Source organism: Tursiops truncatus, chromosome 4 (genome assembly GCF_011762595.2).
Source record: "Tursiops truncatus isolate mTurTru1 chromosome 4, mTurTru1.mat.Y, whole genome shotgun sequence".
In the NCBI taxonomy this organism is placed as follows: domain Eukaryota; kingdom Metazoa; phylum Chordata; class Mammalia; order Artiodactyla; family Delphinidae; genus Tursiops; species Tursiops truncatus.
This window is the reverse complement of record NC_047037.1, coordinates 62,779,179-63,067,536: the sequence shown is the minus strand read 5'-3', so window position 1 is coordinate 63,067,536 and position 288,358 is coordinate 62,779,179. Positions and strand designations below refer to the sequence as shown.

General features: G+C 44.8%; 1 protein-coding gene across 2 annotated transcripts; it reads left to right on the top strand.

The window, feature by feature from the left end:
* Positions 1–54,925: 54,925 nt before the first annotated feature.
* Positions 54,926–266,940, top strand: DGKG (diacylglycerol kinase gamma). Of its 2 annotated transcripts, XM_073803991.1 has the most exons (25): positions 54,926–55,218; positions 89,408–89,720; positions 104,801–104,877; positions 112,637–112,802; positions 113,381–113,443; positions 136,203–136,373; positions 139,637–139,686; positions 142,998–143,072; positions 143,781–143,903; positions 148,361–148,478; positions 150,028–150,116; positions 153,197–153,313; positions 154,318–154,410; positions 155,973–156,032; positions 158,534–158,613; positions 159,780–159,854; positions 162,431–162,516; positions 167,058–167,147; positions 169,220–169,380; positions 177,069–177,133; positions 206,253–206,343; positions 224,802–224,979; positions 245,941–246,061; positions 248,320–248,380; positions 258,058–266,940. In XM_073803991.1, the coding sequence occupies exons 2-25, from the start codon at positions 89,654–89,656 to the stop codon at positions 258,154–258,156; spliced, it is 2,376 nt and encodes a 791-aa protein (XP_073660092.1). In that variant the 5' UTR covers positions 54,926–55,218; positions 89,408–89,653; the 3' UTR covers positions 258,157–266,940. The 2 variants fall into 2 exon arrangements, with proteins under 2 accessions (XP_073660092.1, XP_033711500.1); XM_033855609.2 differs by lacking the exons at positions 153,197–153,313; positions 206,253–206,343; positions 224,802–224,979; ... (1 more) ...; positions 248,320–248,380; positions 258,058–266,940 and adding an exon at positions 186,842–187,859.
* The last annotated feature ends 21,418 nt before the right edge of the window (positions 266,941–288,358 follow it).

The window sequence follows — 288,358 nt, the reverse complement described above, 5'->3', positions numbered from 1 at the left end:
GGAATGTTTATACTAGCTTTATTCATAATTGCCCAAAGCCAGAAGCAATGTTTTTCAAATGTTCTTCAACCAGTGAACGAATAACAAAACCGGGGTACACCCACACAATGCAGTGCCAGTCAGCAGTAAAAAAAAGTATTGACACACACAACACAGTGGATGAATCTCAAATAGATGCTGGCCAGTGAAAGCATCCAGACTCAGAAGGCTACGTAGAACTAATATGTGACATTAAGGAAAAGGTAAAACTTAATAGAGAGAACATTGATCAGTGGTTGACAAGGACTGGGGATGGAGGGAGGGGTAGACTACAAAGAGGTACAAAGGTATTTTTTGGGTGATGTAAGTGGTCTGCATCTTAACTGTGACAGTAGTTACACAATTGTGTGTGTTTGTTAAAATTCACAGAACTGTACACTAAAAAGGTGAATGTTACTCGGTATATATTGCATTTCAGTAAACTTGACTTTTTAAAAAAATTTATTTTATTTATTTATTTTTGGCTGCGTCAGGTCTTCGATGCTGCGTGCGGGCTTTCTCTAGTTGCGGCAAGCAGAGGTTACTCTTTGTTGTGGTGCGCAGGCTTCTCATTGAGTGGCTTCTCTTATTGCGGAGCAAGGGCTCTAGGCACGTGGGCTTCAGTAGTTGTGGCACGCAGGCTCAGTAGTTGTAGCTCACAGGCTTTAGAGCACAGGATCAGTAGTTATGGTTCACGGGCTTAGTTGCTCTGTGGCATGTGGGATCTTCCCCGTCCAGGGCTCGAACCCGTGTCCCCTGAATTGGCAGGTGGATTCTTAACCACTGTGCCACCAGGGAAATTCTAAACTTGACTTTCAAGACAGCATTTTTGTTTTTTCCCTTTGTTTCCAGGTTCCTGAATTTTGAGAAGCTCATTTAGGTGTTATTAACATAGGAACACCAGAACTGGCTGGATGCCACTCCACACCCCAGCTGACTATCTTCAGACTTCGGCAAGACTTCATCAGGTTCGTGATTTTTCAAATATCTGTTAAATAATTAATACAGAAATTGTTTATAGTTTGGATAAGGCCAGGTAGCCTAGTCTTTACCAGAAATACATATTTTTTAAAAACATATGTATTTTGGGGGGAAAGACCCTGAAATAATTCACACCACACATCATGCTTAGCTTACAAAGACAAACCTGTTAAAATGGTTATCTGATACTGACTGTGAACAAAAAAACAGCAAAGATACAGAATCCCATATCTGTCTAATAAGATTTTTGAATATAATATGAACTTACATTAGTATGGGGTAGGAAAAATAATATAAGCAATATTAAAAATGCTAATAATATTTATGTCAAAGTGATAGAATTATGAATGATGTTTTTAATTCATAAAAATTTTAAACATGCATAAATGAAGAGAAAATTGTAGAGCGAACTTCCCAACCACAGCAGTTTTTGTTTGGTGCATTTGATTACTTTTAATTTCTAAAAGCATAAATGTTTTTATCTATTTCCAAAAATAATACACATTGGTTGTACAAAATATTTGAAAATACTGAAAAGTACATGTGGGCACACATACACAAATAAATATCACCACTTTCAACATTTGTTGCAAGTTCTGTCCTTTTTCTAAATGCAGAGTATACAAATATTTTCCACATTCTTTTACAAACATGGACTCATCCTACTTTACAACAAGCCCTTTTCCACTTACCGATATTTCATTATCTCAGAGACCCCACTGAAATGGACTGGCTGCAGGAGGCTAATATTACTGATGCAGCCTGATTTGATAAGGGGCCTGCACACTAAGCAGGCTGTCTTCTCCCAGTGAAAGTTTTCTAGGCTAATTCAGGAATGATGTGTAATTGAGATAAATGCCACCCCCCTCCGTGTCTCCCCAGAGTGTCCTTAAACTTCCCTAGAGGCATGCTTGTGTACCTGTGGTGGGGGAAGGACAAAGCTCTTTCCTCCACGCAGCCCCTGCATGCACAGGGCTTTGTTTCATGCAGAAACCCAGCCGCTGTAAGGCTTAGGGCATTTGGGAGCCACCTGAATGAAGACGCTCCCTTCATTAAGTGCTCTGAGGGTTGTTCTTGGCTAGACGCAGAGCTCACTTCTGGAGCCCTTAGGCAATGTGTTTGGCTCCAGTGACTGTAGGGCCAAAGGGAATAATTCATAAAGCTGCCACACCCCAAGGCTAACCCAGGCCCTGGGGCGCCTTAGTCCTCAGAGCTGGATTAAGCAGTGACTATGGAAACACCCAGCATCACACACCTGCCTCTCGGGGGTCCTGACCTCTCCCACCTGAGACGTCTGCCCAGCACTGTGGCCCAGGAGAGTAACTGCTTGTGTAGGGGCTAGCTTGAGCAGATACATGATCTGAGCTATGCTTTAAGCTAGCAGCTGCGTGCAGGACTCACTGGAGCCAAGAGGGCTTCCAGGAAGGGGCCCCTTTGGCAGCCGCGGGAACGGTCCAGTTATAGGTTTACCCAGTGGAGCACTGAGCGGAAAGGAAGGGGCCTATGGGAGAGACTTCTTTTCCTTTATTGTGTCTGTATTGGTCAAAATGTAATACATGTTCATTGAAGAAAATCTAGAAAATATATAAAAACAAAAATGGAAAAGAAAAATCACTCGTAACTTCACTGCTTAGACATAAGCTTGTTAATAGATGTGGGGTCTTCCGACCTTCTTATGTATGTGGGAAAGCAGATCATGCTGTTCATGCTGGATATATAGCCAGGTTATAACCTGCGTTTACTTACTTAATCACAGGGAGAACATCCTTCTCCGTCATTAAATGTTCCAACTCGCTGAGGTTGGACAAAATGGGCAAGTGATGCCTTCGGCTCTTCAAATCTCTCTTCTTCTCTACTCTGTCTGTCTGGCTCCTACTCTCCAGGACTCCCCACTCAGGCAGCTGTCAATGCATGTCTGATAAAGTGCTACCCTGCCCGGGGCTATTTGCCTTTTACAAGAAACTTAAAAGCAGAATGGTTTCCACATACCCCGAATTAGTCACTAATGACAGAATACCTGGGCAGGGAGCTATTTGCCGTTTCTCAGAACTGTCTACGGTGCCAACTCTCTGGTTGAAAGGAAATCTGAACATAATGGGAACATCTCATGTCTTTTTGAGATGGATGTAGAGATGTCTACATTTCTCCTAGAGCCGAAAGGATGGTGTAAGCTAATCCATTGATGTATTAAGATATGCTGGTAACGGAGGAAAAACTCACCCACAGCTTGACATAACAGTAAAAACATGGGTCACACAAGCTAGGGGATAAAATTCTGGCTCTGTAAATTTCTAGCTGTGTGACCCAGTGCAAGTTGTTAGCAACTGGGTGCCCATTTCCTCATCTGTAAAGGGAGATAGCAACACCTCCCTCAAGGGATTGTTATAAGAATTAAAATGGGATAATGTATGTAATGTATTTAGCTGGTACGGAGGACTCAGTGATCGATATTAATTATAAAACAAGAAAAATAACACATAATTTTGGAAAGGATTTAACTAGCAGACAAGTATATAGAAACTCAAGAAAATTTGATATATGAATATCTGAATTTGCATAACAAAGTAAGGCCTGCTTGTTTATACCGTAAAGAATAATTTGCTTTGCAAAGACTCAGTAAGTCAATAAGTATTTATTGGTATGTGCCAGGCACAGTACCAAGTCTTGGGTACATACAGGTGAATAAGTCAGTCCTTGCCCTCAAGCTCCTTTCATGTTGATGGGGAAGACACGATTAACTCATACTTTCATACTTACAACTATATAGATATGGACATAGGCATGGATGTGGTGATAGGTACCATGAAGAAGATGAAATAGGATAATCTGGTAGGGGATAACTGGTGTAGGGATGCTATAGCTAGAATAGTGACCTCTGCAGAAGTGACATTTGAGCTGAGCCAGAAGAGTGGAGGAAGAAGCCATGTGAAGATCTGGCAGGAGGACAAACCAGGCAAGAACTACAAGTGCAAAGATACTACGGCAGGGTCAAGCACGGGCAAGGAAGAGAACATGGGCGAGTGTTACTAGAACGTTGTGAATAAGGCAGGAAATAAAGAGAAACCTGATGGGAGAGGGGGACAAGAGCCAGGTCATTTAGAGCAGGGAAGACAAACGTTTTTTTAAAAAGGGCCACACAGTGACTATTTTAAGCTTTATGGGCCACACAATCTCTGTGGCAACTCCCCAACTCTGCCCTTGTAGTGGCAAAGCGGCCATAGATAATTCAGAGATGAATGGGTATGGGTGTGTTCCAATAAAATTCTATTGACAAAAACAGGCGGGAGGCAGGGGTGCTTATTTGGCCCAAGGGCAATAGTAAGTCGACTCTTGATTTAGACTCTTGAAGGCCTATATGAGGAACCTGAGCTTATTCTCAGTGTGTTTCAAGCAGAGGACTGATAGGATCTGACTGACACTTTTCACTGGAGGATGGGCGGGGGAGGCAAAGGTCGAAGCAGGGACCTGGGAAAGAGGCTCTTGGGATAGTCCCGGGAGAGATGAGGGTAGCGTAAAGTCAGAGCAGCAGAGGTGTTGAGAAGTGTTCAGATTCTGAGTACATACTGGATTAGAACCAGAACGATTTTGAATTGACTGAATTGGCAAATGAAGGAAAGAGAGGAATCAAGGATGATTTCTGGGTTTTTGGCTTTAGCAACCGGGTCGATGAGGCTACATCTACTGAAATGGGGAACCCTAGGAGAGAAGTGTATTTCCAAGGGAAAAAAGCGGTAGTTCGGTGGAAGCCATTTTGGCCTAAGCCATTTGTGGTCTAAGCCTGGCCACAATGCTTGCCCTTGAACAGGTCTCAATAATCAATGATCTTAAGGGAACAAAGGAATGCAGGAACAGGGAAAAGCCAGCCAAGCAACAGTACAGTGATAAAGCAGAGTCCTAGTTCCTCTTCAAGGGCTATACATAATATCTTTGAGTTCTGCAGGAATTAAGGCCCCCACCCAGGTGGAAGACGGTGTGATGATGTCGACCCCCCTGACTTCAATCAACTAAAACTTGGACTCTGTCAACCTTTGCCCAAATTCTATGCTCATTTCTCTTCTGCTCAAGCCCCTTCATGAATATGCATATACCAAGGCTTAACAATTCCCCAATTTTGTTGTTGGGGGGAAAGCCTGCTTTGGGAAAGATCCCCTGTGTTCTCTTTACTTGCTGCAAGTAATAATAAATCCTTCCTCTTCTCACCCTTTGGCTTGATTGTGTCTTTTGGTTTGACAGCCACAAGAGGCAAACCCAGTTTTGGGGTAACATTTCAAGAAGGAGGCCGTGGACGACTGCATCCAATTCTACCTAGTGATTCAATTAAAAGTTTCTCTAGAGGGTTCACCAGAGGCATCCCATAATTGTTGAACTGTCCAGAATGTTTAAATGTGATTCAACCTACAAAAATTCAATTTACCCACAATTTCTTGGTAACAAATCAACTCAACACGTATTGAGTTACTCCCATGACTCACTTATTTGCTTATAACTGGAACAAAGGCAAATTGGCAAAGTGTCTTAAATTAAGCAGCCCACACTTAGGGAGGGGAAAAGTCAGAAAATAATTTTTCCTTATTGCCAGAAAGGCAGAGGTGAGGTGAGGGGGTGAGGGGAGAAGGCCAGTTTTTGATTATCTATGCCAATCAGAAACAGGGTAGAGATAATAAAACCCATCAGTAAAATCCACAGGTGATTGCTTTTTAGGCAATGGTTTTCATCTCTCCCACCATTTAGATTTTAAATTAGAGATGAGAAGAAAGCCGCCTTAATTTCACTTCTCCTTTTTCCCTTACTGTTTTTTGTTTGTTTTGTTTGCTTTTGTTTTTTTTTAGGAAGGAGTGATAATAGGAAATAAAATGACCTCAGGGCACAGGGAAAGGAAGAAAAAGCAGGAGGCTTCTAGATGGTCATCAGTCTGGTTCTCAAGAACAGCAGGAGGTGCAGTCTCCCACCATTCCCTGCCAGGCCGGGCAGGTACCTACCAACAGCCACCTGGCCATGCTGAGGCTTTGATTCACATTTCCTGATTTGCATTCAAAAGACTGCTCTTTCTGGCCCAATTTGGCCATAGGCATGGGCTTCACTGCCTGTTGCTTCACTGCCTCTTGCGATGTCTCAACTTCCCTTTCTCATTTTACTCCCCTCCCCTCCCAGACTCTAATGCTCTCCTTCCTGTCCTGCGAAAAGCCAGTAGATGTATGGAGAAGGGAGTACCTGCTCTATGAAAAGAATTATAAAGCTTTTTCTAGCTTGTGTCTTAAACCATGAGCCCTGCAAGGCCCCCAGATATCAATGAGCTAAAAATAGCCCAAGGCTTGTAAAAGAACTGGAACCGTTTCTGCTGCTCTCCTAGTCCTTCACAGGCGTGGGGACACGGGGAGCACTGTTTATTTTTCCTGCCATGCCTGGTGGAGGCCAGAGCCCGCGTCCCCTGCTGCTTATGGATTAATGATGGCATTTCCACCCTCTAGTTTCTCAGTCTCCTGTGAAGGTACAGCTTGTCCTGTTCTGGGACGCCACTTGGCATTCCTCCTAGAGGAAGTGGGTTTTGAGTTGCATTTCAAAAGAAATGTAATGCCACACTGATGTGCTCTAAATTAGCCATCTTGCCTGCTGTCAGGATAAGTCCCATTGCCCACAGCTCCAGCTCTTTGCCCTGAGGGCCCTCCTGGCCTGGCATGTGCAGCTAGGAGACAGGGTATCCCTCCTTCTATCTTCTAAAATTTGGGGGATGGCTGCTAGGTGCTATATACTATGCAAAATGCTGCTGGGTACTATGCCAGATGCTCAGAATTCACAAAGGAATAAATGCAATTTATTTGTAATTCCTCATTTGCTCTGGGAGATAATGGAGCAGGGGAAGGGTGTTCTCCCGGTCTTTGTGGACAGCCCAAGGGCAGGCAAGGTCAAGAACACAGTGAGAGGGAGGCAGCCTAGGCCATCTCCAGGGGCTGGGGGTGGGGAGGGTATTTTCCTTGGGGTCCAAAGACCCTAAGGATGGCCTTGGCTGCTTTAGTCTTACGCTCTATTTCCCTAAGGATGGCCTTGGATGCTTTAGTCTTATGCTCTGTTTTGGCACCCAGTATGCACTCAACAAATGGCAAGAGAGTACAGTAAGTCCCCTACATACAAACATTCAAGTTGCGAACTTTCAAAGATGCGAAAGTGCGTTTGCACATCGAGTCACATGTGTCTGGTGTACACTGTCACATGCATGCAGCCTCTACAAGTGGTTGTGCTTTTGTGTACTTTACTGTACAGTACTTTATAGAGTACAGCAGTACAGTATCTTTATTTCAAGCCCAGGATGTCATCTATGACAAGAAAAAAAGAACTACTATGCAGACATCACTGGATCATTTTTTTCAAGAGGGTAGATAGAATTGAATCCAGCAAGGAACCAGAACCTGTGCCATCAACCTGCGTGACTGAAAGTGTAGCTTGCCCTCCATCTCCTATTGCTGACGATCCTTCAGCTCTACCATCTCCCACCTCCTCTCCCCCCTCCAGTCAGTAACTCTTCTTGCCTGCTCACTCGATGCCAGCCCCTGTATACCAGCTGTTGTGCTGTACTACTGTACTTTTCAAGTGTACTGTGAGGTTAAAAGTGTTTTTCTTTATTTTTTGTGTTTGTTTTTTATGTATTATTTGTGTGAAAAGTATTATAAACCTATTACTGTACAGTACTATATAGCCAATTGTGTTAGTTGGGTACCTAGGCTAACTTTGTTGGACTTACGAACACGTTCTCAGAACAGAACTCGTTTGTATGTAGGGGACTTACCGTAGCTTCCTTTGAGGCTTTCTTTTATTCAAATGCTTCATAATGGTTGATTTACATAGGATTTCAAAGAAGTGAACTGAGTTAAGTTACCTTGAATACCAAGGGCAGTTCTGAAAGGAAGAAAATTTACAAAAGGCATCCTGCAGGATATATGTGCAAAGAAGAGAAGAGAGTAGAATTTATAGGCGGATCAAATTTGTACATTACAGACACTTGGCTTGTTGATGGCCTAGTGGTCTTTGCCATCTATGGCCTGGCCACACTCCCATACCCACCTCCTGGCTGCTCTGGAGGCTGTCAAGCCACTGAGGCAATGGTCTTCAAATTCTAGGATACATAAAAATTACTCAGGGACTTTGTTATAAAGCAGATTCCTGAGACTCCTCCAATGCGCAGATTCTATCAAGTTGCACATGGAATCTAGACATGATCTTGAGGCAAGGGGCTCACACACAGACCAGACACTTGGATGCTTCTCTGATGCCACCTCTGAGCCCTAGTTCTCAGTCTCCTGCCAACAAACCTGGGGTGGCAATCAGGGCCCACAGACAAGACTCGTGGAGGCAAGGGCCTTAGACTACCATTCAGATTCTGGGCAAGTACTTCGTGGGTGATAAGGCATTCTGCATATTAGTCTGGAATTTAACTACCTTATACTTAAGTGTTTCTATGAGAAAATGAGCTTCAGTTTACTTACAAGCTAACTTTGGAAATAAAACCCACTCTTAAGGAGACACTGCCTATGCTGATGGGCAAGGTGTAGTTGTTGGGACCTGGGAACTAGTGTGAGGCTTTCCTCAAGAACCTGAAATAAAAGGGTCCTCTAAGTGGTCATTCTCAAATCAGCACAGATGATCTGATGGGTGACAGCAAAATCCAAGCTTAAGAGATAGTCCAACACTTGGGTCTGGAAGATGTAATTGGTACCCAACTGAGTGTATTCATTAACTCTTCCCCAAGCTTCCATCCCTGTCTCATCTGCACAGTTCTTGAAATATCTGTCTACTGTCTAATCCATTATTACATAATATTTCCCTTTAAAATGACAATACCCCACACAATTTTTTAAAAATTTAAAATATTGAAGAGGAAACTCCTGTATAAAGGGGAAAATATGAAAAGGATCTGTCCAGGACAGATCCTGGACCCAGAAAGAAAACGATCCCCCAGAGTGAGGGGGCAGGGGTCATAAGACCAAGAACAGGGAGGACCAGCAGCTGGTGGAGGAGAGAGAGAAGAGGGCAGGGAGTGGTAAGGCCTGGAGAGAAAGAAAGGACCCCAGCAGTGGGGGAACACCGCTCGCTGGAAGGTCAGGGAGGAAGACAGGGTAGGGAAGAGACAGGCCAACAAGAATGCAACTGTGGAAAGAACCTGGGGACTGGGAGAAGCATGGGGCTCAGGAGGGGTATTGTGGGACAGCCAAGGCCTCCCAGAGGAGGTACAGAGTGGGAGGCTGAGATGTGGGCAGGCTTGGGGCTTGCAGGGAGAGGAGAAGACGGAGTACTGGGGGCAGTCACGGCCCAGAATGGCACATCAGGGGTATTAAGAAAGGGGATGCAGGGCTTCCCTGGTGGCGCAGTGGTTGAGAGTCCACCTGCCGATGCAGGGGACACGGGTTCGTGCCCTGGTCCGGGAATATCCCACATGCCGCGGAGCGGCTGGGCCCGTGAGCCATGGCCACTGAGCCTGCGCATCCGGAGCCAGTGCTCCGCAACAGGAGAAGCCACAACAGTGAGAGGTCTGCGTACCGCAAAAAAAAAAAAAAAAAAAAAAAAAAAGGGATGCAGAGATGAGAGAGCTGAGGAGGGGCCAGATCTGGCTGATGTGGGCAGGTGAAGTGCTGGGGAGCTGGTAGAAGGTGTGCAGCACGGGGCTACAAGTTTTATCTTCCTGGGACTGGACTGGAGCAAGGCGGCACTGCCAGCAGCCAGCAGGACAGATGATGTACTGGCACCTGAATTTCACCCTCAGGGAAATACGGCATTAACATCCCCAAAGGAAATATCTGTGTCTCCAGAAGGAGGGCTGCAGGCACAGCGTCAGCAAGCGTGAGAGGAGCAGGTGCCAGCCCAGTCCATTCCCAGCACCGCTGATGCTGGCAGGGGAGGGCTCGCCTTGCTGAGTCCTAGAAAGTAAGGTCCACGAGGGCAGGAGCCTGTCTTATTTCCTGCCATATCCTCTGTGTCAGAGCAGTGCCAGCACATAATAGGAGCTCAGAAAGCATCTGGGAGTGGACGAGTGTGCGAGCATGTGGGTGACAGGCGGCAGTTATCCATACTGTGAAGACAGCTGAGTCAGACCCGGCCTGATGTCATCAACCTTGGGATTCTGACAAGGAGCACCTGGTCAGCTCACAAGCCCCTTTGAACACACCGAGGGGAGAGAATGCATAGTTGTGCAGAGCAACCCTCCAGTCTACAGGGATGGACAGACATCACCTTGGAAAGTACACACCTGTCTTCTGACTTTAAATAATCAACCTTGGAGATGAATTCATCCTCAGTATTTTGGCAGAACCAGGCTTCTGAGTCTGCCAGCTTTATACTAGGCTCTGGACCATGGACGTTATGAAAATAATAGTAATAAAGTAGCTAAAATTATTAGTGCTTATTCTATACCAGGCTTAACATATATCACCTGAATTAGTCCTGACTGCCCGGTGAGTCAGGTCCATTGATTAGCCCAGCAGAGGGCAAGGTTCTGGCCTAAGTGACAACACTTGAATGCTGACAGTAGGATACAGACTCGCACTTGCAGACTTCAGCCCCCTATCTTCTCACCATCTGCACTGAATCCCACCCAGTGACACCCCGTCTGCAGCCAGCCTCTCGCTTAAAACTTCTGCAAGTTAGTGAAGGAGCGTGGCCTGGGAGACAGGGACCTGGATTTGACCTTTCTGTCAAAAATTTGCTGACTCTCTAGCTTTAAGCAAAGAATAAACTCAGCTTCTTTGAGCCTGGGTTTATTCAATTGTAAAATTCTCATACTCACGCGGGATTATAATTATACAGCCTCAAGTCTTTGTTGGGATTGTTTTGGTTCCCAGCGAAGAGGACTGCCTCCCTTTTCTGTGCTCTGAGTCCTGACTCAAGGTTGGTTTTCAAAAGAGTGCCCAGGGTAGCGGCCGGGTCTCAGTGAGGACTCTACAAGGGATCCGAGCCATGCTGCCCCGCAGAGGTCAGGACCGTGGGAGGCCAGGGACAGAGAAGCAAGGAGGATGGTCATCCTCCTTCTGAGGCAGGGGAGGAGGAACGAAAAACCCTCTGAGAGGAGAGAATTCTCTGAGTAGTTGACTGCTCATGGGGGCCTCTCCCTCACCTGACCTTATCTCCAGGTAAACCCACTTCCCTGTGTCAGGACTTCTTTTTTTTTGGCCACACCACACAGCTGTGGGATCCTAGGTCCCTGACCAGGGGATTGAACCCTGGCCCTTGGCAGTGAAAGCATGGAGTCCTAACCACTGGACCACCAGGGAATTCCCAGGACTTTTTCTGCTAGTGTCACGGGCCTTCCTGACTCTGACCTGCTGTAGTCAGTGGCTCAGTCAGAAACCTGGGCTGCTGCTTCCCAGATACTTCAAACTGTCCTTCTGTTTTCTGAAACTCCAGGCTCAGGGCTGGATCTCAGAGCCTGGTACCTTCTCCTGAGCTGGAGGCCTGTGCGGCCTCTGGTCAGCTCCCTTACAGTCCCACAGGGCCAGAGGAGTCTGCGCTGCTCCCTGACAATCCCCAGGCTTTAGCCCTCGTCTTCAGGGATGTAGCCTTCACCCTGGAGTGGACATGGCCGTCACCCCAGGGAGACACCTCGTGTGTTTGGGCAGAAACTTCAGGATTCTTAGAAGCTTAACTTCAGTTCTTGACCTCTCTGTTTTTCTTTTTCCACTTAAAGGGCAAAAAAATCTATTGCCAGGCTATTTTAGGTGAACTCATCGAAGCGGGGGCAGGGGGAAGGAAAGAAGAAAATCAACACTGGGACGTCACAGCTATTTTTAGCTGATTCTTCTCTCCCTTCAGGACTCAGGCTCTATTTGGGAACCTTGTGTCTTGGTGGGCAGCCAACCTTGTGCTTTTTCAGAGTAATCCCCTGGCGTATGGCAAAGGCTCCTGGTCCTTCTCACTGTTTTTATGGAGAGGGGTTGATTGGCGACAGCCTAACCTCTGCTCTGGTTCCTTGCTCACTGGCACCCGCCTCCACAGCTGCTCAGCATCTTTTATATTTTGCAAAGCACTTTGCAGTCGGGACCACTGTCCTGCCTCTCCGGGCTTCAGACACGTGAGAACAGAACAACTTTTAGCTAATTAATGAATCTATATTTAGGTCCCATTTGTTATGAAGGATCATTCATTATTTGTTAGCCTAAGAATTCATATTAACCTAAGAACCAAAGCCATGTGGAAATGTCATCTCACCCGGGATCCTGGCTCCCAGATACAAATCCAGAAAGTCACATGTACTTTTAATTCAAGTAGAAGAAGCTACTCTGGTTTTGAGATGGGTCACCATGAAAACGGGGGAAAAGACCAAACATAAACTAATGGGAATGAAACTCGGGCCAGGCACCAGACTTAGGAGCGTTGAGACCTGGGTCAGGGAGGTCCCAGCAAATGAGGTTTGGTGTTGGAGGCAACCGGACACAACACGGGGTCCCAACAAAACGGACCATGGAGAGACCCGGTACCTGGTTTCTTATTGCCTAGTCTCACTCCTAGAAAGAGCCGTCAAGAATGATGAAGTCCTGGTTCCCAGTTTCTAATTAGGAGTTGATGCAATTTGATATTTCTGAGAATCAGATCTCCCTCATCAAGTATGGGGGGCAACAGATAGAGTACTCAGAAATGCTTAGTGTTTGGCCAGAGGGGACAATATTTCTTGGGATACGTAGTTTATTTTTCTTTCCCAAAATGGAAATGGCTTTACGCTCCAAGTATAAAAATAATTTACGTGCATTATGAAGAGAGTGAAAGGCATCCCAAACCCCGTCACCCAGAAATAATCACGGTTACCGACCGTTTCAGGGAATAACACCCAGGCCTTCACTTAAATACACATGTATTCAATTGCATCTAAACAGGTGCATGCAGTTCTTGAGGGATGGCCTTATTTTGACAATAGGAGACGCAGTTATCTGCTTTTTTGTTTTTTTAACACCTTTATTGGAGTATAATTGCTTTACAGTGTTATGTTAGTTTCTGCTGTATAACAAAGTGAATCAGCTATATGTATACATATATCCCCATATCCCCTCTTGCGTCTCCCTCCCACCCTTCCTATCCCACCCCTCTAGGTGGTCACAAAGCACCGAGCTGATCTCCCTGTGCTATGAGGCTGCTTCCCACTAGCTATCTATTTTACATTTGGTAGTGTATATATTGACTGAATAAGATAGGCAGAGGGACCTGTCTTACCAGCAAGCGGCAGAGGAACACATTTTTTTTTCTGACACTGTCAACCACAGTGTAGTCATGGGGAAACCAACCCATTTATCTGCAAGGGGCCACTTTCCTTTGGAAACGCACTAATTCCAATCAATCCTTCCCTTGGACCTGCTCTTCAGCTGGGTGGGAGGTGGGACTTCTAGCTAACTTTTTCCAGTAGCGGCTAAGAATCCCTCCCTTCCTCAGATGCTACAGCACAAGGTGGATATTTTGCCCCAGGCTGGCCTGAAAGGGGCCAAGTGCTTTAGAGCTGATGAACCTGGGGACGACCATCATCTAAAGGGGCTATTTACCGCTTACTCTACTGGCCCTCATGATGGAGTGGAGCCCTCAGGCTGGCTGCCCTACCAGTGACAGAAATTACGGTTTACACAAGCAAATGCCTCTGGTTGACAAAAGTTTTATTACTGAATATGCTACCGTCCTCCCTCACATTGCCCTGTTTGAACTGTTGGCTACTGGGATGGGAGTCCTGGGGACTGATTTTAGTTCTAGGCTGCTCTTACACATGGACTCCTTCCTCCCATTTACTGACATTTGTCAGTAAATAAATGATTTTCTTCTTTGCCTTTAAAATGAGGGTAGCAACTGATTGTAACTTTACATTTTGTTCGAACCAGGATCCAAATGAAGTTCATATACAGCAATTAGTTGATATCACTTCTTAAGTTTCTTTTAATTTATAGATTTTTTTTTTCTCCCTTAGCCTCTTCTTATCTTCTTTCTGTCAACTTATTTGTGGAAGAATCTGGTAGAGTTTCTACAGTCCAGAATTTGCTTGGTCTGCCTGTGGTGTCATGATGCTACATTTTAATCTATTGCGGTCAGTATCCTTATTGATGCCCAAACTGATTTCATCTTTTGTTTGTTTCTTCACTTTCACTCCTGATCCATTTGGTACGACCTCAGTAGTCTTTAACAGCTTATTTTTTTTTCTGTATGATAGGATGTTCTAGGCTTATCCTATATAGTTCCCTCCACAGACCTGTAATCAGTCATTTCTCCAAGGAGTCCTGGTTCCTTTTGTGGGAAACACAATTTAGGGACCACAAAGTAGGCATTAGGGATGCTCATCACTGCTGGTTGGTCATTGTTTCTGGTCCTTTTGAGTGGACTAGGAAACGTGCACCCTTATTGTGATAAAATACATCATGAATTTCTAGCAATACCTCAAATTCAGGACGACAGGGTTTTTATCCGCTATTATCACTCTTATCTCCGTACTTTCTTCCATGTCAAAATTCCCCATTCTCAACAATATCAACATAATTACTTTATCGCACATACAACAATCTCAAGATAACAAAACCATTACTACCACCAACAATATGATTACTGAAAACAGTTTAAGGTGTGTGTGCATGTGTAGTGTGTGTGTAGGTTTCTTTTTATTGTTACCTGTCTCCCAGTAGGAATGTACCATTAAGTAATTGTGTTTTAGTTCTGTGTGGTTTATTTCATTTAGCTTTTGATTTGGGGGATAGCTTTTTAAATTTTTATTTTGTTATATAGTTGTATAAAGTATTTTCATAGTTACAAAGTCAAATCTACAAAACAAGCTATGTTCAGAGAAATGTAGATTCTCCCTTCCCTCATACCATAGATAACCTTTATTATTATTGTTATTATTATTTTAATGGCTTATATCATCCATATTTTTAATATGACCAATTATGTATTATATATATTGGGCTGAGTCATATGATATTGCTATTTTTGTTAAGTCAAAAATAGTCCAATATTGGCAATTTCATTTGGTTTTACCTAATACATTCACATCCCTCTTCTCAAATAAACAGTAGAATATGATGCATTCTTTTCTCCAACTTGCTTTTTCCCCTTAATATATTCTAGAGATATAATATCAATACCATTTCTTGAGTTAAAACACTCAGTAAATTATGAGTAACTGTATATTTCCCTAATGTGATGAAATACATCTCTTTCAGCCCAAGAGCCAGCTGCATGCAAAACAACAAACATTAGACATTTCCCCTAAAGTTAGGAGGAAGACAAATCCCATTTACTACTAATTTTTAAAATATTGTACTAAACTAAGTAATGAGAAAATAGAAAGAAATTAAAGCTATAAAGATTGGAAAGGACAAAAAAAATATTACCACTTGGAGATAATAATGAATTTATACCCAGAAAATCAAGAGAATCAACAGAAAACAAAGAATTCTGTTAAGTAGCAGAGCATAAAAATAACAACCGGTTGGAAAATGTAATGAAAGGGAAAACTTCACATATTAAAAAAACCAAAAAGATAAAACATTTAGGAATAATCTTCATGAGAAATATGCAAGATCTTTATTTTTAAAAAGAAAGCTCCTGAAAGTCATGAAAGAAGATTTGAAAAAATGATAAGATATTTCAAGTTTGGGATAGGAGGTCTCAACAACTTTAAGATGATCATAGTACAAATACCAGTAGCTGGTTTTTGTTTGTTTGTTTTGTTTTTACATAGACAAACTGATTGTAAAGTTAAAATGGAAAAAAAAATTAAATACAGGAAGAATGGCCAGGAGGTAAAAAGCAATGAAAAGGATAGGACTATCCCTATCAAATATCAAAACAAATGATAAGATGTCAATAATTAAAATATTATGAAATTATCCCATAAACCAACAGCAAGGATGTCAAGAAATAGATCCAAATACATATGGAAATTTAGAATATGATAAAAGTAGCCTTTAAATTAGTTGGGAAGGTAGGAACTAGTGAGTTAATGATATTGGGACTACTGATTCTCAGCCTTCTAGAAAATATTAAGTTGGATTCAGACTATACAGTGTATACCAGAATAAATTTTAAATGGATCATGGATTTCAATCTAAAAATTGAAATCATTCAAATACTAGAGGAAATCTGGAAAAAAATCCTTTAAGAATTTGGAGTGGTGAAGGTCTTTAAAATGATTTAAAACCTAGAAGCTACAAAAGAACAGAATGATACATTAACTGCCTTAAAAAAGTAAAAAATAGGGCTTCCCTGGTGGCGCAGTGGTTGAGAATCTGCCTGCCAATGCAGGGGACACTGGTTTGAGCCCTGGTCTGGGAGGATCCCACATGCTGCGGAGCAACTAGGCCCGTGAGCCACAACTACTGAGCCTGCGCGTCTGGAGCCTGTGCTCTGCAACAAGAGAGGCCACGATAGTGAGAGGCCCGCACACCGCGATGAAGAGTCGCCCCCGCTTGCCACAACTAGAGAAAGCCCTTGCACAGAAACGAAGACCCAACACAGCAAAAATAAATTAATAAATTAATAAACTCCTACCCCCAACATCTAAAAAAAAAAGTAAAAAATAAACCTCTGCATGGTAAATAAAACATCAAAGACTAAAAATGGTAAATTAGAAAAAGTAAATGCAACTAATATCACAGACAAAGATCTAGTCATCCTAGACAAAGGTCTAATTCTCCTAAAAATCAGTAAAAGGACCAAAAATTCAGTAGAAAAACAAGCACAGTTATCGATGAATAGTTTACATACAAGAAACAAATGAAAATATTTGTTTAGCTTTACTCAAACTAAGAGAAATGCAAATTTAAACTACCCTGAGTCACTTCCATTTTCCCCATAATCAGTTTGATATTACTTTCTGTCAGGAAGGCTGTGGGGAGAGGGATACTCTCATTCATTAATGATAGGAATGGAAGTTGGTATGACCACTATGGAGGACAATTTGGCAGTAATCCCCCAAAATAAAATATTGAAGCCAGCAATTCCACACCTACAAACGCATCTTATAAAGATACTGACACAAGTGTAAAATAACACGTGTACAAGGTTATTCATGACATTGGTGTTTATAACAGCAAATATATGGAAATAACCCATATGTCCATCAGTAGGAGACTAAGTAAATTATGGTTTAAAGAGAATAATGAACCTTTCTATGATATGGAAAAATATTCAAGACATATTAGGTGTAAACAGCAAAGTCAGAACTGTAAGTATCATTTAACACCTTTTGTGTAAAAATGGCAGGGAGTAGGGGGGAGATAGAATATATATTTGTATTTGCTCATGTATGCTAAGGAAACTCTGGAAAGCCATACATGAAATTGATGACTGTGGTTACCTGGATGGATGGGAATTGTATGCATAAGGGATAGGGGTGGGTGAGACACTTTTTGCTGTATATATTTATATATTCATATATATTTATTTTATTTATAAATCATGTGAATGTATTACATATTCAAAAATAAGATTAAAAAAAGATAAATTAGAAGTTAAAAAATAGAAGCCCCAGCGCAGCTCAGTTCCTGCAGCCCTGTCATCATTGCCAGTCTCCAGTGGCAACCTAGTGAACGAAACAATGACCCCTACAAACCGTGGGCAATGAGCCATGCCAGACACAACTAACAGAAATTCAGTTTGTAGAAAATAACAACGTAATTAAGAATTTGGAGAACCTGAGGCAGGTTTTTGCAAGGGAAAAATCATAAGCTCCTTTATTTTCACAAGTTATTAGAGTGTTAATTAAATATCCTGTTAGTGAAATAAAGTTTATTTTTTGAAAGAAAATTTCCAAGAGGAGAATGGAAATAGTGTCAGGCCACCATTCTTCTTACCGAACATACTCTCTGTGAGAGTTCGTTTCACTCTCTTGGTACCATTCTATATTCTGATGAGCTCTAGGTAAGACTCCAGCCCTTTCTGCATAGCTCCAGACCCACAACAAATAGTCTACTGGACTCCTTCCCTCAGACATCCCATGGGCACCTCAGATCAACCTGTCCAAGGGGAAACCCAACACTCCAAAGCCTGTTCTACATTAGTGTGGGTGGTACTGTCATCTACCCAGTTTCCTAATTAGGAACCCAAGGAGAGAAGTTTATTCCTTTCTCTTCCTTCTCTTCATCAATCATAAAACCCTGAAGATCTTACCTCCTCAGTACTCCTTCATTCCTTGAAAAAAATCCTTCTTCTTTTTACCTTTTGCCACACCATCACCTCCAACCCATCCCCAGTCTCTCTTTTGCAATTGCCAGAGCATCCTAAGTGGTCCTCCTCTTCAGCCTGGCATCCCTTCAATCCATCCTCCACATTGATGCCTGAATAACCCTTAACAATTAAGTCTGGTTTTGCCACCTCCCTCTTAAAACCGTCCATGTCTCCCCACTGTGCATAGACTGAGATTCAAATTCCTCAGGGTAGACTCTAGGTGAGAGTGACTATACATTGCGGTGTCCCCAGGATAGTTCCAGGTTATTCCTGTTGTCTTGAGGTCCCAGCTTGCTAGCGCCCACTCTAACTCTCGAAGTATCCTTTAGGAAATTATTTGGTCTCCCTAACCATAGGACTGTCCCCAGTCCAACTATTGCCTACCTCCTAGCTGCATCTCTTACCATTTTATGTTTCAGCAACACTAAACCACAGATCACCCACATCATATACGCCACTGTTTCTCATCTTTGGGCTTTTCCTCCCATTGTCTTCTCTGCCAGGAATGTGTCACAACCTTCCCTCTCCTACACACGCCATCTTGTTCACACCTGCTTGTTCTTTAAGACTCGGCTAAGCATCATTCTTCGATAAAGTCTTTGCTGGCAGCTGTCCTCTTACTTACACACACACACACGCACACGCACACACACACACACACACACACACACACACACACACACACGGTCAGTTTTACTTCCCTGTATTTCTGTTATGTCTTAGAGATCTCCATTAACGAATTTAGTAGACTGCATTATAATGATCTATCTACGGGTCAGCCTCCCATCACCAGATTGTAGATTTCGCAAGGGCAGGTGCTGTGTCTTACATATCTTTACATTTCCAGAAGTTGCAGAGTTTCTACATTCCAGGCACAGCAGGCCACAAAAGCAAAAGCATATTGGCAGAAACAATCTGAATGCATTTGAGGAACAGAAAGAAGGTGTGTGTGGCTGGAGCACAGTGAGGGGGCGAGTGAAATACAGAATGAGGTCACAGTAGAAGGCAGCAGCCAGACCCTGTATTGGCCTTAGAGCACAGTTAGATGCCTTGACCACCCAGACTATTAAGCAGGGAACATGAGATCCGAGGTCCAACAGACTTGAGTTTGACAACTGGTTTTCCTACTTACCAGCTGGGTTAACATGAATAGTATTTTTAAACATCTCCAAGCCTCAGTTTCCTTGCCTATAAAATGGACATAGTACAATTGTGGTGAGGAGTGAAGGAGATAAAGTCTGTTAACCACCTAGCACAGTGTGTGGCATGTCAGAGTTGTTCATTAAATGGGAGGTATTATGATTATTTTCCAGCAGAAATTGAAGGAAGGGAGCCAATTTCCACAAGTTCTGAGTGTGGAGTCAATATCTTCAGGGATTAGAGGATTTCTTATATTCTGAGAAGGATTGAGAGGTGGCAGCAGACGGGAGACCCCAAGGTCAGTAGAGTGTGGCAAGTTCTCCAAGTTCTACAGAAGCAATCCTGTAAACCAACAGCTAGCAGGCTTCAGGCACAGGACCCTTCTCAAGCTCTGCCTGGTCAGAAACGGGTACTTGTCCATCAGTAATGAGCTAACCATTCAAGTGTAATTCTGATTTTTATCATGAGAATCAAAAAGATGATAGGGCTCATTTGAAGAATCTCATGCTGTCCCACTTTGGCAGGCACGCATCTTTTCTTTTCTTTTTTAGACTTTTTTTTAAATTGAAGTATAGTTGATTTACAATGTTGTGTTCATTTCTGCTATATAGCAAAGTGATTCAGTTATACATATATTGATTATGTACATTTTAAAATATTCTTTTCCATTATGGTTCATCATAGGATACTGAATATAGCTCTCTGTGCTATACAGTAGGGCACATCTTTTCTGAATCGTGGGGAATCCTTGAGCCAATCTTCACCAGCACCCATGGCCCCTCACTCTGGAACGCACCTCATCACCTACAAGTTATCTCTGAAAGCAGGATGTTTCTTAAGCCAAAATCCAACTAAGCATCTCGGATATTGGTCAGCATCCAAGAGCCTCCATTCCATGTCATTTATTAGGTCAGGCAGAAGTGATGCCAAAATATATAACAGGTATAGCACAGGCACAGCCAGCCAGTCAGAGTGAACAGTGATCAAAGCACTGGGGTGACCATGGTCCTGAGGCCCCTGAGGCCCTGGCGATAGCCTTTTAGTTGCTGACTTGTAAAGTCCTGGGAGGACTGAGCAGCATGGCTGGGATGCTGCAAAGTCACTCAGGTGGCGATTTACCAACCGGTCAGTATTTAAACAGCCAGCTCAGGCTTCCCAGTGTGTATCTGCCACATACCAGTTGGGAACAGGTGAGTTTGTTCATCGGCAGGAACCCTATCCAGCGGTTATCATTGCTTCATTTCCCACACATCCATGCCTTCTCCTTCCAGAGCAGGAAAAATGAGCCCCCAAACAATATGGTGTGGTTGAAAGCTGTCCAGAGGGGCTAGCAGGACATCTGGTCCTAATCTGAGCTTTGCTTCTTACCACCTGTATGACACTGGGAACGTTAACTTCCTCACCTGTAATATGAGATGGTCGTGCTCCCTTAGTTCAGACAGAGTGAAAATCAAATAAATGCATATAAAAGGCCAAACACAAGGCCTGACCCAAAGCAGGTGCTCAGTGCATGGAATCAGCCTCCAAAGAAAAGTGGAGACATGGAAGCTGCTCTCGGGGACTTTCATGGGGAAGGTCCATCGCCATCTACCCTAAAGTCGATGGCTGGGTGGGTGATTCCAAGGAGGGATGATGGGTGAGGACCGCTACTAGGATTTGTCTGCAGCAGCCTCCTGAGTCCGGGGCTCCCAGCCCTGTGGGGAGATGCCCACAAAATCTGGCTTTGCAGTCCATTTTGAAGAGGGATTGGAGAGTACGGGTGTCAAATGGGTGTGGAAGGAGGGAGAGTGCCGCTGGATGACTCACTGTTCTGGACCACAAGGCACTGGGGAGACAGGGGAGGGCTGGGGGAGCTGGCGCCCACCCTTGCCATCCTGGTTTTCTTTCCCTCCTGCGCACCACTGTTTGGGCAGTTTAATAGGGTTGCCATGGGAACCATCTGCACAGCAGAAAGAACAGAAACCAGCAGTGTGAGGACTTGGGTTTGAATCCTGACTCTGCTGTTTTCCAGCCATATTATCTTGGCCATGGCATTTCATGCCCACCACCTTCCCTCTACAACCTTTGCTTCCTGAAAAATAGGGATCCTGTGCCATCCCTGCCCACCTCCTAGAGTTGCTGTGAGCTTTAGCAAAATACGTACTTGAAAGCAGTTTGTGTAATGTACTCTCCAGACATGATGTTCTGTAATGTGACTGTGCTTGCTTAATGGAACCTGAATTTCACCAGACCTACTAGCTGGTGAGGTGCCATTAGCAGTGACTGTCCATGCTTCACTGGCTGCTACCCTTGTGGTGCAAGCTGGGCCCTGGTGCCAGTAAAGTTCCCCTTAAGGACTTGTCACATTTCCAGGGGACCTCTACCGGGCACCCCACACAATCTGATGCCAGAGGCACAGCTTCTGCACCTCACTTTCTCCTGCTCTAGAGCTGGCCCGGAGGCATGATGCCAATGGCCGAGAACCTCCTCTGCCACTCCCACCCCATGTCACATACTGTCTCTTGGGTGCAACAGAGCCCTGCATAGGAAGAGCTCCTGGAGCCCCTCTCTCCCTGGGGCTTGGACACCAACTGCCCGGGCCAGGCAGGGAACAGATGCCCATCTGCCCTCTTCAGCATTTCTCTCCACGAATCAGGTTTTTCAGCACAAAGCTTCCTTCTCATTCAGACAAAACCAAAGGCCTTGGACGAGTTAATTTCACAAAAATTAATTCTTCCAGGGACCCACACGAAATTAACTGGTATGGGCTAATCAGATCACATGTCAACCAGACACGTTTAGAGAAATTTGGATTTCATTTTGGGCTAATGGTGGTATGCTTGCTACAATAATATTTATTATGAATCACGATTTTCATTATTGCAAGTAGCTACAACCCCATTTGTGGTTCTTGAATTTATTATTTTTCAAATTTTAATTAATTAATTAATATTGAAGTATAGTTGATTTACAATGTTGTTTTAGTTTCAGGTATACAGCAAAGTGATTGCTACACACACATATATATCTATTTTTCAGATTCTTTTCCCTTATAGGTTATTACAAAATATTGAGTATAGTTCCCTGTGCTATACAGTAGGTCCTTGTTGGTTATCTATTTTAAATATAGTAGTGTATATATGTTAATCCTAAACTCCTAATTCAACCCTCCTCCCCATCCCCTTTGGTAACCATAAGTTTGTTTTCTATGTCTGTGGGTCTGTTTCTGTTTTGTATATCAGTTCATTTGTATTTTTTTTTAATTCCACATATAAGTGGTATCACATGATATTTGTCTCTCTCTGTCTGGTTTACCTCACTTCATATGACAATTTCTAGGTTGTGGTTCTTGAATTTAATTGGAGTGATCCTCATGGTGGGCTCACCATATCCCATACCCCAGGTGTGACTTAGCAGGCAGCCCTTCTAGATACTTCTGAAGAGAATCCAGGCAGATGAGCTCTGGCTGAAACGATGATGAAGAAGGACATTTGTGTCTGAAAGTTTACACAAGAGATTTAAAGTGATATTTAAAGGGAGTGGGATTAACATTTCAGAGAAGCATAGTTACCAGAATGGTTTCGTGTAGGTCATATTTTCTCAAACTGCATGTCACAACTCATTAGGGTGTCATGAAATCAGTTTAGTGGGTTGTGACCAGCATTTTAAAAGATAAAGTAGGATAGGAAGGGATAAAATAGGAGTTTGGGATTAACAGACACACACTACTGTATATAAGATAGACAGACAACAAGGACCTACTGTATAGCACAAGGAACTATATTCAATGTCTTATAATAACCTATTAAGAAAAAGAATCTATATGTATAACTGAATCACTTTTTTGTACACCTGAAATTAATACAATATCGTACATCAACTATAACTTCAATTTAAAAAAAGATGAAGTAGGATAAAATATAAGTATTACAATGTATTATACATAACAGAGGTAAGTATTATTTCATAATCTTTTTGTTTCTGTTATACCATACATAGAGATTGAACTATATGAAATTACCCTTTTAAGGTCAAAAAGGTCCCATATCTGCAGTTTCCTATGGTTCACCTTAACAATATATGCATATTTAGCATACTAAAATTTTTTTCTGTGCGTCACAGTAAAAAAATTTGAAAAAGACTTGGAGTCAAAATCTGCATTGAGATTCCAGCAGAGCTCTTTACTAGCTGCGCATTCTTTAAGTCTCCTTTATGTTTACAATGGGGATGATCAGCCTAGTCGATGGGACTGATGTTGAGAATTGTGGGAGAGAATGAATGTGCTGGCATTTAGCGTCAGTTAAGTCCAGGGAGAGCGGCAGATGCCAAGTGTGTGTTGTTCAGGACTCTTTAGCTGCAAATGTTAAACCCAATGCAAAGCAGGTGAAGCACAAAATGGAAGTCCAGGAGTGGGGTAGCCACAGGCATAGCTGGATGAAGGGACTTGAATGACGTCACCAGATCTGTCCCTCCCTCCACCACTCAGCTCTACTTGCCTTTAAGGATGGGGTTATTTTAGCAGGAGGAGAGGGGATCATTGTTACCCACCATTCAGGTCTAAATCACCCCACTAATGACCTCATAGGTGCTCTCAGGGGAAGATTGATCCAAATTGATACATGTGCTGTCTCGTGAGCTTGTCTCTGTGATAGAAAGATGGGATGAAACTGCCTGGGCGGATTCACCCAGGGGTTGATGAAACTTCCCCTGTGGCCAGAGGGTGGGGTGTTGCAACTGATGGTTCCAGCAGAGACATAAGGGGGTTGCAGGAGGGCAGTTTCCAAGGGAAGAGGAAGTTCTTATCACTAGAAGCAGGAGAAGGAAAGGAACCCTGGGCAGACCACCACCACAAGATGAGTAAGAGAATCCGAGGTGCCTCCCTGGGATGCCTGAGACAATATTTTCTCATTGCAGATGTCCAAAACGTCTGCGTCTTGAGCAAAGTGAAACAGGTGATCCACGGGGCATCCCATGTGCTCTGGCATGGCTCTCCGGGTCACAGCAATATGGGCCTCAAGGCTGAAATAGGACAACTGAAGGATAGGTGCCATTCATAAAGCACATACCCACCACCAACAGACCAAAGCAGAGACAGAAGTCAAGAAGGTTTAGGCTATCTGGAAATGGACAATGCTCCCGAGAGGAGCACCAGGCAAAGGAGCGAGTGGGCAAGGTCAAGTGGGGGAAAGACACGACAGACCTGGTCAGAGAGAGGCAATGGAGCGTGCGTTTCTGATACAGGTCATAAAACTGGCCCCAGGGAGAATATAGTAAGCTGGGAACTTGTACTATTCAGATCTGTGGAACATCATTTGGCTAAAAGCAGAGCATCTGATACATTCATAATTTGCCTTTCTGACTATTTTATCTCCCAGGGAGTAAAGGCAGTAGCAGATAACTTTTCTAGACCAAATTCCAACCAGTAAGGAAGTTGTGTTGGTGATGTGGTCGTGGTGCGGGTGGAAAGGAACTTTGGGAAACAAAACTTCCAAGTAGTCTCACAGTTACTTCACGATGACATGGGAGAAGATAGCTGGACCTCCTTAAAGATCCACCCTGCACCTGGGGCAGGCAGATGTCAGAGCCTCTGCGAAGAATAGGTGCGATCTCATGGCTAAGAGGGTACCTGGAGAGCATCGGCAAGCTCTCAAATCACAGTTCTGATGGTGTAAGTACAAAAGGTACTTATGAGGAGAAAAAATGTGGGATCTTAAAAAAAAAAAAACAGAAATGGTGGAAAATCCACATAAATGACTTGTTTTCTGTTTACAGTGGAACCTAGGTTTTTAAAAAGCATTTTTATCTTCTTGTGAGTTCCCTAAGCATCTGTTGACAGTTTAATCTCTCTCTCTCTCTCTCTCTCTCTCTCTCACACACACAGACACACACACACACACACACACACACACACACACACACACACACACACACACACACACACACACACACACACACACACACAGACTGCTTCTCCAATAACTCAGTTCCCTATTTCTCTAACTTCCTCTTTTCTTTACTACTAATGGGAAACTTGGACAGTCATTAGTTTTGTCATCATCTTAGCGTTGCCGTGCAATATTTGGAACATATTACACTAAAAAAAATATTTATCTGAAATTCAAATTTACCTGGAGATCCTGGATTTTTTGGTTGTTTTGCGGGTGAAGATTGTGCTAAACCTGCAACCCACCGTCATCCCCAGACCCTCACTCTGGGAGACTCGGGTAACAGACAGGACACTTGATGGGTAGAGCAAGGGGCAGGGAACCACCTCCAGCTTCTGCAGAGTCCCCAGGCTCCAAGAGAGGGGGTGGTCCTCAGGGCGGCTCTTCAGCTACACCACTCCCAGTAGAGCGTGCTATTTTCTTGCTCACAAACAAAAGCTTTGAGGAGGCAATGCTTTGGGTCAGCTCACGGCGGGTGGTTGTTGCTTCCGTCTCCACCTTGGCGCTTTCTTCTTGGGGACCTCCTGCATCTTCTGTTGCTTACAGTCTCTCAGGATTTGCAGGTCAGACCCGTCTTTGCCTGGTTGTAAGTGGGAATCACCCCCACCCCGTTTACTTCCTCCAGATGCTTAACACGGAGCCACTGGTCTCTGCTTTCAGGCTTTCCTTATAGCCCTTCGAATGGTTATCGTAATTCCCTTTGAACAAGCTCCAACTGGCTGTGGTTTTCAGAAATGAGCTGTGCACTCCTGGATCCAGCGTTCTAGGCAGGACCCTCCTTATGCGGACAGGTCTTCTGTTGACAGCGACAGGGACCTTCCCAGAAGATAAAAATACCACATCCTGACCCTCCGTTTTAGGCTTCCTCACTCGTCCAATGCCTTCTTTCTACCGAATGGATTTTGTTTAAACTGTCACCGTTCCCTTCTTCCCCCAATAAAACATCCCTTGATTAGATTTTCTGGGAATCTATGGAATTCACATATACACGTTTCATATTTGTATGCACGGTTTTCCTTTTTTTTTTCCCTTAAAACAAGTTTTTCTTATTCAGACCCAAGTAAGAAAGAGTTGATCCCATGAAAAACAAATTAAGGAGATTTTATTATACACCAGTTTAATGAAATTGAGAAAGTCATTTACTCTTAGGGAAGGCATTTTATGTGTCTGGAAGAAATACACGATGATGATAAATGAGGTCAGTGGGGATGGGGGGATGGATTGGTTATTTTTAAGACCTATTCAATTATCAAATGATTGTCATTAAATTACTTTCTACAGAAGGTACATGAGTCCAGGTGTTCAAAGACCCTTTGTTTTCCTGAGTGCCAGGATGAGTGTAAGTCTGTGAAGCTAGGAGCTCTTAGTAGTTAAAAATATATATAATGGGGGGGGGGTAGTATGTAGGAAGAAGGAAAGAAGAATTGGGAAACAAAAACAAAAATGAAAAAACTCCTGCTGGTGCTCCGGCCACATAGGGGCTTAATATAAATCAGAAGTGGTTAAGAGATGTATTTAGTAAAGTTGTTTGCTTCAGGATAATGCATTGCAGTATCTTTCTTCTATCTACCCTGTCAAATCTTCAGTACCAGTCTACATTCTTCATTGCTTATTGTTGCTTTGGAATGAACGAATTCTTCTTAGAGAGCTCAAAGTGATGCTGAGTTCTGCAAATGGATTGTACAGGGAACAAAGAATATAGGGCAGGGCTTCCCTGGTGGTGCAGTGGTTGAGAATCTGCCTGCTAATGCAGGGGACACGGGTTCGAGCCCTGGTCTGGGAAGATCCCACATGCCACGGAGCAGCTAGGCCCGTGAGCCACAACTACTGAGCCTGCGCATCTGGAGCCTGTGCTCCGCAACAAGAGATGCCGCGATAGTGAGAGGCCTGCGCACCATGATGAAGAGTGGCCCCCGCTTGCCACAACTTGAGAAAGCCCTCGCACAGAAACGAAGACCCAACACAGCCAAAAGTAAACTAAAATAAATAAGTAAATAAAAGAAATGCATTTCCATTTTAAAAAAAAGAATATAGGACAGAGTTGGAGCACTAAGGGAGAGCTGACTGAGGATTACATCTATAAATCATGTTAATATTAGATTGGAAAACATTATGCAGCAACTAATATATATAATACATAATAATTATAGAGCATTTTTATGATATAAATGCTTTATGCTAATTGTTACATTTAGAAAGAAAAATTAAATTATGTATACTCTATGATCTCAATTATGTAAAAATTATAGAAAAATGACTGGAAGGAAATATACCAGAATGTTAATAGTGATTGACCCTAGATGGTAAAATTATGATGACCTTTTTTCTCTTTCTTTTCTTGTTGAAGTATAGTTGACATAAAATATTACATTTGTTTCAGGTGTACAACATAGTGATTCGATATTTCTATATATCACAAAATGATCACCATGATAAGTCTAGTTACTATCTGTCACCATACAAATTTATTATGATATTACTGACTATATCACCCATGCTGTACATTTCATCCCTGTGACTCATTTATTTTGTAACTGGAAGTGTGTACCTCTTAATCTCGCTCACCTGTTTCACTCCTCCCTCACTCCCCTCCCCTCTGGCAACCACCTGTTTGTTCTCTGTATCGGTGAGTCTGTTTTGTTATATTTGTTCATTTGTTTTGTTTTTCAGGTTCCACATATAAGTGAATTCATATAGTACTTGTCTTTCTCTGTCTGGCTTATTTCACTTAGCATAATACCCTCTAGGTCCATGCATGTTGTTGCAAATGGCAACATTTCATTCTCTTTTATGGCTGAGTAATATTCCATTGTATATATTTAATATATACTATATCTTCTTTATCCATTCATCTATCAATAAACACTTGGGTGGCTTTCATATCTTGACAATTGTAAATAATGCTGTAATGAACATAGGTGTACATATATTTCTTCAAATTAGTGTTTTTATTTTCTATAGGTGGGTACCCAGAAGTGAAATTGCTGGATTGTATGGTAGTTCTATTTTTAAATTTTTGAGGAACCTCCATGCCGTTTTCCAAAGTGGCTGCACCAATTTACATTCCCACCAACAGTGCAAAAAGGTTCCCTTTTCTCTACATCCTCACCAACACTTGTTATATCTTGGCTTTTTGGTAATAGCCATTCTGACAGGTGTGAGGTAATATCTCATTGTGGTTTTGATTTGCATTTCCCTGATGATTAACGATGTTGAGCATCTTTTCATGTGCCTATTGGCCATCTGTGTGTCTTCTTTGGAAAAAATGTCTATTCAGGTCCTCTGTCCATTTTTAACTTGAATTATTTCTTTTTTGGATATTGAAATGTGTGGGTTCTTTTTATATTTTGGATATTAACCCCTTATGAAATATATCATTTGCAAATATTTTTTCCCATTCAGTAGGTTGCCTTTTAATTTTGTTGATAGTTTCCTTCACTGGGCAAATGCCTTTTAGTTTGATGTAGTCCCATTTGTTTATTTTTGCTTTTGTTGCCCTTGTCTGAGGAGACAGATCCAAAAATATATTGCTAAGACTGATGTCAAACAGCACATTACCTATGTTTTCTTCTAGAAGTTTTATGGTTTCAGGTCTTACACTTAAGTCTTTAAATCCATTTTGAGTTTATTTTTTATGTGGTGTAAGAAAGTGGTCCAGTATTCCCAACACCATTTATTGAAGAGACCGTCTTTTCCCCACTGTATATTCTTGTCTCCTTTGTCATGAATTAACTGACCATATAAGCGTGGGCTTTTGGGGGGGCTCTCTTTTCTGTTCCACTGATCTATGTGTCTGTTTTTGTGCCAGTACCACACAATTTTCATTACTATAGCTTTGTAGTATAGTTTGAAATCAGGGAGCGTAATACTTCCAGCTTTGTTCTTCCCTCAGATTGTTTTGGCTATTCAGGGTCTTCCATGGTTCCATACAAATGATTTCCATACAAATTTAAAATTTCCATACAAATTTTATTTGTTCCATTTCTGTGAAAAATGCCATTGGTATTTTGATAAGGATTACACTGAATCTCTAGATTGCTTTGGGCAGTATGGACATTTTAACAATATTAATTCTTCCAATCCATGAGCACAGAAAATCTTTCCATTTGTTTGTGCCATCTAATGACTCTATCTAATACTTTATGCTTTTATGTACTTTCTGAGCTCTGTACAATGAACATACACTACTGTAACAAGCAATACCAAAAAAAGAAAACCAAGCTTCTCAAAAATTCCATTTGATCTATAGAAATTTTTGGTCCTCATTCTTCTCCTAATTATGTCTCTAATAGAATCTGGGGAAACCATGCTTGGACCTTAGCAGCCTAGGTAAAAGAGGTAAGATGTGGTGGGATGGAAGTTGGGGGACTCTAATTCTGCTGCTGCTGGTCCTGAGGTGCAGCTGGATGTTCTAACAGAATATGGGACAGAGAGGGTTCTGTCCTCAGACAACAAGGCTGGCTGCTGCTGTACCCCTAGAGTCCAGTGCAGTGGTGGAAACCCAAATGGATGGTGATTACAGGTAACCAGTAAATTCAGGACAGGACCATGGACAGTACTTAATGGTATTGGAAGTGATTCTTTAATGGAGACTTGAAAGAATTTGTTCCAACCAAGCTCAGAACAGAGATCCAGGGAGATAGTGTGAGACAGGAGAACTTAGGTTAAAACCCATAAACATTATGAAGAACCTAGGAGCAGGACAGGAATAAAGATGCAGACATAGAGAATGGACTTGAGGACACGGGGAGGGGGAAGGGTAAGCTGGGACGAAGTGAGAGAGTGGCATGGACTTATATATACTACCAAATGTAAAATAGATAGCTAGTGGGAAGCAGCCGCATAGCACAGGGAGATCAGCTCAGTGCTTTGTGACCACCTAGATGGGTGGGATAGGGAAGGTAGGAGGGAGACACAAGAGAGAGGAGATATGGGGATATATGTATAGCTGATTCACTTTGTTGTAAAGCAGAAACTAACACACCATTGTAAAGCAATTATACTCCAATAAAGATGTTAAAAAAAAAACAAAAACCCATAAACAGGGACTATATTGGAGGATATAAGAAGGTTGTGATATGGAGGTTTTGTGGATATTCAAGGCTCATTTCTTTTCATTCATTCATTCATTCATATATCCATTAATTCCTTCATTCATCCAATAAACATTTATTGGGGCTTCCATGCTAGGTACCGGAGACATAAAGCACATAACACATTGTCAGGAAATTATCAGACTCATGCCAGGTCCTTTCACCTTGGTGATGCTAAGGTCATGAACACATCTAGGATTTTTATGGTCTTGACCAGTCTGTGGACAAAGTACACAGTGACCCCAGTTTAGGCGGGACTGGAAAAGGGTTTACATCCATAAACCCTCCCTAGGATCATTCATACCTTGTGCCACTGCTCCCTGTTCACAGAATCAGAGAAATGCCAGAGCTACCAAGAGCCACAGAAGACTCTCCCAACCTGACTCTTGCATATCACTAGGGATCTGCCCCGGATTGTGCACAGGAAGCAGGATTTCATGAAAAATAATAAGGTACACGGAGCTTTAAAGGTGACAAACCACCTTTAAGTCCATTCTATCATGTAGTCCTAACATGACAGCAGTAAGATAGTCAGGGATTACCACTCCCATCTTATGATGATAAAACAGGCTTGGAAAGGCTAAGTCTTCTGCCCACCACAAAAATCAATGAACTGGATCTCCAATTCAGGTCCTCTCCATACCTCCAAGTCCATGGCTTTCTCATTACAGCTTGCCCAGAGAGTCCAGATGCCCCATCATTCCAAGGGACACAGAAAGCCCGTGACACACTCAGACTGCAGGGCATGTGTGCAGAATGTGTAGGCATGAGTCAGGGGGCAGGATGAGACTGGGTGTATTCATTTTCTACAGCTGCTGTAACAAATTACTGCAAACTTAGTGCCTTAAAAACAACAGAAATATATTCTCTCACAGTGTTGGAGGCCAGAAGTCCAAAATCAGTCTGACTGGACAGAAATCAATGTGTCACAGGGCTGCACACTGTCTGGAGGCTCTAGGGCAGAATCTATTCCTTGCCTCTTCCAGCTTCTGGCATTCCTTGGCTTGCGGCCGTATCACTCGCTCGAATCTTAAAGGCTAGTGTCGTTCAGATGGTCTTCTCCTCTGTCTGCGTCAAACCTCCCCCGCTTCCCATTTAGAAAGATACATGAGATTGCATTTAGGGCGCACCTGGATAACCCAGAATATTACCTCATCTCAAAATTTTAACTTAATCACACCTGCAGAGCCCCTTCTTACAAATGTGGTAACCTCCACCGCTTCCAGGGATTTGGGCCTAATATCCAAGGGACATGATTCTGCCTACTACCCTGTGCTAGGGTCTTGCACCTCGTGACCTCTTCAGTCTGTAAGTAACCACTCAGTTAAAGCTGAGTCTACGTGGGGAAAGGGAAATATGGTATGACCACAAAAGGATTTTGGGAAAACTACCTGAAGGAGGGTAGGCCTAAGATTGCCTTCCTTAAGTAGCAGCTTATTTATTGATTCTGTTTTAAACCTGCCACTTCTTCACATGGTCCTACAGAGCTGGCTCAAGTCCCCAGACTCTTAGTATCCTCTCTATCCAACCAAAGCCAGGGAAATGGGCTGGCCCTGATGTCCTGGAGTGTCAGAGCTGGAAAGATCACCTGGGCTAATCCTCGCTCCCCTCCTTTACTGACGGAGAGCCTGAGGTCTAGCCTCTTCCTTCAGAAACCAGTACTTCCAATACTTGAGTCTATACTTTTAAGGAGCCAGCACAGTATCCCTCCAAAGAGGCTTCAGGTCTGGGACACAAGGATCAAGGCAGGAGTAGCCAGAATTGACTGAATATGTGAAAACCATCCTTTTTTTGCCCTCTTTGAGCCCTGCTTCTCTCTCTGGATCAGTGGGCCATCTCCTTTTCACCCTCTGTATCTTCTCCCCATATGATTAGGTCTCTGCCTCCACACTCACCCCTCTCTTCCTGTCCCTTAGCCCTAGGTCCTCACAGCCCTGGCAGGACTCCCTCCTCTCCCCTCTCCCTCCCTCCTCCCCTCCCCACTCGCCACTGTTATCCTTCTCTTCTCAGCCTACCACCCACCCTACTCTGGTGTCCTCAGCAGTAGGCTGTTTGTCAATTTCAAGGCAAACATGATGAAACAGAGAAGCATAGTGGCTTCTGGAGGCAAAGAATTCTTTTTTTTTTTTTTTTTTTTTTTTTGAAGTTTAAGGCCTCTAAAACTGAGAGAGATAATGAGGAAGGAAGTGGGGATATGAGGGAGGGGGGGGTCACCTTAGCTTCTCTGTTTGTGGGTTTCACTTGCATGAATTTTCCTGTCACCAGAATGATGAGTAGATATCTGGGCATCTACTTATGTAAGTGCTAGGCTGAAGCTTATGTGCATGGGCAAAAGAGACCCCCAAAGTTAGGACATCCATTGTTTGGGTGGTCAGACTGAGGGCTCTAATTCTATCAAAGCTCCATGTGACCTTTGGACTTACGTTTCCCCATCTTTGAAAATCACAGGGATAATAGTATCTACTTCACAGGGTTTTTGTGAAGCATAAAAGAGATAATGCCTGTGAAATCCTCTAGCACAGAAACTGGTGCCAGTTAACAGTCAATAAATATTTATTGACCTGATATGTGGGTCACTTCCCCGGTGAAGACGTTCCTGACCCTCCTAATCCCAGGAGAACTGACCCCTCTTTCTTCAGTGTACCCCCTACACCCTATTTATGTCCCTGTGTTAGAACCTATAATTCTTTTTTACCCTCTTGGCCCTCATCTGCCCCACTCCTCACCTCTCTCCAGCTCTAAGCATCTCCAGGACAGTGGCAATCTCACTCATTTTTGTAATCCCATTGCCTAGCATAGTGACTGGTTCATGGGAGATGCCCTGTAAATACTGGCTGAATTGATTGGAAATGGTGAGGGTTTCTGAGCACAAGCCTCCCAGGTCAGGACTGTTTTGAATTTATCGTGCCAGTTGCTGCCTCCTTGTATTTATTAAGATTGATGGCAAAACCCGTTGAAAGGCATCTGGCTCTAGGAGCCCCAGGAGATTCTGTCGGCTCTGGCCCACCACAGGCAGACGGGCCTTATTAAGAGAGATCAAACTGTTTATTATGCTGGCAGTGCCCAGACTTACTTCCCACCAAAGCTGGGGCAGTTCGCCATTCAATGCCATCATATCGTTGAAATGTTGAAGGCTCAACTGAGAGCCATGCACCTCTCCAACACTTCCAAGGAGGCTGCTTCATGGGCTCATTTTCCCTGGGAACAGTCTCATCTACTTACAATCAGAGTCTTTCAAAGGCTTTGGGGTTGGTCCTGTCTGGATATGATGGGTGGGAGTGCAGCCCAGGGAGTCACCTCTGGACAGGCAGAGTCCTGGGGCCTGGAAATGCCAGAGGCTGTTCTCCAAGAATGTCTGCTGGACATTGCAGGTTGGGGTACCACCAATGCTGTAACTTGGGAAAGAGTAAGTTGTGTGTCCAATGTGAGGGTCATGTGGAAACCCAACAGAAGAATGAGTTGGGAGTTGCTGAAACAGGTCACAGGAGGAATTGGGAAACTGGCTGAATGGTTATTAATAACTAAAAATAGGGCTTCCCTGGTGGCGCAGTGGTTGAGAGTCCGCCTGCCGATGCAGGGGACACGGGTTCGTGCCCCAGTCCAGGAAGATCCCACATGCCGCGGAGCGGCTGGGCCCGTGAGCCATGGCCGCTGGGCCTGCGTGTCCGGAGCCTGTGCTCCGCAACGGGAGAGGCCACAACAGTGAGAGGCCCGCGTACCGCAAAAAAAAAAAAAAAAAAAACTAAAAATAATTACCATGTATTAGGAAACTACTGATGTGCCAGGTACAGTTATATACTTTATCTTCTTAATCATCATGACAACCTGTGTAATAGGCTTGCACACAAAGAAACTGAGGCTCAAAGGACTAAGTGACTTGCTTAAGTTCCCACAACAACAAGCAAGTGATGAAAATGGGGGCAAACCCAGGCAGTGGGCCACAGTCTACTGGTCTACCACGCTCCATTGCCAATATAGTAATGGAGGGTATGTACTATGACATCTCTTTTATACGGTGTTCAGCATGGGCTGTAGAGGCCTGGGCCCGGCTGATTCGGGGGTCCACACTGGTAGAGACCCATGACCCATTCCATAGCTTGTAAAGAAATAATGCTCTTGTCCCCCTTATGACCTATTTCTGGCTCTTGTATCGATGCTCGTGTCATTGCATTATACCGGGATGGAGTTTCCTTCTCATGTATTATTCAACAACATTATTCATTGTATCTGTTGTGGCCTTAAGAAGGACTTCTTAAAGTTGAGACATGTGGCCTTTCTCAAGTCAATCACCACAAGAAAAGGCATGAAATCGAGAAGGTGGGAGAAAGGATTCCCTGTTCCTCTAGGGCTCTTTCCTTTACTCGCATACTAGGCGTCAACGAGCATGGATTTCTAAGGCATGACTTTCGGATGCTGGATGGTGCCCAGCATATAAAGACTGAAACCCAAAGCCATAATCTAAAGACCAAGGAGTATCTTGAGAACCAGATTATCTAGTTGCAAGTTACTCTCTGTGTTTTTTCCTGCTACTATCTCTGAACACGGCATGAAGAATTGTGTAAATATCCCAGCCTACCCTCTGCTCTACAGAGGAGCTGTTAAGAGAAGGATTGTAGTTACGGCATTAAAGAGGAGTAGCGCCCTCTGAGGTCCTCATGAAAGGTGAATCTTTGGAAATGAGAGTTGGGCCGTGTTGTTTTTTCTGCCTCTCTCCATGTGGAGAATCTTCCTCCCAACTCAGCCTTGCAGCGAATATCACTTAGGATCATTTTGACTGCAAGGAACAGAATGTGTTGAACCAAACAGTAGGGAGATGCATTATCAGACGTAACAGGAGGCTTGGGGTAGAGTAGGCCCCAGGCATGCTGCAATCCACATTTCAATGATGGCATCGAATACGCAGGTTCTTTCTGCGTTCCACTCAGCTGCCCTCAGTGTCAGCTGCTACCCAAAACTGGTTTCCCTTGTGGTTTTAAGATGGCTGCTAATGGTAATCAGGACTACGTCTTGTGCATATCAAGAAGTATGATGCTACCTCAAGCATGGACTATAATTTCTTACACTTCCCACTCCTGGACCAGTAACAGGCGTCAGTGGAATGCCACGCTGGTAATGGGTGGATGTCTGAATAGAATCAGGATTCAGTTGGGAAGTTCAGTTAGCAACCAACAGAATCTGCTGCAGAGAGTCTGGATATTATTTTATTTTACCGTGGAAAGTGGCAATTTCCTTAAAACTGGCCTTTGCTTCTGTGGTTTGCTAGAATTTAGGGGCCCCTCCTTATATGGAGACTGAGAGCCAGGTGGGGTTGCAGGGACACTACTGCCAGGTACACACAGTGCCAAAGCCTCATGCCACGGGTGACTTTTTGTTTATGGCTAATCTCTGAGTCGCCGTCCAGAGTTTCAAGGGGCTGTAGCTACCAAGGGCTGACCCTATCCTCATGGAGACAACTGGCATACAAAGGAAACCCTTAAAATTGTGGGTCTGGAGAATTTCTAGGTACCAACATGTACCACTGTCTTATGCAAACCTGTTCAGACAAAGGCTTCATAGCCTGTGGTCCTAGGAAACTGTATTCATGGTCTGGCAGTGCTGAGTTGGGCCCTTTGCTTCCAGGAGGCAGTCGAAGATTTCAGTTGACCTTTTCCCTGCACTGCAGTTAATGTGGCCTTAAAAAAAAACTAGAGATTCCACACCTGGAACCCCAGCCCTCATTCCCTTCACTGAATGTTCATTTTCTAAGTGTCTCCCAAGAACCAGGCACCAAGAAGGAATGACTATTTACATGCTCTTCTACCTTCTTCTATTACTCACCCATGCGAGGAAGTAAGGGATCATATCAAAGGCAGACACTTTAGTGCATTTCTGATTTGGGAGGTACTGCCGGGAGCATGGAGGTGATGGATGGAGGAGTGCTTGGAATATGAGCTGCACATGCTTTTGTGGGGAAGGGGTTCTGTGGAGCATAATAAATGATAGGAGTCATTACGGGTCAAGGCTACCCTAAAACAGCCTTGAAAATAGCTACTCGCCAAGGGAAGCCCATATGTCATACTAGTTAACGTAGATCATGCAGAGTAGAGGTTTCGTCTATCAAGTATCCCATATGTCACTCTTGACAGGTAAGAAGGCTGCTGAAACTCAACAGAAGGCAAGCCTGGTGTTGACTGGGGGACCGTGGAGAGCTGCTGTCAAGGCCACTCTTTGTGACTCTTCATCTGGCATGCTCTCGCTTCAGAGAGGCAAACAACATATTGATTTTCTTCACGAGTGGTGTCTCAGTGACTAAGTCAGCGGCAAAGCTGCCAGCACCATGTAAGCAGCCCGGATCAGGATGGCGGAGGTGGGCATGTGGCACGTTAAGCACATACTCTATTCTGTGTATACTGGTTTTTAAAAACAAATAGCACAAACTTCTGCAGAAACTGTGTGAGTGTAAGTGTGTGTGTGGGGCGGGGGCGTATGTACCTATCAGAGGAAATGTGTTACATTTTGTGGACCTGAGAGTCTTTCTATAAAAATCATTTCTATTGAAGCTTCAAAAATTTTGCGAGGTCTCAGAGTCCTGTGACCTGGGAATGGTGGACACTGGCTGTATCTGGCGGGATTCTGGCCTGGGGGACTTCCAGAGCCAAGCAGCACCCTGGACTGGGCAGGCCGGGAGGGAGCTATGGACTTTTGCTTCTCCTCATGGCAGTGGGCTACCCTGAGACAATCCGGATAGGTGTTTGGTGTTCTAGGAAGGAACTTACCCTCTGCCAACGCTGGCCCTGGAGCCTTCCCCATGTGCACTGGCTCCTCATACTTTGAGAAGTTCAACTTAAGCCTAAATGTTAGAGGGTAAACCACCATTCCCTCTAAGGCCACCACCACACCCTTCCACCTTCATCCCTGCCTCCTCCTCTGGAATCACCTCCCCTCCATCTTTAACCACCATCACTACCATTCCTGCCACCCTGTCACCTCTACTCCTCCCCCACCACCTTCATCTCCAACCACCATCACCACCACTTCCACCATCATTGGCCACCGCCACCACCTCTGCCACCATCAGCACCACTTGCACCTCTTCCACCACCACCAACACCATCACCACCACCTTCATTGTTACCAACAAGCCACCACCTCCATCATCATCCCTACCTCCTCCATCAGGACCACCAGCACTGCCACTGCTATTACCGAAACCAAACCGTCTCCTGACCGCAACCACCACACAATCTGGGTGCTTACCCCGTAAGCCTGTGCATTGTGGGGTCACACCCCACTTGTTACTATTTCTTACAATTCTCCCTTTGTAAAAATTCTTACATTCTATAAATCTCCAAGCACAGACCAGAAAACTGTCTAGTTTAGCTACTAGAAATTTAATGAATCAGGGATTTGGATTAAATGACCGACCAATTCTTTGCCAGCTCCAAGATCCTTTGGTAGGTGTGTGTGTCTGTCTGATTACGTGTGCGTACTCGTCCATATCCACATGCACGGAGGCGGCCAGTTCAGTCTGGTAATTGTCTTTCCAGGAGAATTTCTGATAGAGCCTAGATTTAGTGTGTAGAAGGAGACAAGGCACAATGACTGCTGTGCACGTGTAAGCCCCGCCAAGCTCACGCCATTCAGCACTACCTTAAAAACCAGTGATGTGTCCCAGGAACTCTGGTTCACGGCAAAGCTTGGGGGTTGCATGGCATAATGGAAGAGTCATCACGGAGAATTAGAAAAGACGGGTGTTAAAGAGCGTTTAGGCCTCCTACTCACTGAATGACCTTAGGTGAATCACTTTTCTCCCTCTTAGCTTCAACTTCCTCTCCCTGTAATGGGAACAATTTTACCCACTTCCTGATATTACTGAGGGGACTAAAAGAAAAAACAACGTGTGACAGTACCTGATGCCAGCCTGGAACACAAGGGGTATTGGCTCCTGCCTTTGCTCCCCCACTGCTCCGACTCCCTGAAGCCCTCCGTTGTTTGGGGAGCACCATCCTTGGTCCAGTTCTCTGAGACAGTGGGCTTCCTGTTCTCAGTTCTATCTCAAATGGCTCTGAAGAAAGAACACAGTGATCCTGTAAAATGTCACTGAATCAGAAGTTCTGCAGCTTTGCCAACAATCTGGGGGAGAGGACTTTAGAGCAGCTACAGGGAGAAAGTGAGAGGACACAGTCCTGTGCTTGAGCTCCTGCTGGGGACGGACGCTGGGCCTTCCATCTTTTCTGCCTCTTTAATGTGGGAACACACCACACACACACACACACACACACACACACACACACACAGGGGCCCATCCCACTGCTGGGGCAGAGGATAGGGCAAGCAGGGAATGGGATCTGAGTCCCCAGAAGCCCCGAACTGGTGCCCATGGGGTTTGGCTGATTCACTGCCCACGTCCAAATGACTCTGCCCAGGCAGTGTCTTCCACTGCAGGCCTCACCCCGGAGCATACAGATGAGCAGGCTGACAGCCTCCCTGCCAGGCCCCCTCAGCAGGTTTTTTTGCTCCACTTTTCTCCCTTCTGACTATGTCTCTTGCCAGCCTTTAGCCCAGGTCTCTCTCTCTTTCCCCTTGGCCTCAGCAATGGGGGCTGGCAGGCCAGGAGGCCACAGAAGCGCAGGCTGGGGCTGGGGAGCCACTGAGAGATGACGGCTTGGTGACAATGCCCTCACCTCTGTCCCAGCTGCTAGCACTGTCCTCGAAAGCCCAGGGTCAGCTCCCAGAAGCAGAGCCAGCGAGCCAGTTGGGTCTGCCTCTTCAGCAGTCATGGTGCTTCCTGGAAAGTGCCTTTTTATTTCCTTTTTAGCTCATAAGACTCTTCATGGGAATAAATTCTGACCAAACCTTGGGGTTCACGTGTTGGTGTCTACTGGAGGTGGAGACTTCACTAATACCCCGAGCCCTGGATTTGACCCCTGTTTTATCGCATAAGGCTAGATGACTTTGGACCAGTGACTTATCCTCTTTCTTTATGCCTTTCTATCTTAATCTGTAAAAATAGGAATAATGACATCTGTTAAGAGAGCTGTTGTGAATTTAAATGAGATTATTTAAATGAGAGTTATTTTCTGGCACTTGAAGATTTCCCAGTGTTCTACAAATGTTAGCTAATGCTGCTCCTACTACAACCGCCTCCATCACTATAATTACTGTCACTATCAGCAGAGCTTGTTAGAAGAGTTAACACCAATCTCAAAGTTGAAATCAGCTTTAGTTACCATTTAATTTGCACTTACCATGTGAATACTCTGTTGGGTACCTTCGCTGACATTAACTAGTCTAACCCTCACAATTAGCCTATGCAGTAGGTCATACAATTTTCTACCCGTTTAATGAGAAACTTCAGCGATAATGGTGGAGTCGGGGTGGGGGGGGGCGGTAATTTCTTAAGGTCCCAAGGACAACGAGGGTAGGGAAGGGAACTTTGCATATTCTTGATCCAGGCATTTATCGAGTTATTTATGCCTTGCTTCAGTCCAAAGAAGAGTTGAGGTCATGTGTCAGGCAGCAGAGTGCCCTAGAAAGTACAAAAACATCAAAACTGATGAGCTCTGGGTTGGAATCCCAGCTCTGTCACATACTAGTCAAATGACATGGGAATGTTATATAAAACCTCTGTGAGCTTCAGTTTCTACCACCCATTGAATTAGCTATGCAAATTGAAAGATATTCATTATCATCCCCATTTTCCTGATGAGTAACTCAAGAGTCAGAGATGTTGAAACTTTACAAAGTTTGCAAAACTATTAGGTAAGTAAATAACAGAGCCAGATATTGGCCCCAATTTGAAATCTGATCTGATTTCAAATTCCAAATTATTCTGAGCTATCTAAATGGTGCCCTTCCCAAGTGCAAAGCTGGGATTCAAACACAGTACCGTGCTTCCTATCACTGTCGTTTTTCTAGCAGCATTGGACTTAAGGGGAAAACATACCAGACATTCTGACTCCCCCATTTGCACCTGCGGCTCCCGAATGATTAAATGTCTCAAGCCCTTCTCTTTCAAGAATAATTAAAAACTATACTGCCTTCAAAGTGAAGAGGGAGAAGATGGACTAGTGGAAAGTGAGGCAGCCCAGATTATAGCTTGAGTTACTGGTTTCTTTCTCCTTCATCCGCCATTCCATGTACCATTGCAGTCTGGCATCTGCCCCAACACACCTTGGGAAAATGCTCTCCTAAGGTTATCAGTGATCTCCTGGTGGTCAATCTCACAGGCCTTTAAAAATTTTCCATCATTTAGTGACAAATATATACAAACAACCTGCTACACAAAGGCACTGTGGGAGATGATTCAACCTTTAAAAGGTGCCAGGCCTCAAACCCAGTACAGTCTGTGGTGGGGAATGACAAGAAGAAGAATAAGCAGAATGCAAGGCAAAGCATGAGACACAGACGCACAGACAGCTCTGGGTGTTATCCTCACCTGTCCTCCCTCCCGCCTCCGGCTCTTCACCCTACCCATCTTCTCTGTGTGATCTTTTCACTCCCACGAATGAAGCTACCCGCCCCCACTCCACCCCCAACAACCACTCCCCATTCAGCATCTCCCTAATTACACCCTGATCACTCAGTCGCCACTTTGATGGCCTTCAAAACCAACGCGTTCAAAGCCGCACTCACCATTCCTGCCGCCAGCAGGCTTTTCCTGCAGAAATGCATCATTGTTCACCCTTAACACCTTTCTCTCCCTCGTCCCCCAAATCTAATCAGTCTCCAAAATCTTTTCAAATCTTCCTCCTGGGTAGCCCTTGAACACATCTGCTTTTCTCATCTCTACAAGTCACTTGGTATATTTCAGACCACCCTGTCTTGCCTGGAGTGTTCAGCCTCCCAGCTGATCGCCTTCAGCTCTTTAGCCCGTCTCTCATCAGCTGTCCACACTTTATCAGAATGATCTTTGTAAAGGCAGACATTGATCTTGTACTTTCCATGTTAAAAATCCCCATAGTCTTCACCATAGAAGTCAAAACTCTTATGCCTGGCCCACAAGGCTCTTCCAGGCCTGACCCCACCTTCTCTCTCATCCCTTCCCATCTCCCACTCTACACCCTATTATGGTCCATAATTAAAGTGATTGAATAGTTTTTCATCCAAATCCGAATACTCATGAGAGTGAAATGAGGCCCTAGTCATAATTAACCTGAGACCAACTGGGATTCCCCAGGGCAAATTGAGACGTCTGACTGGACCGTCCACAATGGCCATCTCAGACCCCAAATCTAAGTAAATTTTTCTCTCTTCCCCAGAGCTAACCGGCAACTTCTCTGTGTCTCTTGGCTCACGTTTTCAGAGACAGAGAATTCATTTGTCACAGCTCTTCTTTTTAATGCAAACCTAAGTTATAGCCCCTGGCCAGCCTCCAGGCTGGTTGGCTGTCCTTAAGTCAGGTGACCAGGATGGGCCATTCAGGGGTGTCTGTGTGGGCTGCCTCAGAGCGTAGTACATGGCCAGGCTCGCACATTCATAGTCACTCACTGCAGCAAGGCCTGTGGGTAGGGACTCCCTTAGAAGTGCATGGGGAGGAGGGGAGTGAGGGGCGGGGGAAGGGAGAAAAGGGACCAAGATGTGGTAGCATCTTATCCCTGGTTCCAGCTGCTCATGAAAGCCATCCATTTCCCTATTCTTTCTTCAGTTTGGTGATTTAGACGTTTGGGTTGGTTTTCTATTTCGTAATAGAGTCTTGACTCCATGGGACCACCATGGATAGGTCAGACCCCTCTTCCCCAGGACCCCCCATCAAATGTTGGAAGATAGCTCTTGGGTCCCCTGCCCCTGGGTCATTCCTGCTCAGCAGCACAGCACAATCCACTGCACCCTGTGCATCCCTAGAGTTCGCAAGAACCTCATCAGAGGCCACCTAGAGCTTTGCCCTTCTTTAATTGTTGGGCTTATCTGTAAGGTTTCCTTTGAACAAAGGATTCTGTAGTTTTAAAATGTTTAAAAACAATTGCCCTGAGTTTTAGAACCAGAGCCCGTGTTGGGTTCACTGTTGTATCTTCAGTGTTTACAATAGGCTATGCATACAGTGGCATCAGTAAATGTTAGACAAATGAATGCATTATTGGGATCAAGTTCCTTTACCACCTGCTCTCCTCTGAAGGCACTGGCCTCTGAGTTCCCTGGACTTATCTTCTACACTTTAAAAACCCCTCCCCTTCCTTGGGAACATTTTCCTGGAGGTGACAGGCCTAGAATGGACACCACCAAGCTCCCACCCACCCTGTTCCTCCTCCATACCCCAGCCACCCTGCCCCACCTCTCCCAGTACTGCCAACCCATCGGCTGGGTAACTTGGAGGATGCTTCTCCCCAGCTGAATTTTCTTCTTTCTCCCTTTCAAATCCTGGTGTGTTGTTATTCACTACTGGAAACAGCAGAAATCACTTTAGAGAGGAAGCCATCTGGTTCATTAGTCTGATTAAAGTCAAGCAATGGGATCTGAGCACAGTTCACATGATGAATCGTGTGCCTTCTCTTTGGCCACAGTGAATTTCACAGTGATTATTAATCTTGGGGCTCAGTCACCCCTCACATCTGCAAAATCATGTGGGTCAGAAAGAGAGGACAGGGCTATAGCCATATGATGTCGGGATTTTCTGAGTAGAAGGGGTTCAGTCTCCCCTCTCTCTCTCATTGCAGGCCTGGCAAAATCCACAACGTATGCCAGGCTCCCCAAATCTGTCAGAAAGACCTGGTCTTCAGTGACAGTGAGACTTGTCTTTAAAATCAGATTTTGCTGCTTATTAGCTGTGTGATTCTAGGCTCAGATTCTTCACCTGAAAGGAGGTATAAAATGTATTTTTAGAGGAGTCGCAAGGACCAGCAACTACTTAAAGCCCCAAATGGAGTGCTTCAGAATGTCTGGAGTGTAGACGGGAGTGGGCAGAGATGAGAAATGAGTCAGAATAAGGTAAGCAGGGACCAAGTCACAAAAGGTCTTATTGGATGGGGAAAGGAATTTACGATTTTACGTTGAAAGTATTGGGGAAATTGTAAAAAGAGAAAATCACGGGACAGTGATATGATCAGATCTGCATTTTGGGACGCATGAGGAATCTGCTCTCTTGCAGCCGATGTGGAAATCAGCAAGGAAGCAAAACAAATCGTCACTGCTGAGGGGCTGAAGATGGAAGGGGGCACTGGAGAGGGAAAGTCCAAGTGATCCTGAGGCTTCTGGCTTGGGTGGCTTTGCAGAGAGTGGGAGCCAATCTCTGCGGAAAGGAGCACAAGTGGAGAAGCAAATTTATGGGACACAAGGAGACAAGTTGATTCTGGGACATGCTGAGTTGGAGTTAATAGTTCAAATGTTCCATTTAATGCCATAAAATCCGATATATTGGGGATATAGAGTTAGACCCTGTCTAAAGGGGTCACCTCCCCAGGCCCCATTTCTAGGAAGATGAACAGGCAAAAGAGCCAAGACCAACCTGTTTATCCCTCCAGTCTGAAAGGTTTCCTGGGAGGTCCTTTTGGAGGCCCTAGCAGCCATGGCTGTGTCTAGAAATACTTCTAAGTTTTCTACCAAGAAATCTCACTTGCTGTGTAGAACAGCAAAACCTACCATTTTTTCCTTTGCCCTCATCCTCCAGGTATGCTCCTGCGAATATACCTTTTCTCTGCTGGTTCCAGGGGTGGGAGGGGGAGGGTAGCAGCTTCAATAGGAGGGAAGAACAACTGGTTTGTGCTGCTGCGGAAAGAGGTCAAAGATGACCCCAGAGGATTGCTGCTCTTAGGGGGAAAAGTCACAAGGGTGGGGAGAATGGCAGGGATAAGCATAAGGAATAATGATAATCAGGGACAATAAAAACGAACAAAAGATGTCAAACAACCTACATACAAGGGAATCCCCAAACCTGTCTACAATAGGAGAGAAAAAGAAAATGGACCTAGTAGGTGCCTTCAGAAGGTGGGTCCTGTGATGGAAAGAGCACAGGTTTTACAGTGCCACAGTCTCAGGTTCAAACCCCAGGTGTAAGCATGGCTGTGTGACATCGGCTAAGTCATGGAGGCTCTCTGACACTCAGTTTCTTCACCTGTGAAATGTACTGTAGAATAGTAATACTTTCCTTGCAGGGTCGGGGTGAGAGTTGGCCCAGCAAGGTGAGCAGTGCAGGGGAGCTGATGGATTTGTTTCTGCAGTTGTTACCGCTGTGATCGCCTCCATTGCCCTCCTTCCAGCTGTCCTTGGGCTGGTTCTCTCTGCTTCACAACCACAGGAACAACCCTGCATCCCCATGGGGACCCAGACCTGAGGGACCCTCTCTGGCCACAGCCCGGGAGGACACTGAATGCAGGACATCTTCACCCAAGGAGCTCCAGAGGCCCCTTTTGGTTTGTGGAAAAATGAGGTTTGGCCTCAGCTTCCCTGGAGTTTGAAGACATCTGGTGATTATGAGGAGAGGCAATGAGGTGGAATGAGGCTGGGCCTCGGTGTCTGACAGAACCGCACTTGCCTCCTGCCCACTGCCACCCCAGCTCTGTGACCTTGGGTGCCTCACCTAACTCTCCTGAGCATCAGGGTCCTTGCCTCCCCCTTGAAGGGCTGCTGTGAGGATGAAATGACACAACCCACAAGAGAGTGCTGGCACATGACACGTATTTTCCTTCTCCCGCTTCCTTTCTTCTCGATATCTTTGAGATTCTTGACAAGACCAGAAATTAAATATAAAACTGCATAGGGCTCAATGATATAAATCAATCTCTTAAATGACTATTAAATGTAATTGTCAGCAGAAGAGAGCAGAAAACCCAGCAACCAGAATGCAACAAAATAAGCTGACTCTGACTTCGTGGATGGATGGAAAACTGGCCAAGTTCCTATTCTTCCCCTTTTCTGTCTTTTTTTTTTTTTTTTGATGCTGCAGAGATGAAGTAACACCAATACCCAGGCTGAGGAAGAAAATCTCCAAATATATTTATGTTTTGAGTTTCATACAAGAAGCAGACAGTCACCTAGAACAAAGCAGCCCAATGATGCTTATGCAGTAACTCGGGTTTTGGAGCTCAAATTGGGAACTTTTCTCCATCTCCATTCACCACCCAAAAGCAAAAGGGTAAAGAGCACATTTCTGCTGTTTATTTCTATACTAAACAATCAGGAAAAGATCATGGAGTTGAGGTCCAAATTTCTATCAATTTTAATGACCAAGCACGAGGCGGTAAAGAAATCCAAAGCTCGCGGTATGTGCTTCAGGCTTTGCCTCAAGACCCAAGGAGGAAGACACAAGCTTACCCTGCAGTGACAGTGATATTTCTGGGGGAAACATCTGAGAAGAACTGTATGGGCAGCAGTCTCTACCTTCTTAGCCTCATCACCCTTAGGAGACCCACCGTCAGAAACCAGCTCCCCGGTTCTCAACACAGTGGCACACCCCATCACTCCTAGAGACTTGGTGGGGCCTCTGTTGAGGGACCCGATGGAGGGCAGCGGTCACTGTGAGGGTCTGAGTGGAGTGTTTACCCAGGAGGCTGGAGAGGTAAGGGTAGGAAGGTGGGCAGACCATTCACATGGTAGGACTAGAAGCTAAGCTGAGGCCCTTCCTCTTCCCTGTGTTAGTTTCTACCATGCATCAGCTATGAGGTGTTATGGTGGGTACCTGCTACTAAATATTTGACAAACAGCTCTGGTGAGAGTGGGGCAAGGGTGCTGATTTACAGCAGCATTTGCTATAGATCACAGTGGTATAAATACTCTCACTGTGGCTGATTTCAAACTACCAACATGATGTCACTGAGCACAGAATTGGGAAGAGATGCACACCATTGTCTCCAGCACACCACTGGGTAGGGCCCTGGGACCACCCCTGGCAGCAGGTGTCAACGGATCCCATGTGTCACAGGAGGACAGACAGAAGACCCTGGCTAGCTTTGAAGACACAGATAAGGCATCATCACCTACCTCTGAGAAGTCTCATTCCAGCCCCCTCCAGCCACCTACCCCAGCTGGATGCCCTGTGCCTCTCTCTCCCAGATCAATTGTGAGGCCGTGGTGTCATCATTTGTCCACACGCCAGTCCTCCCATTAAACACAGGCCCATTCTTCATTTCCACACCTCCAGCACCTAGCAGAGCGCCTGGAAAAAGTAGGCTCGTAAAGAGCGTTTGGTCACTGAATGTGTATCGGATGGACACCAGAATGAATGATGAGTGAATGTTCTGGGGCAAAGAGGAGGAGGAGTGCGGAAGCTGCCATCAAGCATCTGCAGAGATGTCCTATAAAACAGGGATGCATTTTATTCTGACGGATACCAAGGCAAGATCAGGACCAACAAGAGGAAGTGGCAAGAAAACAGGTTTAGAGTCTCTTTGAAAAAATACATAGAGCTCCTAGCCCCTACAAAGCCAAAGAATGCAGGGTCCTCCCTGCCTTCCACCTCTCAATTAGCATCTCCTGCCCCTCACCCACTTGAAAAATGGCCGTGGTCTATTCCCCCTGCCTCCAGCCCTGCCCCCATGCCCCAGCACAGGGAGAGGAGTTTTTGCCGTTGTCACAAACACCGAGGGAACATCTGCTGGTGTGCGTGCCTAGGCCAGCAGAGGTGGGGATCGCTCAAAGCAATGGAATATCTATAAATAAAGAAAAAGAACTCCCGGTGGGTGCTTCGGATCTCTCTCATCCTTCCTCCACCAACTGCTTGATTCTCTTCCCTTTAGACCTTAATCCCACAGCACCCTTCTCACCACCAATTCCTTCCCTGGGTGGTCGGTAATTTTTGCTCCACCTACTAGACTCAGCCTCTCAAGGACAGAGAGCAAGACGCCTGTCTGAATCCCCAGTGCCTACCATAGCATCTGGTACACTGGAGGTGCCCAAGAAGCATCTTTAAATGGAAAAAATTCACAAATGAGAAAAAAAGTCCACTTTCTACACCTGTAGTTCATATATCCCAAACTGGCAAAACTCCCAGAACACCTAGAAACAATTTGCAGGTCAAGAAAGCCACGAAGCTAGCTAGAGTTCTGTGAGAAGGAGATCTGGGAAAACTCAGAGTCCCCCAAAGCACATCCTTCTAGGGCTAACTGTAAAAATCTTTTTCTCAGAGATAAATAACGACAAAAACTGTAAAATACAGACAGTTCCTTACTTAGGAACATGTTGTGTTCTGAAAGTCTATTTATGAAATTGTTGTTTGAAATTCTGAATAGACTTTTTCATGGACCCACGTTAAGAAAAGTAACTGACAATGTAGCTCTAACTGGAGATATTTGCAAAGGAAAATAATAAGAAGCAATAAAGCTATACCGTGAAGGGAACTTTTTCTTTTAAACATCATAAAATAGACATATGGAATGTGCCAAACTGTACAATAGCCTTTGGACCAGGGGCAACACTGAGAAGCAATAAAATGAAAATTTACATGGTTTCTCTTTATTTATTATGGATGCTGATAACTTGAGAAAAAGCCAGTTTCATCTGGAACAGCTGCAGTTGAAAGGGATCCCTGACAGGAGCTTAGCACCGGCTGTGGTACTCAGATTTCAGGGTCCAGGTGAGTCAACTGCGGGATTTGCTTAAAGATGCAAATTTCCAGCCTCTGCCCCCAGGGAGGCAGATTCAATGGGTCTGAGATAGAACCCAGAAATATGCATTTTAACAAGTACTCAGGAGAGTCTGACCCAGGTGATTTGAAGACCACACCCGGAGGACTGCCAGCTGGAGAGGAAGGCACATCACCTCAGCTGAGCTTAAGTCTATCTCCTGAGACTGTGTCTCTTTGGTATAGCGCCCTGCCCCTTTTTCTCCTCCCATTTCCTTTCAGTGGTGGAAGAAGGTGGCCAGTGACTACCTGTCACTTCACGAGATATGTATGCGTTTAGGGTTAAGAGCATATGTCAGAGAGATGAAAGAAACTATTAATCATTCAGTAAAAATTGAGGGCTGAGATTCAGCTGGTATGCTGGTGATTAAAATAACAAAAACATTATACCTGTTGGAAAATAGCTTCCACCCTGAGTATCATATCCCCCCCCCCGTACTTCCCTGCCAATAGCAGGCCCCAATTAAACTCTGTAGAATGGGATTAATAACATCTCCTTTGTAGAATTAATGTGTGTGTGTGTGTGTGTAAAGTGCTAGATACATAAGTATTGAACAAATGGTTATTTATTTCTATTATCATATTGCTCAAAACTACTTGGAGAAGACGTCAAAAAATACAGCCAGGCAGCAATAATCCAGTTTTATATCATACAGTTCGACTTGTTCACGAGTGCTGTAGAATGAAAATGCAAGCGCGCTCAGCGTGGGAGACACTCACTCAGAGGAAGTGGGGAGTGTACTCACCGAGGGTTCTGGTTTCTCTTACCAGCTCCACTGCTTAATGCCTGGGTGATCTTGAGCGATCAGATCTCCAGGGTAAAGTGAGGATGAAGGTGCTCTCAGGAGGGTGAACGTAGGAACCCGCCACAGGGCTTGGCACACGGTATGTACTCAGCAACTGGTAGCTCTTTAGAAGATTTGAAAGTGGGGATCAACCTTCCCTCAGTGGTAGAACCTCAGGGACAACAAGGAGGTCTTCTTTAAATTCAATCCAATATTACTGATCCCCTACGATGCACAATACTCTCTGACAGACAGGAAGATGATTAAGGTGTAGTGTGAGGAACAACTGCTGTCCCAGGGATGGGGCAGGGCAATGGGTGTGAAGCACATGCAAGGAACCATAATAGGAGGCAGCCTGCTGTAAATACTAGGATAAGTGTTAAATAAATCTCAATGGGAGGAGAGGAGAGGGGATAATTAACTGCAGCAGAGTGCGTTTAAGAGGTAGCACTATAGAAAGAGTAAGAGGAAAAAGGCAGCTCTCCCTGCCGTGGGAGGAGCCTGACTAGGATACAGAGATGGGTGGGTCCAAGGTGTGTGGGGATGATGAAGCCAGTCAACCTGTGGACCGAGTCCGTGAAGGGCTTACAGGAAGTGTAAGTGGATGAGTTAGCCGGGCCCACTTCATGGAGGACCTCACATGCCATTTTAGGGAATATCAAGGTTATTCTAAAGCAGTAACAACAATAATTCCATTCACTGAGAACTTACTATGTGACTGACACTGTGCTAACTTTTGTTTGCAGCTACTTTAATTTTTTTAATAGATCTTTATTGGAGTATAACTGCTTCACAATACTGTGTTAGTTTCTGTTGCACAACAAAGTGAATCAGCCATATGCATACACATGTCCCCATATCCCCTCCCTCTTGAGCCTCCCTCCCAACCTCCCTATCCCACCCCTTTAGGTCATCGCAAAGCACCGAGCTGATCTCCCTGTGCTATGCTGTGTGAATTTTTTAATAGATAATTTCTTCTAAACCCTGTAAAAACTTATGCATAGTAAGTATTATCATGTCCATCTTATAGATGAGGAATCTGAGGCCTTGAAGGCTTTTAAGCAGAGGGAGGGCTCTGGGGTGTCTGCCTTCAGAAAGTAATTCTGGCAGCAGGGCGGGAGAACGGATGAGAGAAGGGCCAGCCCTTAGGGGCCCCCTTAATTTCTAACGTATTGTGACATTTTGTCCCTCTAAACTGGTTAACAAGAGATAAAGAAGTGACCAGTATTTTTAAAAATGGACTGATTCTCTCAAAAGTTTTGTGAGTTGGACAGGCTTTGAAGCACATGGTCATTTATGGAACTGGAAGCTTTTCCTCCCTGTGGCTCTTCCCAGGGGTCCCCAGAAAAGCTTCCCCTTTAGGGACAGCAGTGAAGAATTCCACAGCAGTGTAGAATTCCACAGCAGTGTCTCCTGACCAGACATAGCAGAAAACAGATCCAGAGTGATGTGAGTGAACCAAAATTAGCCTCTTTACAAGCTCATTAAAGCATGAAGTTAAGCATCCATTGCCCAAAATACAACAGGAAGGCAACAGGCTTTTCTCTCTCTCTCTGTCCCTACTTCCTCACACTTCCCTTCCCTTCCTCCCACCGGGCCTCCCTCAACAGGCAACAATCAAAGCAGGATCTTGGATGGGTGGGTGTCTCCTTCCTTTTCAAATAAACCCAATCAAAGTTCCTGAGAAATCCACTGTAACATTGCATAATTCTAGGCAGGGGGCAGATTTGCAGCCTGTTAGTCTAAAGTCCGCCAGCTCCTTTATTAAGTTTTCATGTTAAAATATTGCTATCCTTAGGGGCATGGAGACAGTTACTGACCCAAATTGTTGCTTCCTAAGAAGCAGACCAGTGAGTAAGTAATATAATTGGGCTTTTTTTTTTTAAAGACAGACTGTCTTAGGGGAACAGACCATCTTTAATAACTATACATTTTTTGCATAGCAATTCTAAATATACAAAGCATTTTCACATATGCTTCTTCATTTAATCATTACCCTATCCAGCGGTACAGGTATTGCTAGTTCCATTTTACAGAAGAGGAAACTGAGGCTTAGAGACACAGACCCAGGTCTTCCAATTCCATCTAAATGGTGTGTTTATTACTCTTAACCTCATGGCTTCTCTCTTGTGCTTTCCCCCCAAGTTTATCAGTTGTTATTGTGGTTATTTTTCAAGCTAGCCTTGTGGAGGTGGTCCACCCCGGTTATGAGCCAGTACTTAAAAGTTGTTCAGTTGACAGTACTTAACATAGTAGCAGAGCCAGAAAGGGTTGTAGAGACCGTTTCCAACCTCCTTATTTTACTAATAAGAAACCCGAGGCCCATAGAGGGGGTTGCCCTGCCTACATTCCCAGGGCTGGATTCACTTACCCTGTTCTTGGCAAAACTGTGACCAGGAGCCGAGCCTCCTACTTCTTCTGTCCCCATCCACAGCCTCACAATTTCTTTCAAGCACAACCTTTACAACCAAAGCAAAGAGGAAAGCTAAAGTTAGGACTTTAATATCCGTTCCCATCTTCTACCTATTTGATAAAATGGAAAGATCCTACTAATTATGAAATCATGAAATACTGGGTGGAAGGCAACTTGGAGATAATCTAGTGTAAGTTTCTGGTTTTGCAGGTGAGAAAAGTTAGGCCCAGAAAAATGAAGCAAACTGATCCCCCCAAGCAGGGTCTTGACTGAAGTCAGGTCGCCTGGTCCCTAGTCACTGACCCCACCTCTGTGACCTCAGCTATGGGCAGCATCACGCACAGTTCCCCCAGCTTGTCAGAGACAGTCCACCTTAAAGCTTTCCAGACACAGGTACCTGACGCAGCCCCAGCTTTGCCTTGGCAATAGAGATCAGGCATCAGCTGCTGGCTTGGATGATGTGTTCCCAGAGCAACATGGCAAGTGTGAGCTGCCAACATTGAAGTCTCAGGGAATGTAAAGTGTTGAGCCAGTGAAACATCCAAAAATGCCCTGTCTCTCAGAAACAAGGGTGACTCATCAGAGTGCTTGGCCACCAATGGGAACAGCATTAGAGTGGCCACGGAGGCTAAAGCCCACGCTCAGAAGCCTCCAGCCCTTTCCTCGCGTTCTCCTCTCCAACCTGGACCCAACACAGCCTCCACTGGGAAGCCCAGAACTTCCCCCTCCCTGAAACCCTCCGGGACTCTTCAAGTTCGGAGGAGGTCTCCCTTCTCACGCCCTGAGAATCTGCTCTATACAACTCGACACTTAATTTTATACTGTCTTTCATTGCTTCTTAATTGTTTTGAGTGTTTGTTTTATAGCCGCCATGGGTTGCAAATGCTCTGGGGGGAGGAAGTAAGCTTCCTCCTCTGTACCCTGCAATGCATCTCCCAGTGTCACCCAAGAGCAGAGGTGTGCTCAGGCTCACAGCTACTCCTGCTTCAGACTGTTTCCACTTTACCTGTATTTGCACTTACAGCAAATGCTCAATAAATCCTCACTCGTTTCACTGGGGCTCCAGCCTTTTCAAAGACAGAGTTCAGCAGCCAGGGCTTCTGTCAGTGCATGCCAAACCTCTGTGCAAACTAGAGAAAAGGCAGGACACTGGCTCTGCCACGCTGCACAGCTGGCATGGTGGGGCCTGGGCTTCAGCCCCTCACTGGGCGCCCTGTTGCAGTGAGCCACCTGCACCCCTGGGCTCTCACGGACGCAGCAACACGACATCTCTGCCGCCTGACCCTCCTCGGCTCTCCATTCTGACAGGAAGCCCTTACCCAGGGAAGCTGGCATCAGAGGCTTCCCAGCCCCTTCCCTGTCAAAACCAAACGAGAACAACAAAAAGCGCATATCTTCCATAGTTCCTCGATACTCATAGCCTGAAGTCTACACGGCTGGCAGGGCACTTAGGGACCCTCTACAACAGGGTCCCAACTTCCTTTCTTCTACTGTAAGGCCCAGAAATCACCCTGAGTCGTCCTCCTTCTGTGCTTTCGCTTTCCCTCAGCCTAGGTTTTCCTGTCTTGCTGATCTGTGTGTCAGATCCCTACTCTCCTCTCACATCCCATCCCAAACCTCACCTCCCCCATGAAGTCTCAATCAACATAAATGTTCTCCATGCCTCTCCCTACCTCCAGCCCCCTGCCTTCCGCATTGCTTCAACCTCTTGCACAACCCTTTTCCCACATGTTATTTGCATGTAACCCAGTGGCCAGCTGTCTTTAAGTCCTCTGCCCACACAGGCTTCTCTGTACTCACCCTACATCAACCCAGATGCTGAACTCAACACCACCCTGAGTTCCCCAAAGGAATCCGCTCACAAATTGGGGAACAGATGCCTTCACAAATGCCTTATCTCACAGGAAGGGTAGAGAGCAGGAACCTCGTAGCGAGCCCCCTCTCCCCTAGCAAACTGCTTACTGATCTTTGCAAGCATCCCTGTTCTCCAAATCCTTGCTTGGCAGCCCTGTTCTGGACGTTTCTCTCTCGTTACTCTTCCTCAGCGCACTCCCAGCCAAGTGTCTGCATTCTGTCTCTGTCTTTCCCATTCCTCCCACCCAACTTATTTCCTTCCTGTTCAAATAGGCAGAATAACTCCATGTTGCCCCAACCCCTACCTGCAAGCATGCATCCCCATATCCACCATAATGCCCGGCCAAATACAAGCTCTCTCTCAGTTTCCCCTTCTTTGGAAGGAGGCAGGATTAGACAGAACAAAACTGTTTTCTTGTGACGTGTGGATAAGCGTGTTTCCCTCCAGAGAATGTGGTTCAGAAGGCGAGGAGTTTGTCTTCTACATCCATCCAACCTAGCACAGTGAAAATGCATACAGTAAGCTTGAGACCAGCCTTCTCTTCTATCAGGGACAGGGACAGCTCTAAGCCCATTCTGTCTCTTGCTTCCTCTTTCTTCCCAAGGAAGGCCCAGGACTAGAGTCAGGGGAGAGTGCTGGAAGACACAGGAGGAGCTTAACAGATAGTCAAGAAATGAATGAGTCAGTGAGTGAAAGGAAAACAAGAAAAGATAAAAGAACTTTGAGAGCACCCTCACCAGGATTATTTCAGTCCAGCTGAAGGGAACTTTAAGAACCAAGCCAGGATGATAGATAGATAGATGACAGGTGAATGGCGGGATGAAGTATGAACATGAGGTCCTTGGTATTGGCACTGCCTTCACTATGCTCTGCAACCTTTGGGAAATCTCTGAGCCTCAATTTCTCATGTGTCCCTTCATCCTGCCTGCAGATGGCCCAATATGGACACTGACCGTCAGGGTCCTCGGGGCTGTTTGACATTCATGTTTGAGGCTTCTTCCCCAAGTGCCCAGACACCCAGGGCCCCCTGGCGCCTCTGCATCCGCCGAAAGCTTTTCTTGGCTGCAGTCCTGAGCCGGGGACCTTTACTGCCTGCTGGCGGAAAAGAATTCTCAGTTGTGGAAACTGGTAAACTTTACGTATTTTACAGATGAGAGACCAAACTCCGGATGACTCTAAATGTGGTGTGAAATGGACAGAAGTCACCCTGCTGCTGTGACATGCCTGAGATAGTGTCATCACCACCACTGTCACCCCATACAGACCTGCACGTCATGGAAAGAGTGGTGCCTTGGCCAATGTTGGCCCTCATCACTTACCCCTCACTCCCAGCCCCTTTTCTGTGCTTTTCTACATTTTAAAAGTAAGAAGAGGTCTATTTGCTGTGCAGGAAAACAGCCCATGGTCACCTAAAAGCAAAGGAGAAAGGGAATTAACCCTCAGTCCTGAGACCTGATCCAGCGATCAGAGCCCAGCTCCGGGGAGCGGCGGCGGTTGCCACTATACCTGCGGAGGGAGAAAGCTTTTCAGATTGAACAGCCACCAATCCCCAGCCTCCAAAAAAGGTCCCTGGGCAGGGGCAGTGATTTGAATGCTAGAGACAGTGCCTAGGGAATGGAGCGAATTTGTTGACTTTTAATTTTTTGATTTTTCTTTGACTTGGTCGAGATAGTGAGGCAGCCTAGGCCCTGGCTGAGATGTGGGTATTTGTCAAACCATTGTCCCTGTCCCCTGAGTCAGCGGGCCTTTGGCCTCTCCCTGCGGAGCCCACCACTGCTGCATCCTCTCCAAACCACTCAGCCTCTAACTCTTCCTCCCAAACCGAAGCGCTACCCGTGAGAAGTGCTCGAACTACCAAAGGGGCGCGGGCTCTCACGGAGCCCACCCGCATTCACGCGTGTGTGCGCGCGCGCGCGCGCGGGGGTGTGGCGCGTGTGCGCGCGCACGCGGTTGTGTGGCGGGGGGCGGGCTCTGCGCCCGCAAGCAGGGCTCAGCTCTGAGCGTGGCATCCTGACTTGCCCGCCGCGAGGGGCAGGGCGCCGCAGTGCCGTAGTAGCGGGCAGCCGAGACGCACCGCTCAGGAGCCGCGGGTACCGGAGCGGGCAGAGACCCCGGCGCTGCCTAACCCTCTCCGGGCCGCCCGAGCTCCAACCCCCTCCCCGGGAGGGCTGCGCGGGCCGCAAGACGCCCAGACGCCAGCCTCGGTCCCCTTTCAGTCTCTCGGTTCATCTTTCCTCCCAAGTAAGGGAATAAGCCCCAAGGAAGGAGCGCTCCGGAGAACCGCGCAACAAAGTGTTGCATGCTGAGGTAAGACCGTGGCCGGCGCGGTGGAGGGGGGCTCGGGCTGGGGGCGCGGGTTGCAGCAACTTGGAAAAGGGGAGCAAAGCGGGAGCCGGTCCCGTGGCCAGGGGACGGAGCTGCAGACAAGGCCTCGGCGCGCCCCCCCCGCCCCCGACGATGCCACCTGCCACACAGCCCCTGCCGGAGGAGATGCCCCGCTGGCAGGGTGAGGGCACGGGGAGTCGCCCGGGGTGGCGCACCGGCTTCCTCTTCGACTGGGAGGACCTTCCGAACCTTAAAGGTGTGCGGGCGGGAGGCGTCCTGGCTCCACGCAGTTCGCTGAAGCAACTGGTCAGATTTCGCCCCTTCTAGTATTCAGTTCGCGCTCCAGGGTGCACAAGGGCGGCAAAGAGCGGGGACACTTTTTCTAACGTCTGGCCGCCAAAGCGTCTGACCGTCCCGCGGGGTTCCAGGACTTTGGGGGACTCCACAAAGCCCCCGAGCTAGGGGTCGTAAAGGGAAGCTGAAGCGAACGCGGAGACCTTGACAAATAGTAGCTACGGAAGGAGAGGAGGGTCAGGGAGAGAACGTCGGGTTGACCTGTTTAGTCTCGGACTCACAATATGTGTGTTCCTGTGTGTGCGTGCATCTAGTATCACCTGTGGGGCTTTCGAAAACTCCACCAGTGCACTCATCCTGCACATTCAGTGATTTTCTTCCTCTAGACGAGTAGGCTAGAATTTGGGGAGGGGGCTGTGGAGTTCGAAAAAGCCCTACAGGTGATTCTGATGAGCTGTCCCCATCCGTGCCATCACTGCAGCGGGAAGCACGAGACCGGAGCCAGGAGGCAGCTCCCAGGTGTGAGCGATCCAGGTGCGGGACTCAGACCTTCCCGCATCCTCCCTCTTTCCCCGCGGTGAGGCAGGAGGGTCTGCAGCAGCGCGCCGTGATTTGTGGCTGCGCCGCAGTGGCGCGCAGTAGAGCTGCGAACCCGCGGGCACGCTCGCAGGCGGGCGCTGGGCGGCTGTCTCCTCCGGCTTCATTAGCATACGATGACCTCGCTGTCCGGAAGAGGGCCTGGGAGGGCCGTTTGTTCTTCTTTCATTTCGGGACTTGGGGGAACGCACCTTGGTTTGGGAGGTGTGGACCAGGGGGAGTCGCTGATGAGGGGCAGCGGTCAGGACACAGGGCTGGGAACTGACCCTCCGGTTCGAAAGGGGGAGACGACGTCGCTATTTCGGTGCCTGGGATTTTTTGTTTAAAAAACAGCTCTCAGAGTCGCTTACTGGAGCACAGGGCATCCCTCGTTGTCAGCGAAGGGTATTAGATCATAGGGGGCAAGTGTCATCACTATTTGGACACACACACACACACACACACACACACACAGAATTTACCTTTGTGCTTTATGCCCCTCTCATTCCAGGACTGTGTCCTAACGTGGGAAGGGACTTAGTCTTCTTAAAAAGGGCTGTACTTGCCTCCTTTCCGAAGGTAAATGATACTCATGAAATACAGCGTCTGCCACTAAGCTAACTTCCCTGCTGTACCTCCCATCCAAGTCTTTTCTTTACGGATCACCCTTAACGTTTGTGAATAGCACTGTAGGCGTTATTACAAGCATTTTTCTGGGAGGGGTGTGGGAGTAGGGAGCAAGTGGATGAGTCTTTGCCACCTTACAATCTCATGTCAGTGTTTGGTTCAGATCAACCCAGACATGGGGAGAAAATGATAAACAATCAGAGCGTCTTGGAACCTAGACTTTCAGAGGTAGGAGAAACTACTGAGGACATCTGTTCCAGCTCTCCCTCAAATCTCGCAGAGCACCTGCAGCAGGTAGGGGAGGATCCCGCCAACCTTGCACTCCCAGAGGTCCCAGCTGTGCTCGAGAGGCTCTGCTCAGGAAAGTACCCATAAAGCAGCAGCTCTTCCCTCTACTGCTGATCCCCAGAGGGGAGGCTGCCCCTACCGTTTTTGTTGTGGTAAAACTCTTTTCTTAAAAAAAATATCTTATTGTATTGCAACACTATGATATACCTTTTCAGTGTAAAGGTAATTCGTGTTGAAGGTAGGAAATGTGGGACGTTGAAAAGTGTGCAAAGAATCAAACCACCCACAATTGCACACAAATCAGATTAGTGTGTAAAATATGTAAATGGCATAACGTCCCACTTCTCCACACAAATAATTAGAACAGCCCTCCCTCCTAGGAAGGTACATCACTATCAGAGCCAAATTCAGCCAGCCCAGCCAATCGGTAACAGCTTCTTCACATACTGGCCATTTTCGAAGAAGTGTTTGTTTACACCAGGTATTAGAATTCCACTACCACACCACAGAGGGAGTTGATACCTTTTCATATGTAACAGAGTTCACCTGCCTCACTTCCCTTCCCACCCCAGCCGCTCAAGGCTAGTGACTGTGGATCATGCAGTAAAAAATAAAGTGATACGTATCATCCAAAAAAATGTCCTCAGGTGAAAAAACTGTGGCCGCAGAAGAGAAACTGAATTAGGCAATACGAAAGGGGACATTCTGTGGTAGAGAATTCTCCAGGCAATGGACTGGGTGCTCTATGTGCGTTTCTCTTTGGATGAACCTTTGTTCTGCTCAGATTGGTTGGTCTCAGAAATGCACCTGAAAGCTGTCTAGAGTTGTGCAATGTATTTCCACATGTGACTGTTAGCATTTTCACTTAATTCATTAAAATTAAATAAAAATAAGATTTCAGTTTCTCAGTCACACTAGTCACATTGCTAGCACTTAAATGCCACATATGGCTTCTGGCTGCCATATTGGAGAAGGCACGTATAGAACATTTCTATCATTGCAGAAAGTTCTACTGGACAGTGCTGGTTAGATTGTAAGCTTGGTGCAGGCAGAGGTGTGAATTTTGTCTTCCACAGTATCCCCTGCAACCAACACATTGCCTGGCCAGAGGAGGACGAAGGGGAGGAGGAGGGACGGTGGTAGTAAATGTAGGGTAACATTAGCTATACCATTTATTGGGCACCTACTTTGTGCCCCTCACTGTGCTGTATTTTGTGCATGCGTTGTCTTACTTCAGACTCAAATCACTACAAGCCTGGTGGTAACCTTATTTCACAGACAAGGAAACTGAGTCTCAGGAAGTTTAAGTAAGTGGTTGTAAAGCTAGTAGTAGAGAGGCTGAGTTTTAACTCAGGCCCTTATGATTTCAAAGCCTATTTTCCCAGGGCTTTTGCTTTGCCACCTCAGTAAATATCACGTGTGATAATGTGAATTGTCATCATCTTGGCTTCCCAGGAAGTCAGAGAAGGGGTTCTCTTGAAGGCTTCCCAAGGGAAATATTGGTATTATTTGCAATGTTAATAGCATTTCAAGAGTGTAAAATTTTGCTTGGGGGCTCAAGAGATTTTGTCCTTGGATGGGTGTGACGTCAGGAGAAAGGAACCCACCCATAGTGTGGTCTGACCAGAGGGCCAAAACCTAGGAGAGCGGGCCAGCCAACCACCACCCCCTGTGCTTCTCCACAGGGAGGCGGATCGTCAGCCCGGGAGAGAAGTACTGGCTTGGTTAGGATCTCACCACCAACTATGGGCATAACCTGGCTCCTGACTCCCTGGCAAGTGCCCTTCCCACTGCACCATCCTGCCCCATAGGCCACTGGCTCCAGTGTTGTCCTATCATTATCACTGTTGCCCCATTTTCCCCTAATTTCTTTATTCTTAATGAATAAAACACAGCATTTCAAGGGATGCTTAATCAGCACCAAGTACAGTGAGTTTATCACTTCCTTTTTTGTACATCTCATGTTTCTCTTAAAACCCTGTCAGGTTGAACTAGCAGTCTATACAAGTAACATCTGTTGAGGTTAGTATCGGCTGAAAAAACCCAGCTGTCTTTTAAACTTACTCTTGAACTGTATCCCCTGCCTGCCACCCCCTTCCCCTTCCATGCTTGTACAGAAGCTACCTGGGGCTCAAATACAGAGCCCTTGCATTTATTCCCAGTTTTATCTTGTTTAATTCAGTCTGTCTTGCCAGCTTGCCCAGATATTTCTGGCTTTGATTCTGCTATCCAGCATATATACTGTCCCTTCCAGCTGGCTTCCTGTTGTCCCCAAACCTGATGACCTCTTCAACTAAGTCATCAATAAAAAGTGATGAATATTACAGCATTCTGAGACATTGCACTATATGCTCCTGAAAGACAATGTTAATTCAATAAGTAAATAGCACTTTTTAAGAAAATTTATTTAACTTCTTGTACTATCACTAAATCCATAATTCTTCATCTTTTTCAAAAGATTATCAGAGGAATTATATCAAACGTTTTGATAAAGTCCAGATACTCTTTATCACTGGTATTTCCCTGATCTCCCTGCCTAATAATGTTGTCAAAGAAGCAATTTTGTTACTTTGACATAAACTACTAGCAGTTAACCCACTTTGATTTCTCAGGATCACAACTTCACTCCTAAAAGCTCATTCCACATCCTGTTCTGCAGTGTTTCCTGGGATTAACATCAACACCTCAAGTTAAGACATTTTTATAAGTTATTTTTCCCATTTTAAAAAAGTAAAATTGTCTTTGCCATGAGGGTGATGGTGATAGTGATGATCGTGATGATGATGATGATGGTGGTGGTAGTGGTGACAGTAGTGGTGGTGGGTGGTGATGGTGGTTCATGATAATGATGATGGTGGTGGTGGTGGTGGTAATAATGGTGATGGTAGTAGTGGCTTTCTTATTCTATGATTCTGAACAGATTAAGGAGAGTGGTTCCGTGATCTCAATTGCATGATGTCTTGGCACCCTGGAATATATTCAGTAAGGCCAAAAGATTGTATGAATTTGAGGCAGATCTAAGAGTCTCTAGCGTCACGGAAAAATGAGATCAGAGAAGGAGCCAAGGAAGCAATGGGTCCCAGGCCTTCCTATTCAAAATGAGGAATCCTGCATCTAAAGGGGAAGGGCCCTGCGTGGGCTCACGCCTCCAGGACAGACCAAGGTCTCACCATTCTTCCCCATTGCTTTGTCCAGGGCATACTCTTTCCATCTCTGATTCTGAAGAAGCCTAATGCTTTGTTTCCTGCAGAAATGTTCTTTTATTCTCTTGGAATTAACCTCTTAATCATTGATGGTTTTCATTGATGTCTCAGTGAAAATTAAAGATTCTTTCCTGGTATCATGATTTAAAAGGAGAAGCAAGCTTATTTTCCAACTGGGAAATGGGTGGAACTGGGTAGAACAGAGACAGAAACAGATAATCATGCAGCATTACCTTTAGATGAGAGTCAGAGGCGGGTTACCTCCCCAGCCTGGGAAGGTATTGGACCAAGAAAGTCAGGTAATACTCTCTGGAGTAGATGGGCTTCAGCTGAAATCCAAAGGCTGGCTAAAGGTTAAGTGAAGATATGAGTATAGGTAATACATTCTAGTTAGAGGGAACAGTGTAAAGCAAGGCTCAGAGGCAGCTCTTGTCTCCAGTGTTGCTGGAGCAAAAACTGTGCATTGACAAATGATGGGAGATGAGTCTAGAGATGTGGACAGGAGAGTCTTGTCTCCCAAGTTAAAGAGTGTGGATCGTTTCTCATAGACAGTGAGGGGCCACCAAGAAATGTTAGGTGGAAACTGACATGATCAGATTTTAACATTAGAGCAGCCCCTCTAGCTGCAGTGTCGGGAGGGTAGAAGACAGGAAGCAGGGCTGCCCATTGGGAGGCTTTTTTTGGAAGTTAGGAACTATGAGGGCTGGACAAGCTAGTACGGATGGAGGAAGGGACAGGATCAGGAAAGAACTGGTAATTAGGTGAATCTGAAGGTAGTGAGGAGGGCAGAGGAACCTAGCAATTCCCAGGCTTCTGCCTTGTGCATCTGGGAGGATAGTGGTTCCATCCACCAAGAGGATCAAGGAGCAGGAGTGAGGTTATTGATGAGTTCAGTTTGGGGCCTGCTAAATTTGCAATGTTGGTGAGAGATGCAGATGGAGAGGTAGTTGATAGATGAGCTATGTGGCTGGAGACCCAACACTGGGGAGGCATAAGTCTAAGTGGTAGGTGAAACCACAAGAGCCAACAAGATCATAGGAGAGTCAATTTTCATTTATCTTGATACATGTACTGCCAGTATGTGGAAGATCCGTATCAAGGAGATTCATGCCTTTTTAACAAAGGGAGGAGACTTTTCACAGCATTTAGAGTCTGGGCTTGACAGGCAACCTGTGCCAATAGCCATCTGCTGACCCAGCTAGACCAGTGCCCACTTCTGCCAGGTGAGTGGTCAAGCATGGGGGTTTTTACAGAAACTCTTGTATTCCTCTTCCATATTAGAGCCTCACAGATTTGTCAACATGGGCCTTTTCTCTAGACCAGTGGTTCTCAATGCTGGTTAAACATTAAAATCATCTGGGGAGCTTTGCAAAAATACCAGTTGTGGGTCCCAATCCAGGAGATGCTAATTTAATTGTTCTGGGGTTAAGAACCAGAGCAGAGTTAAGAACCATTGCTGAACAAGAAGTTCCCTCAGTGATTTATCAAATTACAGGGTTTTTAATTCTTAACCTCCTCTGGAAAATCTCCTATGACTCCGTTACAATTTCTCTAAAAATCACTTTAACATGTCAGAACCTACACTGGACGCTGCACTCCATCTGTGGTCTTGGGCGTACTGTCCCTGTCTTTGCATTCAACATGTATTTCTCCCTCGTGCCTGCAAGGCTCATGGGAAACTTTGTCAAATATCCTGTGCTTAAAACCTCTGTCTACCACATTCTCTGAGTTACATAACTAATAGACTTGTCAAAAAGACTTAGGAATCACCTGCTATGACTTTTGAGTGAAACTTGGTTAGTTCCAAAGTATCCTTGCTTTCTCTTCTAAGTGCTCACAAGGCAGCACTCAACCCAGCAGTTCTTGAATGAATTTTTATTTACATTCCAATTACTTGGAGACTTTCCCCTCAGAGATTCTGATTTTGAAGTGTGGGGTAGGAGCCCAGAATTTCACTGGGCATTTCTAAGTTAAGGTGGCAGGGACTGCAAAGAGTGGGAGAAGATATTTGCAAATCACATATCTGAAAGGGGATTGATAGTCAGAATATATAGAGAATTCCCCAAACTCAACAACAATAAAACAAACAATCCAATTCAAAAATGGGCAAAGGATTTAAAAAACATTTCTCCAAAGAAGATGTTCAAATGGCCGGTAAGCACATGAAAAGATAATCAGTATCACTGATCATTAAGAAAAGGCAAATCAAAGTCATAATGAGATAACACTTCATATCCATTAGCATATCTATTATCAAAAAACCCCACAAAAAACAGAAAATAACAAATGTTACTGAGGCTATAGAGAAATTGAAACCCTTGTGTATTGTTGGTGTGATTGTAAAATGGTGCAACCACTATGGAAAACAGAATCTCAGTTCCTCAAAAAATTAAAAATAGAATACCATATGATCCAGCAATTCCACTTCTGGTCATATACTCAAAAGAATTGAAAGCAAGTATATGAAAACATACTTGCGTACCCACGATCACAGCAGCATCATTCACAATAGACAAAAGGTGGAAGTAACCCGGGTGTCCATTGATGAATAGACAGATAAACAAAATGTGACATATGCATAAAACGAAATATTATTCAGGCTTAAAACAGAAGGAAGTTCTGACACATGCTATAACATGGATGAACCTTGAAGACGTTACGCTAAGTGAAATCAGCCAGGCACAAAAGGACAAATACCGTGATTCCATTCATATGAGGTATTTAGAACAGTCACATTCATAAAGACAGAAAGTAGAATGTTAGTTGCTAGGGGCTGGGGGTGGGAAGGGAAGAATGGGGTGTTATCATTTCGTCGTACAGAGCTTCAGTTTTGCAACATGAAAAACGTTCTGTGGATGGATGGTGGTGATGGTAGCACAACAATGTGAATATACTTAATGCCGCTGAACTGTAAACTTAAAAATGGTTAAAATGGTTAATTTTATGTTATGGATGTTTTACCACCATTTATAAAAGTAAATATATATATATATTTTAAGTGGCAGGGACTGTAGGAGTACTAGACAGGTAGGTGATGGAAAACAAATCTCAATCATGTAACTGCCGCCTCGGACAGGTCTTGGCCAGCACACATGGTGATGGGCCGTGGGACTCACTTTCAATCAACACGTGGTGGAAGTTTATGAAAACAGTATTTAGTAGTTCAAAAGAAAGGAGATATATAAGAATGCAAAACTAATGTCTCCCTATAAAATAGGCACTAAAATAAAAGAGAGAAACCTTTAAACAAAATCTCCAAGCTGTATATACAGAGATTTAAGAGGATATAGCAGGAACTATCAAAAGGGAGCAATGTGAGATTAGGGAAATTGACCTCTTTTAAAATGAAAAATATTTTGCAGAATTCAAATCATACAATGGGAGCATGAACATTAGAACAATGCAGAAAACCAACAATGAATGTAAATTCTCATAGTACTGATAGAAAATACATAAAGAAATGACATAATGAGTGAAAAAATGGAGGCTAGAATTCAACACATTAAATATAAAAATGCAGAATTTTTTAGGAGAAAGGGAAATGGAAGATAAGTTATAATAAAAAATATAGAAAAATATTTTCCTGATTTCATTTCAAAGTAGTTCATTGTTTACCAGAGAAAATTAAAGCAATATTCTGATGAAAGTTAATTGTTTATATGAATAAAAAAAATCTGTTGTTATACTATCAGAAAAAAATATTATATTAAAAAAAAAAAGCATGTGCCAGACATTCTGTAACACTAAATGTCAGAAGAAAGTTGATGTATGGCTGTCAGATTTTGTGGTAATAAAATTACGACCCAGAATTCTGTATTCAGTAATTTGTGAAGAAAAAGAAAAGATAATTTCAGACAAAAAAAAAGTACCCAGACAGTAGACCACTAAAATCCTTAACCGAAAAAAAGTATTTACTCCAAATACTCTGATCAACAAGAAAATTAATGAACATTAAAGTTTGAGAATGGAGAAGATGAGATATAGAAGGTATGAGGTGAAAAATGAAACCAGTCAAACACTGACTTAATGTTTAAATGTTGTTAATGTGGTTACGAAACAATGCAACTCTCAAAAATCATTCTTAATAAAAAAATACATAAGAAATTTAATAATAATATCTGGGTCTAAAAACTCAGATTACTCCAGAAAAAAAAAAAACAACCAAAAACCCTTAGAGGGCTAACTTCCTCATTTAGTATCATGGGCAACATGAATATTGTTTCATTGTTGACATAGATGGAAAAATATAAGTTAAAAAATTTTTTAAATAAGAGAGTAGCTGAATATAAACTAGAAGTGCCGTGTTTAACTTCAAAATTAGGAGGAAGATTTGGCACATTAGCACCAAGGTTAAAAATTACTACAGCATATAGCAAGGAAACATTAAAAAAAAGTATAAAATAAGATGATAGAAGTGAGGTCAAACATATTATTACATTAAGTACGAATGGTTTAATCATTTTTATTAAAAGATGAAGAAACATGGATTGGGCAAAAACTGATTCTAAATATATGCTCTTTTAAACAAAATGGAACAGAAAGGAGGAAGAAAAAGAGTATAGATATACCAGGAAAATGTAAACCAAAGAAAGAAGGGAGAGCAGTATTAGACACAGTAGAATTTAATGAAGGAAACATTGAGCAATGCATTAAATGTGACTAAAAGATATAATCCATTAGAAGACATACCATCTGTGAATATTTTTATCCTGAATAACATAAAAATATCAAAATATATAAAATAAACTGGTCAAAAACACAATCACAGAGGGAGACAACCTATTTCTATCCATCTTCAACATGCTGAGTGACAAAAACAAATGAATATGTGAAGAATTTTAAGGATATAAGAAACTTGATGTAATGGACATATACTCCTTCACATTCAAGAATCAACATATATCTATTTAAATGTTTATGCAATATTGGGAAATTTTGGTGACATTGTAAAGAAAATTGTGATACATTCCAAAAAGTAGAACTTGTTCTATCAATAAGAGGAAAATAAAACTAGAGTTACTCTAGGATAATATATTCTGGGAACTTGATGTTGCCTGGGATCTGTGCACATCCACCTGCCACTATTAATTCAACGTTCAGGGAGAACAAGACCCAAGACCTGTTATTTGACAAGCATCAAGTCTGTAGAATGCTTCCTTCTTTAAGAAAGAATAAATGTTTTAACAGACAGGAACTAAGGAAAGTGCAAGACAAGAGAATGGCATACAGAATTAAAATGAATGAGCTCCTCCAGCTGGACCTGAAAGAACATTTTAGGAGACTGGAATCAAGAGGGCAAGAAGCCATGGCCTTTACAAATCAGAAGAGAACAAGAAAAAGCTGAGGTGATAATGAAGTATGGTATGCAAAGACATGAATGAGGTATGGAAGGATGGCAAGGAAACTAAAACCCAGCTACAGAATTAAAGTCTATTAGGTGGAACTAATGAGCAGAGTTTAATCTATAGAAAATCAAATCAAGTATGCAGAGGAAGTAATGTTATAAACAATAGGCAATCAGTACTGAAGCCAATTTAAAAAGAGATGTCTAAATAATTATTGTAAATCCAGTTTTTAAATTGTATGCAAAAGTAAAATATATTCAAAGAGAAGATATGTATTGCTACACAAAATTTTGAAACAACAAATTTAGATTTAAAACCCCAGATAACATTTTTAAAATCCTGAAAAAGCTGGTGTTTCTCTGGAGAATATAGGACAGGATGGGACAATGTAAATAAAAGGTTCTGAATTCCTTGGTTCAACTGTGAGAGATTCATTTTATTCTTGACATTTAAAATTTAGAAAATAATAGTTATCAGGACTTCCCTGGCAGTCCAGTGACTAAGACTCCACGCTTCCACTGCAAAGGGCGTGGGTTCAATTCCCGGTCGGGGAACTAAGATCCCACATGCTGCGCTGCATGGCACGGCCAAAAAAAAAGAAAAAAAAAGAAAGTTATAGAATTCTTTTCCCCACTATTCTATCTTCCAAACCAAGGGGTCTAAGAAAACATACTTCATATGACAAAGGACGAAAAATAAAGGAGATGGCAAGGAAACATTAAAAAGAATTAAAAGGAGCATGAAAATGATGAGATCAAATACTTCATTGATAACAACTAACATAATTTTTAAGAGGTCTTCATATTGGGTCCAAAACTAAAATTCAACCGTATATTGTTTACCATAGTCATCCCTAAAACAGAACAGTGTACAAAGATTAAAAGAAAATGCTGACTACCAAATGTAAAATAGCTAGTGAGAAGCAGCTGCATCGCACAGGGAGATCAGTTCTGTGCTTTGTGGCCACCTAGAGGGGTGGGATAAGGAGGATGGGAGGGAGACGCAAGAGGGAGAGGATATGGGGATATATGTATACGTATAGCTGATTCACTTTCTTATACAGCAGAAACTAACACAACATTGTAAAGCCATTATACTCCAATAAAGACGTTAAAAAAAAAAAAAAGAAAATGCTGAGAAAAGGTATAGCAAGCAGATGCAACAAACACTAAAGCAAAAGTCATGATATTAATGTAAGACTAAATGCAACTCAAGACAAATACTTTATGTTTTTCAGGATATTTATTTATTTTTAATTGAAGTACAGTTGAATTACAGTGTTGTGTTAATTATTGCCTTACAGCAAAGTAACTTAGTTGTACATATGTATACATTCTTTTTCATATTCTTTTCCATTATGGTTTATCACAGGATATTGAATATAGTTCCCTGTGTTATACAGTAGGACCTTGTTGTTTATCCATTCTATATATACCAGTTTGTATCTACTAACCCCAAACGCCCAATCCTTCCCTCTCCCATCCCCCTTCCCCCTTGGCAACCACCAGTCTATTCTCTATGTCTGTGATTCTGTTTCTGTTTCATGGATAGGTTCATATTTTCGATTCCACATATAAGTGATATCGTATGGTATTTGTCTTTCTTTTTCTGACTTACTTCACTTAGTATGATAATCTCTAGTTGCATCCATGTTGCTGCAAATGGCATTATTTCATTATTTTTTATGGCTGTGCAGTATTCCATTGAATATATGTACCACAACTTCTTTATCCATTCATCTGTTGATGGACATTTAGGTTGTTTCCATGTCTTGGCTATTGTGAATAGCGCTGCTATAAATGTAGGGGTGCGTGTATCTTTTTGAATTATAGTTTTGTCTGGATATATGCCCAGGAGTGGGATTGCTGGCTCATATGGTAATTCTATTTTTATTTTTCTGAGGAACCTCCATACTGTTTTCCACAGTGGCTGTGCCAACTTACATTCCCACCAACAGTGTAGGAGGGTTCCCTTTTCTCCACACCCTCTCTAGCAAGGACAAATTCTTTGAGACAATTAGGGTGGTTTTATATAACTGAATAGTCCAATTCACAGTGAAGATACACTGTTATAGAAATATATGCATCAATAAATGTTGATAGATGCAAAATTAATGTTGCATTCAAAGCACAACCATGGTAAAAGATTTCAAAATGCCACTCTAGGGCTTTCCTATATCAAGTAAAGAAAAAAAAATAGAGGAATTATGTAATATTATGAATATGATTTTTTAAAAATACATGCTGTGTAGTACCCACAATACAGAGAATGAAATTTCTTTTCCAGGGCTCATAGAACATTTACAAAAATAAACTCTGTATTAGGTTACAAATAAAATCTCTGCAAGTTCCTTAAAACAGAAATAATAAAGGTCACAGTCTCTAACCATTAGAAATGAATAATAATAAATAACAACATGGGGGACAAGCAATAAATTATGGTCCGTTTGTATAATAAAGTACTATGTAGCCATGGAAAACAATATGTAGAAGGATGTTTAGTAACACCAAATAATGGTCACCATAAACAAATAAGTGAAAAAAGTCAGAAAGAGGGTAAAAGAGTTTAAAAAAAAAGTGTATGCATACATACATAGGGAAATTCTAGAAATAATTTATGGCAAAATGTTAATTGTGGTTATAATTAGTAGTGAGGTTACATGTGATTTTATTTTAAAATCATTAAAATATGATTTGGACTCTTGGCCAAGATTAATATTATGCTCACACTGTTTATGGTTTGTAGAATCCATATTCTACAATATTGTTTTGATAATGAAGATTAGTTTGCTTGTTTCTAGTCCTTTGGCTTTTTGTTGTTGCTGTTGTTGTTCTCCAAAATTCTTCAAAGATCAAATAACAGTGGTTAAAGAGCCTGGTCATCCTGGTCCCAAGCGGTAGACCAAGCTGTCCTTTGCTCTACTTGCTCTAGAATTAACCAGCCCACTCCCCAAACTTCCCTCAAACATTGTTTGGTCAGTAGTGTTTTGGGTTAGTTAGTTTGTTTCTTTGGTCACTTAATGTTTTCAGATCATTCTGAGCTATTTTTTTCATGATGTACTTCATGTAAGTTTGTACCATCTTCCTGTATATTGCTTGATTGTGTGCCTTCCCTCTTATCTCTAAACGTCCTTTTCAGTTATGAACCTGTGGGTTAGTCCTGCAGGCACTTTTTTTTTTTTTTTAAAGAACCATTCCTTTTCCCTCTTGTGTCTGCCTAAGTTTAAAGGTCCTGGCTGTTTATTACAGGCTGGCTTCTCCTTGACAATAATGACCTCTGAGCTGGAGTAGCTTCTTTCTCCTAAGATGTCTCTTGTGCTGGCTTCACCCTTCTGCAAGCAGGGTCTTTCTGTTGGTCAGAGTAAGGTCCAGAGGAGTTCATCCAGTTAGACTTCTTTACTCCATTTCAACAAGGGAAATAGAAACACTTGTCTGATGCTCTTTTAGCCAAATGAGGCTTTCAGCAAACGTTTAGCCAGCATGAGTTCCCTTTCACTGTTCCGACTTCCTTCATGCCAGAAGAGTAGGGGCTAGGAATGCACCCTTCGTTTCCTCCTTGTGGTCAAGAGGCTGGTAGAACATGCTCACGATGATATCATACTGTTCCTCACCCTTTTCTGCTCGCTCATAAGATATTTTAGGTGCTCTATCTTTAGGGTCATGAATATCCATCATAAACCAATTTTTGGTCCAAAGCCATGTTGCCATATAGACATGCCAGTCCTTAAATACAGTTTTTAGTACTCTTTGTAATAATGTGTACGTGTGTGTATATTTGTGCGTGTCACCAGGCACCTCCCCTCTCCTGTTTGTTTTACCAGCAGTTCTACACTTTAAACTGATTCGTAGTGTTATTACAGCTCTTTGATCATTTGCTCATCAGTCTCTAGGCAAATACATGCCCTCCCACCCCATGCTCATGAGATGCAAGCATTTCATTACTAGATATGAACTCCCCCTTTCAGCATACGGTGAATCATGACCCAGAAGACTACATCCAGTATTGACACTGTTTGCTTCCGTTTAATCTCAGAGTCCCAACTGTCAGCAGGAAGAACGGATGACAACATCATCCCTATTCCCAAGTTTTTCACTGTCTTGCCGAAAACTAGTGGGGCATCAGGTCAGACTAGATGATAAAGGACCTTGAATGCTTGGAAAAGGAATTGGACACAAAGTGATAGTCAGAAGTAATTCTTAGTTCTTGAGAAGGGAAATAATTGAAACTAGTGGTTTTCCTAGAGTAAAGTATTCATATGCAGAGCAGACTGAAATGGAATGAGACAATTCTGAAGACTAGAGGCAGATGCTGGGGCCAGTGAGCAGGCTGTTACTCAGAAATTGGAGGTGCTGTCACAAGGAATGAAATGAAGGGACAGAGCCGATAGATAATACAAAACAAACTTGGTAAGTTGGTTTCTGGTTTGGTATTGAAATTTTGGGAGGAGGAAGGAGGCTGAAAGTAAATAACACCAATTATCAACCCGCTGAATGTGGAAAATGACATTTACATTGAAAAAGATAGGCAAATCTGTGTTATTCAGTTTTTGAGGTGGAGCTGGGAGGAAGATAAGTTTGAGAGTAGATCTATTTATATATTTAAAAGTCACACCTTATAAATGGTTGGAGGACTGTGTAAATGCATGTGATTCCATCAGCAACAGGATGCCTTTCTGACCAAACTAAATTCATTATATGATTTCACACTCCAATCAAAATAGAGTTAGTCAATCAAATCAAATTACTTTTCTCTTTCTACTGTTTCTTCTTTAGTTGGGGCTGCTTTCTGTTGGCCATTTTTGTCTAGTTCAAAGTGATTCACCAGGGAGGCCAGTCCCTCCAATTGGACTGTAATTTATTAAATACGTTCATCCAAATGACTAACTCTGTGCTCATCTCCCAAACCCTCCAGTGTCCTAATCTAGCTCATGCACCCAGCCACTCCTAACCACTGCAGGCAGATGTTGCCACAGAGTTCCCATGTCATAGTTTTTTTCGATTTATTCGTTAATTGCTTCTGAGGGGTGAAAGCGAAAATTTATACTATTTCATCTTTTATAGCTGGTTCTGAAAAGCATCATCGTTCCCTTCCATCCTCTTCCTTAAATTGAGATCTAAGATTTTTCACCCTGAAATTCATATCTTTTCTCATCAAACTCATTTCTCCATTATATGAGGCCATGCAAGGTATCAGGGGATCTTGGCACATTTACTTGTATTTGATAAAAAAGAAGGGAAGGCAATTGGCATCCATGGAGTCCTATGGCACTGTGCTAAGAAATCTGTATTCATTATGTTTAATGCTATTCTGCAAGGTGACACCACTATTCCCATTTTCCAGCTGAGGAAACTTGGACTCAGAGAGGTGAAGTAAGAATAAGTAATGTGCTCAAGGCCACAAATCTAGGAAATGCAGACCCAGGTTTGTTGAACTCCTGGGTTATACTCTTTTCTATTTTCTGACAGATCTGTATTTCTAGGTATAGAATACTGTTGGTATGTTGTTCTCCACATCAGAAACCAGTGGTGCAGAGGAACAGTCCAGAAGTGCTTTACGCCTCACAGGCCCTGGCGTATAGGTCTCCTGACACTCCCGACCCATACACACCCTTGAGTGAACAAGGCTCATGGGTTTGGAAGAGATTTGGGGGAAACGAAATGGCATACGCCCAATGATTTTGAACTAAGGAATCCATTAGCTATAATTTTTACTGAAATTGAAAATACAAGAAATAATCTTATAGCATGAAGAAACTCCTTTAAATTAGACCCAATTTAGGAGTTTTGAGGTTTTGATTTCAGCGGTTCCTCCCTGCAGTGCCAGCATGTCAGGTACACTTAGTAAACCCGAGTCTTTTCTCTTCTCTGCCCTTTCACATTAGCCGTGTGAGCACCATTGTGAGCTGAGCTCTCCTGTCTCTGAGCTGCACAGTGCCAGTGCTTTCTCAAAAGTCTTCCCATTTCATCTAGGCTTTCAAAAGGAGTGCTGTAAAGTTGATTATCTTATTCTCCTATCATTTAATAAAACCTCTTGCGTTTATAGTGATGCCCCCATTTTTATTCCTAATATTGGTGGTTCCTCCTCTTCTTCCCCCTCTTCCTCTCTCTCTCTCCCCCAAAGAATTGTCTATTTTATTGATTTTTGTCAACAATAGCAAAAAGAGCTTTTGATTTTACTTACTGTCCAGTTGTTTTGTTTTGTTGTGGGTTCTAGCCTTCATCTTTAGTGCTGCCCTTTTTAGCTTTATTTAGCTTTCTTTTGCTCCTTTTCCAGCTTCCTGAGTTGGAGGCTTGATTTATTTATTTTCATCTCCCTTGTTTTCTAAGAAATTTATTTAAGGCTACAAGCGTCCTATAATCAAACTGCACATTTACTAGATTGATAGGTAACTCTTCCATATTTTCACTTTCTTCTTAAACAAGAAGTTACTTAAGACTATATGGGGTTTCTTTAAATTACCATATTGTTGCAGATTGACTTCCCTGGGAAGCAGATTCTGAGATAGAGATTGCAGTGCAGGAGTGTTATTAATTTTAAAGGGAATGCTTTTGGGATCATTACTTGTGGAAGGGATGGGACAGAGCAGGATTGGCAAAGAATTTGGACTGGGATAGCCCTGCTGAGTTGTTTCCCATTGGGTTGAGGGGACCCGGCCTTTATGCCCCTTCCCATTTGTATCATTCAGTAATTGTATGTGGGTTGCCCAGGAAGGGGGCATGACCTTGGGCAAGGCAGATCTCTTCAACTAAGACAGTTCCTGAAAAGGGCTGACAGCTGAGAGCTGTCTTCCAGCAGCACTCCCAAGTAGCTGGGGAAGTAAATCCTTTCCAAAAGGGGATCTGGTTGGCACAGTTCAGCACATACTACAAATATTTACAGTTTAATATTTTAACTAACTTTTGGCTGTTGACATTTAATCTGTATAAGACATTTCCCCATAGTATTTAATTAGATACATGTACCAAAATGTATTTAGCAGTCCCATATTGTGAGACATTTAAATTGTTTGGAATTTTTTGCTATTATAAACATACTGCCAAAAATATCCTCAGAGCTGCAATCTTGTAGAAGTACTAACAGTAGTCTCAGAGGTAGTGCTGTTATTTTTGTCCATAGTTACTTTCTTTTTTTAAGATATATATCTATATTTTATTCCTCTTCACCTTTTTGTACTGTATACACTATTCTACAACTTTAACTTCTCTCTTTGTAATAAATTCTGATAAGTTGTCCATAATGGCTCATGAGAAACATCCTCACTTTTTAGTTTTGTTTTTTCTTTAAGTTTGAGATATAATTGACATACAGCAATGTATAAGTTTAAGGTGGATAGCATAATGAGTTGACTTACATACATCATGAAATGATTATCACAATAAGCTTCATGAATACCCATCATCTCATAGAGATACAAAATTAAAGAAATAGAAAAATTTTTTTTCTTGTGATGAGAACTCTTAGGATTTACTCTCTTAACAGTTTTCATACATAACATAAGCAGTGTTCATTATATTTATCAAGTTGTACATTACAACCCTAGTACTTACTTATCTTATAACTGGAAGTTTCTACCTTTTGACCACCTTCATCCAGTTCCCCCTCCCCCCACCCCCATCTCTGATAGCCACAAATCCGATCTCTTCTTCTGTGAGTTTGTTTGTTTGTTTTTGAAGTATAACGGACCTGCAACACTATGTTATTTCCTGTTATGCAGCATAGTGATTTGGTATTTCTATACATTTCAAAATGATCACCACAGTAAGTCTAGTTATGATATGTCACTATATAAAGGTATTACAGGGACTTCCCTGGTGGCGCAGTGGTTAAGAATCCGCCTGCCAATGCAGGGGATGTGGGTTCGAGCCCTGGTGCAGGAAGATCCCACATGCTGTGGAGCAGCTAAGCCAGTGCATCACAACTACTGAGCCTGCGCTCTAGAGCCCAAGAGCCGCAACTACTGAGCCCGTGTGCCACAACTACTAAAGCCCGTGCGCCTAGAGCCCGAGCACCTAGAGCCTGTGCCCCGCAATGAGAAGCCTGCGCACCGCAACAAAGAGTAGGCCCCGCTCACTGCAACCAGAGAAAGCCCGTGCGCAGCAACAAAGACCCAACACAACCAAAAATAAATAAATAAAATAAATTTCTAAAAAAAAAAAAGATATCACATAGTTATTGACTGTATTCCCCACACTGTACATAGCAATATATATATGATTATTTTGTGTAGCTGATCTCTTAATTTCAAATGCATTTTAACAAACCTATGTTTTTACTCACTACCGCTGTGTTTACTGTTTTTGACATCATATTTTACGTATTTTTGTTTTGTGTATCACTTAACTACTTATTGCAGATATAGATGACTTTACTACTTTTGTCTTTTAACATTTCTGCTAGCTCTCTACATGGTTGATTTACTGCCTTTACTGTATATTTGCCTTTACTGATGAGTTTTTCTTTTCATAATCTTCATGTTTCTAGTTGTGGCCTTTTCCTTTTCACTTAGAGAAGTCTCTTTAACATTTCTTGTAAAGTCGGTTTAGTGGTGCTGAACTCTTCTAGCTTTTGCTTGTCTGTAAAACTTTAGATCTCCCCATCAATTCTGAATGAGAGCCTTGCCGGGTAGAGTATTCTTGGTTTTAGGTTTTTACCTTTCACCACTTTAAATATATCATACCACTCCCTTCTGCCTGCAGAGTTTCTGCTAAGAAGTCACCTGATAGCCTTATGGAAGTTCTTTTGTATGTAACTCATTGCTTTCTCCTTGTTGCTTTTAATAGTCTATCTTTAATTTTTGCCATTTTAATTGCTGTGTGTCTTAGTGTGGTCCTCTTTGGGTTGATCCTTTTTGGGACTCTCTGTGCTGCCTGGACTTGGATGTCTGTTTCCCTTCCCAGGTTAAGGAAATTTTCAGCTATTATGCCTTCAGTTATGTTCTCTTCCCCTTTCTGTCTCTCTTCTCCTTCTGGGACCCTTATAATGTGAATGTTAGTACATCTGATATTGTCCAAAATCTCTTAAACTGTCCTCATTTCTTTTTATTCTTCTTTCTATTGAGCTTCAGTGATTTCCACTAACCTGTCTCATCTCATCTAATCTACTGTTGATTACTTCTGTGTATTTTTCATTTCAGTTATTGTGCTCTTCACCTCTGTTTGGTTCTTCTTTATATTTTCTAACTCTTTTTATTAAAAACTTCCCACTCTGTTCATCCATTCTTCCCCCAAATTCTTTGAACATCTTTACGCTCATTACCTTGAACTCTCTATTGGGTAGATTGCCTTTCTCCACTTCACTTAGTTCTTCTGGGGTTTTAACTTGTTCCTTTGTTTTGAACGTACTCCTCTGTTGCCTCATTTTGCCTAATTTGCTGTTTCTATTTCTATGAATCTGGTATTGTTATGTTTCCCGACCTTGGAGAAGTGGCCTTTTGTAGGAGACATCCTGTGTGTCCTAGCAGCTCACTCCCCTCTGGTCACCAGAACTATATGCTCTAGGGGTGCCCCCTTTGTGGGCTGCGTGGGTCCTTCCGTTGTGGCAGGCTGACTAATGGGTGGTCTGGTTGGCATGGCCGGCTCCCCATCCAGCTGCTTGCCAGGCCCTACCTTGTGCAGAGGCTGCTGTTCACTGGTGGGTGGGGCCGGGTCATGAGGCTGCTGGCTGGGAGCCCTGGGATTTCCCAGGGCTAGTGCTGGCCTACTGTTGGGTGGAGCTGAGTTCTGGAATAGGTAATTGTGGGTCCCAGATCTAGTGTTGGCCTGCTGGTGGGCAGGGCCAGTTCTTGACATGGCTGACCGTGAGGTCTGAGGTGTCCCAAATCTGGTGTCAACCCACTGGTGGATGGGGCCAGTTCCCCAGGTGGCTGGCTGAGAGACCCAAGATGTTCCAGAGCTAGTGGTGGCTTACTTTGCCCACTGGTGGGCAGGACCGGGGCCCAGTGGACCCAGTGCTGGCCTGCTGATGGGTGGGCTGTGTCCTGGTATGGCAGGCTGCAGGGCTGCAGTGCTCCTGGGGCTGGTGCCTGCCCACTGGTGGGTGAGGCAAGGTCCTTGGGCTAGTGCTGGCCCACTGGTCTTCAGGGCCAGGTCCTGGGCCCTCTAGTGGACAGAGGCAGTCCTGGGACAGCTGTGGGCTCAGGGGGTCTTAAGGCAGCAGGCCTGCTCATGATTGGGGCTGTATCTCTCCCCAGCTGGTTGCATCTCAGTACGGGGACTGAAAAGCTGGTGGGTGGGACTGGGTCCTGGCACTAATAAGATAGAGGGAGGATTCCAAAATGGCCCTTGCCAGCGCCAGTGTCCATGTGGTAGAACAAGCCCCCCAGAATGGCTCCCACCAGTGTCTATGTCCCTAGGGTGAGCTCCAGTTGCCTCCTGCCTCTCCGGGAGGCTCTCCAAGATCAGTAAGTGGGTTTTACCCCGACTTCTTTCAAATTACTGCTTCTGCCCTGGGTTCCAGGGCAGGTGAGATTTTGTGTGCACCCTTTAAGAGTGGAGTCTCTATTTCCCACAGTCCTCTGGATCTCCCAAAAGTAAGCCCTGACACCTTCAAAGCCAAACGTTCTGGGAGCTCATCTTCTCAGTGCAGGACCCCCCAGGCTGGGGGCCCTGATGTGGGGCTCAGACTACTCGCTCCCTGGGGAGAACCTCTGCAATTGTAATTATCCTCTCGTTTGTGGGTCACACACTGAGGGGTATGAGTCTTGACCATACCGCATCTCTGTCCCTCCTACCTGTCTCATTGTGGTTCCCTCTCCATATATTTATTTGTAGAAGATGTTTTCTGCTAGTCTTCCGGTTTTTCTCATCAATAGTTGCTCTGTAAATAGTTGTAATTTTGGTGTGCCCATGGGAGGAGATGAGTTCAGGGTCTTCCTACTCCACCGTCTTGACCACTACCTCAAAAATCCATAGTTAGTTTCTTAAGATAAACTTACAGAAGTAAAATTACACAGAAATGTATATGTCGAGGCTACTGATATATAGTGTTATTTTGGCTAATTTACTTCAATACCAGCAGTGTAGGAGAGTTTCTATTTCATTGCTTTCTTAGCAACAAGGATGTTCCCTATTTTTAAAGTGTTAACAATTTGATAAGGTGGCAATAATGCCTTATTATTGTTTCTATCCAATGAAGTATGATTTAAATGAGTATAAAAACAAATGACATTTCCCAGCCTAAAATAATGGTACCAGATACTATGTGGCAAGAGCAAAGATTTAGATTTTGTGCTTTTACTCAAATCAGAATATTTTTAAATTATTACAAATATGTATTTTCTTGATGATTATCTCATGCCAAGTGCTGTCATATGATTTCATTGCCCCTTTTTATCTTTGTGTCACATGGCATAATGGTGAAGAACCACCCCAGAGTCACATTATCTGGATTTGAATCCTGTATTTATCAGTTCATAGCTGCATGACCTAGGACAAGTTACTTAACTCTCTGTTCTTTAGTTTCCTCATCTTTAAAATGGGCATATTTGTATCTACCTCTTAGGGTTGTTAGGAGTAGTTAACCAGATAAGTCATGTAAATTGCTTAGGGCAGTCTGGCATGTTGTAAAGGTTAACCATTATTAATAAGGTGTTTTTCAAATTGGGGGCTAGACACCTCTGAGGTGGAGGGGGCCATCCAGGGACATATTGTCAGGGGTCAGAATAAGGTATAGCCATGTCTGGGTGCTGTTGTCCATGGTGCTGAACCATAGTTATGTAATTCCCCAAAGGACATTGCTGCTCTATAGAGTTGGTGGAAGAAGAGGCACATGACTGCCCAGAGTCTTCTATAAACTAAATCCTGGTTTCCTGCAAAGAGCCAGAAAATTGATCCTCAGGCAGTCTGTAATCTAGAGATAGTATTAATAATTTTCCCAGGTCTGAAAGCCAGCACAGATGCTGGGGAAAGTATGGGCTTTGCATCAGGCAGACATGGGTTTGAATAATGGCTTAGCTGCCTGCAAGGAGTCTGATCCTAGATACAGTGGCATGATAATTCCTTGAAAGATTATTTTGAGGATTATATTAATGTGGAGAAGGCAGTAGATTCTCAATAAATAGCAGCTATTCAGATTGTTATGGGAATCAGGAAGTGGGGAGAAGGAAAAGGAAAGGAGAATTAGAGAATGGAGATGGAGGGGTAGAAGAGGAGGGAGGGGAGGGAGAACACAAGAGCTTCATCAAGTGGAGAATGCTCAGAGGCCAGCTCACCACAAGCTCCTCCTGGCCCACAGGAACTTTCCAAGCTTAATGCGGCTTCACACACTTCTAAACTTGAGTGTTGTCTCTGTGGTGTGGTTTTTTTGTGGTTATTGTTAACACACACACAAGCACACACCACACCACTGCCACCACAATACCTGATTTTTTTTTTTTTTTTTTTTTGCTTTTTTGCAGTACGCGGGCCTCTCACTGTCGTGGCCTCTCCCGTTGCGGAGCACAGGCTCCGGACGCACAGGCTCAGCAGCCATGGCTCACGGGCCCAGCCGCTCCGCGGCATGTGGGATCTTCCCGGACCGGGGCACGAACCCGCGTCCCCTGCATCGGCAGGCGGACTCTCAACCACCGCGCCACCAGGGAAGCCCAATACCTGATATTTTTATAGTGCTGTCTTTTTCTAGTTGTGCCTGAGCCCCATACTCATATCTTGAGGTGTCTCTTCTGTGACTGTTCCATTCCTGACACAGGGATGCTCTGTGGCATGAATAGGGCTGTCATTTTCTCGCCCTCTCAGGCTTTTCTGTTTGTTGGGTTTTGCCCTTCACTTTTTGGTAGGAAACTCCTATTATCTGCTCTGTGCCCTCCTCAAGATTATATATTTGGCACAAAATGTGGTAGAAGGAGTATGAAACATAGATCCAGATTGTAAAGAAAGGAAAATTCCCCAGGGAATATAAATCATATCATGAGAATTTTAGGTCTGACAGTCGTGGGGCTCTGGCTTCCCAATGATGTTTTCCTGCCTTGGGAAAGTGGAACTGACTTGAGAGATCCAGAATCTGTCTGCTTTAGGGCCCCCTAAGGAGAAGGAATAGCTGCAGGTAGTCCAAGCTTCTCTTCTTCTTTCTGTCCCTTGCATTAATGTAAAGCAGTGCTTATAAACACTGGCATGCATCCGAATCCCCAGGGCTCTATAAAACACAAATTGCTGGACCACCCTGAATTTCTGGAGATCTGGGGTGGGTTCTGAGAATTTGCTTTTCTTACATGGTCCCAGTTGATGCCAATACTGCTGGTGTGAGGACCACACTTTAAGAACCACTGATAGGAAATTTTACTTGCTATGATACTCATAAAACATTAGACAAATAATTCCCATGACAACCCTGTGAAACATGTACTACTACTATTATTATACCCATTTAGAGATGAAGAACGCTGGTTTAATGTCACATACTAGTAAGTGGTAGAGCCAAGATTTGAATTCTGTTCTAATTCCAATGCCAGACCTGTGCTTGGTGCTTTGGGAAGAAGGTTCCCTGACACTGGATGTGAGTCATTTTCCCCAGGCGTTAGTTTTGTGGAGGAGGCATCCTCTCATGCTCTTATCCCTACATCAGCCCCTCAGCTCTGGAGTCCAGAATCGGACCTTGGTCCTGATGCTTATAGCCCCATTTCTTTAGCATTTCCGCTGTAGCGTGCCCCTAATGGCAGGGCCGAGTGAACACTCTCCCACATTTTTTGAGAGCAAAGGTGGCCCCAGGGCAAGAACTTAATTTTTTCCCAAAGTCTCATGTTTTACCTCAAACTTCCTGAATATTTTGCATTCTATGCCATTCTCTGTTCATGTTTAATATGATGTAGATGTTTTCCCCCTCAAATAATATTGGCTTTCCAGGTGCATGCCATGGTTTTTCCTCTGGCTTCTAATTTACCTTCCAGTTTGAGGATGAGGATTTAGGCTCTCCATAGCTGGTTTATTGATGGTATCAGCACTTAGCACAGGACCTGGCACTTCGGTACTCAGTAGGTATTCATCCAGAGGTGTGATGGTAAAAGAAAGACCATGGGCTTTGGAACTAAACAGACTTGAGTTCAAATACCAGTTCTGTCACTTACTGATGGATGAACTTAAGAGAATCACTCTGGGGCTGTTTTTACAGCTGTAAAATGGGCATCAAAATACCTTGCTCTCAGGGGTTGTTGACTATTACAGATGCAGTGTGCAAAGCACCAGATGTGTGATAGTCTATAAATGAAGTTTGCTGCTATGGCTTCTATTTTAATGACTTGTATAACAGATAAACAAATAAGTGAATGAATGAGCCCACTTGAGCTGTGATGGCCCTGGGATTTAAACACTCCCCAGTCTGACACTGCCTGCCTGTACCAAAGGCAGCCCCTCAAGTAGCAGGTCTCAGCTTCTCCCGGGAGACTGCATGCGTCTCCTGGCTACCAGTCCCCTGCACCTGGGCAGCTCTGTTCAGCCTGACATTTTCACACCTCCGCCAGAGCAGGGCTTCTCATGTTCACTCTGAGACCACTAATGAGATGCAGAATCCTCAAATGCAAGTCCTCTCTGAATTCTTACGGGTAGCACACAAATCCAAGGCTTTTGTTTTTATGTTTGTGTAAGGACTTATATACTGGTAATTTACTAAATGAGTTATTAGGGATTACTCATAGTTGCTACTCATGAAATCAAATTAGGTCATTACCAAGTTCTCCAGGGGCTCTAATTGGGTTATCTGTGAAGTCAAGCTGCTTCTAAATGTTCAGCAACCACTGGCTCCTCACTCAGCCAGATGGTTCGAGAATCCTGTGACCTGGGGGAAAGTCATGCCGTTATCATTGCAATGTCAGACTTGTTTTGAGTTAGTTGTGGTGTTCAGCTACTGCTATTCTTGCTTTTTAATTAGAAATGGTAGTTCATTTAACTTCATCATTATCCCATTAGTTTGTGGAGGCTATTTGGTTAACCCGACAGCATGCAGTGATACATATTTGCCTCAAAGGTATTTTAGGCCTATAATTTTCCAGTTACTAGGTTTTAAGACATGAGCAAGCTGCAGTTCAAGCATGAATCATGCATACTCTCTTGCTAAACAGATACATATGTAATCTGAACCCAAACATGCTTCTTTAGTTGTTTCGGTTATTTATGACTGCATAACTAACTATCCTAAAGCGTAGTGGCTCAACCGTTATTTTATTATTCTGCGTGATTCTGTGCATCCAGAACTGGGGCAGGGCTCAGCGGGGACAGCTTATCTCCAACTCCACGTCATGTCTATAGAGCTGTAAAATGCAAAGTGGCTTCACGTCCGGCATCACAGCCAGGGTGGCGTACGTGACTGCGTGCTGGCTGGCTGGCTTGACTGGGATCTCACCACAGGGGCTTCAGGTGTCATCATCAGTTGGGTTGCTTGGTTCTCCTCCCTCTGTCCACATGGTTTCTCTGTGATCTCTCCAGCAAGGTGGCTGAACTCCTGACATGGCAGTCCAGTGCTTCCAAGAGCGCAAAAGTGGAAGCTGTCAGGCCTTCAGGCTTAGGCCTGACACTGCCACAACATCACTTCTACTGCAAGTTAAAGCAAGTCACAGGCACAGCCCAGACTCAAGGGATAGAAAATAAAAAGGACGTGAATGTCAGGAGGCATGAACCATCAATGCAATAGACTATGACAAAAGTGACAGTCCATTGATGAATTCAAGCAAGTTAACCCCTAGCATACTGTAAGTTAAGCCTAATAAAGTGACTATTATAAGTTTATAGATTATAGTTTATAGTTATAAATTTATGGGTAATTACTTTAATATTAAAATATATACACCAATTCATGTTTTTTATAAGTGACGCAGAACTAATATTATCAATTTTACGTCAACTAGTGTCTTTTGTTCCTCTCCAGTTCTTTGTTAGCACCCAGTCTTTTTTCTATTGGGAAGTGCAAACAGGTGTGGTAGGACTTTTGCTCCATGCAAATAGTCAAAGAAAGTTGAGAACCACTTTTCTAGTGGTCAAGAAATGAACACTTAGAAGTCCTCTAATAACTAGAGCTACAAAGTGGGCAGAACACTGTTTCCACCCTGAAGGAGCTCAGTCTCGCAGGAAAGGGTGGGCAAGTACACTGCAGTGTGGTGGGTGCCGCAATGGAAAAGAGCCCAAGGAGCTATTGGATAGCAGAGAAGATATGTCCAGCCCCGTCCAGGCAATTAAAGGGAGCTTCTTAGAGTAGGTGATACTTGAACTGAACTCCAGAGGCTGAACAGGAGTTGCAGAGTTGAAGAAGGATCAGCAAGAGCAAAAGCCCAGAGATGGTACAGTTATCAAGATGTGACTTGTCACAAGTCTGGGAAGAGAGAGGGATATGTATCTTTCTAGTTTTTAGTGATTCTTCCCTTTAAAAAATACGGTCTGTTATAAATCAGCAGACGCATATAAACAAGCTCCCCCAATCTGATGCTATATTCATAAATTAATGTCTTTATGAGCGCAAAGAGGAGATGAAGAGGTGTTTGTTCCTGGATAATTGGCGATGGCTGATTCATTGGAATGAATAGAGAGACCTGAGGTGCAATTCAATACCTATTGAATTTGCCATCTTCCTTCTGACTTGTGATTTCCATGCCAGCATCTGTACAGAACAAATAGGATTTGATCCAGTATATGAAATTGCAGAGCTAGGAAATGTGTTCAAAACCATGACTCCCACCCCCTCATTTTTAGACAAGGAAACTGAGGCCAGGGGAGCCGAAGCAAGTGCTAAGAGTGGCATAGCTGTAGGGACGTAAAACACTCCTCTCCCACCCAAGCCTGACAATATCCAATCTGAGTGTTATTTAGAAGATCCTATTACATTTTTTTCTGTCAGCAAAGATGTTCAGGGTGGTAATAAGAAGATTTTGGCACTGCAAAGAGCCTCCAAGAGGGAAGTGATAAGATAGGCTGAAGAAAGATAAATGCCAAGAGATGTCAGCTGGAGCAAGCCCTCTTGTGCAGTAGCCATCATCTCTATCAAAGGATGGAAAACCAGAGGGGACTGTCACGTGGGAGCATGGTCAGCAGTTACCATCTGGAGAGTCAGGCAGTGTTTCCTGATGGAAATTAAGTATGGTGCAGTTTCACTAAGCTATTTACAAAAACAAGTGGCACATCCGATTTGCCCTATAGGCAATAGGCCCCTGGTTTAAATAATAGCCTGGGGGGGATTATAGTATATACTCCCGAACAGCAAAGCAATTTTTTTAAGCCCATGTTTTCTACATGTTGTCAGCCTATAGTTAACAAATAAGAAGACATGCAAAATAATTATCCTTTGGCCTAAGAAGAGGCTTTCTCAACGTACCCATAGGATCTGGTGTCATAGTAATTTGTAGCACTATTTGCAAATCTGCCAGTTTCCTTAAATAACAGAAGTAGGTTTATGTAAGTCTTACCTGCATTTAAGTTGCTATAATAGAAAACAAAATACCCGTTATGTGCCTTCCATAAATGTATCCAGTAAATGGAGAAATAAACTGGGATAAAAGCTGTGTTGAGTTATATTTGAAAAGGAAAAAAATTTATATTAATACACTTGTTATTCAATCTTGAATGTGTAAATTTTAAAAAAACAAACCTTATGCCACACCTTCAAGTTATATAAAGGTTTATTAATACATTTCAGACAAACTTCAAAAATATGAATGAAAACACTGAATTATGTTTATTCTAAAAAAAGAAAAAAGAATGGTGCAGTTTCACTAAAAATAGAACTACCATATGATCCAGCAATCCCACTCCTGGGCATATATGTGGAGAAAACCATAATTCGAAAAGACACAGGCACCCCAATGTTCATTGCAGTACTATTTACAATAGCCAGGACATGGAAGCAACCTAGATGGCCATCAACAGAGGAATGGATAAAGAAGATGTGGTACATACAATGGAATATTACTCAGCCATAAAAAAAGAATGCAATAATGCCATTTGCAGCAACATGGATGGACCTAGAGATTATCATACTAACTGAAGTAAGTCAGACAAATAAAGACAAATATCATATTATATCACTTATATGTGGAATCTAAAAAAAAAGTGGTGCAAATGAACTTATTTACAAAACAGAAACAGACTCACAGACTTAGAAAACAAACTTATGGTTACCAAAGGGGAAACATGGAGGGAGGGATAAATTATAAGTTTGGGATTAACAAATACACACTACTCTATGTGAAATAAATTATCAACAATGACCTACTATATAGCACAGGGAACTTTACTCAATAGTCTGTAATAACCTATATGGGAAAAGAATCTGAAGAAGAATGGATATATGTATATGTATAAATGAATCACTTTGCTGTACACCTGAAACTAACACAACATTGTAAATCAATATACTCTAATATAAAACAAAATTTTAAAAAAAGAATGGTGCAGTTTCTTCCACTATGAAGCCAAGCACTAAGCTGCAGTGGAGCAGCAACGATAATAATTTGTTTAGTTATTGCAACATATACCTCTTTACCTTGGTACTCCTTCTTAACTTCAGGAATCTTTCCACCTGCCCTGTGCCTGCTACAGACACAGTAGCGAGGCCCATAGTTCCCTGTGTATATCTGTACCACTCCTCTTACCAGCTGTGTGTTAATTATCTGTTCAGGTATCTGTCTCCCACATGGGACTGTCAGCTCCTACAACAGAAAAATATAGACAATGTATGTGTTCTATGGGAATGCAGCTGGGAGAACAGCTTGGTTTGCTCAAAGAGTTCAAAAAAACTATAGTGACCTTTGTATCTGCAGCCAGACATATGAGTAGTGGTTTGTTTTGGGAAGGAAGGAGTGAAGGGAATTCCAGATAGATTAAAGGCGTGGTGTGTTTGTCAGTCCCTTAACTAACATTTATGAGGTCCTACCATGTGCCAAATACTTTGCTAGGTGCTAGAAGTACACAGTAGGTTGACTTGGCTGTAACGTGGGGCATGTGGAGCCAGAGGTCATTCGAGTAAGGGCGGGGAGGTGAGCTGTGCCACAGATGAAGGATCTTCTGCAACTGGTCAAAGAACCTGCCTTTAATCCTGGAAGCCAATGGAGGCCTCTGAAGGGTTTTAAGCAGGTAAATGCTGCAGTCAAATTTGGTTCTAAATGAGGAGGATATCTATGAAGATATGGAATGATTCATGGGACATTTTGTTAAGTGAAAAAAACAATGTGCAAAAGACAATCTACAATGTGCTACCTTTTGTAGGTAAAGAAGGGGAAGTAAGAAAATATCCATATATCTGCTCAATGATGTGAAAATAAGCAGGAAGAATAAACTAGAAAACATAAGTATGGGGTGGGGAAAAGATGATAAGGAGGGGGATGGGAACAGAGTAAAGGGAACGGGGGAAAGCAAGGCTTCTCTGAAGAAACCTTTTTATATAGTTCTGACTTTTGAAACCATACTAAAAAAGAATCAGTGGGAATGGAGGAAAACCCTACAGTGAAATACAAACAGGAATGTATGGGAGTGGGAAAGAACTAACCTAAGTAACTTTTGAAAATAGTCCTTTGAGGATATGCAGTTGGATGAAGACAGAGGAACTATAAATAAATCTTGAACTCTATTTTTCACAGAGATGTGGCTAGCACTTCCGAAACTACTTTCTGTATATTTTAGGGTTGAGAAAATAAGCACATTGTAGATAATGGAAACAGAGTTTGTTGGAGAAGGGAGTTTAACAATATGGAACGACAGAGTGTATGAGAATGAACTTGGGGTTTTTAACATGAATGCATGGATGGATGGATGGATGGACAGACGGACGGGAAGATAGATAAATAGCCAGAGATGAGATATGTGTGTACATGTGAATATATTTCCTAGCTCTGTCCCTGACAGGGCCTAGAAGTAGTGACACCCCAGTAGCAATGAGCATACCTAGTACCCAAACCTTGGTTTCAAAAACCATTCTCCACTAGAAAGAATCAGGGATCTTTGGGAAAATGATTGATTTCAGGACAGTACTGAGGAAGAAAAAAGATGATCCTGAAATATTTTGTAGTACCAGAAAATAAAGATGTGATCAGAGAATGATAGGAATATGTCTAAAGAACAAGGAATCACCTTGAATGAGCTTGCTGTGGCCAAATCTGGGACAATTTGAAAATCAAAACAAATAACGATGGTAATGGATTATAAGCCATTGAATAAAGTAAGAGTCCATGAATATAAGTAAATATATATTATATGTAAAAGTAATACACATTTATACTTATGTATTATGTATACTTATATAAACATTTTATATATTTATAGTATATGTAGTATTTATAGTATAAGGTATAGTATAGTATAAAGAAAGAAAGAAGGGAAAACTCCCTCACAGTAGAATCCCAACTAATATAGAAGGGAGGATGGAATTAGAAATTCACTATCATAGTAATAATTAATCCAGGAAAGAATCATCAGTGGGTGGTAAAACTAGTGGATAAAAGTTTGATGAGTAATTATAAAATTACAGCAACCTGAAGCAGGATGAGATCGAGTTCTTAAATCTATGTTACAGCACGAAGCACCCAAATGCTGTCAGCTGACTGTCATATTGCTAAGTGGTTGTATTTGCAATAGGATGATAACAATAATTATTTACTGAGTGTCCATTGTGTGATAGGCATTATGCTAGGTGGGGTTTGGGGGGTTTTTTGTTTGTTTTTTGCATATATTAACTCACTCAATCCTAATACTAACTCAGATTTTTTTATTAGTTATTCCCATCTTTAAAATGAGGAAACCAAGATTCAAGAAATGAAAAAAATTGTTTAAAGTCAAATAGTTATAAGAGGCAGAGTCAGGACTCAAATCCCCTGCCTTCTGACTTCAAGTTCTGTGGTGTTCTATCACGTTGTGTGTCTCTGGGTCCTCTTAGAGTTCTGAGCTTCTGAAATGTGCAGAATGATAAGATCAGAGAGGCATTTTTTAAACAAAAGCATTGGGGGGTTCCTTCTTTATCCTCACCATATTTACTAAGCATCTTGCCTCATATTTCCTGTCTAAAAATAGGAAAGGCAATGCTTAATTTACATGGTTGTTATGAGGACTAAATTAGATAATATATGTAAAGCATAGAGCACAGTATAAAATGTGTCTGGCAGCAGTGTTAATACCAGTTGCAACGCTGAATTCCCTTGTATGGTGGAAAATGTTTCTAAGGGTCCTGCTTTGGGACTGAATTGATAATCAAAGGCCAGATCATAAAGAGCTTTGTGTATCATGAAAAGATTCCCTTTTATTCTATAGGCAATAGAAACCACCGAAGAATTTTATTACTGGGTAAGATGTGATTTGGTTGGCAATTTAGAGCAGACCAAGGGGAAGAACACAAAATCCAAGGCAGGCGGACCAGCAGGAGGCTGTTGTCAGAGACCAGGCAGATGAGGGTCTGAGTTAACAAGCCACCTGGCATCGTGGAGAGGAGGGAACACACAATGGACAGTCACACTCCCAGACTGGTGCCTGGGTTTGGCAGGAGAGAAAGGGTGAGGAGCTTAGGTTCAGCCTCAGACCTCTGGCCTGAGTATTGGCTCTTCTTGGGCATGACCAGAATACAGAGCAAGGGCAGGTTGGGGGCATGGAAAGGTGCTGATTCAGGGTAGTTTGGGACAGAGTAGGGAGTCACAGTAGACAGTTGGATATGCAGATCTGGATTGAAGGGAGAGTGCAGGGCTGGAGCAGCATGCCTGGGAGTCATTGAAGCTGTGGAAGTGGATGAGATCCCTGAGGGAAAGGGTGCAATGTGAGGAGAGGGCTGAGGATAGGATTGTGGAAACGCCCAGTATTTAACAATGGCAAAAGAAAAAGTGGAATGAGACTGAGGAGGAACACTTACAAAGATAAAAGAGTTTCTGGGGGGGTTGTTTTCTGCAAAGGCCAAGGCTGCATAGAGAGCAAATAAAGCAAAGAAGGCCTGAAAGGTGCCTGTTGGATTTGACAACTGGGTTACTGGTTTTGACCTTAAAAATAAAACAGCCAGTTATTTTACAGCAAAAATGAGTTTATTTGGGAATAGCAGAGGAATTGCAATTCAGAACAAGCAAGCTATAGCAAATGCCATAGGCAAGTCCAAAAAACAAAGAGGAATGTTATTTTATAGAAAAAAAGGAGGAAGTTGGGAGGGGATGTTTTGAATAAAAGTCCATTGGACAAAAGTGGGAGCTCAGGGTGATGACAGTTACTCATTGGTTGAATTGCTAGGGTAGTAGATTTCTTCTAGGCGTTCAATGTACACCTTTTCCCGTTGGGGCCTGTAATTGATGATTCTTTCCTGTTGATGAGTCTTCTGTTGGGGTCTATAATTGACAGTTCTTCCTGCAATTGACATCAGTATTACTGTGTGAGAGCTTCCCCTTTTGGCCTTCTGCCTCCCTCTTAGGTTTTCCTTTATTAAGTTTCACACTGGAAACCTTGGCAAGAGCAGGTGCTAAGAAGCAGAATCCAGTTGGCCAGTGGATTAAGAAGAGAATGACATTTTTTTTTTCTTTTGTTTTTTCCTGTGGCATGTGGAATCCTATTTCTCCGACCAGAGATTGAACCCTCACCCCCTGCAGTGGAAGCACCAAGTCTTAACTACTGGACTGCCAGGGAAGCCCCGAGAATTAGACCTTTCAAGGAGAGAAACTAGAATTTGGATGTTCCCAAAGATGCAGGCATCTCACTCCCTTGCCATGCATTTCCTCCTACCGTTGGAGAGTGCTGACTGATGGAAGGTCTTCCTTACAGAGGATCTCCTTACAGAAGATCTCCCTCCAGCACTTTCTCTCAGCTCTAGTTCAGCCTTCCAGGTCCACACCAACCAAGTCTATTTGCCACTGCAGAGAACTGTCCAGATCTGCCACCCCTCCACCATTCCTCATATGCTCCAGACTCCCAGACTTGCCTTCAAGTCTGACTCTCTACGATGGATTCTCTTTTATTAAAACTGGGCTTGTTTTTTGGTAACATTGGTCTTTATTCCTTGTCCTATGAGGTTGATGACTTTTCAACATTTTTTTAACCTCAACCTAGAATAAGAAATACACTTTATATTATGATAGGTGTATACATGTATGTATAACTGAAAGGAGATGCACTCTTATTTTCAATTCCATCTCATTCCGTTGCATTCTATGCTATTGTATTATGTGTTTTTAGAATAGCACACCCCATTAATTTCACAACTCATTAAACTGATTTAATGACTGATGGTAGGACTGATAGAGCCACCATGCTAGGAGGGGCTCAAAGGAAAAGATGCTAAGTTTTTGTCTGAATCCACCCCCTCTCTCCCTCCCTCAGGCTCTCCACAATGGAGCCAGCAGGCCTTCCCTTTAATCATGTTTTTATGGTTCTAAGAGGAAAGAAAACTGCTTCAGTCACTAGGATGTTAGCCAGCCTTGAGGGGAGTGGTATTTGAATTTCCAGAGTGACTCAATGACTCATAAAAGGAAGGTAAGCAGCTCTAATAGTGGAATTTAGAAATCAGTGGAGGAGAGACTGGCTTACCTTTCAAATCACACCACATGAGCTACCGTCATGAGACGGACACCTACAGCCTGAGGCATTTTCATGACTAGAGGATGCCCTTAGGTGGCCCTACTACCACCTCTCACTAGACGCATTTTAAGTTTTCCAGAGTTTGGGAGTATGGCTACCTCTTCGTATAGATCACCTAACCCCCACTCCAGCCAGACAGCTGTCTGGACTTGTGCTGCTCTGGTCTGTATGTCCTCTTCCGAATTCCCTCAGGTGGTTCTCCCCAACCTTGAGAACCATTGCCTCCTATAGAGCTTTCAGCAAAGAACATTGGGGTTTTTTTTTTTTCCTTTACAAGAAAAGATGACTTATGTATTCTAACATTCTCATTCCCAATGTCTTTTCTACTCTTGCCCAGGAAAAGCAAGGATTTCTGAATTTACCGTGACTACAGATAGAAGAATGTTGCCTTAGGAATAGCAGAGATCTTCTCTCAGCTGCTAAACAGTGCCCGCTGCTGCCATAGACACTTGGGTCCTCGAGAAATCTCCTGAAGGACTTGTCCATTGTGTACTTGCAATGAGCCAGGCCCTAGGCTGGGCCTTGGCTACAGCCTGGTGAGCAAAACTCTCTCCCTAGCCTCAAACGCGCACACCCAGGAAAGATGAGTGAAGAACGGTGGGTCTCCCTCACTCCAGAAGAATTTGGCCAACTCCAGAAATATGCAGAATGTGAGTAAATGGATTGACGCATGTGGGGTGGGATTTCCTCTTGGTTGGGGAGAGCATTATTGGAGAGCAGAGTAGTATAATCATTGCAAAGCACAGAGAATGAGATCAGCTTATACCTCCTTATAAAAATAGAATTTGTGTTTTTAAATATAAAACAATTATCTTTATACTCTATAAAGGATACATGCTCTCCCTAGAAATTTGGAATATACAGGGAAGGAAAATAAAAAGTAGGTTAAAAATCACAGCTAAACTCTATGAACATTTTGGATGCATCCTGTGCATATTGCTGTACGGGGTTGAGTTCCTGAATATACCTTTGTTCTTTTCAGTGTGCATTTTTCACCTAGTGTAATATTGTAAGAATTTTCCCAGGTCATCAAAACCTCTTTATAGCAGAACTTTGGAGGGGCTGCCGGCTGCTTGGTTACAATGTTACTCAGTCATTTGCTTTAATATACTCTTGTGTTTGGACCCAATGCCTTCTTTCAGCAAGATACAGAATTCTGATGGGTGTCTCTTTCTCGACTTTGCTGTGGGAAAACTTGGGCTTTTGCATGGAGCTCTTGGTTTCACTAGTTGCACCCAGGAACAGTTTCAGTGTGTCAAGCCACAGCGGTGGCAAGGCCCGCGGCCGTGCCCCCCGCAGGCCACTCCTAATCCTGACTGGTGACAGGAGTCTGCCCGGGCTGACCGCTGCACTCTGCACACACACAGTGCCCGTCATGGTTGTGCAATGGCACCGATTTTTGCAGAGCCCTTTGTCTGGCAGAGCCCTCAGCTGCACTGCCAACCCCATCTCATTGTTCTAACCCTCTCCCTTCACGTGGATCGTGCTGGTGCTTTTGTAAGTCACTAGGCCTGTAGCGCATTTGACCTGCCCTATAGAGCGTGCCCAGGTGGTCCTCCGAATGCCCTGTAGGCAGCCTGCCCCCCTCCCACAGGGCAGGCAGCCCCTCCACTGGCCTGGGAGCTGGGGGCCGGGCTCGTGCCAGCTCTGGCTCTTGCTCTCTGTGATGTGACAGCCCTAATACCCACCCCACCCTTTAGTCCCCCATCCCCACGGCCGCACGCCCAGCCTCTGTGTCCTCTGAAAGGGTTGCACTAGATGATCTCTCCCCGTGATCCCTCCAGGCCTAACACTCCATGACTACACGTGCTCCCCCTGTAGGGCTACTGGTCCGTCTCTCCTTGGTGACCTGGAGCCCGTGGCCTCTTGTCTGACCGCAGTAGGTTTAGGGAAACTGTGCAGTGTATTGACAGGGAGCAAGGAATCATCCTCCAGGGTAAACTCCATCTAATTCAGCCTACTCCCTAGGTCAGCAAAGTACCAGGCCCTGTCAGGGATGAAAAAGAAGCAGAGAGATAAGGCTTCACCTGAGGAATCTGAATCTTGTTAGGGAGTCAGATATGCACTTGTGATACAAGTAGAGAACAGGCTTAAGACAGCGGGGAAACACCTCTGGCAGAGATGGCTACATGGAGTGCACAAATGAGAAGGGAATTTAGAGCTGGGGGAAACTGATATGAGTGGCTTAGAACAACAGAAAGTCTCTCACAGTTCTGGAGGCCAGAAGTCCAAAATCAAGGTATTGGTAAGGTTGGTTCTTTCTGAGGGCTGTGAGGGAAGGATCTGTGCCAGGCCTTTCTCCTTGGCTTACAGATGACTGTCTTCTGTATCTTCCACACGGTACTCTCTCCCTGTGCACGTGTCTCAGTGTCCAAATTTCCGTTTTTATCAATACATGGACACAGTCTTCTTTTTTCTTTTTTTGTCCTTACTTTTTAAATTTATTTTTAATTGAAGTATAGTTAATTTACAATGTTGTGTTAATTTCTGCTGTACAGAAAAATGACTCAGTTATACACATATATACATTCTTTTCCATTATGGTTTATCCCAGGATGTTGAATATAGTTCCCTGTGCTATACAGTAGGACCTTGTTATTTATCGTTCTATATATAACAGTTTGTATCTACTAACCCCAAACTCCCAGTCCATCCCTCCCCCAACCCCCCTTCTCCTTGGCAACCAGAAGTCTGTTCTTAATGTCTGGACACAGTCATTTTGGATTGGACCCACCCTACTCCAGTAAGACCTCATCTTACCAATAATTAATTACCTCTGAAATGACCCTGTTTCCAAATAAGGTCCCACTCTGCGGCGCCGGGGAATTAGGACTTCAACGTATAAATTTGCAGGGGATACAACTTAACTCATAACAGAGGATTTAGCTGGATGAACTCTGTGGGGAAAAGAAGTTTAAAATATGAGTAGTAGATGGTGAGGAGAGGGATAGAAACTGCGGAAGCAAAGGTAAAGGGGCACAAAGGGCGAAGGTGTCTAGGGGGTGGTAAGGAGAGCTTCTGAGCTAGATGGAGAGAAGTGGCAGGAGGGTGGAGAGGAGGACATGGGAGGGATATGGGTAGCCACAGGCCTTGGGCCCCGCATGTCAAGGCATGGCATTGGGACTGAGGTGGCAAACTGTAGAGCCATGAACCTGGTGGCTACGTGCAAGGTGGCCTGGATGAGGAAGCGGCCAGGGCAGGGAGGGCAGGCAGGTCCTTTGAATGGAATCTCGTTTGAGCTGAGGCACAGAGCTAAGATGGGGAATGTGGCAAGGAACAAATGCTAATGTGTGGGAAATTGCTGTGGAAGTTCCTCACAACTTGTGGAACGAAAGGAAGCCAGCAAAGATACCTCAACGCCTGAGAGTGTGTGGAAAGTGAGGACAGAGGGGTCCAAATGTGGCAAAGCAGTCAAGGAGGGAGGGGTGGAAAGAAACCCGAGTATTTGGTAGGAAATGGCTCCTCTGTGGTCTTTTTTTCCAACTGTAAGCTTTGTCCTTCTCGGACCCATCCTCATTTTGTCCGTGTCCCAGGACTGGATGAGGTGCTCCGGCACCATTTCTAACAGGAGAGGAAAAGAAGATACAATTCTTTGAAAATGATTAATCCTCAGAGGAAACCCTGAAAAAGGCACTTCTACCAGCTTTAGACGCATTCTGGCATTCAGTCAGATCGCATTGCCATAGCAACCACTCTTCCATAACCACAAAAACAGTAGCTTTACAGTAGCGAAATAACTGAAGTGTACAGCCTGAGAATTGAGAACTTTCTCCAGTGCAGTTCCGGGTGGGAGAGGCCAAGAATTTCAGGACAAGAGGCTTTTTGTATGTCCTGTTTAAATGTCATAAGCCCTGCCACTTCTCTGGGGGAGAAGCCATGTTCAAATACCCTGAGATAAAATATATATTTATTTTATATATATATATAATCAACAGTAAACTTAATGTAAATTAAGTTTAACAGTAAACTTAATGTGAACTAAGACTGTAAAGGGCTTGTCAAAAGGATAATGTGACAATTTAAGAATTTTCTTAAATTAAATAAATAAAAACAAGTGTAAAATTTTTGAAAAGCAAAAAGATGAAATTAAAGACACTCATGATCCTATCTTCCAGTGAAAACCACAACTAGTATGTTTGTGTATAAATATAAATATCAAACTACACATACACCTACACATATATACATATATATATATTTAAAAAACAAACATGCTAGGCTATTTTGCGTGCTGTTTTCTTCACCCTAACAATATGTTTCAGTTATCTATCGCTATGTCCAAACAACTTCAAAACTTGATAGGTTGAAACAACCATTTTGGGGGCTTCCCTGGTGGCGCAGTGGTTGAGAGTCCGCCTGCCGATGCAGGGGACACGGGTTCGTGCCCCGGTCCAGGAAGATCCCACATACCGCGGAGCGGCTGGGCCCGTGAGCCATGGCCGCTGAGCCTGCGCGTCCGGAGCCTGTGCTCCGCAATGGGAGAGGCCACAACAGTGAGAGGCCCGCGTACCACAAAAAAAAAAACAACCATTTTGGTTTTGTTCCCATGGTTCTGTGGCTCGGGCACCATGGACAGGGCCCAGCAGGATGACTAGTTCCTGCTCCACAGTGTTTGGGGCTGCAGGTGGGATGCCTCACATGACCCAGCATGGCCTATTCACTCACTCGCTGGTACCTCGGCGCTCCTCTCTGCAGCCTGTTCCTCCAAGTGCTTTCTCATCTCCCAGGGCCTCTCTGTGTGGCCTTTCTTGCCAGCAGGGCAACCTGGACTTTGTACACATGGCTCAGGGCTCCAAGAGCATAAAAGCAGCAGCAGGCCTTTTTAACACCTGGGCTTAGAGGTGCTAGAACATAACTCTGTCCACATTCCATTGGTCAAAGCAGTCACAGGCCTGGCCCAGATTTGATGGGGTGGAGGAATGGACTCCACATCTCATGGGACAGTGACTCACACAGCAGGGAGGAAGGTTGGCAGCAGCCATCTCTGGAGACTAGCTAGCACGCAGTATGTCACGAGGTGTTCCCAAATCATCCAGTACTTTTCAGAAGCATGGTTTTTAGTGGTTACAGAGATTTCTTTTGAGTACATGTACATTATTTTATTTAACCAAATCATCAATTGTGATCTTAGGATGTATTAATAGACTCATAGTTTCTAGTAAGGCAAACCGATATCCATCTTCTATCCTACCCTGATCAGACCTTTCTAGAGAACTGAATTTATTTCTGGGCACCACAGTTTCCAGTGGATATGGACAAACCAGAACTTGTTTGAGAAGTTCCAGCAGCATGGTGAGGGGCCTCACAGCCTGGATGTGAAAAGATGGATGAAAATACTTTGCATATTTTCTGGAAAGGGGAAGACTCAGGGAAGGGTGAGAGAGAGCTAGCTGTATTAAAATAGCTACAGTGCTCTTTGGGGGAGAAGGTGTAAAGTTAATTTCAAATGGCTTCAAGAAGTAGCCCTAGGACTAATGGGAGGAAAGCATCAGAAGAAAGACTTTAAAGTAAGGAATACTAATGGTATTAGTATTAGTAATGATTCCTAATGGTCAAACCTGTCCAAGATGGAACAGAATGGACCCCAAAGTGACTGAGTTTCCTTTCCTTAGAACTGTCTGGGCAGAGTTGGCTGAGACACTAGAGGGGAGGTTAGACATCAGATGTCTGGTTGATTAAATGACCTTCATTAGCCCTATCAATACTTAGTTTCTATGTTTAAACAGGTTTCTTTTCAACCTCACAGGGTGTGAGCATGTGGGGATGCCTCCTACTGACCGTCCCCTAACAGCTTCAGAGAGATGACTGGCTTATTGTCCTAATCATGTTATTTGCGGGGAGGGGATTTTTCCATTTTTTTCCATGATTTATCAAGGACAGAAACTATCATCTTATTCATAAAGGGAAAAAGGGGGGAAAAAAACCCCAATAAAACATCCATGTTTACTTTTAATTCTCTAAGAAGTGAAACTAAACATTTCCTACATCAGCTAGTTGTTGCTTGATTTTGTAGACTTTTTAAAGCTAGGAGAGATCTTAGCCATGATCAAGTGCAACTACTATCCATTTTACAAATGAGAACACTAAATTCAGAGGAGCTCAGTGACTTGCCCAAGGTCACACAGAAAGTCAGTGGCAGAATAAGAATTAGAACCAATGTTTTCAATTCCAGGTAAATTCAGTTGGCTTCAATTCAGTTTCAATAAATTAAACAGAAAGTACTCATTGGAGCTCAACCTTCAACCATACATTGGTAAAGAAAAAAATATATATGTTAATTAAATTATAATAGAACAAAAAAATTTTTAATAAACATGTGCCAAAGATTTTATTTAACTCATTAATTAGTGGAGGAGCCAGTAAGACGTTAAATTTGAGAAGCAAGGTATGGACAGACCCTGGATGGATACAGATCAAATCCATAAATTCCTAGTTAGGCAATTTTGTAAACAAATGTAAGGATAAGATTGCTTGGTTAGATATAAAACTGGTTACTGTCTTACAGGACAACAAACCCTAATCTTTTGGGTTATCTGTTCCACCAGACAGTTCTATGCATATCTGCTGGAAAAAAAATCTGTAAGTTAACATGTAACTTCACTAAATCTGGTACATTTAATACATTTACTCAATAGTAAACAGTGAGTAGAACTAAGTACATGCACCTAGATAGTCCTTGGGTAGCCTTTATTCCATATGACATTGAAAAGATGTGCTGCCCACTTTTTTTCTTATTTCTAAGTTTTAGGTAATTTTAAAAATAATAGCGACATACGAAGAAATAGAGAAAAAACTGGGGTTTGCTTCAGTGCCCTTCTAAGGCTCTGAGATTGGACCCCCTCCCCCTTTATGCTTCTGTTCTCTATTTAGTTCTTCACAGAGGTTTCTAAAGTCTGTTTGGCCCAGAGTCCCATCTTCTTCCTTCCATAATCTTTTCCTGTTAGTTACCACCAACAATCATTCTCCCCTTGAGATAGTGGGAAAGGTGTAGATAAGAAGAAAGAGGGCCCAAGGCAGGATTCCTGGGCAGGAAGGTCTCATTTAACCCCCATGCTGGTTCCCAGGTGTTGAATTCCAGCAGGTAAGCAGGGTCCTCAGTGCGGGGCAGCCCTGATGCTTTTTTCTCTTGCTGACTTTTCGTATCCGGACAAAAATTTTAAATACATTTTAAAGAGAATGAATCAGCAAATTCTGCTATTCAGAAATATATTTCAGTAGAATCAGATCAAGGCAAAGTTTTTGACTTTAAGATGGTGATAATTTATAGCTCAAAATTCAAACCGGTCAGAGAAATTGTTTAGGGCTGATTTGTAGAACAATGTAAGGCTGTAAGTAAGCTTTGTTGAAACTTTGCTATTTATATTGGCCAGTAGAGTGAGATTTAATCGCATGCTCATGGATTCCTGGGCCCGTAAAGGGTCATGTCTAGTTGGTTCCATCGTGAAAGCGATAATCACAGCTGTTTCTCACCCACATCTCTTTTGGTGCGACTGGCCTTCTGTTCATTAGTGACGACTGGGACTCCACGCACGAGCAGCCACAGAATCTACGGATAGGGAGAGACTTCTCTGGAAATGATGGCTCTCAAATTTGAACGTGCACATGAATCTCCTGGATTCTGTTAAAATGCAGATTGTGAATCAGTAGGTCTGTGCTTGTTCTGAGATTCTGTGTTTCTGACAAGCTCCCAGGTGATGCTGACACTGCTGGTCCAGGGACCACGTTTTTAGATGCAAGAAGGTAACTGTTCCTCCATTCCTCCACCTATGACTGATGAGGCCAAATTATTTGGAGAAAAAGTAGGAAATCTTGCTAGCGATGCAAATTTTACTTATACAAATAAGCCATACCAGCCATTCAGGTCATCTATGATGAATCAGAAAAACTTAGTATCCCAAAGAGGGTTTTCTTTATCAGCCAAAATTCCCTCTGCTTCAACGTAAAGTATTCTTCTCTTATTCTATATGTAACGCCGTGGCAGAGCCGTCACTTCCACGGGTTTCCCTGAGAAGTTAGCTTGGCGGGCCCCAGTGGTCCTCAGCCTTGGCTACACACTGGAAATACCTGGAGACGTTGAACAATTGCAGTGTCCTGCCCTCATACTCCCCCACCCCTGGACCATTTAATCATCATCTGTAGGCGTGAGACCCAGGCATCAGTAGTGTTTAAAGCTCCCCAGGTGATTCCAGCAGGCAGCCAATATTGAGAACCATTGGTCTACCTTTTCTCCCTATGCCCCTGGGAATATAGGACATATGGGACAAGCATGACAAGCCCAATCCCTGTTCTAGGCCTCATTTATTCCGTAAATTTTTATTGAACATCAGTTTTATGACAGGCAATGGACTACATGCTGAGGATAAGCAGGGAACAGGAAAAGAAGGCTAACTGGGAGACTGTTTTGGTGCTTATAATGCTGGACTTCTTATACATGCTTCCCACATTCCAGCCCAGGGCCCGACTCCTCCTGGCTGCAAAGGTGGGCCTTCTGAAGCAGTGCTGCAGGCCTGGCAGCTCTGTTCTGACATCATCCTCCGTCTTTCTAGGACCCTTGGAAAACCTCATTCTTGCTTTTGTGCATCTCACTGTGTTTTTGACTCCCTGAGTACTTAGAAAACTTATTCATACATCCCAGCCTTCACTGGAAAAAGGAAAATCTGGGGTTTTTTTCCCTTCATGTGCCAACTTTCCCTTCTCCCTCTCTCTGTGTCTTTACCTCCCTGGGTTGAGAGTCATTTATGATCTTCCCAATCCGTGGAATATGTTCCTCTAGGCTCAGCATCATGTTCTTTTTCTGTGTTGTGACAGGCAATCCTTACTAGTCAGCCACAGTTACACAGGAACGTTGCTTAAATCTGCTCATGAAAAGTGAGGTCCATGGACCTACATAATTGGTGTCACCTAAGCTCTTCCTTGAAATGCGGAATCTCAGGCCATGATCCAGACTTACTGAGTTAGAATCTGCGTTTAAACCTTATCCCCAAGCAATCCACATGCATGTTACAGTTTGAGATGATCTTAGGGAAGTTTTTTTTTTTTTTTTACATCATTATTGGAGTACAATTGCTTTACAATGGTGTGTTAGTTTCTGCTTTATAACAAGGTGAATCAGTTATACATATACATATGTTCCCATATCTCTTCCCTCTTGTGTCTCCCTCCCTCCCACCCTCCCTATCCCACCCCTCTAGGTGGTCACAAAGCACCAAGCTGATCTCCCTGTGCTATGTGGCTGCTTCCCATTAGCTATCTATTTTACGTTTGGCAGTGTATATATGTCCATGCCACGCTCTCGCTTTGTCACAGCTCACCCTTCCCCCTCCCCATATCCTCAAGTCCATTCTCTAGTAGGTCTGTGTCTTTATTCCCGTCTTACCCCGAGGTTCTTCATGACATTTTTTTTTTCTTAGATTCCATATACATGTGTTAGCATACGATATTTGTCTTTCTCTTTCTGACTTACTTCACTCTGTATGACAGACTCTAGGTCCATCCACCTCACTACACATAACTCAATTTCGTTTCTTTTTATGGCATGGGCAGAAGACCTAAATAGACATTTCTCCAAAGAAGATATACAGATTGCCAACAAACACATGAAAGAATGCTCAACATCATTAATCATTAGAGAAATGCAAATCGAAACTACAATGAGATATCATCTCACACCAGTCAGAATGGCCATCATCAAAAAATCTAGAAACAATAAACGCTGGAGAGGGTGTGGAGAAAAGGGAACACTTTTGCACTGCTGGTGGGAATGTGAATTGGTACAGCCACTATGGAGAACAGTATGGAGGTTCCTTGAAAACTACAAATAGAACTACCATATGACCCAGCAATCCCACTACTGGGCATATACCCTGAGAAAACCATAATTCAAATAGAGTCATGTACCAAAATGTTCATTGCAGCTCTATTTACAATAGCCAGGACATGGAAGCAACCTAAGTGTCCATCATCGGATGAATGGATAAAGAAAATGTGGCACATATATACAATGGAATATTACTCAGTCTTAGGGAAGTTTGAGATGATATTAGGGAACTTGGAGGTATAGAAAGTTATCATGCACCTTAGAATTTCACTCTCATCTATGGGTTTTCAGATTCACTTTTTAGAATGTTGATTTTTAGTTATTTCCAAGTTTAATGGTCTGACTAGTGCCAAATACTCAGGGCTCCTAACTAGAAGACAGTTCATAAACGTTGGGTCCTGGGTCAGGCAGCACAGCTGACATTCTGCTGTAAACACTGAAGCTCCTGATGTGTCTGTCTGTTCCGAGGACATCCCTGTCCCACACAAACGTGGAAGCAAAGATGCCTGTGAGGGAGATCAACTCAATGCTTTGTGACCACTTAGAGGGGTGGGATAGGAAGGGTGGGAGGGAGGGAGTCTCAAGAGGGAGGGGATATGGGGATATATGTATACATATAGCTGATACACTTTGTTGTACAGCAGAAATTAACACAATATTGTAAAGCAATTATGCACCAATAAAGATATATATATATATATATATATATATATATATATATATATATATATATATATATATATATAAGATGCCTGTGAGTAGGGCCAAATTTTCTCCTTCAAAAGGCTTTGGATTTGCTCAAACACTAGGAAGAAGTGATTGGTTAAGGTCCCAGAATTCTTGGCATCAAGAAACTTTAGACCAAAACTTCTTAAGGCAGTTGTTATCACTAGCAACCTTGATCTAAACCTCTAATTTAGGGTAAAACTGTGTGCTGATGGTCCCATCATGGTGGGTTAATGCAAAATGTGTCCCTGCGTTGCCAAGCAGCTGAATAAGTTGACCTGTTGGGTGGAGTCCTTTAGTGCTGTCCGCTTAAACTATGGGGAATGTTAGCCAAGGACAGCAATTTTAGATTTAGCACAGTTATAACCTTTTTTTCCCTTTTGCAATGATTATCCAACAAGGTCAGCAGTATCCTAATTTATTATTATTTCTAATAATAAAATCACATTATAGAACAGCAGTTCTCAACCTTGACTATACATTTGAACCCCCAGAAAGTTTTTAAAATATACTGATTCCTGAGTTCCCCCAAGAGATGCTGACTTAATTGGTCTGGGGTGAGGCCTAGGTTTCAATGTGTTTAGGGGTCCTCAGGTGATATTAACATGCAGTCAGATTTGACAGCCATTGTCATAGAAGGAGGGCCTTATCTTCTGATTTACCAGTATTCGTGTATCCAATGACTCTAATTAGATATGTTAAAAGTAAGAGTGACCCACTCACTAGTTCTTTGCCCTTGAAAGAATCACTTAATTTCCATAAACTTCAGTTTCTCCTTCTCTAAATTAGGGGTAACTGTTACATTAGGGGTTAGCTGTGGAGGTTTAAATAAAATACATAAAGTGACTAGGACGGAGTTTAGCACCTAGCAGGTATTCAAAATAGGAGTTGCTGCAAAGAACTGTCTCTGCTTTGCACACTTAGAAATGGAACTCCATCTCCTGTGAGTCTGGAGGTGGTGTTACAGCACAGACTTGGACAGGGTGGTCTCCACCGAGGCTGTGTGCTCTTGGGCCCACACGTGGTGCCTGAAGTAAGATCAGGGAATGCTCTGAAGAAGCCCCTCATTGTTCTCAACTAGCGTCAGACAAACAGGTTGGAGCAGTGCCCACTTATTCCTCAGGGAAAGAGCAACCCAGCCCAGAAATCTGTTGAGAAGAAAGCTGTGGTAAAGTTTCAAAGGACCTCCAGGGAGAAAGTAATGGGTCTCAAATTTGAGAATTAGATTGTTTCTCTTTTTTGAAAGGGAAAGGTGTTGATGCTATGAGCTCATAAAAGCCCATAAAACAGATTGATGTAAATGTATGGTGAGGAATACCCCTCATGGAAATCTAGGAGCCAGCAATCTCTTAGGTTGCTTTTTTCCTATTTAATTTTAGGCCAGTGGTCAAAGATTTTCAAATGAATGCCTCTGCTGTTTTTTCTTTTTAAAACCTGTTTACTTGAATGTGTACCTATGATGAATATATGAGTGTATGTGTTTATATGTAAAACAAATATATATACATATGTGTATATAAATATATATCTCATATATTTAAATGTAAAGCAAGATTAGCTCAATAGCACTTGAGAACCAAAGGATTTCTGCTAGGATGAACTGTGGAATCTCTAAAATGTGACAATAACATCAAAAATTCAAATGACAAACAACCCAATCCAAAAATGGGCAGAAGACCTAAATAGACATTTCTCCAAAGAAGATATACAGATTGCCAACAAACACATGAAAGGATGCTCAACATCACTAATCATTAGAGAAATGCAAATTAAAACTACAATGAGGTATCACCTCACACTGGTCAGAATGGCCATCATCAAAAAATCTAGAAACAATAAATGCTGGAGAGGGTGTGGAGAAAAGGGAACCCTCTTACACTGTTGGTGGGAATGTAAATTGATACAGCCACTGTGGAGAACAGTATGGAGGTTCCTTAAAAAACTAAAAATAGAACTACCATACAACCTAGCAATCCCACTACTGGGCATATACCCTGAGAAAACCATAATTCAAAAAGAGTCATGTACCAAAATGTTCATTGCACCTCTATTTACAACAGCCAGGACATGGAAGCAACCTAAGTGTCCATTGACAGCTGAATGGATAAAGAAGATGTGGCACATATATACAATGGAATATTACTCAGTCATAAAAAGAAATGAAATTGAGTTATTTGTAGTGAGGTGGATGGACCTAGAGTCTGTCATACAGAGGGGAGTAAGTCAGAAAGAGAAAAACAAATACCATATGCTAACACATATATATGGAATCTTAAAAAAAAAAAGGTTCTGGATAACCTAGGGGCAGGACAGGAATAAAGATGCAGAGGTAGAGAATGGACGTGAGGACACGGGGAGGGGGAAGGGTAAGCTGGGATGAAATGAGAGACTGGCATGGACATATATATACTACCAAATGTAAAATAGATAGCTAGTGGGAAGCAGCCACATAGCACAGGGAGATCAGCTCAGTGCTTTGTGACCACCTAGAGGGGTAGAATAGGGAGGGTGGGAGGGAGATGCAAGAGGGAGGAGGTATGGGAATATATGAATAGCTGATTCATTTTGTTATAAAGCAGAAACTAACACACCATTGTAAAGCAATTATACTCCAATAAAGATGTTAAAAGATAATAATAAGTTTAAAAAAATAAAGCTAAGGAAGTAAAATATAGAGAGTATTAAATGGTGGTAAGAGCTATGGAGAAAAATTAAGCAGGAACGAAAGATGGGGAAAACAGAACAAAACAAAATTCAAGTGAAATCACTTTCTTGGTTCTCAGTCAGAATGCTGGCTCTGTACTACTTTTGCAGAAGCCGCACCAGGAAGACCCATGCTCCAAATTTTTCATTTTTAAAAAAATTTGGCCATTCTGGCTGAGCTGAAAATCTCCCATTGAAATAGATTCTAAAATATAGTATTTTTTCCTAAATATTTAAGCTACTCATAGAATAATTTGAATATAATTTATGTGTGACCTTAACTGAAATCTGACCTAATTCTAACCTCTCTTCCATTCTGTTACCTGAGTGGCTTTTAAAAAAATAGACCTGGTTATGTTACTGTACTACTCAGAAAGTCTTCAACAATTTGAAATCAATGTCCTTAACTCGGCATTCAGTACTCCCACAAATCTGGCCCCAGACTACTCTCTGGTTCTAACCTTGCCTAAAGGTCCCGTGGTGCCCATCTTCATATCTTTGTTCACCCTGTCTCTTCTGAGAATGCCCTGTCCACTTCATGTCTGCCTTTCGAAACCTAACTCATTTTTACACCCCAGCTCAAATGCTACCTCCTTCATGGGGCATCCCCAGTCCCCACCTTAACCCCTCTCTCATCCTAGTTTTACTTATTCCCTGTTATTTTACTTCTTCCCCACTCTGTGCTTCCAAGAACTTCATATCATTGCCACAGCATTAATTACACCTTTCCTTGTGTTAGCAAATGTTTGGAAAGTAATAGTGAATAGTGCCTAAGGAAAAGGAATACAGACTTTTGAGCCCGACTAGACCTGAGTCAAAACCCTGACTCTTAGGCAAGTCATTTAACTTTTCTGACTTTCAATTTCCTCCTCTGTGAACAGAAGAAAATATTACCAAATCTGCATGGACTGGTAGGGGAGAGCATATGAGAATATGCAGTAAAGGTCTTTAATAAGAGGTAGCTATTATTACCACAGTTATTCATATCCTGTCCCCAACTAGTTCATCAGCAGTACCTAGCAACATCTTACTCTCCATAGTGTTTTCTGGATTGACTGGAAGCAACCCAAATTGATGGCATCTGCTGCCTGGATCTCACTGAGCTATTAGTTTTCCAACATCTGTTTTGAATTTCAGAAAGAAATGTCCATTTTTAGGCAACAGCAGTGTTTTCCTGTGGCATTTCAATATGTCTTAATCCTGAAATGATTATAACTTGTGCTTGATTGAATCCAAGTCAGCAAAGTCATGGAGAACAGCCCAGCCCACAAGCACATCCACTTTACGTAGGCCTAAGAAAGCACAGCCCTCTGTACAAAGAGCCCAAACACCAAGGAACACTATATCAGCTTTTAGTGACATTGCCCTTTGTTCAGATGTTTAAAGTATGACAATAATAGAGCTTGAGAAGCTCTTGTTTATCCACAATACTGTGAGACAGAGAGAGTGTAGAAATCCTGGTTTTCTTTGATGTCTAGAGTACTGGTAACTACTCAAGATGTTATAATGACAATTATTGACTCCCTTCTCTTGACTCCCAATTCCCTTATAAACTAAAAAAGAAAAGAAAAGAAACGCCACGATTTTCTCCAGTAGTTTCTAAATTATTTCCTATGGAAAGCAGAATTTTCTAAACTACCATGCTTTATGAATCCTGTCTCTGTTTCAGCACCAAGGACAGAACCCCGCCAGGCTTGATGCCCACCCATCCCATTTAATTAACAAAATTTTAAATGTTTTAAAATTTCTGCTCAGATGTTTATTCGATCATCTAATATATTGGTTTTCTGAACACTGGTTATATGTCAGGCCTTGATATGGTATACAAAGGCTTACGGCTCTCAAGGTTGAACTGAGGCAGGAGATGAGCAAGAAAGGCAAGTTAATAAATATAACACCATATGACAGGTGCTGTTACGGAGTTATGTACAAGCCATGTGGGAGCCAGGGGAGGGAGTGATTAACTCTGACTAGTAAAGGAAGGCTTTTCAAAGGAGTTGACATTTGAGCTGGGTACTGAGCATTGAGTGAAGTTTGTAATGCAGAGAAGAGACTCCATGAAAAAGTACAGAGCATATTAAGAAATTTCTAGAAATGTGGTTTGATGTGGCTGAAAAATTGAGTGAGTGAAAGATTAAGGGAAGAGGTAAGGAATAGACTAGGTCAGATCACCAAGTACTTGTATAGCAAGCTAAGGGTTTAGGCTTTATCCTGGGGAAGTTAAGAGCTGTGTAAGGGTTTTGAGCAGAGGCATGATCTAATCAGATTTGTGGTTTAGAAAGATACTTCATGCAGAAAGAGAGAAAATATACTAAAAAATAAATAAATGAGAGGGCAGAAGGGCAGATGACGGTGACATTCCTCCACGTGGTTCTGGAATGAGGGCTCACTCCATCATAATCAGGATTAGACAACGGAGATTTTACTTGGCCCAGCTCCCATTCACTGTTCACCATGTTTCACATATGGATTATGTCTCTCCAGATTCTTCCAAGAAGATAAATGATGTCTTGGCTGAATTTAATGAGGGTGGGAGCCTCAAACAATATGACCCACATGAGGTAAGAACATTTTCATTTCAAGCCTTTAAAAACCCCACGTTCTAACCTTCCCATAATTTGTTCCTCTCTTAGAAGTTTAGCTCACTTTGAAGAACATGCTTCTCAACATATTTTCTCCCAAGTTTCAAGTGAGCCATTGGTGCTACCTGGAATCATAAGTTCCTCAAGTCCATTCACCTTCTCACTATCCTAGAAGGCCACATCATACCTTCTCTTCTCTCCTCAAATCTCTCACTCCTCCTCCCTTTCTCAATTCCCAGTTATCAACTGTGTTTTCTACATCACTGAGAAAATAGAAACAGTCAGAAGCAATCTTCCCCCAAATCCTCACCTTATGTGCCCACCTAGCTGTACCTTTTCTCCTGTAATTAGGGACAAGCTTTCCATGCTCTGATCTCAGTCTAACCCCTCCACTTGTGCACTCAGTCCCGTCCTCTTTGGTCTATTGACAGGCATTGCTTCAACAACGTATTCCTCTCTCACTCTCACTCCATCTCCTTCCCATCAGCTTTCTCTATGTATTAGATCTTCCTCATCAACAAATAAACATACTGCTCTTTCTCCTACATTAAAAAACCTTTTTCCGGCTCCACTTCTCCCTCCAGCTACCACCTCATTTCTCTCCTGTCCTTTATAACAAGTAAGCTGTGCAAAAGATGTGTCTATACTCATTGCCTCCAATTTCTCCTCTTCCCGCTTTTCTGAAAGCTCTTCAAGCAGCATGTAACCCCCACGCCTACACTAAAATCACTAGTCAAAATAGCCAAGGACCTGCATGTGGCTAAAACTCAAGTCATTTTACTCAACAGCATTGCACCTGATTGGTCAAATCTTCCTTCACTTGGTTTTCAGGACACTATACGCTTCTGATTTTCCTCTTACCCCTTTACTTGACATTTCCACTTAAAAATCAAATAGGTATCTCAAACTTAACATAAGCTAAACTGAGCTCCTTGATCTTTCTCTATAAAACCTGTTTTTCCAGCAGTCTTTCCCATTTCAGTAAATGACAAGTCCAGTCTTCAAGTTATTCAGCCTAAAACTATGGAGTCATCATTGACTTTTCTCGTTTTCTCACATCCCACATCTAATTCATCAGCCGCCTCCATCATTTCTACCTTCAAAATACATCCAAAATCCAGACACATCTCACTACCTGCTCTGCTATCACCCTGACCTGAGGCACCACCATATTTTGCCCAGATTATTGCAATAGTCTCCTCTTAGGCTCCCTGTTTTTGCTCTTGACCTTGAAAGTCTATTCTTTACACACATCCTGAGCAGTCTGTTAAAACTGAAGTCAGATCATGTCACTGCTGTGTTCCACAATCTTTTATGGTCTGCCCACCTGGTACTCAGAGTCAAAATCAAGGTCATTACAATCTGCATCTCCCCTACTATCGGACCTCATATCTTGCTATTCTTCTTCCCATTTTTTCCCAGCCATATTAGCCTCCTTGATGCCTTCATACAAGCCAAGGCTGCTCTAACCTTAGCACCTGTGCCCATGCTCTGGCCTCTTCCTGCAATGTTCCTCCCCCAGATATCCATATCATTCATTCCTTCACCTCCTGCAAGTGTTTGCTCAAATCACCTTCTCAGTGAATGTCACATTCTCTATCTAAAATGTTAAACCCTCTTTCCTGACACTTCCTATCTTCCTGCTCTGCCTTATTTTCCTCCTTAGTGCTTCTCACCATCTGTCACACTGTATAACTTACTTATTTAATTGTCTATCTCCCCGACTAGAATAGTTTTGTTCACTGCTATGTCCTCAGTGCCCAGAAGAGTATCTGGCTTATAGCAGGCACTCAACAAACATTTGCTGAATGAATAAGTGCATGCAAGACCTCCCCTACTTTCAGATTCAGCTCATCTAATGTTTCTTGAGCATCCAGGCACTGTGCTGGATGCCGTAGAAGATATGAAGATGAGGAAGCATAGTTCCTCCCCTCCAGAACTTACTTCCTACTGGCAGGGCCAAGTTTAAGAGCCATGACCCTGGAGGTTATGCTGTTAGGTTAGACTCCTAGCTTTGCTGCGAACCAGCAATGTGGCCTTGAATATTTCACCTCTCTGGGCCTCAGTTTCCTCTTCTGTGAACTGAATATATAAAACAACCAAAAAGAAAGACCTTGAAGCTTGCAGATGAGTGAATTAAATAAGATGCTTTTTGCAAAATGTCTAACACTTTAAGGACACTTAAAAATAGTGCCCATTATTATTACCCTTCTGTTACCTTTCGCCAAAATGTTTTAAACTCAACTCCCTTTTCCCCGGTCCTGGGTCCTTTTATAAGGGCTAATAGCAGAAAAGCAACTGATCAGCAGGACAAACTTGGAAGGAGGCTGGCTGCTTATTTATTCATATTGTCATCCTTTCAACAAACCTTGAGTCAACTCCTTCTCTTCTGGGCCCTGGAAGTGAATCAACAGAGCCCACACCCTCGAGGTACACCTGAGAGGTGCTTTGAATAAAATGCACTGATCACCTGAGAATGAAGCAGGAGGAAGGGTGCCAGAACAGGAGCCAGATTGAGAATGCACCCTTTCAAAGAACATTCCTGAGGAGGAACCATGTGGAAATGATGCCAAAGCCAGCAAAGAACTTGCAGCCCCCCAGTCCCCACCCCCACCTCCAAAAACACAGGAACAAAGACTGGCAGGGGCTGCTCCTCCGCCTGTCCGCCCTGAAGCTGACGAGAGTGGGAGGGGAACAGTTTGGTCAGGGCTGCCGAGGGTGTGAAGGCCGTAGGAGCTTTCAGAAGCAGGCCCCTGCCTCCATCAGGCTGGCCCCCGCTCTGCCATGTCCTAGGGGAGCTCCGTCACTCTGATTTCATTCTCTCTCACAGTGTGGCTGGCTTCAAGTAGGTATAATGTCCCAGCACGGGGTTCAGAAACAACAAGGGTTTAAATTCTCTTGAGTTTGATGGCTTACTGCTGCTAAAATGTCTCAACAAGAAATGAGTTAGCTGTGGGAAGGGGCAGGTTGCTAGGAACGGGTGGCTGGGAATCAAAGTTTACAGAGTGGCAGGGCTCCATCTGGCCATGACAAGCGTGCCCTTGCCCATCGGCACCGAGTGATTCTCTGGAGAAGAGAGCACAGCTGAAGATGGCCAGAAAGCAGATGGAAACAGTGCAACCAAAAAGGTAGGGGGGCCTGGTATCACCATGATCGTAGACTCAGGCACACCTTAGCACAAAGCACAGCTCTGCCACTTGCTTTACGACTTGAGCAAGTCATTTATGTTCTCAAAATTTTTTTCATCCACAAAAGGGCAGTAATAGTACCACGTCACACTGTTGTTTTGAGACTTAAGTAAGATCACGTATGTACAATGCTCAATAAACTCTCCATCTAGTTCTCCTTCCTTCTTTGACCTGTGGAAGAATTAACAATTGCCTAGCTAGTTTCCACATGAAAGTTGCAGTTTCTGGGGAAAAAGAAAAAATGTCTGAACAATGGCAGTGTCTAAGATGTTACTCAGGGCTCTGAGAGTTGTCAGCGTGCTACATAGTGGTTGTTTATCTGGTTTGGGCAGAGTATGGGCCACTCCCTACCCATCACACATGTACCAAGCGCCTACCCTGAGCCTGGCCTGTGCTCATAAGGAACTTACTCTTTTGCAATCCAGATATCACGTTGAGAGTGGCCCTCAGTCACATTTCCTTGCCTACTGAACTTGGGGTGCTTAGAGGGAATGGCAGGGAACACGATGTCAGCACCAGGGCCTGGGACAGATCAGATACTAGAGCAGGAGCATTGGACTAGGTGTCAGACGATCAGGCTTCTGGTTTCGCTTTGATGCTAGCTGACTGGGGCAAATCAGTAAAATTCCAGAGTCTCAGTGATGTAAGGAGATCTAGTCTCCTCTGAGCTCTTCTGACATGAATGCTCTGTGTTTCGGGGCTTATTTTATGCCATTTTGTTCCCCAGGATAGGGCCATAAATGGTTGGACATGTGTTCAATCATCATTGTTTTCTAAGTTCTCATAATAGTTTGTCAGTTCTTCTGCTGTGACACTCACCACTGTTGACCCTGTGTTACAATTATTTCAGTACCTTTCCCACTGAGTCTCTTAAAGGTATGGACTCATGGCTAATTTACTGGTGTGTTCTCCAGTGGTGCCCAGCACTGTGTCTTGTACTTGGGAGACTCAGTACATATATGTTGACTGAACAGACCCCACAATGATTGATGACAGCCAAGTGTACCAACTAGAAACCCAACGTCCATTAAAACACCTATTAGGAAATACCGTGCTAGGTGGTGTGGAGGATACAAAGATGAAATAAGACATTTCCCTACCTTCCAGGAGCTCTAGATCTAGTCGAGGAACTAAGGTGTGTATGTCATGAACAACTATATATTGCGAGGGCAGCAGATATGGGTGTCCCAAGTCAGGAACCAATGTGGCAATGTATAGCAATTCAGGCACAGGAGATCATACCAGGCTTCCTGGAAGGGGTGGCATCTGAGTTGGGCCATAAAGGATAGCTGGAATTTTAACAGGTAGAGAAGAAAACAGTTCATTTAAGTACATGGAAGCTTGGCCAGGAGAGAACACAGAGATCAGTGTGGGCAGAATGTGAAGGTACACACAGAGAATTGTAGGAGAAAAGACCAGAATGGTCTCCGAACTTGAAGTAGCTACAAATCTAGGTTGGAGTGGGATTGTGGTAGGGCTGTGAATCCCAAAGGATTCAGGGAGTGCACAGGATGATCCACTGGACTGTAGGAATCCTGCATATTAGACTTTCTGTTTACCTGGATTTTTATCTCATCTAATTTCTATTTTCTAATTTCTTTGTGTGTCTTTTATAATGTATAGTAGCGGAGCACAGTAGTACATATATATAATGTATAAGTAAAGATAAACGACAATGTGTGCTTGAAAATCTTACAGAAGGGCGCATGATTTTAAAAGTTTGGAGACAAGTGATGTCAACTCTCCCATGGGCAATTAGAAGCCATGGAAAGTTTTTTAGTTGGGAAGCAGTCTGATCAGAGCTGTGCTTTGGGAAGATCACCTTGGCAAGGATGGAAAAGATGAGAGGACTAACAGACGGAGGTGGAGGCAAGGAAGCCTTTGAGGGGTGTTGCAGTTGTCCAGATAGGACACATGGAACAGGAGTAGAAAACCAGGAGCGTGGCGGACTTCAACAGCCGCCTTGTCAGGGTGAGGCCGACGGGCAATGGATACAGAAAAGACCTGGTATGACAGATGTTGAGAAAGAACAGTGGAAAGAAGGAAGGGACAAGAATTGATCTCAGACAACTGGGAGTTCAAGCTGAGGCTGGAATATTTGGAGGATAATGCTGCCATTGACATGAATAGAAACTGTAGGGTCAGGAAGAGGAACTGGTTTAAGGAAGAACCCAAGAGAAGTTTAGAGTTTGAGATCTTCTGGTCCAGCATTCACAGTTTGCTAAAGAAAAACCTGAGGTTCAAAAAAGGAGGAAAATGTGGTGGACCTCAGACCAGCCACGAGGTCTCCTGAATCTCATGACACTGATCTTGTTTGAAGATCTTTCAGCTTTGGTTTTTTAAGAGCATCATGCAAGACTTTGTTTAACTGAATTTCCTTTTTTATTAAATCATTTAGTATACGCTGTTTTCCAGAAATATGCTGATAGTTTTCAATTTGAGGCCAACCAGAAAAAAAATTAACAACATTTTGGAACTCAAAACTATATTGTAAAACAGTACTTGTCGATTAAAATAGTGCAAAGGAAAGGACGATGCAAAAAGAGCCTTTTAAAATAAATTAATAATAAAGATGAGAAGATCTAAAACAAAGACCATTGAATTTGTGACCTTCAAGAGAGCAGATTCAGAGGTGATGCGCTAGAATGCAAATCGAATGGATTAAGGAGGTGAGGAGAAGTGTGAAGGGGAAGGGAAGAAGCACAGGCTAGTAGCTCGAGCAGCCAGCAGTTTCTTTGGAAGAGTGACCTGAACGTGCTTGCAGGTAGACAAGCAGGTGCTGGGAGATGCCATCAGAGGCAGGGAGGGTGGAATTGCAGGTCATTATGGGTTCCGCTGGGAAAGTGGGAGGAAAAGACTTTGCTGATGTGTACTGGGAAAAAGAGGATGTGTGTGGAAGGGACATTCTGAGGTGTTGAGGCAGTGGAGACAGAGAGGGACAGAAAGAGTACAAGAGAGAGCCACAGAGATTCTGGGGCAGGAAAGGCAGAGAAATAGAGATTGATGCCTGTCACAAGAAATGTAAGTCCACCATTTGCTTAGAGATGCCTTCATCTGGTAATGAGCCTTCATTATCCTCTGTCCAACTGAATCAGGCTTCCTTCACTCTGCTAAAGAGATGTTTAAATAGCCCAGCCTGGGGCTAAGGAGAAACTGCCTCGCAAGCTCCCTCCCATTGGGGTCCAGAGGGCATTGCTTGTTTTAAGGACCAGGACTTTGTATCCAAAACCTGATCGTGCACGTGCCAGCCAACTCTGGTTCTGCGAAGGCTCCCAGATCTCCCAGAAGAGCCAAGGGGTTAAATGCTACCAACATTTTCAGAGAGAGCCAAGTAGGCTCCCAAAAAGGGATTTTATTGCTATTATTCACAAAAGCCTGCACAGCAGATCTTGGAGGAGTGCTTCCTCAGATGATTTCCAGGAGCATCTGCTGATTTGATGAAGAATCTGATGCCATCAAAGCACAAGCCAGTGATGACTCACTGCGCACTGTTGTTGCCGAGTGTTTGCTGAGTGCAGCAGCCCTTTCTGGCACAGTTCTCCCAACCTGGGACCAGAAGCCAGGCGGCACTGGGCGACATACAGCAGGGAGAGGTTTTGGCATGTTTCTTGCTTTTACCTTCCGTCCTTGGCTTCCTGCTCTTCTCTCCTGGTGCCTGAAACCTTCACAAGGACATGTTTTGAGAGCAGTCGAGCCAGACACACTCCCTCCCCTGGTATCTTGAGGGTTGTCCAAAGAAGGTCAATTATGAAAGTAATGAAAGATGGAGCCTGTTCTTTTTTATTTTCTGAGACCTGAATCCTCAGGAATCACATCCCTCACGGCATAAGCAGAAAATTGACATACCGCAGAAGAGCGATTTCTTCTCCTTGTGTTTTCAACTACATCCTTCTTCATCCTTTTTTTTTTTTTTTGCGATACAGTTCATTTATGATATTATATTGGTTTGAGGTATACAGCATAGCGATTCAATATTTTTATAGATTACACTCCATTTAAAGTTATTACAGAGTGATGGCTGTATTTCCCTGTGCCGTACAATATATCCTTGTTGCTTTTTATTTTATACATAGTAGTTTGTATCTCTTAATCCCATACCCCTGTCTTGTCCTCCCTGCCTCCCTCTCCCTACCATTCTTCTTCATCTTACCTAGGATTCCAGGGCACTGACCTAGTCCTGCCCATTAGAGACAAGACCCCCATGTGGTGCCCGACTCAGGCAGAGCCCTCACTCCCAGTGCTCAGTCTTCAGCACCCCCTTTTCTTCCTAAACTTAGACATGCCTTGTCACGAAAGCCTCCCATGGTTCCATGGCCCACCAAGCCCCAACACACAACCAACAGCGTCTTCTCTTCCTCACGTCCTACCCCCACTGCCTATGCTTTTCACCCTCTATCGACTCCCAGGCCTTGTCATTCCTGCCCCCACCAATCACTCCACTCCCTTCTGCTTCCCTTTCCATTGCCAGCTCCCCCATTCCTTCTTCTCCTCTCCCACCCTCTGTCTCTTCACTTCTCTCCACTGACTTTTCCCTCTTTATCCCTTCTCAGCCTATTAGCTATGACATCTTCAAGCTGTTCATGAGGGCGTACCTGGAGGTGGACCTTCCACAGCCACTGAGCACACACCTCTTCCTGGCCTTCAGCCAGAAGCCCAGACAGGAGACCCCGTCCCACCCAAAGGAGGGGGCCAGCAACAGCGAAGCCAGTGGCCCAGGTACATGGACCAGCATTCCCCAAGATGGAAGGGAGATTTTGCAGCTGTAACCCACTTGCCACAGGTTCAGCCTGCACTCCTAGATGGTCCTCTGTGCCTGGTAACTTCCCTATGGGGAAGAGGGGGAAACAGAGACCAGGGGACCAAGACTCCTACCCTTTCAGGAAGCCCTGTCTGATGGATCTCTCAGTAAGAGAAATAAAAAGGGCATAATTCCTGCCACCCAGGATCAGAGGAGAGGATGGGGAGAAGAGGAGGCACGAACTAATGTATGGCAGGGGCGGGTGGGCCTTCCACAAAAGCTGCCAGTCCCTGGAGAGCACATTCAGCTCTTGTGCCCAGGCTGGGACTAGCCTGGGAGAGTCACAGGAGGGGAAGGGTGTGGTTACTGTCTTTCTGGAGTTTGGGCTATAATGGGGGAGACACTACCAACCCCAATAAGTGAGCATGAACCCAGCTGACACCAGAGACATGGGCATAACCCAAGAGATCCAGACTTTGTGGGAAAGTCTTCTACCTGCCTCTCTAAAAACCTAGAGGGCATGGGCTGGTCACTACATCTTCTTTTTGTTCCCCAGATTCCAACATACAGAATGCAGATAATGCTGCCAAAGCAGACGAGGCTTGTGCCCCTGACATGGGTAAGTCTTCGGGGGAGGAGTGGGCAGTACCCCATCCTTGGGGAAGGGGGAGAATCTAACCAGCAGTTTTGTCTCCATGTAATTGTATGCCTTTGAGCAGATCTTGTCTGCCTCCACCTCTGGGGCCCCTGACGCTCCATTGTGTTGGGATTCTGAGGCTGGATGAAGGTTCTTGCTTCATTTGTCCCAAAACAGGGCAGGTCAGGACTTCGGTCAGCTCATTAGATGTTTACCTCTGACGGGTCTGCCTAGCCAAAGAGGGGAAAAGGAGAAAGTGTACGGTGAGGGGAGGGGTGGGCAGAGGAAAAGAGAGAGACAGAGAGTGTATGGGAAGAAATGGCCATAGGGCTGAGGTGGAGATGACGCTACCAGTGAATGGCTGAAGGGGGTTATGGAAAGAGGGTAAGAGTGTGCTCTGGTTGATTTCCCACAATATTTACATGCACTTGTTTGAACAAGTTGAGAGGAGCAAGAGGAAGCCAGCTAATGTTTTGAAGATCTATTTGCCAGGCACCTGCTTTATTGCATGTTTCACCTTAGCCTTTGTAATCATGCCACGTCACACACTGAGGAGCTGAGGCTGTAAGAGATTACATACCACTGTGCGAGCTGAGGAGCTAGGGATTCAATCCAGAATTGTCCATCCTCCAGGCTGCTGCTCTTTCCTGCACCAAGATAGGAAGCAATGGTCTGTCTTGAGGTGCCTGGACTAAGGTTTGTCTCCACGTAAAGGCACCAATTTGGTTAGGTCCTAGTGGAATGATCAAGGCTGCATTCCCAGTGGAGCAGCCATCATGATGCCTGGCTGTCCGTGCACCGTCTCTTGGGTCGTGACTGATGTGGAACCTTCCCTGGCACATTTATCAATGGGCGGCCATTCCTCTGTTGAGAGGCTGTTGACAGGCACAGTCCCAAGTGCAGAAGCTCCTAGTAAAACTGGAAAGAGCAAAGATTATCCTCCTTGACCTCTGTTCTAAGATGTAGCACAAATTTCCTGGACACTATCAACCTAAGCTGGGTCAGGTAATAAGCATATTGGTTAAGAATCTGGACTTCAGAGACTTCCTGGGTTTGACACCCAGCTCTGACAACACCTAGCTCTGAAACCTTCGGTATGTTTGAACAATGTCTCTGTGCCTCAGTTTCCCCATCTGTAACATGAGATGACAGTAAGTGTTGATATGAAGGTTAAGTGAGTTATGTGTGTAAAAAGCTTAGTATAGTGCCTGGAACAGAGTAAATGTTCAGTAAATATTAGCAGTTATTATTCAGGCCACCCTCCAGAAGTACACTCTATTCTCAACTCATCATGTCTGCCAAGATCTCCTTCAGTCTGCACCCTCAGTCTCCAATTGTGTCAGATGGGCATCCTCTTCTCATGGAAGGACTCTCAGGGACTGTCTCCCTCCCAGGTTGCTCTTGGAGCTTCACATACAAAGACTCAGAGAGACAGACGTTATTTCCTTTGCATTATTGTTTAGAAAAGATTGATGCACATTGGTGAATTCCAGCTCTTGGGATGTGCCCAGGGGATAAAGATGCAGTTTTCTTGTATCTTTCAATATATATTATATACATACATACACACATGGCAGAATAGGTAAGAGATAATACAACTGAATGAGAACTAATTGTAACAGAGACTTAGGATGAGAGAATTTCTTCGAGTGGGTGATAGATGTAGTTCTCATCTTTTTTCCAGTCATTGCCGAAAGGGCAACTAGAGGATTATAGAGTTTTCAGTGTGTAACTGAAAGACTGATGAGATCAAAAATTCACTCTGAATGGAAAGCAGAACATGGTTGGGAAAGGAGAATTGCCTCAGGACCATAAGCTCAGCAAAATCCAGACTTCTCATAGAGCTCCAGAAAGCAAGGATTAAGAGTATTGGTGCCTTCCTGAGTTCTTCAGGGACAGCAGCAGGGCAAGACTGTGCAAAGTATAGGCTCACCCACCCCTCTGCCCAGCATCTCACCCACGCGTGCTAGGTCTAGGGCCCTTTGGTCAAATGGATTAAAGTCATAAATAAGTCTTAAATCTTATTGGGAATAGAGAGGGTATTTTATGACATAAATCATTCTCATGGTAGAAAGAATAGTTTCAAACTGGAAGCTTTGAGATGATTCTAAACTCTCAGCAAAAAAATCAAAGAAAAGCATCTTTTTCTTTACCCAGATTCTTTACCAGAGATGTTCTTAGTCCAAGTATCTGGAACTTCAAGAGGAACCTGAGAGAAGTTACACTTCATTCCCTGAGGTTCCAAATTGTCTGGGCAGAGTTTGTTTCAGTGGCTGAAGTTTCCAAGGTACCAAACAAGGACTTAGTGGGGATCCTGTCATTATGTGATATTTGAGAAAAGATAATGAATGATGATAATAGACCTTGGCTGGCTTATTTGACCACCATGTTTATTTGCGATATCTGTATCATTTGGGGTCTCAGAACAACTTCCAGAGACTTGCTCCTGGAGAAGTGATTCGTCATGCACTGTTTTCCCGTGCATGCAGCATATCAGTCTCCTGTGGTCCAGTCATGAAAGGGCAGTTATCTGACTGCTGGCCCAGGGAGATGTACAGCATTTTTTCACCCTCTTTTGTAACTTGTGATGTTAAGTAGCAAATCCTTTTCCTGTTGGGCCACCTTCCATGAATGTCTTAATTAGATGCCCCTATTCACCAAAAACAAGAATGTAGGGACAGGTGGACACCACAGAGCAGGGCCTCTGCCAACAAGGAAGAGCCAAGTTCTGGAATCACCTTAGATCAGGCCATCTGTTGAAAATTCCACGCTTTTCCTGTTGCCCAAGAAGAAGAAACTCTATTCTCATTTGATGTGGCTGTTTGTGCCTATCAGATCAAGCTCCAAGCTCAGATCTAGAACAACCCGCTTTAAGTTATTCATTCCCAGAGCCAGGTGGGGGCATGGTTGAGTCCATAAGCACAGCAGACAGGGGTTTCACTGAGTCCAGAGGTCAGCTCAGAGCCTTGAGCAACATGTCATTGTCAGGATGTCAGCTCAGGAAGGGCTGAAATCACCCTTCCCTGAATGCCCATGAAAAGGTGGGATAAACAATGTGAACTTCATTCTCCTGGTTTTTATTTAGTTCCTCAGGTTATTGAGATGGTTCAGCAGCTTGGACTGTTGGAGTCTCAAGGAAAGTCCCTCCATTTTTTTTAAATATATTTTTCCAGTTTTAAAGGTAACACATTGTATCAATAAAAAATTTTCTGAAGGGTACAGAAAAACTAAAGAAACAACAAAATCACCTAAATCTACCAGTGTGATCACACACACACACACACACACACACACACACACACCCCTACACACACCTATACGTATGTATCCTTGTAGGGTTTTTTCCATAAATTTTTTACAGAACTGGAATCAGACTGTATATATATAATTTTGGATCCAGCTTTGTTTTTCACTTAGCATTATATTCACAAACATTATTCATGTCATTCAAAACTTTTGGTAAACATCAATTTTAATGCAAGTCCGTCTTTTAACAGATGAAAAAACTGAGGTTGGGTGTGGGGAATAAGCCTTCTTGTGCAAGATCACACACCATTTAGCACAAACCCAGTTTTCTGCCTCTAGCTTGGCGCTCTTTCCACACAGCCCAACTGAAAGGTAAGAAGTAATACAGAGACTAAGAGAGAAGGTGGAGCAAGTCGTCTCTGCCCAAGAACCCTCATTTAGAAGGGTATGTAATGTGGCACCTGGGCAAAACCTCTGTGCTCTGGAAGAGGGTAGTCCCAGAGGGATGTGCTTGGATGGGTGTGGGTTAGGGTTATTTCATGTAAGGCAGCATGAGCAGGTAGGACACCAGTGGGACTGTGTGTCACTCAGTCCCTCTGGGCCCCAGCATTTCCACTGCTGGACTGAACAGTAGACCTCAATGAGGACTAGAACAATGGCTCAAGATCCAGTCAAAGCTCTGGTAACCAAAGGATCTTTGGGAAAGGCTGTAATAATGTTTTTTTAATTGAAGTATAGTGGATTTATAATATTGTATTAGGGACTTCCCTGGTGGTGCAGTGGTTAAGACTCTGCGCTCCCAATTCAGGGGGCCCAGGTTCGATCCCTGGTCAGGGATCTAGATCCCACATGCATGCTGCCACTAAGAGTTCGCATGCCACAACTAAGACCCGTGCAACCAAATAAATAAATAAATATATATATATATATATATATATATATATATATAAAAAATATTGTGTCAGTTTCAGGTATACAGCAGAGTCATTCAGGTATATATTTTTTCAGATTATTTTCCATCATAGGTTATTACAAGGTACTGGATATAGTTTCCTGTGCTATACAGTAAATCCTTGTTGCTTATCTATTTTATATATGGTAGTATGTATGTGTTACTCCCATACTCCTAGTTTACTCCTCCCCCCACTCCCTTTCCCCTTTAGTAACCATCAGTTTGTTTTCTATGTCTGTGAGTCTGGTTCTGTTTTATAAATAAATTCATTTGTATTATATTTTAGATTCCACAAATGAGTGATATCATGTAATATTTGTCTTTCTCTGTTGACTTACTTTACTTAGTATGATACTCTCTAGTCCACCCACGTTGCTGCAAATAGTATTATTTCATTCTTTTTAATGGCTGAATAATAGTCCCTTGTATATATATACACCACACCTTCTTTATCCATTCATCTGTCGATGGACACATAGGTTGCTTCCACGTCTTGGCTATTGTAAATAGTGTTGCTGTGAACATTGAGGTGCATGTATCTTTTCAAATTAGAGTTTTCTTCTCTGCCCAGAAGTGGGATTGCTGTATCATATGGTAGCTCTAGTTTTAGTTTTTTAAGGAACCTCCGTACTGTTTTCCATAGTGGCTGCACCAATTTACATTCCCACCAGCAGTGTAGGAGGGTTCCCTTTTCTCCCCACACTCTCTAGCATTTATTATTTGTAGACTTTTTAATGATGACTATTCTGACTGGTGTGAGGTGATACCTCATTGTGATTTTGATTTGCATTTCTCTAATAATTAGTGATGTTGAGCTTCTTTTCATGTGCCTGTTGGCCATCTATATGTCTTATTTGGAGAAATGTCTATTTAAGTCTTCTGTCCATTTTTTGATTGGGTTTTTTTACATTCAGTTTTATGAGCTGTTTGTATATTTTGGATATTAACCCCTTGTCAATTGCATCATCTGCAAATATTTTCTCCCATTCTGTAGGTCATCTTTTCATTTTGTTGATGGTTTCCTTTGCTGTGCAGAAGCTTTTAAGTTTGATTAAGTACCATTTGTTTATTTTTGCTTTTATTTCTTTTGCCTTGGAAAAATGATCTAAGAAAATATTGCTATGATTTATGTCAGATAATGTTTTGCCTATGTTCTCTTCTAGGAGTTTTATGGTGTCATATCTTATATTTAGGTCTTTAAACCATTTTGAGTTTACTTTTGTGTATGGCGTGAGGGTGTGTTCTAACTTTATTGATTTACATGTGGCTGTCCAGCTTTCCCAACACCACTTGCTGAAGAGACTGTCGTATCTCCACTGTATATTCTCCACTGTCGAAGATTAATTAATCTCAAGTGTATGGGTTTATTTCTGGGCTCTCTATTCTGTTCCATTGACCTATATGTCTGTTTTTGTGCAAATACCATGCTGTTTTGATTACTGTAGCTTTGTAGTATTATCTGAAGTCCAGGAGGGTTATGCCTCCAGCTTTGCTCTTTTTCGTCAGGATTGCTTTGGCAATTCTGGATCTTTTGTGGTTCTGTATAAATTTTAGGATTATTTGTTCTAGTTCTGTGAAAAATGTCATGGGTAATTGGATAAGGATCACATTAAATCTATAGATTGCTTTGGGTAGTATGACCATTTTAACAATATTAATTCTTCCAATCCAAGAGCATAGGGTATCATTCCATTTCTTTGAATCATTTTCAACTTCCTTTATCAATGTTTTATAGTTCTCATCTCCTTGGTTAGGTTTATTCCTAGGATTTTTGTGGGGGTTTTTTGATGCAATTTTAAACAGAATTTTTAATTATTTTCTGATATTTCATTGCTAGTATAAAGAAATGCAACAGATTTCTGTATATTAATTTTGTATCCTGCTACCTTGCTGAATTCATTTATTCAAACAGTTTTTGCATGAAGTCTTTAGGGTACTCTATGTAGAGTATTATGTTCTCTGCACATAACGACAATTTTGTTTTTTGGTTTTTTTGACAATTTTGTTTTAAAACAGCTTTATTGAGGTACAATTTGGCATAAAATAAATTGTACATGTTTAAAATGTACAATTAATAAGTTTTTATGTCTGTATACACCAATAAAATCAGCACCATATCAATATAATGAAGATATTCATCAGCCTCAAAAGTTTCCTTTATCATCCCTCTCTCCCACCCTCCCTACCCACCCGTCTCCATCTCCATACAGCCACTGATCTGCTTGTTGTCACTATAAGCCAGATTGCATTTTCTAGATTTTATATGAATAGATTGATACAGTATGTACTCTTTTCCATGTGGCTTCTTTCACTCAGCATAATAATTTAAAAATTCATCCATGTTGTTGTGTGTATCAGTAATTAACATATTTTTATTGCTGATTAGTATTTCAGTATACAGGTAGATATTCCACAATTTGTTTATCCATTCATGTGCTGATGGACATTTGGGTTGTTTCCAGTTTTTGGCTATTAAAAATAAAATATGAACATTCGTATACAAATTTTGGACAGACACCTTTCATTCCTTTTGGGTAAAGAACTAGAGGTAGAAATGTTTAGGACTATTAGGTTTTCTTAATGACTTGCCCTCTTTACCATTATGAAATGACTCTCTTTATCCCTAGTAATATTCTTTGCTTTGAAATTTATGTTATTATAATTATATTCATAACTAATATAGCCACTCTGGTTAACTAGTGTTGCCATGGTATATCTTTTTTCATTGTTTTACTTTTAATGTATTTGTGTCTGCATATTTAAATTGACTTTCTTATAAGAAGCGTGTTGTTGGGTTTTATTTTTTAATCCAATCTGACCATATCTGCCTTTTAGTTAGAGTTTTAGAACATTTACATTTACTGTGATAATTGTTATAGTTAGGTTTAAAACCACCATCTTGCTATTTGTTTTCTTTTTTCTATCTGTTCTTCTTTTCCCTTTTTCTCTTTTTCTGCCTTCTTTTAAGTTAATTGAATTTTTTTATGATTTCACTTTATCTCCTTTCTTATCTTAGTTGTTTTAACTATCACAGTCTACCTTCAAGTAGCAGAATTTCATTTTACATATACTATAAGAAATTTACAACAACATACGTCCATTTCTCTTATCCAGGTCTTTGTGCTTTGTACTTCTACATTTTACTTCTACATGTTATAAACCACACAATATGTTATTATTGTCATAGTTAACTATCTTTTTAAAAGATTTAATTAATAAAAAAATATTCTTTATATTTATCTATTTGTATTTATCAGTGCTTATCATTCTTGTGTATAAATCCAGGTTTCCATATAGTGTAATTCTAGTGAAAGGATTTCCTTTACCATTTCTTGTAACGCAGCTCTATATGGTTTGTACATTTGAAAAATTCTTTATTTAGCCTTTTAATTCTAAAGATATTTCACTGAGTGAAGAATTCTAGAGTCTGTCATACAGAGTGAAGTAAGTCAGAAAGAGAAAAACAAATACCGTATGCTAAAACATATATATGGAATCTAAGAGAAAAAAAAATGATCATGAAGAACCTAGGGGTAAGACGGGAATAAAGCCACAGAACTACTAGAAAATGGACTTGAGGATATGGGGAGGGGGAAGGGTAAGCTGTGACAAAGTGAGAGAGTGGCATGGACATACATACACTACCAAACGTAAAATAGATAGCTAGTGGGAAGCAGCCACATAGCACAGGGAGATCAGCTTGGTGCTTTGTGACCACCTAGAGGGGTGGGATAGGGAGGGTGGGAGGGAGGGAGATGCAAGAGGGAAGAGATGTGGGAACATACGTATATGTATAACTGGTTCACTTCGTTATAAAGCAGAAGCTAACACACCATTGTAAAGCAATTATACTCCAATGAAGATGTTAAAAAAAAATTCTAATTTGACAGGGTTTTTTTTTTCTTTTAGTTCTTTAAAGATGTTGTTCCACTGGCTACTAGCATACTTTGTTTCCAGTAAGAAAGCTATAGTCATTCTTATCTGGGTTTCTCTCTATATCAGGTGTCTTTTTTTCTCTGGCCTCTTTTATGATTTTTATCACTGATTGTAATCCATTTGATTTTGGTGTTCCTTGGTATAGTTTTATATATATTTCTTATGCTTGGGGTTCATTGAGCATCTTGTAGCTGAGGTTCCATAGTTTTTATCAAATATCAACAAATTTGGGAAAATGTCAGCCATTATTTCTTTAATTTTTTTTCTGCTCCTGACTCTCCTCTTCTTCAGGTATTCCAATTACATGTTTATTTGACTACTTGAAGTTGTCCAACAGCTCACCGGTATGATACTCTTTTTTTTTCTTTTTTTGTAGTCTTTTTGGATAGTTTCTGTAGTGATGCTTCAAATTCACTAATCTTTTCTTCTGCAATATCTAATCTGCTATTAATCCCACTCAGTATATTTGCAGTTTTCATTTAGCATATCATATCTAGACACTTGATGTGGGCATTTTTAAATATCTTTCATGTCTCTACTTAACATGTTCAGTCTTTCTTCCAGCTTCTTAGATATATGGAATACAGTTATAATAACTATTTTAAATGTTTTGTCTATTATATCATCTCTGTCATTTCTGGATCCATTTCAGTTGATTTTTCTCCTTATTATTGTTCACATTTTCTTCTTTGCATACCTAGCAATAATTTATTGAATGCCAAACTCTGAAAATTTTACATTGTTTGTACTAGATATTTTTGTATTCCTATACATATTCCTGAGCTTTGTTTTGGAATACACTTAGGTTTACTTGGAAACAGTTTGACCTTTTTTTTTTTTTTAACATCTTTACTGGAGTATAATTGCTTTACATTGTTGTGTTTGTTGCTGCTGTATAACAGAGTGAATCAGCTATACGTATACATATATCCCCATATCCCCTCCCTATTGCGTCTCCCTCCCACCAGCCCTGTCCCACCCCTCTAGGTGTTCACAAAGCACTGAGCTGATCTCCCTGTGCTATGCGGCTGCTTCCCACCAGCTATCTATTTTACATTTGGTAGTGTATATATGTCCATGCAAGTCTCTCACTTCATCCCAGATTACCCTTCCCCCATCCTGTGTCCTCAAGTCCATTATCTACTTCTTCCTCTTTATTCCAGTTCTGCCCCTAGGTTCTTCAGAACCTTTTTTTTTTTTAACTTCAAACGTGGGTCATTTTATTTTTCTTTACTTTTTTATTTTTTAATTTTTAATATCTTTATTGGAGTATAATTGCTTTACAATGGTGTGTTAGCTTCTGCTTTATAACAAAGTGAACCAGTTATACATATGTCCCCATATCTCTTCCCTCTTGCGTCTCCCTCCCTCGCACCCTCCCTATCCCACCCCTCTAGGTGGTCACAAAGCACCGAGCTGATCTCCCTGTGCTGTGCAGCTGCTTTCCACTAGCCATCTGTTTTACATTTGGTAGTGTATGTATGTCCATGCCACTCTCTCACTTTGTCACAGCTTACCCTTCCCCCTCCCCATATCCTCAAGTCCATTCTCTAGTAGGTCTGCATCTTTATTCCTGTCTTGCCCCTAGGTTCTTCATGACCTTTTTTTTTTAGATTCCATATATACGTGTTAACATACATTATTTGTTTTTCTCTTTCTGACTTACTCCACTCTGTATGACAGACTCTAGGTCCATCCACCTCACTACAACTAACTCAATTTCATTTCTTTTTATAGCTGAGTAATATTCCATTGTATATATGTGCTGCATCTTCTTTATCCATTCATCTGTCAATGGACACTTAGGTTGCTTCCATGTCCTGACTATTGTAAACAGTACTGCAATGAACATTGTGGTACATGACTCTTTTTGAATTATGGTTTTCTCAGGATATATGCCCAGTAGTGGGATCGTTGGGTCATATGGTAGTTCTATTTGTAGTTTTTTAAGGAACCTCCATACTGTTCTCCATAGTGGCTGTATCAATTTACATTCCCACCAACAGTGCAAGAGGGTTCCCTCTCCTCCACACCCTCCCCAGCATTTATTGTTTGTAGATTTTTTGATGATGGCTCTTCTGACCAGTGTGAGGTGCTACCCCATTGTAGTTTTGATTTGCATTTCTCTAATGATTAATGATGTTGAGCATCCTTTCATGTGTTTGTTGGCAATCTGTATATCTTCTTTGAAGAAATGTCTATTTAGATCTTCTGCCCATTTTTGGATTGGGTTGTTTGTTTTTTTGATATTGAGCTACATGAGCTGCTTGTATATTTTGGAGATTAATCCTTTGTCAGTTGCTTCATTTGCAAATATTTTCTCCCATTCTAAAGGTTGTCTTTTCATCTTGTTTATGTTTTCCTTTGCTGTGCAAAAACTTTAAGTTTCATTAGGTCCCATTTCTTTATTTTTGTTTTTATTTCCATTTCTCTAGAAGGTGGGTCAAAAAGGATCTTGCTGTGATTTAAGTCATAGAGTGTTCTTCCTGTGTTTTCCTCTAAGAGTTTTATAGTGTCTGGCCTTACATTTAGGTCTTTAATCCATTTTGAGTTTATTTTTGTGTATGGTGTTAGGGAGTGTTCTGACTTCATTCTTTTAAATGTAGTTGTCCAGTTTTCCTGTCACCACTTATTGAAGAGGCTGTCTTTTCTCCATTGTATATTCTTGCCTCCTTTATCAAAGATAAGATGACCATATGTGTGTGAGTTTATCTCTGGGCTTTCTATCCTGTTCCATTGATCTATATTTCTGTTTTTGTGCCAGTGCCATACTGTCTTGATTACTGTAGCTTTGTAGTATAGTCTGAAGTCAGGGAGCCTGATTCCTCCAGCTCCATTTTTCGTTCTCAAGATTGCTTTGGCTATTCGGGGTCTTTTGTGTTTCCGTACGAATTGTGAAACTTTTTGTTCTAGTTCTGTGAAAAATGCCATTGGTACTTTGATAGGGATTACATTGAATCTGTAGATTGCTTTGGGTAATATAGTCATTTTCACAATGTTGATTCTTCCAATCCAACAACATGTTATATGTCTCTCCATCTGTTTGTATCATCTTTAATTTCTTTCATCAGTGTCTTATAGTTTTCTGCATACAGGTCTTTTGTCTCCTCAGGTAGGTTTATTCCTAGGTATTTTATTCTTTTTGTTGCAATGGTAACTGGGAGTGTTTCCTTAATTTCTTTTTCAGATTTTTCATCATTAGTGTCTAGGAATGCAAGAGATTTCTGTGCATTAATTTTGTATCCTGCTACTTTACCAAATTCATTGATTAGCTCTAGTAGTTTTCTGGTAGCATCTTTAGGATTCTCTATGTGTAGTATCATGTCATCTGCAAACAGTGACAGCTTTACTTCTTCTTTTCTGATTTGGATTCCTTTTATTTCCTTTCTTCTCTGATTGCCATGGCTAGGACTTCCAAAACAATGTTGAATAATAGTGGTGGGAGTGGGCAGCCTTATCTTGTTCCTGATCTTAGTGGAAATGGTTTCAGTTTTTCACCATTGAGGATGATGTTGGCTGTGGGTTTGTCATATATGGCCTTTATTTTGTTGAGGGAAGATCCCTCTATGCCTGCTTTCTAGAGAGTTTTTATCATAAATTGGTGTTGAATTTTGTCGAAAGATTTTTCTGCATCTATTGAGATGATCACATGGTTTTTATTCTTTAATTTGTTAATATGGTGTATCACATTGATTGATTTGTGTATACGGAAGAATCCTTGCATTCCTGGGATCAACCCCACTTGATCATGGTGTATGATCCTTTTAATGTGCTGTTGGATTCTGTTTGCTAGTATTTTGTTGAGGATTTTTGCATCTATGTTCATCAGTGATATTGGCCTGTAGAGTTCTTTCTTTGTGACATCGTTGTCTGATTTTGGTATCAGGGTGATGGTGGCCTCGTAGAATGAGTTTGGGAGTGTTCCTCCCTCTGCTATATTTTGGAAGAGTTTGAGAAGGATAGGTGTTAGCTCTTCTTTCTAAATGTTTGATAGAATTCGCCTGTGAAGCCATCTGGTCCTGGGCTTTTGTTTGTTGGAATATTTTTAATCACAGTTTCAATTTCAGTGCTTGTCATTGGTCTGTTTATATTTTCTATTTCTTCCTGGTTCAGTTTCTGAAGGTTGTGCTTTTCTAAGAATTTGTCTATTTCTTCTAGGTTGTCCATTTTATTGGCATACAGTTGCTTGTAGTAATCTCTCATGATCCTTTGTATTTCTGCAGTGTCAGTTGTCACTTCTCCTTTTTCATTTCTAATTCTGTTGATTTGAGTCTTCTCCCTTTTGTTCTTGATAAGTCTGGCTAATGGTTTATCAATTTGTTTATCTTCTCAAAGAACCTCCTTTTAGTTTTATTGATCTTTGCTATTGTTTCCTTCATTTCTTTTTCATTTATTTCTGATCTGATCTTTATGATTTATTTCCTTCTGCTAACTTTGGGGTTTTTCTGTTCTTCTTTCTCTAATTGCTTTAGGTGTAAGGTTAGGTTGTTTACTTGAGATTTTTCTTGTTTCTTGAGGTAGGGTTGTATTGCTATGAACTTCCCTGTTAGAACTGCTTTTGCTGCACCCCATACGTTTTGGGCCATCGTGTTTTCATTGTCATTTGTTTCGAGGTATTTTTTGATTTCCTCTTTGATTTCTTCAGTGATCTCTTGGTTACTTAGTAGCATATTGTTTAACCTCCATGTGTTTGTAATTTTTACAGTTTTTTTACTGTAATTGATATCTAGTCTCATAGCGTTGTGGTCGGAAAAGATACTTAATACAATTTCAATTTTCTTAAATTTACCAAGGCTTGATTTGTGACCCAAGATATGATCTATCCTGGAGAATGTTCCATGAGCACTTGAGAAGAAAGTGTATTCTGTTGTTTTGGGTTGGAATGTCCTATAAATATCAATTAAGTCCATCTTGTTTAATGTATCATTTAAAGCTGTGTTTTCTTATTTATTTTCATCTTGGTTGATCTGTCCATTGGTAAAAGTGGTTTGTTAAAGTCCCCTAATATGATTGTGTTACTGTCGATTTCCCCTTTTATGGCTGTTAGCATTTGCCTTATATATTGAGGTGCTTCTATGTTGGGTTCATAAATATTTACAATTATTATATCTTCTTCTTGGATTGATCCCTTGATCGTTATGTAGTGTCCTTTTTGTCTCTTGTAATAGGCATTATTTTTTTTTTTTTCCTTTTAACATCTTTATTGGAGTATAATTGCTTTACAATGGTATGTTAGTTTCAGCTTCACAACAAAATGAATCAGTTATATATATACATATATTCCCATATCTCTTCCCGCTTGCGTCTCCCTCCCTCCCACCCTCCCTATCCCACCCCTCCAGGCGGTCACAAAGCACCGAGCTGATCTCCCTGTGCTATGCGGCTGCTTCCCACTAGCTATCTACCTTACGTTTGGTAGTGTATATATGTCCATGCCTCTTTATCGCTTTGTCACCGTTTACACTTCCCCCTCCCCATAGCCTCAAGTCCATTCTCTAGTAAGTCTGTGTCTTTATTCCTGTTTCACCCCTAGGTTTTTCATGACATTTTTTTTTTTAAATTCCATATATATTTGTTAGCATACGGTATTTGTCTCTCTCTTTCTGACTTACTTCACTCTGTATGACAGACTCTAGGTCTATCCACCTCATTACAAATAGCTCAATTTCGTCTCTTTTTATGGCTGAGTAATATTCCATTGTATATATGTGCCACATCTTCTTTATCCATTCATCCGATGATGGACACTTAGGTTGTTTCCATCTCTGGGCTATTGTAAATAGAGCTGCAATGAACATTTTGGTACATGACTCTTTTTGAATTATGGTTTTCTCAGGGTATATGCCCAGTAGTGGGATTGCCGGGTCATATGGTAGTTCTATTTGTAGCTTTTTAAGGAACCTCCATACTGTTCTCCACAGTGGCTGTATCAATTTACATTCCCACCAACAGTGTAAGAGGGTTCCCTTTTCTCCACACCCTCTCCAGCATTTATTGTTTCTAGATTTTTTGATGATAGCCATTCTGACTGGTGTGAGATGATATCTCATTGTAGTTTTGATTTGCATTTCTCTCATGATTAGTGATGTTGAGCATTCTTTCATGTGTTTGTTGGCAGTCTGTATATCTTCTTTGGAGAAATGTCTATTTAGGTCTTCTGCCCATTTTTGGATTGGGTTGTTTGTTTTTTTGTTATTAAGCTGCATGAGCTGCTTATAAATTTTGGAGATCAATCCTTTGTCAGTTGCTTCATTTGCAAATATTTTCTCCCATTCTGAGGGTTGTCTTTTGGTCTTCTTTATGGTTTCCTTTGCTGCGCAAAAGCTTTTAAGTTTCATTAGGTCCCATTTGTTTACTCTTGTTTTTATTTCCATTACTCTAGGAGGTGGGTCAGAAAGAATCTTGCTGTGATTTATGTCATAGAGTGTTCTGCCTATGTTTTCCTCTAAGAGTTTGATAGTTTCTGGCCTTACATTTAGGTCTTTAATCCATTTAGAGCTTATTTTTGTGTATGGTGTTAGGGAGTGATCTAACTTCATACTTTTACATGTAGCTGTCCAGTTTTCCCAGCACCACTTATTGAATAGGCTGTCCTTTCTCCACGGTACATTTCTGCCTCCTTTATCAAAGATAAGGTGACCATATGTGCGTGGGTTTATCTCTGGGCTTTCTATCCTGTTCCATTGATCTATCTTTCTGTTTTTGTGCCAGTACCATACCGTTTTGATAACTGTAGCTTTGTAGTATAGTCTGAAGTCTGGGAGCCTGATTCCTCCAGTTCCTTCTTTCGTTCTCAAGATTGCTTTGGCTATTCGGGGTCTTTTGTGTTTCCATACAAATTGCAAAATTTTTTGTTGTAGTTCTGTGAAAAATGCCAGTGGTAGTTTGATAGGGATTGCATTGAATCTATCGATTGCTTTGGGTAGTAGAGTCATTTTCACAATGTTGATTCTTCCAATCCAAGAACATGGTATATGTCTCCATCTATTTGTATCATCTTTAATTTCTTTCATCAATGTCTTATAATTTTCTGCATACAGATCTTTTGTCTCCTTAGGTAGGTTTATTCCTAGATATTTTATTCTTTTTGTTGCAATGGTAAATGGGAGTGTTTTCTTGATTTCACTTTCAGATTTTTCATCATTAGTATATAGGAATGCCAGAGATTTCTGTGCATTAATTTTGTATCCTGCCACTTTACCAAATTCATTGATTAGCTCTAGTAGTTTTCTGGTAGCATCTTTAGGATTCTCTATGTATAGGATCATGTCATCTGCAAACAGTGACAGCTTTACTTCTTCTTTTGCGATTTGGATTCCTTTTATTTCCTTTTCTTCTCTGATTGCTGTGGCTAAAACTTCCAAAACTATGTTGAATAAGAGTGGTGAGAGTGGGCAACCTTGTCTTGTTCCTGATCTTAGTGGAAATGCTTTCAGTTTTTCACCATTGAGGATGATGTTTGCTGTGGGCTTGTCATATATGGCCTTTATTATGTTGAGGAAAGTTCCCTCTATGCCTACTTTCTGCAGGGTTTTTATCATAAATGGGTGTTGAATTTTGTCGAAAGCTTTCTCTGCATCTATTGAGATGATCATATGGTTTTTCTCCTTCAGTTTGTTAATATGGTTTATCACATTGATAGATTTGCGTATATTGAAGAATCCTTGCATTCCTGGAATAAACCCCGCTTGATCATGGTGTATGATCCTTTTAATGTGCTGTTGGATTCTGTTTGCTAGTATTTTGTTGAGGATTTTTGCATCTATGTTCATCAGTGATATTGGCCTGTAGTTTTCTTTCTTTGTGACATCCTTGTCTGGTTTTGGTATCAAGGTGATGGTGGCCTCGTAGAAGGAGTTTGGGAGTGTTCCTCCCTCTGCTATATTTTGGAAGAGTTTGAGAAGGATAGGTGTTAGCTCTTCTCTAAATGTTTGATAGAATTCGCCTGTGAAGCCATCTGGTCCTGGGCTTTTCTTTGTTGGAAGATTTTTAATCACAGTTTCAATTTCAGTGCTTGTGATTGGTCTGTTCATATTTTCTATTTCTTCCTGATTCAGTCTTGGCAGGTTGTGCATTTCTAAGAATTTGTCCATTTCTTCCAGATTGTCCATTTTATTGGCATAGAGTTGCTTGTAGTAATCTCTCATGATCTCTTTTATTTCTGCAGTGTCAGTTGTTACCTCTCCTTTTTCATTTCTAATTCTATTGATTTGAGTCTTCTCCCTTTTTTTCTTGATGAATCTGGCTAGTGGTTTATCTATTTTGTTTATCTTCTCAAAGAACCAGCTTTTAGTTTTATTGATCTTTGCTATTGTTTCCTTCATTTCTTTTTCATTTATTTCTGATCTGATTTTTATGATTTCTTTCCTTCTGCTAGCTTTGGGGTTTTCTTGTTCTTCTTTCTCTAATTGCTTGAGGTGCAAGGTTAGGTTGTTTATTCGAGATGTTTCCTGCTTCTTAAGGTGGGCTTGTATTGCTATAAACTTCCCCCTTAGAACTGCTTTTGCTGCATCCCACAGGTTTTGGGTCGTTGTGTCTCCATTGTCATTTGTTTCTAGGTATTTTTTGATTTCCTCTTTGATTTCTTCAGTGATCACTTCATTATTAAGTAGTGTATTGTTTAGCCTCCATGTGTTTGTATTTTTTACAGATCTTTTCCTGTAATTGATATCTAGTCTCATGGCGTTGTGGTCAGAAAAGATACTTGATACAATTTCAATTTTCTTAAATTTACCAAGGCTTGATTTGTGACCCAAGATATGATCTATCCTGGAGAATGTTCCATGAGCACTTGAGAAAAATGTGTATTCTGTTGTTTTTGGATGGAATGTCCTATAAATATCAATTAACTCCATCTCGTTTAATGTATCATTTAAAGCTTGTGTTTCCTTATTTATTTTCATTTTGGATGATCTGTCCATTGGTGAAAGTGGGGTGTTAAAGTCCCCTACTATGAATGTGTTACTGTCGATTTCCCCTTTTATGGTTGTCAGTATTTGCCTTATGTATTGAGGTGCACCTATGTTGGGTGCATAAATATTTACAATTGTTATATCTTCCTCTTGGATCGATCCCTTGATCATTATGTAGTGTCCTTCTTTGTCTCTTCTAATAGTCTTTGTTTTAAAGTCTATTTTGTCTGATATGAGAATTGCTACTCCAGCTTTCTTTTGGTTTCCATTTGCATGAAATACCTTTTTCCATCCCCTTACTTTCAGTCTGTATGTGTCTCTAGGTCTGAAGTGGGTCTCTTGTAGACAGCAAATATATGGGTCTTGTTTTTGTATCCATTCAGCCAATCTGTGTCTTTTGGTGGGAGCATTTAGTCCATTTACATTTAAGGTAATTATCGATATGTGTGTTCCTATTCCCATTTTCTTAATTGTTTTGGGTTCGTTATTGTAGGTCCTTTCCTTCTTTTGTGTTTCTTGCCTAGAGAAGTTCCTTTAGCAGTTGTTGTAGAGCTGGTTTGGTGGTGCTGAACTCTCTCAGCTTTTGCTTGTCTGTAAAGGTTTTAATTTCTCCATCAAATCTGAATGAGATCCTTGCTGGGTAGAGTAATCTTGGTTGCAGGTTTTTCTCCTTCAACACTTTCAATATGTCCTGCCACTCCCTTCTGGCTTGCAGAGTTTCTGCTGAAAGATCAGCTGTTAACCTTATGGGGATTCCCTTGTGTGTTATTTGTTGTTTTTCCCTTGCTGCTTTTAATATGTTTTCTTTGTATTTAATTTTTGACAATTTGATTAATATGTGTCTTGGCGTATTTCTCCTTGGATTTATCCTGTATGGGACTCTCTGTGCTTCCTGGACTTGATTAACGATTTCTTTTCCCATATTAGGGAAGTTTTCAACTATAATCTCTTCAAATATTTTCTCAGTCCCTTTCTTTTTCTCTTCTTCTTCTGGAACCCCTATAATTCGAATGTTGGTGCGTTTAATGTTGTCCCAGAGGTCTCTGAGACTGTCCTCAGTTCTTTTCATTCTTTTTTCTTTATTCTGCTCTGCAGTAGTTATTTCCACTATTTTATCTTCCAGGTCACTTATCCGTTCTTCTGCCTCAGTTATTCTGCTATTGATCCCATCTAGAGTACTTTTAATTTCATTTATTGTGTTGTTCATCGTTGCTTGCTTCATCTTTAGTTCTTCTAGGTCCTTGTTAACTGATTCTTGCAATTTGTCCATTCTATTGTCCATTCTATCTCCAAGATTTCGGATCAACCTTACTATCATTATTCTGAATTCTTTTTCAGGTAGACTGCCTATTTCCTCTTCATTTGTTAGGTCTGGTGGGTTTTTATCTTGCTCCTTCATCTGCTGTGTGTTTTTCTGTCTTTTCATTTTGCTTATCTTACTGTGTTTGGGGTCTCCTTTTTTGCAGGCTGAAGGTTCGTAGTTCCTGTTGTTTTTTGTGTCTGTCCCCAGTGGCTAAGGTTGGTTCAGTGGGTTGTGTAGGCTTCCTGGTGGAGGGGACTAGTGCCTGTGTTCTGGTGTATGAGGCTGGATCTTGTCTTTCTGGTGGGCAGGTCCACGTCTGGTGGTGTGTTTTGGGGTGTCTGTAGACTTACTATGATTTTGGGCAGCCTCTCTGCTAATGGGTGGGGTTGTGTTCCTGTCTTGCTAGTTGTTTGGCATAGGATGTCCAGCACTGTAGGTTGCTGGTCGTTGAGTGAAGCTGGGTGCTGGCGCTGAGATGGAGATCTCTCGGAGATTTTTGCTGTTTGATATTATGTGCAGCTGGGAGGCCTCTTGTGGACCAGTGTCCTGAAGTTGGCTCTCCCACCTCAGAGGCACAGCACTGAGTCCTGGCTGCAGCACCAAGAGCCTTTCATCCACAGGGCTCCTTAATTTGGGATGATTCGTTGTCTATTCAGGTATTCCACAGATGCAGGGTATATCAAGTTGATTGTGGAGCTTTAATCCGCTGCTTCTGAGGCTGCTGGGAGAGATTTCCCTTTCTCTTCTTTGTTCTGACAGTTCCCAGGGGCTCAGCTTTGGATTTGGCCCCGCCTGTGCGTGTAGGTCGCTGGAGGGCGTCTGTTCTTTGCTCAGACAGGACGAGGTTAAAGGAGCCGCTGATTCGGAGGCTCTGGCTCACCCAGGCCGGGGGGGTAGGGAGGGTCACGGAGTGCGGGGCGGGCCTGCAGCGGCAGAGGCCGGCGTGACGCTGCAGCCTGAGGCGCGCCGTGCGCTCTCCCGGGGAGCCGTCCCTGGATCCCGGGACCCTGGCAGTGGCGGGCTGCACAGGCTCCCCGGAAGGGCGTGTGGCTAGTGACCTGTGTTCGCACACAGGCCTCCTGGCGGCGGCAGCAGCGGCCCTAGCGTCCCATGTCCGTCTCTGGGCTCCGCACTCTTAGCCGCGGCTCGCGCCCGTCCCTGGAGCTCTCTCAAGCAGCGTTCTTAATCCCCTCTCCTCGTGCACCAGGAAACAAAGAGGGACGTAAAAGTCTCTTGCCTCTTCGGCAGGTCCAGACCCCTCCCCGGACTCTCTCCCAGCCAGCCGCGTCGCACCAACGCCCTGCAGGCTGTGTTCACGCCGCCAACCTCAGTCCTCTCCCGGCGCTCCGGCAAAAGCCGGAGCCTCAGCTCCCAGTCCCGCCCGCCCCGGCGGGCGAGCAGACAAGCCTCTCGGCTGGTGAGTGCCGGTCGGCCCGATCCTCTGCGCTGGAATCTGTCCGCTTTGCCCTCCGCACCCCTGTTGCTGTGCTCTCCTCCGCGGCTCCCAAGCTCCCCCACTCCGCCTCCCGAAGTCTCCACCCGCGAAGGGGCTTCCTAGTGTGTGGACACTTTTCCTCCTTCACAGCTCTCTCCCGCTGGTGCAGGACCCGTCCCTATCCTTTTGTCTCTGTTTAGTTTTTTCTTTTGCCCGAACCAGGTACGTGGGGGGTTCCTTGCCTTTTGGGAGGTCTGAGGTCTTCTGCCAGCGTTCAGTAGGTGTTCTGTAGGAGTTGTTCCACGCGTAGATGTATTTCTGGTGTATCTGTGGAGAGGAAGGTGATCTCCGCGTCTTACTCTTCTGCCATCTTCCTAGGCTTTATTTTAAAGTCTATTCTTTCTGATATGAGAATTGCTACTCCAGCTTTCTTTTGATTTCCATTTGCATGGAATATCTTTTTCCATCCCCTCACTTTCAGTCTATATGTGTCCCTAGGTCTGAAGTGGGTCTCTTGTAGACAGCATATATACGGGTCTTGCTTTTATATCCATTCAGCCAGTCTATGTCTTTTGGTGGAGCATTTAATCCATTTCATTTAAGGTAATTATCAATATGTATGTTTCTATTACCATTTTCTTAATTGTTTTGGGTTTGTTATTGTAGGTCTTTTCCTTCTCTTCTGTTTCCTGCCTAGAGGAGTTCCTTTAGCATTTGTTGTAAAGCTGGTTTGGTGGTAAGTTGACATTTTTGGGTCAAGCTTTTGTTAGCACCAGGAAGGCATTTTTTCTAGAGATAATTTTGCCCAGTTAGCAAGGCAAAACTCTCTAAGTACTCTACTCAGTGATTCATGAATTATGGGAGTTTTCTACTCTGATTGCTGGAAATAGACACTATGCTTAGTTCTCTATGCCTTCCAGGGATTGTTCCCTCTCATCCTGATTCCTTCCCCAGCCTCAGGTAGTTTCCTCACACATCTGTGCTGATCACTACTCAGATGAATAATTGAGGCAACTCTCTGCTGATTACTCAAAGGGACCTTCTGCAGAGACAGCAGGAGTTCCCTCTGTGCAACTCCCTCCTCTCCAGTGCTCTGCTCTGTGAACTTCAGTCACTTTGGACTCCCAGGATTCCCAGCTCCATCTCTGCAACTCAGAGAGACTTCCAGGATCTGCCTGGGTTTCCCCTCCCTGTGCCACAGGCTAGAAACTCTTTCCAGTCAGTAAGATGTGGCATTTGTAGGGATCACCTCATTTGTTTCCCATCTCTTGGGATTGCCCTTTGGTGTTGGCCATATGCAATATCCTATGGACCATTGTTTCATATCTTTTGTCGAGTTTTTTTAGTTGCATCAGTAGGAGGGTAAATCTGGTCCCTCTCATTCCAGTTTAGTTGGCATAGAAGTCATTCTAATAGTGTTTTAATGGATGAATAATTTGAGGATATAACATAACTTGGGGCATAATGGGCTACCCTATACAAAGAATTTTTCACCTTTGTCTTATACATTATTAAGTTACGTTTTTCCATAACTTTTCCTCCAGTGATGATTTTAATACTTCTGTTGCGTACGTAATTTCATGGCAGTTTTCCCCTACCTCACTATCCTTGTTATCTCATCCTATTGTGTTTTCATCTCAACTTGCTCACCCCTGAGGCTTTCTGCTCCTGTTTAATAGAAGTTACACCTTCTTGCAACCTACCGAGGGTCTTGTCCGGTAGGAAATTATTTCCAGAGATCTTGTCCTCTGAGACTTCACGATGAAGCTTCCTTTCCTTGTTTTGCAACTCTGTTTCGTGGGTCCCATGTTGGTCTCTTCACAGGACCCTTTGTACATACAGAGTATGTCAGTGGCCTTTGGTCTCACCCACTGTCCATCTGGGTGATGGCTAACTCCCTTCTCAAACAACAACCTAACCCCTAGGACCTGGTAGGCTTTCATCTAGTGCAGCTGTGTTGGCCTGAGCCGAACTGTTTGCCATTGCTTGGGACTTTGGTTCTCTGAATAAAGAGTGTACTGGTGGCATTGCTTTCCCCAGCAGGCAGTAATATCAAGGCTATCTCTCCCTCTGCCTGTGCCTTCAACACTCTGTTATTTGGTGGTACAACACTTGGGTTAGATTTTCCACTGACAGTCTTCCTTTTACTGTTTCCTGTGTTTTCTCTGAGTTGCATCCTCTTATTTGATATTGAGATCATGGATATAAAGAGGCTGGGGAAAAAGAGATAGCCCTTAAAATGCCTCAAAAGAGTATGATTCACACGTAAAATATCGGTGCCTGGTTTTCTGGTTAGTAATAACATCATATTTCTTAACCAGAGGACAAGAGACAGTCTTCCTACCTGTGAGAAGGAAAATTTCAGAGGGAAAACTCACTCTATTCCTGTGGTGTGATAAGCCACTTTCTATACTTTCCTTATGCAACTGATTAGGCTTTCAGTAAGTCACAATTCTTCCTGGTTTCTGGAAATTAGTTGTCAATCCCAGTTTTCTCTTTCGAACTTTCATCTTTTTATTTATCTTTCAATGCATTTGAGAAGAAAATTGTAAAACAGTATGTTGGTAAATAACCAATAGTCTGGATTTTTGGAATCCCAGACAAAATTGCCTCTACAAATTGGGTGTGTTCCCCCCAAAATTAGGCTAAATGACATTTACCTGTTGGCTATTGATATTACTAAAAATCACTATCATCTTTTCTTAAAATTCACAGAGCATAGGTGAATTTCTTATAAGGGTATAGACTCTTAAAGGGGTCAGTATGGGGTTCATTCAGAAAGTATGAACTCTACAATCTGGATTTCTAGGGCCACTGATTTGATCATATCTATGTAATCCATGCTTTTGAAGACACTCATAAAATTCTTGTCTCTACCGTGAAAAGAATGGGGCAACAAAGGGTTTCATGTTTACTAAACATTGTGTCCTTGGATGATTTCCTCTTGCCTGTCACAGAATCTAAGATCACCGAGAAGCAAGTGCCAACTAAAGACCAAGTGTCTGCGAGCCCCGTGGGAAACCATGATGCTCAGTCTTCAGGCTCAGAGTCCCCCATAGTGTACCTGAAGGATGTCATGTGTTACCTGTCCTTGCTGGAAACGGGGAGACCTCAGGATAAGCTAGAGTGTAAGTATGTACCCTGTCAGGGGGCTTCGACTTTTCCCTAGAGGAAGAGCTAGTGTCCTGTTTATGGTTCTAAACAGGCTGGAGGTTGATCTGGGATCCTGGGGATGGGTCCTGCCTCCTTGGGGGAGCTTTTCTGCCCTGTCACCAGCAGTGACATGAATATTTCCTAGAATCTTCCCTGGAACACAGTACCAGTTGTATAGGGTGGAAGGTGCATTGGAGACCTTGGTATTGAGAACCAAGATCTGGAAAGGTAAGGGGTCTCTGCAAAGGGTGAAGACTCCCTTCCTTTGCTGGCAGGATTTCCTGAAAGCCTCCAATCAGAAAGCGGCTGCCTCCTCTTAGAAGATTTTTCAAGGGAAGATTTTCAACATCTGTCTTCCTTCCCCTATTCCATGCCCAAGCAACTCTTTAACTATGAAGAACTCTTTTTTTTCTTGAGATCTAATCAGCCTCTATCTTGTTAAAGCCTATTTCCATGTCTTCACCCACCCGCACCCCAAGTGTTTTGGCCTCTTGAGAAAGAGGGCTAGTTAATTAAGGGAGTTGAGCTTGGTTTCAAAAACATGTCTTCAGAAGGAGAATAATAGCTGGGGACAGAAAGGAAAGCCCACAGTGGCTGAAGCAGCCTGCAGTCTCGCAGATGACTCACTCTGGGGACGGTCTCGCTGACTTTTGCGAGCCTACAGGCAAACTTTGAAACATGACAGGTAGGACCTTGTTAAAAATATATATTGTTTTGGCATCTCTTGGGATCTTAGTAGACACTGAGGGAAAAGCATACACATTATAGCAAAAGTCAAAATTCCAGCTAATAATCGGACTAGTCAGTGAAACTTAAGCATTAGGAAAAGTCTGGCAAAGGTTAACCCTTGCCCAAAACAAAATGAAACAGTTTGCTGTCTTAGCCAGCTTAAAACCTCCCCCCTAGGTTTGCAGTGTTAACAATTACAAGTCTTAAATGCTAATTTGGAAGCAAATGTACCAGATTTCTGTTTCTTCTGACTAATGTTAAAAGGGAAATGTCAAATTATTTCCCACATTCAGTTGGATTTTGAGTTTCAGGAATTATATTTGTTCATAACTACCAGAGAGGAGCAAATGTGGCAAATTCCTCGTATTAGTGCCTCTCAGACTGAGTCCTGTAATGGTAATGAAAAGAAACTGTATTTCTAAAAGCTTTTTATTACAGAAAATTTCAAACACAGATAAAAGTAGAGACTACAAAGAACTTCCGTGTGCCCATCAACCACCTTCAACAATTACCAGCTTGTGGTCACTCGTGTTTTATTTATACCTCCCACTCATTTCTTCTGCCCCAGATTATTTTGAAGCAAATTCCAGACATCATATAATTTCATCTGTAAATATCTCAGTATGTACCTCTAAAATAATATAACTTTTTCTTAAATATAACCACAACACCACAATCACATCTAAAGAAAACGATTCCTTACTATTATCAAATATTCAGTCAGTATTCATTATTTTCCCTTACTTGGGGAACAATTCAAGCACTGTTTGTTTGAATTGGGATCCAAGTAAGGTCCATACATTGCCATTTGTTACTACGTCTCTTTAGTCTCTCTTCATCTTTTGCTTATTTTTTTCCCTACAGTTTTTTGTTGCAGAAACTTGGTCATTTGTCCTATAAAGTTTTCTTTTTTTAATTAAATTAATTCAAATCATCTCTGATTTTAGTGATTGAAACCAAGTTAAGTTTTTTTTCTAGATAACCAAGCATGTATTTTTTTTTTTGGAAATGATAGCCTGAAATCCCACCCATCATCAATGTAATAACAATACTAACTCATCACTGAACACCTTATTTTTGCTAAGCACTTTAAATGCATTTTCTCATTTTAACCTGACAGTAACCCTAGATAGTTGACATGATTGTTCTCATTTTATATGTAAGAAAGCATGGAAAAGTTAAATGACTTGCCCAAGGCCATGCTGCTAAAAAGTAGGATGCTTGCTCACACGTCCTCATTCTACTCCTCATGCACAGTGGGACCAAAGAGGGCTCCATGTTAGAGCCACCTGGGCCCAGAGTGTCTCTGACCAGGACATTTGGAGGAGTCACAAAGAATCGGAAGCCCATGACTTTTAAATAACTTAAAGTCCAACCAGAGACACCACTGAATAAATACAAGGTCCAGAGACATAAAACATGTAGAAGGAAGTGACAACACAAGGGCAAATTAACAGGAGTGCTGTGACCCTGTGGGTACATCCCAAGTGGTCCAGAGCAGTTACACAAGGGAAGGGTCAGCCACAGAGAACACAGGCATGATGAAGGGTTTTAAAGGAAGAGAGGGAAATGAAGATGTATTCAGCTCTGCTCCCCACCCTGCTTACTTCTGAGACCACAGACAGGATCTCTACCTTTTAGATGAATGAGATGGCAAGTTTCCAAATCCCATAAATGAACATTTAGTCCTTTGCCCAAAATTCACTCCCAAATCTTTCTTATCTTCCGTCACCTCTCTACAGCTAGAACATGGTAGAGGATGTTTCTGAATTGCATGTAGACATTTTTAGAAAAAGAAATATAATAGCTTCTATAATAATAACTACTTCGTACCATTATTGAGGATTAAATAAGTAATAATGATAAGGTGCATAGGATGGTACGTTGCACATATTAAATGCCATATATAAATATTTATTAATGAAAGAAAATAAATAACATCTGTTGGGTACTCTCTACATTCCAAGTGCTATAGATTTAGCATATCACTGACATATTAATCTTCATTTGAAAAAAACTTAGGATAAAGAAACTATTATAATCTCCATCTTACAGATGAAGAAATTGAGCCTAAAGAAGATACGTGACTTATGTGATGCCCTAGAGGTGGTAGGACAGGGCCAAGATCTGAACCTGCCTAACTCCACACCCTTTCTGTGTGCAGTAGAAGCAGTGTCCCGTCTACAACTGTGGTGCCTCTGCCCCACCACCAGCGGGGCATCTGCTTTGAGTTGTGTTCCCGTGATGCTGAGAGGTGTGAGTGCTCTACAGGGAATCACGCTCGTGACCCAGATCTCATCAGCGGCAGAGTTATTGCTTAGACAGTCCCAGAAGCCAGGTGGCTTGGTTCTCCTCCCTCTTCCCACTGTAAGGAAGGTCAGACTCTGTGCCTTGGAGGGTGGGTGAACTGGCTGCAACGGACTTCATCTAAAAACTGGCAGCAGCAAAGTCTCAGCCCATCCCTGGTACCCGGAGGACATCTCAAGCCTCACCTCTGTGTTTCTTGCAGTCATGTTTCGTCTCTATGATTCGGATGAGAATGGTCTCCTGGACCAAGCGGTAAGCTCTCCAAATATCCCTCCAAGATCCAATAAAGACTGGGGGAGAGGGGAACAGGTGAAGGGAGAGTCCAAACACTCTCAGCTCCATCTTCGTAGGAATAGCAGTGTCTCAATATGAGCTGCAGAGATGATTAGAAGCCCCCGCCTTCTACTTCCAAAGAGCCCGCCCAGAGGAGAGTGAACTCCAACTTGCTTTTTCATTCCAGAAGCTCAGATCGCAAAATCTCAGGTTGGGGAGATGCTTTAGTATCTCATCTAGTTTAACTTCCCAGCTGGTTCAGAAATTCCCCCTGTAACTTCCTGCTGAAGCCCAGGGGTGGAGGAGAGGAGGTGGGAGAGGCAGAGAGACCAGGGCAAGAAGACAGGAGAAGGCAGGTAACTGCTGGCGTGCTTTGCTGTTACCCTTGCCTTCCTCTCATACCCCAGGGCACCAGCTCTAGGAGTCTGGCTCTGTCTGCTCCGAGCACATGATCCCATCCCACCACACCTGGGGAAGCCTGAGTCTCATCCCCACCTCCCCTCAGGAAGAGGCTGGGACAGGTCAGGGGTCTTGGAATGAGAAGAAGGATGGAAAAGGAAGAAGGTAGAGAGGAGAAAAGGCAAAGAGAATCAGACAGGTCCTGTCCTCATGACTGGCAGTGTCAGAGATGGGACTCATTAACAGAAAGGCTCTGAGGTTGAAGTGCACGGGGCTGAGTCAGACCAAAGGGAGGAAGAAAGGGAACCAGTCCCTAGACCAACTGCATCGTCCCGGTTCCCACTCAACCCCAGAGTGTCTTCATGGGATCCCTGCAGCCACATTGCAGTTCCGTGAGCTGGGTCATGCGAGGGAACCACCAAGAGAATCTCAAGCATTTGATCAACACATATTGATTATCTCATATATGTCGGCTACTGTTCTAAGCACTGGGGGGGGTGTATCAGTGAGCCAACAGACAAAGATCCAGGCCCTCATGATGCTTTCATTCTAGTGCAAACACACACACTGCAAAGCATAGTCAAGTATGTGTTAGATAGAGCTGTGTGCTAGAGGGAAAATAAAGGAGGGAATGGAAGTAGTGGAGGGAGCTGCAGTTTTAGCTGGAGGAACCAAAGAAGGTCTCCCTGAGGAGGGGACATCTGAACAGACACTTGAAGGAGGTGAAGGGAGTGAGTCATGGGGAAGCACCTTCCAGGCAGAGGGAACAGCAAGTGCAAAGGTCCTGAGGGATGCCCGGAATGTTAGCAGATTAACTAGGAGGCCAGAGTGAGTGGAACAGGATGACTGAACAGATGAGGTTGGAGTGAGTAATAGGAGATGAGATCAGAGAAGTAATGAGAAGGGACGGGGCGTTTGCAAAGCATTATCAAGCCTTACAGGTGATTGAAAGGGTTTTCTCTTTTACTCTGGAGAGGTAGAGAACCATTGGAGATTCTGAGCAGAGGAGTGACATGATTGACTTAGGTCCTAACAGGATCGCTCTGGCTGCTGCATTGTCTAGACTGTGGGGATGCAAGCAGGAATACCAGTTAGGAGGCTATTAAGATAAGCAAGACAAGAAATGATGGTAACTTGCACCAGGGTAGCAGCATTGCAGGTGGTAAGAAGTGGTTAAATTCTGGATCTGTTTGGAAGGTAACACTGGTGGACTGAAGTGAGTCTCAAAATAGTTCTGTCTCTTTCAACTTCCCACCAAGACCCCCTGGCAGTTGGATGCCCAGCCTCTTTGTGAACACTCCCAGTAATGGAGAGTTCACCCAGTACCTTAAAACAGCCGCTCCACCACTGGGGATGACTGTTAGAGAAGGCATCCCTCCCGCACACAAGGCATCTCTAGTCTGCCAGGGAAATTTTCAAATCAAAACCTGATTCTGCTCTTCTCTCCCCTCCCCCAACCCAGTGGTGAGGTCAAAATAGGCCAACCCTCAACTCTTCCCTCCCTCCATCCCTCAGCTTACTTCTGCCCTCTATCGCTGACCGGGGCAGCTGACCAGTGGAGTACCAGTTGTACACAATAGGCCTTCAGGTATTTGAAGGTACTATCACATCTTCCCAAAAATCTTCCCCAAGCTCATACTTCCTAATTTCTACACTGTTGCTCATAAGGAAGTTTTAAATCTCCATTCTGGTCGAGCTCTAGTTTGTCAATGCCGTTCTTACAATATGGCATAGAACTGAACCCACCCCTCCAGGACTCTTTAAGTATTCACATCAGGGAACTAGTTCTTCCTGAAATCTGCCCGCTCTGCTCCCTGAAAATGCCCACCTATTTACACAGCCCAAGATTGAGTCTAATTCTCCATTCCTGAATCACATCGTTTGCTCACCTTGGATCTTGGACCCAACTAGTTTCACGAGCTCTTTTCCATTGGAACTTCTGCTGAGCCCTGTTCCCACCATTCTGCCCACTTCCTTATCCCCATCTACCACTTCATCTGCAGTTTTGCAATGGGTTATTTTCTACTTTAAACGAAATACAATTTTTAAAATCCCTGTTGGGTTTTAGCTTGCTTATTTTGACCCAACATTCTACCTGGTGAAAGTAACACCTTTAAACCTTGCTTCAGTTCTCCAGCCTGTGTCCCCAAATCAACCTTACTATGAACATCTTAGATGGTGCCCAAGACATGCAAATGCTTTCTCAGTCCAGTGTGTTTCAGTGGGACTCTCAGGGCACTGATTCATTAGCATCCAACAATTCTGTGAGGTTTTAGATGGAGCCTGGCCTTGGTACCAAACAAAAGGCTCACTCATTAGGCAAACATACCCTTCATGAATTTCCTGTTCCAAGAGTCCTGGACCCAGGACTTGATACAAAGGAAACAAAGGAGATGCCAAAAGGAATCTGAATCATAGTGCCTGAGAAAGGACCAACACAGTGGCTCTACATCCAACTGAAACTGACCCCCAAGGGGTATAGATGAATCCCAAGTTGCTAAAGCTGTGGGAATGAGGTGTGGGAAAAGAGGGAAGAAGTAAGTGCCTTGGTTTGTAAGTATTTGTAGGATCACAAAGAAGGAGGAAACAGGAGTGCTTTCTATGCTAAGTCAAAGCACAGAATAGGGGAAGGAAGGTGGGTCTAGGAGGAGGTCAGTGTTCAGTGAGCTTTCTGCATACCTCTGGCTTATCCACGGTCTGTGTTTCTTGTGAGCTTTGTGGTCGAGGCAGAAATAAAGAGCAAAAACAAATAGTGAGTGCTTGATGAAATGCCAGTATATTGTACCAGCTGCTTCTCACACTCTGCCCTGCCCATCTTCCCACGGGGTTGGATTTGAGTCTTGCTTGTAAAAGCACATCTTCAGTTGGCTTCTCTCCTTGATGTTTTCTAGGAGATGGATCGTATTGTCAACCAGATGCTACACATTGCCCAGTATCTCGAGTGGGATCCCACGGAGCTAAGGCCTGTGAGTTTCCAAAAGCAAGGGGTGACTTTCCAGTGAGCTTCCAAGATGAGAGTGGGACTTGGAAACACATGTTTACGGTGCAGGCTGTCCCAGATCATCTTCTTAGAGGTGACTTCTCTGGGTCCTACACCTTGATCTCCCACTTCCCTGATAGGAAAGATTAGAGGCGGCAGGGGAAAGTATAGACTAATTCAAATAATAATACCTAATAATACCCCCTAACGCTTTCACCAAAGCTAAATTTTTATAACAGGAGCTCAGAGATCAGAGAATTTAGAGCTAGAAAGACTTTTAAAGATTTTTCTCAATCATTAGAAATATTAATAATAATAATTACATTGGGCGCTCCTATGAGTCCGATATCATATTTAGCGTTTTATATACATTTTCTCTAATCTTCACTACCATGCTGCAAACATAGCAATACTACTTCCAGTTTACAGACGAGAAAAGCAGAATCCAGAGAGTTGGGGTGGCTTGTCGAAGGCCACACAGGTCAGGGCAGAGCCAGGCCTGGACCCCTGTTCTCCTCACCCGCATTTGCTCCCTCGATGGCTCTGCTCACTCCGAATCAGAGGGGAAAGGGGTAAAACACAAGCCAGAAAACATAGAACAGAAGAGAAAGAAAAGGGCAGGGTGGGCGGGGCAGGGGTGGGGCAGAGAAGTCGAAGAGGAAAGTGGACAGTGGTTGCTCTATGGATTCCACAGATATTGAAGGAGATGTTACAAGGGATGGACTACGACCGGGATGGCTTTGTGTCTCTCCAGGAGTGGGTCCACGGAGGGATGACCACCATCCCATTGCTCGTCCTCCTGGGCATGGACGACTCTGTAAGTTACAAGCTTGAGGTCAAAGACCTCTCACCTTTCAGAAACATCGGGTTCCATGTGGAAGTTAATATCCTTGGCTTCTGCCCCAGACTTCCCAATGGACAGCCCGTATGCTCTAGGCCAGCCCAAAAGTCCTCTCTTTTTACCTATTAGTGCCCGAAATATTATTCATTCATTTGACAGACGTTTACTAAATTATTACTAAATAAAGATACTGTTCTAAGGGCTATGAGGGAACACAGATACAATATTCACCCACCGGAAACGTATGCTCAACCAGGCAAAGGGCAAAAAATATTCAGGGAAGAATTCCATCTTTTTCACAAATTAGGTTTAAAAATGCTAAGAGAGTTGGGGAAGGAAGGAAGGAAAGGAAGAAAGAAAGGAAAAAATACTGATTTGTTGTGAGGCAGAGGGCGTTCAATAATAATATCTTTTTTTTTTTTTTTTTTTTGGTACGCGGGCCTCTCACTGTTGTGGCCTCTCCCGTTGCGGAGCGCAGGCTCTGGACGCGCAGGCTCAGCGGCCATGGCTCACGGGCCCAGCCGCTCCACAGCATGTGGGATCTTCCCGGACCAGGGCACGAACCCGTGTTCCCTGCATCGGCAGGCAGACTCGCAACCACTGTGCCACCAGGGAAGCCCATAATAATATCTTATTTAACAATCAGAACAACCAGATAAGGTAGATTTTTTTTTACCCATTTAAACAGATGGAAAACTGAGGTTCTGAGTCCGAAGAGGAAAAAGAATAGCCAGCATTTATTTGTACTTGACTCCAAAGAACCTGCACTTTCGAACATCTCACACTTAGGAGTGAGACCCGTGGAAGAAACTTTGGAGGGTGTTTGCCCTGGCTCTGAAGGATGTGTGGGATTTTGATATCCCATTCTTGAGATAAAGATAAAGACCTAGGATATTTGATCTGGCTCTCGAGGATGGGTATGATTTGGCTGGTAGAAGAGAGAGTTCGTAGCTTGAGCAAAGACCCACATGAAAGAAAATTCAGGGTGTTTTAGAGAAACCTCCCAGTTTTGATCAGAGTAGGGAATACATGTAGAGGCTTAATGTGAAATCACTGGCATCTGACCTGGTCTGCTTGTTTACCATGAAAGTAGCTTCCATACATGAGGTAGGGAAGATTAGAACTAAAAGTACAAATGGTGACATTAGCGTTTACCGGTACAGTCACACGGGTTGTAAGACAATACCTCTTCAAGATTACTGAAATGTCAAAGATAGGGACAGAACAGCAGGTTCATTTGCGTTAGCCTCTAGCTGATGTTGTTGCCTGTGCTGTGTCCATCTGACAGTTCTGCAATTCAGGACTAAAGCTGAGCCCTCATCTCCAACCCTCAAGGACTAAGAATCCTGCAATTATCTCATAGCGTGTCCAGCTCTTTCCAAGTGCTAAATAGAAATCAATGAACCAGGATCTCCTTTTTCCTTATAACCCTAGAAGGTCAGAGCTGGAAGAGAACTTGGTGCTCCCTGGTCTGTCCCCTTCCTTTTTCATTCCAAGGACCAGAGAGGTAAAGGCACTTGCCCATGGACACACACCTAGTTAGTACCAGAAGCCGTCTTCCATATTCAGTGACAGCAGACTTCTCATGCAGTGATTTCTTACCAAGAACCTACTGTGTGCACGAACCCACGTGCGCTAGGACCTGGGGGTGCTCAGATAGGTTAGGTATACTTTCTGCTATCAAGGCTCAAGATTATAGCTGAATCAAAGTGAAAGTTCTGCTTGAGTGCTGTTCTAATGCACCTGTTTTTTCTCTGAAACATGGAAATAGAGATGGGACATTTTAATCACAAGGAACCAATTTCTAGTTCTGTTTCCTATTTTGGACTTGTTGAGTCCAAAGTGCCACCAACTCTTTGCTTGGAGGGGATCCACTGTTTTATGGCTGAAAGAGGGAGAGACATTATTTCTTCAGCATTCTCCCCAGTGTCTCCCCCTGATGCCAAATCAGCCTTGTATTAAAACCATACTTTACCTCAGGAATAATGCAAACAAAAAACAAATGTGCATTTGGTTTTTATTAATTGAAATTTTATGCATTTATTTGAAAATAGGCACTAAATTGTATGTTTTCACATTAATAGTTGGGGTTCTAGGGAAAGCGTTCCTCGATGTCTTAAAAGCCACCTTGCTTGTTTGGCTTTTTTCAAAACCCACATGTGGCCACTGAAAAGTCTGGGGATCTCTGAATGGCATGTATGAGAAACAGTCTGCCTCCCAAGGGAACTGCAGTCTCAACCCAAAACCTGGCGTGCGTAAGGAACGTTACTCCTACGCCCTGCAGCCGCCAACGTGCAGAAATAAAGGAGCCACATGATGGTGCTATAACCCAAGCAGAAATGTTACTTTATCCCAAGTCAGGGTCCCTTTGCTTCTTACCCTGTATCTATGAAAATAGCTGACTCTCCCTTGCTCAGATACTAATTGATTTTGCCAATAAAGGTATTTCAGGTCAAATGACCATCCCTTGGGCTGGATGAAGAAGGAGCTGGGTCTGCTAAGAGTACTGTAATTTCCCTTCTGTCCATGAAGGAAAACCCTGGTCTGTGGAGGTACAGGAGAGGCATGGAAGAAGCATGGGCTCCGAGGCCAGCAAGAGCCCCCAGTGTGACTACGGGCTCAGCTTGGTCACTTATTATTTGTGTGGTCTTGGGCTATTTATATAACTTCTATGAGTCTTTGCTTCTTCATTTCTAGAACGGGTCTAAATGTACCTCCTTACACGTAGGAAAGCACTCTACTTATTTTTGTGTCCCCTACTGCCTAGCACGGAGTAGGAACTTAATAAATGTTTTCATTTTCAATGTGTCGGGCACTGGATTAGAATCCTCACTTACAGTATTTCACTTAATTTTTACAAAAATCCCTTGAGGTCAATGTTTGTCAAAGGAATGAATGAATAGATATTTAAGTGGATCATTTAATCAGTTAGTGAACCCATTTACTAAAGTAGAAGCCATTAGATAAAAAGGCTTTAATTCTGTAAGACTCAGGTTTTGGAAGAAGCAGGGTTTTGAGGTGGTAAGAAGAAAATAACGTATCCTGGCCCCAGGAGGAGACCAGCATTTGAAAAGCATGTGGGCTCCTCTAGAGACCGTTAGCAGAAGAGTTGAGCACAGGAATGGATCTGGCCACTATGACCAACCCAAACCAGAGGGACACAGAAGTAAGAAGTGGGTTTCAATCCAGCACTTTGGACTCCATGTACCTGACTCTCAATCCTTACCACCTTACAGTACTTTTTACTACCCTTAACAACAGCCCAAGAGTGTTACTCTTTTTTTTTTTTTGAGTGTTACTCTTTTGATGGAGCCTATGACAAAAGGTCAAGGACACCATACCTGGAGGGATGCGCCTGAAGCCACAGTCTCCAGCAAGCCTATGCTCCCAGGGGCTAGAAGGTGGGAGCTTTGGTGTCCAAGGAAGGTGTGTGATTATGTGAGGCTTGGCTTATCTGGTAGATAGAATGAATTTGCTCCCAAGCCAAGTCAGGGGGAAATGGCTTAACCCTCTTTCTGTCTCTGTCCCTTTGCTGTTTTATCTGTGCACAGAAAGGTGATGAGAGGAGTACATTGTTTTTACTAAGCTAATTTTTTCTGATTGTAAAACTAGTACCTCCTCACTGTAGAAAATTTGGAAAATATGGAAGAAAGTAGAAATTAGAGAATAAAATAAATCCATAGTGCTGCTAGCTATAGCTAACCTCTGTTAACAGTTTGGTGACGTTTTTTCCCGTACAACATATCATTGTATAAAACTGAGATCATAATATATCATCAAATTTGCATTCTGTTTTTTTCCCTTAGAACTTAGTATCATGAGCACATTCCCAAACCATTCAATGTTCTTATAAATATGTTTTTGATGGCCACTTAACATTAAATCATACAGATGTACCACAAACCTTTTGGTCATTTTGAGGCCTGTAGGATATTTTCAGTTATTTTAAATAATGCTGGGTTAAACATCTGACAGAGCACAAAAATGCTCATCTATCAAAAATGATTTCTTTAGGATAGAATCCAAGAAAGGAAGTTTATAAGTTGAAGGTTGTAAACATTTAAAGGATAAATAGATGGGTGATAGATAGATGATAGATCGTTATAGATAATAGATGATTGATAGGTAATAGATGATTAATAGATGATTGAAAGAAAGAAAGAAAGATTGTTCTGATTTCCACTCCCCCCACCACATACTCTACTCAGATGGCCCTAATTTTTAACATTTGCTTATTTTAGAAAATACACACAAAGAATTTTGTTTTGATTTGCATTTCTATTAAAATAATCTTTACAACAGTAAAATAAGTGAATAACAAAATAAATTTGTGAATACGTGAATAACAAAATAAATTTGTTTTCCAAATATGAGAAGAGACTTTTTAGAAAGAGTGGGGCTGCCTGCATCTCATTCCCTTGCTGTCCCCGCAGGGCTCCAAGGGGGACGGGAGGCACGCCTGGACCATGAAGCATTTCAAGAAACCAACCTACTGCAACTTCTGCCATGTCATGCTGATGGGCGCTCGGAAGCAAGGCCTGTGCTGCATTTGTGAGTAAACTTCCTTCAAACCCCTTTTCCCAGGAACTGTCTTGCTCTATACATGATTGAGCCATTCCCAGAAAAGTTTAGGCATCTCTGCTTCCTAGCTTGAGGGATTTGCCATATTATTCCAACAGCAGAAAATAAAGCAAAACTTCCATGTCCTATTTTTGTTCTACCCAAGTCAAAGGGACAAATATTATCCTATTAGAGTCTCGTCATAGGCCACTGACTGCCTAGAAAAAGTTATTAAGGTTCAAATGTAGTTAAAAAGCATCTCATAATAATTTCAATTGAGTTTTGCTAGTGAATGTTTTGGTTGGTCAGAAGAACCTGTTTGTTTTTTTTTTTAATTAATAAGCAACTATATTCATATATACAATGGAATTAAAATTATCCATTTGTTTGACTTTATAATCTATTTAGTAAAGTCAGATTGGAGAGGAGAAAAAACACACATGGAAAAGGAAGGAGGGAGACTGGAAAGGAGGACAGAAGAAAGAGATGGAGGAGAAGGAAGAAAGAAGGGGTCATGTAGGAAAAGGGGTGGGTTTGCAGAGCAGGAAGAGAAGGGAGGGGCTGCAGCAAGAAGGCTTTGTAGGGCCCAGGCTGCGTGGGTACAGAATCCTGCCCCCCACCTCAGGATGCAGACAGCAAGCACTCAGCCTGAACCCTCCAGGGACTGGGGAGCTGCTGCGGCAGCCAGGGCCGTCGGGTATGGGGCGGGTCACCAAAATGTTTTATCTGCCATGCACACAGGAGCCAGGCAGCAGGCAACCTCAGCCACAAAAGTCATCGTAGCAGAGCTGGGCCCAGTGTCTACCAAGAGCAAGCATCAGCAGGCAAAAGTAGGGGCCCCCCTGTCTTTCCAGCACCTATTTCAAATCCAGCTCTCACCCACTTTTCATAGGGCCAGCCTCATTCCTAGTACGTTCTAGGCCTGTTGGCACAGTAGTAAACAGTAACAACAGCAGTCATTTGTGGAATAGCTGTTCTGACCCGCACACGTGGTGCTTTATACAAATTATGTAATGCTGCAAAGAGAAAGCAATCTTCTTCCCATTTTGTAGAAAACCCTGAATTTCAGAGCAGTGAAGGAACTTACCCTAGATTGTGTGGGTAGTTACAAAGGGCAGAGCCAGAGTTCAGGCTCAGGCCTTCCTGTCTCCAGAGTTAGGAAGACCCCGGCCTTGCTATCCACGCCCCAACATCCTGACATTCAGTACTGTGGCACTGGCATAGCCAGGATGACTCCTCACTCCCCTTAAGCGGAAAGCACCTTTCTGGGTATGTCTTCCTGCTGCGTTCACCACCCACGGTGGAAGGCAGTGTGGCAGGGGGTAGGGTGCAGGAGCATGTCTGGGAGATAGTCATGGACTCTTCTCAGTGAACAACTGGAGACTTGAATTGCCATTAGGCAAGGCCAGCTCCATATGTCCCCTGCCCCTGACTGGCCACGCAGAGGGAGGCATGGGCCTCAGCTGGGGTGGGGGGCAGGGGGATGGCTGACCTTCCCTATGTGGTCACTCACAGTCACTTTTCTTATTTTTATTTTCAGACTGTAAATACACCGTCCATGAACGCTGTGTATCCAAAAACATTCCTGGGTGTATCAAAACGAACTCAAAAACCAAAAGGGGAGGAGAGGTTGGTGATACCTATTGTCTTCTTCTCCTGCATGCTGTGTCCCAGGCAACATGTCCATCTCCACAGATTCCTGGGCAGGAAGGGGCTTTGGGAGCTTTATACAGTCCCTTCTCTGCCTTGAGGACCACCCTTAAACCATCTTGTCCATCCATCAATCCATTTAGCATCTCCCTGGTGCCCACGGTGTGCCAGATCCTGTGCCAGGGGGTATGCAGGTTAAAAGGTGGTCCTCAGCCTGGAGGACTGTGCAGTCTAGTGGGAGGAGACAGGCATGTAAGCGAAGCGCAAAGTAGCGAGCTGTGCAGTAGCAATAGGGCTGTGTGGGACATGCAGTTGAGGCACCAAGGGTGGCGGACAGGGAAGGTTTCACCAAAAAGATGGCATTTGAGTTGTGTCTTGAACCCAAATCAGCGGGATCTCATAAGGAATCAAGGAGGACAAGGCACCCCAGGCTGGAGAAGTCTCAAGTGTGAAGGCGTGGAGACGTGGCTTATTATCGGATCTGTACTTGGTTCCGTGTGACTGGGATAGAGGATGCTTAGAAGGAAGCGGCGGGAGATGTGCTGCAGAACTGGTGAGATCCAGGTCTTGTGAGGCCAGCTGAGGACTTGGGAAGGGGTTTCATTTGTAGCTAAGGGGCCGTTGAAGAGCTTTGAGTACATGAGGAGGTGTTTGGGTTTGCAGATTAGGTTAATTGCTCTGACCATGGTGCCAGAGAGAGATCAGATCAGAGGGGATGAAAAAAACTTTTCCAACAGTTCAGGCAAGAGTTAATGCTGCCCTAGGGCCTGACTGGGGTGGCGTCTGCACTCACCCACTATGCTCTGCTACGTCTGCAGTAGCACAGTGATGGCTGTGTCTGTGCTGAGTGAGTGTCCCCCAGCCACGCCGGTTGTTGAGTGTTTTGGCTGTCCCACTGGCTAAGGTGGAAGACATAAAGGGAGAGTCTGAGAGATAATTTGGAAGGTCCTACCACAAGGACCTGGTGACAATCGTGTAGGGGATGAGAGAGGGAGAGAGGTTGGAAATGGCTACCAGGTTTCTAAGGTGGCCATTGGCTGGTACCATTCACTGAGTCTGGAAATAGACTCTTCTTCAAATTAGCAGGGGAAAGGCACTCCGAGTTCCTGCGGAGGGAAAACCCCATTGAGGAATCTGAGTCAGGAGATGGTTAGCAGGTGGGAGTGGTATCCAGCCCTCCCCCAGTAGGACTCCGAGAGAGAAGGGCACCTCCAGGGACACGCATGCATGCCTGTGAGACGCCGCGTGGCCTCTTGTCTACTCGTTCCGTACCACGCCCATACACACACTGTTCCATGTCCATGCCTTTCACCAGGACATATGGTGCACCTCCTGGGCTCAGGCCCTAAGCCTGCACTCCTGCCATTGCCACACTTGGAACAGAGGGAGGCCTCTGAGGGACCAGCAGGGCACATTCACGACCTTCTGAGTCTCCTGAGGCAACCTAAGTCTTTAACCATCTCTTCTGACCCTGGAAGAGGATGGAGAAGGTAACGTGGTGTTGGGAGACTGCCGTGGACTTGGAGTCAGGAGACCTGGCCATGAGTCCCTGCTTGGCCACTTACCAGCCGTGGAACCTAGGACCAGTTACTTAACCTCTCTGCAGCCTCATATATTTTCTCTGTAAAGTAAAAATAATAATAATCTCAGAACAAATTCATTGTGACCATGTAGATGACAAATTGATTAGCAAACTGAGTTCTTTATACCCTCAGGGGTGAATGGCAGAAGGAGAAACTACAAAGTACATGTGACACATCTTCTAGAGCAACAGTTTTACCAAAAATCTTTTGGAAGGAGGACACAGTAACTTAACTGATAAGTAATTTAAAACTTTTACCTAATACAGACATGGATGGTGTCATGCAGATATTCCATGTGTTTTTAATATTGTGCTTGCAGTTGGCACTTCAGGCTATGTCCCCACGTTCCCCCAGAGTCCATATCCACCCCTTCCGCTATTCAGGATACCCTGGTGAAAAATTTTTTGAGGAGTTCTATAGAATTCCCGGGGGACTTAACTGAGGGCTCAGACCCCCAGAATTTGGTGTCATGGGTCGCTTTGCATTTATAGTCACACACGTACACATGCATTCACACCTGCTTCCCAAGTTCCTGGGCTGCTTCAGGGGCATGTCCTGGCCAAGAGGCAGGTACAACACGCTCTCCAGGAAACAGATGTGAAAGCTGCTGGCTGATGACCCACACTAATCCCTTGGGGCTTTCTCTCTAACTTCCTTCCTGAGTGCTTCTCAACCTTGGCTGCATGTGATAATCACTCAGTGTGCTCTAAAACATACTAATGATGGGTCTCATCCCCAGAGACTCTAATTTATTTTGTCTGGAGTGAGGGCTGGGCATTAGGACTTCTAGATGCCGGCCAGGTGGTCCTGAGGGGCTGCTAAGGCTGAGAGGCACCGACCCATAGAAGACAGAGGGGGAAGGGATTCCCCATCAGGGGCACCCCCCCAAGGGCCAGGACTGTGCCAGGAAGGCCCTTCCAAATGTGCTGTCTCGTTGAATCCTCCCAGAAAACCCAGAGGTGGGGCATTTGATGCCAATTTCTGCAGATGAAGGACCTGAGACTCAGAGAGGTCCAGGAACTGGCCAAAGGTCACCCCGCTGCAAAGTGGAAGATCAATGACTCCAACCAGTTTTGTCTGTAGCCCAAGCCCTGCTGCGTTTCCCTGCACCCCACTGCCTTCCAGAAAAGGGCACACACAAATACATCCCTTTGCAAAGAGTTCTGGTGACACACAGATGAACTGCAAGACGAGATGCTCAGAGACTTGACTGCCAGGGGGGGTGAACTGTTCAAAGAGCAGGCAAAGTGGCTTTCCATCCACCTCGATTAGCATGATAGAGGTTAGGTAGGGAGTGACCACACTGGTGCAGTTCAGCAAAGCAGCCTGGCATCCAGAAGTGCACCCACTAGACAGGAACCAACCCTCTCTGGCCTCCCCGCTCCCTGCGCTCCTCCCCGACCCTTCTCCTCAGGCCCAGGGCCCTGGGATGCGGTTCTGCAGCCTTCCCTGGTATCCTTCACTTCCCTCCTGCAGGGGACGCAGCATGCGTGGGTGGAAGGGAATTCCTCTGTCAAGTGTGACTGGTGCCACAAAAGTATCAACTGCTACCAGAGTGTCACCGCGCGGCACTGCCTGTGGTGCCGGATGACGGTGGGTTGGCGCCCAGGGCAGTCCTGCTGCTTTTCAGTGTGGTTTTTTGCTCAAGCATCCTGCCAGAGGGCATGAGCAGAGCTACGTGGGCAAAGCTAGAGAGGGAGCCTAGAGCCCCTGTTCAGTGCCCTAAGTCTAACTGCCTCCAGTAAATCACCAAGATGCCCAGAGGGAGGGCACCCCCCAGGGCTGCTTAAGAAGAAGCTGACCAGTCTGCTCTCTTTGTGGCCAGGCAGCTGTGAACAGCAGGCTGGACCATTAACTTCCTTCGCCTGGGTGTTGTCTGGGCCGGGGGCACTGACAGAGTGGGAGAGGAATTAGATACTCAGTCACCTGCATCAGAGGAAGGCATACTCCTGACAGCAACCCCACTGCCTGGACAAGAGGCCTGTGCCCACTGCCATCATCCATGACAAATGTCCACTTCCTCCTTGGACACCTGGAGCTGCCTGACCTGCCTTCCAAAGCAGACTCAGTGCCGTGTCTTGTCCCCTTGACTGGGTATCAGCCTCAGAAAGGACGTGTCAGACTGCAGAACTCTTAAAATGCAGAGGTCGAGTCATGGGGTTCATCTCCAGCCTCTCATGGGTTTGTTCAACAAGATCTCCTTCCTTCCAGTGTCTCAGAGCCTAGGGAGCAAATATCCCATGGGGGCTCTGGAATCCACGTGGGGGTGCTATACGGACAGGCCACAGGCCTGCTCGGGACCGTTTTGCTCCAGCTGCCATGGGCAGCACTTGGTCTCCTTTCTCTGCCCACAGCAGACTTGGCACCCATAACCAAGCACAGACACCGGTACACACTACACACCACAGACACCAGTACACACTACACACCACACACTCTCTCTCTCTCTCTCTCTCTGCTATACTGTGAAAGCCAGCAGTGCATCAGGATTTAGAGGAGCACTAGGCAACCTGCCTCCCTAGTAAATTTCTGAACCCTCATACTTGACATTTCCTTGATCACTTTCACTTAACTCTCATCTTCATTTTTTCCTCCAGTTTCACCGCAAATGTGAATTGTCAACTTTGTGTGACGGTGGGGAGCTCAGAGACCATATTTTGCTGCCCACGTCAATATGCCCCATCACCCGGGTAAGTGCTGCCACCCCGATGGGGCTCTGGCTCCCCTGCAACCCCAGCTCATGTTTCAGATGCAGGCAGCATTCAGACAGTCACACCCCTCCGAGGGCTCCCTCAGCAACTCTTAGGATTTGTGTTTTCAGCCCAAGTTTAAAAGAGGTCAGTGCTGCACAGTCAGATTGTCCGGGAAAACTTCCCTGACTAAAATGATTCCAACCGCTGGCCACCCAGAATGCTCTGAAATGGCCCAGCAAGGAAAGTGCATTCATTCTAAGCACCTTGCAGGCAGATCACATATATGGAACCTCAGTGAACACCTGTGCACAGCTAGGCTTCCCAGGCCTCCCTTGTCCCTGTCACCCTGTCTCCTGTGTCCAAACATGGACCTCCCTCTGCCTTGAAGATTTCCACTTGGGTGTCACAGCCCTTCTTGGAAATGAAAGATGCAAACGTAAACTCTATTTATCCCCATCTGAAACTTTCTCTGTCTCCTGTGTTGAAGACCCCTCTTTCAAGCCAGGCACCAAACACCTTAACTGTCCTCCTTCCATGTTAAAGATGCTGCTGAGTTCCACTGATTCCTCACATCTCACCCTGGACTTGACCATCTTCTTTCTTATTAAAAACTAGAGAAAAAAACCCACCACTTTAAAAACTATTTGGCAGTATCTACTAAGTTGGAAATACACAAACTCTATGACTCAATAATTGCCCTCCCGTGAGAAATACGAGCCTTTATTCCACCAGAAGACATGTCCGGGAATGTTCCTATCAACTTTATTCATAACAATCAGGCACTGGAAGCAAGCTAAATGACCACTGACAAGAGAATAGGTAAATAAGTTGAGGCAGATTAGTATAATGGAATACTGCATTGCAATGGAAAACAACCATGCTTAGATGCAAAAATATGGATAATCCCAAAAATATAATGCTGAACAAAAGAACCTAGACTCAGAAAAGATATGGTCTATGATTCCATTGATATGAAATTCAAAAGCCAGGCAAAACCAGTAAGGTGTCAGGAGTCACAACAGAATTACGCCGGAAGAGGCAGTAGTTACGAGGGCGTATACGTATGCAGAAATTCACAGAACTCTAGATTTAAATTTGAGCATTTTACTATATGTGACATTAAACCTCAATGAAATGAATAATAAACATTGAAAAAACAAACAAACAAAATAGGACATATGACTTAGGATTACATCATTTAGGTAGTGCTTAACAGAGAAACCAGATCTGAGACCTTGCTTCTCAAAGCTCAGGCTTCTAAATCAACAAAGTAGATTTCTGCCCATTTCAGTGTTTCCTCTGAAACACTGTGTCCCTTCCAGTGTCTCGAAGTTAAAGTCAGGGCAAGTGATGACAACTGCCTGGAGAGTCCTTGAGAAACCCAAAGGGAACATTTCTTTTTTTACGTCCAAAGTCCCACTTTGAAAAACTCCTCCCTACACTATATTGGTTTTCTATTCTCTTCCTTTATATTAACCATTTGTTTTTCTTCTGATTTCCTTTTTTGTAGTAGGCATTTTTTTTTTTCAAAAGATGCTTGTCTTTCCTCTCTTTTATAGGACAGGCAAGATGGGAAGTCTGATGGTAGCATGTCAGCCAAGGACGAACTTGTAACGCAGGTACCTCGGCGAGCCCCAAATCTACTCACTCGTTCTAAGCTGGTCCAAGGCTGTGGAGGGGAGAACAGGATTTGGCTTCTAGAGAAACACATCTCAACATCTGCTTTCTTATCTGATTGATTATATCACACAGGACACTGTATTTCCAGCCTCTGGGGTTACCTTTGACAACCACACTGTAGGCAAGTGGTGCGAAGGGAGGTTGGTTGATCCCGTGGCTGGCCGAACTGGCTTTATCACCTTTTTAGGAACACAATGCATGGAACTTCATTATGCATACTCCCTGAATAATAACAAGAATGTGACTTAAAGGTAGACAAGTAGGTTTTCCAGGACTGCCAAGCTGTCTGCAGAACGTGATCTGCCAGAACAGAGTTAACTAGATCCAAAAGTTCTTCTTCATCCTTAAACGTATATTTCAGAACTCGTTTTTTTAGCTGGATCCACCAATGAACTTCTCTTTGTGCCTTTCACGAAGTTCCAGGGAATGCAGGAAAGGCAGCCTGGTGAGGTAGAACAAGTACCAGAAAAGGAAATAGCACACCGGGGCCTTCTCCTCTGCCTCTGAACCTTAAGTTTCCTTGTTTGAAAGGGGGGGCGTAGCAATCCCTGCACTGCCCACCTCCCATAGATGCTCCTAGATTCAATGAGAACATGTAGATGAGTGTAAAACATAAGCAATGGTGCTTAATGTGGGAAAGCTCTAGACACCTTGAAAGGGAGAAAGTCAGATGGAGCACGCACACACACACACACACACACACACACACACACACACACACACACGGCGCAGGTATGTCAGTTGTTTACAGCTGGCATCTATCTGGTTATCCTGCATCTGTTCTGATTGGGCAGTGCCCATGCTGTACAGGTTGTTAAAACATTTTGGATATCACCCCCAGAGATAAAGAATTACTCCTTAAGCTCCAAGATGCTTCTGGGTTTCACACAAATAATCACCCTTGGCAGATGAGAAAATTCCTAAAATTTATAAAGGATGCTGCTGTCCGTTTCAAACAATATGGCCCTGTGTTTGGTGAATTTTTAGCGTGCAATCTGGAAAAGTAGGCATTAGATAGTGAATATGGAGCAAAGCTGCATCTCTACCGGTGTGTCCTTCTGCTGAAGATACAGGTATTTATCGAGTGCCCACTCTTGTATCTGGGGCAATGGGGCCCTTGGTAGAAAGGTTATACACACACACGCCCTGCTCCTGAGGCATTAAAATCCATTTGATGTTTTGTGATATTTACCTGAGAAAATAAAAAATAAAGACATACACAAATAAATGATAACAAAAGAAACCCAGAAGATATTATTGGGTTGGCCAAAAAGTTGGTTCTGGTTTTTCATAAGACCTTATGGAAAATCCCGAACGAACTTTTTGGCCAAACCAATATATGCTTCAAGTGCAATAGCTTTCGTTGCAATGATCAAGGAAAACTTCATAGAGGAAGTAGCTCTTGAATCGGGCCCTGAGAATGAGGAGTTCTTTTTTAAGAGGTTGCAAAGAAGGAAGTGGGCATTTCAGGAGGAGAAGAAACCAGTGTGAGCAGCCCCAAAGGGTGGGAATTAACTCCCTAGAAGGTACGAGCCAGGCTTGGCTGGAACTGCAGTGAACGTTAGAGTAATTAAGAGAGAACAGTAGATTGGGGCTGCACTTAAATGCCTTGCATGCCAGCTTAGGAGATCTGGATTTTATCCTCTGGGTAACGAGACATCTTTAAAGGTTTCTGAGCAGGAGTGGTATGACTAGTGATGTCCTGGGAAGGAACTGCATGGGGGCAGCATACAGGACTTCCCCTGAGGTGGGCAAGGCCCGAGCAGTGTGGGCACTGTGGCAGCTGCTGGAGATAAAGAGACATTCCAGGGAAAGAATTGGCAGGACAGGGTCTTCCCTGTATGCCTGGATGAGTAATAACAGTAGCCAGGAGAGAGGGCCAGGTTTGTGGGGAAAGAAGATAGGTCAGGTTTGGAGCGTGTTCTGGTGAGACATCTGGCTGAATGTACCCCCTGGACAGTGAGAAATGTGGAACCAGAGCTCAGGAGGAAAATGGGGGCTGGAAATGTGGATATGGAAGGTACTGGGGTGGAAGTATAGTTAACTCCATGGCTGTTACTTTATTTAGGTGTAGGCCGGATGGCCCTGACTTTTAAGATCATACTCAGTTGTATCCCTCACAAAATCTAATCTCGTGCCGTGGGCACAGTGCCACACCATTGTGAGTAATTTGAAGTTGTAATGCCATTGCCCCATCTCTGATCCCAACTTCAAACGCTTGTCACCATTAACACTACTTAAAGGCCATTAGGCTGGAGACACTTAGCTGTTTCATCCCTCAGAAAACTCAGCCAGTGGACCAGCACCTTACTGCCTCCTGACCTCCTCTCCTCCGTGCCTGGAACTGCTTCTCTCCCAGGAGCTGCCTTAGCATCCACTCTCATCGCATTCTTCCTATTGGCTGAAACAGAGCTAATTTCTTTTTCTTTTGCCTTTTAAGTATAAGATCATCCCCACCCCGGGTACCCACCCTCTGCTGGTTTTGGTGAACCCCAAGAGTGGAGGGAGACAAGGAGAAAGGTATGTTCTCTTCTTTTTCGAGATGGAGAGGCTAGGCCAACTGTAACCAAGGGGGCTGTGGACATGGCAGACCTGTGGTCCAATCCCAACCCTACCACAGACCGCTTGATGACCTGGTCCAAGGGACTTAATGTCCTTGTGCCTTGGTTTCCTCCCTGTAAAACGGAGGTAATAATCGTTTCTCCTCCCACAGGGGTGTCGTGAACATTAAAATAGACACAGTGCTAGCCTAGGGCCTGTCACGTGGGCCATTATTATGGTTCCCAGAATCAGACCAAGTTCTGAGACGTCCATTAACTTCCCAGCCTTGCAAGTCTTTTCTTGATTTAAGAGACGTGGCAGAGGCACCTGGTTGAGACCTCCTGGCCTATCCCACCCTTGAGAAAGCAGGGCACCCGTCTCATCAGTGAAGGAAACGCCCAGTCAGTGGGAAGCCCCAGGAGAAGGGGAGGGGAGGGGTGGCAAGGAGCAGAGCAGCTCTGCCTCCCAGTGTTCAGCTCTGGGGCAGGGTGATCTGGAATCCAGGTTTTAAAAAATAATAAGCAGGGTTTAAGCAAGAATTATGAGAGTCCCCACCCCAGTCCTAGGGGCGGAGCACCCCTCCTGAACTGACCTGATTAGCCTCAAGCTGGAGCCTTGAAACCAAGCCTAGATGTGGTCACTGCCCCCAGCCCTCCTCTGCCCCAACCCCACGTCCTGCGTGTCCTCCTGATCCCAGGATTTGGGGGACCTTTCCATAGAGGGTCCCTTGGTGCCTTTGTCTAGCCCACAAAGAGCAGAATCATCCTACCTAGAACATACGGAACATTTGGGAGAAGGTCTCCATGAAGGAGGAGGCTTTAGGAGAATGGAAATTCTGTTCTCCGGGTTGCTCTGTCCTGTCCTCTGTGCAAGGGGTGCTACTCCTGGGGTTGGAGACTGGAGTGCTGGATGGTGGGGAAGACCTTGAAATGGGGTGAGGGCATGGGTGAGGCCAGCCAGACCTGGGACTTCAGGGTCTGCAGGGCCTGCATGCACTCTTCTCCCCGCTTGGGTATAAATGCACCCACGTTCCCACCATCAATGGGCTGCAGAGGTACTTGCCCTCCTGTGACTTCTCACAATGACATTCCCCTTCTCTGTCTTGGTCTCTCTCTCTCGCTCTCTCTCTCTTTTTTTTCCCATAGAATTCTTCGGAAATTCCACTATCTGCTCAACCCCAAACAAGTTTTCAACCTGGACAATGGGGGGCCTACTCCAGGGTATGGAGATACGATCTTTACTTCTTATTTCTCCCCCACGCCCTTAGATCTCTAAAGAAGATAGCTTTTGGGGTCACGTTTTTTTTTTTGTCTCTTTCATCGGTGGACTTGTCCTTCCTGCCATTTCACTCCTTTTCTCTTTTCCTCATATCTACTCTTACTTCCTCCTGGAGATACTCAGGATCACCCGTTATGGCTAACTCTGGGAAGTAGCCTCCTGTACTTTATCCCAGAAAAAGTTGTTGATTTTGTAAGAGGGAGAAATTGCATATGTCATTTGTTGGCTTGACAAGAAGGGCGGGCTGGTAGATTACTTTAACTTATTTGCAAGGCCGTATTAGCTGGTATCTTCATACTGAATTATCAGGGAGAAGGAAAGAGTTTTCTTACCACTGTCTGTGTGTGTTTCAGAAATCTGTACAGCTGACTTAGAGTTCCACTGCATGTTCTGTTGTGGGGGCCTTTAAGGATCAAGATAATTGGTTGTTCAATGAAATCACTTTTTTCCTGAATCATCCAAGTTAGACGTTGTTAAGCTCCCCCTGGCCCTTCTCCTCCTGTCATTTGCCTATTGGCCATTTCCCTGCTCATCAGCAAAGTGTCAGGGAGATGGGGAACAATGAGAGGAGACAAGGCAGCCCCTCTGCAGCGCAACGCAAGGTCTACGGGAGGAGCTGGTCCTTGGGCTGGTGGCGGACATGATGAGCCCTGTAATCAGAGGCCCCTCCAGCATTAGGGCTGGAAGGTACCCAAAGACTGGTACCTTCTTACCAGCCAGAGACAGTGCACTAGAGACATCTGCCAGCCAGCCCAAAGCTATCTCAGTGCCAGGTCCTCAGACTTGGCACCTGCTAGGCTGGGCTTTCCAACACACAGCTGCTTTGCCCAACATCTGAACCTGCATTTCTACTCTGGGCTCAGCAAGACCTTAATAGGGACTGGAGTAAGGACTCTAAAAAGGAACTCTGTCCCTGTCTTTGGTTTGACACAAAGCTATTATTAAGGCAGCGTTGGTGCCAGACCCACTAAAGGGGAAAGAAACACGAATGTAGATTCAGCACCTCTGCCGTGACTTACCTGTAAAACTAACTTCAAAAGAGAGCCCACCCGTACGGCTGCGCGTACCATCACGGTCACCATGGTTGCCAATTACTGCTCCATTGTGACTGGTGACTGAGCGGCAGCCCACAAATACCTTTACCAGCCGGCTCTCTTTTAGGGCATTTTAATACTTGAATACAGACAGTACTCACTTAACTGCATCTATTCTCAATTGGTTTTGCCCAGGATGACAAGCCTGGTGGCTACTTCTAGAGCCACTGTACCCTGAGTATCTCTCCGTGCTGTACATGTCAGCCTGTAATCAGACAGGCTGTCTAGCTGAAGGGAGCCTCCATTCAGAACCCACTTCATACAGGAGAGCAGAATTCCGCAAGAGAAGGAGAGGGAAGGGGATGTTAATTTGCCCACGCATACGCTGGTGACTCAGAAGGGATCTTCTCAGATCACCGTGCAGGGCAAAGAGGAAATGCTGAGCTTCAGCTTCTCAAGCCCACCTCAAGGCCTCCACAGGTCATGTCTGTGCTGAAGCGGAGGTTCTTAACCTTTTTTGCGCCAGGAACCTATTTGGCAGTCTGATGAAGTCTATGGACCACTTCTTAATATTAAGATAATATTTTTTAATGTATAAAATGAAATATGTAGGAGTAACAGGGAAACTCATTATATTGAAAAGAACAGTTATCAAAAGGTTTAAAAACAAATTTGTGATAGGAGAATATATGTGATTTACTAAGACATTATATACCAAGTTCCAGAGACAGGTCTAGTAGCTATTGTAAATTAAAAGCAGCGATGAGCAGAAGTGATATAAAATGTCTGCCACAGCTGTAGTAAAACATCGAAATACCGGTGATTTCAGCCGCTTCACAGAGTCACAGGTATTGTTAATACCTCTGTGATTTGTGGCCTACATACATAATTGAAGGAAATGCTAAATTTCACTTAGAGCTTTAGGGAAGTTAAGAGTGTGACATTTTCTTCCAGTTCGTGGCCCTCTGGCTGCTACTCCCAGACCCCTTAGATACGCATTTCAGGTTAAGGGCCCTGCTCTAAAGGGTTAAGACCCCCGAGGGGAGATGGTGCTCCCTCCACTTAGGTGTGGGTGGGATGAGGATGCAGCCAGCTCAGTGCATCTGACTTAAAGGGGAGGTCGTGAGGACAGAGCAGGTGAGAGAGCCGGAGAGGAGTCAGAATGCTGGGGGTTAGTTGTATCAGTGTCGAAATAAGCAAACTATGGACTCCTCTGCCTAAATCGTAGAGAATTTCTAGAAAACCATTTTCTGTGTTGAATGTCGAGTCAGCATCTCCTTATACAAAGACGGCTCCATGGGATTCATACTCAATGGCATTGCTTAGTTAAGTTCTGGTTTTATCAAATTAAGTGACCCTTTCAACCCCCAAAGGAATCAAGGTCATAACATACTCCCAGGGAAGGGAGCGGGCAGGGGACTCTGACTCAAGGAGTGTCAAAGGTCAGCCTGTAAACAAAACCGTTTTGGCCTTTCTACTTCCAGACTCAACTTTTTCCGTGATACTCCAGACTTCCGTGTCTTGGCCTGCGGAGGAGATGGGACAGTTGGCTGGATTTTGGATTGCATTGGTAAGAATGGGCTGGAAGGGCCTTTGCAGTTGACTTATCCTAAATATATTTAAAGTCAGAGGAAGGCAATCAACAAGAAAGAGAAACGGAGCCATGTTTTGTTCATCCTTGTTTCTACTCTTGGACCAGTGCTTGCCTAAATATCTACTTTGGGTGGAAAAAAGAATAAAAGATAATGGAAGGATTCCCACTGGTACAGATGTCACAGCTTAGTTTCAGGCCTTGCTTCATAAATAGCTGTCATGGCCGATATTTAGGCAGTTGCAGGACGGGCCAGATGGGGGGTTGCGGGGAAAAGGAGCAGGGCTGGGACTCCAGGCAGGTCCAGGGTGCTGGATAAGGGCCAAAGAACTAAGCATTGATGCATAGCCCGGGGCAAGACACCTTGAGATGAACACCCGCAGCTGGAGCCCAGAAAGCACACCTCGAAAGCACAGATGAATGCAAGCGAAGTAGCGCCATGGTGGGCTGCGTCCAACAGGCCGAGATCCAAAAGGCTGTAGGGAGGGTAGGGAGGGCACAGGCTGGGTATCAGGAGGCCTGGGTCTAGTCCAGCTCTGCCTAGATCTGTGGGTCCTTGGACACAGCACCACCGGTAAATGATGGAGAATGATTCTGAAATTCTTGGACGAGGGGTATATTCAAGATCTAACCCTGGAGCACCCAGATGCACACTGGGACATGGGACATAAGCCTAGGAAAGCAGCCAGGGGTATTGCTGGGGAGGGCGGTCATCAAAGTCCGAGATGTCCCAGAGCAACAAGCCCTGCGCTGCTTTGGTCTTTTCGTCCTTCATTCCCCAAATCCTAGCTGTGCACCTCCAGATGCCCAGCGCCCCTCAAGGCACTGGTGGTGCAGCAGTGAACAGAGGACAAATATCCTACCCTCACGGAGTTTCCTTTCTAGAGGGAAGAGGCGGGCAATAAACAAAGAAATAAGTGAAACATACAGTGTGTTGGGGAAAAGGGGGAAAGGGAGCTCGGCGGAGGGAGTGGGGTTGCAATCTAAGACCAGGTGGTTCCGAAGGCCTTGAGGAGCAGTTGACATTTGCATGGAGACCTGGAGGAGGGTGAGCCTTGCAGATACCTGAGGGTGGAAGGAACAGCAAATACAAAGGCCCTGAGGTAGGAGCAGGCCAGGCTGCCAAAGGCAGTGGGAAGGCTGCGGAGCGTGCCTGGCGTGTAGTGCGTGAGGGTAGAGTGGCAGGGGATAAAGCAGAGATAATGCAGGGCCAAGTCACTAGGACATGTAGGACATTATACAGAATGTGGCTTTCATACTGGGAAGGTCCCAAGATGCTGGATGGTTTTAAGCAAAGCAGGGACACAATGGATTACAGAAACAGAAAAGGGTGGAAGCTGGCAGACCAGTTAGGAGGCTCCTGCAGTAATCCAAGGAGGGGGAACTGTGCCGTGGACCACAGTAGTGACAGAGGAGGTGGTGAGAAGGAGTCAGATATCTTTTGAAGGTGGAGCCTGCAAGATTTGCTGACAGACTTCATGTGGGAGATGAGGGAAAGGAAGGAGTCAAGGATGGGCCAGGATAGACCCTGAACAGGGTGGAGAAGCCTGGGCCCCCAGGGGTCGTAAGCAGACCACCTGGAGGAGGGGGACCGGCACCCCGCACACCTGCCACATCTACTCCCCCACAGGCACTTTGGTTTCCATGGACACAGCCCTGCCAAGCAGCCACCCACGCTCTCCTGTCACCTCGGGCTCTGGAGTTGTTTGTGGGAGGAGGGAGGCGTCCTCTGGGAGCCGAGGAAGGAGAAGCTGATCAGCAGGGGGTGGATGGCTGCAGTACCTGGAGCTGCTCGCACGGGTCCCTCTCCATCGGGAAGGAGAAAGTAGGCTTTGCTGATAAGTTTTATCAAATTCAGCTGCAGAGGACACAGGTGATATACGCTGCCCAGAACAGAAAGGTCATGTGAGGTGATCTGCTTTTTCACAGGTTAGTGGCCCAAAGATTAAAAAACAAGGGTAAAAGGAGTAACTGCACAGTTTTCATTCATTCAAGAGAGAGGCTGAAGCCCTTGTTCTGTGCTCTCCGCCGCCCCATTTCGGTCCCCTCTCTGATGTGCTGTCCTGCTACAGCCAGAGTGGTCATTCCTGAATGTCAGTGGGGTTGTGATGTGTGCAGAGCACATCAGTGGCTTCCCAGGATTCTTAGATAAAGATAAAAGCTCCTCAGATGCTCCACAGGCCCTAAGTGGTCTAGCAGCTGCCCACCCAGCCTCATTTCCTACCGCCATCCTCTCCCTCTAGACCCAGACATCCAGTCCCTCTCTCAGACCCTTGAAGGCACCAGTGTCCCTTCTACCACAGGGCCTGTGTTTTCTGCTCCCCTGGCCTTTGCTTGGTCCGCTTCTACTTCAGATTTCAGCCAAAGTGTGGCTTCCTCAGGGAAGCCTTCCCTGATAACTCATTACAGGACCACACTCCTTTCCTTCCCAGTATGAATCTGAAATTATGCATCATTTCTATGAAGACCTTGTTAATAGCTGTCTCTCCCTCTCAACTGTAGGTACCATGAGAGCCGGAGCCATGGCTTTTTTGCCTGCTATTAGAGCCAGAACACCTAACACGGCACCTTGGCCTTCAGTAAATATGTGTGGAGATACTATGATGAATGAGCTATAGTTCCCCCAGGGAGGTTACAGGACATTTGGGGAACATCCCCCAGGGAGGTTACAGGGCATTTGGGGAACAAACAAGTAGTCAGTTACAAGACAGTGTGATGAGATCGCCCCTGGTACTAAAGAAACACTCTGGAGAGGCACCAGGTCCAGACTAGGGCAACCAGGGAGGGCTCTGTGCTGAGCAACAGAGAGCTTGTGGTTTAAGGCCCTGAAAGCACTTTAGCAAGGTTGACATGTCGAGTGGGAGGCAGGACATGAGAAGGATGAGGCTAGAGAGAAAGGCAGAGCCAGGAAGGGCTTCGCTGCATGCTAAGGGGTGGTGGGAGCCATGGTAGAAGGGAAAGCAGTGGACTAGTGTGATCAGGCTCATGGTTCAAGGATTTCCTGCCTGGGTAGAAGTGTGGAGAACACACTGGAGGCTGAGAAGGCAGAGAGGAGGCTGCTGCAGCAATAGCAGTGGGAAGGAATCATACCGTACCAGAACTCAGCCATCACCACGGGATGGAGAGGAGAGATTGCTTGAAGAGCTATTAAGGGGATAGCATATAGAAATTGATGTGTAAATGGATGTGGGACAGCATATAGAAATTGGTGTGTGAAGGAAAAATCTAGAATGACATCCATGTTTCTAGCCTTGACACCGTGAGGATGGTTGATCTGATGGGATGGGAACCACAGAAGAAGGGGCAGACCTAAGCAAACAAGGGCCTTCCAGGCAAAGGGAAGAGCACATGCAAAGGCAGGGAGGCATAAATGTGGACTGTGTGTTCTGAGAAAATGAGAGAGTCCAGTGATTTACTCCATCTCAACCCTCTTGGTGGTAGTTTCAGCCCTGAGTCTTGCCTAAGCTCAGCCACTTCCGGCATGAGTCCGATTACCTGGGGCATCTATGAACACCTGTTCTGCTGGGGCAGCCCTAGCATGAGCTTCACGCAGGATGCTGTTTCTTGCATCACTCCCCACTCAACCCCCAGCCATGCTTCCCAGTCACATCCCTCACATCCTCCCCCGGCACCTGGTGCACTGAGGTTTATGTAAGTGGTGTCCTCCGGAGCCCAGTGGGTGTCTGGCTTCCTTCAGCTTTTCCAGCTCAGCCAACATGCTGCTGTAGACCTACAGCCAGATTAAAACATACATGTTCTGATGTGCTTCCTCTAACAGTTCAGTCTGGTGCTCCTTTACAACCATCATGGGAGACAGGATTAGGAATCGGTGTGTTTGCAGGTCTGGGAGGTGGTGGAAGTGGCAAACTGGTACCCGGGTGCCAAATAACACCTGGGGGTTTTGCTTCTTAGACACAGTGTTATTTTTAAGCTTCTGAGCCTGAATGACTTGAGGCGAGGCATCTTCAGTTTTCCAAGTGCCCCACCATTTTCTGATATCTCAGACCCACCTGTTTTACTATTTATGCACCTGCCTGGCCTCTGAAGAAAGGAGGAGCATGGACTTGGAGCCACAGAGATCTGGGTTTGGATCCTGGCTGTGGAATGACTTTCCCTCTGTGAACCTCCATTCCTTCATCCATGAGAATGATAATACCTTGCAGGGTCTGTCTGAGGGATAAATGGGGTAAATGCTACTTATCATTAAAGATTAAAACTGTGCAAACTAATGTTTTTGAGCTATGTGCTTTCACCCCAAAGGAAAGAATTAGGATGAAATGAGGATAAACAGGTGAAAGTTACAGGGAGACAGATTTAACTCAATTTGAAAGATTCCTTTGCAGTGGTTAACACACTGCAGATGGAAAAGATGGCTTTAGGAAGTAGTGAGTTCCACATCAGGAGAAGAATTCAAACAATGCTATGGAGGGCTTCAAGCATTAGATCAGGGATAACTAGACAACTTGAGCCTTCTATAATCACATGGCATATGGTTCTCTCTTCCTCTTCACGGGTTGCAGATAAGGCCAACTTCGCAAAGCATCCACCCGTGGCTGTCCTGCCTCTTGGAACGGGAAATGACCTGGCCCGCTGTCTCCGCTGGGGAGGGGGTGAGTCTGCATGGGAGAGGCCTTACCCTGGAGACGAGTGCTCCAATCTACAGGGAGGCTCTGCAGAGCTAGGCTGAACTTCCCTCTTAGGGATCACATTCCACGGAGTAATACTCAACTCTGGGATCATCTCTACTCCACACTTTTTCTTTAACCTCCATTCCATGCCGATGCCTGTGTCTACCCCTCACTAGATTTACTGTCAGCCTGAAACTCAGCTTCGAGTCTGCCTCCCCCAGTAGAACAAGTCAACTTCAGGGTGGAATCTCCTTTGTCTCCCCTCCAGGGTTCATCCCAGTAGGGCTCACTTAGGGATTTTTCTGCATGAAATTCCCCCTCTCCAAATTATTGATCTTCTGAATTAGGATTCAGAATGCAGACCGAAAAGCCACTTCGCCAGCTACTAGGGGCGTCCAGATCATCTTAGGGCCCCATGGCCAGGGGCCCTCATTTTGAAATTCACCGAAGGGGGGAACTCAGAATGGTAGCCAGCTTACAGTGCAATGGGCAGGAGCTAAGGAGAACCTTGCAAACTGCAACAGCCCCTGTGGAGCTGGGCGTGCTCCAGAGAGTGGAGAGGTTCTGGTCAGCACATGGAACAGACAGATCAGCCTGGCAGGCAGAATTGGGGTGAGACTCCACGTGGCAGATCAATTCCGAGCGTGATCCAAGACCAGGCCGGCAGCGGTCAGTGTGCGTGCTTGGAGGGCAGGGGCAGAGCAAGCAGGAGCCAGCCCTAGAAGGAAGCTGGCAGGTGTGGGCAGAGCTCCCAGGGTCCTCAACCACACACTGGGCTAAGGAAGGACCCTCTTTTCAAGAGGGGACAGGCAAACTTGTAGCCCCACACGCTCTGGGCATCTAGGCAGCATAGCGAGGCACACATTTCACACAGCCTTGTGCTCCCTGATAGCATCAAGGCCCTCAGCTACCTTGTTGGTATTGCTGTCTTGTGAGGCATCCCCTAAGGAGCGGACTAGAGCCCTGACAACTTGAAAATACTCTCTAGGGTTGCCCCAGGAACATGGAAGTGTTATTTGAAAGAAAAGATTGTCTCTCCCAGTAACTTCTCACTTACAGTTCACTTGCTACATTAATTTTCTATTGCTACTATGTAATAGTAACAAATGATTATAAACATAGAGGCTTAAAACATCCATTTATCAGCTCACAGTCCTGTAGGTCAGAAGTCCTGGAACAGCGTGACTGGGTCTTCTGCTCAGGGCCTCACAGGGTAGAATCAGGGCACTGAACAGGCTGCGCTCCTCTCTGAAGACTCTGGGGGAAGAATTTGTTTCTAAATTCATTCAGGTTGTTGGCCAAATTCAGTTCTTTGTGGTTGTAGAACTGAGGTCCCTGTCTCCTTGCTGGTTGTCAGCTGGGACCACTCTTAGATCCTAGAGGCCTCCCGTGTTCCTTGCCCGATGGATCCCTCCATCTTCAAAGCTGGCAGAAGAGAATCCCCCTTAATTCCAATCCCTCTCAAGTTTCAAATCTGTTTCTTAAGGGAAAGCCCAGTCTTTCTGAGGACGCACCTGGTTAGGTCAGATCCACTCAGGATAATTTCACTTTCTTGAAGTCAGCTGTGCCATGTAATATACCAAATGATGACCGTGGCTACCCCATCTTATCCACAGGTCCTGGGGGTTTGCTGGGTATATATACCCCGGGGGCAGGAAATGTGGGGACCGTCTTAAAATTCTGCCTACGGTGCTGTCCATCTCCATCATGACACAGTCCTGGAACAGATCCTTAGTTCTCCCATGTGCAGCTTCCCAGCCATCCAGCCCACCAATTCCCCAGGGCTCACTTCAGCTACACAGGCCTGCCCATCTTTGGCCAGCACCCAGCCCTACCCCTGTTACTCTGGCTTCCAGATCACCCCAGCTTCTTTCTAATACTCCATATTGTCCTCTCCTTCTCTGTGGCCCAGGGAACCCGAGTGCCTCTGGCCCACAGACACACTGGGGAGTCTCCTGGCCCCAGATGCCCAAGGGGTTCCCTGCCCTGACTGTTGCATCAGCAACAACTTAGCCTTTCTGCTCTGGGGGTAAATGCAGTGCTGTGCTCCACAGGTTATGAAGGGGGCAGCCTGACAAAAATCCTGAAGGACATTGAGCAGAGCCCCTTGGTGATGCTGGACCGCTGGCATCTGGAAGTCATCCCCAGAGAGGAGGTGGAGAATGGGGACCAGGTCCCGTACAACATCATGAACAACTACTTCTCCATCGGCGTGGTGAGTTGGCCAGGGATGGCTTTTCTGAACGGGAGACAAGTGCCCGGGTGGGCAGGAAGGGTTCTAGTCTTCCACTGTCCCCTCTGGGTCCCTATTCTTTACCTATCCCGGCTGCCCCCAGCCTCGACTCAGGTCCAGGCCTCCTTGCATCTGGCCTGGGCATGGACATCCTTATCGTACCAAGCCCCGCCCATGATTATGGAGGAAGCTCCTGCCCGTGTCATTCAAAAGACAGCACATTTTTCAAAAGACCTATTTACCCTTTGGATAATTTGAAGTAGTTAAAGAAAAGCGACACCAAGAAATAAGCAAGGGCTGAGGTCAGAAGGAGACTCTCAGGTGAGCTTCCGGAGTTGGAAATTCTGATCCTCCAGGGAAGACGTTGTCTCAAGCTGGCTCTACTGGCTTAGCTCTCAGAATTCCATCTCTCCTGTTCTCTCCCCTCATCCCAGCCCCACTCCCCACAGTCCAAGTGCTCATAAGCCTCTGGGGCATCTCCTCCTGGCTGACCCCTCAGGCTGAGCTCTGTGTTCCCCCTGGTGCTCCCACAGCCCTCTGTGCTCACCTCTGCCTTAGATTGAAGGGGTTGTTTTATTGTGCCTGTCTCAGTCCTCCTGAAACACACACACACGCACGTACACACGCACGCACCCATACACGTACACACACAGACACACAGACGGTAGAAGGACAGCACCACGTTCCTCTTTCTCCCCTAGCTCCCATCACATGTAGCACAGCTCAGTTGGTTTGTTTTGTTGAACTCAGCTTCTGGTCCAAAGTGCATGGGGTGGACACTGCTGCCCAAACTGTTGGGGACAGCACTGGGGAGAAAAGTTATCGATCATTTCCATAAATAGAACTGGGGTTTGGGAGGAAGGTGAAACAAAGATACTAGCATTTATTGAGCACCTACTGTGTGCTCTCCATGGTGCTACACTTTAGTCCTCACAGCAGTCCTGCAGGTATTATTGTCCCCACCATCCGCATGTTACAGATGAAGCCTCAGGACACCGGGCGAGGAAGTGCACACACACTGTACCTTGCTCCGAAGCCAGGTTCCTTCCTCTCTGCTTCCCTGTCTTCGGAATTATGCTGCCCAGTTTCATACGCACATAAGCTCCTCCAGACCAAGACTGTGTGATCATCTCAATCATAACCTGTGCCTCTTTTGCAAATGTTGGTGGTTTAAAAAAAGGAAAGAAAAAGAGAAATGATAGGTAGCTTGAGGGAAGAGCAGGGTTAAGGAAAGGGTTTTGTTTTTTAATAAGAAAACTAAAAGGAGAACCGTGAAAGAGAAAAGGAATAATAATAATACCTTATATTTATGGGATTTAAAATTTACCATATTCACAGATATTTTGATTCTTATGATTACACTGGAGGGCAGTACTACCTCCGCTCTGTAAGTGAGGAAATAGAGGATTAGACTAAGGGATTTGCCTTCATTTTCTGACTCCGAATGCCGCCCTCTTTTTCTATTACTAAAACAGAAGAGAGAGGCATTGCTGGACCCGTGATCAGGCTCTCAGAGGATGGGGCCGCTGGACGAGAAACATATTCAGGAGTCTCTGCTGTCCTGATATGGTTTATCTCCCCAGCTCCCCTGCCCTCATGGGGGAAGACGTCTTTCCCTAGCACCCTCCAGCTCCTCCCCCAGTGACCTAGGCAGACCTCTCCCTCCTTTTCTTGGCTCAAAAGCCCCTCTCCTTTGGGACCACCTGCTCAGGGTCCACTTCACGCAGTCTTCAGCTTCTGCAAATCAGACTTGACTGACAGGTCTGGTGTTCGGGGGGTCAGAGGACTTCTGGAGCACGGGCTTCCCATCTTTACAGTGTGACAGAAACTCGTGTCCTTTTTCCTAAACCAGAGGATAACTTGCTGACGTGTACTGAGTACCTAATGCACACCAGGCACAGTGTCCCTATTGGTGGGTACAGCCCTTGCCCTTTTACATTTTGTAAGAAGGATCTGTAGCTTAGAAAGATAGAGACCAGTCCAAGCTGGTGAGTGACAGAGGCGGGAATCACTAGAGTTCCAGTGCCCACCTAGCTATGGACCCTGAGCCATGCAGCCTCTGCACAGCCCTCCATCTCCATGCTGCCGAATGCAGCAGCATTGAGTGGGGAGGCGGGCCTTAAAATCTAGTGCGTGATGGCTCGCCTATACCCCACCTGTACCCTTGGTCAGAAATGCAGATTCCAGCCCCGTGACAGATCCTGATTCATATTGATTCAGTTGGTCCGGGCAAGGTCTGGGAATTTGCATTTTTAACAAGCCCCTGAGATAATTCTGATGCAGACAGTCCCAATCAGGTCCTCAGTGAGTGAAGACAACCCGTTAGAACAGAGAAGGATGGTCAAAGGAAGTGGTTCTTCACAGGAGCAGAACCCAGATCTGAAGTAGGTGACAGAGAGAAAAGATAGAAAGGAGGGGAAAGCAGCACCTGTAAGCCACGGGCCAGAAGTGAAAGCTGAGCCGCAAGACTGGGTGATCTGCCTGGGAGCTTCCAGATGGCAGGTTACACCCACGGCTGCCTTCAGAGTCCTCAGCTGCAAGTCTTTCTTAACATGCCCAGCTCTGGCTGCCAGAAAAAACAGGATTCCTAAGGCCTTCCCGTCCATCTGTGCCGAGCGCCATATGCAAAAAATGACATTCACTTGGTATTGCTGACCAAATGGATGACCATGCCGAAAAGGAAGATACAGCTTCCCCTCAACTAGATAACCAAGCCCTAACCCCAAAAGCCAAAACTGAGTGTGGTTTTAATTCATTCTTACAAATAAGACGGAAGTGGGTGGGGGGATGGGAGGGAGGGAGGGAGGAAAAGAAGGAAAGAATACAGACTAATTGTCCCCCAAGGAAATGCATAGAGGGACTTCCCTGGCAGTCCAGTGATTAAGACTCCACGCTTCCACTTCAGGGGGCTCGGGTTCTATCCCTGGTCGGGGAACTAAGATATCCCGCATGCTGCGTGGTTCAGCAAAAAAAAAAAAAAAAAAGGAAATGCATAGGAACAGATTCTCCATTTCTTTCAGCGGTCAAGATATTTATTTGCCCTGGGCTGACCTATAATAATCCAATCGGTTCATCTTTCAAATTATGAAGAACTTCACAAAATCGTTCTGTTTTTTTTCATATACCTTTAGCTTGTGCGTGTTTAATATTTTATTGCAAAGCAGTGAAGAACCAGGATTGTTTTTATCTCACTGGTGTACCCTTAGCCTTGTCTCAATAAAATGCTTGCAGGGTTTGTGTGCTCACTCTTTAAAAGCTGGAAAGGGAAATTCTTGAGAAAACAAGTAGCCAACATGTAACCCTAAGAGAATCTGGGGCTGACATTTGCAGAAGCTCTTGCTCCCTATTTGACTTCCCAAACTTTGTAAGAGGAGAAGTAGTATGTAAACCAACCCCCAGTTTGACTTCCTTAAGATGATTAGAGTCGGACTCCTTTGGCAAAGAGAGCTGCAGTCTTCGCCTCTTTTGGAGGACCTGGAATATCTTACTGATATCCAGTGTCTGCTGCCCTGCACTTGTAAAGGTGGTGACAGTGACCGCTGCCATGGTGTCCCTAGGTGGTAAAGAATTCACCCTGATGAGTTCACTCACTCCTCTTGGTGCCAATAGAACCCATTTTATAGATGGAGGGATAAGCAGGGCAGACTCCTACCCTAATGAGAGAGTGACAAGGGCCTCACTGTCACCACATTCCCATCACCCACAAGACACGCCAGCTCCCCGCCAACGAAGAGCAGAGATTGTTGGCCTTCTCAGCCCTGAGACCTGATAACACCCACTGGCAGGAGGTTTTAAACGCAGTCATTCAGGACGCTACTTCCTCTGACTTCTCTGGCCTCCTCATCCCTGCTCTTTATTTTTGGATTTGCAGAAATGTCAGGATGGCCAGGTATCAGTGACAGGAAGTTTGGGACTGCAAAATAATTCCTGTGGTATATGTAATTCTGAACACCTCAAAGGCTCTGCTTTCACTGAGCCTTAACGGGAGGAGTAAACAGCTAATCCCTTGAGTCAATGAAATCTATTTCTGATGCTAGGGGAACCCAGGGGCCAAGGAGAGGCCAGAGTCATTACACTAACCCACACATCATCTTCTACCTGACATTCTGTACTTATTAGACTTTAAGTTTCCACAATGGTAGACCCATTAGGGAATTTGTCAGAAAGTCATCATTTCCCTGCAGCTTTTAAATTCCTTCAGCCTCATGTTCTTGTCTGTCACCTATGAGAGCCAGGAAGGTACTTGAACAATGGGCCGGGCCCCACTGAGAGGTGTCTTGGACAAGGGGTCTACACTCTTTTTCATTCCCCAATCTGCTGTCATTTTTCAGAACAAGCCAAATTCCAAATAATGTGTCTTATTGTGTCCTTTCTGTTTTTTTTTTATCTCCATAGATTGCCAAAGTGACTTAGACCTACACTGTCCAATATGGTAGCCATTAGCCACATGTGGCTATTGTGTACCTGACATGGGGTTACTCTAAGTTGAGAGATGCTATAAGTATAAAGTACACATCAAATTTCAAAAATGTAGTCTGAATGAATTTTAAATATCTCAGTGATTTTTAGATTAACTACATGTTGTAGTGATAATATTTGTGAATTGAAATGTATTATTAAAATTAATTCCATCTGTTTCTTTTCACTTTTTTTTTTTTTTTTTGCGGTACGTGGGCCTCTCACTGCTGTGGCCTCTCCCGTTGCGGAGCACGGGCTCCAGACGCGCAGGCTCAGCGGCCACGGCTCACGGGCCCAGCCGCTCCGCGGCATGTGGGATCCTCCCGGACTGGGGCACAAACCCGTGTCCCCTGCATCGGCAGGTGGACTCCCAACCACTGCGCCACCAGGGAAGCCCTCTTTTCACTTTTTTAATGTGGCTACTAAAATTTTTTAAATTTATTTCTATTGGACGGGACTGGCCTAGACATCCAAATAGCTCAGAGTCCAAATGACTACTGCTTATATTTGGAAGGGGCACAGGAATCTTTTGTCCAACTCTGCACTTGGGAATTTTAGTTCAGGAAAGAGTAGCCATGTGTCCATACTGCTTTTATCTCCTTTTCACCCCACACCTCATAGAAAGGACCCTGGAGAATGAGGCCATCAGAAATGGGGGTGCAATTCCCACCTCCACCCCCACCATCCGAACAGAAGTCTCATTTTGCTGGAATTATTACAAGAAAGGGTTGGAACCATGGTAGCACTGGTTTCTAAAATTTAAATGAAGTCACTACTGAATGTACGTACAGCCAGCTCAGGGCCTGGCACAGAGAAGCCCAGAAGAGGAGGGAGGTGAATCTTGCCTCTCTTTTTCAGCCCCAGGTAGAGAACCATGGTCAGAGTCTTTACCAGCATTGTCTTTTCAAAACCGAACAGCAAAGGACCTGCTCAACTCCCTCTGACCACTTTGTGTATTTACCACAGGATTACATTGTCAAATTAGGAACCACATGCTTAACTAGTAATATTGTAAAGGCTGGTCTTTGTGAAAAGAAGCTTTGCAAAACCTAGTTATGAAAAAGAAAAAAAAAAACAAGGATAATCGGAACTACACAGAGGACAGGGGCCTGTGCACATATCCCAGGGAATTAAAAAACCAGGAGCCAGTCATAACAGCGTTGGGGGCAGGGGATAGTGAAATACAGATCGTGCCAGGCAACATGTGATTGCTTTCTTCTTTTCTTTCTTCTTTCTTTTTTCCTGACAGAAGAAAATTAGTGCTTCAAAAGAACACAAGTAGATGGAATGTTTTCTTGAATTCTAAAGAAGCATTTGACAGATGTCACATGAATCTTATTCAGAGTGTTCACGAAACTTGCTCAGAGGAGGGAACTGGGGGCATGAAGTGCTCCTGCCTGGAGAAGCTGTGCAGGCTGGATAGGCCCAGAGGACAGAGGCCCCCCCCAGGGTGTTGCATCTCTCCCACCGTTGTCCACAGGGGTGCCTAAACTTCAACTCTTGATGTGTCTTAAAAAACTAACAAAGAAATCAATAACTAGAGTTTAAATGTTAAATTACCAATACATTGTTTCAGCAAAGAATGTTTGCCAACCATAAAATAAGCCCACATCCTTGACTTGCCCTGTCCGCCTTTCAACAGGGCCTGCTAGCTGGGTTTACTTCTCTGCCAAGTGCAAATATTACAAAAGCTCCTCTTTGCCCCCAACTCGCTTCTGGATTTTCTGTCCCCACCCTTAGCCTGTATTTTACTCCCCACACACAGCACATGCTCAAAATAAGCTTCTGCACTGAGCTACACCTCCTGATGTTAAAAAAAATTATTTTTTCAGAAATTTTCTTTTGTCGGATTTCCATATCAAGAAAAGAAATTAATATGCACTAGCTGAAAATTCACTGTGTGGAATTTGAGTTTTCTTTTAGCTACACAGTCCAGTAAATGAGTTTCTGTATCTTTTTTTCCCTGCACGAATCTGAATCAGCTCCCTTGTTCTGTCTCCACTCCCCCCACCCCCTCCCCTCCCACCCTCCCCCACACCCTCCCCCACACCCTCCCATCCCCTCTCACCCCCTCTCCTCCCACCCTCCCCCACCACCCCCCACCATTCCTAGTTCAATTAGCCTGTTTATTTCTAAAACCCACCACCTGTGCCCCCCCCAGATGTGCTGGGGGGAGGCCTGAGCGGCGAAGGCGGGGCGTAGCACATTCTTTTGCTGGAAAAGGAGACCATTAACAAGGGCAGAGGACCAAATTTGAGGAAGAAAGATGAGTTCAGTTTTAGGACTGAAATTCAGGTTTGGTTCTAGAGTGATACACTGTGGAGACATCAGCAGCTACATGCTAGTAACAACTATGAGAACTCAAGATGGCCCGTGGCATGGAGTGTAGGCTGCAGAATGGGCTCAGGGCTGTGAAGTTCTGCTCCGAGCATGGAGAGCCCGGAAGCATGGTGACGTGAGAACTATCCTAACTGTGAGTTCTGAGGAGCAGGTGGCCAAAGTGCAGCAAAGGAATGTGCTAATAGGAGGACAGCAAAGTGTCCGTAGAATGTGATAATGAGACTCTTACTGACCTTGGGGAGAGTTGTTTCCATGGAGTGATCAAGAGGCAGAAGTCAGAAGTTTAAATATATTTTTAATTATCTGCTAAGCCTGTTATCCAATGCTACCAATTCTGTCTACTGATAGGGATGATTAAGAGTTAATATATAACAGCATCTACCAACATCAGTTTTCTGGTTTAGAGAGTTATGTAAGATGTTATCACTGGGGGGAGCTGGGTGAAAGGGACACAGGGACTCTCGGTACTATTTTTGCAGCTTCTTATGAATATTCCAGAATACAAAGTGTTTTTTTAAAGAGTGAATAGGGTGAGGCATTTCCAAACACTCACACTCAGCCCCACGTGGGCTTCTGCGTTCTTACTGCTCACAGACCCAGACACGCTCCCTGCCCCCAAAGGGCAGCCGCATCCCCTTTCGCTCTCCCTGAACTCGGGCGGGTAGAGGGTGAACATTGCAGACTATAACAGGATGGGGGGCACTGGCCCCTAACCTTGGACGTGGTGTCCAGCCTCTATGGGGGCCTCCCCGGTCTCCCCTGTGAGATCTGGGGGATTTCGGTGAGAGAGTGTGCTCGCTTCCCTTCCTTCCACGTTATGCAGGGTCAGGACCACTAACCAGGGATCTGCTTTCTGTCCCTTTGCCTTTCAGGATGCTTCCATCGCACACAGATTCCACGTGATGAGAGAGAAACACCCTGAAAAGTTCAACAGCAGGTAAGAAGGCCCAGCGGGTGTAGCCGGGGCTGCACTGCCCACCTGCCCTGCCTGCGCGGCCACCGGTCCCAGGCCTCCACCTGCTCTCACCGAAATGTTCTCGCCTGGCTGCCCAGTGCTTTTCCTGCCACGTTGCCGGAAGGAGGGCTTCCATTTCCAAGAAGAAAGCAATGTCAGAAACCTGTCGCAGTCTGGTGGCCTTTCCCCTCGCAGAGGGTGGTGTGCAGAGGGAGGGCCTGGGGCCAGGAGGGAGGGCGTGGTGCGCCCGCTTTGGGGAGTGGGGGTCTGCGCTTGACTAACTGGATCCCCCTCGTGGGGCGCGCCGCTTTCTCAAAACCAACTGCTCCCAGCCCCAGTCCCTTGACTCCTCGGGTGAGGGGCTGGCAGGGGTCAGAGGCCTCAGCTTCCCCTCGTTGCAAAGAGGAGGGGGTGGCGGCTCGCGTCCCGGGCCGAGCGGGCCGAGAGGGCGGCGCCTCCGCCTCCGCCTTCCCTGCCAGCAGAGGGCAGCAGAGGGAGGCCCTGCAGAGGCGGGGAGCCCACTCGAGCCCAGCCTCAGCCCGCGCACCTGGGAAGGCAGGCTGTGAGGTCCAAAAACCAAGCAGAAGAGAAAACCAGATCATTTGCAAAGTCAAACCATTCTGCCGGCGGGTAGCATATGGCCACCCTGGGATTGCTCAGTTACCTGTCTCCATTCCTCCTTGTCCTCTTCTCGGTGGTTAATTTGCGTTCTTTCTCTTTCCTTTTTGTTGGACCTTATCTAAGTGACCACTTGATCCCACCCCACCCTCAGGCAGGTGGGGAGGAGAGGGGGTATTAATTTGGGCTCAGTTTGAGTCTAAGAGACTTGACTTTATTTCGCCCACCAAGCAGCAGTCCAGTGTTACCCGCACACGTTCATTTAAAGCCAGGCACTCCCACAGACCTCCATCATTTTCATCCCTCCTCGTCTCCCCGGACCCCATGGCTGGGAGGTTAACCAAGAATCAGAAAGTCTTTTTCGGGATCAGAAACTGAACATAATGAAGCTACTTTGACTTCAGGAAAAGTGATCTGTGGAGTCTAATAGCTGAGCTAACCTTATTCGAATGTACTTTCTCTCACACACACCAAGTCAGTTCACAGAACACTATTAACATGTATATTTTCAGCCCCTACTCCTATTATAATCATAAACTTACAGATCAACTGATGCTCTTCTCACAGTCTTTTTCACTCTAATATATATACCAAAAAAATCACTTTAAAAAAATACTTCTCTTCCATCCATTCCAGACTTTTAAGGTCCTCTTTTTACACAGGTACCATTATGCATACTCATGCATACATGCTTGATAAGATGCCAAATGTTTGTGAAATCCATGGGGGGTTCTGTTCATTCATTCAATGAATGTATCTTTTGAAAACAGTACCAGGCACTGTTGTATGGGTGTTTTGGATAGACATGTGTAGGGGGCTCACAGTGCAGGTGTGGAGACAGACTGGAAAGCAGCATTGCAGAGTGATCTGTGTTAAACGATATGAATCAAGGTGACATAAAGCAATGGCATGGAATTTGATGTGGAGGGTCTTCCAACTAGAGAGATGCCTGAACCAAGACACAGAAAACAAGTAACTACTTTCCAGGTTGACAGAAAGAGAAGGTCAACCCAGCGAGAAGGAACCAAATGTACCAGAAGATCCAAAGGAGTGATGGAAAACAGCCTGCTTGGGCAAGAGCAAGCTATTCAGTGTGGTCTGTTGTGTGGTCTCCTTTAGTGGAAAGAAGCAAAACCTCCGCAGTTTGTAGAGAGCAAGGAAGCAGAAGGAGGGAAGAATTTCTCCATACTGCAAAAATCAATAGACAGGTCAACGTATGACATAAATAGAGCAATCATCAATTATCCACATGATTAAGTACAGTTAGAAAGATACCTCTGTCAGAAAAAAAGTTGTAACTTCATTTCAACCCAAGTATGAACAGTTTCACTGTGATCTGAATGACTGCTTTTCCTCCCCACTTCCCAGTTTCCATCAACAAGACTACTCTTTGCAGTTAGGTGTGTATCTTACTCTTCACCTGGTTGAGGTCAAGGTCATGTGGTCACCTAAGGATGCCAGACACAGGGATTTGCATGTAAATCCACGTGCCTACTAACAAGTGAAGATGTAGTGGCGTAGAGGTAGGCCCTGTTTCACAAGGTCCCAGAACACTTCCTGTTAAGAACTTTTGAGTCCATGCTGCTTCTACCCTGCCTGCTTGCTCATGTTGAAAATACCCAGGAATGCACAGTTTGTCCACTGAGAGGCCGGCGAGCAGCCATGTTTTTCCAGGATTCCTTATTTAGCTTTGGAGATGGTTTTAAATAGGCAGGTGGTTGTTGCCATGGTTACCCCATTACACCAGCAGCTAAATTTAGGAAGGGCCACAAGGGATAGGAAGAAAGCTTGATACGGGGATTTGGAAATGTAAATGATATTATCAAACAAGGTTTCAGTTTTACTCAGCTAAACTTAGGTTTTCCAAAGAGTAGTCACTGCTTGGCTGGATGCCCTTACTGTTAATGCCTGGGACTAGGCCCTCAGGGATAACCCTGAGGTTAAATCTAGGGAGTTGTAACTGTTTTGTTTTGCTTTGTTTTGAACAAGCAAATGTGACTAGTCAGGGCTAGAATTTATCAGGAAACTTGAATCTTTTGCGTTGCTCATTCGGTTTTCTGGGCTATTCTAACAAGAATTCTTAACCTAGGTACAAGGGCTGCAGGAGGCCTGAAGACACCTTGGAATTGTATGTAAGATATTGAGTACATTTTTCTGGAGAGAATGTCTGTAACTATCAGAAGGTTCTTGAAGGGACCCATGACCGCTCAAACTGTTAAAACTAACAGTTCTGAGCCCTCTTTGAGTCCTAAGAGGCATCAAATTATGACTCAACTGTTGGGGTTTCAGGAAATTCTTCCCCCAGTGGCCTCTCGACATAGGTTGTTTGTTGGCAAGGAAGGTGGTTGGTTGCACACAACTGGTGTTCCCTGTGGAATCGTTTTGTTCATGGAGTAAGAACCAGGCCCAAGGATGCTGGATGATGAGCCGGGTGTGATGTCAAGTATTAGAAGACCTTTAATGGCAGGGATAGGGCTATATTGAGTTCCTTCTGCTTCCTAATCGTTAACAGGCTAATTACTAATTGCTAACTTAGGAATGTTATGAAATTTATCATCTCATTGTTGGCATAAACAAAAGAGAGATTTAATTCACCTGAGATTATATAATGTGTTATTAAGGGTAATTAAGACATGGTTCCTGCCTTCAGGGAATTCATAGTCTAGCAAAGAAAAAATAAGCCTCAAATATTTTTTACAAAATGATTTTCACATACAAAGAGGCTACATGTTGTAGGTCATAGAGTATACAGGAAGCTGTATAGTATAAGACACTTATTAATGGTCGTATCCTAACATCACTTGTAAATGAATCGTTTAGAGTGCAGAAATTGTGTTGTAAGGGAACCAAACTAAGAACTGTTATTTTTTGAGCTCCTACTACATGCCAGGTGATAAACTAGTTATTTTAAATACATTAGAATATTTGAATCCCCAAACTGCCCTACAAGGTAAATACTAACATTCCCATTTTACAGATAACGGAACTGAGGCTGGGAGAAGCCAAGTCACCCGGCCGAGGTCATACATCTTTTTAAGCAGTGGGGCTGATCTGATTTAAGCTAGCTTCTAATTCTAGAGTTCAAACTCTGTTCTCTGCACTTGCTATCTTCCGTGGATTGCATCAAGCAAACACCAATTGTATATTAAACATTCTGGTGGGTACTTGATACATGATCCCACCCAGTGCTTGCAATGACATGCAAGGGTAAATGCTACTGTCCCCATTTTAGAGATGAAGAAATTGAGGCTGAGGAAGGTGGAGCTATTATCAGTTGGATCCACTTTTACGGATGGTCTCCATGTGGAAGTGCCTGCTGAGTTCCAGAGAGGGACCGCAGCTATCCCACCACTCTTACCTTGTGCGGTGGGACTCTTCTCCCTATCTCAGTGTCCACAGCAAGGAGCACGACTGACTACATGACTTGCGTGGCCCAGTGCAAAGTGAAGTGTGGGGCACCTTGCTCAAAAATCATTAAGAATTTCAAGTCAGTGACAGCAGAGCATTAAACCAACCACAGGGCCCTTCTCAGTGTGGGTTCCCATACGGCTATACAGATCTCACAGCTATGAACTGGTCTGATCAAGGAGAGAGGAGATCAAAAAATGAAGACACATTTGCCAGGGCTCACAGAGTGGGGAGTTGGCAATAAAGGTAAAAGAATGGAGGAAAGAGGGTTTCAGTTAGGGGAGGAGGGGGACGGATTATCAGTCCCTCAAACAGGCGGTAGTCAGAATTAGCAGAGGAGCCAGCAGTGTCTTCCAGGTATCCAAGAACCAGTCCCCTACAAAGTTTCTGGACTCACTCTCTGTGAAGCGTTTTGTATGTATGGGACAGATACATATAAGCTACCTAATTCCGATGTCACTGTCAGTGAGTATCCAGAAAGAGAAGTCTAACTATGGAATTTTTTCACTGTTGCTCAGAAACTCAGAGCACTTGAGGAATGTGGTATTCCAAACCTGCTGAGTGCCATCCACTTGAATATGTCCCTCAGCAGTTTAGGCTGAAGCAAGATATTTCCTGTTAGGTCCTTGAAAGGGACCGAAAACAGAGCTTCATTCCTACCAGAAGCTGACCACCTTTCCCAAAAGCCCTTGAGTAATGAGCGGGCTGTGGAGTGTTCACTTTCTTGGAGCCAGGCCCGTGGAGTAGCTGATGAGGGGTTCCCCAGAAGCCCTAATGAAGCCTGAGTCCTGAAGAGGCTGGCAATACATCTTGCAAATAACTAAGCCCTTAATAGGTATTTATAGAATGAGGCAGCAGGGTATAGTCTAAGTTGGCATCAGAACTTGGCCCTGCCACTCACTAGCTATGTGACCTTGCGCAAGTTACTTAATCTCTTTAATCCTTTGCTTCCTCCCCTGAATCTTACACGGTTGCTATAAGTATTTAATGAGATAATGTGTAAGTGCATGGCACATAGTAGGTTCTTAGTAAATATTTGTTGTTGCATATTATTGAATGACAGGCATGAGGAAAGCATTGCCTTAAATTTGCCAGTAAGGCATTGACAATAAAAGGCTTTTCTGGTGGAGTGGCAAGTGGGATTCAGTTATTAGAGTCTTGGCTTCATTGACATGGCCCTTGACCTGAAAAGTTGGAGGAGACTCCAACTGTGATACACTGAATCTGTCCAGATCCTCTTAGGGGGCGGGAAGATAGCACCAATTAGCCAGGATTGGATTGGATTCTACAGACTGGAGCTGTAGAAAAAATTCCCTTCATTGGCTCCATGGGTGTCCAAGAGTCAGAGATTCGGGGTCTGAAGACCAGGGAATTTAAGTCCAAATGCCAGTTTCAGGCTAGAGGCAGGATCGAGGTAGGGGTCGCAGACCCCTGTTGACATTATAACTGGAGGAACAGGGTGGGAGTGAGTAAGAGGGAGTTGCAGGACAGGTGCCATGCGCTCCATGGAAAATCTGGGCTTACCAGCTGGGGCCATGGAGTGCACAGTTGGTGGGTAGGCGGGTGGCCCAGGGCAGTCAGACACTGGAGGTGTGATTCCCCTTCCTTTGCTGATGCTCGCTCTCCCCTCACCCTCCGAGCATCTCTTCTCCCACTTTAGATGGACACAGAGATGTTCTGTGGGAGGCAAAGTAGAAGCCAGCAGAGCTCAAGCCATACAATTCTGGAAGCAAAAAGGTCTCCTCTCTTGAATACCTGTAGCACGCTCTGCAATCACAAGCACAAACCGTATCACCATTTACTTAAGATGTTCTTTTTGTATCTAAAAATGAGACCATTCTACGCTATTTTTTCCAGGAGCCCTGTGAGGGAGCCCAGTGTTACGGCCCAGATTTTTGACTTTCCCAGAGCATACATGTACAGCAGCAGCAGATACATCAGGGTTAAAATCTTCATTCTGTGCCTGAATTGGGTTTGCTTCTTCTTATCTAATACTCAGCAGCCCAAGAAAGACCTGCCCTAGGTAGGACTCAGAAGTCCAGACTGTCTGCACCTGCTTGCTTCAATATATCAAACTATGTTTTTTCAAACATGTAGGATTCAGAAAAGCCCCAAGTGAAGTTGATTATGGCATTTTCTGTTTTTATTCTTACTCCCGTATGTATTTATAAAGGAAATGCAAACCTTATGCTTTGTGTTCAAGTACCTTCAAGTCTTCAAGTCAGGTCCGACAGAACCACTTACTTAATTAGTCGAATGTTTCTATACGAGCCCACAAAAATGTTTTATCCCCCATCCCTCCTAGAGAGAGAGGCAGCTAGTGAAATGAATGAAGTATGGGTTCGTGTTTTTTCCACCAGGCGTTCATCATTACGCAACTGCTGGAAGACCAGGGTTTTTTTGGCTGTCTTATTTGTTTACAGTCAGCCCTTGATTATTTGCAGGAACGAGGGAACAGCAACATAGATCATTTAAAGCTGTGGATGGTCAGAGATTTGGGGAGGCTGTTGTTAATCTTTGTGTGCAGGTCTCTGCTCTGAAGATTCACAGTATTTTAAATGATATGAAGTCACGTGAACTCTGAACATTTCCTTCATTTTCCCCCTGGCTCCCCAGTCCATGTTGGAACAGACAGCACAACTTCTCAGACTGGTACACACGAGCAGCCTATGATATCTCAAGGCTCCTTACAAAGTTGCTTGTTTGCCAGAACAGTTCCTTACTGTAGCTTAACAGGCCTTTTCTTCTAGCCCCCGCCAGGCTGGAACATATCCTGCCAGGTATGATTCATGTCAACGAAGAGTGGAATCAGTTTGTGATGATATCAGAAGGAACTTGAAAGCCAGCTTTGTTTTCAAGTCTTTAGGCCAGATATTCCAAAAGTTATCAGTATTTATTTATTGATTGCTCTCTAGAAATATTTCCATCAAAGAGCTCAAGATATAGCATAGGATGAAGTTCAGAAGTGTTAAGGTCAGCATGATAACCTCATGGAAGAAAATCAAAGTATACAAATTGACGGTAAGGTGGGAACTGGCTAGGTCCTCAAATGGGTGTTGACAGTCTGAATGCTTTCCAGAAGGGAGAGGTCAGGAAAGTGCTGGAATCTGAAACCATGTCTTATAAGGAAGGGCTAAATTGGGGATTGTTTCACCCAAAGAAGAGAGGACTTGGGAAGAAGTGATTATTGGCCTCAAATATTTTAAACGTGCTTCTCATAAAGGAGGAATTAGGTTATTTTGAGTGAAAAATCAATGGGAAAAGTGACTGGGTAGACCAATTTGAGCCCCATATAAGGGACATCAATTCTACCAGTTAAGGCCATCCTCAAGTGCAGGGGGCTAATGGGTAGGGGAACAGGTGTGGTGAGTTTTCACATGTTATGCCCAAGCAGGCGCTGGACAATCATTTTGGAGCTCCAGTGGAGCCAAGTGCCCAGGAGGATAGGTTCTGTCATCAGACAACCTGGATTCAGATTCTGGAGGTGCACTAACCACTTGTATGTGATCTTGACCAAGCTACTCTTCTAAACTTCAGTCTGCTTACCTGTAAAATTGGAATATAATACTATATTAGTTTCCTATGACTGCTGTAACATTACCGCAAACTAGCGGTTTAAAACAACACACATTTATTACATCACAGTTTTGGAGGGCAGAAGTCTGAAATAGGTCTCACTGGGCTAAAATCAAGGTCACATCAGGGTAGCATTCCTTTCTGGAGGCTCTAGGGGAGAATAAATTGCCTTGCCTTTTCCTGCATCTAGAGACTGACCACGTTCCTTGGCTTGTAGCCACCTTCCATCTTTAAAGCCAGCCATGGCCAGTTAAGTCTTTCTCACATTGCATCCCTCTTCCCCTTAAAGGATTCTTGTGATTACATTGGATTCACTCGGATAACCCAGGATAATCTCACCCCTCAAGGTCAGCTGACTGCCAGTTTAAATTCCAACTGCAACCTCAATTGCCCTTTGCCACGTAACGTAACATATTCATAGTCACAGGTTCCAGGGGTTAGAACATGGACATCTTCAGGATATCATTCCACCTACCACAAGTGCCTTACCTCGTAGAATTATTTTGAAGATCCAATGAAACAGTGCATTTAAAATGCTTGTTACAGAGGTTCGGCACGTCAATGCCAGCTATTATTATTACTAACATTCTTATTATTACAAAGACAGAACCCACATAGATAATAGTCATGTTAAATGACTCAGAAAAGCCCTTAAAACTATGAGATTTGGAAATTCTCTAAGAGGGACAGGTAAATATCTATTGGTCATAGGGTAGGAGTCATGAAAAAAACATGGCACTTTTTTCATTTATCTTGACAGAGTATCTTCAATAAAATAACAGTACAGGTATCATTATATAATTTAATAATATATCATATAGTATGATATAATATATTTCAAAATCATTATAAATAATTTGTAAAGTTCAGAAAAGTTAAAGGAAAAACCAATCACTCATATTCCCATCACTCAAAAACATAATATTGCCATTTTTGTGCATTCCAGCAGTTTACTTGATATACGTATTTTAAAATAATTATGATAATATGTCCTTATAAAGTGTTATGTACTATTTTTTAAACAAATTTTCCTTATTCAAATAAAGGCTTGTTGTAGAAAAATAAATCCTATTGTACCCCCCCCCAAAAATAAACGTTATTAGCATTCTAATGTATTTTCCTTCAGCACTTTGCTGCACAATTTTATTTACTTAAGATCACACGGTATACACTGGGTTAAAACATTATTAACCCAGGGCTTCCCTGGTGGCGCAGTGGTTGAGAGTCCGCCTGCCGATGCAGTGGACACGGGTTCGTGCCCCGGTCCGGGAAGATCCCACATGCCACGGAGCGGCTGGGCCCGAGAGCCATGGCCGCTGAGCCTGTGCGTCGCAACGGGAGAGGCCACAGCAGTGAGAGGCCCGTGTACCGCAAAACAAAACAAAACAAAACAAAACATTATTAACCCAGTAGCACTTACAGGTTATAAAAGACAAATGATATAAAGGAGCTGATTGGAGTGAGTTTATCTGCAGTGGGAGTTTTATTGTCTTTTCCAATTAAAAAAATTCCAGTGATTTTGTTCAGTTAATATGAGAGTTTTAAAGATGGTATTACTCAAGTCCCTTTGCAAATGAAATAACTACTTGATATGTTATGCAGTTCTACTTCTGTGGAGAGCAAATAAAAGGATATCATTCTCTCAAAAAAAAATAAATAAAAAGATATAATTCTCTTAGCACAGTTCCTGGTCCTGTACATAGTTTTGCTATATCTGAAAAAGACCAGTTTGTGTTTTATGTGACCATCAGAGATAGCAAGAATTACCATCTGGGCTGTGCAGTGGTGTAGTTTTTTAAGCATGCATGACTATCAGGCTGTATTGAAGTGCTCACGAAGGCGATAAGCCCAGTATAATCAGCATTGCTCCAACTCATACTAACAATAGGAGCCATCATTTATTGAATGCTTTCAAGAGTTTTATGTGTATTATTTTTAACTGGTACAACTCTCCAAGGAGCACATAAATATTATTGCTCCATTTTACAGATGAGAATATTGAGGCTCAGAGAGATTATACAACTTGCTCAAGAATGTACAACTAATTAGGGGAGTGGCTATTCAAACCTAGTCTGTCTGACTCCACAGCTTCCACTCGGCCCACTACACTTCCTGCCTCCGTGAATGCCCAGTTTGGTGCCCCATGACCAAAGACGCACTCAGGAAAGAGACAAGAGAAGAGCCACAGAGACAATTAACAAGGCCCATGAGAAAAAATTTTTAAAAAATCATTTTTCCTGGAGAGGAGAAGCAGAGAATGTGTTGGGAGCGGGCCTCAAGGGTGTGAAGGATTGACAACAGGAAATAGTGACCACACCTCCTTACTCTTCCTCTCAGCTCAGGAAAGAATGCGAGGGGAAGAATGTACTTCTAAAGTGAGGAATTGCCGTTTGGAATGGGAGGAAGAATCTCCTGGCTTGGAGACATATTAAAGGCTAAAATGAGTTATTGAGAGAAGTATTGTGGAATGTCTTGCAAGATTTCTAAAAACAGAAGACAGCCTCATTCATCTGGGCTGACAAACACATCATCTCCTCTGAGCCCAGGAGTGAGTCATTGTGCTACCAAATGGGAGCCCCTGCTTCCCACCCCACGAATGACCAGGGGTCCCCAAGAGACCTCTCACCCGCTTTATTCCTCAGTTCCCACTTGGGCCCCAAGATGACTGCTCCTCAGCAAGTCCTCAGCAGCCCCCTGGCCCATCCTGATGCGCTTCCCTCTCAGGCCCACCCTACCTGGAGCTGCTCGTGGCTTTCGTCCCGTTTCTGCCCCACGAGAATCTGCTGCCACAACCCACGTCCCATTTTATAGAATTTAAATGCCCCTGCTTTGCCTTCAGGGCCCTTTATAAAGTTCTCCTTCCCAAACATGGGGCCAGTCTTACTGTTTGCTTGCTCCATTATTCCCACCTTACCCCCAAGTGCCCTTAATTTCTCAGTCTAGGATGACATCTCTGGGACCTCATCATCACCTAGCACTTGTTTCAAAATGCACTCTAAAATATTCTGAAGAGTCCCTCCCTGCCCACCCCCAGCCCTGGCCTCTGCTTTTTCTTAGAATCCATCTACAAGGTTTTTTGTTTTTGTTTTTGTTTTTTTGCAGTACGCGGGCCTCTCACTGTTGTGGCCTCTCCCGTTGCGGAGCACAGGCTCCAGATGCGCAGGCCCAGCGGCCATGGCTCACAGGCCCAGCCGCTCTGCGGCATGTGGGATCTTCCCGGACTGGGGCACGAACCCGTGTCTCCTGCATCGGCAGGTGGACTCTCAATCACTGCGCCACCAGGGAAGCCCATCTACAAGGTTTTTGACACATTTTTTCCTACTTTGATTTTTCCTCTTCTATAAGTCATCATTTTGGCACCAAACTCTCTCTACCTCGTTCACAAGCTTGCTCACTCAGAGCAGGGTCTGAACCCTTTGGGGATCCACTGACTTAAAACCAGAAGGGTGGTGCTGGCACATGCCCTCATTCAGCCAGAACGTATTGAGCATCTATTCTGTTAGCATGATGCTGGGGCCAAGAGGAAAGATGGATGACCACAGGCCCTACTTGCCGAAGTCCTTGGGCCTACTTGGGAAGATGAGCATATATAGAGGCTCTTAGCAACTGTATTCGTTTCCTAAGGTTGCCGTGACAAATTACCACTAACTGGGTAGCTTAAAACAACAGAAATTTCTCTCTCACAGTTCTGGAGGCTAGAAGTCTGAAATCAAGATGTCGGCAGGGTTGGTTCCTTCCCAGGCTCTGAGGGAGAATCTGTTCCATGCCTCTTCGCTTGCTTCTGGTGGTTGCCAGGAATTCTTGGCATTCCTGGACTTGTAGCTGCATCACTCCAATCTCTGCCTCTGTCTTCACATGGCTTTCTCCCTCTGTGTTTCTGTGTCTCTCTGTCCAAATTTCCCTCCTCTTATAAGGGCATCAGTCATTGGATTTGGCCCACTCTAATCCAGTATGGCCTCCTCTTAACTTGATGACATCCGCAAAGACCCTATTTCCAAATAAGGTCACATGCTGAGGCACTGGGGGTTAGGACTTCAACAGATCTTCTTGGGGAACACAACTTAACTCCCAATACCAACCCTCCCTCAAACCCTCACAAAGGATGGAAAAACCATATAATATGGTGAGCTTTGTGTTAACAAGGGGACATGAATAATGAATGGGAGCACCTAACTGAGAAAGTGGGATGAGACTACAGAAAGAAGGTTACATTTGAGCGTGAGCTTGAGAGAGAATGGGGACTCATGAGGACAGGAACTGGGTGTGTGCTAGGAGGAGGGAAGCAGGCTGGGCCAAGGGCAGAAGTGTGAGAAGACGGGAACACAAGAGGAAAGGAGGGTGGCTCTGAGGTGAGGTGGAGGGCAGCTACAGCAGGGTCTCGGTGCTCTGCACAGGAGTTTGCGCTTTATCCTGTAGGTGAGCGGGTAGATGGTGAGGTAGGGAGTCAGCAAATGCTTTTTGAAAATATCAGCGTTGAAAGTATCAATGAAGGAATAAATTATTCTTCCAAGTATTTCCAGAGCCAAAATGTCAGGGTTCCTGAAACACGGGGACCTTTATATACTGAGCCTTGCCGAAGGGTTAGGATAGTGCGGGCTGTTAAATCAGACAGAGACCCAGGGAGAGAGGAGGAGAGGTAACCCCAGGGGGAAACGGAAGGAAGAGGATAGAAATAAGGGGAACCAGCTCTGCTAACCTGGGGGAGTTAGTACATATCAGGGCCAGAAAATCTATGGAAACCAACCAACTTTCGTACAAACTCTGAACCTTGATGCACGCTGTTTGCTTGTGGAAGTAGAAATCCATTTTGAAAAAAAAGTCCGTAAGTCATTCTCTCTTTTCTGCCCCCACAATTTCAGATTCTCTCATGCAGAAGTTGACTTAGGTGGCTTTTAAACTTAGCAGAATGTGTTTTTTTGTTTGTTTGTTTTTAGCTCCAGAGAAAAGAATATCAGATCTTATTCACCCTCTATTGTACTTTACTAATTAAAACGTTGGAGAATTACTGTCCTTTTGTATAGGGGCATTTCTGTGATACAGAGTCCATCTTTGTATTTAGAGCTGATGTGATCAGCATATTCATTCCAATATATTTTCCTTAAACTCTTCATACTTGCGCATGTTTTATTAAAAGGAGTTTGGAAGAGTAATAGATACTCTCAAGAAAGATTCAAGTGATTAATTCCTCATTTAAATCAACATCTGCTAAAGAAAATTTTACTGCATTCATTATTTGGCCAAAGGAAATTCTGAATTCATCTTCTTGCTATACTTATTAGGAAACTCAGTAACTCTCTTTAGTGAAATAAGTGAATTATCTCTCAAGAAACCCTGAGCAAATGGCTTTCCAACTCCATATCTCAGGCTATGTCACCCTTATGTGAAATGTAGATGCTAATCCCTCACGAGTTAGTCACTGCTCTGATTCTTAATTTTCTGGCGCGTAAATGGAAATTACAATGATCTCACAAGATGCTTATGAGAATTAGAGGAGATAAATAAATGGATTTGAAATGTTTCAGGTGCTGGTATGATGCTATTCGTTATACAGGAATTTGTCAGGAGAACATGCAGCAGTATATATATGAGTACACGGCAGAATCTCTCACTTAAATGCATAGTGCTGTGATTCTTACCTATAATAACAACATATAGAATCTTAGCTTTGGACTGGATTTTAGGTTTTAACCCCCTTCCCAGTATAAGCATCCCTTCTACAAACATCACTCTGAGAAAGGTCTTCAGAGCTCTGCTTTGAAGATTACAGATCTCTACTTTGAAGATTGTAGGAGTGGTGGGGGGTTTTTTTATTTGTTTTTTGTTTTTTTTGCCTTACCACTTCACATTTTACTAAGAAAGCCTTTTCCCGATCTTCTAATGCTCTTCAATGAACGAGGGGCTCTCCTCGTTCCAAGAGTGTTCTTATAGCCTCAAGTTGCCAAAGTATCAGGGACTTAACATAATTGCTGAATATTCATGTTTATTGAACCTACACTTAGGTTGAAATTCCTCACTGTCTAGTAACAAGATGTTTTCTATTCTGTTGAACGAAGAGTCCCTTTAATCTTGAAAGTGGACCGTTTTGGAGAGCATTCCAAAGTGCCAATCAAGACAAGTACCTTACCTTGCCTTTGAACTCAATGAGCTGAAAGTGTGTCTGTAATCTCCAGCTTTGGGTTACCGTAGGGCAAGAGGTGGTAGGAATGTCATGGATAAATTAAAACCCCAAACTGTTAGTTTCAGTGAAACTTTTATTGGAACCGTCAACACAGAGCATTCTAGTTAATCAGGTTCTCCCTTTTGTCTTCTGTCCCACCTCGTCCCTGAACTTGGGTAGGGAGAGGGATGGAGGCTGCTTATAATCAGGGTTTCTGCAAACACGTGCAGGGTTGGGGGTGAGGATAATACAACAGGATGCCCTCCAGCTTGAGCTGATGGCCTGGTTCATGATTTGTACTTATAATCGTGTTCCCCACCCAGCTGGAGATGAGTGTACTACAGAAAAATTAAATGACCAACAGTAAGTCGATGGGTTAGAAAAGAAGAAGAGATCTGGGGACTGGATAACTTGTCCCTTAATTATCAAGACTTAATAGTATAATGTTAACATTCATAATAACCATCCATGTGTGCAAAGTGGGAAATTCAGGGGCAAGGTAAACATGAACTTAAGCTACTTCTGCAGTAGTTAAAGGACAAGTTCGTTACTTGGTGTTCCATGATTGCTGAATAGTTGATAACTTACCAGGTTATACCTGATTTATAAACATAGAACAACTGAAAAAAAATTTCCCCCGAAAATGTGGGCTTGGGTTGATATTTCATTTCTGTGCACATGATCTTTACAAATACCAACAGCTTCAACTCTTACTGTCCTGCAGCTGGTCAGACCTTCAAACCAGACACATATTAGGACTCATAACCAAAGGTACCAGAGCACAGATGGAAAGGATCAGATTGGGAAGGAAGTGGGAGAGACACTTTTGAGGCAGCTTTTAGGAAGATTCCCAGGAGGAAACTACAGAGGTCTATATGAGGGGTCACAAATCCAAATGTCAGCAGAGACAGGCAGTTAATGTAAATGAGGGAAGTGGGAGGAAATAAAGCTTTAAGGAGTGGTGGTAACTCTGGCAAAGTGGAGAGCACATACCCTGTGTAGTGGGAGCAGCCAGTACTCAGCTCTGGTCAATTGTTGCCAGGTTGGAAAGCAACCCAGTGTTAACAGATCTGATTTCTCAAGAGAAGCTGGGCTCCAGGTGTTTATGTAAAATATCTTCCAATTTTAAAAACCACTGTGCAAGTCAAACACCTTTCCAAGCCTCAGAAGATCTGTAGGCCTCCAAGTTGTCACACTGATGCCCAGGAAATATAAACTCAGGGATATGATGGGGGCCAATTACTTTTTTTCTCTTTTTTGCTCCACCATGGTCACAAATTATTGGTGTTGCAAATGTAAACTGGTCTCCTACCGAAGGAGAGAATGAATAGGCTTGAGGAAACCTAAGAGGTCAGTGTCTTTGCATTGATGAAGGGTTCTTAGACATCCTAAAAGAAATGATCCAGAAAGAAAAGGCACTCAGAAGGTCAAAGAGAACATACAGCAGAATCAGAGTCTGATTAATAAGTAGATATAACATAGAAATAAAGAGGGAAGGCCCAGTCCCTTTTGGGGAGAAAAAAAATTAAAGCATGAGATTGTACCCAAAGGAGATAGATTTGGACCTTCTGGAGAAGGGAAAGTAGAACAGCTAACAGGATCATCATGAGGTTTGATGAGCGCCTATGGGAGTCACTATCAGGTTGTCTTCTTCAAGCAGTTAGCATTGGTTAGAGTGCATCCCACGGGATGTTAAAAGGAGAGGCACAGGAAGACAGGGGAGCTCAGTCATGGGAAAATTCAAAGTTAAATCTATTTCTTTTCTGTATGATAATGTAGAGCCTTTAGTATATGTAGATTCTAACCTATTGAGACCATGCAAGAGCAGGATAAATTATTTAGTCTCCCAAATTTAGTTGACCACAGAATCCCCATACCCCAGAGCATCTTGTGAGACCAGTATTTTGCTGAATTCACGTTAGTGAAAACCCCTGCATTAAAGACAAAAAGGAGTGAACATGCTCAAATAACCCATAGACTATTTCTCCCTTCTGGCCATGGGTGTGGGAACAAGTCACTCATCCGGAGGAATCCTGGTTAGTATCTCAGGTGACTCTGGTATCTTGGGTAGGAAACTAAGGGACATGGTGCCGAGGTGATGCTCTAGTCTCTTCCTCAGCCGTTAGTCAAGATTTTTGAGGAAACAGGCATGCGTGTGTGGGGAACACGGGCTGCTCTGGAACTGAGCTGAGAACGCCTGTTCCTCGGGACCGTGGATTTGGACGCTGGGCCCCTTGGCAAGGAATTGGGAGCTTGTCACATAAACCAAGAAAAATATTTTTGGCCGGAGACTTGAAGACTAAACAGGAGAGCTTTAAAATGAGATTTAAAGGGGATAAAGTAGAATGCTCAGATGAAACTCTAAAATCACAACCCACAGAAGGGCAGCAGGTGTGAGCTAGAAATAAGAGGCCTGGCAAAGGGGGTGCTAAGCAGTTCTCCGAGGGACTGGCAGTGGGGTCATATCCACAGTGGGGACACGTTTGCCAACTGCACAGCGAGGGGGCAAAGTGAACAGGGGAGACAAGCATGACCTCCGAGACAGCAGAGATGTGGTGGGTAGAACACACAGAAAGGCCTGGGTTCAGAACGCCATGCTAGGTCAGGGTGACAAGTTCACATGATCACAGTCACTGAAACAGGTGTTAGGAGTGTGTACATAAGTAGAAGAAGTCACAGACGTCAGAGTGGAAGCAAAGCCGAGAGCATACGGATGAGATTTTCAAAAGGGCGAAAAAGAAAGGATTTTGCTGGCGGTGTATACTGCAGTCTTCTCAGGCAGAGGGAGGCTCTGGCTGATGCTTTCCTATTTAAGATTTTTTCTAAGCAGCACAGGAAGAAGATGGAATAAAGATGGGAAGAGGGTATTTGTTCAGGTATCTGCCCCATCAAATGAATTGTTGACTTGCCTTGCTAACAATTTCATGATTTAAAAGGTAGAGGGAGCAAGGAGGGAACTGCCTTACTCTGTATTTAATTCTGACCAGGAAGCATCCAACTGGCTCATGGTGTGGAAGGCACAGGAAACTTCGGAGAAAGTAACCAGATCATCATGCAGTTTTATGAAAGCCAAAGGAAGAAATACGATGCATACTTAAGTCGTGCCCTTTCCTCCCCTTCCTACCTCTTCTGCTTCTTACTTCCCTCTGGCACCTCCAGTCCCAGTCTATTCAGAACTCCAGCCCAGATTTCAGGGTGGCCACCAGGGATTTTAGGGTGGAAGAGTCCCCATGTTTCTTTTCCAGGAAGTTGAGGAAAGCAAATATTCTCCAATCCAAATTCAGCAGGAAAGACGTGCCGTTTGTGTTTCAAGTTGGGACTCAGAATCCATGAGGCCACAAAGCCAGTTTTATACGTGGCAGTGGAGTTCTGTTGCTTCATTATTTGAGTGTATGTCAGAGGACCCACGTATACATTCTCAACTGATATTCCCAACAACCCCTGCAAGGTAGGGAATATCATACCAATTCAAAGATGAAGAAACTAAGGAAAAGAGACTAAATGAGTTGCCCCAGGCCACATAGCAAGTAAGTGACTGACCTGGGGCTGGAACCCAGGCCTTTCTGGCTTCTAACCAGGGCTTTTTCAGCTCTACCAAGCTGTCTCCAAAACTAGACATCGGATACCTAACAGGCTTATTGCCTTTGGTCGTTACTCTGAGAACCCAATCTCAACATAACATTGTTTCTATGGGAAAATGTGCTCCGAGTGACAAACAACTGGCTTAAGCATGGAACTTTTGTAACCTGACCTGTCACAAGTGGGGCAGCGCCTCGAGCTCAGAAAGGCCGGTCGTGGGAGGGAGAGACATTCAGCCAGCACCCCTCAGACACCACGATACCACTCGAGGCCAGTTGCGCATTCGCCAAGAAGCAGCAGCCTCAGACGCATCTGCAAACTAACCACATAGCACCCACCACAGAAGACAGGTGTGAGGACCACGTGAGGGGACCCTTTGGTTCCTAAAGGAGCCAGTGCAGGTCCAGCACAAAATAGACACTGGATAAGTGGGGACTGAGGGATTCCCAACAGCTGGGGGTGAGCTGGATTGGAGGGCATGGAGAGGGAGGGGAAGCTCTGCCGTCTGTCTCGGAGCCTCCCTGGGAATGCTGGTCGGTGAATTACGGTAGGGTGAGGGTGTGGACCTGCTTTGGGGGCTTGCCTCCTACTCCCCCAGACAGTTCTTCCGTTTCTAACCTTGGTTGGTCAGGACCCAGGAAGTGGCCTTCCTCAGCAAGAGCTTCTGAGGGCTTCCTCAGCCTAGACCTTCTCCAGGTGTTCAGGGCTATGTTCTAATCAGCCGTCCTCCCCACTCGGCCCTAACCGTCCCCTCCTGCCTTCGGATAGCAGCTTCCTGGGCCGATGGATGTGTGAGTGCTGGCAAAGCGTAGCTGGGAATCAAAAACCGTACAACAGCTAAGCAGTCGTTACAGAACCTTAGAGACCCCACACGCATCTGCCTCTGCCCCTTTCCCTCCGGGAGCAGGATTGCTTTTGGTCCCCGTATTCGATTTTGCTGTCTGCAAACTGCGAGCGAGCTTATTCAGAGCCCCGTAGCCTCAGCCAAATGGGCCTGAAGGGGATTTTCATTCCACAAATAAATCTTCAAAGGGAGAAAGGATTGCTAAAAACAGCCAAACTCGGTGAGATTTTTATTTTATTTTTATTTTTACGTTTTTGGATGGGGGAAGGTAACTGTTTTCTCTTGGCAAGGACGGATACTGACTGCAAGACACTCTAGACACTCAGGCCCTCAGGAGAGGAAAACCCTAGCTGCCTCACCAGCTGTCTCTCCTGAGGGTCGCCCCCAAAGTGGCAGGACCATGTGGTGGCATTCCCATCACTGTGGCGGTTCTCATGTCGGGCTTCGGAGAGACCCCGGGGCCTCAGAGCATCAGAGGCCGTGAGTGTGCTCGGTACCCGTGGATGGAGAGCCTGAGAGAAGCCTCCCTGTTTGGGCCTGGGTGTGTGCCTGCACACACGTGTGTCCCCGGGTGCTGCCCTGGGGGAGGATCCGGTTTCAGACTTTGGCTGGCTTCGTGCTGGAGTCCTGCCCTTAGCAGGAGATACTGTCGGGTGCCGGGCAGAATTCGGGAGCACCGACCAAAGGAGACTCTGTCCCTAGTCCACGGAAACAAACTGTCTTGTGTGCGGGTGAAGGGTCACTGCTCAGAGGGAGCAGATTCTCTGCAGCTTAGAATTACCCTTGAAGGGGGTAGAGAGACTGCTGTGGATGAGGCCAGTGGGTTTGGCCCTTTGTTACTCTGGGGCAACAGTGGAGACTGGAGACCAATAGGGAGACCCAGACTGCACGCTCTGTGGGGAAAAGCACCGTGGGGTCCTGAGCAACAAGCCGGCCAACCTCGAGCTGGAGCTCGTGGCCTTCCCGTGGCCTGAGCAGTAGATGTGATCAAAGCCAGCCCACAGGCAGGCATGAGAATGGCCGCAGCTTTGCAGTCACCAGCTCTTGTGGATTTGGCTGACCTTTCCACTTCTCTCAGATGCCTTTGGGGCATAGCCGGAGGAGGGGCGGGGGGAGTGGAAACGTAAGGGATAAGGATGGGAAGCTGGGAGCTGGGGTTTGAATTCCAGCCACTGCATCCTCGAGGACTGGCCTCAGTTTCCTCATCTGTACCCTGAGAAGGCTGCTACGGTTCAGAAAGGAAGTACCATCCGGAGCTGGTATGGAGTGACGGTTCCGCATGCGCCCAGATACTGTCCAATAGTGCACTATTTTTATTTATTCTTCACCGCCAGCCCCCACCATGGGTGCCATACTGAATAAGATTTCTGTCAGCCGTAAGGCTGTTCTAAGTAATCATTCATTTTCCATCTTTATGAATCAACAATATCCATTTGCCATTCAATCAGTTCCTCTGGTTGCCAGGAGTAACCGATGTAATTGATTTTATTCCATTTCACATCACAAAACACTTTAACCCACTAGTTAGTCTGTGCAGTCTTTGTTATGAGTAAATGCCCAAGTACTATTACATATTATGAAATGCTGACAGCAACTCATGGACTCCTTCCATACTTTGGAATATTCCTTGCAACCTGTGATCTCCTGGCTGGGAACCCCTGGACCCCAAAGTTCCCTTAAGTGCAAACACTCTGTCATCTGTGATTTTGCAGGTAGCTTTTCACACATGAAAATGACTTCAGAAGTGTCTTCATAGGTTATTAAGAGGATTCGATCTATATACTATAAAATACATGCTAGGCGGGTTTCTCCCTCCTTTCTTGATCTTTTCATTTTCTTTAGACCCTTCTTGAGCTCTCCCCTCTTTCTTGTTCCCCATACCTCTGCCCACCCCCTCCTGGACTCTGGTCTCCAGTCCTCCCGTCCATTCACCACCCTAGATTTTTCTGAGCGCCATGAACACCAGTCTTGTCCCTAGTATGGAAAAAAGCCAGGGAATACCTCGCCCCTTGAGCTGAGCCAAGACAAATCTGTTGGCAAGAACAGCGGGCACAGGAGTCACCCTCAGAGAACAGAAACAGCTATTTATAAAGCCTGCTTCCTGACTGCTGGGGGCTCACGCTCCCTTGTACCAGAGGGGTCACCACCTCCTCTTGGAAGAGCCCCTGCCATCCACAGCTCTGTGCCTGCCGGTCACCGAGTGCCATTCCAGTGAACAGTGAGAGCAGGGGACAGCATGCAGGGTGGATTCGATGTGGTGACAAGCTCTCTGATGGGCCAGGGCAGCTGGGTGTGCAGGTAACACAGATGGCCTCTGCAGCACCTGTGAGGTGACAGTCACTGGTCCCTTACAGGACTGGACATCCTGGCCTTAGAACTAAGCCTACCTACCTTGGCTTTTATTTTTCTTTTTGAAACCTTTGTTTTGTTTTTTTTTTTTGCTGTTGTTGTTTTGCGGTACGCGGGCCTCTCACTGTTGTGGCCTCTCCTGTTGCGGAGCACAGACTCCGGACGCGCCGGCTCAGCAGCCACGGCTCACGGGCCCAGCTGCTTCGCGGCATGTGGGATCTTCCCAGACCGGGGCACGAACCCGTGTCCCCTGCATCGGCAGGCGGACTCTCAACCACTGCGCCACCAGGGAAGCCCGAAACCTTTGATCTAAACTTTAGTTAACACAATTACTAAACATCCAAAAGCACTTGGGATTCAAATAATGTAAAATGTTAACAGATAAAGTAGTCTCGGTATTATTACTAACAGTCGTCATTCAGCTCAAGTTGCATTTGCCCTTCCTGTGTTGCTATCATACCTGTCTGGTTGTGCTAGATTACTATTTCCCTTAATAACCTGGCACCAGTCTACTATCTTTAGTAGTCATAGCAATACCACCACCAGTAACCCAGCAAACCCATGGTATTAAGTGAGATCATTTGTTTTTGTTTTTTAGTTGAGATGAACCTTATGAAAATGTACACCTAGTGTACTGAAGTAGCCTGTTGGCCAGGCACAGTTCTCCCTGGATGTGTGGGTTTTGGCCTGTACAGTGTTCTTTTAAAGAGTTGAACTGGTTGCCAACTCTAATAATCAGGCGATTTTACGTAAAAACACATTTCTGGCATCTCTGTAAAAAATGGCAGCCCTGGCAATACTTGGGCCCACACTTCTACACGGCACTGGTTGTGGTGCACGTGGGCCCTCCGACCCTGCCCTGTATCCCGTTATCTCAAGTTGTTCACGGAGCTTGGAGAAACCGCAGAAATCCATCGTTCCGAGCCCTTCATTGTAGGATGAGGAAACTGAGTCTGGGAGTCCCCAAGTAACTCTTGTGGTATCACATTCTAGTGTGTATGAGAACTGGGGCTGGAGGGGAGTCTCCTGCCCACTGGCCCAGCATGGCCCCCATATCATTCGACTCCCTCAACACAACACAGAGCACGGTCATGTGGGCAGCGTCTGCTTCACTGGGCTGAGAGAGGCCTAACTGACTGTTCGAGTCATGACCCACTCAGGGAACCTGATTATCAAAGTCCAAACCACAAAGAGGAATACCTTCACTTCAAGGGCTCCTATTTCTAGAAATAGCTCTAGTGTCTTCTTTGTAGCCTTCTACGTCCAAAGAAATGTTTTCATGTTTCGATGACTTCAAAAGTCTCCTGCCCTTAAAACTTCCTAGATTATCAGAAAAGGGCCGCCAGAAGCTCATTGCCTTTGCTGGTGAAAATGCCCAGCAGCTAGCTTCGTTTTTCTTGTGGACATCCTTGAAGACAGGCTATTCATAGGCTGTCAGGATGGTGACTGAATCCAGCCCTAAATTGCTGACAAATATAAAAGAACATTTTTAATTTGTCTCATTTTCCCCTCATCTGTCAAATGAAAAGATTCAACTACTAATCAATATTATTTTCTTAGAAAGCAGAGGGAAATTAAGAAAGCCCAGAAATAGAATCAACCCATGGTGTCACTACTGCTGTTTGCCGCTCCTCCATGTGACTGAGAGTCCCTTGGAGCCCAGATAAGGGGCTTCTGCCTCAAGAACAGGTTCACCGGGGTAGTTTAGAGCCTGACAGTGAACCTAGGAGTTCCGTGGACCTGGAAACCAGCCTCAGGACAACTGGTTAAGGATTAGTCATCTCCAGCTGAAAGGTGATTATGAGAAGGAAAGAAATGGTGGGCCAAAAAAAACTCAGGAAGAGGGATGCAGAAAAAGCAGTCCAGAAGTCATTAAAACATTGTTAGTTTTATTTTCTTCAAAAAATATTGGCTGCCTGGGATAGACCCGCACACTGCTCCTGTCCCTACCCCTGCAGCCTTTGGGGAACGAGTCTCCCAGTGAGTGTGTCTCCTAGCAACAAGATAGAACAGTGAGGGAGCGCTTCCCACGTGTTAAACACCTGCTTGGTGCTTCGCATTTGCCACGTGAGCTTCACAACTCTGCTGGGTAGAAAATAATATGCCCGTTTTGTAGAAGAAGAAATGAAGGGTCAAAGAACTGAAATAACTTGTCTAACCAGGAAGTGGCAGAGCCAGGCAGGAACACTAGCCTCACGGATTCCAAATGCCATGTTCCTGTACAGCTGAAAATGAAACAGACAGAAACCAGTGCCCCATGCAGCAGCAGCAAACCTCCGGCAAGGGCTAAGGGGAAAGTGGCGGGGGAGACATCTTCAAAAGACAAGAGGAACGCTGGCAGTCAGGCCATCTACTTAGCAGGAAGAGTGGGGGCTTTGTCAAATTATAGGGTATCACATGCCTGTTGGCTTTTACCAAAGGCTTTGGAAAGGTGCTGGTGCTGGTAGAGGGAAAAGGGGAAAGGGAAAAGAGAAGATGAGGCAGAGGTGAATTTGCTTCAACCTGTGAATTTCTTATTTGTATCAAGCGTACCTACTCATAGGATTCTTCCAAGAATGGAAAGAGATAATATATGTAAAATATTTATCAGAGTGCAAAACCAAAAGCCCAAAGCCTCCCTGATGAGAGGCTTTCTCTACTTCCAGATCAACAAATAACCTGTTGATTATATGCTATACCAATCTGCTCTGCCAGTGTAGACAGAACCAAAGAATCCAGATTACTGCTCTCTGGTGTCTCGGTACGCAATGACAGTAGGCTGGGAGCTTGCCTTCCTTCCTGTTTTCAGAGCAGCTGAGAAACCTTGAGGGAACCCGGCCTCAGATAGGCCTGCCAGTGAAGTCCTTGGCGACAACCTCCCAACATATACAAAGAGAGGGTCTGTCTTGTCTTCTCTGTGTCACTTGGCCTGAAGGCAGCCTCCACCTGAGGGCCCACCATTAGTGGGCCTCAATCATGCAGGGTTCTGGGGGCCATCTCCACCTGATCAACCTTTATCCCAAGAGGAGTCTCCTCCTTCTTCTGCCCCTACCCCCATGGCCCCAGTCTTTGTACTTTCAACCATTTTAGTGGCCAGGACAGAGGCAACCAAAGTAATCCCCCTCTATATTATCTAATATAAGGCTAGCGGCAATTTTTCTGAGAAACAAGATATGTGACCTTCATTAGGAAGCTAGTACTTTGATTATTGACAGGCCATCGGTGACATTCAATCAACAAACTTTTAATGTGTATAGGGGATGAGGGCCTATAGACCAAGAGCTGTTCTAGATGATTTTACATGTCTCATTCAGTATTTATAACATTCTGTGAATTAGGTATTTACCCATTTTATGAGTAAGGAGGCTCAGAAAAGTAAAAAAAAAAAATGCTCAAAGTTATACAACCCATAAAGGGCAGAGTCAGAATTTGAAGGCAGGGCTCCTCGATTCCATCGTGGGATCTTTGCATTAGGCCACACTACCCTCTCTTGTTATGAGTGGCCAAAATTGGCCAGCGTTGAAGCTGAAGTTGGAGGTACCCAAGGAACAATTTACGTTTGTCTCCCAGCTTTCCCTGTTTCACTCTGTGTAGGAGATGGTGCAAGGGCACTGCCTCTGCCTCATTTCTGGGTGAGCAGAGAGAATGAAAGGTGCAGGGTGTCCTGGGAGCATCTGGCTTTTCTAGGGATCAATTCTGGTCTCCCTGACTTTCTGAGACTGTGTAGATTCAAGACCAGGAGGTTCCTGTGACAAATCCAATCGAAACTCCTCTAGAACCTCCCTGGCCACTGGGACCTGGGGGAGGGGGGTGGGGGGCGACACACACTCTTCATCAGACAGCATTTCCTAGTGCACGGTGCAGCCACTAACGCCCCAGGCCCACACCTGCATCCATTTCACAGCCTCGTGAAGGACAACCAGGGCAGCCTAGGCAGTGCAGTAGGAGCACACACCACCACACCACACAACATGCAAAAGCATGACAAGATACCGTGGCAGGGGAGCAAAGCACAGGCTCTGGGGTCCGACAGTCAGGGTTGGGTGCCCCCTCCGCACTTATCTGCTCTGCAACCTTAGGCAACTTACTTCTCCCCCAAGTCTTCCCTGACTTGTAGTGATAGTACCTACTTCATAGGGCTCTTCAGGGAATCGAAAGTGATAGTATTCGTGAAATGTTTAGCAGAGTGCAAAACCAAAGAACCATAGCAATAGAATGTATTTACTTCTAACGAAAATGTGCCCGAATTAAAAGAGGAGAAATAAAAGCTGTCAGATTTTGTCTTTGTTTTTTTTTTTTTTTTTTTGGCCGTGCCGTGCGGCATGCGGGGATCTTAGTTCCCCGACCAGGGATCGAACCCATGCCCCCTGCACTGGGAGCGTGGAGTCTTAACCACTGGACCGCCAGGGAAGTCCCAAAAGCTGTCAGATTTTGAACACATAGTTCCCTGTGGGGCAGAGGTTAGCATCTTGGGGAAGCTATTAAAAGTATGTAAACTCTGTGAGGCAGAGATCTTGCCTGTCTTACTCATCACTTATCTCCAGGCCTTTATGCAGTGCCTGTTCCATAGTATGGCTCAATAGATGATGTATGGACGGGTGAATGGATGGATGAATGAATGTGTGGGTGGGTGGATGGATGGATAGATGGACAGATGAGCCACAACACAAAAGTGCTGTCCTTCAGTTACAAAGAGGACTGCCACTGGAGAATTGATCTCCTGTGCCACTCTCTCAGGGAACAGCACCTGCCAGCAATCATGCCACCTAAGACAAAAACTTGGGTGTCACTTTGACTTCTTTCTTACTCACTCCTTACAACAAACCAGCCCTGTCAGTTCCACCTCCTGTATTTTAGCTTGTGAATCCCTTCTCTTCTCCTGAGCCCTACTGTCACTACCTTTGTTCAGGTCCTTCCCAATTCTCTCCTGGGTTTCTCCTGAGTTTCTACACCACCTAAAAACCATTCTCCAGGCCCGCAGTCTGTACCCACCCCTTGCAGTCCACTCTCCAGACTTGGGACAGAGTGATCTTTAAAAAGCACAAGTCTGTTCAGGTCACTACTGCCACCCCCTATCACCACCCCCACTTAAGGATGGTCCATGACACACTACAGACTTTAAGATAAAGCTCAAACACCTACACATGGCATCCCAGCTTTTATAATCTTGCTCCTATCTGCCCTTCCAGCCTTATCTGGCCAATCCACCCCTCCTTGAGTTCCAGATCCCCTCTAGCAGGTCTATGCTCTCTCTTACCCTGTGCCATTGCTTGGGCTTTTCCCTCTGCCTAGAATGTTCTTCCTCCACCTTCCCTATTCCTTTCCACATCCTTCGGAACTCATCATCCACCTAGGATGAGTGGTGGTCCCACTAAGAATTGGATGTCCCTCCTCCTAGGTGGTCCCAGTGCTTAGCACACGACCCTATGATCTGTTTCCTTGGCTGCCCTTCCCAGGTGTCTGGCCCGTGGAGTGCTGTGTTTTGTTCTCCATTGCACCTAGTACACCCCATCTAGTCCTGGCACAACGAATATTTCTTGAATCGATAACTACTTTGTCTCACACCAAACGTGCACTTTCTCAAAAGCGTATTTGCAATCAGCATCACGTCTTGGACAATTATGTGACCAGTCAAGATAATTAACCAGGGATTAGGGTGTGGTCTGTGACTCTGGAAAAAATCTATTAGATTAGACATGTTGGGAACATGTATTTTTAACCAAAAGTCAAGACACATGATCTGACAAATATGATCACATATTTTTCTGTCCCAGAAAAATTTGAACGTATAATGTCTACGGCTACCCAACCTGATCTGTCATTTAACCTTATTATGTTATCCAAACATGCCAACTCAAAAGACATTGAAATTATAACTGATAAGTAAGTAGCTGACAGTTTTGGTGAGTTTATCATGCAGCAAGCATTATGGGAAGTGCTCTGCAGTCATCCCATTTAATCTTCTCAACTACCCCTTGAGGCGGATCTTTTTATTATCTCCACTTTACAGATCAGGAAACTGAGGCTTAGGTTACACAGCCAGCAATGGACACTTAACCAGCAATGGAATAGCAGTCTGTTTGATCCTCTCAGTCATTCTGTGATACTGACCTAACCATGACCTCTTAACCTTATTAGATCATCAGAAGAGCCACTTCTGGGCAAAAATAGCTTGTGGCTTCTGGAAATTTTATTAAAACTCTAACTCTCCTGGCAATAACTTTCAAAAGTCATGATTCAGACCAGCAGTGATATTTCAAGTGGAATCATGATGCGGGTCTCCTGGCTGCAGAGATGCCTTCACTGCTGCAGAGGCATCCTCAACCTTGACAATCTGTGTTTTTCCTGTTACTGGGTCTTTTGCCATCACTGTCTATTGAAAGGCACTGACCCTCATTCTGTCCTCCCCGAGGAATCCTCTCTTTCAGGGTTAATTGGTCTGTCCTCTTCCTTGGGTGTCATTTCACTGGGATCTAGAGCAATGTTTCTCAAAGTCCTGACAGCTGACCACCTGCATAATGATCACCTGGGCACTCATAAAAATGCGTATTCCTGGGCCCCGCCCCACAGCTCTCACACAGAATCTCTACAAATTGGACCCCAGGAACTAGCATTTTAATCACATTCGCCAAGTGATTCTTACGAATACTAATGTCTCAGAACCACAAATGTAGTCTCCAGATCCTCACAGCTCCAAGTGTGATCCCTGGACCAGCGTTAGCAGCTTATTAGAAAACAAGGAATTCTTATGCCCAAATCCTGAATGACTGAATCAGAATTTGCATTTCAATGAAATCCCCAGGTAGTTTGTATTCACATTACTGTGCATACAGAGAACTAGTGATCGGAGCAGTGTTCCCTATGCATATCGTGGCAGGCACAGAAAACAAAAGCATTTGTTTGGCATTTCTGTCACACAGAAGAGAATGCCAGCTGTGGCATGGGGAGGGTGGTGCTCAGCCTGCCCCAGACCCCAACCTGGCCACCCTGAAGGCTGAGGAGATTGGTATCTCAGGCGTACCTGTGCCGCAGCACGCTGGTTGAGAAGCAGTGGTCTACTTAAAGCACACCCAGTCCTTCTAACTTTCTTCATGAGCATAACTCCATAAATCTTGCTTATTCTTTTTTTTTTTTTTTTTTTTTGCGGTATGCGGGCCTCTCACTGTTGTGGCGTCTCCCGTTGTGCAGCACAGGCTCCGGTTGCGCAAGCTCAGCGGCCATGGCTCACGGGCCCAGCCACCCCGCGGCATGTGGGATCTTCCCGGACCGGGGCACAAACCCGTGTCCCCTGCATCAGCAGGCGGACTCTCAACCACTGTGCCACCAGGGAAGCCCTGCTTATTCTTATTTCCTTCATCATTTATCATTTCTCCTGCATACCAAGAGTCAGAAATCTTCCCAACTAGGTCTTAGAAATCTTCACGCAATGGGAGGGCACAGTCTCATCTTCAAGTTCTAGGTGGACTCTTTGAGAAATGTAGAGAGAAAAGTTTTGTCTGTTATTCTAAACAGTATGACCTAAGGAATACTAGGAAGAAATAAGAGCCTTCTTCCCTTTGAAGAATGCTCCTTTCCTCTTAGTCCACAGATCTGAGGATGGAGGATCCGCAACACGCAGAGCGGCATCCTCTCTCCTGAAGAGTGTGCCAAGAAGAATGTGATTCTTTTAAATCCTTCCTCAGCAGAATCTGCCAGCTTATGAACTGGACAGTGTCCCTTCTCTTAGCCAGCCCCTGATAAGGGGATGACAGTTGGCATGGAAGGAATGGAATACCTTCAGAAACACTTCCTGGTGAGACCATCTGATCAGAACGACCAAGTGTCAGGACACACCATCTGACTTCGCAAAGCTCCCGGCTGCGTGGGAACCCCGTTGTGTTTCTTTTTTTCCCCCAATAAGGAAAATGTTGAAAATTTTTAAAGTTCAAAATAGTGAGCTCTTACTTTGAAGCAAATAGAACAAGGATTGTCATAGCCTAAGCAAACACAGTTGAGAAAGAAGTGGGGGGAACTATTGCTAGCAAACAACTCGCGTTTTTTCTTCTCTTTCCACCTTGCCTGCAAATCTGTGTCCAATTCTCTCCACTCTGCTTCTCCCATTCAAAGCACAGGCAAAGCAGCACACATTTTAGCTGGTTTAATGTTGGGCTGTTCCCCCTCTGTCCTGAGAGTGTACATCCCTCAAGTCTCAAAGGGCTGTCTGATCGTCCCTTTGTACCCCAGCTATTGAAGTTCCTCTGCGTTAGTAGTAGAAAGGATAGTGACCAGAGCATGCTGTCCCTTGCCGCCTCTGGTTGACTTTCATGGAACTCCTCCCTTGATCCAGATACAGAGGCAAAGCAGGCCTTTCTCCTTCTCTGACCAGGAAGTTCACAGATCTGTTGGCAGTTCACCCAGAGTAGCCGTGATGTCTAAGAAATAAATGGGTTTTTCTCTAAGTTCATAGCAAGAACGGTTGGTTAAAAATGTTCCATCCCTGATCCAATTAACAAGTACTGAAAACATAAGACTGGGGACACCGACAGCAGAGCTGTGGTACACGGCCATTTCAAACACAGAACACTGAGTCATCTTTCTGCTTCGTGGTCCAGGATGAAGAACAAGCTGTGGTACTTTGAATTCGGCACCTCAGAGACCTTCGCAGCCACCTGCAAGAAACTCCACGACCACATAGAGTTGGAGGTGAGTTCCCAAGGCTTGCTGGACCTTGGTTCTGCTCCTGGACTGTTACGCACCCTCAGGACATGTCCTGGAGCGTCCTCAAGAGGTGATCCCAAGTGTAGTCCATTGTACATCCATCCTGTTCCCAACACATCCACGGCCTCACTCCCAGGAGGCTCCAGTCATGGGGCCTGCCTTTCTCGGCCCGTCCAGACCTAGAGGCCCAGTGGACTCAGGGCCGCAGTCCTTCCGGCCCTCAGCCCTCTCCCCACCGTGGCCTTGAAATTTCCCCTTTTCCGGAGGTGGCCAGACATCCCCCAGCTCGCCCGCCGCTGCTTTCAAGGAGCTGACTCACGGGCACCCAGGGCTGGCTTCATGGGCGTGCAGCCTGCACAGGCGCTCAGAAGGACCCTTGGTTTAATGCTCTTCTGACACTGTCTTGAAATTCTTGATGATTTTTTAGCAAAGGGCCCTGTATTTGCATTTTGAACCAGGCCCCTCAAATTACACAGCTGACCCCACTGGTGCACTCGTGTTTTCCTCACTGGGCTGGCACTTGGAGCAGCCTGACTCAGACACTTAGCTTGTCAGCTTCCCTTCCCGGCGGAAGCTGCCCACTTCCCACCTCTCACACCGCATCTGCTGGACTGCTCTCGTGAGGTCTTGTCACTTCTGTGAAAAGGTCTGCTTGGTCTCTGGCCACCTGAAAGCCCAAACTTCTCTGCAAACCTGCTGCGGGACCTCAGGCCCATCGGGTCCCTTGCCCATAGTTCTCAGTTTACCAACCCGCACCCCCGCCACCAACCCCTTCCCATGGGATCCAGGCCTGTAGTCTTGTTTTCACTTGAGAAGAACAAGTGAAAGGCCGTCAGAGAATTCAGCCAGGATGGGCTCCTCCCGGCCCATGGGCTTTGTCCCTAAGCCTGCAGTAGCAGTCAAGGGGGTCCCGGGCATCCCTTGGGGGAGGAGCCCTTCGCCTGAAGCAGTATGGGAAAGCCCTGCCACTCCCTGCAGAAGGGAGCCTGCATTCACAGGGAGTTTTCACAAACAAAACACAAAGCCAGAGATTCTGTGCTTCTCTTTGACTCATCTGCCTGTCTCTCCCCAGCGGTTGCCGGGTTACCAACCCCAGGGTGGGAGGCGCCGCCCCAGCTAATCCCCTGAACTTTTAGCCAGCTCAGTCAGAGGGCAGAGAGGCCCAGGAGCCGGGGGCACATGTCCCCAGGTGGTACCACCTCCACCGGGGAAAGGCTGAGGAGCCCGCTGTGCCCGCTGTCGTCTATGGATACGTAAATCCACAGCCAGGGAGCTGCAGGGAAGGAGGAGAGGGCTGGGCTGGAGACTGAACGTGGCTGGAGCTACGTGTGCATTTTTGCTGTTGGCATGATCATCTGCTGGGGTGTCTTTAAATACACCCCAAGTGAGGGACAGCCCTGGCCTAACCACTGCCAGCTGCAGACACACAGCGACTGCTTGTTCTCCCTGCAGCTGGCCTTGAAACTGTGCCCAGAATAGAGCAGCTCAGCTCCCCTGCCTCTGTGGGCCCCGCCCTCCCAGCTCCCAGCCGGCAGCACCCTGGCCCCCTCTGAGTCCAATACTGAGTGGCTCTTCTTCAACCGCAGAGGGGGCTGGTGGCCTCTGCAGGGGGTGAGGGTGTTCACACTGTGGGTCGCTGGGGGCTTTGGGAGCACGTCTTATTTTCCTTAGCTCCCCATAACGAGTCTTTAGTATTTATTCAGGACGCTAAGGATGGGGGGCTCATATGGCAGGCAGCTTCTCACAGCCCGGAGGATTTGGGGCAGGCATCATTCTGTATCCAGGGAGCAGTGGGTGGACAGTCCTGGGTCTTGTGATCCAGAGGAGGCGAAAGAGACAGAAGGGGGAGGCGTGTGAGTGACAGGTGTTAGGAGGCTACAGGGCACCACAGGTAGATGTGAGAGCATCAGGGGCCTCAGGAAGAGCAGTAAGAGAAGGTATGTTAAGTGACCTTCTACATGTGGTCACTGCACACAACAGCCCAGGCCTGGGAGGACCAGCACACTCATCAGTTCAAGGTCAGAGATCCCGGGAATGACCGCACACAGGTATTTATACTACATATCATCGCTTCCAAAGCCCTACCACAGCCTTTATTCCAGAGTCACACAACAAGCAGTGAGCTAAGTAGGCCAGGTATTCTTATCCCCTCGTCACAGAAAGCAAGCTGAGGCACGGAGGTTTAGAAAGATAAACAGAAGAGAGAGAAAAGCAACAAGGGAAGAGGGGAAAAAAATCACAGGCTCTGACTGCCTACTGTAATGTGTCCTCATTTGATACAATAACCCAGTGAGGCAAGTATTATCATATTTTGTTAAATGAGGAAACTGAGGCTCAGATACGTTAAGTAACTTGACCAAGATTTCATTGCTGGAAACTTGTAAGACAGGAGATTTTAGGCATCCTGGAAGGAGTTAACTTAGAACACAATAAATAGAGATGGACCTAACAAGCGCTAGAAATTCGGCAAGTTTTTCAGCATGGACGCACTGTTTCTTCCTCCTTTACTGAATGTGAGACCACTTGGTCCCCTCTCAGCTGAGGCAGCTGGGCAGGTTTGCTGAGAAATGCTTTAAGAGAACAGAGGGCACAGTCCTACTGCTCGTTTGAGGAAAGAGGGGGCTCAGGCTGGACAGGAGGAGAGTCAGAGAGGGAAACTGCCTTAAAGTTTACTAAAGGTTTTCCCACACAGCATCTCATTTTATTTTAATCCACAGAACGTGCAGGGAAGATATTAATGTCCTCACTTTATGGGTGAGGAACCTGAGGCTGAGAGGTTCAGTGACTTGAGAAAGGGCACAAAGGTAAGGGGTTCAGGGGAACAGATAGGAAAGTCTATTTCTAGTTTCATGTCTGTGTGTCACCTTGGTAAAACTTGGATGGTGAAACTTAAAGCTAAAATGAGCTTATGCAGGGAAGGTCTCCATTGACGGTCTCTCACAAGGAATACAGCCTGTTTTTCAGAGGCTTGTGGCCTATTGAGGCCTAGGACACTTGGTCCCTTCTCTGAAATAAAGCTTACAGCCCAGTTGACAGAACATACAAGAGCTGGTTAATATAATACTTACTTAACCAGTGCTAAGGAAACTGGATCCGGGGGCCTTGAGGAGCCACGTGAGCAATCACCCTGGACACTATTTTGGGGTCAAAGACTAAGGCTGGGGAGAAGGTGACTCCAGATCTACTGTTCACCTGCAGACACTTGGTCTGGGTGGGGGTGGGGGGCGGTACTCGGTGAAAGGGGCTTGGCCTGGACAAGCGTTAGCCCTCCTCAGTGGAAGTGTGTTGTCTGGGCCTCAGTATTCTCATCTATAAAATGGGAAGAAAGGGGTTAGCCTACTTCCCAGGGCTATGATTCAGATTAACATTTTCAGGTTTGCTATTTTTTTAAGTTAATTGGCAGTGGTGCTAAGTGCCTCACGGAATCTACAAAGCAGCCCCAAGTGGCAGGTATCATATCACCTTTCCAGAGATGGGGATAGAAGCTAAGAGAAAGCGAGAAGCTCGCCTGAGGTCCACAGCCTCTGAGTGGTCAGGTCAGGCTTCAAATCCAGATTTGCCCAAAACTCGGGAGTTTCAGGGCAGTACTGGCACCTTATTCTAGAGCAGAGATTCTCACGGGTATGAGGTATGCTTGATCTGCTCGTAGTCACATACTTTTATTTATTTTAACATTTCAGATAACATCAAAAGCAGGCATGAGACTTTTACATTTATGAAAAAGAGAGCAAAAAATTATATATTGCGAATGCATGCTCTAAATGTTTCTTCCACGGGCACACAAAGCAAGCTGTGAAAGTTAGTGCCGTTCCTGGGAAATGGGTGCTCCTAAATTGCGGTTGCTTCTAATTAAGAAGCCAGCATGTCACCCACATGGTTGTCCTCAGCCCTGGTCTCAATGTCTCTGACTTCCCTTCCCTTCCAAAGCCGCCTTTGATGTTTATTCTAATCTGATTTTACCTGAATAATCGGGTGGGGGAAGGGTGAGGGAGGGACACAGTGAGTCACCTCCTGCACCCCAGGCCCAGAATAGCCTTGCACAGGTTTTGAGCTGTAGTTACATGGAGCAAAAGAGGCAGGCTTCTGCTTGAGCACTTATTTTATTACAAGCTGTGGAAAATTTTCATTTTACTGGTTAAAAATAAGAACTTCCAAAATTCCTTGATATTGTATCTACTTTTAAACAATGTTCACGAGGGAAGCCTAGCCAGCTCCACTAATATGAACCTCTGCATGGGGAAAAGTGAGTCCAAATGTGGAAGCTGCTTCAAAAGAATCTGTTCCCCAGTGTATTTTGGGAATCTCTGCACATCAGTTCCCCCCTTTTAATTGAGGATTTTTTTTTAATACAACAAGGTTTTGAGAACTTTTTAGATCAAACCCTCCCATTTCCCCCTCACTTAGAATTGGTGTTTGTCAATATTTTGTTGTATTCCCTTCAAGTATCTTTGTAACCAAAGAAATAAAATTTTCTGGATGGAGTCGAGTTCCCACAAGCCTTTGGTGCTCTGCAGCTTGCCTTTTTCACTCACCATTAAGTTCTTGAGACCTCTCCGTGGTGACGTTGCCAGAGCTGGTTCATTTCTTTTACCTGCTCTGTGCTGTGGGGCTCCCACACCATGATGGGGAATATCGCGCCCCGCGATGGGAGGAGAAGCAGAAATGGGAACTCTCAGACACTGCCGGGGCACAGACAGCAGTGGTAAACCACTCTGGAGAGCAGTTTGACAGCAAACGCCGAACTGAAAACGCACCTGTAGGCCCAATGACCCAGCAGGTTCTTCACGTCCTAGACCTGGAGAGCTTCCTGTATGTGAGTTCGCAAGGGGATGAGCATGGAGGTGCAGTGCAGCACTGTTTTATTAAAACAAAACGGAACCAACCCCAAAGGCTGTGTTAGTCTAACACTTCAAAAAGATGGCGTGAGTGAAAGTACTAAAGACCACTGAATCATATATTTTAAAATGGTTAATTTGGTGTCAGGTGAATTTCATCTCAGTTTTTTAAATGTGATTTTTACAAAAGGGAATGTGCTGGGCACAGTACTAGGGATCTTGAAGCCATAGCATGAGATGGGCCCTGTCTATGAGAATCCTCAATTCCAAAACTAATATTTAGCACAGCCATGTGCATGTCAAGAAGCTGAGTAAATAATGAATCAGATTACTTTAAGATTGAGCTGATATCTTTAGCTACTCCAATCCAGTCAAGTGTCATTACTTTCCAGAAGAGCGAAATCAAGGACTTTACAGGTTCAGTAGCTTGGCCAAGTTCACCCCGCCAGTAAGTGGCAGGAAAGAACCCATGGCTGCCTTGGTATCCACTGGCAATTTTGCACACTCCTCAATTAGAGGGAAGAGAACTTCAAGCACCTTGGCCTCTTCTGGCGTCATCTACACCTTCTCAGCTTGGGCGGGTAGAGCCTTTCAGAGCTTGGAGTGATGAAGGTGGGAACTAGCTAAATGCTCAGCCCATCAACACAGCCACAGTGATTCCAGAGGAGATGAAACGAAAACGTATTCATGGGGAAGGGAAAGTTGAGAAGAGCATTGCAGGGGCTTTTGAGTTCTTAGAAAACAAAAGGTGGCAACCTGATCATTCATCAAACCCTGGAGTCAAAGACTGGAATGGGCCTTAGAGGACATCCTCTCCCGTCTCTGGAGTCCATTCACTTCCTCCATCGAGTCCAGGGTCTCCATCTTTCCAGCAGCATCCTCACTGTGAGGCCACCCAAGGCAGCTGGTGCTCTTCAGATTTCTCCTTCTTGCCCATCCTACAGTTCTCACTGCTCCAAATACCCCAGCCTCAGTTTCTTCCCGCTCCCTCCTACTACGTGTGCTAAATTCTCTTCTTATTATAAAAGTAATCCAAATCCATGGTAGAACATGTTAAACCATAGAGAGGCGAAAAGGAAAAGTAACGCACAGTCTCAGCAATCAGGGATCAGTACTGTTCTAATGTTGACCTTATTTCAATCCTGTAATAATATTAGCCTTTGTGTCTTTAAAAGCAGCCCTCTGGAGGACCTCTGTGATTCTTTGATTTCCTAAATCTTTATCCATTTTTAAACACAGCTCCATCCTTTCCGTCTCTCTCCCTCTTTCAGCCACGCACTGACTACAAGTTTCCTTCACTGATCCTTAAAATCTTTCAGCCTACTATGAAGAAATTGTTTCTGTCAGTTCCTCTTTAAAAATCCCATTGTTTGCTTACAGTTTCTGACACGTAACTTTTTTCTCTCTTAAATGACCCTCTTTTTATTCCCTACACATGCATACCCTGTATTTCACTTCAAGCCTCCATTCATCCTTATGCTTTTATTTTCTTGTTCTTTTCCATTTCCTTTGTTCTTTGTGAATTGCTTTGATTTTCTTTGTCTTCAGACTCCTGGCTACATATGCTTTGTGTCTCCCAAGGACTTTGGAATAATTTTTAGGGATGAATTCTCATGCCTACATTTTCACAAAGCAGGCGGGGGTATATGCAACAGAGTGGATAGATGAGGCCCGAGGAGGTCTCAGGAGACTGAGGCTGGGGTCACATGACTCAGCATGTTGGGCTAGAAGGCACCTCCACACAGATTCCTGGGCGATCTCTCGGCCTAACCTCTGCCCCAACGAGCTTATTAACTTTTCTACCCACCAAGGTCCCTTAGTGAAAGAAAAACTTTCCCCAAGCTATGTCTACCAAACAAATGCATCTTTTAAATAATAATGACCTGTGACGCCCTGTCAGTGGGAAATGTATTATTTCTCTTAGACTTTTTAGAATATTGAAAAGAATTCATGATCTTCATCTCTACACTCAGGAGATTCAGGGACCTTGGATGAGAGCTATTCCCATCCTTTTCTGCTTCTACAACTGGGTTATGAAACAGGCAGAGAATATTACATACAAATATGTTCATTGGCTATGGTGGATAGGTCTTTGGTTATCTATCTTAGTGAGGTCGTAAACTTGCTGATCCTAGTATTCTATAGAAGAGGAATTAAGAAAGGAGAAGAATTGACTCTTTCAGGAAGGGCATATAATCTAACAAAGGAGCGGTTAAATAATGGGTGCACATACACGCGATATCTCAAGTCCATTGGGATCCACAAGTTAGTAACAACAGCAGCCACTTCCTGAGTACTCACCTTGCAACAAGCTCTGTCCCAGCACTTTGGTACACGGTCTTGTTTAATCCTCATAACAGCTCTGCATGGTGTGTATTATTTACTCAAGGAAATTGAGTCTCCTAAAGATAAGTGCTGCAAGATCAGATCAGATGAAAGGCCACATGCTCCCACAATGCCACAGCCCTCCCGGTAGGAGCTGGCCTCTGCATTACACCTCTGCTTTCCCCCTAATGTATGTGTCAGCTGAGTTGGTGGTGGGGCTCCCATTCAGGACTTGGCATATCTCTTAGGCAGTCGGCTGTCTGAAGCAAGGCCTCTATCTTATTCATCCTGTCTCCCCGGTACCTGAAATGAAGTAATTGCTCTCTAGTTATTGATTGTACAGTTTGAACCCAAGTGTAAAAAAAATCCCATAATTAGTGTGAACACTAACAGAAATTACTACTTGACCAGACTCAAGTGATACCTTTTTGTTGGAAGCCGCCAAAGTAAAAGGGACCCACCTTGCTCCAACTGCAACACAGGGTGGGAGACGGCTGAGCTTGCAGTCCGGTACTCAGGCCTTCTCCTAACTGTGAGGTGAGTGGGAAGACCTCCCACGCCCATCTCTGAGCTGTTGCTGAGAACTTTGGAAGTAGCCGAGGGTCTGGGACAACTGTGAACCCAGGACAGGAAATGCCAGAGTTCTCCCACCTCTTTCCCACCCAGGAGAATGAAGACAGTGAGTGGGCAGAGCCCATATGGCAGCAAGGGTGCAGGGCTGCTAGGGGGTCAGAAGAAGTGACTCTGAAAGGCAGAAGGAAGGGTCTCCATCCTGAGCCCTTTCTGGTGGCCAAGAAGCCTACCTGCCCCTATGGCCATCAGCCCCGCTCTATCTGCAGGCAAGTCTGACCCTTCAGAAAGCCCCATCCACCCCAAGTTGGTCTGAGCTCCCCAGACAGACAGCAAAGCCCATGAATCGGCATCCAGAGCAAGAATGCCTCAACACACCAGGACTTTTTTTAACTTGGGGAGGATGGAGCAGTGGATAGGAAACGGCGTTGCCCTCTGTCCAACTCTGAGGCAACCCACCACCGTGAGCTCTGAGAAACAGCAGTTTTGTTTTGGAAACTGGCATCCAGGGCAGGCTTGCTCCTGGAAATGAATTTGGTTCTCCCTCAGCTGCAATGTTCTACTTCCAGCCTCCCTGCCAACACCCCCTTCCAGCTGCCCCTCTCAAAGGCACCATTGTGCCCGCCTGGCACAGCAACAGAGGAGGGATGAAGAGGAAGAAAACATTTTCTGCCCATGGGATGTTCTTAAGCAGGTTGTGTGTACATGGCTTCAGTGCTGCATTCCTGGAGCCCACACAAACCCGCCAAAATGCCATCATCCCTGTCACAGATGGCAGCCACTTTCCAGCCTAACTGGCCCGCCACCACTCACTGTCAGAGAACGCGGAGCATGCAGCTAGATGGACACGGGCAGTAGGAGGGGGACCATGATGACACTTTTTCAGCACAGCACTTTAGCCTGCCAAAGCAAGGCTGAATGAAGACTCCGAATCTCTGAACTGGAAGGGGATCTGGTCCCATGTACCGCTCAACTAAAAGATTCATTCCGGCATATTCTGATAAGTACACATCCAGCCTTTTCCTGAATACTCCAAGGGTAGGAAGCTCACTACTTTTCCAGAAGCCTGTTCCATTGTTAGAAGGCTCTGACTTTCAGAAAGTTCTTCACGATGTTGAACAAGGATGTATGTCCCTTTCATCGCCATATCCTTCCCTTGTCAGCCCTTAGCACAATGCTTGGAAGAAAATAGAGGCCCAATAAGTGTTTGTGGGATGCATGACTGAATTCCCCATCTTTGGGCCTATTTCCACCATCTGGGGGCACACAGAACATGCCTTTCTGCTCCTCCACACGACTGCCCTTCATAGGGCTTAAATCTATCTTCCATGTCATCTCCTATTGATCTTTGCCGACGTCCCCAGTTCCTATACAACTTGATGTACAGACTCCTGGCTATCCTGACCACTCTTCTCTTGATAGACTCCATTTTTTCCAGTGTCCTCCTTGAAATGAAGAATCAAATCCCTTACGTCTAGAATACTCCAGAAGTAGTCTCATAGATAACAAAGCACAAAATTCCCAGGCCTCAGGTACAGGCTCTATAAGCTGGACTGTCTTCTTGATCTCGTCATTTGCATCTTCTGCAGGAAACCTGTAAGTTCATGAAGCCCACCACAAACCTGGATAAACTGGGAAAACAAGGACCTTCCTCAGTTTCGCTGACTCAGTGTTTCCTCATCTGTAAAAAAGAGGATACAGGGCTTCCCTGGTGGCGCAGTGGTTGAGAGTCCGCCTGCCGATGCAGGCGACACGGGTTCGTGCCCCGGTCCGGGAAGATCCCACATGCTGCGGAGTGGCTGGGCCCGTGAGCCATGGCCGCTGAGCCTGCGCGTCTGGAGCCTGTGCTCCGCAACGGGAGAGGCCACAACAGTGAGAGGCCCGTGTACCGCAAAAAAAAAAAAAAAAAAGAGGATACAAATACCAACCTTGCAGGGCTGTAAGGATTAGACATAAAATATATGAAGTGCCTGGTTCATAATAGTTACTCAATAAATTATATCTATTAATATTATCATATAACACATGTGTATTAGTATCTAACTGCCCAAAGCAAGACATTAGCTCCTAAAATGCTATAAAGCAGCTCCTCTGAATGCAGGGGAAGCCACTGCTCTGGAAGATTTAGCTACATGCCAGGCCAAAACAAAATTTTTTAATGTAGATAATACCAGACTGTCTTTCTAGAAATGTTATCAACACCACTCAATTTCTTCCCTTTTCTTCCCTCAGGATACACATCAGATTATTGACACTAAAAACATTCTCTCTAGTTCTTCTCTAGGGAAAATAGACAGCACTATTTGCCCTGACTGCTTTTCTTTCACTCCCAATAAATTTCTCTGTTCTGGCCATAGGCCCTGCAGATATGCAGATATCTATGGCCTTCTCAGTGGTATGCTGGGGCCAGCTTGCCTGCTGGCACGTCTCTTCCTAACTCTGCTTTCGGTGATGTCACATTTGTAGCTTGAAGTTGGCCATAGTGGGAATATTTACACTGTGGAACACCACAATCAGAGCTTCTTTTTTTCCTGGAGATCCCGCTGTTAAGCATTTAGCAGGATATCACTGCCTCTAGCGTTGACCTGCAGGAGGTCCCTTAAGGAAAGGGACTGTGTCGCATTTCCACTCCATCCCCAGGGTCTAGCACAAAATAGGTTCCCAACATTCTTGATGGATGAATGAGTGCTTTTTGTCTTCTGTCCCTTAATGTTTGTCTCATATACATCATGTCCCATGTGTCCTATTCTTATTACCAGCTGTTCAGGTATAGAGTTCCCTTAGCTGTGATCAGAGGACCATTTCTTGCAGACTTGGATTAACCTTCCGTATTTCTCCCTAACCTGGGCATTCAGTCCACTTTATTCGGTCAATATACTCATCCTGGGAAGTTGTGGGAACTCGTCTGGAAGGAAAAAACCCTTGTCAGGTTTCTTTAAGGGACACCTTGGTTTTTGTTTGGGGATCTCTGTACACATTCTTCCAATTAAAAAATAGTTATATGGGACTTCTGAAATGGGTAAGACATACCAGAACTACGGAAAACACAGAGCCATGGAACATATGGTCCCTCCCTTCTGGGAGCTTAAAATCTCCTAGGGACCGGCAAATATGCATGATCTATGGCAGAATATACATTCCATATACGACAGAAAAACAATGCAATGAAAATTCAGAGAAGGGGAAGATCAATTTCTAGCTAGAGCAATTTCCTCTACAGAAAAAGCCCCAGAGAGGAGTTAGCTTTTGAGCTGGAATAGGATTTTAATACGCATAAAAGAGCTGCATGGCAGTTTAGGCAGTGAGTACAGCAGAAACAGAAGCAAGTAGGCCCAACTCTGTGGCCTATATATGTGGCCCTAATTAAGCCCTAACTCTTCCAAGAGACAGCCATGTGCTCTAGAAAGGTAACTTACCACCTCTAGGCCTCATTGTTCTCATTTTGGTAATCAGACATTACCAAACCTAATGTTCCATCTGGCTTTACCATTCTAAGATTCTGCGCTTTGGCCCTCATCCAGCTGCCAAAATTCCTCTTTACAAAATCACTCATGTCCTCTTGGTTGCCAATCTAAATGACCAAAGGTCTAATTCCAGATCTGATGATTCTGATTAGCTATGTGACAATGGACCATTCCTTTCACCTCCTTAACCTCCATTTTTCTCATCTATAAAATGAGGTAATTAGACTGAGTGATCTTTCAAGACTCTTCAGGTCTTTGATTCCATGAGAACACAGATGCAGAGATGAGAGATAGAGATCCTTTTTGGAGAATGGAAAGGAAGAATGCACAGAGAAAGTGGCATTTGTAGAAATTTGGAAGAAGAGCACAGAAAGGGTGCTAGGGTGTCCTCAAGTGTATCCTACCACTAAAGGACTGTAATAATGGGTCCAGACAAGGATCATCGTCCACTGATTAAGAACTCTATAATGGAAGAGTCAGGCTGACGACACCTGAACCCACTAACCAACCTGAACATCACCAAAAAATGAGACAACTAAACTATGTGCCTCCTGATGAGATGCAATAGGAAATACACTGATAGAGTATTCTTGCCAAAATGTCAACCCTGAATTGGATCAAGTCTCCAGATAGGCTGGGAATATGTTTTAAAAACACCTCAGAGATGCAAAGTGTGGTCCGTCATATATGCAACCTCAGTATCACCAGGGAGGATGTAGAAATGCGGTCTCAGCCCACCTCAGACCTCCCAAATCAGAATCTGCATTTTAATCATCCTGAAGTGATTTGTATGCACGTTAAAGTTTGCTCTGCTGTACAGGACAAATGACCCATTACCCATTTCCTTCAATAAAATATTATACGGCAAGAAAAAAAAAAGAACAGGGAATTTATAGATCAGAAGAAACCTAAAAGACATATCAACCAAATTCACTCTGTAGACCTTTCAGACAAAACAATTTTTTTTTCAAATGAGACTGTTGAGGAAATTTGAACAATTACTGGCTATCAATGTTAAAGAATTATTGTTACTTTTTAAGAGTGATAAGTGAATTGAGATAATTCTTTTTTTAAGAGTCTTATCATTTAGAGATACATACAGAAGTATTTATAGATGAAATGATAGAACATCAGAGATTTGCTATAAAATAGTTCAAATGAACTGGGGTAGAGTTGAAATAAGATTAGCTGTGAATTGCTAATTGCTGAAGCTGAGATTTGGGGTACATGGGATTTATTATTTTATCTTCCTACATATTTGAAAATATCCATAATAGAAAGATTTTTAAAAAGAAAGTCCAGGAAGGAGTCACCAAAGATGGGAGAGACAATCAAGATAATGCAGAGGCAGGGAACCCAAGAAAGAAAATTTCAAGCTGAAAGGGGACAAATGCCCCCAGAGGCATCGAGGCCTGGGTTACACTTTATAATCTGGCCTGGAAGAGGTCATTCCAGAGAGCAGACACTGCCCGATGGCAGGAGTATGAAACAAAACAATCTGCGTTCTAAACTGGAGAAAATCAGCGTAGTCCGTGGCACCGTGAATCGAGGTCAGAAGACGGGAGAATTTCCTAGTTGCTAAAAACTGAAACAGGTCATCAAATAAATTATGGGATCTCCTTCTCTGAGGACCTTCTTAAATAGGATCGTCCGGGCTGAAATGCAGGCGGCCTCACTCAGATCCGCCGCCTTTTTCAGGTCACCGAGGCCGGCAGGTACGCACCCGGGGCTCGGAAAAGCCCGAGGCCCGGGCAGGGAAGCACCACTGCCCTCTCTCACTTCCTCGGCTCTCCGCCCCTCAGAGAGCACGGAGAACTTGGCGGGTCCTAGATCTGCCCAAAATTATGGGGATTTTAAGGATCTGAGAGGTGGGGGAGGGGGTTGGGGGAATGGGATGAATACGACAACCCACCGGCCCTCCACCAAACCAACCATCCCTTGGCTTAGAAACTAGAACTATGGGTACTGTCGTCGCAAGTGGGGACGACTGTTGAACTTGCCGACAGCTGCGGCCGGCGCAGCAAGGCCTGGAGCAGGCGGGCGCGGGCGGCTCCCGGCCTGGGCTCCGGCAGATTCCTGAACGGCTTCCAGGCGGGCAGGAACCGGGCTGGCCTGGATGCACCCCACCCCACCCCGCGCCTGCAGCGCTGCTGCCTCGGACCCGGGCGGCCCGCGTCCGGCACCTCGCAGCCCGCGCCCACTCTGAGCACAACTTGGGGCTTGTGCGAGCTTGCTGCCGGGCAGCCGGGACAACAGCTCTCTGTTTCGACCCATACCCGGCTGTAAATACCTGGGTTTCGCTGCAGCGCAGCCTCGGCTCAGGGGCGAGCCTGCCAGCCCGGTCCTAGGTTAGCGATGGCCAACGGTGAGCACAGGGACCGCCGTCCTCCTTGCGCTCTCCCCAGGAGGCGCCCCCCACCCGGGTCCCAGCAGGGGGAGGGGGGCCCTATGATGTCATGGAACTATTGGAGGATTTAGCTCAGGAACCCGCCGGGAGCGGCCCTGGGGCTGGTGTTCCATTTAAGCCTACAGTGTACTTCTCTGGGCTCCACGTTCCCAGATCTAGCACGGCAACTTTCTACCTTTCCCGAGCCTTAAGCAGCCCTGGGGTTCTGAAAGAAATCAGTGTGTGGTGTCCAGGCCAAGAAGCGTGGAGAACAGGCATGCAGGTATGGTCAGGCAAGGCTCCCACTAGCATGAGCTGGGCCAAGGGGCCATTAAAATGCTTCCAGCAAGATCTCAGGTAGTGGGAGGATGATTTCAGGCTGAAAAATGCCTCATGGCACAGGTAATATTATTATTAACTGTAATAACAATGCAGACAGTTTTGGAATGCTGCTGTCTTCCAGAGACCAGTCAAACCCTCGAAGTAAATGTTATTTCCCCATCCCCACCCCATCTTACGGATGACAGATTAAAGCTCAAAGAGGTTAAGGAACCAACACAGGATCGCACAGCTGGCAAGTGACAGAGCCAGGATTTAAACCCATATCTCTTTGTCTCCACGCCTAGGCATGCTCCTTCCAAGACAAGGCACTGCCTCTCAATTTCCAAATAGGTGCATTCCAAAGGTGGGGAGCAGCTACATCCAACAGTCCCCAGCCTCCCCCCACCTCTTCTACTCGCCCCAGTCCACCTATGACTCAGTGAGATAGTGGGGGAAGGGGACCTTCTATCATAAAGCAGAGTGAGGACTGTTTGCTCTTCCAGAGAGAGGTTAACGGCTTACCAAGTTAATAACTAACACTCCTAGCTTGTTATGACTAGAGATGGAGGGGACAGAGTACACTTAAAACAGCAGTAGGGAAGAAAGGTGACTTTATGGAATACCGTGTGCCAAGGACTGTGCTGTGCTAATGGTTTACTTTTTTTTTTTAACACAAATCTGGCACAGAAGCAAGATATAATACTGATACCAACATTGACGTGCCAGGCACTGCTCTAAGTCCTCTACAATACAGAGTAGTAGTGGGAGATTTCAATTATTCAAACAACAGCTGGAAGTTTAATTTTGCGACAAGTCTAGCATCAGCAAAAGTCCCAGTTTGCTGCACTGACTCTTTCGTCTCCAGAGTAGAATCTGGCATCTGACTTGCCTGGGTTTGCAACCAAGCTCTGCCAGCCTGTAGAGGGGAAGTTGTGTAGGCTTAAGCCAGCACCCTAACCCCTCTGAGACCCTGTCCCTTGGGGGTAGCAATGGTGCCTCCCTCACGGTGTTCATGTGAGCATCCCAAGAGAGAATGTAAGGGAAGGACCAGCACAAGGAAGCTCTTGTCAAATAGCTGCTAGTATTATTATTATTACTTCTAGAAGGGAGGGGGCGTTTTGGCCAACAATGAATAAATTGAGGTCATGCGGAAGTCACTACAACCAACAGAGAAAGTGACTGAGTGGTCTAGGAGGTGAAAAGCGTTCAAGAACTCAATGCTGGGCACAGGGTTGAGCAAAGCTAATTTCAGAGTTTGGAGAAAAGTCTGACCCAGTGAATAAGTCAGAGAATAAGTCTGACATTTATAAATCCCTAAATAAGAATATGTGTGGGGCTTCCCTGGTGGCGCAGTGGTTGAGAGTCCGCCTGCCGAATCAGGGGACACGGGTTCATGCCCCGGTCCGGGAAGATCCCACATGCCGCGGAGCGGCTGGGTCCGTGAGCCATGGCCACTGAGCCTGCGCGTCCGGAGCCTGTGCTCCGCAGCGGGAGAGACCACAACAGTGAGAGGCCCGCGTACCGCAAAAGAAAAAAAAAAAAAAAAAAAAAATAATATGGAAAGCATATTGGACTTTAGGACTTTGACATTCCGAAAGAGTTTTTTTTTTATTTTTTCCAGAGAGAGAGTAGCCTTAACCAAAAATGGAAGAACAAATGATAAAGGTAGATATCAGAGCCCAAAGCTGATCGGTAGAGAACTAACTGGCCTTGGAAAACATACACACTTGAATCCAAGTTGCTGGACAAACCTATAGATGGCATTCGGGGACCACTCTGACAAATCCAGAAAACACAGTGGGTTCCATCCAATGAGAGGCAAACACACAAATGCCCCAGTTTTTAAAAATTAGTAAAGGATACATTCTGGAAACCACAGACTGATATACTTCATCCCAACCCCTGGCAAAATTCTGGAATAAAGTATTAACCAAGTACTTGCCCTTTACAGATATTAATGGCTTAATATGAGTTCTCTTATTCCTTTTCTGATAGAGGTTGTAGGGTGGTTATTTAGGAAATGCTATTTGATCTCAGCACAATGTCTTATGTTTTAGTGGAAAGAGCACAGAATTGAGGTCTGAACACCTGGATACTAGTCTAACTCCACCATTAGTAAGTTGGATGACCACAGGCAAGATCTTTAACCTCACTGGGCCTCACTGATGAAAGATAGGACATGTTCTCTTGGGTCCCTCTCATCTCTGAGTTCCATGATTCCATACTGTAATGAAAAGTAGGCTGGGTGACAGTCCTGTTCAGAGGGTGCAGCCCTGATAAGGCAGCCACACCCCAAGGGCCATTTAATGCACAATATCTGGTGTGTTAAACTGACCAAGGAGAGGGCTTATTCCCTGTTTTGCCCTTTATATATGTGTATTAATGGACCTAATCTGCAAATAATAGGAGAGCTATTGCATAGGGTCACAGAATGAAGATTTAATATAAACTAGATGGACTGGTGGGGGCTTGGGCTGAAAGTCAGATGAAATTAAATAAGTGCAAAACCCTCTGTCTAAGTTATTTAAAAATACACAAGTTCAGGATGGGGAAGACTGGGCTGAGAAGTAGATGATGGGATGAGGGCCTGAGTGCCTGAGATGACCACCCGCTCAAGCTGAAGTGATTCAGTCGTCATATAGCTGCTCATAAAAGAGCTAGTGCAAACTTGATCATATTTAACACTAAGGATAATGATCATGGGGGACATGTTGAGCCTCTACCTGGGCTCCCCACATTATTTCATCTCTGGGGCGTGATAATATTAGGGGATCTCAGCCCCAGGAAGTGCTGGTGACATTGCCGCCTGTGCCATCAGATTCTGCCATTGGTGTTCTTTTCAGTGCCAGGACCTTATGGAGTAGGACAGCAACAAACCGTAGTGTGTACAGAACGGGGCAAGTCCCACAGGAGGAGCCAGAGACTTGACAGTGCTCAACCCTGAGGCACAACTAAATGGTGGTGTGAGAGGGAAGAGAGAGAAAGGAGTGGGTAAGACTGAGACTCCGACAGCCTGCCGTCAACCTGTATACTTCCGTTTGTAAGTTGTGTGACTTTGGGCAAGTTACTTAACTGCCTCTGTGCCTCAGTTTCCCCAAAAGTACAGTGAGGGTAATCGTAGTAACTAACTTATAAGATTATTATGAAGGTAATAAATGAGATGTGTATAAAGCCTACCTGGCCAATGGCAACGTTTAATGCATATGCGTGATGCTGCTGCTGCTGATGGTTGCACATCATCGTGTACCCAGTGGGCACTTCCGTGGAGAAGGAGGTTCATCCTGTCTGACTTCAGAAGGGAGAATAAGACCAGAGGGTGGAAGCAGGAAGGAAGAGAATCAGGTTCAACATGAAAAGACCTCTGAAATAATCAGAACTTCCTAATAAAGGAATTCCCAGTCACCAAAGAAGCTCACTCTCTACCATTTTGTAGCTGGGGAGACAAGTCATGGGGATGATAAGATACGATAAATAGAGAGCTGCAAAGAAATCAGGAAGTATGCCAAAATGAATGGCAACAAGCCCTACCTTTCTATGACTCATCTGTTAAGAAATCTCTGGAAGTTTGGATTTGTTGGTAACCTCAAAGATAGTGGATTTTTGTTGCATGCTTTTGATTTTTTTTCCTGCCTCACATTAAGCAAGACGAAGAGCTTGGGCTTTGTAGTCAGATTCCCCAGCTTTGAACCCCTGCTCTGTTATTTATCAACTGTGCAATCTTGGATAGCTTAGCTTACCTCTCTGGGTAATGTTTTCTTCTGTTAATGAAGTAGACTACCTCCAATCCTGAGGAACGAGGATCAGAGCTAATCTATTTTTTGCTGCGTTGGTAAGCATTATGCCAAAGTAGGCTGACTTTATAGATATGTGAGACAGGCAGATTGGAGCCTACTGGCCTTTTGTACCTGGCGGTGATGTGGGTGGTAGAGACTGGATAAAGAAACTCTGCTACATCAGCAAGCACATATGCCAAAATTGCACTTACGATAGAGATACAGGAGACAGGAAAATTCTGAAAGCCATCCAAATCTTAAAGTCTTATACTTCTCACAGGAGGGGTAAAATAAGAAGAGGTAAAATGAAACTTTTCTGTCATTTGTTGAGAATATGCAGTGTTAGGTTCTGGACTCAATGCTCCACCAGATCACAGTGGTTACGGAGGGGCAGGATTGATGAGAATGAGGTTGGACTGTAGAACAGTTTGCAGTTGTCTTCTGAACCATCCCTAAAGCCCTTCTAGATCTATAGACGGTTCCTGGAGCTTTGTGCTGTCTCCCCAGAGCTGACCAGGACTGGACCTCCCTCACCCCACTGCAGTGGCCAAAGCATTAGGCCTGAGCAGTGTTGCCCAAGATTCAGCTTCTGACAGAGGCTGGCTGGTGGCTGACAGCCTTTCACAATCTCCATGAGAGCCCACACCCCACGTGCACACACACGCACACACACACACACACACACACACACACACACATACATACATGCCACCTTGGGTTGGGATATACTGAGGACACTAACGGATGAAATTCTCTCTCTGCCCCTCAGTGTGACGGAGTTGGGGTGGACCTGAGCGGCATCTTCCTTGAAGGCATTGCTATTCTCAACATTCCCAGCATGTACGGTGGCACCAATCTCTGGGGAGAAACCAAGAAGAACCGGGCTGTGATCCGGGAAAGCAGGAAGGTCGTCACTGACCCCAAGGAACTGAAATTCTGCATTCAAGGTAAGCCCAGCATGAGGAAAATTGCTCCAGGTCAGTGGGAGGGATGTTTAGGCGGGTCTGGCAGCAAACTGTGTTAGGGTCTACAGCAGGCTCTAGAAGCTTCTACAGCTTTACAGGGACTCGGAGATACACTGACTCATCATCCCTGATGCTGCAATGTTTAATAACCTAATTGAGAAAAGTTACAATAAGGGAGCCCAAAATGACAGTCAGTAGTCAAACTGTGGGACTCCATGAGGTTAGGGTCAAAGGCTGTTTGTGTCAAGGTTACCAGTGTCCTTCAGTAACTAAATCCAATAGTCAGTTTTCAATCTTGATCTTGCTTCATCTGTCAGCAGCATCTGACCCAACTGGTCACTCCTTCTTCCTGGAAACACTGTCCACTCAGCTTCCAGGACTCCACACCTTCCTGGTTTCCCACTGGTCACTCCTTCTTAGTCTCTTTTGCTGAGTCCTCATCTTCTCTCTAACCTCTTTGTACGGGAGGGTCCCCGGCCCTCTTCTCTTTTCTGTCTGTACTCACTTCTTTGATGATCTCATCGAGTAGTGAGACTTTATTTAAATACCACGTGAGTGCCGGTGACTCAGCAAGTCCAAAACTGATCTCTGACGTCCCTCCCCCAAACCTTCTCCACCCACAGCCTTCTCCATCTCAGTTGACGATAACTCAAACCTGCCCGCTGCTTAAGCCAAAACACTTGGCACCATCCTCGATTCCCTTTTATCTCATATCTCATACCCAACCCATCCAAAAATCTGTTAGCTCTACTCTTTAAAAACATCTAAGATTCCTACCACCCTGGTCTGAGCCACCATCCCTTATCCCCTGGATTACTGCAAACCCTCCCAACTGGATTCCCTGCTTCTTCCCCCACCCTCTACAGTCACTTCTCACCACTGCATCAGAATGCCCCTGGGAAAATATGTCTGTCCATGCCACTCTCCTGCTCAGAATCCTGCAGTGGCTCAGACTGAAAGCTAAAGCTCTTCATGTGGCCTAGAGGGTCCTAGAGGGTTTGGCCTCTCGTCACCTCCGGACTGCATCTTCTGTTACTGCCCCCTCACTCCCTCTGCCTCCGCCACCCTGCCATGAGCCGACTCTTCTTCCTGCCTGGAACAACTGGATAGTGTGCCTTAGAGGCCATCAACTACCCGCCAGGATACAGGACACAGCTTTCTGAGAGTGCCCTTAAAACTACCTTCAGCCCTACCCCTTACCAGCCACTGCCACCAGCAAACCAGACGGGCCTCAATCAAAGTTCCTGGCAGCTCTGCCTCTTCTGTGGATCAGATGAGCCGGCCCCGCTGATCTGCAGGGATTCTCAGTGGCCTGGTGAGCCAGAGTAGGGGTGTGGGGAGAAGCCGTATGTGAGGGCTTTGGCAAAGACCCCACCTGAGGAGGCAGGAGAATGGATTCAAATCCAAGTGCTGGCACTAACCTACTTTTTGGGACGTTGGTTTTCTTTGCCATAAAACCAGCATCTGGTATAAAAGTTTTAATGACTGAATGGATGGGATTGACCAGACCATTGATTTTTAAACTAGACCTGCCTATCGAAAATGAAGTCCTGGGCCCCAGCCCAGATCTCCAGAATCAATCTCTGGGTTGGTTCCTGGGAACCTAAATTTGTAATGAGCTCCCCAGACGATCGGATGGGCTGCCGGGTTTGAGAACCACCAACATAGACAAGTGTCCAGGAATCTGGGTCTGGGTTCTTTGATGTCCCAGGTGGTTAGTCCTAAGGCTGGATGTGATCCCACCAGTAGAAGGAGACAAAACTTGGCCAACCATTGAGGGAATGGTTACTGCCTTATTTCAGACCTACCTATTAAACAATCAGATTGTCATATTCTGAAGCAAGGTCATCAAGAGGGGTCATCTGCACACCTGTGTCCTTTAAGAGAAGACTTGGGAATTTTTTTTTTCTCTGCTTCCCTCTTAAGTCCCCTTTATTTCAGAGTAAACTTTTCAATTTGTATAAATTATTAAACTCAATAATGTGTTCCTCCTTCCTCCCTTGGCAGGGGAAGTTGTGGGTGCTAGCAGAGGGTGGGGGAAGCATTGGAAGTTGTAGAAAGTTTCTGCAAACTTTCCCACCCCAGTGTTCCCACCCCAGCCGCCACTCTGGCATCCAGGCAGAGCAGAATCAGGGCAGAATCCCCCTCCCCTCAGGCAGGGGCTGGGGGCCGCTCTTGCTGAGGATGTTTTCTGGTTGGGGCTCAAGGACAATCGTCATCTTCCCTTGTATGTCTTACCGTATATCTTCCCCTTCTTCAAGCAAGAGTAATGTGTCTGCTGATCGCTCATGACCTTCATGTACAGGAACTCTCTTCCCAAAATCCCCCTTTCCCACCCCAAGAATATGCTTTCAGAGCTAAAAATGCAGCTACTTCCTGTTCTTTAGATGAGGACAGGAGCTGATCAGAGCAGAGACTGAGGAGGGAGTCTTGGCTTCTGGGCTTTGCAGAGAACGAACCTACAGTGAAAGCTTTTTCTTAAAGGGCCATGATCTCCTTTAAGATGAGATGTTAATGAGGAAACGCTAAAGAGGCAACCCATTTTAAAAAGTGGCAAAGCATTGGCCTGGGAGTCAAGAGTCCTGGGTTCCAGTCCAGACTTTGCCTCTCACTAGTGTATGATGTTGGGCAAGTCCTTTCAACTTCTTGGGTTTCAGTTTTCATTATCTGTAAAATAGGCAAATCTGACAATCCTACAGGTTCCTGTAGAGCGTAGGTTGCTTACAGCTCCACAGAATTAAGGCACGGCCAGGTTTTGGTCTAGTGGACTCCTTGAACAGAATTATATGGCAGGTTTCTTCCTTCTTTCGGTGTGTTTTGTCTCGGTTTATAGGTCAGTGGCTGAGAAGGTAGGGATCTTCCTCTGCAGGCTCTTTATTTGTTGGGATTTGTTATTCCTTGGCAGATTCACTAGGGTTGGAGGTGAGGGAGAGGTCAGAGGAGAATAGTGGGAGGGAGGGGGTTTATCATAGGAAGTGTTAAAGGAAATGACAACAGAAAATGTTACTGTCAAATCTCATCACAGGTCAGTCTTTCTCCTTGGAAGAGCAAGCCAAGAAAGAAGGTCAATCAAGATTAGCATGGAATGAGTTCCATAAAACCATTGGCTGATTAGAAAGCAAGAAGTGGTCTTGGGGAAAGTACCAAGCTTGCAGTTGAATGACCTGGGTTTAAATTTAGGCTTTACACTTTCTAGTCTTATAAACCTTGGAAAGTTACCCAACCTCTCTGAGTCTCAGCTTCCTCACCTGTAAAATTGGCATCATAATACCTAGCTTGTCATGATGATGGATGTCAGAGTGCCTGGAACATAGTATAAGCTTAAATTTTCTCCTCACCTTTAAGGCTATGTTATGTTGGGGCATACCAGCTGAATGACTGATTTTGAAGTTCTCAGGTTTAGCATTGCTACCTATCTGTACTATCACTAAGAAAGAGCAGAGATCCTGCCAAACTCCAGCCCAGCCTTTGCCCCAGCACATTAAACCTATACCATCAATTGTACCTTCTGCCTCCTTTCCTAGACCTTTCAAATTCCAAGGATGGAGGCTGGATAGTATTCATCTTTTCCCCAGTGCCTGACCCCGTGTAGTTAGTCCAAAAAAGGTTATTGGATAAATGAGAGGTACCTGGGCAATGGTTCTTTTTAGTTTTTATAATACCAGTAAGAATAGTGACAGGTATTTATATTTCATTTTGGCTTGCAGATAGTTTTACATATATTAACTTAACCTAACCCTAACCAGAAACCCATGAGCAAGGTTATACCCACTCCCCTCCATGTCCCTATTTCATAGTTGGGAAAAACAGAGGCCCAGAGAAGCAATAGGACTTATACAATTTATGTCCAGTGGTCGCATCAGAACCAAGTCCCTGATTCCTAGCCTAGCCCCAAGTGGCTAGTGTCCAACTAGAAAATTTATTTGAGGTCCTACTATGTGTTCTGCACAAGCCAGACACTCAGAAAACAGGAAGCATTTATGTTCCAGTCCAAGGAAAGGCTCCATATACACTTGGTTGAAATTCTGCTCCTCCTACAAGACCTACCTCAAGGGCCATCTCCTTCCTAGAGCCTATGGTGGCACCTCTGGAAGTGAGTCTGGCCTCCGAATTCCTAGAGCATTTAATTTGGGCTTCTGTCTTGACAGTACACTGATTATGGGTTGCATTGTCTCGTAGGCACATGTATCCTCATCATATTTTTCTCCTGCCAGTACCTGGAAAATGGGGAGCATGTGTTCTTCATCTCTGTGTCCCCTTCAAAGCCTAACATCCTACCTGGCTCAGGTTGTTCTACAGAAATGTTTGTCGGAGGGCGGTGGGGGGGCGGGGAAGGAATCTTGCCTTTGGCCTGTGAGCACAGTGGGCAGTAGATTCTGGAGCTGGACAGGAGCAGACCCTCAGGGAAAAATCTTAAAAAAAAAATAGTCTTACAAAGAGTTCGATGCAAATATTTGTGAGACTGAGAATTTAGTTTCATGGAACCATTAGAAACTCATTTGATAAGTAAGATGTGCTGGCTGTCTTCAAATAAGTAATTCAAATATAGCCTGGAGGACTTATAGCTGAGAGTCGCTGTAGAGTAAGGGACTGACCATTGAACTAGAAGCTAGAAGACGCAGACCTCCCCACCACCAGCCGTGTGATGTTAGTTGAATCATTGAATTTTTCCAAGCCTCCATTTCAACCCTTGCAACATGGAAACAATTATAATCTCTCTCCATCAGCATAGTCCCCTTGTTTTGAGAGTTAAATGAGATCATCCATGTAGAACACTTAGCAGAATGCCTGGAACGTGGTGAGCGCTTGATCAATAGTAATCAGAAAAATTGTTAAGTGATCAGTGGAAGGCGATGAGTATTTAGTACGTGAGAAAAGGGCCAAATTTAGAATTTCACTCTCTCTACTTCTGCTTCAGTAATTTGGTCTGGATTATCTTTAAATTACCTATGGTTCTAACAGCCCACAACTCTAGGGTTACTTGTTGGCACTGTGCTTAAGTGTGTTTGGCTGTTGCTGCCTATGTGGAGGTTCCACCTGAGTGGCTATCCGGCGAAGCCAGGCGAGGGTAAGGGTGCCAAGCCTTGAATCACCAAGGGCATGCATGGCACAAGCTAGATCAGTCCCCCCCGAGGCTAGGGAGCGAAGCCCTGGAAGCTCTGCCGTTGTTTCTCTCCGGCCCCACCCTGGATGTGAATGCAGGAGACTTCCTACACATGTTCCCAGACTCTTCTCTGAGACTCGTGTATGCCCCCATCCAGCCTTCAGCCTTGAGCCAGCAGCAGCCTTGAGGCTGTGTCACCCAGAGCTGGCTACCTTACCCTCAGTGAGGTTTCTTAGTCAACCCCGTGTGAACTGCATCCAGGGTGTCCTAGACAAGATTCTAAACAGAGAGGGCAAGATCTCCCCAGACTTTCACTAGGGAATAATTTTTGCAATTCCTGGTAAACAAAAACAGGGAGACCTTTGGTAGGATATACATTTTGAGTCAGTTTCCCAGCAGCAGTGACAGGCTTTCTGTCATTTATTCAACACACACCTTCGAAACACAGACCAAATGCCAGGCACCAGGGCACATTGATGAGCAAAACCAGATCTAGTGCCTGCAGCCATTAGGGAGTGCGGGAACCAGGCCTCAGTAAAACAATCCCACAGAGAGGCATGTAGTTAGGATCTGTGATAAGTGCTAAGAGGGAGAGTCGCATGGCTACTCAGCACCCCAGCAAGGCCAGCCAGCCACTGCGTGGCTCACAGATAGGCTCGCTAGCCTGGAACTCAAACCAACTAGCAGGCACTCACACAGGCACCCTCCTGGCAAAAGCATACGGTCATCAAATCTGCCACCCAGATGCCAGGGTCTTACCTGGGAAGAGGAAAACCCTCCCACTTCAGAGTCAGTTGACACCACTCCTTTGTGGGCACAGGTGGTTCAACCTGCCTGTGCACTGTGCCCATGTGGATCTTCACTAATGGCATGGGTCTTACCCTGAATCCCAAAGCCAGATAAAGGGATGCCATCCAGCTGTCAGAGATCCACCCTCCCGGGTGGTGAGCCAGAGCTCAGATGAGACAATAGGATAATCATGGGTACATGAGTTCATTGCTTCTCAGGGCTCTCTCCTCACTTGTAGGAAACCATAACAGAAAGTGGCCGGTTGGGTTCAGGAGCTGTCCAGGGTTGTATGTTCCCAATTTTCCCATTTGGTGGAGATCTGACCAGAAAGACAGTCGTAGTGAGCAATTGCTAGCCACTCACGGCTCATTCGGGTTGAAAAATAGAAATGTTCCTAAAAAGTGTGCATTTCACAGAGGGCTCTCTGGCCAAGGTCTCACCTAGGGGCTGAGATGGAGCAAGGCTAGCAACCCCTAAAGAGCCTGGCGGGCACTTGGTGGGGTGTGCGCTGGGACGCCCCTCAGCACTGGGAAGTAACCATGGCAACACACCGTCATTCCTCTGCATCAGTGGCAGGCCTACAGAGAGACTCTGCTCTGCTTTTCACAGGAAATCACAGCTTTGTCACTCAGTCCCTCAAGCACCCACGTTGGAATCAACATGCCCCAAACCCAGATGAGGCATTCTCTTCTCCCTCTTTACACACCCTCCCCCTTCTCCTGAAGCCCATTGCCCATCCCCACATTCCCTGCCTTGTTGATAGCATCACCTGTTGCCCAAGCTAGAGACCCAGAGTGATGCATTTCCCATCACAGCGGCTCATGGAACTCTCCTGTAATTATTTGCTCACATGGTGTCTCTCCCACCCAATGTGAGCTCCTCGGCTCCAGATATCATCGTTCCTTCTACATCCCTGTGCCTGGCACGGCCTCTGAGACCTTGAAGGAGCTTATTAATATTGGTTGACCAAAAGCACCCAGCGTCAGGGGCACCTGGAGCAGTAAGATAGGGAACCGTGTTTGATGGGATGAAATTTGTGTGTGTGATGCTCGTGAGCAATGTTGCAGAGCTGCTGTGCCAGCATCGGGCTGGACAGGAGGCCAGGAGGTCTGCCTTCCATCCTCACTGGTCCCTTCTCCAAGCCCCTATGTATTCCCAGCTGCCTCTACATCACGCAGCCTCTCCGTACCTGTCAGGGTTGCCTGCTGGACTCTGCGGGTTAGGCTAGGTGTGTTTTTGCAGCTTCCAGGTCAAGGCCACACAACCTGATTCTCAGGTCTATGTAGTATTGAAATCCCAGACTCACTGGTCTCTTAGAAATTTAGAGATCCTTTCGTCCTCAAGATAAGGAGAGGGGGAACCAGCAAGGTGAAGTGGCTGGCCCTTGGCCAAACCCCGACTGAAATGCAGGTCTTTTAGTTCACACAGGCCAGCCCTCTGTCCACTAGAGCAGAGGTTGGCAAGCTTTTCCTGTAAAGGACCACATAGTAACTCTTAAAATAGTTAGGCTTTGTGGGCTATGCAGTCTCGGCTACAACTGCTTACCTCCAACCCCTCAGCGTGAAAGCGGCCATAGACCACACGCAACGAATGGTATGGCTGCGTCCTAGTCCCCCTTTATTTACACAAACAAGCAGCAGGCTGGGTTTGGCCCTCGAGCCGTGGTTTGCCCATCCCTGCACTAGAACCTCACGTGGTCCACAGCCAGCAGCAAGGGCATCACCTGAGAGTGTCAGAATGTAGGCCAAACCTCCTGAAGCCCAATCTGCCTGTCAGCAAGATCCCCTGGTGATGAATGCTTACTCAAGTTTGAGAAGCACTGCACTGGTGGGCCTGGCTGCTCCCCCGAGGATGCCAAGAAGATACTTTATAGATTAGAAAATTGAGGCCTAGGGAGATTAATTGACCCGTCCAAGGTCACACAAACTGGAGGACCTGGGACTAGAGCCCAAGTCCTAGTATTTCACACATGGAATTCTTTCTACACACACCAGACCACCCACCCCAGCCTCCCCATTTCTGCCTGTCCCTGACCCAACCCGCATTTACTAGAAGTTCAAGTGAAGCGATCCTTCATTCTTCCCCAGCTGACTTGTGAATCAGGAGGACTCTGCCTCCAGCTGAGTGCCCCCACACACACCCCGCCAAGATGGGGAGGGGTGGGCGAGGCAGAATAGGGCCTCCGGAGGCTGTTCCACGTCCGCAGAGGGAAACTTGCTCATACAGGTTCAAGCTGGAGTTAAACTCCAACTGAATTCCTGCCTTAGGAGGTTTGTTGCTCAAAATAGAACCAAAGAACCAAGGAAACTTTCGTTTTTCACATGCAGAAGAAACTTCTAGACTGGCTGTCTGGCAGGCCTAGACATCTTAGATTTTTCCCTCTTCTGCTTGCCCCATCTTGACCCACCACCAGCTCCTGTTCCCCTGTAGCAACTTTAATATCTGGCACCTCCTAAGACCCAGCCCACAGCAAAACTCCATCCTGGCCACACGCTCTGCACAGCCTGTGCTTCTTGATCTGTTTTTAAGTCGTGCAAGAAGTGCTTCATCTTCTTAATTAATCAATAAATATGTATTGGGCTGTTGTTTACTGAGCCCTTATTTATGGGCCAAGCTGTTGCCTATTTAATTATTTAATCTATTTTATGGCTGACGCTAATGGGGTTAAGTGACTGGCCGAAGAATACAGATGATACCCAGTAGAGCTGATTCAAACCTGCCTTCAAGTACCGAGTGCTCCAGGTGCTATAGAGGGTGCAAGCACCAGTGTGACATGGTTCCAACCTCCAGCAGATCTCAGTCGAATGTAAGAAATACATGTAGAACGATCATGTTACCACTGGCGTGATAGGCAAGCACCACGGAGTGGCAGAAACAGAGTACGGTTAGAGTGTGGGGAGTAAGAAAAGGAGGGGCTTTCCTTAGGGACTCAATCCCCTGCTGCCCAGCACTGTGCCAGGCACCTAGGAGGTGATCAATAAATATTTGATGTATGACTGAATGAATGAATGAATGAACGAACGAACAAGATAGAATGTGTGTGTGCCAGTACTTGAAGCCGGAAAGGATTGGAAAGGACAGAATGAGAGAAGAGGCACATGGACTAGAGCATCAGCACACAGAAATAGCAAAGGGGAAGACTGGAAACGTAGAGACCCTTGAGTAATGTGCCATGGAGTTTGTATATGATCCTTTGAATAATGGGAAGGTTAATAATGAAGGGTTTTAAGCCAAGAGCAATAGGATGAGAGAGCAGCACGCAGTTTGGATTCAAGGAAAAGGAAAGGAACTGGCAGCAAGGAGGCCAGTTAGGAGGCTGGTGCAGAACACAGGCTTACAACTCTGAGGCCTTGAATAGCAGTCAGTGGCACAAGAGGAAAAATGGACAAAAGCCAACAGGAAGTGGGGGACAGACAAAGGGGACACTGCCGTGTGGATGATGCCTCCTTCCCCGCAAACCACCCAACAGGGTCCCGACTTCTTCTGCCCACAAGCTCAGCCGTGTCCTGTCTACCTCCACCCCAAAGCCCTCCCCATTACCAGTGGCTGCTGTTGGCAGAATGGATGCCTGAAGCAGGGCCCTGTGTCTTTTCCACCTCCAGCCTGCAGCCAGCACCCATCTCTTCCCATTTTCCGGACAATTCATCCAACACTTGTTAAGCACCTACTTGAATTTAGCACCATATGCTAGAAATATTTTGCATTCATCATCTCATTTCAGTCCCCTACAGCACCCCTGAGAGACACTTTATAATTAGAAAAATAAGCCCAGGGAGGTTAATTGACCTGTCCAAGGCCACACTAATTGGTGGATCTGGGACTAGAGCCAAGTCCAAGTATACCAAACCTGGCATTCTTTCCATTCACACAATACCCTCCCCCACCTCCCCATTTCTGGTTGATCTTGACTCAACAACCAGAAAGTCACAGCTATCCTTTCGCTTTGCCTTTCTGGATATGTGCATCCCTCTAGCTGTGATTCATTTGGTGGGCGTAGCTCTCTGTAATGTACCTTATGTGTGTCATGCCTGAGACTCAGGCTTGAGTTGAACTGGAAGATCTCACCACTAATTGATTGATTCTATTATATACACTGCATGTGGAATTGAAGCTTCTTGAGCTCAGTGGGCAAAGTAATGCCAGATAATAAACCAACTAGTATTTCACCTTCAGGCCAAGAGAGTCAGCATTCCATTTAACAAGAAGTCTCCCCTGCGAGGAGCTGAGGATAGGCTCACCCCACTCCACGCCCCCTTCCCTGCACTGAGAGGTCCCACCATGCCAAGATGTTTGGTCTCTGCTTTGAGTCCTTTATTCAGAGCTTATTTGGGGGGTCAGACCGGCCTTGGTTTGAATTCCAGCTTTACCATATGCCAGCTTTGTGACATTAGGCAAGTTCCTCAACCTCTCTGAGCCTCAAGATTTTTTTTTTTTTTATGTTGGGATAATAGTGTCTATCCAACAGAGTTGCCACAAAGATTAAAAACAATAAAGCTGACAGAGCTCTAGGCCTGGCCTGGAGTCTGTGTCCAGTAATAGTCATGCTCTTCATGTCCTCATTGGGACCACCAGGTCAAGATTCCTGTAGCTCCGCTGCCTCCCAAGCCTTATGCGATATTCTCACTCTTGATCTTTCTTAGAGGCAAGATGATGATGTCAGATCCTCCCTTCAGAGCCATTTCAGGAGACCATTTCTTCCGGGGAAATTCCCCACCACACACCTCCACCAGCACGCTGGCCCTCCCCTTCTGAAGCCCCTGGCCCTTAGGCATGTACCGAGCCTTCATCAGAGCCCTGCCAAACCCGGGAAGAGAAAGCCACACAGAATAGAGGCCCCACCACACAAGCAGGCTTTCAGGAACCAGCCACAATGGCCATTGTGAGCACAAACTCACCCTTCCTCTTGCCTCAGTGTAGGGCTGCACAGAACGTTCTGTCTTCTGCACAGTGTGAGAAGCGGCAAGGCCTGCTGCCAACCTACTCTTGACCCAGCCGGCCAGGAAACCCAGCCTCCACCTTTGTTGGAAGAGCTCAAACCAAACTCAAGGATAGAATGCCCTCACCCCCGATCAAGGAAACATAGGCCCAGCGGAGGAAAGTGACTGGCCCAAGGTCATACAACTAGACAGCTAGAGCAGAGGCAGAAACCCCGGACCCTGCCCGCTGGGCCAACACATTTCCTCTCCCTTCCACCCTGCAGCCCCTCTCCTCAGAAAGCAGTGGCTCTGGGCTGCTTTTCCTTTCCGTTTCCATCTGGATCACCCAGAGTCCAAGACCATTCAGTACCCTCTGACCACTTTTATGCCCTGATGGGGCTTTACAGACCCCTGGGAGTGGAAGATACCTGCAAACCAGTGTGACGAGGACACAAAGGAAACGCCCGTCAGAAGGGGTGCCCAGCCGGACCAGGGCTGTCAAAGCCATGCCTGTCTCCAGATCCTTCTCTGCATCCTCATTGCTCAGCCCAGGAACAAGGGAAAGCCACCAGGCCCGTTGTGGGATTGTATCTCTCTCTCTCTCTCTCTCTCTCTCTTTCCCTCTCTCTCTCTCTCTCTCTCTCTCTCTCTCTCTCTCACACACACACACACACACACACACACACACACACAGGAACACAAAGGCAGGGAAAGGACTCTCTCTCTCTCTCTCTCTCTCTCTCTCTCTCTCACACACACACACACACACACACACACACACACACAGGAACACAAAGGCAGGGAAAGGAAAGGAACTAAAGAACTCATTTCCAAGTAAAAGCTCCCTGTTTTAAAGGAAAAAAGTTGAAATAGGGATTCTTCTCTTGCCAGGAGGGACCGTCACCCTAAAATCTCAAGGTCGTGGAATCTCTGCTCCTCTTTTCCTCAGTGTCCTTCTCCTCTTTCTTTTCCTACCCTCCCCCCCCCCATCTTCTCCTCTCCCTCCTCTCCTTCCTCCTGGACTACCTTCTCTGGATTACACTGATTACCATCTGCAGAAGGCCACGCACTTACTATGTAGCAAAGACAATTTCCTGAGGACCACCCTTTCTAAAGAAAAATCACAATGACAGCCACCGTTTCTTGAGGGCCTTCTGTGTGCTCTCTGCAGGCTCTGGATGGCATCACTTCTAAACCTCATCAGCAACCCTGCCAGTGAGGTTACTAGACCTACATTTTCCTGATAAAAGACTCGGAGAGGCTAAGCGACTTCTCCCACAGTAATAGAAGTAGTGAGCGCCAAACAGTAGGCACTCCGACCTAAGTCTGTCCAAAGCCCGTGCTCTGTGCTTCACAGCTTGGCTCACAGTAGCACGCTCTTTACGCTGGGTTTACAGAACGCCAGGAAGTGAGCCCCCTGCCTGCTCCGTTTACCGGCAAGGAGCCCTCTGACTTTGTGCTGTGTCTGAGTTAGGATGTCTAGGGAAAGCACTGGTCATAAATTACCCTTCCAATAAGCTATGATTGGGATACCTGAGGGCCTGGTGCTTTGAAAGGCCAGGTGGGAACATGGCAGGTAAGTTACAGCCTGCCTTCCTTATTCACCTTTTTGTGCCCAAGGAAGCCCCAAAGCCCCCTCCATCTCCATCTCCCCACCCCCCAGCCTGTTTTCAGGCCGCCATGCTTCTAAGCGGGCTTTGAAGCTCTCTAGCTGGGAGCAGCCTTTCATCTGCCCAGACCAGACCCAGTGGGAAGCTTAGGTGGGCTGATCAGTGCCCGGCTTTGTTGGGCTCTGGGTTCCTGAGCCGCCAAGGGCACGTGGGCTATCTCCATGGAAATCTGGAGGCAGGAGAGTAGCCCAAGGTGACGCCTACCACTGGCTTGGCAGGCCGAGTCTGCCAGCTACCACTCACCCGTCCAGAACATGGGGGCCGAACCTGGCCCGCAGCAGGGCAGAGCGGGTTGCATCCTTGCTTTCTGAGGCGAGTAAGAAGGTCCCACAGCCCCTCCCCGTGCATGCCGGCTTCTCAGTAGCCCAGTGATAAGGGACGTTCCTACCTGCTGCTTACTGAGCACCTTCACATTCTTTGTTTCTTTTGTCCTCAAAATAACCCATGATGTAGGTTTTCATATTGTCCCTCTTATGGGCAGGGATGTTTGGTGGGGGGGGGGGGGGGGAATTTTGTTCATATTTTGAAGCCCTCATCCCCAGTACCCCAGAATGTGGTCGTAATTGGAGACAGACTGTAAAGAGGTGATTAAGTTTAAATGAGGCAGTTAGGGTGGGCCCTACTCCCATCTGATTGGTGTCCTTACAGGAAGAGGACATTGGGCACAGAGAGAGGCACCGGAGATGCGCGTGCACAGAGGAAGGGCTGTGTGAAGGGGCAGCCAGGGGTGGCCACCTGCAAACCCAGGAGAAGGGCTTCAGAAGAAGCCAACCCTGAAAGGTGCAAGATGTACCTTGACCTTGGCCTTCCAGCCTCCAGAACTGTGAAGGAATAGATTGGTGTTGGTTAAGCCACCCAGCCTGTGGGATTTGTTATGGCAGCCCTAGCGAACTAACAGACTCAGAGAAAACAAATGCCCTGCCCTGTATGGACACAGCCATTGAGCTGTTAGCCCCAAACTCAAGAACTTGCGCAGAGTTTCTGAGCTTTTTCCTTTATCCCTGTGATGCCGTATTTGTCTGTCAGAGGCCACGTATGAAGTAGTGACAAATTTTTGCATTTCGAATTAATCAGACACATACCCCTGTCAGTCAAAGCTTCAGAGCAGCATTAGCTGACTGGTGTTACCTGCTGAACTGATAGGATTCTAGCCCAAAGTAAGCACAGACACCTAACACCTCAGTCCACCTGTGCTGCTGTAACCCAGGTAAAGGGGCAGAGCCCACAGGGTTTATTACGTCACACAGCTGCTCTAGGGTATGCGGCGGCCTTCCTCACCGCTGGGATGGGATGGCTCAGAAGCCTTCTGGTGCCGTCACATAGGGTTTCAGCACCTCCGCTGAGGGTTGCTTGATTCCGGGGGTAGCCCATTGCAGCCCTCATACCTGAACCCTGGAGTGCAGATAGAAGGGGAAGCAGGGTGGGAGTGAGATTGAGGGTAGCAAAGCACGCAGCTAGGCTAAGGATCTCCCACGCTTCTCCAGGGCACCGCAAGTGAGGAGCCCAAATCATGACACCCACATCATATCCCTTATATCTTAAAGGACTAAATGTTCATTAATGTGAACCAGCAGCCAAGATGAGTATGAACATAAAAATTATGCATTAAAGAAGAGAGGTGAAAACCAGACTGGGTCATCATTATCTGTTATATGCAGATTAAATGAGTTAATTCATGGAAAACCTGTTACCCAGTTTAATCTAGGCAAGTTGTTATCATTATTATTAATCATTATATTTTTCCTCTTTCAGGCTAAACCTGTCAAGGTCTTTGACACTAAAGCATGTATCTTATTCAATTTACTCAACAAACATTTATTAGGAGCCTTCTATATGCCAAGGACTGGGCTAGTTGCTAAGGATTCAAAGATAAACAAAACAAGAACACATCCCTGCCTTCAACTCTCAGTGGGGTTGGGAGAGTGATGCGTCCAGAAACAGTTGTCATTGGGTGAGATCCACTGAGCAGAGGAGAAGGAAAAAGCACACTGCCTGGAGTGTCCCGGGAGGGTAAACAGGAGTTCTCCAGGCAGAGGGATACCTGTGCTGGGAACAGGGCCAGATAGCGAATGACCTTGGATGCCTCACTAAGAACTGAGATGTTGTCCTTGGGCTTCCAGAGGGTTTAAGCAGGGAAGATGTGCCCCTTAAATAGGAGCGCTCTGCCAGCCTTTACCTATTGGCGCTGAGCTCCACCCCCTCCTCCAGACTGTGGGAAGGTCTAAAGAAATAAAAGCAAAATGGGGCTGAGATCAAAGAAGTGGGAAAAGGAACAGAGTCAGGGAAGAGTTTAAAGGAAGAAAAACAGCTGGGGCAGGATGCCCACTTCATCTAAAGCTCACCTGGATTTACGGCCTTTGTGTGAAACCACGAGGAACACTGAAGATTGTTAAAGATGTTTTAACCTGAATATTATGGGCTGGACTCTTGTACACAGCTCTAAGAAGGTAGACAGACAGACAGACTGTTGGGAGTTGCCAGGGTGAATGTGGCAGAAAAGGAAAGCAAACCTAATATGTTTTTGGAGCCCACTCTGTGCCAGACACTTTCACATACACCTCTGCCATTTAATCGCATAACCACACTTTGAGGTCAGTATTATTATTCCTAACGTCTCCTTTTCAAGTGAAGAAGCTCTGGATCAAAGCAGTCAGGAAGTAACTTGTTTATATTCTTCTTCACTCCAACTCCTGCATATGTTTTGGGCAGTTTTATTGCCTAAGGCTCAAGTTCTCCAACTTGATTCTGAGTGTGCCTCAGAATCTTCCAGAGGGCTTGTTAGAACACAGACTGCCAGGCCCAACCACCTGTGTTTCTGATTCAGTCGATCTGGGTGAGGCCTGAGGATTTCCGTTTCTAACAAGTTTCCAGGTGATGCTGATACCACGCTCTGAGAACCACTGGCCTATGGGGATGATCTACCCAATAACCTAGCCCAGCGGTTCCCAAACTGTCTGCATTTTGGAATCACCTGGGGAATCTTTAAATCAGCTAGGCGAATACTGATTGATGCCTAGCTCCCAGGCCTATGCATTCTTTTTTCTTTTTTCTTTAATTGAAGTGTTGTTGGTTTACAGTGTTTCAAGTGTACAGCAAAATGATTCTGTTATACATAATATATACATATATATATTCTTTATCAGATTCTTTTCCATTATAGATTATTACAAGATATTGAATACAGTTCCCTGTGCTATACCGTAGGAGGCCCACACATTCTGATTTAACTGGTATGGGGGCAACCTGGGTATTATTATTTTTACCCCCCCCCACCCCAGGTAATTCTAACATGCAGCAAAGTTGAGGAACCGCTGACCTAGCCGCACTTCTCCTTGACTCTGATCCCTATCACCACCCTCTCCTTCACCTGCCCACCACCGCAGGTAGAACTTGTCATCCTAGCGCCACTCACAGCACATCCTCCCAAACCTTTCTCCCACCGTCTCAGAACACCTGCTCCTGGAACTCATGAAGTCTCTCACTTGGCTTCTCCCTTTTCACCTAGTCTGTCAACTCCTTCCCTGTTCAACCTAGATCCTGTGGTACAGTAATTACTGTAACCATCTCTTGCCCACAGCAACACATCAACCAGCCTGTTCTTTCTTTGACCATATATGTCTACCTGGGAAAGTTTGAGGAGGAATATCTAAATCAAACTGCAGGCATGGAAGTCCAGGGAGGCTTCTTGAAGTTGACAGTGCTTGAGCTGGGTTTTGATGAGCAAGTAAAAGTGGAAGAGAGCATTTCAAGCAGGGGTACGGCATGCGTAGAGGCATGAAAGAGAGAAACAGTAGGGTTTATTGGGGAGCTAAGTTGTTGTATATGTCTGGAGCAGGAACTTAGCCCTACGATGTCAGGAGATAACGGTACAGAGGCAGCCTCTTGTCAGATGGGGGCGGGTCTTGGGCATCATCAAGCCAGGGAACTTACATCTTTCCAAGTATGAACAGCAGTTGATAGGTTTTTAAAATGACTTTTAAATTATAACAGTGATATACACTTATAGAACATGCAAAACACTTAGAAAAACATAAAGTAGAAAATAATAATCACTTTTAATTACCCAGAACTCACAACTCTTTAATATTTTAGGGGAATTTGTTCTTTTCTTCCATGCATGTTCTTATATAGTTGAGAACATGCTATGCAAGTAAGTTTGTATCCTGCCTTCGCACTTGAAGTTATAACATATACATATTTAATGTTTTTGAAATCTGTAAACATTTTAATAGCAGTGTAAAATTCTATAGTTTGATACCATATAATTTAACTATTCTCATATAGGTAGAAATGGGGGAGGGGGAAGTTTCAGTGTAATAAATGACACCACAATATTCATATTTGTATGAACTTAGATTTTTTCAGTGGTTTCTTGTGATCAATATCAAGAAATAAATGAATCAACCGTGTGAAAGTTTTAGACATTTATTACCAAACTTCTAAAAACTTTTCTGCCAGTTTACAGTCTGATCATAGGTATGAAAGCGTGCACATTTCATCTTCCCTTCCCAGTGCCTGGTGTCATGCTTGGTGCCACTGAAGGGTTTTTGCTGTGGAGGTGACCTGAGCAGATGTGCATTTATAAAATCCCGTACTGGAGGCTGAATCAAGTGTACCAGATTGGAACTGCTATTGCTGTCCTTGCTGTTCCGCCTCTGCTTCCACATTCTCCTGTTCCCATGTTCCCATTCTTCCTCTTTTTTCTTTCTTGGAGGAAGTGTTTGCTGCACACAGAGCACTGCCCAAGACTTTGTTGCCAGGAGCAGTGCTGAAAGACCTAGCTCTCTGGTTGCAACAAGTTGGTGCCCAGCCCAGAGACCCTCTTTTTATAGTTCTATGAAAAAAAAAATCTCTAGATAGTAATTCTCATTAGGGAGAGATACTTTTTATATTTTCCAATGACATTGCCAAGTGAGTTTATTGATAAATTAATTTCCTTGTGTATCCAGTGACTATCCAGTCCTACACACAATCACCCCTGTCCCTGGAATGTCCTTCCTCTTTCTCCTTCCTAACCCAGCAAATTACCTTGGCATTCATCCTTCAAGACCTTCCTTAAATGTCTGTGACACTTCCTTCCATACCTTGCCCAGTCATAATCAGTTACTCAGGCCTCCTTGTTCCTATAGTTCACTGACAACATCTTCTACACCTAACGCTTTTCCTCCCTCTTGGCCAAGAGTCCTTCAAGAGTTGAATATTTTGCATTCCCACTTCTTAGCACACTGCCTGGCACTTGGTTGCCATCAGTAACTGTTGAATGATTGAGTGAGTGGATTAATGAGTTCCTGTTTTGCTAAGATACATGGACATTCCATCTTAAACAGAAACAAATTGAAGAATGTAGAGACAATATGGAGATGATATGAATTGCCAAACCACACTCTGAGTCATTGGTACCTAAGGTAAAGCAGACACGTGGTATATCAGGTGTCCTGATGCTGGATTCTAAGTTCTGAACGTTAAATGTTCTGTGTGCCTGCACATCAACCCGTGCTCTGTTCTGTTTCATTTTAACTCCAGATGCAGTTTCTGCATAAGGATCTGTGTGCTAGAGGAAGTACAGGGAATTGAGTGATGCCAGAATTTCCCAAAATGTGTTCCAAAGAAAACTGCCAGGGTTACCTATAAACTGTTTTCTAGGTATCACACAAAAGAAGAGTCTCATGGTCCAATAAGTTTGGGAAACAAAGTTGAATATATTTCTTTACTGCAGAACTTCCTGGTAGGCATTTTAGGAAGTTGAAAGGTCAGTTAGGCAATGGTAGAGAAACAGAACAGCCAGCAAGTCTTCCTTCAGTGGTAAGCAGGAGCCATCCTAGCCTCTTCACACCGGGGAAGATTCAGAGTACAAATTCAAAGGCCGAACGGTGAGACATAGAAGATCCTGGCCCCTCCCCTTGCACTTCTGCACTTATCGCCCAAGTCCCACATTTGTGTAAACCCCTGCCTCTACCCACCCCCCGTACTGATGAGATCAGCCTGCATTATGTCTCTTCTAGAGCCAGGAAGCAAGGTAATGTGTGGGAAGTAATAGCTGCAAGGTAATGTGTGGGAAGTGATAACAACTTTTCGCTGTTAAAGCCATTCAACAGGAAAATTTGTTAAAAGACCAAGACATTGTAAAAGCTGAAACACTTGAGTCTATTAAGGCCCCTGCTTCTTAGAACATTTTGTTACCAGGGAATGTTTCAAGGAGGGAAAACACTGAACTATCACAGCACTGTCAGATACCAAAGACTGGTACAGAGAGCAACATTTTACAAGACATCTGTCTCTCTGCCAACAGAGAAACTTCTAAAAAGTTCGACCTCTCTTTTCTCCTACTTTCTCCTACCCCAGTATGACTCCCCCACTCTCCTCACCCCTAAACACACCCTACACGTCTTTCCTCCCTCCCTTTTGCTCCCTCCCTCCTCCCCTCCCTCCTCCCTCCCTTTCCCTCCCCTCCCTCCTCCCTCCCTTTCCCTCCCCTCCCTCCTCCCTCCCTTTCCCTCCCCTCCCTCCTCCCTCCCTTTCCCTCCCTCCCTCCTCCTTCCCTTTCCCTCCCCTCCCTCCTCCCTCCCTTTCCCTCCCCTCCCTCCTCCCTCCTCCCTCCTCCTCATTTTTCTCCTCCTTCTCCTCCTCCTTCTTCTTCTCTCTCTCATTCACAACCCATACTGATTTCACAGACACTGTAAAATGACACATTAAGCTAAAACTATCCAATGGTTATTCAACACACTTTAGTAAGAAGGGAACTAATTAAGTGACTAGAGGTTTAGACATTTGTTGTTTACTGGATCTAAGCTCCTTAAGAGAGCCTGGAGCGTTCTCCTAAACAAACTTTGCCTATTCATGGCTTCTTGTTCCAAATCCAAATGAGATGGAGGGTTTAAGGAGACAGTATCTTTTCACAGTTATGAAAACAGGAGTACCAGAGATAGGAGAATGGGAGTGTCGATGGGTGTGGAGGGGAAAACCAGGGGTGTAGAGAGACTAATGCAGTGTTTGTATCTGCTGGCAGCTGATGTCCATTAGTGATCGTTAGGTTAGACTTCGGCGACGTTTACACATTTGTGGTCAGCCCAGTAGTTTAACTGTCTTCATTAGAAGTATATCCGTCAAGAGGGAGGAGATGTGGGAATCTATGTTTATGTACAGCTGATTCACTTTGTTATACAGCAGAAACTAACACACCATTGTAAAGCAATTCTACTCCAATAAAGGTGTTAAAAAAAAAAGAAGTATATCTGTCAAGAGACTGTTTTTTAAACAACAGTCTAACAAAAAAGTAAAGACACAATGCTTGGTGTCAGTTTATTTATCTCTTGTAAAAATAAAATACAGTGTGTGTATGTGAAAAAAAAGTAAAGACAAACCCAAATGTCTCCTTGCCAATCTTAATAAACACTATCGTACTTTATCAGGAGGCACCTTAGAAGACCGAAGCCATCTGTCAAATAAGCAGAGACATTAACAATTTTCTAGAACAATTTTCTAGTTCATGAATATTAATAGGATGTTAGTGATTAGCCACAACCTGTGAGAGAATTTCCCCTGCCTTAGTAGGCAAAGAAGGAATGGAAGCTTTTAAAGAAGCTGCCTTTTTATTTGCTTCTGTTTTAAATAAATTTGCTTCTGTGTTGTCAAAATGAGTCTTTGGGCCCACCATCAAACCTTAACGCTGCCGTTGCTTTCCCCAGAAATTGGACAGGCACAATCCAAGCCCCAGGAACTTTGAAAAAAAGGACCTCTTCTAGGTGCTGAATCAGAAGCGACTGCCACTGTGGGGAGCCATCGATCCTGTGCGACTCTGAGCCTGAGACTCGTATTTTCTATCCCTCTTTTTGTACTGTGGACCCAGTATAATCTGGTGTAGGTGAAATATTCTTTTCCTTGGCTCAGATGAGGCACCTGGTGTCCTGAAAGAGGTCACTGACTTCCCCAAGGATGTCCAAGAAGGTTGGCTCACCACTGGCTTACCGCAGGCCAAATTTGAAGTTAATTAAGCATCAGTCATCGTCAGTAGGGCCAAAATGTTATTCAGACATTCAGGGAAGAGAAACCTGATCCAGCTCTGGATAATGACCTTCATCAGCATTCCTTCCTATCCTAATCCCAAGCCAATGTGTCTTTAGCTGCACTGGGGGATTGTATTTCAGAAATAGCTGGTTCATCCTTTATGTTACGCTCCATTTGAAGAGGCTTCTGGATATGTCAGCCTATTCATTGGATGCACCTTAACCTTCTGAATCAAAACCTTTTTTTTTTACTAGAACTGGGTTTCTGTTTATGAAAAGTACATTTGTTGACTTCTGGGGAAATTCCCTATTGAGAATGAGGATGAAAATGCTGTTTGGTAGGAGATGAAGGGATATTGAGAGCTCTGGGTTGGCCATCTAGGGACCAGACCTTCTGGCCCAAACCAGACTGGGAAACAGAGAGATGTGTGTGCACTGCTTTTGCTTGTCTCACTCTACAGACCTCAGTGACCAGCTTCTTGAAGTGGTGGGGCTAGAGGGAGCCATGGAAATGGGGCAGATCTACACTGGCCTGAAGAGTGCAGGCAGGAGGCTGGCCCAGTGCTCCTCTGTCTCCATCAGGTATGCTCCTCATCACCCAGCAGCCCCCCAGTCTCCCCACCTCCCTGAATATTCTTACAGATAACAACTAGGAAGCCATCTTTAGACTTCAGTGCAGAGAGAGTGGGGTGGGGCAGAAGCTTGATAACATTTATGAAGAATGTCTTTGGAGACCACTTCCCCAACCAGGTATAACGCAAACATCCAGGACATCAACTAAAGGGTCCCACCACAACCAGTTTGCTGTTCTCTTAGAATGAATTGGTGAGATTCTCTAAATAGGATTGTCATACTATGAGGTCCAGAGAACCAGAGATCCAACTCCTTGCCTTCTTTATCTTTACAAATTGAACTGTTCAATGCATGCCAGAGGGCACACTTTGACAAAAACCAGGCTCTGTGCTCCACTCTGCTCTTTCTTGGCTAATGGTCTTAGAAATACTTTTATTAGAGTTAGCAATCCCATATACCTTTGTAGAGTTAAACCATCAACCTCAGCAAACCCGTCATAACTGACTAAGAGGATGACAGTTCTCTAGAGTGTGGATCACACAGGTCAGCCACTGCAGGTTCCTGAATAGATGGGGTCTGATGGAGGGGATCTTCTGATTTGGGCTGCTTCTGTTTAATAAATGCAACTCGTCACAGATTTTCGTCCACCTGATTATGTCAGGAGTCCTCATTCCCTTCCATTCCCCATTTAATTTCTATAGATCAAATCTATTCGTGTGTCTTGGGGATCTCCTGGAGGGGACCACCACATGCAGGTTTCCCAAAGTTATTTAAACACAGAACCCTTTTATCCCTTAACCTCTTGGGTGAAGGTCCTCAGAGCACATTCAGAGAAACGCTGTTCTTGGTGCCCCCCTGCATCCTTCAGAAAGGTCCTCAGAGCTGGTTCCCTGATCTAGCCCACTAACCCCCTTTCTTCATTCCCTCTCTGTGTCTCCTCTGTCTTTTCAATTATTCCCCAAATCTTTGCTTCTCTTCTTCGTTGGGCTGTTGTGCTGGGGCCCCTGTTTTCCAGGTTAACCTCTGTAGTTCCTTCTCTGTCCTTCCCCCATGACTCTAACACTGAGTAGGTCCAGTCCATTAGCACATCTAAGCCATAACATATGTAGACCAGAGAATTTGGTCTCTGAAGAATTTTTAAAAAACATGTATAAGAGATAGGATATTTCTGTTTCCAGATAGAAATAGAGGGGGTGAGTCAGAAGCCCTAGCCTCCTGGGCATTCCCCAGATACTCTCCTCACTCCCCAAAACCAAAATGCCACTCTCTCTCTCCTCTTATTTGTTTTATTATTAGGTTTATTGGTTCTTATTATTAAATATCCTCAGAGTCAGTCGGAGAATCATCTACATCAAAACACAGCCTGAAAAAAAAAAAAAAGAAACGCAGCCTGCCTCCCTCATTTTATAATTTCAGAAGCAGGGCAGATGCCAAACCCAGGTGAGGGCTTTCTGGCCAGTGGGTGGCAACTGTTCCCTGCTCGCCCAGACCAGAGGCCTCCGAAAGGACCTGCCTTTTCTCCTTCATCTCTCTCCTTTAATAATCCATATGCCAAAGAAGCCTTGACCCAAGCAAGAAAGCAACACTTTCTCCTCTCTCCTCCGCCTACCCATGGGGATCACATTCCCAATGACCCCCTTTCCCAGCTAAGCCAGGTCCACGGTCCATGCAACCGCAGCGTCTGTGTTGTTCAGGAGATAAAAGAGGGGATGCTTTAGGACTGGGGGCAAGGCAAGACACACTCAGACCTGAGCTGTACCTCGTTTAAGTGGGAGACGTTACCTCACTGACACGATGCAACTGCTCACTCAACACTGAAACCAGGCCTTTCCCCATTTCATAACCTTTCCCATTTCATAGTGGCGTTTTGGCACCATGGACAGGCCCTCTGGCTGATCGTTTGACTAAGGGTCCACTCAGCTGTGGTGCTGCCATACTTGTTGGCTGCTGTTTCCCAGACTCCTCTGGACTTCACTGCTCACCCAGGGCCATGTTTCTCAAAGTAGAGTCTGGGGGTCAAAGCAACAGAATCATCCATAGTGCTTATTAAAACACAGACCTCTGGGCCTGGCCCACACCTGTCAAGTCGGGACCCCTGACGTGGGCTCAGAAATCTGTTTTCAGCAAGCCCCACCCCCCCAGGAGAGTCTTCAGAACCACTCCTAGGTCGGCAGGTCAGGTCTTCCCACTTCTATTTCCCTGGTGGGGGCAACCCTCATCCTCAGACTCCAAGAAGCTCACTGTGCTCTCTGTTCTCGGGGCTCCAGGACGAACAAGCTGCTGCCAATGCAAGTGGACGGAGAGCCCTGGATGCAGCCACCTTGCACGGTAAGTTTTGCCAATCTTTGAGATGAGGGTGAGAAGCTTTATTTTGGGCCCCTTTGGGGCACTGACTTAATATGAAACTCTGAATCTCTGAGTTACAGGAGCTTTGGGAGATCATCTAGTGCAGCTTCTCTTCCACTTTATTCATCCATCCATTCATTTACCTGCCAAGCTTTTATTGAATATGTGCTATGTGTCAGACACTGGGAGACACCAGTTCCAAAACCAAAGGAGACATAGACCTGTCTTCAAAGAGCTTATGGTTCCAGATGGTGAATTCTGAGGCTTCATCTACAGTGTCCTTGAGAGCCTCAGCTTGAATCACTCAGTGGCAAGGAACTTACCACCCCAAAAGGAAGACTGTTCCACTGATGAACAAGCCTAATCACTAGAAGGTGCTTCTTTATATGGCAGCCAAATGTGCACACTTACGCCAAACTTCCAGCTAGTTGCTGTGACCACCGGGGCTCCTGGGGGAGAATTCCCACAGTGCATAGACACGCTGCACCCCAGGTGCACCCGCAGCCCCGAGGACCCACCTGAAAACTCCCCTGAAAGGGTAACCACACGGGTTATCTATTTTGTTTATGGCATTTCTGTGACCCATATTTCCCAGCACCTAGCACTGTGCCTGGTTTGTTTGTAATAGTTGCACAATAATATTAATATTTGTTTAGCAATGGATAAAGGATTGAACAAACAAAAATCAAGGGAACAACCCCAGTCCCTGATTTACCATACCTTTGTTAGCAGTTTGTTCTCAGAAACCCAGCTAGAAACTCCATGGCAAAGAGAAACCACTGTCCTGGTGTTCAGGGCCCAGGGTGTTCACTGGGATACTACATTAGTAACATCCTCAATGCTATCGTGAGGGTGCAAATCTCAAGACAGAAGTTGTGTTTCTGAGCTTCCTCACTCCAGTGGAGTATTCAGATACCTCGATAACCTGCTATTTGGAGCCCTTCAGAACATCAAGTTGTCTTCTAGAAAAAAGGTTTTCATAAGACAGTTACTAGGTCTGAATTGTAGGTTTATTTCTATAATTCTTTGTTCCATATAACTTCTACAAATTGTAAAACTAGTCCCTAGAGACAGAGACTTTAGAAATGTCATCTTTTATAAAGGTTATAAAAAGTAGGAGTTTTTCTGCAAAATCTTACCTCAATCTTTTGGTTTCTATGAAGTCTAAGAAAAGGATGAGAACATACTACAGCAAAACCTAATATCTTACCACCTTGTTAGAGTTGGGAAGGATGGAGGGAATTTGTACTACTTATAATTTTGATGGAGCTGAATTAAGAAACATCTATCCAATGGGCTTCCCTGGTGGCGCAGTGGTTGAGAGTCCGCCTGCCAATGCAGGGGACACGGGTTCGTGCCCCGGTCCGGGAAGATCCCACATGCCACGGAGCGGCTAGGCCCGTGAGCCATGGCTGCTGAGCCTGCGTGTCCGGAGCCTGTGCTCCGCAACGGGAGAGGCCACAACGGTGAGAGGCCCGCGTACCGCAAAAAAAAAAAGAAACATCTATCCAAGCTCCTCCTGTCTCCTAAAAGAAAGAAACAAAAAGCTGGAAGAAAGCAAACCTCGGCCACCTAGCTCAGTAGTATCTGGAAACTGGACTGCTTTCCTCCAGATCCAAGCACTGATTTTAAAATAGCCAGATACTCCTCCTATCCCCACTCTCTCTCCATGCCACCTTTTAGAGATTACAACTCACGATGAAAAAAAAAACTGTGACCCAATGATTTTTATGGTGTTCAGTCTGTGGAAGGTATGTTAGTCAGCTCAGGCTGCCCTAACAAAATACCACAGACTGAGTGGCTTAAACAACATAGTCTTTCATAGTTCTGGAGGCTGGAAGTCCAAGATGAAGGTGTCGGCAGGGTTGCTTTCCGGTGAGGCCTTTCTTCCTGACTTGCAGACAATGGCCTTCTCACCTTGTCTTCACATGGCCTTTTCACTGTGTGCATTCACTCCTGATGTCTCTTCCTATTATATGGACACTGGTCCTATTGGATTCAGGCCCCCACCCTTATGACTCCATTTAACCTTAATTACCTCCTTAAAGGCCATATTTCCAAATGCCCTCACATTGGAGGTTAGGGCTTCAACCTATGAATTTTGGGGTGTGGAGGTGGGAACACAATTTGGTCTGCAGCAGAAGGTAACAGAAAATCATTCTTAAACTTGAAAGAGTTAAAACAAAAGCACCCTTTTTGAATCATTTTGCTGAAGGCACATACTATGAAGTGATTCTGAATTGAAGGCTTAATGATGGGACAGCACAGCAACAAAAGAACTTTTGGTAAAAATTAAAATCAGTTAAATTAGAATAAAGTAAAAAAAAAAAAAACTGTTAAATATGGTTATGCAACTGAATGCAAATGGCAAAAATCATTCTTTGAAAGAGAAGATATGTAATGTAAACATTCATAACTTGGATCCCAAACCTAAAGTTATGTTCACCAAGGCTGAAAGCACGTGGGAGACATTGTTGAAAGAATAGTAAAAATGTTAAATTTTTCATTGTCTCTCTTCACTTTAATAATTACAGGATGTAAATCTGAAGAAAATTTTAATAACTAGATAATTACTAGTGACACTAAAAACAGGGTGCACACCTTTCAAATCTGGGAGGATTTAAAGTTAATGAACCCTGTCAGTGTAGCACAAGACAGAAAGTGAATAACAAGCAAACATTTAAAATTTTTTTGATTAAGATAAAAGAGGTTAAGACTAAATAGATCAATAATGACAAAAAAATATAAATGTGCTAAAGTCCCCTATTAAAAGTATAAGACTCTCATATTGGGTTAAAAAATAAAATCCAATGATATACTTCTTATAAAGAGATACATCTAAAACAGAAAGACATATATATATCTTTTTATCTTATCCTTAACAAGCATAGAGAAATTAAAAGTAAGAAGTGATAGTTTGGGGCAAACTAACCTTCCAACATGCCAAAAGCATAAAGTGGAATAAAGAATGTCACTTTTTATTTAATATAAAGTACTCTCAATTTTGAGATATAATGGTCATAAAATTTTAGTTGTTTAATAACAGAATCAAAATATATACTGTGAAACTCAGTATAGATGTATATTCTGAGAAAAATACATATATAAAAAATTGACAGGGCTTCCCTGGTGGCACAGTGGTTGAGAGTCTGCCTGCCGATGCAGGGGACACGGGTTCATGCCCTAGTCCGGGAGGATCCCACATGCCGTGGAGCAGCTGGGCCCGTGAGCCATGGCCGCTGGGCCTGCGCGTCCGGAGCCTGTGCTCCGCAGCAGGAGAGGCCACAGCAGTGAGAGGCCCACATACCGCAAAAAAAAAAAAAAAAAAAAAAAAATTGACAGAAAGACAGGTATTGAGAAGCTTTAAAATATTTGTTTCTGGGCTTCCCTGGTGGCACAGTGGTTGAGAGTCTGCCTGACAGTGCAGGGGACATGGGTTCGTGCCCCGGTCCGGGAAGATCCCACATGCCGTGGAGCCGCGGAGCAGCTAGGCCCGTGAGCGATGGGCACTGAGCCTGCGCATCCGGAGCCTGTGCTTCGCAACGGGAGAGGCCACAACGGGAGAGGCCACAACAGTACCGCAAAAAAAAAAAAAAAAAAGTTTGTCTTTGAGGTCAAGCTGTAAAAAAAGTAAATGACATAAAACTTGGATTTTAAAAAAACAAGCTCATAGGTATGGAGAACAGATTGGTGGTTGTCAGAGGTGGGGGTAGGGGGAGCAGGGTGGGTGAGACGGGTGAAGGGGGTAAAAAGGTACAAACTTCCGGTTATAAAATAAGTTAAGTCCTGGGATGTGATATACAGCAGAGTGACTATAGTTAATAACACTGTATTGTATATTTGAAAGCTGCTAAGTGAGTAACTCTTAAAAGTTCCCATCACAAGAAAACATTTTGTAACTATGGTGACAGATGTTAACTAGACTTACTGTGGTGATCATTTCACAATATATACAAATATCAAATCATTAAGTCGTACACCTGAAACTAAAATAATGTCATATGTCAATTATACCTCAATTTAAAAATTAAACTTGGATGAAATAACTGTGCCTTAAATAATTAAATATCTCATTTCTTCAAGGATTCATAGGATATTTACTAAAATAGATCATAAACTAGTTCACAAAGAAAACATATATATAAAATCCAGAAGCAGAAATTATAACGGTTGTTTTATGTGACCACAAAGCAATAAAACTAGAAATTAATAATAGAAGATTAAATGAATAAATAAAATCCAATCACTCAGAGATTTTTAAATTCTCCTAAAGAATAATAGATTTAAGAGGCGATCAAAGCTAACATTATTGACTATTTAAAAAATAATAAAAATGAGAAGGCTCGCATTCAAATCTTACAGAATATAGCCTAAACTGTATTTGGAAGTAAATTCAGAGTCTCATATACTTCCATTATTTGAAAAGGAAAAAAAATGTAATGAATAATCCCCAAATTAAAAGAATAATAAAACAAACTTAGGAGAAGCAGAAGGAAGAAAATAAAGATAAAATTAGAAATTAAACAATTAAAAAACAGGAAAATCTAGAACTAGTTCTTTAAACATGTCAAATGTTTGAAAACCTAATTTTAAAAAGAGAAAAAGAAAAACAGAGATTAGAGATATTAAAATATTTAATACATATGTAATATAAATATGGTAATGGTTTTATTTAATAAGACATTATATGACATATATATAGTTTTATCTTGATTCTAATAAACTTGAACATCTTATAAAAATCCTAGGTAACCTTAATGAAATGAAAACTATTTTCAAAGAATTACATCCACAATGATCTTAAAACAGATGATCTTACTGGTGAGTTCTTCCATATTATTAGGGAATAAATATTTATGTAAACTGTTCCATAGAACAAAGATTGAAAGCTACCCAATCCATTTGATAAAATTAAGACAGATACAAAAACCTAACAAAAACTATGCTTAAAATTGGAAAACTACAGACCAATCTCAAATATGAACATGATACAAAAATTATAGGTAGGGCTTCCCTGGTGGCGCAGTGGTTGAGGGTCCGCCTGCCGATGCAGGGGACACGGGTTCGTGCCCTGGTCTGGGAAGATCCCACATGCCGCGGAGCGGCCGCGGAGCCTGCGCGTCCGGAGCCTGTGCTCCGCAACGGGAGAGGCCACAGCAGTGAGAGGCCCGCGTACAGCAAAAAAAAAAAAAAAAAAATTAAAGTATTGGCAGATACAATTGAACAATATATTAAAAGAATCATTCACTCAAGAAGAATATATCAAAGGAATGCAAGGATGTCTTCTTATATAAGTTTGGATAGAAAAATCACATGATAATATGAATAGATGACCCCAAAATACTCAATTACATTCAACATTTCTGATTTTTAAAGATGAAAACTCAGACCAGAAAGGCACTTCCTTAAAAGAAAAAAAAAGAAAAAAAAATTCCTTTTTCTTTTGGCCGTGCTACACAGCATGCAGGATCTTAGTTCCCTGAGGATTGAACCCGTGCCCCTTGCAGTGGAAGCATGGAGTCCTAACCACCAGACCACGAGGGAGGTCCCGAAAAATATCTATCTTAAACCAATGAGTAATATTTTACGTAACACGCTAGCAGAATTCTCATTAAAATCATGGATAAGACGTGTGCTAATGTTATTTGGAAGTTCTAACCAATGCAAAACACATCAAGCAGAAAAGAAATATAACTATTTGGAAAAGAATCAAAACTGTCATTATTTGCAGATAATATAATTATGTATATAGAAAGCTAATAAAATCAACTGAAAACCTCATAGGTTAAATTATTTCAATGAGGCTGTACAGAAAGATAGACAAAAGTTAATAGCTTTTGTACATACCAGCAATAACCAATCAGAGGAATATAACAGAAAAAAGTTTAAGTATTATAATGGCAACAGACAAAAACAAAATACCAAACTGAATTGTGAAAAATAGATGAAGAAAACTTCAAGACTTAAGTAATATTTTTTAAAAGATTTGAATTTAGAAACATCCTATGTTTCTAAATAGGGACCCCCCCCCAGACAAAATTCTAATGCAGTTTTTTAAACTTGACAAGACAATGCAATAGCTAAGGCATTTTATAAAAGAGCTGTGAAGAAGGACTTCCCACAAGATATTAAAATAGTTATAAAGCCACAGCAATTGACGCAATATTGGATAGATAAATCAATAGTACAGAAGAGAGCCCTAAGAAACCCTAGTATACATAAAAACTAATGAAGGAGAGAAGAAAGATCATAAACGAATTTGAAAGTAATGGACTGTTTAACATATGGTATCCAAGACATTGCGTGTTTGGGAAAGTGCCATCATATAGCCGGCCATCCACATCCATGGGCTTCGCATCCTTGGGTTCAACCAACCTTGAATAGAAAATATTCAGGAAAAAAACTTCCAGAAAGTTCCAAAAAGCAAAACTAGAATTTGCTGTGTGCTGGCAACTATTTACATAGCATTTACATTATATTTACAACTATTTACATAGCGTTTACGCTGCATTAGGTATTACAAGCAATCTAGAAATGATTAAAGTATACAGGATGTGCATAGGTTATATGCAAATACTATACCATCTTACACAAGAGACTTGTATAAAACCAGCATCCGTGGATTTTGGTATTGCCAGGGGTCCTGGAACCAATTCCCTATGGATACCAAAGGATAACTGTATAGTAACCTCTCACCTCAAAGTATACTCCAAAAACAAAACCAAAAAATCTCCAATTCCATTAAAGAATTAAATGTTACTTACCTAGGGAAGGGGAAAATGGGTGACTGTTATTACACTATGAACAAGGACTTCCTAAGGAAAATGTGACATGTTTAACTGTTAACAAATTTTCTCTGTAATAAAACAGAAAACTAAGGGCATGGGGCTGCTGTCCCTAGTGCTTGCCAGATGTTATAAATGTGATGAAGGGTTTTTAAGACAGTCATACAGACTTTAGTTAATTGCCTGACCAGAGAGGTTTGGGTTCTAACTACAGAAATGTGGGATGCTCTCTTTCCGTCAGGGGTTTAAAAGGCAGATTTAACCACATCCAACTACCTCCTAAAATGGGATCTTACCTATTTAGCCCACTAGCTCCTCCTAATCTGGGAATGAGGGGGTAAGATACGGACATTTCTTTGACTCGAGTTGAGGACATGATCTCATACTTCTTGCCCCCAGTGTATGTACATACAGTGAACTCCCAGTTATCTGTAGAACTAGAATCCACAAACCACATCAAAACCTCACGTTACCCAGCATCTCCAAACTCCTGCCCCATCAAGACCTTTGTCAAAACTGCTGAAAACCCAAATGAAAGGGATTTGAGTTTCACCTCCTCCCCTTTGCCCTGGAGGTGCTAACAAGCAAATAAACTGGTCAGCTAGCGGGAGAAAAAGGAGAAGCAAGGATCTTCCACGGTCTAAAATAATGGGCTCCATCAATGGGAAATGTAAGCGGTGCCACAGCTGCCACTCTCTGTCCCAAGCACGGCCAGCTCCACTGCCAGAACATTCCCCCGTTCTTCTTGGCTGTGCTAACCAGTCAGTACTTCCATAGCAGGTACAGGCTCTGCGCTGGCTCAGGGGATACCAAGGTGAATAAGATGAATGTCTTCTTCCCCTCGGGGCTCCTGTGCTCCGGAGCGGGACAAGGCTTACCACAGGAAATGTGCCACAAATCACTACCATCAGATGGGGCTAAATTGCACACCACAGTTAAGTGCCTCACTTCCCTGAATTCTGAGATAAAGACAATGCCCATAATAAGGCACATAACACAAAACGGTACTTGACGTGTCGTCGGTGTGCTCCCCTGGTGACTACCACAAAACAGAGGGACTCTCTCCCTTCCTAGATTTTCAGGCTGATGGAAACCAACCTAACAGTCGTTTTCAGCTTCCTTCCCCCAGGTTATGTTCATTCCCTACAATGACTTTTGGCCCCATCTTTTTCCTTCTATATCCTGGGGCCTTATAAATTTAAACCTGGCTTGCAGGAGAACCCTCTTAGCCAGACTCTTCCCAGCTCCAGCTCATCTTGACAACAGCTATTGAATAATTCCCTTCAAACTCTTCTCTTCATGTTATCCTCCAGCTTAAAAAGTTATCATGGTTCCCCACTACCTCATATTAAACCCAATCTCTGCTGCCTCCTTCCCTTTAAACCCTATACCAAATGTCCCACCTGTATTCCTGACCTCATTTCTCATCCTTTGGTCCACACTCAACCAGCTGGTATGTAGCCCCTCAACCTAGTGCCTTCCCTTTCTCTTTCACCAACACATTTTCTTCCCTTCCTTTCAGATCTTAAAATTCTTCCTCAATTGCTCCATTCAGGTTCTTCTCATTCCTTACCTAACTTCTTTTTGACAACACTTGGCTTATCCTACATTTAAACTTGTTGATGGGTCTCTCTCTTCAAGAGTTCTTCTGTTGTTCTCTAGGGTCACACTGTCATCTCAATAGGTGGTAAAACTCAAGAGAACGGGCTCATAGACTGTGTTTCTTTTGACAAGCACCTTTCTCCTCCTCCAGTGTAAGATAAGTTATTTAACTGGTGCATTCCATTTTACAGTTTACATTGGGCTTTCACTGACAGATTGTCATTTGATCTTCACAACAACTTTGTGAGAAAAATAGAATAAATGCTACTATCCTCATTTTACGGTTCCGCAAGCACTGCTTCTGAAGGCTAAATGATTTGTCCAAAGGTTCACAGCAAAGAAGGGGGAGTCCTAGGACCCAAACCCAGGTCTTTGAATCCTAAGTGCCTCTTGTTCCCACATCATCTTCCTACTTGTTAAATGTTGCTGGACTGACAATGCAGATTATCAACGCATCAGTGTCACCAGGCCACATTCAAATAGGGAGTAAGCATTTTGAAGCCATACCCTGAGGGTAAGGTTGGGAAGAAAGACAAAAAAATGAGAATTCACCAGTGTCTTTCACTTCCAATTGACTTAAAGTTTGCAGAAGGCACTCATTAAACCTAAAATTCAAACAAAAATAAAAGCTTTTAGAAGAAACTTGGGTCTCCCCTAGAAGACTAAGAAAAGAGGAAACGCCTAAGAGACTCCCTTGGAAACTTTCCACATGAGTAGCGCTTGGGTCGGAGGTCAGACTGAAGCCTCTAGGTCAGTTTGGAGTTACTGGTTGACATCTCTGCACTGCCCAGGCAGGAATGGCCAGGAGCAGTGGAGGCGGGGAATCCAAAGAACTAGGCTCTAGCTGTTCCGGCCTTCTCTGTGCGACCTTAGGCTAATCCAAGGCTCAAGAGAGCATTGAGATCTCCATTCCTTTATCTATCCTGCAGAGGGATTGAATGAGATGGTCCCTGAGGTCTCCTCTGGCTGTGACATTCTGAGAGACTATGAATAGCAAGGACATGAGACAGGTGATCAGCTCAGCTGATCGCCACGTGGGAAGCTCACACCTGTCTCTCCCCAGCGTTTCCGCCCCTTGCTTCCAGCAGTGCCAAACGCCAGGCCCAGTCAGGGTCCAGTTGCCAATTCTGAAGCTGTTCAAGGACAGTCGTCCTTCTGCGTGGGGCTCCTTCCAGCCCGAAGCTGGCCTCCCTTCCTCTCTCTGCAGATCACTCTCCCATAGGCTTCTGGGATTTGCAGGCCACTAATTCGTTTCTGCCTCTTTGCTTTTAGATTAAAATTACTCACAAGAACCAAGCGCCTATGATGATGGGCCCCCCCCAGAAGAGCAGCTTCTTTTCCCTGAGGAGGAAGAGCCGTTCAAAAGACTAGACACTATGCCCAATGCTAGTTCAACCAAGAGAGAAGACAAGAAACTGAAGCACACACATACACACGTACACACCACACACATGCGCGCGCGCGCGCGCGCGCGCACACACACACACACACACACACACACACACTCTCTTCTCCAACCAGTGGAAGCCAAGCCACCCTTCAGCAAGAAGGCTTCACCCTGACATCCATTCTATTTCAACTATGGACACACTCCAACAGAGCCAGTGCCGGCAGGACATTGTGAATGGACTTAGAGCCCTCCAGGACGCAGCTGGCTCATGCAGCAACTCCCACTTTCCCAGAAGACCTTGAGCGGGACTTTCTGAGACTGAAGGAGAAACCCCCCCTTTCTTTCCACCACCCCTGCAAGTTTCCTCGCCGCTCTCAAGGAGCAGGCTGCAGGTTTCCTGTCTAAGGGGAGATCGGATGTGGCCAAGGGAAAGAGCCTGCGTTCCAGGGGACGCTCACAAAGGTCCCTCTGTGAGGAGACAAAAACACCTCCAACTCTCAGATCGCAGCCCTTGGCAGGACTCAGCATACGCACGCTGGTTTCTTGGTTGTCCTTCGAGTGACAGCTTCTCCCGGAACTTGCTGAGGAGGCAGAAAGGCTGTGGAAAGCTGCGTTTCCCTTCTTGGTTCTGCGCACCCTCAGTGGGCAGTGGTGATTTTCCTGAAGCCTTCTGCTGGCTGTGTGTTTGTTTAGAGCCGACTCCAAGAGCCCCCAGAGCTGCCTACATAGCACACCTTAGATGTGGTATTTATTTTCTTAGTTCTGTGAACACCTGGGAGGGAAAGCAGAGAAACTGAGATTTATTTTTCAAATTGGTGTCATAATATTGTGTAAAAAGGGAAGAAAAAAAAAAAAAAAACCACCCCCAGCTTCTTTCTTTTTCAAGCCACAGCGTGTTTCCTGTTTGAGTTCCAAGCCCTGGTGGCAGACTATTCCTGAAGGCAAAGAAGATGGGAGGGAAGGGCCTTTTGCTGAGGAGACCAGGAGACAAGGCGTCAGGCAGTTCCCTCCTGCCTCTGCGACGACCACTCCCCGAGCACGACCTGAAGGCCCTACTGAAGGTCTTGAGTGTGTGTACTTATATGTAGCATATATATATTTATATATACAAATATTTATTTACTGGTGGATTTTTCTGGATTGAAAAAAATATGCAGTACAAGAACAGAAAGTGGGAAAGAAAAAGAAGGCTCTGACTCCCCGTTTCTGCCATTTCATTGTCAAGGCACATTGCCCTGTGGTGATCATGAGATTTAAGGAAAATTAAAGTATCTCCTTATCATAAAGAGACTGAGAATTTCCATTCTGGATCCTCAAAACAACATGAAAGCTATGCTGGGCAGGATTTACTCTCCCATTTGTCAGATAAGGAAACTGAGTCTCGGAAAAGTTAAGAGACTTGTCCATGGTATCTTGGCTAATGTGGTTTGGGACTAGGTACCACTAAGAAGATATGTAACAGGGAAAAGAACCTACACATCTTGGAAGAGGGTCATTTCTGGTCACTGAGAAGCGATTCCATTTGGATCCAGGTTGCCAGAGAGGAATGAACGTGTGGCACATGTGTGGACGGGACAAGCCCACATGAGAGAATGAGACCTCCCAGTACTTCCCAGAGACTCTCTCTGGCCTGACCTGGTGAGAAGCTGGTCCAGGGTTGAAGGCAGTGGACAGATCTTCAAATTAAACTCTCCACATGTCATCTCATCACGGTCACCATAGTCTCTTAATCTAGAAACCCCTCTGGCTGCCCGGATGACCTCAGTGGAGAGGCACAAGGAGGACAGAGGCACCTCAGCAGGGAGCTGCCAGCCAGTGCCCAGAGGGGCCTCAGCAGAGTTCAGTGGGCTTCATTCAGCTGGCAACAGCATCACCGCCCTCCCCGAGGGCAAGTCTGTGGAGAACTTTGTTGGTAAAAAGAAACATTCACCTCGGCACCTTTGCTCCTTCAGCCTTCATCCCCTCTGAGATTTCCGAAAAGGAAACCTGGACCCACTCGACGTCACTCCACTGAGCTCCCTCTGATCTCCTAACACTGGGTCAGGAGCTTTGCGCAAGGAAGGGAAAATTAGGATTGTGTGTACAAACTGATCCTAACTCTGAAAGAAGCAGTCATCTAGGACCGTCTAAGACAGAGATCTAGAACCATCCTGTTCAACCTAACAGTGCAGACCGCTGGGCAAGGGGAAAGCAGGCCACCTGAAGAATGTCCTGAATGATGGGCTCCTTGGGGATGGGACTAACAAGCTCAGAATGACAACAGGTACTATCTTTGAAGCCACTTGATTCTGAAATGAAGGCAGGTTCAATTTGGGGTCACTGATTCTAAGACATTTGCAGAAATTCTTGAATGTGTTTCAGCCTCAGCCCCCCAAGATTGAGGCTGTTGAGACATGGCACTATCAACAGGTGAAAGTGATTCTTAGAGACTCACAAGTCGGAGACTGGCCCCTGACTGCCCACTGTGGTGCACAGGACTGGCAACGTTGCTTGAGAGACATGGCCCATGTCCTCCTTAAAGCCACAAAGTATAGCAAACATCGGTGGAATTGTACTTTCAATTTTGTAACCTCAGTAAGTCTGGTGGTGGTGTTTAATCTGACTTTGCAACTCATCCCTTAACTACTGGGACTGTGGTTTCTCACTGTGGAGTACCTCATCATAGTGCTCCTCACAGCAACCCCTGAGGTTGACAGAGAGGATATTATTAGCCCCATCTAAATAATGAGGAAAGCAAGGCTTACTATAATTTAGTGACTTCTCAAAGTTAGGCAGTCAGGGGAGAATCCTCCCTCATTCCTCATCGCATTCTGATTCTGGCCGTGCCCCAGACATGTTCTCACCTGCCCCCACAGTTCTACCCCTCTAGCAGTAAAAAGAATGAAACAGGAAGTCTTCAATACATTATGTTGTCCCTGGACTAATGGGCTAGGCGTTGCATCTCATTATGACTTGGTCTTTGTAGGTTTCCTCCAGTGAGTTGAGAATGGAGACAGACTTAGTAGAATGATTATATTTCAGGTCAGAGACCAGCTCCTCTCAAGAGAGTTCTTTCCACAGATGGAAAAGATATGTTAAAATTGCCAAATAAATTAGGAAATACTTGGCAGAATCTGGAAGAACCTCCAGACTGGCGTTACATAACATGCATATACATTATACATATGGACATTATATAAGGTGACATAGTACTTAATGTGCTGTATATATTATGTAAATTACATATTTGTGAGTAATCATGATAAATATAGAGACCCACTAATCACTTTTTTACACATACCCAGTGACAGATTAGGAAGTTACTTTGCCAGAGAGTCTTAAAACTTACTCTCTCCTGCTGCTTTGGTTCCAACTCCTGCCAAAAATAATTGCATCAACTTTTCCCATCTCTAGCCCCCTCTCCTCTTAGCCAAAACCCTCAGTCCTAGCTAGGCTGTACCTTCCGTGGAACACTACCATGATTGAGATCCATAAAAACAGATTCTGGGGATGGGGAGGATCTAGACTCCCAGATTCCCTGTGTCACCGACCTACACCCCAAGGCTCCCAGGCAGATGGATGTCTAATGCTGATATTAAAGGGAGAGAGAAGGGGAGAGAGGAAGTCTACCAACCCTCCAAGGAAGGAAACTTCAGTGTTCCTTGGCCACCAGTCCCAGGATCTGACCATAATCAATCAGGAAGTTATTTCAGTCTAGTTTAAGTTTCTGCAGCATATCTGAAACCATAATTTCCTAAAATGTGTTTCACACAATACCAGTATCCATAAAATGCTCCATGAACAAAAGAGTTCTGTGGTCAAGTACTAGATCCCCTTCTAGAAGAAATGGTGGACTTTGATTTGTCTGTTGACGTCCATAGATTAGAAACATTGCCTTAAGCCCACCGTTTCTTCTTTTTGTTCTCCGTGGAGATGGGAACATGGAAGTAACCATCCTCTGCAATAATATTCCATAAAGTACTTTTCTAGGACAAGGAACTTCTCTTCTTAAGACACTCTTTCTAGTTTCTTCTGTGATTGTTTAACTACTTTTATGGTTCCCCCCTACGTGTCTTCAAGCAAGAATCAAGGATCTGGCCTCTTTGCTTCCTGAGTGGAGAAGGGTTTGGGGAAAAATTAAGGGGAAAACAGGATAGCTGCCAGGGGCCAGATTTCATCTGTGCAGCTCTAGAGGACAGAACCAGGTCTAAAGAACACAGTTGTGGAAAGGATCGGTGTTTATTCAGTTTAATAACCACTCTTGGAGCTAGCTGGCCGAATATGGACAGAGCTCACTTGTGAGGGAGTGAACAGCCACCTGCTCTTATAGGAAGAGCCTTGACCTAGTTGAGGAGGAACAAGCAGTGATTGATCTACCTTGTTTAAACGCTGTTGAAACTATTTTAGTAGGCATCAGTGTTAAACCAATAGGTCTAGTACTTCCTTTTGAGCAGCAAACCTCAGTGTCCATTGTTTTCTGGAAGAGTGAAAGATGACTCCCAGAGAGATTTCTGGATCAGAAAATAATATTCATAAAGTAGTTTTCTAAAGTACTTTGCTCCTTGTTCTAGAAAAGTACTTTCTGGTCTAACTGGTACTGACCAGTTAGACCACACTTGTACATGGCGGGATTGACCAGAATCATTGGCGCCCTCAAGGGCAGCTAGTGGTGGTGGTGACCTTTCCTTGGCAGCTCTGAAAGTTAAAGGAATGAGTTACAGTGTTAAGCCCAAAAGAGATTTTGCATTTCTGTTGGTGTTCATATTAGCAGTTTGGAACTGTTCTCCTAGTCACGAGTACCAGACCTGCATCCGACTTGCAATAAATAGCAAGGAAAAAGAAACTATCCTACATCTCAAATACCCGTCAAGTTTTGCATAAAACAGGTGAACAGAATTGTGTAGGATTTCACATGGGGCCGTCATTTTTAGCTCACCTTAACGTTCCACCATACTCAAGTACATATTTTAAATTTCTACTATAGAAAGAAAATAGGAAAGGGAATTCTCATTTATGGCTTGCTGAGTACAGGGCACTGTGTCAAGGCCTTTTCCTGTGCTGTCCCATTTAATCCTCATGGTCTGGGCATTTTGCTTATTTCACAGAAAAAGGAGTTAGTGTGTAGAAAGGTGAAGTACCTTGTCCAAGGTCAAACAGATAGCAACTAGTAGAGCAAAGACTTGACATGGGTCTGTCTTACATCAACATTTATGCTTTTTCTACTATATTCTAATGCCTTTAACCTTCTTATCTCACTATTTCCAACCCTACCATCATCCTGGGTGAGATTACACAGCAGTGAAAAATTGATGTCCTACCTGGTCAACCTCTGTATTGGGGATGGGACTAACAAGCTCAGAATGACAACAGGTACTACTCATGTTCCTACTGAAGAACTTCCAGTGCTTGCTCATATGGAAACTCAACAGCCTCCATGGGCAGCTAGAACCCAAAACTTCACCCTTGCAATCAAACTGGCAGCCATCCCTTAATCCTCAATGTTTCAAATTCTAGCTGAATGAGAATCGTTTCCCAAGGCCCGCCTAATAGATTTTTCTATTCAACTCTGTGAGTGGGAGAGCAGCAAGCAGGCTTCTCAGACCTAAATGCCATGGTCAGCAGTGACTGGCCTGCACGGGGAAGGAGAGCTAGGGTTGTGGAAGGGAGCCTCCAGCAAGAAGGCTCTGCATGTGATCCTCATTAGTGATAGACGTGGGCTGGGCCATCTGTGTTCCACGGGAGAACAGAATGGCAGGCTGCCTTTCAGATGCCAAGAGATGCTATCTAATGGCAAGATCCAGAGAGCTCAAAAAGCAGAGAGGCATCCTTCCTCCTGAGCATCTCTGTGGGAAACCAGGGACACAGAAAACCATGGGGTTTTTGGAAACTAGCTGCTTCACTTGCAGGGCATTTCACCCTTGCTACCACTTCATTCTTCACGTTCATGGTGGAAGCCAACCAGCAGAGCCCTGCAGCCTTACCGGCTAACTAAACTCCCTGAGATGGATCCCAAGCTGAACCTATGTCATCTTGGAATCTGTAGACGCAATGGCAGGTGCATTATAGCAAGGCACCAGGGTTTGCGATTAAGCCTCCGAGTCTCCCAGGGGTCAGGAAACACTACAGGTAGAGGAGACCATTTAATTGGATGCTCAATGAAGATTCTAGAGGAATAATCAAAAAACTTGGGTCTAAATGGGTCAAATTAGAAAATGCAATTTGGAAGCAAAGAGGATAACATCTAACCCAGGATCAAGCATGTAGCAGGTAATGAGTAAATACTTGTTGAATGAATGAATAGCTAAAATGGGTATCTGTCCTTCTACCCTGGAATGGGTAGGGGAAAGCGGGTAGAAGGGATTAAAGCTTTTTAACTAACAACTCAGAAACTTGAAACCACAGGATGTAGAGGGAGCTCATGAGGGCCTTTAACTACTCAGACATCTGTTGAGTGATGGATACAGCTAAATATGGATCATCAAAGGGCTTTCTAGGTCACATGGAGGGCAGCTTCATGATTCAGAAAATATGAAATTCAGCTTGGACAAAAAGACAGAAATATTTGCAGTCTACTTCTGAGAGGTCAGGTCAGAACTGACAAAACAAAAAAAGACAGCACAGAAGTGGAATTACAACACAGTAAGAGATCAGCATAATAAGATACAGACTCAAAAGATGAAAAGAGATCGAGAACTGGGTTTTCTAGCAGATTTATTTGGGCAAGGGAGATGAGCCTGAACACTCAGTCCAAAAACGGAAGAAAGGACTGAGAAATCCTTTTTTCTTAAAAACGCTTAACGTTGAGTTCATGGTAAAATGGAAATGTCCAGGCATTGATGAAATGGTTATTAAATAACAGCTATCATTTATTGTCCAGTCCAAAGCCTATTGCTTTTATGACCACTTTTAAACTTCACCAGAACCTTATGAAGTCGGAGTTATACGGTTTTCCATGGGACAAGTGAGGAAACGGAGCAAATCTCATGGGGCAGATCTGGGATTCAGATCTGTCAGGATCTGCCTTTCAGAGCCCACGTTCGTGCCAGCAGTACCCTGGCTGAGGCCACTGAGCTTCAAGCACAGTGACAGGGATTTACTACACCCACCCACCCCCACCCCACCCCTGTGCATGATTACTTCCTTCTCAAAACGAAATCCAAGTCCCTCCCCTCCCCCTTCCACAGAGCTGGAGTGGGAAACGGCATTAGCTTGGGGGCAGTGGCACAGTGGCCAGAGCAGGTCTGGGTGGCAGCAAGTCCATATACGCCTTGCCCACCTCCCTTCTTAGGCCCTCTCTCCCAGGCACAGTGGGGCCGCCTCCTAAGACACCGATCAGAGAAGAGAGGACCAACGTGAACACCTTGGTGTTCAGCCAGATCAGAGTATTCACAGAATATTAAAGATCGTATTAGACACACAGAGACCACATCAAAGGTCCAGTGAAGTGAGGTCGGGCAGTCAAACATCAGAATTTAGTACCTCATATCTAAAGGTGGGATGGAGACTTGAAGTGTCCTTTTAAAAATGTGTTGAGTGAATCATAATTTGGAGTAAAAAGACTGCTTCTAGAATAATGCAAAAAAACTTTTTCCCTTCCAAAAAAAAATTATTTTTAAAATGGAATCTTCGCAAGAATTACAAGTGAGGGGCAATAAAAATGGTAATTTCTTTTTATGTTAGATAATACCAAAAAAAAGAATTTATAAATGTCACAATATAAGTGGCAATCCAGAGAAAGATTCCAGAAAGTCTACTGTGGAGGGACTAAACAACAGTACTTTCAAAGTAATTAATGAACTTTATTTTTCTTGTCCTTTTCTTTAAAAAAAAAAACAAAAACAAAAACTGGTACCAAGTGGTTACCAGAAAATGGCATGATCTTCAAGAAAAGATACATTTTCCTGGTGGATATTTCCTCTCTCCCCAACATCCTTGAGGTGAAAAGATTGAGAACTTTTGGTTGGTTGGTTGGCTTTTAACTTAGAGAACCATCCATGCATGGAAGGTGTTAATGATAGAGGATGTCATTGAATTGCTGTGTGGGGTTTGCTGTCATCACACTGTGCTACCACCAGGCATTAAGGTAATGATCACAAACTTACGAGGACTCAGCAATTCCCACTCCCATCCACCCCATCAGCCTCCTGGAGCTCCCACCCACAGTTACATATACTTCCTGGAATTAGACCATCTGGGAATAATTTCTATTATGACAGTTTTCAAACATACAGAAAAGTAGAGCCATAAGTATAATGAGAACCCATAGACCCATCACTTAAATTCAACAGTTGTTATCGTTTTGCCATATTTGCTTCATCTTTTTTTTTACTGGAATACTTTAAATTATAGATGTCATGACACCTCACACCAAAATATTACATATACATCATTACGGGGGATCCCATCTTAAGTGTTAAACGTTGTGTGTGTCATCCATGTTGCTGAAGGAAGATTTCAGGGTGTTGTGCATCTGAGCTCAGTCATTTCTCAGCTGACTGAATGCAGTTGTCACAAGTAGATGTTAACCAGGACATTGCTGTGTCACTGATAGGAGAAAGTTTTAGGTGGAACCCAAGAAGATCTTAGCTGTATTCAAAACATTCCTGATTGATCTGGAAAGAGGAAGGTAAACAGCACGTTAACTACATTCTCAAAAGACACTAAATCGGGGAGTGTTTTAAGCACTGATGATGCCAGAGAGAAAACGCAAAGCACTTGGAGGAGTTAGAAATGTACCTGAAGGATGCGTGTTCTTATTTTTGAAATAAATATTGTTTAAAACAGTAGGAGTGGGCTTCCCTGGTGGCGCAGTGGTTGAGAGTCTGCCTGCCGATGCAGGGGACGCGGGTTCGTGCCCCGGTCCGGGAAGATCCCACATGCCGTGGAGCGGCTAGGCCCGTGAGCCATGGCTGCTGAGCCTGCGCGTCCGGAGCCTGTGCTCCGCAACGGGAGAGGCCACAACAGTGAGAGGCCCGCGTACCGCAAAAAAAAACAAAAACAAAAAAAAACAGTAGGAGTTACAGGAAGACTAGGCACAGTACTAGTTGGGACAAATAAAACAGTAACATCATATCTGCAGGTTTGTTTAAAAACCATATAAAAACCGGTTCTGGTTATTGCCCTCACCACGTGAGGACGAGGAAGCTAGACTGGGGGAGGGGACAGCTGCTGAGGTGTACAGACAGGCCCTCCCCCTCCGCTGGGGCAACTGAACTGGAGCTGTGTCAAGCCCCGAGAGACCATCTGTGAGGCCCCCTTCGCAGGGCGAGCTATCATTTTCAATGGGCAAAGTGTAAGGGGAGCAGGTAATGTTCCACGTGCTTTGTGCTCGGCTTCTGGGGTCAGGGCAGGCTGACTGCAGACGTTCTGGACAACATAGTGGGCAAGGTGGTTGGATGGCTTGCTTTCAAAAGTGACTCTGCCCAACCAAAGGGAAGACGGTAAAATGAATGACAGCAGGTTTCAGAATATTCAGCCCATCTCAGTCAATGAATGAAATGAGTTATTATTTAAGAACAGCCTAGGTGGCAGCAACAACTGGGAAGCAAGGCCTGGTATTCACCCAAGGCCTGATTCCCAGCCTGTGGCCGGTGGACCTAACTGAGCACCCATCCGACTTCCTAAACGTCAGGAAGAAATGCTCTCTCATCTCTACCCCCAGTGCACTGCTGCAGACCTCTGACTCATTAAACACCCCAGCCCACCACGCCATCTCCCAACACCATGGGGCTCGTAAGACCAAGTACCACCTTCTCCTTTCCTGACAATGCTGCCATGAGGAGTGAGAGTCGGTGTTGACTAAGACGGGAATGAAGATTGTTTTCATCCTCCTGCCAGTGGGAACATGTTTTCTTCCCAGAGCACCCACTCTTTGGAAGAACATAGTCTCTTCTGAGCTCCTTCCTCCAGCCTAACCCCTGGCACCCTGAAGCCCAGGACCCACTGATGGGTGTGAAAACACATGAGCTCCCTGGGGCTTGGAGAAGAGCTCTTGACAGGCCTTTCCGGAGACGACAGCGGGCCGGGTCTGCACACCCCTGCTGCCTCCTCTGGGTAACATGACTTGCCTTTTCTCTGTCTGCTCGGAGCCAGAGGCCTGTCTGTACTGCTGTTCGTGAGTCATTTGGTAGCAGGGAAGAGGAAGCACAGGGTCCTCTCCTGTATCCCAGTGCTCAAAATGGACACGGTCTCCTGAGGGGGAGTAACAGAGACAAAGTTCACTTGCATATGTTGAGTCCTCTTCCCGGTGGTGCTGCCCTTTCCTCAGCTCTTTTCCGTGATAAGCCCATCCTGCTTGGGATCTCAACAGAGGAGCAAAGAGAGAAATAAAATGGGATCGGAGGACAGAAGCCTTTTTTTTTTTTTTAACATTATTGGAGTATAACTGCTTTAAACTGTATAACAGTTTCTGCTGTATAACAAAGTGAATCAGTTATACATATATCCCCATATCTCTTCCCTCTTGCGTCTCCCTCCCTCCCCTCCCACCCTCCCTGTCCCACCCCTCTAGGTGGGCACAAAGCACCGAGCTGATCTCCCTGGACAGAAGCCTTCTTGAGGACTCGAAGGACACCAGCTCAAGTGTTCCTTCTGAGATGTTTGTGAGCAGGGTCTGGGGCAGAGGGAGAGAAAATAGATGGGAATTCCTGTCTTCCCCCAAAGGGATGAAAAGAAGGGGATTTATGGAAATCTGTCAGATGTCCCCAGAGGCAGGCCGTCTGCGGGAAATTGCTCGTGCCTCCACGTGACTTGGGAAGAACTCCCATCCTTGTCCAGCCTCCATCTTCTTGAGGGAGGAGAGAAACTTTTGGGAACTGCACTCTGGAGACTCAGAGACACGAGAGGAGACAGAGAAAGCAAGGGAGGGCCAGGAGCCCAACCTCCAAATCCAGTGGATGTTTCACATGGCTCCCACGAGGAGGAGTGAAGATTTTAGGTCAGGGTTTGGTTCTTCTGTGGCCATCAAGGAAAAGAAAGGGATGGGGAGGGCCTCCGGCAGTAACGCGCTCCACGCCGCTGCCTCAGTTACTCCAGGCCCTCCAGGCCCGGTTAGCCAGAGGCAAAGCCAGAGAAGGCTGGGGCCTCAGCCTGTCTCCTTCAGAGCTTCACAGGCCACGACCCGAGGGCAACTCCTCCCCACGCAGCCTCAGGCAGGGAAGAGCGCTCTCCTACCTCTGCTCAGCTCTGCACTGCTCCTCTCGTGGGCTGGCTCCCTTTCCTACCCCGACACCAGTTAGCAGCAGGGACTTGGGCAAGTCAAATTATATCTCAGGTTTTCCACCTGTAAAATGGGGCTAGAGGGCTTCCCTGGTGGCGCAGTGGTTGGGAGTCCGCCTGCCGATGCAGGGGACACGGGTTCGTGCCCCGGTCCGGGAAGATCCCACATGCCGCAGAACGGCTGGGCCCGTGAGCCATGGCCGCTGAGCCTGCGCGTCCGGAGTCTGTGCTCCGCAACGGGAGAGGCCACAACAGTGAGAGGCCCGCATATCACAAACAAAATTAAAAATGGGGCTAGAGAGGATGGTTAATGCATCTATTCATGTATTCATCAATAAGAAGTTTGTGATTAAACAATGTCTATTTGCTAAGCAGGTACCTTAACCTCTTAACATGCTTCAGTGCAGTTCTCTTATTTTTCTCCACTTTTTCCCATCACATTCTGTTTTTCTCAACCTCCACCCACCCCCAGGGTCCGCTGCTTCTACTTTTTCTTCTTCCTTTTATCCTCATGATGTTTCTCTTCATTTTTCCCCCTGTGATTCTATTTTTAGAGTGTTTCTACAAGAAATCGGAGGGTCAGAGTGATCATAAGCGATATCTACCCACTTTGTTATCTCCAGGCAAGTCTGTGCTTAAAAGATCAGAGGACATAGTTCAGAGCCCAGTCTCAGGATGCATTTCAGCTTCTCTCGTCCTCAATGTCTCACTTACCCCCTGTTCAATACTACACTCCTTTTCCTCTTTACCTTTTGAGTCACATCTCAGCTGTAAAGCACCTTTGTGGGGACAGAACTGTTGGGACGTTTAACCCAAAATGACATAGTTCAACATCCTAGACCATAAGTATATTAGTTTCAGTGTAAAAACAACAGAATCAGGAACAAGAAAGGACAAGAGGCCATGGCAGTTAAGAGGGTTTGAATTCTATAAAAATCAACAAAAAGAGAACAAATAAGCAAAATCCCACAAGCATAACCCTTCTGGAGTCACAATTTGATAGACTATCTCAATTGATCTGAAAAGTCCATTGAACAGGGAGTTGTGGAATCATAGGCCCCTCTTGCTGGAAAAGCCCTTCCTTAGATGTCATTGAGTCCAACCTTTCACACCAAGTTGGTAGTCCACGTGGCATAATGTCTGTGCTCTGCTGATGGTCGTTGAATAATAGGTGGTGGTCATTCAGCCTTGGTTCCTATGTCACCATATACAGAATTCCTCTCCAAAGCCATTTTCCCAGGCCCTTAGGTAGGGAGCAGGCCAGGTCAATGCTTGGACAGGGCCTGGTGCCCCAGAATGTGCCCCTTTTGATCTATTTGAACCTGCCAAGGTAGCTTATGGTCTTGATAGAGGCCATGTGCTCTAATGGGCAGGTCACCCGACAAGGAAGCAGATTTCAAAACCTGCAGCATCTTTTTTTTTCCTTCTCCAGATGGCAAGAGGCAGGAGATCCAACTAAAGAGAAGAGGATCCGACAGCAGGTTGCTGACCCAGCGTACAGCACAGCTGCCCTCTCCTGTAGAATGGGAAGAAGTCACCTTGTGTGCCTCTCTGTACCGTCATCCTCAATGCTCGGTAGAGACCTCAGAGGAAGGATTATTGTTAGCAAGTAGCCATAATTCCAAGAAGCCACCACCTATTAAGGAGGTTCTGATGGATGCTTTTCTCTCCCTGCAGAAAACAAGACCCTTCTATCTTGGAAAAATCTGGCAAATGTTCCATCGAGGCTGCTGAGGAAGGAAGCTATGGTGGTTTGAAGGAAGAAACCCTGCCTGGAAAACAAGAGCAACACGGGGAGGGGGCTGCAGTCCTGTCTCAGCCATGTGGGCTTGGACATGTCCTGTAGCATTCTGGGACTTCTCTTTCTCCATCTATCACACAAGGGGGGCTCTGAAGACCTTCCCACTTCACCAATCTTGCCTTCACCTGGAGTAAACGCTGCCATCCTTGTTCTCGTGGGTCTTCCACCAGCCCCAAGGCTCCCTTCAGCCCTGCTGATCCCAGAGGGCTACTCCTAGCCCCTCAGACAAGAATCTACTTTCCTTCCCTTTTGAGGATTGATAGTGCTCAGAAATCAGCTGATTTGGGGAACCAACATGGAAAAAAAACACTACAAGGAAACCCTTTGATAAGTCCTCCACCTATACACACATCTACACACACACACACACAAATACAGACACACATACCCAATCGGTGAAGTGTAAACATTTTCCCTTCTGTGTATCAGACCTCTTTTACCCTTTCTAATTGCCAGTGTATTCGGAGAAAATTCAGTTCCACCAACAGAAAAGCACTGCTTCCTCTTAGGGAACTTAGCCAAACCTCCGTGTTCGGGGGTGACTCTGGGCTCAGGTTGAATGAAGCTAAAGGTTCTAACACCCCTCAACTGCAGCCCCTAAATGCAGACTCTACCAGCTGAGACTGAGGCAGCAACTAGCTAGACAGTGCCAGGGCCCAGATCCCTCCCTCCAGGCTCGTCCACCTCCACTGCCCACACGCCCACCCCTAGATATGTTGTTCTGTAATGGTGGGTGCCTGCTCCAGCCTGCCTGTCTGCCTGCCTAGAGTGCTGTGGACTTGTTCTGTAACGTACGGTGTGTGTGTATGTCTGACTCTGTGGTTTACTGCAAATAAAAATGGTAGCAGATGGCTGGCCTCTGACCTCCTGGTGGGTTGTTTTTCATGCCATGGCTTGAGAAATCAGGATTGTCTGGTCAGCCAAGAGCACTGGAGCTGTGCATGTTTCTCTAGACTATTCTGTAGCCTCTCCACAGTTGCCCGCTGCTGGGGGAGCCGGGCACCACTGATATGCCAAGACAGGGAAGAAGGGAAACTCTACTGCCACTTTCCTGAGATTGAAGGAGGGGGAGAGGAAGCCAGAAATTCTGTTAAAGAAGCACCTGCTAAACATTTTAGGTACACAATGTCACTGACATCTGAAGAGTCCCTTACGAAGTGGTTAGCATTTTATAGATTAGGAAACGATGCAGAAAAAGGGATGCTCTTGCTCAACAAGTAGCACGATAAGTATCCTAGTGCTGTCTCTCTCATACCCCCAGATTCAGGTTCTTGCCTCTAAACTAGTGTTTCTCCAAGTGTGGCCCATGGACTGCTTACCATCAGAAACATTTGGGAGTCCAGATTCCTGCACCCGACTCAGATCTCCTGAATCACGATCTCTGAGAGTAGGACCCTGAGACCTGACATTTATAATGTTATAAATATAACATTTATAACTGTTGATAGATCCCTGTGCCTCCGAAAGCTGGAGAACCATTGTACCACACCTGCTAGAGGGCAGGACCACTCTGGGAGGAGCCTGCAGAAGAGCACACTTAGACAGAAGAGACCGGGAGAGGAAGCTGGTCTGCAATGAAAGGGCGAAGGGGAAGCGAGGCCGTGGACTCCACATCAGAGTTGGCTGCCCCTCGCCCCAGAGCTCAGACCCCAAGAACAAGTCCCTCAGCTGGTCTCCAGGTGGAGGCTGTCCTGAGCCAAGGGTCCAAGGTCACACCTGGATGTGGCTGGGCAAGGAGGTGCGGGTCCAACACAGCAGCCTCGGGGACTGGGCGCTGCCGTGGGGCAGCAGCCCCCGAGGATGGAGCCGAGGACGCTTGTCAGCTGCTCACCGCAGGCTCCTGCTGCCTTCTCAGCCCCCATCTCCCCGCCCAGCCTGGCCTGACTGGCCACTCCCCAGGGTTTGAAGAGCCATTGCTGTCTGCTCTCCAGGCTCTTCCTGCCACGAAAGCCCTGGAACTCACACCTGGAACCCTCAGTCTCCATGTCCCTGCTGTCATCCCCGGGGCTGGGCATGGACTCCAACCTCAGGGAATCTACGCAAAATGTTACTCACTCCTACCCATTCCCTCCCCCTTCCACCTGGATCTACCGAGTTCTATTTTGTGCCTCTGAGTCTAGATGGAGGTTTCTGAAATGTTGGTTAGGATGTTTGAGGCAGGGCCACTGTGAGACAGATGCATAATTGCTACTTGGGGGCAGAAGGAAATGCTGGAAATAGCTTAGCTGCCCACTCAGCTGGGGAGATTCAGCTATCACCCTCCCAGCTGAAACACTAACTATGCATGAAAAATATTTTCCTCAAGAAAACGGCTTTTCTAGAGGCAAGAATTCAAGAAAACCCCTCTTGGACAGAATTTCATGTTACCAAATCAGCAAAACACTGAAATTATGAATCTGGAAAATTGTTTATGATACTGAATTCTTATAGTGAGAGTTTTCTTGAATCTCTGTAGCTAACAAAAGAATTGGGTAAACGAGGAAAATGCTGGTGCATTCAAGAACAAAGGCCTTAAGCAGTTGTGTTTGTGTTTTAAACAATAGTGAAGAATGAGCCATTTGCTGTTAACATTTACAAGATTTTCTAACACGGGGGACCATGTTCCTGCTCCTTCCCCCACGTAACAGGTTACTGTGTGCCCTTAAAAGTAACAAAACTGACTTTGTTTTTAGATGTTCTTCCCTCCCACTTTCCATTAAACCAGACTATCCCATATTATTCAGAAATATTTCTGGATCTAAAACTCTAAAGCCATTCACGGGGGGGGTGGGGACAAAAAGTCAAAAGGCGGCAAAAAGTGGTGATGGAAGCAGCAAAGAAAGATCCGCGAGATCAGAAGGACATGGTCATGGTTTCAGAATGGGAGGGCTCCCAGAGAGCACTTAGCCCTTCCTCCAGACAGAGCCAGATTCCCCAGCACCGCATCTGTCTGTGCACACCCACATCTGCTTGAAGATTTCCGCTGATGGGCAGCCCACCACCTTCCCAGGAAGCCCATTCGGGAGTGGTTTTCTGAGCCTTAGATAGGCTCCTCTTGCACCCAAATCCGCCGGCCATTCACTCCCATCGTTGGGCCCTGACTTGGCCACTAGCGACACAAAACAAATCTCTCCTCTCTTCTCCAGGACAGCTTTCAGATATTTGGAAACAGCTCCCTTGTCCTAACTCTTTATTTTTTTTCCCTCCAGACTAAACATCCTCTAAATCCTTGAATCATCCCTTATATGTCATGACTCCCAGACCCTAAGCTATTCTCGCAACTTTCTGTGGAGCGACTGACAACAGTTTGCCAAGGTCCCTCTTAAACTGTGATTCCCAGAACTGAACACAGCACAGAAACAGGTGGACAAGTGCAGAGCCGCATCCTCGCTCTGGATGCCACGTTAGCTTTCTTTGGCACCTGTATCACCCTGCTAATTCATCCTGCTCTCACAGCAGACATCTCCTATCCTCTAATGAGTGCTAATAACGACCATGGGTGTGGTGCTTCACAGATCACAAAGTCCTTTCAGAAACATGGTCTCTTTTACTCCTCACTACAGCCCAGTGAAGTTGATTAAAAATGAGGAAACTAAGGTTTTTTCAAAGCCATATGGCCAGGCTCAAGCCAAATCCAGGCTCCTCTAAACACACCCATGTTGTCTTCTCACTTGAACCTCTGTTAAGGCCAAGAAAGTCTCCCTGGCTTCATTTGTTAATGTCTATTCAAAATCTTTTTTTTTTTTTTTCCTGTTCCACTTTGTCCTGTTAATTTCTTCCCATCCTTTATCCTATCTCCATCTTTTGACTTCCATTTCTGCCACCCCTGACATTAAAGGGAAGACACCAAGTCAGAGAGAGAAGGCAGCAGAAGAGGACGAAGTGCCCAACAGGGAGAGCCTTTGGGAGGGAGGAGCTGGAAGGGAGCATCTCAGAGAAGAATGGGTAATGTGGGGTGGCAGATGCATGTTGAACAGGGATATTGGGAGAGTGGGTTCCTGGTCCCATCCAGCTTGGCTGGCTCTGTTACCCAAGGCTAGCCACCTAGCCTCTCAAAGTCTCACTTTCTGAGAAGGAAACATCTCTGTGAGACTAGTCAATTCCCAAGACCTTCCCCAGTTTTATGAATCTAATAGGTAAAAAAGACCTTATCATGAATCCAACAGTTCCTCTTTTCTTTCAACTCAATGAAGATATTGAACATCAGACTCAAAATATTGCACATGACTTTCCTCTGCTAAAATAAAGAAAAGCAAAGATGGCTTGGGGTCATGGCAATAAGCAACATTTATTTCATCTGATTGCCAGCCCTGGTTTTTATTGGGGGGAGGGGAGAGAAGGATTGCAACAGCTACCTCTCAAGAAGTAGGACCCAAAGACTAAGCGGGGGCTGAACTAGAGGCTCTGGAGCTGTCGCCTGACACCCTCTTCACATCAGAGGACTGAGGGTCCCACAATGAACAGCCCTTTCCACAGTGGCCACTTAGATGATGTGGAAAAGGAAAGAAACTCCTACTTGTTAAGCAACTCTTGTGTGCCTTCCTGGGGCAGTCACATGATAAGTGTTCTTAGATCGTTGCACTAAGGAAATATCATCCCATGTCTTTATTCTTCCAGAGTGGAGCCGTTCAATCGAAATATAATGTGAGCCACATCTGTAAGTTTAAATTTCCTAATAGGCATGTAAAAGGAGTAAAGCGGAACAGGTGAAATTCACTTTAATCAAATATTTTATTTAGCTCAGCATATCCCAAATATTGGGTTGGCCAAAAAGTTTGTTCGGGTTTTTCATGTTATAGAAAAACCCGAACGGACTTTTGGGCCAGTCCAATATTATCATTTCAACCTGTATTCAATATAAAAATTATTCATGAGTTACTTAACATTATTTTTTTCATACTAAGTCTTCAAAATCCAGTATTTAATTTACATTGGCAGCACTAGCCTGGGGTCAGTGGCTACCAGGTTGGACAGAGAAGCTCCCATAGCATCTGGTGCCTCCCCATCACAGCACTTCTCAAACTACATCTCAATTGCCTGTTTCATGGTCTGCACTATCCATCAGACTGGAGCTCTGAGAGGCCAGGGATTGTGAAGTTAACTGATATGTTCCCAGCTCAGTGCTTAACATGAATATAACAGGCCCTTGAATATTTGCCAAGGAAGGAAGGTATACAAGCTCACATACCCAATCAGTACAGGGAAGAGCTTGGGTCTGAAACCATGTCCATCTGGTGACAAAATGCACCATCATCTCACTATATCATGCTGCCACCTAAACTTCAGGAAGCGTTATAAAAAGAGCGTGGTCTTTTATGCCAAACAGACAGGTTCAAGCTTCAGCTAGGAGACCAGTGATGGGGAACTCACTACAGAAGTTATCAGAGTGATTTTGCGCTAGTTACCTTAGTTCTCTTAGCCCTAATTTTCTCATCTCTAAAATGAGGATGATGGTATTTACCTCTCAGAGAACTATGAAGAGGACATGTATCTTGCAAATATTAGACTTTCTATAAATGTTAGTTTCTTTTCCTTGTCTAATTAAATGGAAATAAAACATTCTTCTCTGGCCAAGGTTTAATCATGCAGCAGCTTTGACCCTATCTAGAAAGGGGAAAGTAATGAAAAGCAAACCAAACTTTGAGAAAGGGAGCCAGCTCCTACCATCTGCCTCCTTGTTTGTTCTTTAAAAAGCTCCACAAAATGCAGATCCTAGCCCAGGCAGCCCGTGAATTGTGAGGGTGCTAGAGATCCCCTTGCTCTGCTGGCAGGTAGCTACACACTGCCTGATTTCTAACCTTTGCCTCCGGGATCCTAGCATTTAACCCTCCTCTGCCCCGAAGCCAGTAGAATCCACCTTCGCTGTCCTGAGGTCTCGCGAGACTGGAAACCGTAAGAAGCACCCGCGGTGCAGCAGTGCAGGTTGAGAAGGGGCCCGGTGAACACTCGGAGATTCAGTCAGGAGGCCTGACTTCTAGCTGGGGTCTGACCTTCAGGGAAGGAAAAGACTCCTCTAACCCAAGATCCTAGCAGGAGCTTAGGCCAAGGGACAGTTGGTGTGTGCCAACTGGTCATTGTCTTGATCAGAAAGCATTTATCAAAACTAAACCCTCCCTCCTAGCGTAGTTCCTACCACCCACCCTCCCCTGGCACATGCCCCCCAGAGCTGTCCCATCTCCGTGGCTCCGTCCTCTGCCTGCCGGGCCCTCCTCCTTCTCCCCGTCTGCACCTGCCAGTAGACCTTCCCTCTCTCAGCCCTACCACGACCGAGGACAACGCACGCACATGCGCGCGCGCGCACACACACACACACACACACACACCTCACCATACACATATACCCCACCCATCTTTTTTCTACCCACCCCACTTTGCCTAAAAGTCTTTCCTACCTCATTTCTACCACCAGCATGATCAACACACACACGCACACATGCACACACGCATACATAGCACCTCCACTACCACACACTCACACCCACATTCACTACCACCACTTACTACGGACACATAGGCTTACTCCCGTTAGCATGCGCGCGCACACACACACACACACAGGCACATACACATCACAACCTTCCGCTTGTCCTCCCACCCTTACACATATACACACAGAATAATCACCTACCTCAGAGCATTTGATCTCCTGAGTTCTGAAGACTTTTATCTTTCTCACCTAGATTAGAGTCATTCATATACAAACACCTCTTATCTCCTCTACTTGACCATGAGCCCTCGAGGACAGAATCTGTTTCTCTTTTTATTTCTGTAACCAGCACAGTGCTTGGTTCATGGGTGGGACTCACTGATTATTTCTGAATGAATCGAGGAATCAATATGGGTCTCTATGGCCTAAGTGAGCCAATAGGGGAGAACCAACTGTGTAGCCCCTGGGGGCTGGGGGGACTGTCTTTGGTGGCCGGTCCTGCCTGATCCTGTTCCGCTGCTTCAATTTCATTCCAAGGGAAATATTTGCTCTGGGAACAAATAAAATGTGAATATGTTCTAATCTGTTGCAAAGATACACAGAGCCTTCAGCCTGACGCTTAGCTCTCTGAGGACACTTCAGAGAACTGTGAAAATAAAATGTCCAGGGTGGGAGCAGGAAAAGCGTAACTCTTTCCTCCTGAGAGAGAAGAGCAGATGAAGCCAGGATGGTAAGTTCCCCCTGGAATATCTCTAAATAAAACCTCCTGGGGCCTGTCAGCATCCCATACATGACAGGTGATCAAGATTTTCTTTCCTATCATTCTACAGATTCAGAAGTGCCTGGGATCTGAAAACACACCAACACACTCCCATCAGAAATCTTTACTTGATGTCCATGGTGAGCTAATGGAGAAATCTACCTCCCAGGAATGCGTGGGAGTTGAACCAAACTTTCTCCAGCTCCCTGGCCCACTGAAGCTAGCCTTCCGCCCACCCAAGCATCACATGCCCTGTATCTGTGTGCCTACGTTTTAGCAAACATGCAGCACGGTTGGAGAAGTCAGAAATATAAAAATTCCTAGTGGCAGAAAATTCGGAAGAGATCTTTGTATTTTGTTTGTTTCCTACTAAGGAATTCTTAGAAGTTCAGAACCTTCCATAATAAGCTGTCATCGGATACAGTTGTTTCCGAATAAGGCCTCAGCTTTGATTGCAGGGTTTTAAAGTGTCTGAGGGAGGAATGCAATGTTTCAGCGTTCTCTTAGCCCAGCCCTGTCCCCCACCAGGCTGGGGGGTGCGGGCGTGGGAAGCACAGCGTTGAACTATCAGTTATGGAAACCCAGTGTGTGCAAATTAAACCATTTATTAAACGCCTGAAGAGAGATCGCTTAAGATCCCTGCAGTGGATTCTGAAAATATAACCCAGGACTCCCCCTTCATTTCCATATCCTGTTAAGCGTGAGTCTTCTGGGTTGGGCTGTCCTGAGGACAGGCACATCTATTTAGAATTCTGGGTCAAGAACATGCCTTAGCAACTCCTCAGGGCTCAGCCTCAGCTACCACTTCCTTCCCCTTACTTGGTGTTCAGTTCCTCTCAACAAACTGCAGGTGAGCCATGACGGTGTCCTCATCCACCTCAGTTTGTAAGTGAGGAATCTGAGGCTCAGAGAGGCCAAGCAACTTGCCCTGAGATAGCTCAGCTCGAGTCAGAATTCTGATTTGCTGACCCCAAAGCTCCTTCCCCGGGGACCGCTTCACCAAGGGAACCGCCCTGCACAGAAGACAATGTCTGCCCATTCCTACCAGTTTTTATTCAAAGCAACTGCTACTCTCTACTCATTAGATCCTCTATCTTTTAACACATGTAATTTAAAAGCCAAGCAATACTAACCCAATCAATTCAAATGACTTTTTGAAAACCTCTATGTTTCCTTTGAAAACTGTCTTTTAGATTCCCCCATTACCAAGTGGAACTGCAAGACCTCCCTGATGTTGATAACACCCTTGTGCTCTGAGTTTTATTGCCTCTCCCAGGAGCCAGATGGATGCCTCTGGCCCAGCCCTTCCTTTGCCTGACAGCTGTCATTCACAATGGGAGGGAGCCTTTGACCCTCATCTGAGATAGGCAACAAAGTATGGCCAGATTTCCAACAGTCACACCTATACTCACACACACACACACACACACACACACACACACAATGTTCATGGTAGTGTTGTTTCTAACCTCAAAAAATTGGAAACAGCCTAATATCCAACAGCAGGGAAACAAGTAAATGATGTTATAGCCATAAGAAGATACATTAGGCAAAACTTAAAAATGGAATTTATGAAGAATGTTTAATGCCCTGGGGGACATGTCTATGATATCATGCTAGGTAAAATGCAAAGTTATGTTAAAAAAAAATCTCCATTATGAAAAACAGTGCCCCCCCCACCAGAAAAAGACAGGGAAAAAATATGTTTAATGGTCAACAGTATTCATTTCTAGAATTGTGGGTATCTGTTCATTTATTTTTAATTGTTTTTTGTATTTTCCTAATTGTACACAATGGGTATATAATGATTTTATAATCTGTAATGTTTTAAAAACTTTTCAAAGATGGAATTCCCAGTTTGGGTGAATTAAGAAAACTCATTTAAAAAATTAAAAACAATTTGAGGGAAACTAAGAAAGCGAGTATTAAATATCCAAAATTTCTCTGATTGGAATTAGGCCATAAATTTAAAAAAATTTTAAGTATCATGATAGATACGCATGACTGCCTGTTGAAAAGAACAAATTCTACTTCTGATCCCCACTCCCTTAACAAGTAATAATGTACCAAGTCTTTAAAAATAACAAATGTAACAGTGTGCAGGATTCTGTTACTTGTCGGTGGAAAACAGCTTGAATTGACCTTTACCATTCATGGTCAGGCTTGATGAAGGGCCCCTGGAAGAAATCCCTGGTGTGGCGGGGGCAGGGAGGCAGGGGGAGGAGCAAACACAAGCCTCCTCCCCAACCTGGCGTGTGCTTAATCACTTACTCACTGAAGGGATTTAGACCTCCTTTCTTCCTCCTCTCTGCCAGCCAGCAGAGGCAGAAAGCAGTAGCAGAAGGGTGTGCTGGGTTGATGCCAGTCATTCTGAGGCACTCAGAGCACCAGCAGCCCATAGACAGCCTTCCCCATCCTTCCTGTGGACTCCGTCCTGTTTATTTGCACTTTGGAGTGATCTGGCCCTGGACAAGAAGGCATCTAACAGATGCTTTTCCGATCCCCCTATCTCTTCATCTGAAAGCTGCATGATTTTCCTCTCACCTCTCTGCTCTGATGCGCTTCAAGCCACCCTTCACCCATTTGATTTGTCTTCTGCAGATTTCCCCTCTCCACTTGCCCCTCCCCTACTCCAGAACTACTTACCTTGGCTCCCTCTTGCTCAAGGAATCAGATCCAGATTCCTCAGATCACCAACACACAGTCCCTACCCAACTCCCTCCAAACTCACCCTCCTCTGCCCTTCACCTCCCCCACCCTCCCTACCACCCACCCCTGCATCCAGCCCAGCCCTCTGGTATGGCAGGCTGCATTTCAGTGGCCCTCAGAAGTCCCATCCAATGGAAAGAAATGTTCCTTTACTAAAATGGAATAATGGAGTCTTGTCCAAATTGTGCTCAAAGATACAATTTTCCCCAACGTTAAGTTTTCTCCCATCAACTTTTGTTAAACCTTTGGCACCAGCAGCTCTGCCTAGCGCTAGTGAGAGCCTACAGATGGCAAAGCAAAAAAACAAGTCCCTGGTGAAAATTTATGGAAAAGCCTCAGGAAGAGCCCATCACGTGTCTTCAACAGCTTGTTTATTTCACAGACATGTGCTCATGCTTGTGGTTTTATATGTACATGTAAAATAAATTATCATTTTCTACTAATAAAATTGTTATTGGTTCATGTGATAGAATTATATACCACATGCTTTTGTGGTAGTCTTTTTAATGATTTTTTATTTTTTTTATTTTTTGAATTTTATTTATTTTTTTATACAGCAGGTTCTTATTAGTTATCCATTTCATACACATCAGTGTATACATGTCAATCCCAATCACCCAATTCATCACACCACCACCACCCCTGCCCCCACCGTTTTCCCCCTTTGGTGTCCGTACGTTTGTTCTCTACATCTGTGTCTCAGTTTCTGCCCTGCAAACCGGTTCATCTGTACCATTTTTCTAGGTGTGGTAGTCTTTAAAAAAAAAAAAAAACTTCGTGGTCTGCTAAGAAAATTATCATTGCTATGAGCCAGGACACCTGGGTGACTTTACAAACCATTGCTTCAGACACATGACACCCGTTTTCCACCAACATATCACACACTCAGGCACATTTGTGCCTTTATCACCCTGTTCTGCCTATGATCTCTAAACCCCTCTGCATTCCGCAAGGTCCCCATTCAAACAGCACAGCCTTCATGAAGGCTTTCTGCCCTCTGTCCCGCGATACAACCCGGCTCCTTTAGTTCCTCCAGAAATCAAAGAAGAAGAAACACTAGACATCAGAGAAAAGTAGTTAAGAAGAAAGCACTAAGTGAAATCTACAAGGGAGGAAATAATACATTGAGAAGTAAAATGTTGGGAACTCTTTAATTTACCAGGGTTGGTGGGGGCGGATACTGAAAGAATCAGTAGGGGTCATGAAAGGTTAGCACCTAGTGGCTGCAGTCATACAGAGAAGAGGGGAGGGAGAAGATGTATTACGTTTTTACTCTATGCCAGACATTCCGTTACGTGCTTTTTGAATATTGTATTTATTCCTCCTCGGAAACCTTAAGGTTTGCATTATCATCTCTATTCTACAAATGATAAGACTGAGTCTCAGAGAGACTGAATATGCCCAAATTCACCCACTGAGCAAGTGGCAGCGCCATAAGGGAAATCCAGGTTCACTGCCCACACCTACTAGGCACTGGATATCGTCACTCAGGCTGTCACTGAACAATCCAACAGCTCTGTGAGGCAGGAGTTGTGATTCCCGTTTTTCGAGTAGGAGACTGATGTGCAGAGCAGTGAAATGGCCTGCCAACAGTCACGTAGTTATGATACCGGCCAGGGTTCTTGGCCTTCCACAAGCAAGAGAAATTGACTAAAGTCCGGACAAGAAATTCCGGCAAGGCTCTATTGGGGTCCCTGCTGCAGCAGAGGGAAGCAAAAACAAGTAATCTGTTCCCTTGCTCACTCCCCAAGGGGGTTGGCGAGCTGGTCCCTTATATGGGGCGAGGGTAGGGGTGGGCCCAGGGGTCGGGCCAGAGGGGGGGCTTAGGTGATCTGCCCACCCCTTTGGTGGTGTTGAGTGCAGGGGGCATGCACAGTATGCTGCTTTTGCTCCTGACACCCTGTTTTTGCTTCCAGATCTACAGAAGCGGCAGTTGGGGTCTTTTTGGTCTTTTTGTATCTTGTGTCAAGAATTTGCCCCAACTGCGCGTGCACTCTGTTATCTTTAGTCCCTTATGGTTTCTTTGTATTTTGTTCCTCGAGGAGACATTTGTCCAGGTGCAAGCACTGCAGCAGAGGGTCCCAGATCCCAGCCTGTGTCAGTTAGTAGTGATGGAGGTGAGCTAAGAAGTGGGCGTTTGGCTTCATGTTCAACCTTGATTCACCACACAAGGAGTGCAGATGTAACTTAGTAACTGCAAGAGAAGGCTGTGAATCCGGGAAGCAGAGGGAGGTAGTTTAACCCACTGAAGATCTTTGAATAAATCAAGAACTGGTTCCAGACGGGAGGCTATAGAGCTATTACCATATTACCATATGGATTACCTCGTTACCATTTACATTTGCAAGGTGTACACATAGTTGTAAATGAATGCTGCCTGCATTCCAGTCAGGATGCGTGGGTTGGAAAGGATAAAACATGGATCCCGTAATGAGAAAGTACATCTTGTCATTGAAGGCAGTTTAACATATAGGGAGGAAGAGGAAGACCATATTTAGCTTTTATATTCTATTGTGGCTGAGACAACCTTGTCAGGACAAACCCTGAGGTCAGTTTCTTGGTTCAAGATGAACATTCCTAGGTGGGAAGGCCCAGCTGAAACCCAGATAAATATCCGAAGCAATTAGGTTATGGAGAAAGGAGCAAGAAGAGTGAGGAAAGGGGCTTCCCTGGTGGCGCAGTGGTTGAGAGTCCGCCTGCCGATGCAGAGGACACAGGTTCATGCCCCGGTCCGGGAAGATACCACATACCGCGGAGCGGCTGGGCCCGTGAGCCATGGCCGCTGAGCCTGTGCGTCCGGAGCCTGTGCTCTGCAACGGGAGAGGCCACAACAGTGAGAGGCCCGCATAGCGCAAAAAAAAAAAAAAAAGAGTGAGGAAAGATTTCAAAGGTAGTTCAAGTCAAAGGGCACATGAAATCCTCCCAACCAGGATGCTACCTGATGAAGAAAACTCCTCAGTGGTCAGACTGAAATGTTGATCTTTCTTGTCTGCCTGACGGATATGGTCTAGGTGCCCTGGAGTCTATCCCAGAAAGCTGGCCACACTTAGGAGGAGCAGGCAGGCCCAAGGAGAAACAGAAAGCTGTTCAAGATTGCCAGCCCAATGGGCAAGGGGGCACCTGTCGGGGAGGATGTCGGTTGAACAAGTCAATGAGGAGGCTGATCCCCTCCTTCTGAACAAGGCCTGGATTTCCAAAATGCAAATGGGAGATTGGGGTGTTCTGGTGCAGTATGAATTGCTCTGGGTTGCGAAGGGCTGTGACGAGGCTGTAGGGTCTCACCAAATTCCATGCCACCCCAGATCTGGCTGAAGTGAAAGGCAGTGTCCCAGGGCCCAGGTGTTGCTGCTAAGAAAATGCAACACCTCTCTCAGCCCACAACCTGAGCTAGGCAGAGCCCAGGTCACATGCTTCTCAGTCCTCGCCTACCAGGTGGGCAGGCTGAAGCAGGCCATGCATAAAAACAAATCCACCAAGAGAGGGTAACCCAGCCACCTCCTTTCTCGAGCAGAGGGTTTGCTGTTCAGTAGAAATCACTTGCATACTCACATGTTCATTCATCCTTTGGTGACCTCTTGCTAAGTGCCAGGTGCTATGTTTGGGGATGGGTAATTCAGACAGGCGTCCAAAGGGTCCCTATTAGAGGAATTTGTCCCATGGGTGACTCGACACACGAACAATGTGATATACGCTGTAATGGAGGGCAATACAGAGGTATGATGTTGGAAGCAGTCTTCGTGTGCCTCTTGGTTGATATCTGTAAGCATCTATGAGGTGTATCCCATGATTCTAAAGTGTGAATGATTGCACCTCGAATGACTATATAAGACGCCTGACACCCTGTCCCCAAGTATCCATTCTAGCCCCCTCTCAGTCACATCTCCTTCCGGCCGGACCCTCCAGGGACCACAAGGCCTCGGTGTGTGTGAACACTGTTCTCTCTGCCTGGAAGGCCCTTCCCTCCTCACTCTGCCCAGCAAAGTCCTAGTAATTAATCACTCAAGGGTTGGCCCAAATGTCAAGCCTCTTTGGTGCCTTCCTTGACCCGAACAGGATGTACTCACTGCTCCTTCGTTTGTACTCCCAGAACCCATTTACAGGCCTCGGTTACGACACCTGTAAACATTGTATAATAGCTATTTGTTCCTGTGCCTTTCACCCACCTCCCACCAGACTGGGAGCTCTTCTCGGACAAGCCCCACGCCGAGGACACCGGCCACTCAACAAATGTTTTTGGACGTGGAAATGAAATTTACGGCTGTGTAAACTCCCGTGCGTCTTACCTTAATGAGGTAAGGGCCTATTAAAAGTTATAGCCCAGCCTAGTCTAACAGGTGGGAAGGGCCGTTTGCCTTTCATGGCCAAACACTCTCATCCTCTTATTACCTGGCCTCTACAGTGCTATGGGTGGCGGGAGCAAGGGCAGGGGGCAGAAAAACAGTGTGGTAAAGTCCAATTTGTGTTTTTTTAAAGGCTATAATGCACATACTTAGATATGATTGTCTAGGCAGTAGAACATATTGAGAAACTGTTAATAGTGCATGATTCTGAAGAATCGGTAGGGATAGGAGGTGATGTGGGGTGTTTATTTTCCATTCTGTACCTTTCTGTGATCTTGAGATTTTTGTCATGAGTCTCTGCCACTTTTCAAAGAAATAAGACAAGAAAATGAATTCTGTGACTATATCTTAAATGAACAATGAAAATCAGGTTGCAATTTACCAAAGAACATATACTAGAGTCTCACTAGAGTGTTCAAAGCAACGTCATTAATAATAGCAAAAAACTGGAAACTGCCCAAATGTCCATTAACAATTAAATGGAAAAATCAGTTGTAATATATTCATACAGTGGGACACTGTACAGCGAAGAGAATAAACAAAACACAAGTACACACTACAAAATGGATGAGTCTTCCAAACATAATGTTGAAGAAGCCAGTTACAAAAGAGTATGTACTGTAGGCTTCCATCTGTGTAATATACGAAACCAGGCAAAATTGATCTGTGATGCTGGAAGCCCAGATGGTGACTGCCCTTGTAGAGCAGGGGGAGGGGCCGTCACTAGACTGGGGGGGGGGGTGAGGGGTCCTTTGAGGGCGTGAGCTGAAAATGTTCTGTAATCTGGATGCTAGATGCACAGAGGGGCTTGCTTTGTGAGAATTCATCAAGCTCCACACTTAGGATTTGTTTACCTTCCTGTATGTATGTTATACTTCAGTAAAAAGTAAACAAACACGCGAAATAAGCCACAAATGAGATGCCTGAGCATTCGCTTACATCAAGCGGATAATCCCTCTTAAGAGTCAGATGCCGAACTTCTAGCCTCCTAGATACCCAGCGATGGCCCAGCAGCGGGAAATGGCCTCTAAACCACGGTCCCTGATGGTTTTACGAGCACCTGCGTCCCGCCAGAGGCAGAGCCTGACTGCAGAGCACCCGGCACCTCTGTGCTGCCGAGCAGCCAGAGCTTTCCTGGGACGAGATGCTGTGCTCAAAGTCTACCTTTCCGGCCAAGTAGTTTGGCTTTTTCATGGGCGAGAAGGCAAAAAAGGGAGAGGAACAGGGGTGCGGAGAGGTTTTCAGGTGGGCTCTGGTTTAAATGGAAGCTGCCCTACATCCCAGAGGTTGGGGGCCAGAGACAGACGATTCGCAAGAATCTAGGTGGGGAAAGGTCGGCAGAAGCCACCTCCTTGTTTTAAACACGCTGATTGTTTGGCTTCAGGTGGCAATAGGCGGGAAGACTGCCGCAGGGTGAACGGGCGGGCTGGACGCCCCATCTGAAGCCTTGTGATAGAATCCACACGGGTGGAGCATTTCACCTGAGGGCTCTATTACCAGTTGGTCAGAGTTGATCTTCCCTTTGTCCAACTCCAAATAAATACAGCCCCTTCACAGGCCTGACAGAGCCCGAGCCGGGGTGGGCACTCACAAACCAAGCCAATAGCCGAAAGAGCCACCACCCGCTCTCCAGCTGCCACCGTGAAGCGGGCCCGTGAGAGAACGCACCTCCCAGCCCCACCATCCCCTCAGCCTGCTTGCCCAGTAGGATGGTGGGGCAACGCCACAAGCCTTTCACAGCTGGAGGAGGGCGAGTTCTAGGTTACCCTGCTACTCAGATTTCAGGGGCTCAAATCTGAGCACATCCAAGCAAGGGTTAACCCCTGGCCGTAGGAAACTGTCCACTAACGGCACAGAAGGAAGCAAAAAAGAGGACTCCGAAAGGTCAAAATAGATTTTGTCAAGTCTACACATTCAAGTTCATCCACTTCCTCATTGGAGGGGGCCCTTTAGCTCCCACTCAGAACCCGTGGACGCCCGTTTCAAACTCCCTTGGTTCGTTGATTTCCAAGCACGTGGTACATCGGAGGCAGAAAATCCCAGCGAACATGAGGGGCTGCTGGAAAAGCGTGTTCTTAATGTATTGAGAAGCTCCGCTTGACAACCTACTATAGAAAAGGAGCAGGAAAACTCTAAAGATCAGACATGAGATCCCCCAGAAGCCCAGCAACCTGAGGCTCTTTCATGCAGGGACCCTTCACGGGCCTCAGAGGTAGAGCAGGATGCTGATGGGTGATGTGCTCAAGGAACAGGCAGCTCTGTTCTGCATGGCCGGACCCAAGGTCTAGAAGGCTCAGGAGAGGCTGCAGAGTCACCAGGGAGCAGTAAAGGTCCTGTTCTGGAGCTGGACTCCTTTCTGAAGGCAATAAGAAGCCATGGGAAGTTTCCAATGATTTTCACCGTACGGTTCTGGTAAGGGTTGGGACTTAAGGAAGAAATTGCTCAGCAGTCAGGAATCTAAATATAACATGTGCCCCCAAGTTTTCTTGATAGTGGATGTTTTATAAAATCTAAGAATTGAGAATTAGGAGAAAGAGGTAGGAGAGAGGGTGTCCTCAAGCTCAGGAAATGAGCCGGGAAAGAATGAGGCCCCACTAGGCCAGTGGGTCACAGGGTCAACCTATTGGATCAGAGGCTTGGCTTGTTCCTTCCTGACTGTGAAGCCTCAGACATGGTTTTTAAAATCTCACTTTGACCCTCTGTTTTCACATCTGCAAACTGGGTATTATCACCACCTCCAAGAAGGAACGGGAGCACTAAATGACAATGTGTGTGCAGTGTCTTAGCACAGAGCCTGGCATCTAGGGGATGCTCAGTACAGGTAATTTCTAGTCTCTTTCTGACATGGCTCTAATGAAGATAAATTCGAGCTGGCCCAAGATAATAATTCAGAAATCTGCCTGGATTTGCTGGAGCACGTTCCCAAGGAAGCACAGTGACTCTCAGGGGAATGGCAAGGAAGCAGCCAGAG

Excerpts from the sequence above, each read along its gene's own strand:
- DGKG (XM_073803991.1), top strand. The coding sequence starts at position 89,654 with ATGAGTGAAGAACGGTGGGTCTCCCTCACTCCAGAAGAATTTGGCCAA. Across the intron at positions 89,721-104,800 it reads ACTCCAGAAATATGCAGAAT|ATTCTTCCAAGAAGATAAAT; the intron begins GTGAGTAAATGG and ends ATGTCTCTCCAG. Across the intron at positions 156,033-158,533 it reads AGGACGAACTTGTAACGCAG|TATAAGATCATCCCCACCCC; the intron begins GTACCTCGGCGA and ends TTGCCTTTTAAG.